This window comes from Pelobates fuscus, chromosome 8, assembly GCF_036172605.1.
Source record: "Pelobates fuscus isolate aPelFus1 chromosome 8, aPelFus1.pri, whole genome shotgun sequence".
Taxonomy (NCBI): Eukaryota; Metazoa; Chordata; class Amphibia; order Anura; family Pelobatidae; genus Pelobates; species Pelobates fuscus.
In genome coordinates this window covers 72,094,074-72,373,076 of record NC_086324.1, presented here as the reverse complement: position 1 = coordinate 72,373,076, position 279,003 = coordinate 72,094,074, and the positions used below count along the sequence as shown (strand labels likewise).

Genomic DNA, 279,003 nt, shown 5'->3' with positions numbered 1-279,003 from the left:
TTTGTTCAAAAGAGGTTTGAAGTCGCATTATCTTTGTTTTTGTAATCTCAAGTAAAGATTGAAATGTACAGGATGGTCCAAAATTCAGAATAGAGTTTTAGGAGATTGCAGACTTAGGTGTTTAGTAACCATCTCCTCACTTACTTAGGCATGGGAGTAGCCTTATAAGGCTAGTTTGGTGTTTATTTCTGTGTTGATACTTTCTGTTACTGCAGATACTTAGTGGTCTCCCTCTGGTTACATTGTTCCATACTTCTGGATGCTTTGGTGCCTACGTCTTTATCTCCAGTCAGCATTATACAGGAATACCTTGCTTAATGCTGTAGATGGGTTCTAAGCAAAACAGCTCTAAGCTGTAGATAGGTGCTAAGCAAAACAGCTCTAAATGGGGCAGTTTAACATGGGGAAGATAGGCATAGGGAATCAACTTTGGAAAAAAAGACACAACACCAATAGAAATTTAAAACTTTTTAAAACTATATTTTTACTTGCTGTTAACTGCACACAGCAGCATAAATAAAAAGCTAAATAAACTAAGGGTTTTTCACCCAATAAATTTAAAGAAACAGTACCAAATTAAAGTAACAAAAAAAATTTTAAATGGTGGATGTGGAGGCTCCAGGGTCCTCCTCCTGCCTCATTTTTTGGCCGCAAATTAGTCAAGGGTCATTTGTCTATGCTTCTTGCGGCTATCCAGCAGATGGCGGTAGCAAGACACCCCTCCCAGCACAATGCGCCTTGCATTCCTGCTCCTAGTTGCATCAGGATCATTGGTTACTAGCTCATCCATTATATCATGACCTGTTGCAATGCCCTGTTTAGGAGCTCAGAGGAAAGCTCTTTTGGAGGCTCAGTTTCCGAGTCGCTGGTGTCCTGAGGTTTCTGTGTGCCCTGTTCAGCCAGTTCTTCAAGGTCCTCATTGTTGAGGCTCTCACCTGAAGCCTGGACTAACTGCTCAATGTCCTGCTCAACTATCTCCACTATGATGGGCTCTGGTAGTTGCACATCCTCACACAGCTCTGGCCAGATCTTTTTCCACACAGCCTTGAGGCACTGCTGTGTCACCTCCTTCCAGGAAAGATTAATGTTGGAGACAGCCTTCATGATGTGGTACTGCTTCCAGAAGTCCAACATTGACTGCTTGTCCTCGCGGTTCGTGTGTTCAATCAGCTGATGGAATGTGCGGCGGAGATAGTAGGCCTTGAAGGTGGCAATCACCCCCTGGTCCATAGGCTGGATAAGCGACGTTGTGTTGGGCAGTAGGAACAGGACCTCCACAGAAATGCAGGTGGGCAGCTCAGCCAAGTTAGTAGAGTGACTCGGCGCATTGTCCATGATGAGCAGCGCTTTCTCCTCCAGTCCCTTGCGGCGACAATAACGCTGCAGGGCAGAAATGGTCAGTGAACCACTCTGTAAAAATATCCCTGGTGATCCATGCCTTTCTGTTTGCCTTCCAAATGACTAGCAAGCTGGACTTGCTAATGCCCCTCATTGCCCTCGGTGTCTGGGAGTGGTACACCAACAATGGCTTTATACGGAAATCACCGCTGGCATTCCCGCCCAAAAGAAGGGTCTGCCTGTCTTTCGCCGCTTTAAAGCCCGGTGCTCTCTATTCTGCAGCAGCTCCAGTGTCCGCACTTGCCGCTTCACCGGTGATCTTAAGGTTGTACCTTTTCTTAAAGCGGTCAAACCAACCTCTACTTGCTGTAAAACTCTCAATCACATATGGATCCTGACTCTGTATATGAGCCTAAATGCTCTTCGCCTTCTCCATCAAGATGGCCTGTTTGAGAGGCATGTTACGCTCCAGCTCATCATCTATCCATATGGAAAGACTCTTCTCCATCTCCTCAAGTGCGTAGGACCTGGAGCGGGTGATCTTCTTGGCTGAAGAACTAGTGCTGGTCGTCGCTGAAGTACAGATCTTATCCTTGTTTTTGAGGACAGTGCGGATAGTGGAGGTAGGCAAATGGAGATCTGCCCTGTTATCCACCTGGCGCTCTCCTGTATCCAGGCGGTCCAGTACTTGGATCTTGACATCCAGAGGAATACTCTGGCGCTTGACCTTAGCCTGCTCCTCTTTGCGCTCAGACATCTGTAAAACAGTATAAAAATACAATGAATGTAGATTTTCATTATGCAACACAATGGAACAATGACAATACAGTATTCTGTACTGTACCTTGCCAGCGGATGTTCTCTGCAGGATTTGGGGGTCCCTGATAATCACTAGATGTGACTCTATCTTCATTAATCCCCCTCCCCCCCAAAAAAAAAAATGGTATTAATAATCACATTATTAAAAACAAGGGAACAAAGAAAGTTACAGGAAACAAAGGGAACAAAGAAACAAGGGGGGGAAATTGTATTAGACAGCTAATAATAATCACATTATTACAAACAAGGGACAAAGAAAGTATTCTGTACCTTGCCAATGGATTTTCCAGGTTGGATTTTGCTGTCTCGCTCGCTCGCTCTCTCTCGCTCTCTCTCGCTCTCTCTCGCTCTCTCTCGCTCTCACTGGTTCTTTCTCCCATAGTGCTGTAACGACGCAGTCATGCTCTTTTAGCGTTAAGTGGGTCGCGCACGGAAAAAAACAGCGCTATAGCAGGGTTTAGCGCTCTGCGAGTACCAGTATGGTAACAGCGCTATAGCGAATCAGCGCTATGCGGGGTATCCCTGTATTCAGTTTGTGAATTTTTGCTTTTTTGTTTCTCTCCTGAAGGATGCCATACTGACAGGCTTGGCGACATCTGCAAACACCATCTGATCAGCATGTTTATATTTTTGTTTTATTTAGGCCTGTTTTATTTAGATGTCGCTGTGATACCATTTTGCCAATATGCTGTTTATAGTACAAAAAAATCAAGTAAAAAATGGCGGGGGCGGGGCCGGACCGCCGAGCGGAGCGGTCGCAGGGAAGATCAGCTCCCGCACATAATGACCAAAAAAGCCCACTACAACTGATATAAAATCATCTAACTTACCCAACACTGCGACCCTCGATGGAGGGGGGCCACCGGACCGGGGAGAGGCTTGCCTGATGGGTTTTAGTCCCCCGGAGGGGAGTTCTCTGCCGCAACGGGCGGGAGCTCTCTTGGCGGTGAGTGGAGTGGACGGCCGCCGCTCCACTATCCTGCCACCCGGAGCCCAATAACCACGCTGCACCGGAATGGACCTGGCCCTGATCCCCCCCCCATGGACCGGGGGGGTAATCCCGGTCCTCACCCCGTGGCCGCACTCGGAGACCTCACAGAGACGGCCTGAAGTTAAGATGGCGGAGGCCACGTGTGACAGCATCGCCTCATGGCACCTGATACAGACCACTCATCCCGCAGAACGGACATGACAGGCACCTCACAGTGAGTAGGCAGAGCGGGGCCCTAGACATAACGCTGCATTCCCCCCCAATCAATATATCTAACAGCACAGCATTCAGACACAAACTGGCCCAATAACAACAGCAACCAGCTATAAGCACTCACTTTAGCTCCCTGGCAGGCCGGGTGAAGAAGGAAGAGATGGAGACACATCAGGGCAGCGCACGTACCACAGTAAGGACTAACGATACTCAGCAGACGAAAACCTACCTTTCAGACGAGTCGGGAAGCCGCTCTCACATGCAAGATGCCGCACACCTCTCCTGGATTACCAGACAACACGTCCCAGCCAGCTCTGACAAAGCCTGACAGCCGGTTTGCAGTGGGACCATGCTCAGCTCACAGAGGGCATCAGTTAAACAGAGACTCATGTGGACATTTTGCTTATGTGCCCCACCGACCCACACCTACCTGGTATGAGTATCGCACATACGAGAACCAAGCTTACATGCTAAGTCACCCTCCTTAACCATACTTAAGCTTGGCTACAAGGGCCCCTAGAGAGAATATCATCAGCCGACACGCCACAAGACTGGTCCCCAGCCACACTAAGCCACTTAAAGACTATGTCTTGGACCCTCTCGGTGAGGCACTTCCCTTTACAGCTAGCAACACATATATTGGACAGTAACTAATATTGGCATCTTAAATTATGAGACAAACCTGTCCCTAATAATATGTCTTTTCTTTTAAGCATTATTGTTATCGTTTTTTTTTTTTTTTTTTTTTTTTTTTTTTTTTTTTTTATTATGCCTAAGTGACTACCCCTAGTACGGACCTGGGCATTACCTAGCCTACCTACCTGCCTGCATATGTATTGCCATTAGCAGTAAGAGGCAGGGAAATCCCAGTGGAATCTATAAAGCAGAGGCTAGCTACTAGAAATTAGCTGGTTTACATTTAAGCGACTACACTAAAGTTTTCTTTGCGTTACTTATTGTTTTGTTTTATTCATGCTTTTACTCGACATAACTTTAAAGCAAGACTCCCTAGAATGTGACGCAGGCAAGAATTAGGGCAAATATCATTATGTCAGACACCTGAGCTTGTACATGCCTGTAATTATCTTATTTTTTTTTTTTTTAATGTCAGTTTGCATATACGCTCCTGTCTACTTTTCTACGCTGCATGTTGCGTGATCACTGACATAGCTACCACTTCGCCTGAAACCAAGCTTGTATGTTAAAGATAAAAAAATTGTGCAGTTGTAACTCATGTTTGTTATACCAGAACCGCCGGCACCTGCTGTTGTGGCAGTGCCGGCAAGTTTGTAATTTCTATGCACACCAAAATAAAGAATTAAAAAAAAAAAAAAAAAAAAAAAATGGCGCTATACAATTAGTGAAAGTAATTTAAAATATCACAACAAAGGCTAGCAAGCACTAATAGAAGTGAAAATAACTCTAAAACCACTCAAATAGTATGTGCAGAAAAAAAGTGCGCTGTGCCTTTAAGTGCTAGTTTAACAATTTTAAACCAGTCTATACATAAATATTGATAAAAGGATAATGAATAAAGTGCAAATACAATGTATTATATGCTTGAAGTGCAAATATATTAATTCCAAAATTATATATTAAGTGAATTTGTGCTTTGGCGAAATATAACCAAAAAAAAAAACCACTTACTCCTCACAATATAGAAACAGCTGAAGATGAAGAAGTAACTTTTAAAACGCTCCACATATAAATAAAGAGAATAAAAAGACAATATAGTGTAAATCCATATGGTGAGTATAATAAGAATAACAAATAGATTGGCAACTCACAATGGTAGAGCAGAAAGAAGTCTGCTCTAACTTATGATGCTTTGCAATCCTTTCTGTAGGATTCGGTAGAATAGTTGGATGGTGTGCTTAAAACAAGCAGGACGGCACCGGAATCAAAATAAGCCTTTTATTGGTACAAAACTGTATAAAATATATCGCCCCTCTCCCTGGAAAGCTTCGATGGATCTCCACACACTTCGGACCCGCGGCATGCTTCCAGCATTCTATCACCGGAAAGACCGCAAGTGCATGCCGCGGGTCCGAAGTGTGTGGAGATCCATCGTCACGCACGACGTCACCACGTGATCGCTCCGAAACCCGGAAGTATCTACTTGCGGTGGCTTAATCCATTAGCCGGCGGATTTCAGCTTTACTCATTGCGACCGCTTTGTATGGAGAATCTTCTGGACGGGTGACAAGAAGCTTTTATCATTTTATCACTTTGTGTGAATTCTTTTATATTACTTACAAATAAAGTGCTTCAGATGGATCTAGCTGCTGTCCTGATTCTAAAAGGTCTCTAAGTCCTGAGACAAGAGGACTTCTGCTATTACAGTTAGAGCAGACTTTTACTGCTCTACCTTTGTGAGTGAGATTTATTCCCCTTATTTTAATCTTATGCAATTTTAAAGTCATATTATCCTATGATCTTTTTCCTGTGTTTGTTTTACATATTAATGTTACCCTGAGGGGTGATCCACGCCAGTGTTGCTAATACCACTTAAAATTGTAAGTGTGGATTTCTCCCCTTTTTTGGATTTTTCACGTGTTGCACATTGCACATAGTTACATAGTTAGATAGCTGAAAAGAGACTTGCGTCCATCAAGTTCAGCCTTCCTCACACCTGTTTTTTGCTGTTGATCCAAAAAAAAAAAAAAAAAAAAAACCCCAGTTTGAAGCACAATTTTGCAACAAGCTAGGACAAAAAATTCCTTATTGACCCCAGAATGGCAGTCAGATTTATCCTTGAATCAAGCAGTTATTACCCTACATTGAAAGATTATATCCTTGAATATTCTGTCTTTGCAAGTATGCATCTAGTAGCTGTTTGAACATCTGTATGGACTCTGATGAAACCACTTCTTCAGGCAGAGAATTCCACATCCTGATTGTTCTTACAGTAAAAAAACCTTTCCTTTGCCTTAGACGAAATCTTCTTTCTTCCAGTCTAAACGCATGGCCTCGTGTCCTATGTAAAGTCCGGTTTGTGAATAGATTTCCACACAATGGTTTGTATTGGCCCCGAATATATTTGTATAATGTTATCATATCCCCTCTCAGGCGACGTTTTTCTAAACTAAATAGGTTTAAATTTGTTAACCTTTCTTCATAGCTGATATGTTCCATTCCTTTTATTAATTTTGTAGCCCGCCTCTGCACTTTTTCTAGTGCCATGATATCCTTCTTTAGAACAGGTGCCCAAAATTGCACAGCATATTCAATATGTGGTCTTACCAGTGATTTATAGAGAGGCAAAATGATATTCTCGTCCCGAGAATGAATGCCCTTTTTCATGCATGACAATACCTTACTGGCCTTGGCCACTGCTGATTGACATTGCACATTGTTGCATAGTTTGTTGTCTATAACAATTCCCAAGTCCTTTTCGTGTGTTGTTATCCCTAATTCGCTTCCATTAAGGGTATACGTTGCTTGTGTATTCTTTACGCCGAAGTGCATAACTTTGCATTTTTCAACATTAAATTTCATCTGCCATTTGAGTGCCCAGTCCTCCAGTCTATCTAAATCCTTCTGCAGCAAAGTAATATCTTGCTCACATTGTATTATTTTACAAAGTTTTGTGTCATCTGCAAACACTGAAACATGACTTTCAATGCTGTCTTCAAGATCATTTATAAAAATGTTAAATAGAAGGGGTCCCAGAACAGACCCCTGAGGGACACCACTTGCCACCTCTGTCCAGCTTGAAAATTTACCATTAACGACAACTCTTTGTATTCTGTTTTTAAGCCAATGTTCTACCCAAGAACAAGCATTTTCATCGAGACCGATTTCCTTGAGTTTGAACACTAATCTTTTGTGTGGAACTGTATCAAATGCCTTGGCAAAATCCAAATAGATCACATCCACTGCAACACCCTGATCTATACTTCTACTTACTTCTTCGTAGAACGCAATCAAGTTAGTTTGACATGACCTGTGCTTCATAAAACCGTGCTGATTTTTGCTGATAACCATATTCTTCTCAAGGAATTCTTGAATATTATCCCTTAATAACCTTTCAAATATTTTACCAGCCACAGAAGTTAAGCTCACAGGTCTATAATTTCCAGGCAAGGATTTTGAACCCTTTTTGAATATAGGAACCACATCTGCCTTCCTCCAATCCTCCGGAACACTTCCTGAAAGAAAAGAATCTTGAAAGATTAAAAACAGAGGTTCACTTATTTCTACACTTAGTTCCTTAAGTACACGTGGATGGATACCGTCAGGCCCTGGAGCTTTGTTTATATTAACTTTCTTTAGTTGCTGCAGCACATTGTCTTGAGTTAACCAATTACAATTATTCTGCAAGTTTTTAGTAGCAATCATTTGCACATCTATTGCCATGGGTTCTTCTTTAATATATACGGAGGAGAAATAGTTATTTAGAATTCCTGCCTTTTCTTGGTCTTCATTAACTAACACCCCCGTTTCAGTTTTAAGTGTACCTATACTTTAATTTTTGGGTTTTTTGGAATTTATGTACTTAAAAAATGCTTTGGGGTTGGTTTTGCTCTCTTTAGCTATCATTTTTTCATTTTGAAGTTTAGCAAGTTTAATTGCCTTTTTGCACGCATTATTTGCTTTCTTATATCTTTTATAAGATGCATCTGATTTGTCTGATTTAAATGCTTTAAATGCCCTTTTCTTATTTTTAATCTCTTGTTTTACTTCTCTACTAAGCCACATTGGTTTTAATTTGTTTCTTTTATACTTATTTCCCAATGGTACATACTGAGAAATGTACCTTTCTAATATTTGTTGGAAGATGATCCATTTATCCTCAGTGTTCTTTTCACTAAAGAGTTTATGCCAGTCAATATATTGTAAAGCTTCCCTTATCTTATTGAAATTGGCCTTTTTAAAATTATATGTTTTAGTATACCCCATGTGCTTTTGTTTTTTTGAGTTTATTTCAAAGGACACTATATTGTGATCACTATTTCCCAAGTGCTCACCTACTTGAATGTTGGTCAAAAGATCAACGTTGTTTGTTAAAACCAGGTCCAGACAAGCGTCCATTCTAGTTGGTGCTTGTACAAGTTGTGACATGAAGTTGTCATTTAACAAGTTTAAAAACCTAATTCCCTTTGCTGAGCTACTAGTCCCTATGTCCCAATTTATGTCTGGGTAATTAAAATCTCCAATAATTAAAGTGTTACCAAGATTTGCAGCTTTCTCAATTTGCTCAAACAGCTGTTGTTCCTCGTCAATATTAACATTAGGTGGTTTATAACATATCCCAACCAATAGTTGGTTTCCCTTCTTTTCCCCCAAGCAGATATTTACCCATAAAGCTTCCACATTTTCCTCATCGCATTCAATTTGCTTAAGATTTGGCTTTAAATCATGGTTGACATACAAACATACCCCACCACCCTTCTTGTTTTTCCTATCCTTCCTAAATAATGTGTACCCATTTAAGTTAACTGCCCAGTCATGTGTCTCATCCCACCATGTTTCAGTTATGCCTATTATATCATATTGTTTAGTGTATGCTAATGCCTCTAGTTCCCCCATTTTGTTATTTAGGCTCCTTGCATTAGTAAGCATACATTTAATATCATGCGTCTCTTGTTTATTTTGTGAATTACCAACATTACATAGCTTCTCTGTTCTGAGCTTGCCCCTCCCCCCGTCTCCACCCTCCTTATACTGTTCTAAAGCCCATCTCCTTTCTGTCCTATCTCCATTTTGTAGATTGCTATGACCCTCCCCCCCTACTACTAGTTTAAAATCTCCTCCAACCTTCTAGCCATCCTATCCCCCAGCACTGCAGACCCCCTTCCGTTTAGGTGCAATCCATCACTACTATATAGGTTGTACCCAATCGCAAAGTCGGCCCAGTGCTCTAAAAACCCAAAACCCTCCTTCCTGCACCAAGACTTCAGCCACGCATTAACCTCTCTAATCTCCCGCTGCCTTTCCACTGTAGCACGTGGCACAGGTAATATCTCAGAGAATACCACCTTGGAGGTCCTTTTCTTGAGTTTGCTACCTAATTCCCTGAAATCATTCTTTAGGACCTTCCATCTTCCTCTTACTTTGTCATTGGTACCAACATGGACCATGACCGCTGGGTCATCCCCAGCCCCTCCCAATAATCCATCCACTCTGTCAGCAACATGCACTTTATAATATATTGTTGAGAATTATATTTTATATTTGACACATATTAGTTATTTAAAGTTATAGTGCACCTTATTTCTTTGACCTGTCAAATCATACTCTGATTTTTTTTTTTTTTGTATGTTTTTTTAAAGTTTTTTTAATTTAATTTTTACTGGGTTTCTCACCACTTGTATTAAAAATTCTCCATTGGGGGGCGGGGCCTAACCATCATGGCGACAAGACGTGTCTCTCAGGAGCTCCCGCTCAACGAAGCCGAAACAAGCGACTTAAGGCAGTATCTCAGGGCAAAAATGACAACAAAAGATACCCACAGGCTCCCTACCACTGAGGGCATGCAGGGTGAGGGTGAAAGACCCACTCGAGACCCGCCGACACGACGACGGTCAGCGCGGCCTAGCACACAACGGGCGGGAGAGACGGCCGCTCTCCCGACCCAGAGATGCTCAGGCGACAGGATGAGCAAGCCTCGTTACCCCCCCCTCTGGACCGGCGGGGGAGATCCCGGTCCACCCAGCGGAGAAAAAGCAAACCAAATCTCGCAAGCGACAGTCGAGCTTTGCCCAAAATGGCGGACTCTGCAGGCGCTGAGAGCCCCACAGACGCGGTATCTGATGTCCTGGCAAGGATCAACGGGCACTTTGAGCGGTTCTGGAAGCAGCTGGAGCGCAGGCTGCACCAACCAGCCCAGCCACGCAGCACTGACCCGTTCACGCAGAAACCGCGGCCGACCAGACGGCCGGTGACTCAGCGCCAGGACTCCCGAGCAACACAGCGGAAGGCGAGTAAGCCTCACTGGCAGCAGAGTAACCCAAACACGAGCTTCAGGCAAACCATCCACGCTAAACAAAGCAGAAGGGCCAACGCCCAAACCCAGGAAGGCAATACACGTCACAGCACCCTGACCCTCATCTGAGGGGAAAATGGCTGCAACATGGAGGAGGCCCTGAGTGGAACCCAGAAAGCAACCCCCTGGACATCGGCACACACCAGCAACAAGGCACGACCAACCCACCCCACCAACCCACTTACCGATCCCAAACGGGCAGAGACACTGCTTACATGACGCCCAGCCAGGGCATCGGCTGAACGCCCTATCAAAAAACACTGTCAGCCCCACGGAAGCAGTACAGGCGACCCTCCTGCAGCGGATCCAAGCAGCATAAACCACACGGAACCTGCTGGGATACCTACTGCGACTCCCTTAGGGCTCAATGTTTACCAGATAAGACTGTCAACCAGTTTACTATAAGCGATGTCTATGTTTTTATTGAGTTCGTGTTATTCCTATGAAAATCTCTCAGAGCCAAGATTGTGTAGCGTTACTCGCACATAATTATCATTGAGTCCAGTTAATATAAACTAGACAGAACTTGCGCAGTGAGGCATATCTTCTCAGTAAATCTTATCATCAACCTGCCTAGCAAGCCCCGTTAGCGCTCAAATATTTCAACCCACTCGTGTATATAACTGTTACACGTATAAGTCACCTAGTCAATATTCTTTTTTGTCTTTCCACCTAGTCCAACAAGTTTTTTGTTTTTATCTTTTGCAGCATTTATTGCGCATCCTTTTCTCCTGCCACATACTGTTGCTGAGCTGTGCAGTTGCTGGATACGCTAACGCATCTTAAGCGATGTTCTTACCGATCATTATTATACTGTAGTAACTAGGCAGCTTTAATCATAAACAGTACTTTAAATCGGGTAGTGTACTTAACGCTAAGTCACAGCATGATTACTTACCGCCCAGTTATGCCAGTCGTTACACCCCATTTATAGGCAGACCCAATGGTCCCACGCATGCTCATCTTAGCAGGTCATATTAGAGATTTTTGGCGAGATGTATACTTGCACTGCTAATGGGGTCTCACTATTAATGTGTCCAGCTTTAATCTGTCACAAACGTACAATGTTTGACTATATTGCTATTTTCCCTTTTGTTCTTATTTTTTCCTCCTATGTTCTACAAGAGGCCTGCAATTTTCAATATGAGCAACAGTGTGCTCATCTATGATTATCGAAGTTAAATGCATAATTATTTTGACATGTCATATTGCAAGAATGAGCAAGTTATTCTTAAACCATGTTTATATCCAACCTGATGTCAAACCGTATGTATACATAAAAAAAAAAAAGTGCATTGTTTCTCTATTCCCCACTGTAACTAATGTCTTGAAACCTGCATATGGATTGCCGTTGGGGTACCATATGTATGCCTGTGATTAATATATGCACTGCAAAAATAAAGAATTAAAAAAAATAAAAATTCTCCATTTAGATGCTATTTTCATTGAATTAGTCAATTTGTCTCGTGCGAATAGGAACATGTTTAGTCTTCTTTAGTAGACTCTAATGCACGTGATTGCTCTGTTACAGACGAAGCTTCAGTAAGTTGCCCACAGCCTCACAACATTTGTTCTAGAGATCCAAACACAATACTTATGATGCTGGAAACTGCCTACATCCATTCTTCAAAGAGCTCTAAACATTTGGAAGCAGAACGTGTAATGATCTTTAATGTGGCCTACCTTTTGCTCCGTTGGACTGTTTAGTTACATTTTATTATTTCATTGTCGTGTCCCTTTAAGCTGTGTGATGGAGAGTTATATAAAGTTCTGGCTGTGTCATGTTAGCAGACACTCAATGAATGTATTCTTCATGTAGCAACCAATAGTCGGCACAACTAAATGAGCCATGTTACTTAAGCTTTGTTTACAGTGTAAGCGCAGAGTCTTATTTTACATCAAAGAACTTAAAACAAATATGTAGTTGAAGTGTGTTTTCATGTGTCTGTCATTTGCAAGACTACACTGGCAAATTAATTTTATATCAACAATAAAAATGAATGTTTCGTTTTTTAGTTGTGTTTTTTAATGTATTTAATTTGCTTGCAGCACTGAATGTAGATTTTGTGGGTTTTGTCACATGAAAATATAGAAAATGCAATGCTTGTTTCAGTACCATACTATTCTGAATTATTGTATTTTTGAATTAGTGTTTCTTGATGACTCAACATTGTGTTCATAGGGGGCGGGGCCGGGCCGCCAAGCTGAGCGGTCGCAGGACAGCTCAGCTCCTGCTAACAGGGCCACAAATAGCCTACAAAGCGAACTTTTGGGGAGAATTACCGTCAATTTCCTGCGACCCTAGATGTACCCGGGATGCCCGAGCCGAGGAGAGGCTTGCTCTCGCAGTTTTAGTCCCTCGGAGGATGGGGCCCACTGCACCAGGCGGGACCTATGCTGGCGGTGAGTGAAGCGGACGGCCGCCGCAACGCTATCCCGCCCGACGTAGCCCGGCAAGCGTGAAAAGCCTGCGGACCCGGTCCTGCTCCCCCCCCACTGGACCGGGGGGTGATCCCGGTCCAAACAAAGCCAAGCCAGACTCCACAGCTCTCTGAGACACCACTGTCGTGTAGCCTGCGACCCGCACACAAGATGGCGGAGACCATGTGCGTACTACATGCAACCTCGAGCACAGGCCTACCAACAGCCTTCATTTACCCCTGCACACGGGGTAATACCACACGGAGGCCCTCACACCCGGAGATACCCCTGGCATCTGACACCCACCAATTACCACACCTGTGGATATCACTGTCAAGAGGCCCGCTCACTCTTCTTCTGAGCTGGGCGCTCACACCCAGGGAGAAGCTTGGGATCCGGCGGAACCCTGGGCCCACGGACCTGATGATGGGCCCAATGGCAAAAGGCAAGAGCACCTACACAGGCCTCAGGCCGAAAACCAGCGGCCCTCGACCGCAGAGAAGCCACCACAGGAAACGTGGCGTTGCAACACCCGCCCATAGCGACCGCCAGCAGACTCGGGGCGCAGTAACTCCAGACCCCAGTGGCGACCGAGCTTACGGCAAGTCAACACAGGCCTACAGACCAGCCTAGGCCTAGAGAGACACCCTCATCATCACCTGCAATGCGGCAAGCCACAGAAGCCCAGCGACGGACACACACCGCACGCACATCGGCGGGCTGGCACCGAAAACCTGCAAGCCAGGAACCGGCATGGGCCGAAGGGGACTGATCTGTGGACTCATAATACCTTTTCTCTTTACCTCTCACTGCAAGGACTCTCTCCAACTCATGCTCTGGTTAGCCAGAATATGCCATCCCTCACTGGTAATGAGAGGGTTATTATACAGAAGCCTGCTACCACTTATGTCTCCCTACTTACTGCATGGTATACTGATGTCTATGTTGAAGAGTTGCTGTTGCTAGCTAGCCTAACGTGATCTTATATATTAACATATCTCTAATTCGAATGTAACCTATAGTTTTAATTTTACCCTGTCTCCCACTACCAAGCATGTACAGCTCTGACTTGGCGACAGTTCAGAGAGCATATTATCTGCTATCCGCATTTTGTATGTATGACTGGATCAGGCTGACTGCGAATATACATCTTGCATATTATAACTCACAAGCGTCTGACATATCTAGTTACCTGATAATGGCACATACACGTAGTTTAGCCGGAAACCTGCATAGAATTACATGTCTACCAGTAGCCAACACTGCAAACTCTTTTATGCCCTGATAAACCACCTACTGTCTTATCTATAACGCGACATCACTACTTAGATCAGCAGTTACCGTATAGCATGTATACCTATCACTTACGCATAGTCAAGCAGACCCAGATCAACGTTTACACCTTAAAGCGAGGACACTCTACGTAAATATTAAGCTACTGTTCTTAATCGATTGTTATCCATCTGTAATACCTAACCAAAAAAGAAGTGCTTTGTCTATCTACTACCCAATGTAACAAATGTTTTGAAACCTACGTATGGAATGCCGTTGGGGTACCATATGTAAGCATGTAACTATTATAAGCACTGCAAAAATAAAGATTTATTAAAAAAACAAACAAAAACACATTGTGTTCATAGACAAACGTACCATCTCAGCCACTGTGTTTGTGAGTTGTCACTAGGTGGCACTGTGGTAATTAAAATTCAAGATTATTTTTACATTTCTTTTTGAAAATACATTTATTAAGAATGTCACGTAAAATTACAGTTTGCTGCAAATTGTATAGTAAAGTATAAGAGAAGGAGGGGGCGGAGTCTGACAGCCAAAGCGGACGGTCGCATGTGTGTGGAGCTCCGGACCACGAGGGTCATAATTACCCAACTTTCGTCATCTAGACCAGCCTTACTGTGCTCTGAAGAACTCCCCAGCGTGCTTAAGCCCCATGGGGAAAGAGATGAAAAAAATACGTCAGGATGCACCCTGAATGGGCATGAACATTGGGGATTTGTGACGGCAGGCTCACATCGCTCACGGGCACAAAATGGTGTCCATCACTTTGGACTGTTAGGATCACTCAGACGATTTCTCCTGTGGAACAGAGGAAGGCTACATACCTGCTCAGGTGCTTCCTCCACTGCCGACCCCCTAATGAAGCCAGACTTGGCTCCGGTGATAACTACAATATTAAAAGAGCTACTGGCGGACCTGCAAAAAAAACCTCAGGCAGACATGGCCACGATATGCCAGGACTTGCAGGGCCTGACAGACTGAATTGGAGCACTGGAAACTACCTCACACTCCTGCACATAGCAGATAACAACTCTTCAACAAGAGGTCAGCGACCTGCAAAAGCAAAATTACTCCTATGAATGCCGCTTTGCTGCACTAGACAAATTCCGCCGCCGGAATAATCTGAAAGTTAGGGAGATCCCTGAAAACATACCTGACAGCCTTACTAATGATGTAGAATTATTAAAAATCTTTATTGAACCTGTATTGAATTATTGTACTAACTCCATTTTAACTTCATATTATGACAAATCCTCCATTTTAACTACATTACATGACAGAATTTCCTAACAGCATTTAGTATAATGAATAGAGACTGTATTTTCTAGAAAGACATGACTAACCCCGGAATTATTGAATCTCCTGTAACATGCAACAAAGTATAGCCAAGGCCATAGCCAAGGCCATGAGAAGCTGGCCTAATGAAATGTTCTATTCATAAAAAGAACCCTGCACCTGACCACGAGACTGACATCACTAACTACCCAAAAACGGTGCCAAGTACTCAAAATGGCTTGCTGCCAGATTCCCCCTCCCATCGAGTAAAGCCTCGTGCTAAAGAGCAATGGCGACTGAATCCTGGTCAGAAATTACGACATCCCATGATGGGAGGATGCCCCACTAGTCACTCAAATCCCTGAGCCAATTAATAATATTGATGGGTGGACATTGACATAGCCACTTAACATTTAATCCAATTAATGATGTTTATTTACTGATATCTCGATAATCAATGATGATGTAATTTCGCTCTTATAAGGGTCTGCGAGCCCGATTTTCATCAGATGCCATTAAATTTTCTCGAAGTGCTTTTAACCTGAACTCTATGTGTCAGTGTGAATTTGCTTCTGCGTATACGCAATTTAATCATCTCAGATTTGGACAGGAACAGATAGTCATTCAAACATATTTGTTTATTTCTAAATTAATCTACATCAATTTGGCGCATCCAACGTGGGGCTTGGGTTATGACCTATCTGGCAGCCGTCCAAGAAGACCTGGGGGGGTGAATCCTAGGGGAAAGATGGAGATTGATCACCTCTAAATACACGGTGGAGACTGACTGCAGCAGCCCGGTATGTTTCTTTCCCCTTTGATTTATCTATTCAAGTGTCTGTGACTGCTGCCAAGAGGACATCAAAGACAGGTAATATCTTGCCCAGAGAGCCTATACCTTATTTGTTAATACTTTTTACCTGCATTTTTGACTATCTGTTGCCTGGGTGTGTTTGTATTGGTCTGTCTTTAGCTGAAGTGCCCGGGTAGAGTGTTTATCTGTGTACCCCTTTTGGGATAAAGGGGGGTGGACCTGTGGTAGTTTGCCTGGGGGTCCTCTGTTTGTCTGTTTACCCCTTTTGGGATAAAGGGGGGTGGACCTGGGGGTGTGTGCCTGGGGCCCTCTGTTGCCTGTTTACTCCTTTTAGGAGCCACGTGGCTGTGGCTGTAGGGAAAAAGGGGGGTGGACCTGTGGAAGTTTTCCTGGGGGTCTTCTTTGCCTGTTTACCTCTTTTAGGTGCTGGGTAGCTGCAGCAGTAAGGAAAAAGAGGAGGGGGGAATCTGTGGAGGGGGTGTAGACTCATTGCTTCCTGGGGATTCCCCATGGTGTCACTTTGATAGCCTAGCTAGCCTCATTGTGCACATAACTCTGCTTGCAGAGAGGTGGTACCCTCCAGCTTCGAGCGCTGAGGCTGGTGGAATTCCAATTTTATTTGTGGCGGGTGGATTCAAGCAGGCATTGCTGTCTCCAGTACCACGTGGTAGTGAGACTTACGGGTGGGTCCGTAGGGGCGCTACGGGGGTGAGGATAGTGGTAGCCCCACTTAGTGGACTGCTGTAACAAGGGAGGCTTTACAGGATTCGGGTCGGAGATGGTTGCTGTTTCCTGTGGCCGCTGGTAGTGAAACTTCCGAAAGTTGTTCTCCGAGCGGGGACACTACGAGGTTGAGGGAGGTGACTTTGGTCACATGAGTAAAGGAAAGGGATTACTGTTGATTTTATTTGAACTGTGATGCATGCACTGTATTTCAATTGAATTGTTGTTCTTTTTGTTAAATTGGGAGTCATTCAAACTCCTGTGTCTGTCTCTAAATTTCACTTTACTTTTACTTTTACTCTACTTCCTGTGTTATTTACACTATCCACTCCTATTTCTCTTGTGAGAGAAGTGATTGGTCACACACTTCTCACCTCGCTTCTAGGCGGAATTAGTGACTAGTCTACGTTTTGGGAAGACGCACTTGGGGGGACCCACCCTTTCTGAGTGGCAGTCGACCATTGTAGACAGACACTCTGTTTCATCTTCTCTCCCCTATATCTGGGACGCCTTTTATAGGGGGTATGGGACAGGGATTGGGAAAGCCCGGTAAGGGCTGGCTAAAGTGTGTGAAATTGCTGTGCCTTCATGTGGTAGATTGCAGCCAGAGAGCTGGCGTAGATTACTGACAGAGAAGTAAGCAAGCTTACAGATAATGCTTTACTGGTACAGAGTAGCAAGAGCTATTCAGCAGGAAGGTTGGGTTGAGGAAGAACTAGATCACAAAGGCTTAAGAATGTATGTATATCATAATAATTGTTCTTGTATTTTGTGTCAGCCATTAGATGGCAGAAGGCCACCCTGGTAGAGGGTGGGAGTTTTGTATTGAGTTTCACTGAGAGTATTACTAAATGTTGTGTTTTTGTGTCTCTTTGCTTTTGCAATAATTGTAACGTAGCTATCCTTCTGTCTTGTTACTGTACAGCATTGACATGGTTAAAGAGATTCTGCTTGCAGTCTCTCTCTCTCTCTTGTTCCTCACTCCCACTTCCCCCGCCTCTCTCTCCTTGCCTTCTGTGAGACGGAGGTTCGGGGGGAGGGGGGTTGCAATTCAGATTTGTTTCTTCCGTAGAGTTATTCAGAAAATACTGAGTTGGCAGCGGAAGTTTTTGCTAGAAAATATTCTAATTGTGTATTTTGCTACTTACATAGGAGTGATGTGTCGTATAGGAGGTTTCTAGGGTTTGTATATTGTTATTGTTGTTGTCATTTATATGACGCCAACAGATTCCGTAGCGTTATATATATATTTGGACGCGTTAAGTGATTAATGGCTGGTGAATGATGGGGGAGGTTAGTTGCATCCCGTGAGTTTATTTTTGCATCATGTTGTTTTAAAGTATAGAGACAGCTTCACGGGCTGTTAAATGTATAATGTCTTAAACTGTCTTATTTAATCCGTCAAGTCTGTCCACAGTTTAGTATTTCATTTTGCCGAACAGAATGTTGCTTCTCTGATTTATTTTATTAGGCTATAACTTAGTGTAAAGCTGAAATGCCCTAAAAGAAAATGGCCCCTATGTCAGGATCGGGACAGGGATCCAACACGCAGAGTACAAACAGGTACAGGATACGTATACCGGACCTTAGAATGGCCGGACTAACGTACGGAGAGTATAGAGAATGGTCAGAGACAAGCCGAGGTCGAGGGAACGAGAGGACAGGTAACCGAGGAACAAGCCGGGTCAAGGATAACAGAGGTAAACAGAGTAAGTCAAACAAGCCGGGTCGGAACCAAAGGGATAACAGAAAATACCAGAGCACTGTGTGACTAGACAGGCTAGAACCACGACAGGGCAATGAGCAAATGGGAGAAGCAAGTTTAAATACCCCGGCTCGGAGAGAGAGACACGCCTCCGACAAGATCTGATTAGTCTCTAAAGGATTGAGTGACAGGTCGTTCCGGGCTGGCGTCATGCCGTCGGTTTCCGGACGTCCTGCTACAAAAGGAAGTGACTCCCTCGCGGCCGGCGTTTACGTGACCGGTAGGACCGCAAGGAACAGAGGAAACAGCCCGTCTGGAGGGATAGACATCTAAGTCTCTGCCTCTCTCGGAGGTAGAGACTTCAGGTACCCTGACAGTACCCCCCCTCTCAGATACGCCCACCGGGCGGAAGGAACCGGGACGAGATGGGAAGCGGGAGTGAAACGCCCTGCGGAGACGAGGAGCATGAACATCCTCTTGAGGTACCCAACTCCTCTCCTCAGGACCATATCCCTTCCAATCGACCAGATATTGTACTCTCCCCCGGGAGATTTGAGAATCGATAATAGAGTTAACCTCATACTCCTCCTGACCCTCCACCTGAACAGAGCAAGGAGAGGACGTAGTGGAGGAAAATCTGTTGCAGACTAGTGGTTTCAGCAATGAAACATGAAATGAGTTAGGGATGCGTAAGGCAGTTGGAAGAGCTAGACGATACGCAACTGGGTTAATCCGAGTCAGCACCCTGTAAGGTCCAATATAACGAGGGGCGAATTTCATGGAAGGTACTTTTAAACGGATGTTTCTTGTACTCAACCATACTCTATCACCTGGAACAAACACCGGAGCCGCCCTTCTACGTTTATCGGCGTGTTTCTTAACCAGCATAGAATTGTGCAGAAGAATTTGTCGAGTCTGATCCCACAACTTCCTCAAATTGGCAACATGAACATCAACCGACGGTATCCCTTGGGAAGGGGAGGCCGAGGGAAGAATAGATGGATGAAAGCCATAATTCATGAAGAAGGGGCTTGAATGAGTAGAATCACAAACGAGATTGTTGTGTGCAAACTCCGCCCAAGGAATCAAACCAACCCAATCGTCCTGGTGTTCCGAAACAAAACAACGTAAATATTGTTCAATTTTTTGGTTGGTGCGTTCAGCAGCTCCGTTAGACTGAGGATGATAGGCAGAAGAGAAATTCAATTTGATGCCCAGTTGAGAGCAGAAGGACCTCCAAAAACGGGAAACAAATTGGGAACCCCTGTCAGATACAATTTGGGAGGGTATCCCATGTAAACGAAAAATCTCCCTTGCGAATATCTCTGCCAATTCGGGTGAAGATGGGAGTTTAGGCAGAGGAACGAAGTGAGCCATCTTGGTGAATCTGTCAACCACGGTGAGGATGACAGTCTGTTTTTTAGAGATAGGCAAATCGACAATGAAGTCCATAGCTAAACAGGACCATGGTTTCTCTGGAACCTCTAAGGGATGCAGAAATCCACATGGAAGCGTATGAGGTTGCTTAGTCTTAGTACAGACCTCACAAGTATCGATGAAATCTTTAATATCCTTACGCAAAGCAGGCCACCAGAAATCTTTGGAGATTAAAGCATACATCTTGCGAATGCCAGGATGCCCAGCTACCTTGCTGTTGTGGAAACACCGCAACACTTCCAGTTGGAGAGCAGGAGGAACGAAGTGTCTATCCCCAGGAGTCTGTTTAGGAGCTAGATGTTGTAACTTTATGATCTCGGTAAGCAACGGAGAATGAATCCTGAGATTCGTGTTAGCGATGATATTACATTTAGGAACTATCGAGGAAAGAACTGGCTCAACTTGTCAGGATCGGGACAGGGATCCAACACGCAGAGTACAAAGAGTAGCAGATACGTATACCGGACCTTAGAATGGCCGGACTTAACGTAATACTACGTATAGAATGGTCAGGGACAAGCCGAGGTCGAGGGAACGAGAAGACAGGTAAGCGAGAGACAAGCCGGGTCAGGGATAACAGAGAAGACAGGTAAGTAATAACAAAGCCGGGTCAGAACCAAAAGACAAGAGAATACAAGAGCACTGTGTGACTAGGCTGGCTAGAACCACGACAGGGCAATGAGCAAATGCTGAGAGCTCCCTTAAATACCCTGGTTCTAGAGACTAATCACGCCTCCGCCGAGACCTTATTCGTGTCCGGGATTTGACTGACAGGTCGGGCTAGAATAGCGTCATGACGTCGACTATTGAGCGTCACGTTACAAAAAGGCATAGTTCTCTCGCGGCCGGCGTTTACATGCGCGAGGGGACCGCGAGGAACGGGAGAATCATGCCGTCTGGATGGAAAAACGTCTAAGTCTCTACCCGTCTCAGGGGTAGAGACTACAGGTACCCTGACAGTACCCCCCCTCTCAGAAACGCCCATCGGGCGGAAGGAACCGGGACGAGATGGAAAGCGGGAATGAAAAGCCCTGCGAAGACGAGGAGCATGGACATCCTCCTGTGGAACCCAGGTCCTCTCTTCTGGACCATATCCCTTCCAGTCAACCAGGTATTGGATTTTCCCCCGGGAGATTCGAGAATCGATGATGGAGTTGATTTCGTACTCCTCCTGACCCTCAACCTGAACAGAGTGAGGAGAGGAGACCTTGGAGGAGAATCTGTTACAGATCAGGGGTTTTAGCAAGGAAACATGAAAGGAATTAGGAATACGTAAGGCAGAGGGGAGCGCTAGGCGATACGCAACAGGATTAATTCGATTCAGGATCCTATAGGGTCCAATGTAGCGAGGAGCGAATTTCATAGACGGTACTTTCAAACGAATGTTTCTAGTACTCAACCATACCCTATCACCAGGGACAAAACTAGGAGCCGGCCTACTGCGTTTGTCAGCGTGTTTTTTTATACAGTATAGAATTATGTAGGAGAATTTGTCGAGTCTGATCCCACAACTTCTTCAGATTGGCAACATGAGTATCAACCGACGGTACCCCCTGGGAAGAAGGAACCGAGGGAAGAATGGAAGGATGAAAACCATAATCCATGAAAAAGGGGCTAGAGCGAGTTGAATCGCAAACAAGGTTATTGTGTGCGAACTCTGCCCAAGGAATCAGACCGACCCAATCGTCCTGGTGTTCAGAAACAAAACAACGCAGATATTGTTCAATCTTTTGATTGGTACGTTCAGCGGCTCCGTTAGACTGAGGGTGATAAGCAGAAGAAAAATTCAATTTAATGCCTAGTTGAGAACAGAATGATCTCCAGAAACGTGAAACAAACTGGGAACCTCTATCAGAAGTAATCTCGGAAGGTATCCCATGTAAGCGAAAGATCTCTTTAGCAAAAATCTCCGCTAATTCAGGTGAAGTCGGAAGTTTAGGTAAAGGCACGAAATGAGCCATCTTGGTAAACCTATCCACCACTGTGAGAATAACAGTGTGCTTTTTCGAAACAGGCAAATCCACAATAAAATCCATCGCCAAACAGGACCAAGGTTTTTCTGGAACTTCCAGGGGATGTAAGAGACCACAAGGAAGCGAATGAGGTAGTTTAGTCTTAGTACAGACCTCACAGGCTCCGATAAAATCCTTAATATCCCTCCGTAAAGAAGGCCACCAGAAATCCTTAGAGATCAAGGAATATGTTTTGCGAACGCCCGGATGACCAGCCACCTTACTCTCGTGAAGACACTGTAAGAGCTCCAGTTGGAGTTCAGGAGGAACGAAGTGTCTAGACGCAGGGGTCAGTCTAGGTGCCAGATGCTGCAAGCTCCTGATCTGATCAAGAAGCGGAGAATGGATTTTGAGAGTTGTGTTAGCGATGATATTACACTTAGGTACTATAGAGGATAAAACCGGCTCAGATATGGCAGAAGGTTCATGTTGGCGAGACAAGGCATCAGCTTTAGAATTCTTAGAACCAGGCCTATATGTGAGTATGTAATTGAACTGAGTGAGGAATATAGACCAACGGGCCTGTCTCGATGATAATCGTTTAGCCTCCCCAATATAGGATAAGTTTTTATGATCCGTCAAAATGGTAACAGGATGCAAAGTCCCCTCCAATAGATGTCTCCACTCCTTTAAAGCCATGATAACCGCTAGGAGTTCCCTGTCACCAATGTCATATCTGCTCTCAGTACCCGATAATTTTTTGGAAAAATACCCACATGGATGTAATGGTTTATCCACACCCAACCTTTGGGACAGGATGGCACCTATACCCGTCTCAGAAGCGTCAACTTCGAGTAGGAAAGGCAGAGTAGTATCAGGGTGAACTAAAATTGGTGCGGAAGCAAACAGCTCCTTGAGAGTCTTAAAAGCCAGAAGTGCTTCAGTAGACCAATTCTTAGTGTCAGCCCCTTGTCTGGTCATATTGGTGATAGGAGCAATAATAGAGGAGTAACCCTTAATGAAACGTCTGTAATAATTAGAGAAACCAATAAATCTCTGAATGGCCTTGAGACCCTTAGGTAAAGGCCAATCTAAAATGGATTGGAGTTTCTCCGGATCCATTTCAAACCCCTCTCCAGAAATCACGTAACCAAGAAAGGTAGTCTGGGATTGGTCAAAGCTACATTTCTCTAATTTGCAGTACAAGCCATGTTGAAGAAGTTTGTGCAAAACCCTTCTGACCTGTCCGTGGTGAGTCTCAATATCCCTGGAATGTATAAGTATATCATCGAGGTATACAATAACACAGTCATGTTGAAACTCCCTAAGAACTTCATTAATTAGATCCTGAAATACCGCCGGGGCATTACAGAGACCAAAAGGCATTACAGTATACTCATAGTGCCCATAACGAGTATTGAACGCAGTCTTCCACTCGTGTCCCTGCTGAATTCTCACCAAGTTATAAGCACCTCTGAGGTCTAACTTAGTGAAAATCTTGGAACCCTTTAATCGATCAAAAAGCTCAGTGATCAAGGGGATCGGATAGGCATTTCTAATGGTTATCTTGTTCAAACCTCGGTAGTCAATGCAAGGTCTTAAAGAACCATCCTTCTTTTTAACAAAAAAAAATCCAGCCCCAGCAGGGGAGGAGGATCTCCTAATGAACCCTTTCTCTAGGTTTTCACGAATATACTCCTCTAAGACTAAGTTCTCATTCGTAGACAAAGGGTATACATGGCCCCTGGGAGGCATAGTACCAGGAAGTAAATTAATTTTGCAATCAAAAGGCCTGTGTGGTGGTAAGGTATCAGCCTTTCCTTTGTCAAATACCGCCTTTAAATCTAGATACAAGGACGGTATCTGTACTTTAGTAGAGTCGGTAGAGTTATTAAGTGTGTTAACAATACAAAGGGGTGACACTCTCTTTAAACATCTCTCTTGACAACCCTGACCCCACGAGACTTTTTCCCCTGATTTCCAATCTATAATGGGGTTATGTCTCTTCAGCCAGGAGTATCCCAGGACTATGGGAACAGAAGGAGATGAAATGAGTAGTAGAGATATCTCCTCCTTGTGTAGAATACCAGTAGTTAAGTTAAGAGGTGTGGTCTCTCGGAAAATCACAGGCTCAACTAAAGGTCTACCATCTATGGCCTCAACAGCCAAAGGTGTCTTCCTTAACTGGGATGGGATAGCGTGTTTGGTGAGAAAAACTTGGTCGATAAAGCTCTCAGCAGCTCCGGAGTCTATCAATGCCACAGTCTCTAAAGTTCCCTTCTCCCAAGTTAAAGAGACGGGTAATAGAAGCCTGTGTTCTTTGTAGTTATGAGTAGAGGACAAAATAGAAACACCCAAGGCCTGTCCTCTAGAGAAACTTAGGTGCAAGCGTTTCCCGGGCGATTGGGACAATTCAAACGTAAGTGACCTCTGACTCCACAATACACACACAGTCCCTCCCTTCTCCTGTACTGTCTCTCCTCCTCTGAGAGGCGAGTAAGGCCTATCTGCATAGGTTCTGGAAACTGTGGAGTTTTGGTTTCAGGACTTTGAAATGAAGGAGCTAGTCTAAAGGAAGGTCTACTGGTTCTATCTCGAGTGTTCTGCCTCTCTCTTAGACGTTCGTCAATGCGAGAGATAAAGGAAATTAAGTCCTCCAAATTCTCGGGAAGCTCTCTCGTCGCTACCTCGTCAAGTATTACATCGGATAATCCGTTTAAAAATACGTCTATATAAGCCTGTTCATTCCACTTAACCTCTGCCGCCAAAGACCTGAACTCTAGTGCGTAATCCACAAGTGTTCGGTTCTCTTGTCTAAGGCGCAACAGTAATCTAGCTGCATTGGCCTTTCTGCCAGGGGGGTCAAAAGTTCTTCTAAAAGCAGCTACAAAGGCATTATAGTTATAGACTAATGGATTATCATTCTCCCACAACGGATTAGCCCATCTCAGAGCCTTCTCAATGAGTAAGGTGATAATAAATCCCACCTTTGCCCTATCAGTAGGGTAGGAACGGGGTTGTAGCTCGAAATGGATACTGATCTGGTTCAAAAAGCCACGACACCTTTCAGGAGAACCAGCAGAAACGTACAGGTGGGGTAACTCGGGAAGAAGCACCTACAGTGGCTACCTCTAGCCCTGAACTCACAGGAGGAATAGAAGTATTACGCATCTCCTCAGGTGGATTATTAGGACGTGATAGTAACGCCTGTAGTGCTAGTGCCATCTGATCCATTCTATGATCCATGGCGTCAAACCTAGGATCAGGGGAACCAAGCTGACAGTTTGTACCTGCAGGATCCATTGGCCCTGTCGTAATGTCAGGATCGGGACAGGGATCCAACACGCAGAGTACAAAGAGTAGCAGATACGTATACCGGACCTTAGAATGGCCGGACTTAACGTAATACTACGTATAGAATGGTCAGGGACAAGCCGAGGTCGAGGGAACGAGAAGACAGGTAAGCGAGAGACAAGCCGGGTCAGGGATAACAGAGAAGACAGGTAAGTAATAACAAAGCCGGGTCAGAACCAAAAGACAAGAGAATACAAGAGCACTGTGTGACTAGGCTGGCTAGAACCACGACAGGGCAATGAGCAAATGCTGAGAGCTCCCTTAAATACCCTGGTTCTAGAGACTAATCACGCCTCCGCCGAGACCTGATTCGTGTCCGGGATTTGACTGACAGGTCGGGCTAGAATAGCGTCATGACGTCGACTATTGAGCGTCACGTTACAAAAAGGCATAGTTCTCTCGCGGCCGGCGTTTACATGCGCGAGGGGACCGCGAGGAATGGGAGAATCATGCAGTCTGGATTGAAAAACGTCTAAGTCTCTACCCGTCTCAGGGGTAGAGACTACAGGTACCCTGACACAACTATAGTGGACGGTTCATATTGGCGAGATAAAGCATCGGCTTTGGAGTTCTAAGCACATAATTGAAGTGAGTGAGGAATAGGGACCAACGAGCTTGCCTGGCGGATAGGCGTTTAGCCTCCCCAATATAGGACAAGTTCTTGTGGTCCATTAAAATAGTAACAGGATGTAAGGTCCCCTCTAATAAATGCCTCCACTCCTTAAGAGCCATAATGACCGCTAACAGTTCCCTGTCACCGATGTCATATCTTCTTTCAGGACCAGATAGTTTCTTAGAGAAAAACCCACAAGGGTGTAGCGGTTTGTCCACACCTAACCTTTGTGACAGAACAGCCCCTACTCCCGTCTCAGAGGCATCGACCTCGAGTAGGAACGGCAGAGTCGTATCAGGTTGAACCAAAATTGGAGCAGAAGCAAAAAGTTCCTTGAGCGTCTTGAAAGCAACAAGAGCCTCAGTAGACCAGGTCTTAGTATTAGCCCCTTGTTTGGTCATATTGGTAATAGGCGCAATAATAGAAGAGTATCCCTTAATAAAGCGCCTATAATAATTAGAGAAACCAATAAACCTCTGAATAGCCTTGAGTCCCTTAGGCAATGGCCAGTCTAAAATAGATTGGAGTTTGTCAGGATCCATCTTAAAGCCTTCCCCAGAAATCACGTACCCAAGAAAGTCTATCTGAGACTGGTCAAAACTGCATTTCTCCAATTTACAGTATAGGCCATGTTGCAGAAGTTTGAGCAATACCTTTCTGACTTGTCTGTGGTGGGTCTCAATCTCCCTAGAGTGTATAAGTATGTCATCCAGGTATACAATGACACACTCATGTTGAAACTCCCTAAGAACTTCATTAATCAAATCCTGAAAGACTGCCGGAGCATTACAAAGACCAAATGGCATAACCGTGTATTCATAGTGACCATAACGGGTATTGGACGCTGTCATCCACTCCTGACCATCCTGGATTCTCACCAAGTTATACGCCCCTCTGAGATCTAACTTGGTGAAAATTTTAGAGCCCTTTAAACGATCAAACAGCTCGGTAATCAAAGGAATGGGATAGGCATTTCTGATGGTTATCTTATTCAACCCTCGGTAATCAATACAAGGTCTCAAAGTGCCATCCTTCTTTTTAACGAAAAAAAAACCAGCCCCGGCGGGGGAAGAGGATCTCCTAATGAATCCTTTTTCTAGATTCTCACGAATATATTCCTCTAGAACTGAGTTCTCTTGAGTGGATAGAGGATATACATTGCCCCTCGGAGGCATAGTACCAGGTAAAAGCTTAATTTTACAATCAAATGACCTGTGTGGAGGTAAGGTATCGGCATTCTTCTTGTCGAATACTGCTTTTAAGTCCTGGTAGATGAACAGTATCTGTCCCTCTGTAGACTGAGTGGAACTACCCGGTGTGTTTATTACAGCCAATGTGGAACCCCTGCGTAAACACTTCTCCTGGCAGCCCTGACCCCATGAGAGTATCTCCCCTAACTCCCAATCGATAATAGGGTTATGTCTTTTTAACCATGGGTACCGCAGGACTATGGGGACCGAAGGGGACGAAATGAGCATAAGTGATAAGTTCTCCTCGTGTAAGGTACCAACAGTTAAGTTAACGGGTATAGTCTCACGGGAAATAACAGGCTCAAGCAAAGGTCTACCATCTATGACCTCAACGGCCAAGGGTGTATCCCTTAACTGGGATGGGACAGTGTGTTTAGCAGCTCCGGAATCTATCAAAGCCATAGTCTTTAGTACTCCCTTCTCCCAAGTTAAAGAAACTGGTAGCAGAAGCCTGTGCTCTTTATAATTATGAGTAGAGGACAAAATAGAAACACCCAAGGCCTGTCCTCTAGAGAAACTTAGGTGCGAGCGTTTCCCGAACGATTAGGACAATTCAGGCGTAAGTGACCTCTGACTCCACAATACATGCATAATCCCTCTCTTCTCCTGTACTGTCTCTCTTCTTCTGAGAGGCGAGTATTGCCTATCTGCATAGGTTCAGGAAACAGTGAGGTAGTGGAATCAGGACCTTGAAATGCGGGAGCTAATTTAAAGGAAGGTCTAAGGTTCCTCTCTCGAGTGTTTTGTCTCTCTCTTAAACGCTCATCAACACGAGAAATGAACGAAATTAAATCCTCCAAATTTTCAGGGAGTTCTCTAGTAGCAACCTCATCAAGGATTACGTCTGATAGCCCGTTCAAAAATACATCTATATAAGCCTGCTCATTCCACTTAACTTCTGACACCAGAGACCTGAACTCTAGTGCATAATCCACGAGAGTTCGGTTCTCCTGTCTCAGGCGCAACAGTAATCTGGCTGCATTGACCTTTCTACCAGGGGGGTCAAAAGTTCTTCTAAAGGCAGCTACAAAGGCATTATAGTTATATACTAACGAGTTATCGTTCTCCCATAGTGGGTTGGCCCATCTCAGAGCTTCCTCAATGAGTAAGGTAATAATAAATCCAACCTTTGCCCTATCAGTAGGATAGGAGCGAGGTTGTAATTCAAAGTGGATACTGATCTGGTTAAGGAAACCACGACACTTCTCAGGTGAACCACCATAACGTACCGGTGGTGTAATACAGGAAGAGGCACCTACAGTGGCTACCTCTAGGCCTGAGCTGACAGGAGAAATAGAAGTAGTACGCGTCTCCTCTGGCGGATTATTAGCACGAGACAATAACGCCTGTAGTGCTAGCGCCATCTGATCCATTCTGTGCTCCATGGCTTCAAACCTAGGATCAGAAGGACCAAGCTGACTGTTTGTACTTGCAGGATCCATTGGCCCTGTCGTAATGTCAGGATCGGGACAGGGATCCAACACGCAGAGTACAAACAGGTACAGGATACGTATACCGGACCTTAGAATGGCCGGACTAACGTACGGAGAGTATAGAGAATGGTCAGAGACAAGCCGAGGTCGAGGGAACGAGAGGACAGGTAAGCGAGGAACAAGCCGGGTCAAGGATAACAGAGGTAAACAGAGTAAGTCAAACAAGCCGGGTCGGAACCAAAGGGATAACAGAAAATACCAGAGCACTGTGTGACTAGACAGGCTAGAACCACGACAGGGCAATGAGCAAATGGGAGAAGCAAGTTTAAATACCCCGGCTCAGAGAGAGAGACACGCCTCCGACGAGATCTGATTAGTCTCTAAAGGATTGAGTGACAGGTCGTTCCGGGCTGGCGTCATGCCGTCGGTTTCCGGACGTCCTGCTACAAAAGGAAGTGACTCCCTCGCGGCCGGCGTTTACGTGACCGGTAGGACCGCAAGGAACAGAGGAAACAGCCCGTCCGGAGGGATAGACATCTAAGTCTCTGCCTCTCTCCGAGGTAGAGACTTCAGGTACCCTGACACCCTAGAACAAAAGAAGGTTGTCCTTAAAGAGACATGTCAGTCCTGGCTCCTGCCCTCACTCTGCCCTTACCATATCAGTGAGGTCATATCCGCCCATATATCGTGACATGCTCATCCCATCTTAAGACATGCTGTTTTCCTTAAATTCCCACATATTATGAACAAGAAAGTTACAATTACTATAATAATCCTGCTATTAGTTTCCCTATATCAGAAAAGTGTCTGGGACAAGTGATGGTTAATATGTAGTTAGAATATATATATATATATATATATCGATTCACATGTAAGTAACAAATGTGTTTTAACTTTGTGTACAAAAATTGATAACATGCTGGAAGAAGGGTTATCTTAAAGAACATTTACTAAAAGAAATTTCTAATAAAGAAAGATTTCTTGAACAAATGGTAATACAATTAAGGATTGGTTTCAAAATGTTTTGATCTAATTGAAAAGGAACCAGTAAACATTATAAGCCTAAATATTAACAAATGGATAAGGTGGGAGTGTGTTCCAATCTGTCTTTATTGGATAATGATTGCCTCCAAGATTAAAGACTGACTAACATAATTTTTGTTGTAAGCCCAGATATTTTATTATTGCATATGCATAGAAGTTGAGACTTTGGGCATTATAGTGTATTGATTCTAGATCTGTTACTAGCAGCAAGTGCTTGGCCTTATGCCTATCCCACGCATGCTTAAACATTTTTACCGTGTTAACCTCTACCACTCCAGTTGGAAGGCTATTCCATGCATCCACTACCCTCTCAGTAATGTAATACTTCCTGATATTATTTTTAAACCTTTGTCCCTCTATTTTTAAGACTATGTCCTCTTGTTGTGGTAGTTTTCCTTCTTTTAAATATAGTCTCCACTTTTACTGTGTTGATTCCCTTTATGTATTTAAAATGCTTTTATCATATTTCCCCTGTCTCGTCTTTCCACCAAGCTATACCTGTTAAGATCCTTTAACCTTTCCTGGTAAATTTTATCCTACAATCCATGAACCAGTTTAGTAGCCCTTCTTTGAACTCTCTTTAAGGTATCCATATCCTTCTGAAGATATGGTCTACAGTACTGTATCCAGTACTCTAAGTGAGGTCTCACCAGTGTTCTGTACAATGGCAAGAGCATTTCCCTCTTCCTACTGCTAATACCTCTCCCTATGCAACCAAGCATTCTGCTAGCATTTTCTGCTGCTCTATTACATTGTACATTGTCATTAACAGCCAGAAACTGGAAAACAAGAAATGTGAATTAATGTATAGCTATTTATAAGCCTAACAAAATCTCCATTATCTTTTTCATTTATTTTGCAGAAGACAATGTTATTTGTCTATTTTGTATGTTTAAAAAAAAAAATGTAAAGATACATTATCAGTGAAGAGTTTTATCCCATTTGCGAGACATAAAATTGTGATAATGTATATTTGTGATATAAGTAAGAATTACATTTTGAGAAGTTAGATATAAATAAAATAAAGAACGAGAGTCAGGGATAGCGTCTGTCTCCACGGGCACAAGTCTGGTGTGGGAGAAGTAGTGGGCTAGCCACTGCGGGGCACCCACGGAGTGAAACGTTCGAGGCCTGTGCAGACAAGATGAGCATGTTAGCCTTTTATTATTTTCCTCTAGGGAAAGCATAGGGCCAGTTAATAGTTGTTGTACATGGGCTATTTGCAGCCTCCATTGCATTTCTACCTAGTCTTGATTTCTGATGTATCCTCCATTGCTACATCACCTGTCTGCTCCCTTACCTGCCCACCCCCGCTTACTCCTTCCACCGATCCCTCCCCTTCATCTACAGTCCCCCACTTTCTCCTCCTACTCCTCCCTCTACTCCACCTTCTCCTCTCTCCTCCTACTTCTCCTCTACTCCTCCTCCTACTCCTCCCTCTACTCCACCTTCTCCTCCTCCTACTCCTTCTTCCTGCTCTTACTCCTCCCTCCTCTTTCTACTCCTCCCTCTACTACACTTTCTCCTCCTACTCCTCCCTCTACTCCACCTTCTCCTCTCTCCTCCTACTTCTCCTCTACTCCCCCTCCTACTCCTTCCTCCTGCTCTTACTCCTCCCTCCTCTTTCTACTCCTCCCTCTACTCCACTTTCTCCTCCTACTCCTCCCTCTACTCCACCTTCTCCTCTCTCCTCCTACTTCTCCTCTATTCCTCCTTCTCCTCCTCCTACTCCTCCCTCTACTCCACCTTCTCCTCCTCCTCCTCCTCCTTCCTGCTCTTACTCCTCCCTCCTCTTTCTACTCCTCCCTCTACTCCACTTTCTCCTCCTACTCCTCCCTCTACTCCACCTTCTCCTCCTTCTACTCCTCCCTCCTCCTCCTACTCCTCTCTCTACTCCACCTTGTCCTCTTCCCCTCCTCCTACTCCTCCCTCTACTCCACCTTCTCCTCCTCCTACTCCACCTTCTCCTCTTCCTACTTCCCCTGTCCTTCCTACTCCACCTTCTTCCCCTCTCGCTCTATCCACTACTCATTCCTCCATCTCCCCACTACCATATCTATATCCTTTATATGCTTCCTCCCTTCTTATTCCTTACCAATTTCCTCCGCTCATAGACAACTCTGCCTCTACCTGACAACATTATATTTTGAAGAAAAGTTGCTCTGGCCACTCTTCCGCCACTTCCCAGGGGGGAATACCACACTAACGAAAAATTATTCAGACTGGTGGAGGTGCACTTCATCATGAAAGACCTGTTTTGGGGACTCTCAAGGAAATAGTGCGGTCCTGACCCAGATTCCCATGGAAGTAAGACACCTGTATCATCACTGGGATGTGGCTGTCCCTCATGTTTTCTTCACTAAGTCCCCAGAAATCTCATGAAAGGAACCTGACTCATTAGAAAAAAAAAACAATCGATATCAGCTCTCTACAGAGGGGGGTCAGCAAGAGAACTGTAAATAGAAAGACAAATACCCCTAATCTCACACAGAAATAGGTGAGGAAACCTCTTCTACTGCTCCTCATGGTTGCTTTGAACAGATGAAAGAAGAAACAAGACACCTCTCAACAGGGCATGCAGTAGATTTACCAGATCCTGACTCCACTCTGTTTGCGGATAAAGAGGAAAGGTACCATACTGGATTTGCTGTTGCTACAGAAGATCAGGTACGTCAAGCATCTTCACTTTCCTCACCCACATCTGCTCAAGACGCTGAATTGACAGCCTTCTCAGTGGCATACAAAATGCCTGAAGGAAGACATGCCAACACCTACATTGACTCAAGATATGCCCTGGGTGCGGCACATGATTTTGGATCAATCTGGAAGATAAGAAGCACCACTCAGCTGACTAAGCTGCCAACCAAGCCACAAGTGCACCAAGGGAAGTGGACAGAAGGGTGTCCGCTGAAGAAACTTCTATACTCACCATGTAGATCCTATCCACAGATCTCAAGCTTCTGAAAGAATGACAAGCAGCTGCTGACCCTGAAGAAATACAAAGCTGGAAAACAGAAAGGGGCAACCCTTGAAGACGGGCTGTACTCCAACACTCTCAGGTTCTGTTTACCCAAAAACATGTACTGGGCAGTGGGCCCATGGAACTTTATACCCATCCAAGACCCTCATGAACTCTTTGATCTCTAAATACTCTGAAGCACCTAGAATTACTCCTCTAATCATCAGTTACTGCCGATCCTGTGTCATTTGTGCCAAGGACAGCTCCGGCAGAAGAGGAGGAGAATCCTAAGCACCTAGCTAACTCTCACTATCCCTTTCAAGAATACAAGTGACTATATCCAGGTGCCTAAGAGCTGCCGGGTCAAATATGCACTAGTTATAATAGACATTTTGTCAGGATGGCCAGAAGCCTAGCTGGTCATCAATGTGACAACCAAGACCATATACCCAATAGTGCATTGTGAAAGTTGCAGAGATCACTCAGTGGATTCACTGTTCCAGATTCAAGACTCTCTCTGCAACACGGGAAGTAACATTTGTTGATTTTGACAAACTTTTGACTCTAAAGGGAAAATGACTTGTTAAAAAAACAAAAAGATACCAACAAGTAGGTGTTTGATGGCCATAATAATGCCTGACCACCTGCCATCGATGGAAAGCCGAGGACCCCAAAAGGAGACCTCGTGAAGCTAAAGAGATCCAAACGCCAAGCTTCCTCAGGATTATTTGCCCATCCTGAGTTTGTGGTGATATTAATATTGACTAAATGATCCGAGTCCACCTACACTGAAGTAGCGTGGGACAGGTTTAATACTATGATGAATAAGCAAATGTGCCCTAGCCAAGGTTATTATGTCCATACACATAAAACATGACAAGGTACTCTTGACACACCACATTCATGCTTCAGAACACAAAGAGGAGCACCCCTCTAAAGGGAAGTTTGACATACATATACATATATATTGATGCCATAGGTGTGCCAAGGGGGGTACCAGATGATTTTGCAGTTAAAGAAAAGTTTGAGTCCATTTTCCCAACCGTCACTGATAATAATATTTTGATTTGCATTTATTATATCTATTGCAACCAACAACGTTTACCTGTCACCATGACTTGTTGTGCCTATACTCCAGATAACACAGGTCCATATGGTAATGTAAGCTTGTCTATTTTATGATGTCCCTCTGAAGAACTAAGAAGACTTTAAGAACCGTTACTTCATAGGGTTTTGTGCCTTTGGGCTAACATGTCTTCTGGAACTAACCAATAAAGTTTATCTTTTTTTTAGAATCTAACATTTCATAGGGGGGACTGATGTAGAATTATTAAAAATCTTTATTGAACCTGTATTGAATTATTGTACTAACTCCATTTTAACTTCATATTATGACAAATCCTCCATTTTAACTACATTACATGACAGAATTTCCTAACAGCATTTAGTATAATGAATAGAGACTGTATTTTCTAGAAAGACATGACTAACCCCGGAATTATTGAATCTCCTGTAACATGCAACAAAGTATAGCCAAGGCCATAGCCAAGGCCATGAGAAGCTGGCCTAATGAAATGTTCTATTCATAAAAAGAACCCTGCACCTGACCACGAGTCTGACATCACTAACTACCCAAAAACGGTGCCAAGTACTCAAAATGGCTTGCTGCCAGATTCCCCCTCCCATCGAGTAAAGCCTCGTGCTAAAGAGCAATGGCGACTGAATCCTGGTCAGAAATTACGACATCCCATGATGGGAGGATGCCCCACTAGTCACTCAAATCCCTGAGCCAATTAATAATATTGATGGGTGGACATTGACATAGCCACTTAACATTTAATCCAATTAATGATGTTTATTTACTGATATCTCGATAATCAATGATGATGTAATTTCGCTCTTATAAGGGTCTGCGAGCCCGATTTTCAGCAGATGCCATTACATTTTCTCGAAGTGCTTTTAACCTGAACTCCATGTGTCAGTGTGAATTTGCTTCTGCGTATACGCAATTTAATCATCTCAGATTTGGACAGGAACAGATAGTCATTCAAACATATTTGTTTATTTCTAAATTAATCTACATCACTAACACCCAAACAGTACAAAACAATAGGGACAGAAGGCATATTCCGGGTGCCCAAACCAGCAAAAGCACCAACTGCAACATCAAGGGGCCCTGATAATCCAATTCCAAAACGGAAAAGACAAGGCAGTTGTCCTGAATGCGCTAAGGGATAACTCACCTTACACCTTCGAAGACATGTCACTGACATTCTATGCAGACCTAAGCGGCAGCACTCTGGCATGGCGCCGAGAACTAAGACCACTCACCTCCCTTCTACAACAGCACAAAATAGACTATCGATGGCGTCCTTCTCGATCACAGTCAATCCTCCTCCTCCACCTAACCCTCAAAACCCATTATTTTAATAAATAGAAGGTTTGGAAGTGTTGCTTCAAGCCACGTCTCCAAGCCCTTTGGGCATGAGAGCCAGGATTGTTACTTCCCGGCTCTTATACCATTGCATACCATGACATCACACACACTTGCACAATGCTGTGCCAGTCTGCCATAGAGAATCATTGAATTCAATGATTCCCTATGACAGAATTATAGGTACATCACTGCAAGCACTGTGCATGCACTTTCAGTCCACAATGTTTCTTACAGAGGAGCATTGGATCGGTCTGTCATTCCTGGAGGCATGCTTCCAGGATGACATCAGCCAAGACGGAGGCTGCAGCAGAGCCGGTGGAGACTCCGCGCTGGAGAAAAGTCGAGTAATTGTGTTATGTTTTCATTTCTTTTACGTTTAGTTTTTTAACACTAGGACACTGGGGGTGGGGGTGGGGGGGGGGGGGGGGCTGAACAAAACAAACTAGTAATGTCAAGCTTTGCTTTGGGAATGTATTTCTAATGCTACAATGTTCCTTAAACGTCTTACCTGAACTCCACTGGCGTTGCTCCCTGCTTCCACTACATCCAACAGAGAGCCGGAAGCTCCCTTCCTTCAGTTAGTTTTCCTGAGCTAAGCCCTGCACTGCAAGGCTAGCTCATTGGCTAAGAATGTTGTCGGTTATTGGGCTTATATAATATACAAAGTATGGAGAGAACATTCAGTAATACAAACATAGAAAGTAAACAGACCTTAGGGTGCTATCCAATACTGATACCAAAAAAACAATAGTTAAGTCAAAAATGAATGCACACCAATAAACCTTAAGAAATCTCTATCTAGATTTATTAAATCAATAATAAGTATACATTGCGGTTACAACAGTCAGTAACACAATATAGGCTACAGATAATAAACAAAAGTATTTACCGCAATTCACAAGCCTAATCGGGCAGAAACACGAATCAAACAAAAAAAAAAACCAAAGTTTCGGCTCCTCCTGGTAGCCTTTATCATTGGGCTAAGCCTTGTACTGCCAGGTTTAGCTCAGACAGAGAGAGCTTCTGGCTCTCTTTCGACTGTAGTGGGGGGCGAGAAACAGGGCCAACAGACCCAAGTAAAATAGTCTAATAAATCTAAAATAGTTTGACTACTTGAAATCATGGAATGGTAGGGCACGTCTAGCACCATAATCTGAAAAGCGAGCTGAGATGTCGTGAATTTGTTGATTAGAATGGCTCTTTAAGGTTGTCTAATAATTTCCCAGAAAATGACAGTGTAAATTAATTGTGCTACAAAAAGGATACATAGTAACATTATATAATAAAACGACATTCTTTAATTACTTTAGTGTAGAGAAAAATAAGAAATCATGCTTAATGGACGTATTCCAGCAGTGTTCTAGCAATATTTAGGTATGAAAACACTAATAAGCCTCCCATTGTGGTAGCTGCTGTTTTTATATTGCCACTGCAGGTCCATTAGTGATTCTCTTAGAAGAAGGTTTACTTTTATGTGATCATTTCTCTTTAATAATTGAAATGCACTAATGAATGCCATATATATATATTAATTAAATCAGTTTTCCGCAGCACCAGGCCAAAATATTAACATTCGGAACTTGTACATACATTTACAGTAATTGTGTCTATTACACTTAGTATTGATTATGGCTCTCAACCAATCTCACTGTGTACCACTTTAATTATTTATGCTCTTATTAGTAAGTGTGAGGTTTTCATTATGCATTGAACAAACACCGGACAAAAAGTGGGTCTAAAATAAGGCCTTTTAAAAAAAAAATTATTCTATATTTTTTGTGTGCAAAAGTTAAACAAACAGGCTTTTCATGCCACCACAGTAAAAACAGGCATTTCAAGAGGCATGAGAATTTTTGTGGCATATGATAGTACTGCACCTTTTTCTTTTTTTTTTTTTACGATAATCAGGCAATGAGGTTTCATATACAGTGTACTTTTGTTACAGTAAAGGATTATTTTATAAGCTATAGGTACCGGTCTAGATTATGCAGGTCATACATATTTACTCGAGGGTGTGCCATCTAGACAGACAGTAGATTATAACAAATGGAAAAATAAAGTAAAATACAACATGCTTGAGTGAGAGTAATACTACGCTTGGGCGCAAGGTGCATTTAGGTATGAGAAAACAGGATTATACTGTTCGTTGTTATGAGTAACCAATATAATATTATAATCGCCTGAGGGTGCTTTAAGTAGGATTGCTAGTTTCCACAGGGGCAATATATAAATGGAAAAAAAAAAAGGAATGTAATCGACGTTAAATCATGTTGGTAGAATATAACTGGCTGATACCCTGGTTATACTGGGTCTGGTGTGAGTCTGTTTATGGCGTTTAGCCTATGCCGCTTAAAGTCCAAGTACAGTGAGGATGCCTGATACCAGTCTCAGTTTCCCCCGCCTGCTCTCTCTGTGTGCGGTGTAGCGGCATGAGCAGGTGTGTCCTCCGGCATCTGCCATGTGGCTTAATAGGGACTTTCTCTGGGTCGCGCTGCCCCTGACGGGTGAGTCTGGAGCTCTGTGGTAGAGGTGGGTAGAAAGGTCCACGCTGCTGGGCTTTTCGGTAAAGCGTTGCCCGCCCCTGAGGTTTCTTGTGCCTTCTCCTTTTGGTAGTCATGCGGGGGGGATGTTTGTTCTTGCCGCTGTGTGTAGCAGGGTGGCCCCCGGCAGCTGCCGGGCTTTCTGCGAGCTTATAGGGTAGTTCTTTGGGCTGCTCTCCCTCAGGAGGTCGGTTTGGTGTCGCTGTGATACGAGCCTCCAACATGGCCCAGAAGTTAGCAAAGATCGTGTCCAAGCGCTCCAGGACCCCTTAGCAAGATGCATGCTTTTTGCAGCTTGATCGCTGGGTAGCCCGGGCGTAAAACTCGATTAGTTCGGGCCAGAAGCAGGCGCTCTTACAGAGCACGTCTGGATGCCTCGGCTGTCAGGCTCTGCCCCCCCCAATACGGCCATTTTTTAAAGGCAACAATTAACTCTTAAAAACCCCAATATATACAAAAATGAAGACCATTCCATTCCTAAACTGCATGAGTGTAAGTGTACTAAAAAAAAAAAAAAAGAAATACTCTAAAGACCCCTGTCCAAAAAGCCCAACCCTTATGGCAGGCGACAGAGCATACCCTTATTATTACAAGCAGTTAGAGTAAATTTAAACTTCACATTTGTATTCATGCGCTTCAGACTGGTAAAGGGGTTAATTAACTGTTTATCTGAGTGAGTGGTCAAAGGAGCAAAGGACTAAATTATAAATGCAAGATAGTAAGATCAATCTATCAAAGAACATTAAACAGATTGAAAATGTGCAGAGCTATCTATTGGAGGTCATTAAGGTGAGTGGGATTTACCTGTGAATACCTCAGCATACTCTAGGACAAAAGTCAGCAACCTATGACCATGTATGGCACTCGAGATGCATTTGCATGGCACTCACGACTTCCTGAGCTGAACAGGTTCTGGACTATCTGGAGTCCCAGTGGGACTTCAGATATCTGCTAGTGCAACCAGAGTGGTTAGGGACAATACTCAATGTACACATTGCAGTACTTAGAGGAAGTGATCTCAGATCACACAGAGTTAATCGCACTTATTTGACGCTGGACGTCCTCATGAAAAATGACCCCTATAGGAAAGCATTGAGTAATGCTTTCCAATGGGTGGGTTTGAATGCGCGTGCACCTCTGGCCACGCATGCGCATTCGACTCCACTCGGGAGCTGACGTCGATGGAGGAGGAGAGGTCACCAGTGCTGAGGGAGTCCGGCGCTGGATTAAGGTAAGCAAATGAATGGTTAGTTAACCATTTATTTGCCGCGGAACCGGGCCCTAGGGCTCTATAGCGTTAGGAATACATATTTGTGTTCCTAACGCTATAGTGTTCCTTTAAGAGTTCATTGTTTTCTGATAAAGATTAACAATTTTTAACAGACTTTTTGTCTGGTATGGGTTCTATTTCTTGCTTTTGTATTTGGTCATATTTGGTCATATTAGTGTGTGTTATCACCAAGTTCTTATTTAAGGCTTTAATTATCCTTTGACTGCACGTTTTAGCGCCATTTTGTCTTTCAAAGAAACATAGAATGTGATGGCAGATAAGAACCATTTGTCACATCTAGTCTGCCCAATTTTCTAAATACCTTCATTAGTCCCTGGCCTTATCTTATAACTAGGATAGCTTTATGCCTATCCCACGCATGTTTAAACTCCTTTACTGTGTTAACCTCTACCACTTCAGCTGGAAGGCTATGCCATGCATCCACTACCCTCTCAGTAAAGTAATACTTCCTGATATTATTTTTAAACCTTTGCCCCTCTAATTGAGGACTATGTCCTCTTGTGGTAGTTTTTCTTCTTTTAATTATAGTTTCCTCCTTTACAGTGTTGATTCCCTTTATGTATTTAAATGGTTCTATCATATCCCCCCTATCTTGTCTTTCCTCCAAGCTATACATGTTAGGATCCTTTAATATTTCCTGGTAAGTTTTATCCTGTAATCCAATGTTCTCCAACCTTTTAGCACCCGGGACCGGCGAAAAGAGGAGTGTGACGGACCGCCTGGCACCCCGACCGGGTGCCTCCGTCAATCAATGCTCCTAGTGCTTACAGAGGGCTCCAAGCTCTCCACCAGACACCATAGCACTGCAGACCCCACGCAGCTTGGTTGGGATCTCGCGTCCTCCACCCACTCTGGAACCAAGACCAGGATCCAGCTTCCAGTGGGTGAACCTCTCCTCCAAGAGAGTATAGCTGTTAAGCTCTTACAAGAGCTAGTGGTTATAGCTTGTATAGCAGGTCCCTACAAACACGAGGCAAGGCTCTGTATTGAGGGTAAAGCCGGACTCAATTTTAATGGTGCCACACTGACCTTTTATGACAATCCCCATGCAAGGGGTACGCCCCCATGGATCTTGTTGGGGACTCCAACACAAAGACACAGACCAATAAGAACAGTGATTAAATGCACGACACTCCCATAACAAACATACAATCCCTCCTCTCTGCCTGGGAGATAATTGAGTCAGTTACTGTATCAATTCAATTATCTCCAGGCAGAAAAAAACACATATTTTACAAAACCCCCAAAATACGGCAAAAACACATGATATCGAGGGGCGGAGCTTGACAGCTGAGACAAGCGGCCGCAATACTTTGGAGCTCCGAGGCACAAACAAGAAAAAACGAAAAATACCCATACAAACGACACCTAAACCACGGCAGAAGCCCCCAGCCTACATCCTAACAAAATGGGACACAAAACAAACAAAAAAAACCCGGGGAAAAACAACCCGGGACTCACCATAGGAGACATGTGGAGGCAGGCCCGAGGTGCAAACGAAGCCAACATGGCGGCACTCCACGGGGGATGCTCGGACTTCTGCGATGACCTCTCAGGCGAGGAATACTTACCAGCCCACATGGCGGGATGGCCCTCACCACCGACCAACGCTACACCGGACTCCACACCAGTGACAGTGTCGATCCTTAAGCAAATATTAGCGGACCACCACGACGACATAAGGACATCACTGCACTAAGGGACCTAAAGGGGGGGACCACCCGCCTAAATGCAATGGAGAACCGAACCGAAACAAATACCAGGGACATAGGGGAACTCAAACGCACTGTGCAGGATCTGCAACTACAGCAACGTTCCCACGAATACCGCATGGCCGAGCATGAAGACGCCAGACGGCGTAACAATCTGAAAATTAGGGGGCTCCCGGAGGAAATAACAGATGCAGAGCTACCACAGGTCATCAAACGCCTGCTCGCGATGATACTGCCACCCGCACAAGCAGATCACATTCACCCAGACTACCTCTTCAGGGTCCCCAAATCACCAAAGGCACCTACCGGGACCACCAGGGACGCCGTAGTTGCTTTCCGGAACGGAACTGACAAAACGGCAGTACTGGACACCCTGCGGGGCAGGACACCCCTACAATTTGATGGCAGGGCACTGAGTTTCTATGCCGACCTCTCCAACAGCACCTTAGCATGGAGACGATCCCTCCAGCCACTCACCATCCTTCTCCGCCAAAAGGGCCTCAGTTACCACTGGCGACCATCCCACACCCTAACAGTCCAGCAGGGACCAGACTCGCATCAGGTACGGGACTTGTGCGACGCAGCACCGCTCCTACAATCATTAGGCCTACCTATGGACTTCCTCAACCCAAAAGGCCAGAAGAGCCCAGTATCCCCGCAGCACAGATGGGACCCGACCGGAACTGTCCCGTACATCCCACAAGGCCTCACACCCGACCCATACGTTACTGTTACCACTTGAAATGCGACGGGCGACTACACAGGATACCTGTCAGGACAGCAAGAACAAGTACACCAAACATGCTGTAAACCGCCCTCCAAGTGTCACCAAGACGCGGTCAGGACAGTCAACACAAAGCCTAATAATAACTGACCGAACTGTGTTTAACGCTAGCAAATGTTGATGACATGCCTAATCACTATTACCCCTATTACTAACTGGTTACTGTTGCTACCTACTTTTTGTTAAAACTTTAATTTGACTTCCTTAATTTAATTTGATTAACTTTGTCTCATCGATGTAGACCTCTAATGCTATATACCATGCAGGATCTACTAACATACACCTGGCTAGAAAGACTCGACCTTAGCGCCCTGATCTAATCATACACCAGGCACTCCCATCGACTGCATCTCCCACACACACTCACTAACCACAAGACCACAACTAGACTACCATCCGGGGACGAATCCTTATACCACTGATGCACACTAATACACGTGACAACACAATTTCAACTGCACACCTACCACCTGCCGCAACTCTCACACTAATTACCAGCCAGAGAAACATGTTTATGCTTAAATTACTGCCTACCGAAGCCAATTTGTTACCTACAAACATAAAATGTGCAGATATATCTATTGTCACAGTTATACAATATGTGATTATGCTCTTGCACCTGCTGTTGTGGCAGCGTAAGACCAAATTTTCTTTTTTATGCACAACAAAAATAAAGAATATAAAAAAAAAATGTCATGTAGAACAAAAAAAAAAACCCCAAAAAACAAACACATGATATCCCCACAATTGTTACATCCCCTGATAGCCCTGATCTGGGTGACGAACATATCCAAAAATCACCCAGATCAGTTCAGGGGTTCAAGAATTCTATGGAAGTCATATTTTGACCGACCAACCGCACGCATAGCCCCATGCCCAAAACAGTTCCAGAGAATCAAGTTGTGCGACCGGTCTACTTCGGGGATTCAAAATACAGTTTGAAATACCGAACGTAGCCGTTCGTGGATGAAGTCAGTGTATGTCTCTTGTTCGTGAGTTTCTTTTTACCGAAAGCCGTTATTAGACTATTCAAATAGTCTAACATCCATGGAAGGTAAAGTTTAGCGGTGTTTGCGCCGTTGAGTGTCCGATTTGAGTTCCATGAACCCGACGACCAAACACCGCTCATTGTACTCGCAGCTTAAGATGGCCGTTGCCACGTGGTCGAATGGCACTTTGAATGACTTCGGGAGTTCGGGAGTTCTAAGTGCCGCTTTGAAAGTTCGAATTGTTCCTGTTAGAAATCCAAGAGGCACAACCAGAGTCTTTAACCCAAAGTTCATTACAGGGGCCATAGTCACAGGGCAAGAGTCTGGCAAGTATGCCCCTCCAAGAACCCGTGACGAGGTCCAGTTCATCACAAGGAGAAATATTTTGCGGAATGGCGTCAGTCAGATATAAAACCCAATGGTATGTGTGAGTGATGCAGTGTGTGTGTGTGTGTATGTATGGGGGGGCTGTGTGTATGTGTATGTGGGCAGTGTGTGTGTATGGGGCAGTGTGTGTATTTAGGGGGCAGTGTGTGTGTGTATAGGGGAGAATGATTGTGGGTCTGTGGGGTTGGGGGATAGATTAGTAAATATATATATATTTTTTTATTTAAGTTATTTTTATATCCCTCCTCCCTGCTTTTCTTTGCCTGCAGTCCCTGGGGGTCCCAGTGGTGAGAGGTAAGGAGCAGCTAGATTTTACTCTTGCAAGATTCGGAGCATTGCCATGGTAACCGCAGCAACGCTCCGAGCTCGCGAGAGGAGAACCCGGAGGAGCTGCAGGTTAGAGCTCCCCCAGGAGCCGGCAGGGGAGAGGGAGGCACATTTCCTGGTGCTATGATCATAGCACTGATGAAATATCTTAAATTGCCATGCTGCAAAAGCTTTCACACGACAGTATAGTCGGGTGAAAGCTTTCGCAGACCGTCAATAAATTCTTGTGGATCAGCGCCGGTATACGGCCCGGGGTTGGGGACCCCAGCTGTAATCCATGAACCAGTTTAGTAGCCCTTCTCTGAACTCTCTCCAAAGTATCAATATCCTTCTGGAGATACGGTCTCCATTACTGCGTACAATACTCCAAGTGAGGTCCCAGCGTGTTCTGTACAATAGAATGAGCACTTCCATCTTTCTATTGCTAATACCTCTCCCTATACAACCAAGCATTCTGCTAGCCTTTTCTGCTGCTCTATTACATTGTCTGCCTACCTTTAATTCATCTGAAATAATTACCCCTAAATCCCTTTCCTCAGATGTTGAGGTTAGGACTGTATTAAATATTCTATACTCTGCCCTTGGGTTTTTACGTCCAATGTGCATTATCTTGCACTTAGCCACATTAAATGTCAGCTGCCACAGCTCTTACCGTTTATCTAGTTTACCTAAATCATTTGCCATTTGGTTTATCCCTTTTGGATTATCAACCCTGTTACATATCTTAGTATCATCCGCAAAAATACATACCTTACCATCAAGACCTTCTGCAATATCACTAATAAAAATATTAAAGAGAATGGGTCCAAGCACAGATCCCTGATGTACCCCACTGGTGACAAGACCATGCTTTGAATATACTCCATTGACTACAACCCTCTGTTACCTGTCAGTCAGCCACTGCCTTACCCATTCAACAATATTGGAACCCAAACGTAAAATGATACATTACATATTGAGATACTGGTGATATGCAGATACTTAAGGTAACAATAAATGTTTCATAAAGTGTGTGGTGTGTGTGGTTTTATTTTGTTTTATATTAAACAAAGAATACATATTTCATTGTTTTTTTTTCATGAAAATTATTATGGAAAGCTGCAGTGGCTTGTTAGCAACACTAGAGAGAGCATATGAGGTGTCTCAGAGGCAATGAGGTCTGATTCCCATTTGCTATGTTTGATTAAGAGGGCAGAATGTAGTTTCTGGTGAATATATATATTTAGCAAGGACTGCTTTCTTTTTTGCTTTATATTGTTCAAATTCAGTTTTTTGTTTCTAATTTTGCTAATAAGAGTCCCTTCAATTTGATATACTATTCACCTGCTTGATCTGTAGGGAACAGGAGTGAATATAACAGATTAAGAGTGCTCCCTACTAGGAAAATGGAGATGGCACACACACAGGAAAATATATACCAAAGATTGGACTTCCTCACTCAAATGTTTCAGGAACTCCATACTAAATATGATGTCATAAAAGAGCAAGTAAATTCACATGCTCCCAAACCAGCAATTATGCTACCTGATAACTTTGCATGTAAATGATTTATGTTCAAAACCTTTATCGCTGAACGCAAACTCTTGTTTTCATTAAAACCAAAAAATTTAAATTCAGACTCCATTAAGGTCAATAACATCATCTCACTTTTAAAGGTAAATCTGGCTAATTGGGCATTAATCCTCATTGAACAAGACCGTATTCTCCAATCTTTGGAAGAGTTTATAAAACGCATGTCCAACTTGTATGAAGATACAGACAAAACTAATACTGCAGAGATTCACATCAGAGCTCTCCAACAGTTTAGAAGATGTACCTCCAACACTAAGTGGAACTCTGCTTCATTGAGAAACTGGTTTATCTGAACTTATTAAAGATAACCTATCCAGGACCTGAGGACTTGAATACCATTGCCCCACAAATAGACGTCACAGAGAAAGAAATGCTGAAAATACATCATCTGTCTCCTTACCATGGAAAATATCTACTGCCTCTACCTCACCTAGTACTTCTCAAGAACCTTCTAATTCAGAACCAATGGAACTTAGATATGTGAGATCACCCTTCACCGAGGAAGCAAAAATAAAAATGAGACAAAAAAATCTTTGTCCTTATTGTTCTCAACTTAAGAAGAACAAACCATAGCCTTCCACTTCCTGGGGGAGTTCCTTATGGGGAGGGTATATGCCAGGAACTTGTATTTTAATGTTATTGTGTCTTTAAATAATTTAGTTTTTTCTCTTTAAGTTCACAGATCCACTGACAATAAACACCCTATTTAAAACCTCCCTGTCAGTGAACCTGTGCACTCCTAATGAGCTGACTCCAGTCTGCCATGCTCCTGTGCCTTGCATGTTTCTACTAACTAATTTTTCAGGTCTCAGAATCTTCCCCTCAACTTAGAACTGGCTTTCCACTTACCTCATTGGGAATTTCTTCAGAATCTATGAATCGGATCCTTATATGTACCTTGTTTCCTGCATTTCTCCATTTGACTTTAAATATTTCCAGCTCGGCAGTTGAACTCTATTTATTTACGCTACAGCCAGCCAGTTTATCAGCCTCTATATTTGTTCTTTCCATATGAGAATTGCTTTCTGAAGGAATAACTGACTTGCCTCAAGACACGGGTAAATCCCCATTTTTTTTTGACCAATCTGTCATTGATTGTTTTCCTACTCCTAATGTGCTAATTAATTTACAAGGTGAAGTAACCTACTTTATTTAGCAAGGGATACTTTCTTTTTTGCTTTTTTATTGTTCGAAATCAAGTACTGATTCAGACTGCCTGATTTAAAAAGGGGACTTTCTTGTTTATTTTTTCTCATTTATGCCAATAAAATTCTTTGCAATTTGATATACTATATTTCTGTTTGTAAGGAACAGAAGTGAATATGCACCTCGAGGAGGACACTCCCCCAACCATGGCATATTAAATCAACACGCTACCTGCAAAGATGCTCCCGTTGTGCTGAACGCTCCTGGAGAAAGTCTTGCACCCAGTCAGACTTGCGTCATTAAAGATTCATATTATGTTCATACAGCACAGCCCTTGCCCTCGCCCTCGCCAAACCGTCATACTTTTCCTCTCTCATTAGTTCATGCTCCTGCAATCCCAGGCATCTCTTTGACACCTTTAACTCTCTTCTTCACCCAGCTGTGGCCACCCCCCAAACTAACCTTACAACCAATAGCTTTGCATGCTACTTTACCGACAAGATTGAACCGCTAAGGAAAGAATTCTCCCCACCTTGCCGTTCTCTTTGTCAACCACACATAGATCATGCCTTTCCTACCCTTCAGACTTTCTCCCCGGCTACTGAACAAGAGGTGGCTGCGCTTCTCCTTTCCTCTCGCCCCCCACCACTTGCCCGCTTGATCCTGTCCCATCTCACCTTATCAGATCTCTCCCCCCTTGTCTTGTGCCCCCCTTAACACACATCTTCAAATGCTCTCTCTCTTCTGTCGTTGTCCCTGCTGACCTTAAACAAGCCACTGTAGTACCTATTCTGAAAAAAAATCTTTCGACCCGTCCTCCCCCTCTAACTTTCGTCCCATATCCCTGCTCCCTTTTCCTCAAAACTTCTGGAAATAAGTTTTTTTACCCGTATGTCTCACTTCCTCAATTCCAACTCTCTGTGTTGGAGACCCTACATGGGGTCTCCAACACAAAACAATAGGGGTTTTAATCCCATGAAGCTGATGGGGGATGGAAGAGGGACAAAGCAGCCAGTTTGAATTGGGCTTGCAGTGTCCCTGTGCAGTGGCGTACACACAACCCATGGGGCCCCGGTGCGAAAACTGATCCGTGGGCCCCCCCCCCCCGCGCGCGCACTTACTCTGCGCGGGCTGGGGCCGCAACACATGGCGGCGGGCACCTGGTCGCAGGGCTGCGACCCCTGCGACCACGTTATGTACGCCAGTGCATGCATAAACACATACACTTAAAGGACCACTACAGACACCCAGATCACATCAGCTCAACGAAGTGGTCTGGGTGCCAGGTCTCTCTAGTTTTAACCCTGCAGCTGAAAACATAGCAGTTTCAGAGAAACTGCTATGTTTCACTGAGGGTTAATCCAGCCTCTAGAGGCTGTCTCATTGACAGCCGCTAGAGGATTTTCTGCGTTTCTCACTGTGAAAATCACAGTGAGAAGACGCTGAACGTCCATAGGAAAGCATTGAGTAATGCTTTCCTATGGGCGGTTTGAATGCGCGCGTGGCTCTTGCCACGCATGCGCATTCGGAGCTGAGAGGCGGATCGGGGCGGAGAGATCCCCAGCGCCAAGGGATTCCGGCGCTGGAGAAAGGTAAGTGCTTAAGACACACACGCACACATTAACTGACAGACACACACTCAGTGACAAACATACATACACACTCACTAACAGACACACACTCTAACACTAACACGCACACTCCAACACACACTCTAATACTAACACACACACACACTCTAACACACTCACACACACACACTCACTAACATACACTCACACACTAACACACACTCACTAACATACACTCACACACACACACTCACACACACTCACTAACATACACTCACACACTAACTCACACTAACACACTCACACACACTCACACTAACATACACGCACACTAACATACACTCACACTAACACACACACACTAACGAACATACACTAACACACTCACACACTAACACACACTCACTAACATACACTCACACACACACACACTAACTAACATACACTAACATACACTCACAAACATACACACACTAACACACACTCACACTAACACACACTCACACTAACACACACTCACACTAACACACACTCACTAACACACACTCACACTAACACACACTCACACTAACACACACTCACACTAACACACACACGTTTTTTTTTGTTTTTTTTTCTATTTAATCCCCCCAGCCTCCTTACCTGTGGGAGAGCTGAGGGGATTCCCTGGGGTCCAGTGGTGTCACCCGGCGGGCAGTCAGGCTGGCCGGTGCGCGAGGGAGCACTCTCCCCTGAGTGCTCCCTCTTCAGCTCCCTCGCGCGGCGCGTACTGATGCCGGAGCCGGAAGATGACGTCATCTTCCGGCTCCGGTTTCAGTGCGGCGCGCGAGGGAGCTGAAGAGGGAGCACTCAGGGGAGAGTGCTCCCTCGCGCGCCCGTCAGCCTGACTGCCCGCCGGGTGTAAGCAGGGCCAGCCTCGGGGGGCCCGGAGGTGGCCGGCTCCTGGGCCCCCCAGGAGAAGAGGCTGGCCCAGTGAGTACATACCTGGGTCGCAGGGCGGCCGGGCCCCCTGGTGGGCCGGGCCCGGTCGCAGCCGCGACCCCTGCGACCCCGGTATGTATGCCACTGTCCCTGTGGCAACACCCTGCTGTGACAGACAAAAGAAGGGGGAGGGGGAGGGGCACAGACAAGCAATACATTTCACTTAACTATACTTTACAGAGCTGCTGCCCCCACACCCTTGCGGACCCACAGCTGCATATACAGGCACATGTAAAACAGTCCCAAAAATGGCGCCGCCAAACAAATCTGGCCATCCATCACATATCTCCCCCCATAGAAATAGACAGCGGGCACATGGGGATATGGCACTCAGTGACGGCATTCCGTCACACTGCCTCTGTTGGCAAACTTATTACCTCATTTGGATTCCACTACCACTGTTTCTCCGCTCTGCCCGTGACATTCTCCTGTCCACTGCTCACACCTGTACAGCCAACTCACGCTTGCAGGACTTCTCACGGGCGGCTCCCTTCGTATGGAATAGCCTGCCTACTGCCATCAGACTCTCCCCTAGTCTTCAATCATTTAAGAAGTGCCTTAAAACCCATCTTTTTAGGAAAGCTTATGGCCTCCCAGAGTAACCTCTACCTCACATACCTGTCTCTTGCTCTCTCCTAAAGGGCAGCACTCTACTCTCTCCTTCAGCTCTGCTTCAGTCCCCCTTTATTTAATTACTATTTCCTGTCCTAATGTGTTTTATACCCCACTTCCTATAGACTATAAGCTCATTTGTGCAGGGTCCTCTTCAACCTATCGTTACTGTAAGTTTTCCTGTAATTGTCCTAATTAGAGTTAATTCCCCCTCTCATAATATTGTAAAGCGCCTCGGAATCTGTTGGCGCTATATAAATCGCAATAATTAATAAATAATATGACTCCCACATTTTAATTTAACAACAACAAACAACTAAAAAAATGAAATAAAGTTATTCCCCCTACCCTGTGGTTTACATTTCATAGCTTCCCTGGGGGTCCAGTGTATCTGCTCTTGTGAGCTCCAGTGTTTGGTAACCCACGGCAACAATCTAAACAACAGCACTTATTAGAGCAAAGTGGGTTAAGGCCTGTGTGCCACGGGGGCCAAACACTTTCTCCACATTTAAAGATGTATGTGCAACAGCAATCATTTGAAATACCGAATGGTCAGTCCACCTCTGTGTCACACTAGCCTAAACTCACTATTGCACCACCCACGATTTGGCAGTGATGATGTATTAGTGCCCCATGTTTATGGTATCCTTTGGAGTCAAGCAAGTTACACATCCTCTAAGGCTGACAGAATGGTGACTCTAGCTTCTCCAACTGGTAAGGCTGATGACCTTTGACATGAGTCTCTGACCTCACAAGAGGCCTGTCAAGTTCTTAGCAGTATTGTCAATGCAATAAACTGTTGGCAAGCAGGATGCCAGCACATTGAGGGGTGTAATGCTGCCACAGTTATGGGACCTCCAAGCTGGAATTAACACAGGGTTGAAACTGAGCAAACAGGGAGCATATATTGGGTAAATACAGATTTGTGGATATGTTAGCAATGACAATACATCAGCAACAATAATCTTAATAGCATCAATTTCAGCGTAGTCAGCATCAATTTCTAATCTTTGCTCCCAAAAGTAATATTGGGGGACTGTATTATCACTGCCATCAATAGCTTTATAACCAGGGTAAATAGTATCCTGGAACAAGAACAGGAGTACTATTATGTTTGTGAAGAAATGACAAGGTGACCAACCCCAAATCATCGAGCAAGAGATACCTGGCTCAAATTCAATTAAGGAAAGGCCCAAAATCCAGCGTAGGGAAGAGAGGACCACACGTAAGATTAGTGAACTTCTCTGCATTCAGAGAAACAAGAAATGCCCCACAGGAATACTTTTAAGTATCTGAGATGCAGTTGAAGATACACTTTATAAACTACACTACACTTGGCCAGGAATAAATTCACCTAGTCTAACTGTATTAATGAGGGCAATCAAAGGCCCATTAGACAAAACAGAAGTATAGGATAGTTTGGGAGTAAGTAGCTCATTAGAAGTTTTAAAACAGAGACGGGCATATTGTTTTGGAGTTTGTCTTTGTTTGGGCCAGTTGTTGTTGTTGTATCACCAAATCAGTTTTAGAGCTACTAAGAAATTCTAATGTGTCGCTCTCCAACAGAGGTAGATCTAGGAGTACAAAAATACCATCCACTGTTTACTTGTCCTCTCAATTATCTAACCACTAACCAGCATAATATCTGGTTACTTAAAAAAAAAAAAAAAATCTGACTTATCCACAATAGGGCTTTGAAGACCTCCATGGCATTTAATAAATTCAGCTGCTTCTTGGTGCACCTAATATTGTGCAATAATTTGGATCTTCTGACGATTTGTAAGATATACATATATATATATATATATATATATATCTTTATATCTTTTGTAAGTAGAATATAAAATTACTATAATTTATAAATTACTATAACGATTAAACATGCATGGAGGAGGTCATGCGGGGACTATGACAGTGATGTCATATCCCTGCCTGCTCAGCAGCACACCAGAAAGGAGAGGAACCAGGTCTGTAGTTTCCTTTTTACGCAGGCTGACAACCACTGCACACACTGCCACAGTTGCCGGTTCTCTCGGCGTGAGAATTACCTGAAGATCTATGCCTGCCGCCCCGAAGTCAAGGCTTCGGTGGCCTTATGGGTATGTCAAATAAAATGCGTGTTTCACTAAAGTTAAAAGATAAACTTGGGTAAAGCGTACATTTTTATAAGGCTGAAAACTTTAATTTAGTTTCATCTTGAAGAATTCATACCTCTCAACATTTCAAATGGCCAAAGACAATACTGATAGGTTTGTGTGACTGGAGGTGTGCTCAAGTGGCAGGGCGATTTTGGGACATTTTAGGGGAATTTCAATCAAACGCCAAAATACAGAGCACCTATAAAAGAGGGGTATTCAGATAGAAAATGGGGACAGATGGATTTAGGCTCCAAATAGATACTCCCCTTTTACATGGAGTCCCCGGGAAGTATAGGAATTTACTAAATGTGTCGTGGAAAGTAAAACACATTGAGCTGGAAAAATAGTGAACTATATAGAAGTTGGAACAAAAGAACATCAAGTGTATACAATAAAACAAACTAATTATAATTATGTTTTCCACTACTTTTCCTGGATAAGGATATAATATTCAACCATCCTCATCCTCATAACTAAAAACCACTGCTTTCACTTTTAAAGGAGTACAGTTTCCAGCTGTTTGTTCTATATTTAGATTTGTATTTATCTATAAGTTGTGCAGGCACAGTTTGGCATTTATTGCAAATTCGAAATGTCCCATGATTATTTGTACTCTGCCGATAATTCCATTTAAGTACACACGTTATCATAGGAAGAATAAACACAGCTTCTGTGCATGTTTAGAGTAAATTCGGGAAGTGTACATATTTGTTGGGAAACAAGGCAGTCAGAGGGTGGTGACGCTAGACACCAAGAAGTGCAATCAATGTGCTTTATACGTACCTTTTGTATTACATAAATAAAGTACAATTTATTTTTATTTCAAACACCTATATGTTCCCACAAAATGCAAGATTAGGCTTTAAAATCACAGGGATGTTATTGTACCATATAGATGAGAGGTGGGTGAATTTATATATATATATAATTATTAAACTTTAACATAATAAATTAATGAATAATAAACTTTTTTTTAATTATTTATTTAGGTACAGACATAAATATCGTAAAATATCACATTACAATGTATAGCTTAATGCAATGGTGCCCAAAAGGTAGATCCCCAGATGTCTTAAAATGCAGCTTCTTAAGTCATGCAAAGCATCATGGGAGTTGGAGTTCTCCAACATCTGGGGATCTGCCTTTTGGGCACCCCACTGACTTAAGGCATTTATCATCTCCATGCTGTCTTTTTTTAATAATTCTAAAAGCAGCCCAAGAATCCAATGAATAATAAACGTTTATTGTGTACAAGATAAGTGGGAAATTAGTAATTCAAATTCACTTAGTGACTGCTTAATAGGTTGCTATACTAAAACAGGCCAATAAAAAACATCTATGTTAAAATTACCAGGTCACTTAAATATAATCAGAACAACATAGGTAATGGAATATAAATTATGTGTTTAGCCCCCCACAATCATTGTCATCCTTGAATTGTAAAAATAGACAATGCAATACTATAATTCCTCATATCCATAGCAAATGGTGATCCCCACTTTTGTGTATGCTACGTGGCTGATCACAAATACAAAATGTGAAAAAGGAAATTAGCCTTGGTAAGGCTTCAACAATCTCATCACTTCTAAACAGTAATACTAAATTACATTTTTTTTTTTTGCAAATAACAACTATTGAGATACCTGAGCGTCTTTTCAATCTAAAATTGAAATCTCAATGACCAATTACCAACAATGCTGCTAAAGCTTAGTGCTTAACTAACTGCGTACACCAATGAATTATTAATCAAGGATTTTCCATTGTGTGGTTAGGTACCCAAAGACTGGAAAGTGTGAAGACTAGTACTGATCAATAAAAGTGGGAAAATAATCCACATCAAATGAAATCAAATCACAGACCTTATGCCCGGTACTAGCTAAACTCTTAAAGCGGCACTGTCATGCCAAACTTACCTTTCTTTAATCGATTCCTCTTCTCTCCCTCTGGTAGGATCTGTTCTTCATTTCTTCCTGTCTAATCTAGTTTACTTTAAACATAAGACAAAGTAGGGACTATTTGTCTTATGGAGGTTTCCTATGCCTGACCATCTCTGACCAGCGGAGGAGCAAAGTGTGCTTCATTTCCCTTGGTCAGAGAACTTTTCTCACAATTCTTAGTTTTCCTCCGTGTTCCCGCGATGCTTCCTTTCACTTTTTCCGAACGTCCTGTCACTTAGACAGAACGCCGGCAAAACTATCAAATTGCGTCCTAACAGAATGAGAACAGTTTCTCAATTCATGTTAGGAAGCAATTCGGGACTTTGTTAGGATTGGAATTTCATTAGAATGAAATGGTATTACAACCAAATGTACTAATACTAAGCAAAGATTACTTAGTATTAGTAAATTCTGCCACTGCTCGCTATACCGCGAGTAGGGGCATGTCTAGTAAACAGTGAGCAGCCTGTGGCTGTTCACTGTTAAAAATAATTTTAAAAAAACCCTAGTACCCCGCTCCCGAGCACCCACCCGTGCCGCGGCGGGTTGGGGCCCTAAATGAGCGGTGGGTGGGGGCCCTAAATAACAATGAGGGGGGCCTATTGTCCTCCCCCCGGGCTCCCACCCCTGAGGTGGGGGTCCTAAATAGCAATGGGGAGGGGACCTATTGTCCTCCCCTCTGGCCCCCACCCATGAGTGGTGGGTGGGGGCCCTAAATAACAATAGGGGGGGACCAATTGTCCCCCCCCCGGCCCCCACCCCTGAGCGTCGGGTGGGGCGCTAAATAGCAATGAGGGGGGGACCTATTGTCCTCTCCTCCAGCCCCCACCCGCCACTCGGGTGGGGGCCCCAAATAACAAACCCCTACCTACCCCCCTCACCCTAAAAATAGTGAGTGGGGAATAAAAAAACTAAGTACCTGTAAAAAAACAAAAAAAACATTTGATCTTCTTTTTTCTAAAATCTTAATTTTTCAGCCTCCCAAAAAGCCAAATAAAAACCATAATACCCGTCGAACTTGTAAAAAATCAAATAAAAAACCTGAGCGCAAAAAAAAAAAAAACAGCCAAAAAAGAAAAAAACAGACGCTACAACATGAATCCATCTTAACCCGGCGAGGGAATGGTGCAGACTTAGCTCTGCAGGGCGGGGAATGGCTTTAAAGCCTTCCCACACCCTGAAATTAGACTCAGAGCGCTCTGATTGGTTGATTTAAGCCAACCAATCAGAGTGCTCTGACAGGTAAATGAAGAGACTGACAGGTAAGTCTTAACATTTACCTGTCACAGCACTCTGGTTGGCTTGGAATTCAACCAATCAGAGTGCTCTGTGTCATTTTACACAGCATGGGAAAGTTCTTTGGAATTTTCCCACGCTGTGTAAAATGACTAGCACTCTGATTGGTTGAATTCCAAGCCAATAGGTCCCCCCCTCATTGTTTTTATGGCCCCCACCTGCCGCTCAGGGGTGGGGGCGGGGGTGAGGACAATAGGTCCCCCCCTCACACTCATTTAGGGGCTCCACCAGGCACTCAGGGGTGGCCCCCCCTTTTTTAACAACAGTGAGCATCCACTTACTGTTTAGTAGACATGCTCCTACTCGCGGCACAGCAAGTTGGGGCATTCTGGAGATTTCATTCTCCCTTATGCTATTATGTGGGTCATATTGACCCCCATATAGTGAGGGAGGGTATGGGGTCTTAGGAAGTGGCGGGGAGCACTGCTCCCTGCCATGTCTATTTTTACATATTACAAGGGAGGGAGCTGCGCACCGGTAGCTCCCTCCTTGTAATAAACTGATCGAATGATATTCAGTGTTTATTTGTTCTTCTGACATTTCTATTCATTCATTCGTCTTTCTGTTCGCATGCCCATGTGTTTAACTGGTCATGTGCGGGAATTTCAAAGTGCTATCTAGTGTAGGCAGATGACGTTTGCCACAGGGCCTTCACCTACCCACACAAAGATGGCGGCGCCCAGGACCTAGGTCGGGGCAGAAAATAAAGTTTAAAAACTAGATAATATGGGGGGGCTTAGGGGCATTTGGGGGTGACTAGGGGGTCAATTAGATGTAGTGGAGTCGGGAGGGGGGGGGGGTTAAAAAAACACTGGATTCGACCATGACAGTGCCGTTCTAAGTCTCTATACTATCAAAAGGGAGGTTATAAAATTAAAGTGTCCACAGAATAATCTGCAAGTCAGGTTCTAGATCTTAATTCTGATGGTATTTTTTGTCATTTATTACTTTTGCACCTTTTCTATTGTTTGTTTTTGCTTTTATTTTACTTTGTGTATAGTACATTAGTATATTTGCACCAAAACCATAATTTAATATACTGGTGTTCTCTTACGCCACCTCTATTTTGGCATACAACTATTCGAAAAATATTTGCATGGTATTCTTAGTTACTTGGATATAATTCTAGAGGCATGTGAAACTGCAACAAACTTTACAGAAAACTTTGATAAGTCCCCCATGGTGTGTTCATGTAACTGCCCAGTTATTCTAAGCCCACTACAATTTAACTCTCAATAAGTCACTCTACAATAACTGGTCTTTAGAACGTGTGCATAGAGTAGCATGGAAGGTGAATTTAAAAGGGATCTTTTCCAGCCAGTGCGTGAAGGGAGAATAGGGCCTTCCCAGAAATGTATGGGTGTAAATGTTCTCCTGTATAACGGGTCTGGATCTCCACGACAATCTGAGTGTCTGGGTGTGAAAATTGTGTGGGGCTATTAATGTAAATCGCTTAATTTTCATTATGCAGGATACGGAAATGCTGACGTATCCCTAAGGTCCGAAGGCCTATTGACATAAATTCATGTTTTAATGTAAGCAAACTAGATGGCTTTAACTGAGCGATGGATTCATAAAGCAAGGGGAAGATAGCAGGATCAGCTTTTGAAGTATAAAGTTTGGAACTGAACTGCCATGAACACTGAGAGTCACAAAAAGCAATTTTAGCTTAATGAAGTAGTTTTGGTGTATAGATCATGCCCCTTCATTATCACTGCTCAATTATCTGCTATGTAGGAATTAAATTACTTTGTTTATGCAACCCTAGCCACACCTCCCTGCATGTGACTTACACAGCCTTCCTAAACACTTCCTGTAAAGAGTCATCTAATGTTTACACGTCCTTTATTGCAAATTCTGTGTAGTGTAGAATTTCTTAGTTCCTGCTCTGTTAATAGCTTGCTGGACCCTGCAAGAGCCTCCAGTATGTAATTAAAGTTCAATTGACAGAGGAGGAGATAAAAAAACCTTTTAAAGTAAGTCACATCCGAGGGAAAATTAAACCATGTTTTTCTTGCAGACTGTGTCAGTCACAGCCAGGGGAGGTGTGGCTAGGGTCTGCATTAAGAGAAACAAAAGTGATTTTGCTTCTCTTAAATGGTGGTGAATTGAGTGGTGAGACTTAAGAGGCATGACATATACAGCAAATCTGCCTCATTAAGCTAAAGTTGTTTTGGGACTATAGGGTCCCTTTAAAGCAGTTCTGTAATCATTTGGGTTCTTTGCATATATTCCAAAGAACCCCATTAGTGACATTGCAGCAATGCAGTGGCCGGAGGGTACAGTTATGGTGAGTTACACTTAAATTATGTTGTCCCGCAGTAATTCATCCACCAGGAGCCCACATCAGTGCTGTCCTTGCACACACAAGAGTACAACATTAATGTCTATGGTGGATCACGTGAGACCATGGGAACCTCCATAGATAAAATCTCGTGATAAGCAAAATAATGTCTAATTCCCACAGCCGTCCCTAGCTAGAAGTGATGAAACATGATTACCATATACCAAAGTAGTCATGACTTTGCCTTTTTTGTCTTTTTATATCTCTTGACTGCATTGGAATGTCAATTAAATTTCTATGCAGTCTTTCTGAGCATTTTAGAAAAATGTTATCATAATGATATGCTGCTTTGTAATAATTTTTGGAGAGAGCTACTCTCCATCATAGAGCATGTTTGACATGCACTCCACACCTATAGAATCAATTTTCTAAGTTTAAATTATTTTTAGCATTTTTCTGGGTCTCTGGTAATTGGTTACGTGAAAAAAGGAAGAAAATAGAAGATGAAAAGGGAGTACCTATCATTCTCAACTATAGAAATCATGCTCAGTAAATTAAGCAGACTATTAGACATAGATGGTCCATTTTAAGACAGGATGATACATTTTTTGACATTTTACTAGGCAACCCAAATATAGTATGTTCTGGTGTGAAAAATATTGAATCTGTGTTACCCCCTACCCAATTACCAAAGATCCAGAAAAATAATAATCAAATTAACTTAGAATATTCTCAACATGCCCACTGACCCTAATCACTCAGCATTCCTTAAACTTTCTCTTGGGTGAAAAAACACAGATGAGGCGCTCATCAAATGCTACCAACTACTGTGGAATTCCAATTTCGAACAGAAGCCAACTTTCGCTGGCCAATGGGAAAAGGAACTACAGCAATCATTCTTATGGAAGAGTGTATCTCTGATGGGGAAACAAGTAGGAAAGTATTGCTCTGCTGGTACCTAACTCCCAAAAGACTGCACCACATATATCCCACCGCAACAAGCGAATGTTGGAGATTCCAAGAAGAGGAGCGTTTCATGCTTCATATATTCTGGAGCTGCTGTAAAAAAGATACTGGTCAAATATGTAAGACATCCTCCAGGAATTTCAAAAATCATCCTTACCCCTCCTACCCCAAGTCAACCTAGTAGATATGTTGCTGGACTCACTGTACCTCCCTCCTATCTTTTCTCCTTTTTTGGATTCTTTATCTTTCCCATCTCTCAGTTAGCACAGGATGAGGTTTACACACAAGACAGATCATCACAGAGGATGTACATATTGTAGCTCCAAATCAACAACAATGTTTTATTTGCTACATTATCAATGAAGATTTGTCCTCAAATGTGTTGTGTACAAGAGTTCTCTTCCTGTATTGTTGAAAAGCTGTTGCAATGTAATGTAACCCCTGTGCTTGTACACTTAAAAAGTGCTTGTACACTTGAAAAAAAAAAAAAAAAAAAAACTTCAATAAAGATTATACATTCAGAAAATGGATGGTATAGGTGTGGAGTGTGCAGTGCATGTTGAATGTGCGCTATGATGGAGAAAAAGTGTAGCACTTTTAAGACTAGCCAGACCGGGGGACATTTTAAGATTCAAAATTGAATTACTGCCCCTGTGGACTTCAATATATTGGACGCACTGGGAGCTGTTTAACCCCTTACTGACCAGACTGACCAGTTTTTACATTTCTGCGGTGTTTGTGTTTAGCTGTAAATTTCATCTTATTCATTTACTGTACCCACACATATTATATACCGTTTTCTCGCCATTAAATGGTATTTCCAAAGATACCATAAGTTTCATCATATAATTTACTGTAAAAAAATGATAAAATATGATGATTTTTAAAAAAAAAAAACAATTTTTTTCTAACTTTGACCCCCAAAAATATATTTTTTAAATGTATCAATAGTGACACTGTAACACTGTTATCTGTCATAAATCTCTGAATCACACCTCACATGTACATATTTTTTTAAAGTATACAACCAAGGGTATTCAATATGGCGTATGTACAGTCTTTTTAGTAGCCAATTAGTCACAAATACTGGCCAAAGTTAGCATTTATATTTGTTTGTGTATTAAAAATTAAAAATACGGGGGGCGGGGCCCGACCGCCATGCTGACCGGTCGCGGGCTGGAGAGGCTCCTGCAAGAATTGGCCTAATTTGGGAGAAAATACCAAGCTTAAAGCCTGACTCAGAGCCAAGAGGCCACCTCTCATGTCCGGGTGGTTGCCGGTGCCACTGCAGTCCCCGAGATCAGGAGCTTTGCAGCCCCAGGGGGAGATGCGAGGCTTCGGGGTCTGCGGCCTATGTGGGTGGAGAGCGGGGCGGACGGCCGCCGTCCTGCTTTGGAACCTGGCTGCCGTGCAACAGTCCAGTGATGTGTCTCACGGGCCCCTGCTTCCCCCCCCATGGACCCGGTCCTCACTGGAGGGAACCACCGCCTAATTGGTTATCCCGGTCCTCACTGGTCCTCCATGGGTTATCCCGGTCCTCACTGGAGGGAACCACCGCCTAATTCTGACCCTCCGAGCCCGCCTGACAAAACGCATGCCTGGGCGCCAAAATGGCGGAGATGCGACTGAAGCCGGGAATTGCATCTGCAGCTACCTGCAAGCAGCTCTGCCCATAGGACCACAAGCAGCATACACCATGAGCCTACAGACAAGCGTCGGACCCTCTGAAAAGCCCCTGCTTACCACCCACAGATCAAGCCCGGCTCCACGACTGCCTTCCCGGGCGGGATGCCCCCGTGGTTGAAGCCTGCCGGCGGCGTGATAATCATTTTACCACCTAAACAGAAGCAGACACCAAACACCAAACACCAGGAGGATGAAGGAGCAGACCACAACCAGCAAACGCCGCAGATCTACCAATAAATAAACGGGCGACACACAGCTGCATCGACTAACACGTGGGGCACACACTCAGCCACGAAAAGGCATTGGCTGACTTGGACCTATTACCAGGCATAGTAACCACTGTCACTCAGCCTCCTATGCCCCAAACGAACTCTCATGAACCTCAACCACTGTTAATCTGCCTAACATGCTCTATAATCAGTGAACTAGATAAGTCTGCTCATAGATATGAACGTTAAACTCCTAGCATGTAGTATAACATAGGGACCATGCAGGCTCCTTCCCCGTGCGGTGCACCTCTGAGGGCATACCAGCCTATTTACCTGACACCCTCCCTGCTGCTGCAGATGTATCCCAGCTGAGATGGGCATCACAGTGCAAACATTAGTTTATACCCTTTGCGCCCACACCGAACATAAGGCCCAGCGGCTACCCTGCCGAACTAGTAATCACAGTTTAGTGTGTCACTTTATTTTGTATCATTTCAGTACACTTAGCACAGTAGGTTTAATCGCTAACCACACTTAGTGGAATCGCCTCCTTAACTTATCAGGCATAAATATACCTGATTGGATTCATAATAGTTATAAGTTGTTTTATTTGCACCCACGTACTGTGTATTACTAAATTGTAGCATCGCTGGTTACACTATCTCATCATGTTAAGCTTTGTTAAACCTCTTGAGAGTCAAGAAGTATTTTCAGTTTCCTTATAAGCAACTACCTAGCAAGATACACTCACCTTTAAAAAAATGTGTGCATGTCATATTAACGCCATATTACTGTTATAAACTGTTTGAAAATGCATAGTTTCGCTCTGCTATTGTGGCAAGGCAAGCCAGTTATATGTATTATCTGCGCATCAAAATTAAGTCCTAAGCTAATCTATCCTCTACTTCACGACCGAAGCTAGTGAATATCTACGTTTCTATTATTATTACTTAAATATAAAATGTGCTGTCTATATATAGCCATGTAATTGTCCTATGCTGATTGTTTATGATGTGCTTGATACAGCTATCGTGGCGTTTCAAGCTTGTTTGTCACTCCCTGCATGTGAAAAATAAAGAATAAAAAAAAAAAATGAAAAATACAATTGTGAATGCTAACTTTGGCCAGTGTTTGTGACTAAGTGTCTACTAAAAAAGACTGAACATACCTCATTTGCAATACCTTGGGTTGTCTTCTTTTGCAAATGGTATGCCATCATGGGGGTAATTCTCATTCCTGGGCTACCATACGCTCTCAAACGAAACATAATCAATCTGGCAAATTTCAATGTGAAAAAAACGAAAAATCAAGCCTTATATTTGACCCTGTAAGTTTCAAAAACACTATATGCCTGTACACGGGGGGTACTGTTATACTCGACAGACTTCGCTGAACACAAATATTAGTGTTTAAAACAGTAAAATGTATCACAACAATTATATCATCAGTGAAAGTGCTGTTTGTGTGTGAAAAATGCAAAAAACATCACTTTCACTGGCAATATCATTGCTGTGATATGTTTTACTGTTTTGAAACACTAATATTGTACAGGTTTTAGGGTGTCATAGAAAGTTATAGGGTTAAATACAGTGCTAGCAAAATTAATTCTCTGGACTTTTGGCCTGGGTTGTCAGGCAGGTCCCCCAAATTGCAATCAGTAAAATTACTTAATTATGTAAAATATTACATAAATATGAACATAGATTTTAAATATATACATATTTATATATTTGAAGTCTACGTGTATATTTATGACATTATTTATGTAATTATGTATATGGACATATGTATATTTCATATTATTTTTAGTTATACATATATATATATATATAATTTCATTCTAAGTGTATTTTTATATAAATATATATATTAAAATCAAACTAAAGTTAGAATAAAATTGCATATATTTATAATTTTATATATTTTTTATTTTTACATTTATTTTTAAAATTAATTATTATTTATTTTTATAATAATATGTATATATATATATATATATATACACACACAATATATATATAGTTATTATATATATATTATATATATATACACACATGTATAATTTTACTCTAAGTGTATTTTTATATTAATATATGTATATATTATAAAAAAAAAATACACTTAATATGACGTTATACACCAACATTCCACATACACATGGCATCAATGCTTGTTTCCATTTCCTCTCTTATGCCGACAACCAAAAATACAGCCCCCGAATTATCACAGAACTGGCACTATTCATCCTCACACATAATTATTTCAGTTTTACCAACAAGGTTTACCTACAAACCATGGCCAATGCTATGGGTACTAAGATGGCACCCAAATTTGAACAAAAATACAAAATACAGCACACCGAACCATACAAATATTATCGTTATAGCGATGATATGTTCATAATTTGGACTGAAAGCAAAGAAAAACTGACACAGTTCCATGACTCTTTTAACACATTCCATCCATCAATCAAACAAACTAAAAAGGGAATATTCTACTAGATCTGTGAATTTTCTGGAAACCACTGAAACATGTAACAATGGCACAATCCACACCTCCGTTTACAGAAAACCCACAGACAGATGAATTTACCTTCACAGCTCCACCTTCCACCCCTCCCATACTAAACAGGGCCAAGCATCCAAGCCACTAGGTCCGTGAGGACATCCAGCGTCAAATAAGTGCGATTTACTCAGTGTAAATTGCGGAAGCGCCTCTAGTGGTTGTCAGGGAGATAGCCACTAGAGGCTCTAATAACCCTGCAGTGTAAACATAGCAGTTCCTCTAAAACTGCTATGTTTTTAGATGCAGGGTTAAAAATAGGGGGACCTAGCACCCAGACCACTTCATTGAAGTGGTCTGGGTGCCTATAGTGGCCTTTAAATTATCGTATTCTATGCTGAGTGGTCTTAGTCGGTATCTGGTCAAGAGAGGTTGGTCATATGCTGGTGCTTAACCTTTGAGATACAGTAAGCCCACAGGCAGTAATAGAGGTAATCTGAATTAGATTCAGAATAGCTTGGGTCCTTCATGTTGAGGTCGTGCATGCATCTTACATAAGACAGTAGCCCAATGCCAGTTTTGAGGCTGCATAGGTAGCCTGGTATATTCTTGGCTCTGTGCCTAACATTATGCTCTGGTACACCTTCAAAATCTCACAGGGGAATGTTAAGCCTGTTCTAGGAGGTGGGGGGAGTTCCCATGCAGATTAGTAGGACTTTAAAGGGGGTGTGGTTGGCACCTAGTGTGTATTGGCCCAGGTCAGTAAATCATAAGTAAGGTTAGTCAACGTAAAATGATGACAAAATCAACGTTGAACCGCATATATATAAGCTCAATGAATTAGATAACTAGTGTCAGGTTGAGAGTCTCGGAGTGTGAGGCAGTGAATGCTCTCAGGTGTGTCTAGGTTTCGCTAGGAAAAATAAAAGTATAAAGTAGGATTCCAAAGATAAACTTAAGGAACTTCGAACCGCAACAAGTGGATGTCCTTAGGATGGTAGTGGGTACCATGGGACTGAGAGTCCCGTGCTTCAGGTCATGGCTGCTGCATAGTTGTCAGGCATCCCTCCCTGTGGCACAAACAACCTAATCCTCACTTGGTCCCAGTGGTGAGCTGTCTTGGTTGTTTCTCGGAGCCCGTGGAGAGTTAGAGAGTTCTCTGGTAGGCCAAGTGATGACAGCAGCCCCACAGCCCCACATAGATCTGTAAGTGAGTGGACCTTGTTGTTATGCAGGATTTGCAGAGTCCTTCACGAGCGCCATCTGTATCATATGTTTTTCTTCCTGAGCAGCGCTGTGAAGGGTTGTAGTGACCATCTCCAGGTCTAGCATAAAATGATAGGGTTATATTTTCAAACTTGTATGGTGTTTTCCCGTTGAGGGCAGTCAGGACCGCTGCTATATCCGCGTAGGTGCGAAATCTCATCACTAGGTTCCTGGAAGCCAATGCTGGGGCTCTCCAGGGTTTAGAGACCCTGAAGACTACTTCAATATTCGTATTCCTGGCTTTTATGTGCCAGTAGGGCTCCTACGAGCCTCTGCATTAGGTGTGGGAGTTCCTCCACTGGTATATCTTCAGGGACACCTTGGACTTTTAAGTTATTACAGCATCTGAGATCCTAAAGTGCCGCGAAGCATTGGTCAGTTATCTCTTGGTGCTTTTTGAGCTCCTTCAGCTCCGTTTGGAGTTCCATTATTGCTTGGGTCTCCACCACTTCCGATGCGGCCTACCAGCCAGGCCAGTCAGCTCAAACCTGGGCCACATCTGACTGGATTACCCTTTGCAGGTCCCCCAACCTAATTTTTAGCATGTCTGTGGTGACAGGGTCAGATTTTCAAGTTTTCGGGGCTTGTTGTGTCAGCAGAGCAAACATACCAACAGAACAGTCTTCCAGGCTCAAGTCGTCCGGCGGCCATTTTGGGCCCATGTGCGCCTTGCGCTTGGCCGAACAAATCGACAATATTTACCCCCATTTTGGGTTTGATTGTCTCTTGTTTTCCGTCCCATCTCCCCTGTAAATCAGTGGGGTTTGATTGCGGCTCTCTGGCTTGATAGAAATCAGTAGTATTGTCGGTAAGGAAGCAGAGCTCATCTAGTATGCTTCCGTCTAGTTCTGTTGCGAGGGTCTGCCCCTGGAGTTTCTTTTTTACTTAAGTCCCCCATCAGATCCTGTATTGAGCTGAGGAGCACAAGCCATACTATCTACATAAGGGGCAGTATTGTTTTCCCCCAAACAAAGTGAGAGCACTTCTTATAGTGGTACTTGGTGGAGGCTCCATACAAAGTTTTACTTCAAAATTGGGAGCTTTTTATGTTCACAGATATTGGCCTTTGGGCGTTTAACCCCTTCAGTGCGGGTTTGTCTGGGAAGAATACTAGCTGCTTAATCCCTGCAGTGCTGGGATTTTATTTTCCCTCAAGAAAGGATTAATAGCATACGGATTAGGATCTGATCATAACTAATAACTGGTGATTATTGTGTGTAATTGAGTGTCATTACCTCCTAATAGACATTAAGTAAGTTAATTATTATTGTGTTTACATTTTGCGCTAACTAATAATTTAGAATATTTGATGTGTGGGAATCTTTAAGAGGATTGGAGGTAAGCTGCATAAAAGAAATAGCATATTAACAATAGGATATATATATATATATATATATATATATATATATATATATATATATATATATATAACTTGCTATACTAGTAAAGCAAGTAACTAGGATTTACTGTTCATTTTATCCTTTTTATGTTAAGTTGTTTGTTGGTGTAAATAATTTGTTTATGTTTGTTATTTTATAAACAAACTGTGACTATTTATCTTTATAATACATTTTCCTTTATTAAGTACTGCCTTTGTCTGGTAATGATTATTCTACCTGGAGAGAACTATTTAAATAGTATTTTTGATTTCATATAGAATTTGCTAAAAAAAAAAACACATTTTTTTTTTTAATACTAGAAATAAGTGTGAAAGGTGTTAAGAGGGATTTTTTTTTTTAAATCATTGTTTTATGTCTAGTATAGAGAAATAGTGATGTTTAACCATTTCAACCAACAAAGCAAGTCACTGGGACACGGGGTCCGTGACAGTGGTGGACTAAGTGAACCAATCCAATGTTTTTCATAGAAAAGCAATGGTGGACCGAGAAGCCCTTGTGTCTACTTTGAGCAAGCAATGAAAATGAGTAAGGAAGACCACGATTCCGGCTAACCATCTGGGAGAATGCAAATAAGGCTATTTAGAATTTCTCTTAAATTTCTAATTTTAAAAAATATGACAAAGCTGAGATGTGGTTAACCCCTAGAGCACCTCATTAAGCTGAAGTTCTTTAGGAGTTTAGAGTGTTCCTTTAAGCTAAATATATTGAAAATAAGGCATTGCCGGTCAGAGAGGCCAGAGGTCAAGGCATGCAGTGCTATATTAGTGTCATTATGCAGCTCTATAAATTATCAGGCAGCTTAAGAAAGAAAGTAGTAACTCAGGAAACACACCCAAAGGCACAATAAAAATGAAACAAATATAAAACTATGAATGGTGCATTAGGTACATCCCACTGGTTTATAATTGTGAAATTGACTCTGTGTTAGAATAAACATGTAAGCAAATACATGCTCCCTTGTTTTACGAAAACAGTAGAAGAGGTGATCTATAAGTACAAACCACCAATTATCACAGTCACACATAATAACCATAATTAAGACATCACCAGTGGTGTATTTTAAATTCGTGCTGCCCTACGCATGACGAAACTCGGACACTTCCCCAAATCTAAATTTGCCCAATCCCTTCATGTCAAGACTGCACATCTTCCTATTTAAGACCAACACGCACTTTGACTGACAGACACACTGACACTGACACTTAGTGACACACACTTACAGACATACACTGACAGACACACTCGCCATACATACACTGACAGACACATGCTGACAGACACACACAAATACTAACAGACACACTCTACATTTGGGAGAGCTGGAGTATATTCTTTCCCTGAGGTCCAGTGGGGCTGCTGGGCTGGTTGCTGCTGCCTCCTGGGCTCTCTTGTGGGCTGTCTGGCAGCTGCTGTGCTGCTGCTGTCTCCTGTGCTGGCTGGCACCTCGTGGGCTGGCTGGCACCTGCTGGGGTCCTGTGTTGCAGGGTGGATGGGCGGCTGGTCAATGCATGCCGCGAGGGAGCTGTAATCTTCCTGTTCAGCTCCCTCGTGCGCCGCTGAGTGATGCTGGATGCCGTAATGACATCATATTCTGGCTCCGGCAACACCTCCGGGCGCGCAAGGGAGTTGAGCAGGAAGAGCTCAGAGGATAGCTCTCCCTCGCCACCCGCAATATTGGCAGCCACGCGCCTCTGGGGGACCCTGAGGTAGACAGACCAGCTTTTGGGTCCCCATGAAAGAGGCTACCAAGGCATGTGCCAGGGCACTTAAGGGGGTGGCGTTTTTTGCCACCCCACTTTAAGTGCCGCCCAAGGCAAATGCCTTGTGTAAATACAGCACTGAACATCACCCGATATACTCCCAAACAGCAAGGATCAATAATAACATTTCCATGAACCAGTGGCACAGCACGTTATACCACCAGAAGAGGTTTCTGTGTAACGTGGACTTTAATCTTGTAAATGTAATTTTTTTCCTCAGACAGGATTGGAGTCTTTAACAAGTTTCAGCTGGAGCTCATTAAAAAAGCTTATAAACATTTCGGGGAAATTGTGTTTGCACTATGAAACATAAATCTGTAACTTTATTTCTATCCTGATGTAAGACTTAAAAGAGATTGTGTTATTTATTGCATTTTAGCTGTTATAAGATACTGTTAAAAGAATACTCCAGAGGGGGCGGAGCCAACTACTGAACCGAGCGGTCGCAACTCAAACGAGCTCCGTGGAAAACAAGCATTTTTACGGGCAAAATCAACATCCATCACCCCTCAAATTCAACAGAGACAGGCTAACTGCCCCAGCAATCACGGCAGCAATGGGAAAAAAGAATAAAAAACTCAAATCGGACATGCCACGACCTGGCGCAAGTATAGGGGATCTATGGCGGAGAGCACATGGCGCCCTGGAGCCTCACATGGCGGAATATGCCGACTATGCGGACGACCTCACCAATTCTGACGGTCTCACCTCAGACCAAGAAGAGGTAGCCATACCCGCTGCGCGACCGCAAGCTCAACCCAAGATGCACTCAGATGCTGCTCCGGTCACAAAGGCCGAAATGAAGGAGCTGTTTGCCGAGCTCCGACGGGGCATCCAGGCCGACATGGCGGATATGAGGAAGGACATCCAGGGCCTGTCGGATCGTATGGGTGCCGTGGAGAGGGACTCCATGAGCCACACAAAACAACTTACCACGCTGCAGCATGAAGTGGTCTCCCTGCAACAACAACACCTGCAGGTGGAACAAAAAATGGCGGCAATAGAAGATGCACGGCGCGCCCAAAACCTTAAGATACGGGGAATCACAGACTCCATTCCAGACACAGAGGTGCCCCACCTCGTACGACGCTTGGTAAGCACGATCCTCCCCGCGAAACAGGCCAAAGGAATACACATAGACTGCACTTTTCGTTTACCCAAACCCACAACAGCCCCAGTGTCGGCATCCAGGGATGTACTAGTTAAGTTCCAAAAACGCCAAGACAAAATGGCGCTTATGGTAGCCACCAGGGGAAACACACCGTACGCATTCGAGGACATGTCCCTTACGTTCTATTCGGATCTGTCCCGGGGAACAATGGCAGGACGCGCAGCATTCAGACCACTCACCACCCTGCTCCGCGCTCACAGCATAAAATATCAGTGGCGCCCACCCCACAAACTACAGGTGATTCATGGCGAAAGAACCTACTTAATAGCCGACCTACCGGAGGCAAGAAAACACCTGGTGGCATGGGGCCTCCCACAGGACGCACTGCAGCAGCCCAACAATCCCGCCATCGTCCATGCTTGGAACCCGGCCATCTCCGCTACGTTTGTCCCACGAAGATCCGCACAAGCAGTGCCGTCACCGAGCCACGCGTGAAACCACACGAAGATTTGCGCTTCTCTCTCTCTCCCACATGTCGCTGTTCCATGGACAATATGGACTGTTGAACGCACTACCCATGGAATAGACTACCCTCCGTAACACCTTGGGGCACCGAGTGACGGACGACAGCTGAACGCATCCCGGATACCTGCCTGATTGAGGAGTAGGTTACCTGCAGCTCTTCAGTAGACTGGTTGATCACCCAGAGACACTTGGGCCCTTATATATATATATGTAGTTTGTTAACTGTTATTACCTTAAGCATTGCCTAACCCATTCCCTTAGTAGCACCGATAGATAGGCATCCTGATAGCGCCAAGCACTGACCCCGACAACCCGAGCACATCATAATGTTAACCAGCGAGGTACAGACGAGACTGATAGTGGAATTGGTACTGTGATATAGCTTAGCATTGGTTAGCCAAAAAGAAAATCTGTTTTAACACTTGGGCCTACCTCGTACCCTGGGTACACAATTTATCCATACTCCCTCTTGCAAACACATTACCGTTGCATGCTGTATCTACCTCAATACGAATCACTACCCACGCTCGCCCAAACGCCGGAACAGCAGATAGTATTATGTTTGACTGTTTACATGCCATCATACTACTATAGATGTGAGGGGGCATCGTAAAAACCATCAACGGGCAAGCCCACAGCTAATTACCCAGCCCGAGACTCACACGACACTAAACCACCCCATGGCTTTCGACCTTGGCCTCAAATAGCTAGATGGTTCATAACATCCTTCTTAAGGGTTTATATGCCAGGGTTGCCTTCCCCCAGTTAGCGCGGACCGTCACCATGGGACAAGCGCACACTGGGGCAGGGAGTTTTGCACGTCTATCTTCCATCGTGCTTCACAGAAAAGACAACCACGATGGTAGGGATAAGACACAATTAATGTATTCTCACTCGACACCCACACGGTACATCATGCTTGAGACTGAGGGGGACCCTACTTCACTACTAAACGTACTATACCGCTGAGACCTCTAACTCGACGACTTATCAATGCCCTCACTATGTCTCTCAGACACCCATACCGCACCACCTAAAACTACAAGGACTTCGCCTTAAGTGTCCCTAGATTTGCTAACCCTGTACTTGATGCCATATGTTAGCTAAGTGTCAATTGCTACCTAAACGTTGTTTTAGACTGCTCATTTTAATTTTCATCTTAAAGGCATTAATGGTTTGAACCTGCTCAACACTCGGTACGTTCTTGACTCGTATAAGCCTGTTTTATTATTAGCATTATTATTGTAATAGTCGTTGTGGAGCTAACCTAATATCACATAGATTGCTATCATTTAAAAAACTGCTTAGCTTAACATGTTTTACAAAAAATAAAAATTTGTGCAAGTTTATCATGCCACTGTTTAACCTATATGTATCTTTATGTTATTGAACGCTGTTGTGGCGCATGACAATGCTCTGTAACCACCCGCACATCAAAAATAAAGAATTTAAAAAAAAAAAAAAAAAAGAATACTCCAAACATTATAACTACTATAGCTGTAAGCCCCCCACCCACCATTGTAACTAGTCAGATTGTTTTTGAATGGTTTGACTTTTTATATTGGGTTCGCTGGGCGCCGGTCCTCCCCTCCACTACTAATGACGGCGAGTCACAGCCTCCTAATTAGAAGCTTCTGTTAGCCCTCCTGAGCTAAGCCCTGCAAGGCTTAGTTCATGTACTGGCACTTTTGACAGCATAACTTGTTCAGAACATTGTACAGTTATGGTGCCAGGAGTGTGATGGAGTCCCCCCTCCCCTCCACTCTAGATCTGGAGAGCTAATGGAAGCCAACATGAGATTCCAACTCTCAATGGAGGAGGTGACTGGCAGCAAGTGTATTCGAGGTAAGATGTCAAACCATTTGCCAAATGGTTTGAGTACTTACACTAAGGAGCTCTAGGGCAGTCCTGGCACCTTAACCACAACAGCGCAGTTCATGAAAGAAATATGATTTAGCCCAAAATCTATGCAATTCAAAAGTAGTTTGTATTATTTTATTATTTCTAACTTTGTATTCCATGTTTATATTTTTTCAAAACAATCTGTTTTGGAACTGATTCCATTGACTATACACAGAATAAAATCCCTCTTTCACAAGCAATCCAATGCACAAGAGAATAATCATTTGTACTACTGCTAGTTCTTACTATATTAAATTTTTTTCACATTTATCAGAAAATTTGTTCTGGTAGACTAGAAAGCATTGTGATGAGTCTTCTCAACATATGTACTGTAGGTGGCAAACAGACAACCGTAAAATTAGCACTAGAATTTAGCAATTATCCAGAACAAACAGTAGTAAGTAACCAATTAAAGGTAATATTGAATTTCTACTTATACTAAAGGAAAATAAAAAAAGAAAACCCAGGACCTCAAAGAAGGAGCCTTATTCCAGGAGACGTAATAAGAGAGAAACCCAGAAAATAATACTCAACACTTTGAAAAAACAAAACCAACATAAAAAAGTAGAAAACCGTTAACAGGACCACTAGCAGTGGGTACAGGCATGCTCCCATTAGGAGCCACTTGAAGCTCGGAGGCCGCATGGGTCAGATGAGGAGATAGAAACATTGAATACATCACGTTGAGCTGGCCTATTAATTAAGAGTACTGTCGACTCCCCTTTCACTCCGCGGCAGAGCTGGGTGGATGTGACATCAGAGGACTTCCTCCCAGCATAGAAAAAACGGCAGAAAGCAAGTAGAGCCTCGAACCTGCACCAGCTGTCACTGCCATAGATCTATAGATAGATAGATAGATAGATAGATAGATAGATAGATAGATAGATAGATAGATAGATAGATGGAGTGTGTGTATGTGCCTACCATTGTGTATGTGTTTGTGAGTGAGTATATGTATCTGGCAGTGGGTATGTAACTGGGAGTAAGAGACATATGTCTGAGAGTGAGTGTGTGTGTTTGGATTATTGGCTACCCAGGCAAAGATATATTTTGTAGCTGTTACATTTACACACGCATAGTTACATAGGCTGAAAAGAGATGTGAACACCAAGTTCAGCCTTCCTCACACTTGTTTTTTGCTGTTAATAAAAAGAAGGCAAAAAAAAAAAGTTTGAAGCACTTCCAATTTTGCAACAAACTAGGCAAAAAAAATCCCTCTTGACCCCAGAATGGCAGTAGAATTTATCCTTGGATCAAGAAGCTATTACACTAGAGTTGAAAAACAATATAATTAAATATTATGTTTTTGCAAGTATGCATCTAGTTACATCTGTACGGACTCTGATAAAACCACTTCTTCAGGCAGAGAATTCCATATCCTTATTGTTCTTACGGTAAAAAAACTTTCCTTTGCCTTAGACTAAATCTTCTTTCTTCCAGTCTAAACGACTCGTGTCCTATGTAAAGTTCTGTTTGTGAATAGATTTCCAGATAATGGTTTGTACTGACCCTGAATATATTTGTATAATGTGATCATATGTCCGCTGAGGCTATGTTTTTCTAAACTAAAGAGTTATACATTTGTTAACCTTTCAACATAGCTAAAATGTTCCATTCCTTTTATTAATTTTGTAACAAGCCTCTGCACTATTTCAAGTGCAATAATATCCTTCTTTAGAACAGGTGCCCAAAATTGCACAGCATATTCAAGATGTGGTCTTACATTTATAAAGAGACAAAATTATATTCTGATCCCGAGAATGAATGCCCTTTTTCATGCATGACAATACCTTACTTGTCACTGCTGATCACTGCTGATTGACATTGCACATTGTTGCATAGTTTGTTGTATATAACAATTCCCAAATCCTTCTCATGTGTTATCTCTAATTCGCTTCCATTAAGGGTATAAATTGTTTGTGCATTCTTTACGCTAAAGTGCATAACTTTATATTTTTCTACATTCATTTTAATCTGCCATTGAAGTGCCCAGTCCCCCAGTCTATCTAAATCCCTCTGCAGCAAAGTAATATCTTGCTCACATTGTATTACAGAGTTTTGTGTCATCTGCAAACACTGAAACATGACTTTCAATGCTTTTTTCAAGATCATTTATAAACATGTTAAATAGAAGAGAACCCTGAGGGACACTACTTGTCACCTCTGTCTGGCTTGAAAAGGTACCATTAATGACAACTCTCTGTGCTCTATTTTTAAGCCAATGTTCTTCCCAAGAGCAAGAATTTTCATCTAGACCAATTTCTTTGAGTTTAATCTATTTTGTGGAACTGTATCAAACGGCTTGGCAAAATCCAAATAGATCACATTCACTGCAACACCCTGATCTATACTTCTACCTACTTTTTTGTAGAATGCAATCCGGTTAGTTTGACATGACCTATGCTTCATAAAACCATGGTGATCTTTACTGATAACCACGTCCTTCTCAAGGAATTCTTGAATATTACCCCTTAATAACCTTTAAAATACTTTCCCAGCCACAAAAGTTAAGCTCACAGTTTAAGGACTTTTAACTCTTTTTGAATATAGGAACCACATCTGCCTTCCTCCAATAGTTCGGTACACTTCCTGAAAGAAAAGAATCTTGAAAGATTAAAAACAAAGGTACACTTATTTCCACACTAATTTCCTTAAGTACTCGTGGATGAATACCGTGAGGCCCTGGAGCTTTGTTTATATTAACTTTCTTTAGTTGCTGCAGCACCTTGTCTTGAGTGATCCAATTAGAATGTTTCTGCAAATTTTTTGCAGCAATCATTTGCATATCTTTTACCATAGGTTCTTCCTTAATATATACAGACGAGAATTAGTTAGTAAAAATTTCTGCCTTTTCCTGGTCTTAATTAACTAACACTCCCACACTGGTTTTTAGTGTACCTACACTTTTATTTTTTGTTTTTTTAGAATGTATGTACTTAAAACGCTTTGGGGGGGCGGGGCCGGGCCGCCGAGCAGAAAGGTCGCAGGAAAGCTCAGCTCCTGCAAACAACGACCCCATAATGCCTATAAAACACGATTTTCATCACCAACCTCAACTATAACTGCGACCCTCGATGTATATGGCCACCAGAACCGGGGAGAGGCTTGCTCATTGAGTTTTAGTCCCCGGGAGGTGATATCTCTGCAGCAACAAGCGGTACCTTTTCCTGGCGGTGAGTGGAGTGGACGGCCGCCGCTCCACTATCCCGCCTACCAGAGCCAGACAAACAAACCACATCCGGACCGGGTGGGTGATCCCGGTCCTCGCCCCACAGCCGCATTCGAGCCAAGCGACCAGAGCACAGGGACGCCAGCATCCCGCTCGAGGGCACGGTGCACCACCCAAGATGGCGGGGACCATGTGCGCTGGAACCAGCAGAAGGGATTGCTCTCACGCAACGACCAAGCAACCGACGGGGTACCCAGATGCCGGTCTGAGGGGCTAGGAAAGCCCAAGCCTAACTCCCTCTGAACAGCAACCCCGCAAGCGAACGCTTACCTGACCACTCCACGTGGCAAGATACAGGCGAGCAGCGGCGGAGACCCGGCAGGACCCAAACTGACTGCCACGCTGATAGACCGCCACAAGCCTACCTCAGCCAGCGTCCACCAACCTTGCAGCAGAGCAAGGTACTCACCCCACGCCCGCTTTGCAACACGAAGAGGGCTCAACAAAGCCGCCCAGCGGTTCCAGCGCCGTCCCACACCAAGACCCACAGCGGCACCACGGAGGTCACTCAGGAGAGTGCACACAAGGGCACAGCTGCAGCTGGAGAAACGGAAAAGAACCTCCAAGCACGAGCAAAGCACCAACTTACCTGCAATCAATGGCGCCGCCATGCAGTGTGACTGCTTGGGATGGGACGGTGCTGTGCCCCGGGCTGGCATGGTCAGACCGGGGCTCGGGACTGAGCTGTGAGTAAAGCCTCTGGCTGCTCGCTACCAAAACTTGCCTGCACACCTACACACATAAGTACAACTAGCATGGATACACACATATATAGTCTAACATGTGACACTATATAATAATATTAAGCATATCGTTTAACATTTACTGCTTTCTTTAGCATCTGCTATGTAGGCATACACTCAAACATCCAGCCTGCTAACTAGACATGACGTGTAACCTCACAGCCTAACTGCAATATAGATTGCTCAGGTCTTATACTGCAAATCTTAGCTAGGCACAAACGATAAGCATATATTTTGCAATCACAACAATGATATGTCTAATGTACGTACCTACTATACGCATGCCTTGCTACTACTCATGTTTTATCACTGTCCACCCACACTCTAAATATAAAACGTGCACGTGTCTCTATATACCCCACTGTAACAAATGTCACTGATATTAGCGAGTGGAATGCCTTTGGGGTACCACAAGCATGCCTGTCAAACCTATAAGCATGAAAAAAATAAAGAATAAAAAAAAAAAAAAAACGCTTTGGGGTTGGTTTTGCTCTCTTTGACGATCACTTTTTCATTTAGAAGTTTAGCAAATCTAATCGCCTTTTTGCACATATTATTGGCTTTCTTATAACTTTTATAGAATGCCTCTGATTTTTCCGATTTAAAGGCTTTAAATGCCCCTTTCTTATTTTTAATTTCTTTATTCACTTTCCCACTAAGCCACATTGGTTTACATTTTTTTTTTATATTTATTACCCAATGGTACATACAGAGAAATTTACATTTCTAATATTTGTTGGAAGATATTCCATTTAACCTCAGTGTTCTTTTCACTAAAGAGTGTATGCCAGTCAATATATTGTAAAGTTGCCCTTAACTTTTAGAAATTGGACTTTGTAAAATTATATGTTTTAGTATACCCCATGTGCTTTTGTTTTTTTGAGTTTATTTCAAAGGACACTATATAGTGATCACTATTTCCCAAGTACTCCCCTACTTGAATGTTGGTCAAAAGAGCAACTTTGTTTCTTAGAACCACACAAGCGTCCTTTCTAGTTGCTGCTTGTACACGTTGTGACATGAAGGTGTAATTTAACAAGTTCATTATTATATTGTATATTAGATATCCAGTTTATTTATTTTTTATTTTGGGGGGAGATATTGTTGGAGGTAGCTCTCTGGATTATGCGGAAGAGGAAACCCCCTTGCATGATCTGATTGTATCAGCAATAGTTTTCCAATAGTTAACCATCTTAGGGTAGGTCCACCATACGTGTAACATGGTGCCTGTATGGGAGTGGTAGTTAAATAAGTTTGATTTATTTTTCTTTGTTGCTGATATATATATAATTTTTAATTTCTAGAAGGCATAATAAAACAACACAATACAGGTTATGTTTAAAATGGTCACATTCACTTTTGCACCACTTTTGTGCATATTCCTTTATATATAAGACTGTTACTCCACCTTTACATTGGAAACTGCTTCTCTGTATTGGAAGAAAAAAAATCTGTTTTTCTGACACTTTTTATTCTTCTTTCATATTTTTTTGACAGTCTTTCTTTGCATTTTTTGAAAATACTATAAAATAAGGAAACCAGTATGTGTGGAGACATACAAAAATCACCTGACAATACCCTCACAGCCAACATATGATTTCAGAACTACGAAATAAGATATAGGAGATTAGACATGAGAATTATTTGTCGGAACAATGGGTTTGTAAGAGAACTCCAGCAATAAGCAGCTGTTATTACATCATGGCTTCTGTAATCCAGAATTAGAGCTCTCCGCATCCCGCTAATCATGACCTGAACGATAGAGTCAGCATTAACAGGTTTAACAATTAAAGAGTAAGAATGAAAGATAGAAGACAAGTGAGAGAGAAAGAGAAGAGATTGAAGAAAAATGTTGCTCTTTCAGATTTTCTTTTGCTCCTATTTCCCCTGATGATTTTACCATTGATTAAATTCACACAATAATAAAATGAGTAATATTAAAAAAACAAGACACTAAATAAAGGCACTAGGATGGGAAGGAGGAGAAGATTCTATATAATCCAACCAGGGAAACCAAATTGTTAAATAAGATTTTTATAGTATCCATATAGTAGCGGTTAGTTTGTCTGTAAGCATGACATCGGCAATTTTATGTATCCTTAAGTATGTCAGAGTATGTATATTTGTCTGTGTATCTGCATGTGTGTCAGTTTATGTATCGCTGTGCATCTGCGTCTATGTATCTGCATATGTGTCATAGTGTGTATCTGTTTGTCAGTGTGTCAGGGTGTGTATCTGTATCTCTGTGCATCTGCATGTTTTTGTCTGTGTATCTGCATGGGTGTCAGAATGTGTATCTGTTTGTCAGGGTATATGTCTGTATGTGTGTCAGTGTATGTATCTGTGTCTTTGTATCTGCATGTGTGTCAAGGTGTTTATCTGTGTGGCAGGGTGTGTATCTTTAAGTGTATCTGCTTGTGTGTCTGTATATCTGCATGAGTGTCAGTGTATTTTTATTGGTCAGTGTGTCTGTGTGTCAGGGTATGTGTGTCAGTGTATGTATATGTAACATATTCATCCTCACCTTGCGATATCCGCGCTCAGCGGCCATGCGTCAGTGTACCTAACTCCTGCAACATGTTGGTGGACGCCAGCCGCTGCAGATCCACTCCAAATTATAGCCCCACGTCCGCCCACGATGATGACGACATCGGCATGCGTGTGACGTCACGCATGAGACACGCACACACGTTCTGGAGTCAAAGGCTGATTTCGGCCAATCAGAATTGTAAAAGGCTTATTTAAACGCATTTTTACTTCTCATTGCCCTGTTGTGGTTTCCCTAGTGGTTGTCTGAGAGTGTGTTCCTGAGCATTTATTTATGGTTATTGACTTTTTGACTTCCCTATATTTCTGGTATCCCTGACTTTTGCCTTTCCCTTATCGTTGTGTGCCATTCTGTGTCCCCGACCTTGGCAAGTATTCTGACTATTCTTTGGTACGTTAAGTCCGGCCATTCTAAGGCCGGTAAGACGTTACCTTTTAGTCCTAGGTGTGATACAGTTCTACATGCTGGATCAACTAGTAATCCTGACAGTATATATGTGTCTGTGTATCTACATGTGTGTCAAGGTATGTATCTGTGTGTCAGTGTGTCTGTGTGTCAGTGTGTCTGTGTTTCAGGGTGTGTATCTGTATGTATGTCAGGGTATGTATCTGTGTTCTGACACACAGACACATACCCTGACACACATACAGATACACACCCTGAAACACAGACACACTGACACACAGATATATACCCAGACACATATGCAGATGCACAGACACATAGATACATACACTGACAAACCTAATGATACAGACACATGTAGATACACAGACAAACATGGACACACATGCATATATACGTAGACACATAGATACAATCACTGACATACAGATAATGAGTATCTGCATGTGTGTCTGTATCTGCATGTGTGTGAGTGATTGTATATGTGTGTTTATGCATCTGCATGTGTGTGAGTGATTGTATATGTGTGTCTGTATCTATATTTGTGTCATTCAGTGTGTCTGTGCAACTGTATGTGTGTCAGTGTTTGTATCTGTGTGTCTGCATCTGTATGAGTGTTATTATTTGTATCTGTGTGTGTGGGGAGCCTGAGGCAGAGGGAAGAACAGGGAAAGTCTGGGGCTGAAGGGAAAGCCTGGGGCTGAGGGGAAAGCAGGGAGAGTCGTGGGCAGAGGGAAGAGCCTGGGGCAGAGGGAAGAGCAGGGAGAACTTGGGGCAGAAGAGAAGCAGGGAGATCCTGGGGCAGAGGATAGCCATGGAGAGCCTGGGACAGAGAGAAGAACAGGGAGAGTCTGGAAAAGAGGAAAAAGAAGGGAGAGCCTGGGGCAGAAGGGAGAGCAGGGAGAGCCTGGGGTAGAGGGGAGAGCAGGGAGAGCCCGGGGCAGAGGAGGAGCAGGGAGATCCTGAGGCAGAGGGAAATGCAGGAAGAGCCTTGGGCAGAGGGAAGAGCAGGTAGAGCCTGGAACACAGGGAAGAGCAGGGAGAGCCTGGGGCCAAGGAGAAGCAGAGAGATCCTGGGGCAGAGGAAAATGCAGGGAGAGCCTGGGGCAGAGGGGAGAGCAGGGAAAGCCTGGGGCAGAGGGAAGAGCAGGGAGAGCATGGAACAGAGGGGAGAGCAGGGAGAGCCTTGGGCAGAGGGAAGAGCAGGGAAAGCCTGGGACAACGAGAAGAGCAAGGAGAGCCCGGGACAAATGAGAAGCAGGGAGAGCCTGGAACAGAGGGGAGAGCAGGGAGAGCCGGGGGCAGAGGGGAGAGCCGGGGGCAGAGGGGAGAGCCTGTGGCAGAGTGAAGAGCAGGGAGAGGCTGTGGTAGAGGCAGGGGCGTATTAGCCGCGAGGCAAACAAGGCATTTGCCTTGGGCGGGATTTTCCAGGGGGCGGCAAAAAAAGCCGCCCTCAAATGCCCAAGGCAAATGTCTTGTTAGCCTTGCGGCTTGTTAGTGTGTATGTATGTCTGTTAGTGTGTGTATGTCTGTTAGTGTGTATGTCTGTTAGTGTGTGTGTGTCAGTGTGTGTATGTATGTCTGTTAGTGTGTGTGTGTGTATGTATGTCTGTTAGTGTGTGTCTGCTAGTGTGTATGTATGTCTGTTAGTGTGTGTCTGCTAGTGTGTATGTATGTCTGTTAGTGTGTGTGTATCTGCTAGTGTGTGTGTGTGTCTGTTAGTGTGTGTATGTTAGTGTGTGTGTGTCTGTTAGTGTGTGTATGTGTCTGTTAGTGTGTGTATGTGTCTGTTAGTGTGTGTGTGTCTGTTAGTGTGTGTATGTATGTTAGTGTGTGTGTCTGTTAGTGTGTGTGTGTTAGTGTGTGTGTGTCTGTTAGTGTGTGTGTGTCTGTTAGTGTGTATGTGTCTGTTAGTGTGTGTGTGTCTGTTAGTGTGTGTCTGTTAGTGTGTGTGTGTCTGTTAGTGTGTGTGTCTGTTAGTGTGTGTGTGTCTGTTAGTGTGTGTGTGTGTGTTAGTGTGTGTGTGCCTGTTAGTGTGTGTGTGTGTATGTTAGTGTGTGTGTGTCTGTTAGTGTATTTGTATCTGTCAGCGAATGTGTGTATTTAGAAGGCGGGGGAAGGGTTGGGTGGGGGTGGCGGGGGAAGGGTTGGGTGGGGGCAGGGCCGGACTGGGAAAAAAATTAGGCCCGGGCATTTTTCAATCAGAGCGGCCCCCTAAGAAGGTGGCGGGGCCAGAGAGGGTGTGTTTTGTCATCACTAATGACAAGCACACCCCCTCTCAAAGTGAGCAAGTTGGTTCAATGCGCAGAGCCGCGCTGAAGAGCTCTGGCATTAGAAAAAGGCTTGCGCTGTGTTTGCTTTTAAATTGTCTCTGGTGTCTCCACAATTGGGCCAGGAAAGTGTATGGTGCATGTGTTTGGAGCCTGCTTGTGAAATTGCGTGTGTGTAGAGTGTGGTGTGGTATTGTGTAAATAGGTCAATTTCATTTGTGTTTGTGGTGTAATATGTGTGGCTAGGGGCTGTAGATAGTGTGTGTATAGGGGGCATAGTGTTATAGGGGATGTAGCGAGTGTGTGCATACAGGCTGTAGTGTGTGTGTGTGTGTGTATAGGTGACGTAGTGTGTGTAGGGGTTGTAGAGAGGATGTGTAGGAGATCTAGTGTGTAAAGGACCCAGAGTGTGTATAGGAGATTGTGTGTGTGTGTATATATAGAGGATTAAGAGTGCATATAGGGTAAGGGATCTAGCGTGTATCTGGAGCGTAATGTGTGTGCTGGTGCAGTGTGAGGGGTGCTGTAGTGTGTGTGTGTGTGTTTGTGTGTGTGTGCATATATATATATATATTTGGACGTATTGTATGTGTGAGGGGCGCAGTGTGTGTGTATTTAAGAGGGGTGCTGTGTGTGAGGGTGTTTTTATCTGCCGTCACATTCTAGGTTTCTAATTTTCTTTGTCTGTTAACTCACTGAGGGTTATTTTATATATGTGTATGTGTGTGAGCGAGGGTGCGGTCTGTCTGAGGGTGCGGTCTGTCTGAGGGTGCGGTCTGTCTGAGGGTGCTGTCTGTCTGAGGGTGCTGTCTGTCTGAGGGTGCTGTCTGTCTGAGGGTGCTGTCTGTCTGAGGGTGCTGTCTGTGAGTGAGGGTCCTGTGTGTGTCTGAAGGTGATGTGTGTGTTTGAAGGTGATGTGTGCTGAGTGTCTGAGGGTGCTGTGTGTCTGGGTGCGCTGTGTGTCTGGGTGCGCTGTGTGTCTGGGTGCGCTGTGTGTCTGGGTGCGCTGTGTGTCTGCGTGCGCTGTGAGTGTTTGGGTGCTGTGTGTGTCTGGGGGGGCTGTGTGTGTCTGGGGGTGCTGTGTGTGTCTGGGGGTGCTGTATGTGTTTGGGTGCTGTGTGTGTCTGGGGGCTGTGTGTGTCTGGGGGTGCTGTATGTGTTTGGGTGCTGTGTGTGTTTGGGTGCTGTGTGTGTTTGGGGGTGCTGTATGTGTTTGGGTGCTGTGTGTGTTTGGGTGCTGTGTGTGTCTGGGGGGGGGCTGTGTGTGTCTGGGGGGGCTGTGTGTGTCTGGGGGTGCTGTGTGTGTGTCTGGGGGTGCTGTATGTGTTTGGGTGCTGTGTGTGTCTGGGGGGGCTGTGTGTGTCTGGGGGGGGCTGTGTGTGTCTGGGGGTGCTGTATGTGTTTGGGTGCTGTGTGTGTCTGGGGGGGGGCTGTGTGTGTCTGGGGGGGGCTGTGTGTGTGAGGGGGCTGTTGGTGTGATTTTTTTTAATTTAAATATTTTAATTTAAATATATTAATAATTAATTTTTTTTTATTTAAATATATTATTAATAATTAAAAAAAAAAAAAGTTATATCCCCCCCCTCCCTTCTTACCTTTAGCATGGGAGGGGGGAGCCGTTCTGCCTGGGGGGGGGGGATCCTTTCTGCAGCTTCCAGGGTGCTGTGTGTCTGGGTGCGCTGTGTGTCTGGGTGCGCTGTGTGTCTGGGTGCGCTGTGTGTCTGGGTGCGCTGTGTGTCTGCGTGCGCTGTGAGTGTTTGGGTGCTGTGTGTGTCTGGGGGTGCTGTGTGTGTCTGGGGGTGCTGTATGTGTTTGGGGGCTGTGTGTGTCTGGGGGTGCTGTATGTGTTTGGGGGTGCTGTATGTGTTTGGGTGCTGTGTGTGTTTGGGTGCTGTGTGTGTCTGGGTGCTGTGTGTGTCTGGGGGGGGGCTGTGTGTGTCTGGGGGTGCTGTGTGTGTCTGGGGGTGCTGTATGTGTTTGGGTGCTGTGTGTGTCTGGGTGGGGGGGCGGTGTGTGTATGGGGGGGGCAGTGTGTGTCTGGGGGGGGGGCTGTGTGTGTGAGGGGGCTGTTGGTGTGATTTTTTTTAATTTAAATATATTAATAATTAATTTTTTTTTTATTTAAATATATTATCAATAATTAAAAAAAAAAAAAAAAAAGTTATATCCCCCCCTCCCTTCTTACCTTTAGCATGGGAGGGGGGAGCCGTTCTGCCTGGGGGGGGATCCTTTCTGCAGCTTCCTTCCCTGGTGGTCCAGTGGTGAGAGTGAACTCTAACCTGCCGGCTAGAGTTCACTCTCGCGAGATCTGAGCGTTGCCGCGGTAACCGCGGCAACGCTCAGACCTCGCGAGAGGACCCGGCGGAGCTGCTGGATTGAGCTCCGCCGGTCCTCTCTGCTGCCTCCCTCACCCCCCACAGCCGGCGGCCGCCTGTCAGTGTCTCTGGGCCGGTGAGGGAGATCTTTGATCTCCCCACCGGCCCATGGAGGCTCAGAGCAGGGCCGGCGCTCGGGTAGCGCGCTGGCCCTGCTGGGGCTGGCAGGGGAGATCCTGTGATCTCCCCTGCCGGCCTCGGCCCCACGGCCATCGCGGCCCACCGGGCATTTTCCCGGTGTGCCCGATGGCCAGTCCGGGCCTGGGTGGGGGTGGCGCGGGCGGGAGGGGGGCGCCTGAGTTTTGTCCTGCCTAGGGCAGCACAAAACCAGGATACACCACTGGGTAGAGGGGAGAGCAGGGAGAGCCTGGGGCAGAGAAAAACGTATATATTTAAAATAACAGCACCTATGTTTATTACAAACATTTTGCTAATATCAGGGGTACAATTTATGGAGATGGACTGCCAAGGGGTACTCAAGTAAAAAAAAGGTTGGGAACCACTGGCCTAGAGAGAAAAAAATACTAAGGGATTACTGGGATTGGACATTGGAGAATAGCTCTGATCAGTTTGACAATGTGGGACTATTGGGTGCAGATCAGTTCTGGCACTAAATCTGTCATGTACTGTGCCATTATATAATAACAATTACGGACTATTCTCTGGCATCAAAATCACTCCATGTCAATAACATTGTTATGGTATCTAGAGTCCAGGTGAGTCTTCTTATCTTTATGTTCTTAAAACATTTTTGAACTGTTTAAAGGGTCACTCCAAACACCTAAAGCACTTGAGTTTGCTGAAGTGTTTATGTATGAAGGGTGGTGTGACTTTAACTTAATTCTCTGCCATTTAGGAGTTAAATTACTTTGCTTATGCAGCTCTAGTTACACTTCCTCTAAAAATAGATCTAATGTTTACACTTTCTTTATTGCACATTATGTTTAATTTGGAATTTCTAGCTCTGTTAATAGTCTTATAGACACTGCAGAAGCCTCCTGTGTGTGATTAAAGTTAAATCTACAGAATAGGAGGGGGGGAAAAACTTCTAATGCAAGTTAACATCTGGCTTGAAAATAAACATTTTTTTTCATGCTGGCTGTGTGAGTGTGGCTAGGACTGCATAAACAGATATAAAAGTGCATTAACTCCTAAATGGCAGAGAATTGAGCAGTGACACTGCATGGGTATAATCTATGCACAAAAACTGCTTCATTAGGCTAAAGTTGTTTTGGTTACTTTAGTGTCCCCTTAAGTGTTAAACTGTTCAAAAAATATTTAAAATAACAATAAGAGGCGCTGGTGGACTTCAAGCACCATAACCAATGTATTAATATTAGGTGGTCATTTAATGGAAGTAAGGCAGCTCACTGACTGATTTATTTCCTGTAACATATGTTTTGTTTACATTGCCAGATACCATTCAGATTTAGTATTCAGCCAGTAAAACATGGTGGATTTAGCCCAGCTAGCCATCACTGCCAATGGCAGCCAGAGGCAGCTTCCCACAAGCTAGCTGGGAGCTATGGCAGCTGTAGGGCCCCGCCCCTCCTGGACCAGTCCTCTAATAATATTGGACGGCCATGTCAAAGCGACATTAACATGCAAATGTGGTCTATAAATAACTCGCACACTCATTGGCTATGTGGGAATAAGGCTGAAAAGAGCAGCCAATCATAGGACGCGAAGCTTCTAGGGAGGGGGGGGTCCACAAGCAGACCGACCTCCAATCACTAGTTAACGCACCCAATGACTGCTGTCAGAGAGCGCACAGCCCTGTCACTAGCTGTTGATTGGCTGGTGTAGATGTGAAAGGCGAAGCCTCGGCGAGTCGGTTCCCCCAAACCTGCCACACTTTCCTCCGTGACGTGCATGCCGTCCAATCAGAACTCGGCTCCCTCACACTCCTGGGATCCGATTGGGCAGCTCAAGCGCGAGGGGGCGGGTTTGGAGGTCAGAGTGACAGCGCCGCTGTCCAATGACCAGGTAATACGGGGAAGGGCGCAGTGCGAGGAGGTGCGCGGGATGTTGGCCGCTTGGAGGCTCGGGTCGATCGGGAGGGTCTGATAGATAATCGGGGGGCACGGAGCAAGCGAGGCCCGAGAGCCCGCGTGTAGAGGCCGCTGAGAGACTCCACCCTGTGGTAAGACCCTGGTCACGTGTCTATCTTTGCACATCTAGTGTACCCATAGACATAGAATGGCTGCATTCACGTGTGTGGCGTCTCTGCGCATCCTTTGTAAATACTCACGTGTTGTCACAACTTCCCTTAGTCTGTAAGCAGCTGCTGGCATTGTGTCCCTGCTGACCACAAGGTAAGGACCCCCACAGCTGGAGAACTACAACTCCCATCATGCTCTGTCAGCCATAAAGCTGGCAATGCATCATGGGAGTTGTAGTTCCCTGGCAGCTGGGGAGACTGCTCCTTGCCAATTGTCTTCTCACTGTTTTTTAAATTTTTATTTAAACAACTTTTTTTTTTTTTTTAAATACACCCAGACCTTCTGGCTGTGTGTATGAGATAGTTACTGCTCACAGCGGGGATGGCTCAGAGCAGGTTCATGTTTTGGTTTTGTTGATGGTACTTTGCACATTTTTTATTATTATTATTTAAATAGCGCCAACAAATTCCGCAGCGCTGTACAATGGGCACATGTAGGTGACTCCCAAGATGATAAGCTCCTTGGAGCAGGGCCCTCTCCACCTCTTGTCTGTCATAATGATTATTTTAAACTAGTGCAAAACACATTGACACTCTAGAAAAATGATTATTTCATATATGTGTGTGTGTCTTTAGGGAACAAATTAAACTATAGTCATTTTAAATTGTGCTGCAAAGTGAGATTTATTAAGCCACAAAGCTGGCTATGTTTGTGATTGTAGTTTTGAATTTTTGTAGGGGTTGGGTTTTTGCAACTTGTCATCAGTGATGGCACTGAAACATGAAAGGGTAAAAAAAATAAAAACAAAAGCACTGTGTCCATCAAATAATAATAAACTATATGCACTTTAACTTAAACATATTTGTAGCAAATGATATTTAAACAAAAGGAGGGATAGAAACACTTGTCAGCTCCAGCAATAAAAAAAAAAGTCCATAGTCGACTGTAGTTCCCATTTTTCATGTTTGCAAAATTTAACTGTGCATAAAAAAATATTTGTGTATGTCTCTTTATATCTCATTATATATTCTATAGACATTTTCAAAATGTTCTGATTGGTGGGGAAAAAACACCCTTTTTAAAAGTAATATTGTTGCACTTTTCCCGTATGTCTTAAAAAGGTTTAGATTTTTTTGGGGGGGAAAAACATCTTCAAGATTTCTGCACTTATTCTTGTCTGCGCAATTGATTAGTGCAAATAGTATGATTAATGGATATTGTGGTTGGATGTGCCTCTGCCCTTTACACATAAAGTTGTAATTTGCTATGTATAGCTTTTTAACATTATTAAACATTAATAAACTGCATATAGTTTGTCATATATGCTGAATACTGTACTTTGACAAATTAGCTTTGAATCTAGGAGCTAGCTAAAAAAAAAAACTTGCGAGCCAGGATTATTTTTTTCTATCAAGCTTACAAAGCTTTATTTTTAACAACAAAAATACAATTCTTAAATGGATACTTTAGTCACCAGAGCCACTATCACTTAATGAAGTGGATCTGGTGTCTTTACCCTGTCGCTGCAGGCAATTTAATTGTAACACTGCAGTTTCTCTGACTAATAACACCTCTAGTATCAGTCACCCAGACAACCACTAAAATACTTGCTATCTCAGCATCCTCACGTTCTGCATGGAGGCGCTTAAAGGGTTACTATAGTGCCAGGAATACAAAGCACTATCACTCTCCCTGTCTCCCTCCCCCATGTTAAAAATCCTTTATTTATTTCCCTTTTCCTGGTGCTGGGTCCTAGTTCTGCCTACTCTGACGTCCCGCGACAAGCAGGTGCTAATGCGCATGCGTGTTAATGACGCGCGCGCATTAGAGCTCCACATAGGAAAGCATTAAATAATGCTTTCCTATGGGGGGAAATCTGACACTGGGTGTGCAGAGTGTGATGACGTCCAGCGTCAAATACCAAAAGTCCGTTTCCATCCTAGAAGCCCTTTGGTGGCTCTTTGGTGGCTCTTTGGTAGATGGCCACTGTGGGCAGACTTAGTGCTGCAATGTAAACATTGCAGTTTCTCTGGAACTGCAATGTTTAACATTGCAGCACTAAGTGCAAAAGGGACACTGTATCCAGACCAGTTCAATGAGCTGGTGCCTACAGTGTCCTTTTAAAGGAACACTATAGTCACCTAAATTACTTTAGCTAACTAAGCAGTTTTAGTGTATAGATCATTCCCCTGCAATTTCACTGCTCAATTCACTGTCATTTAGGAGTTAAATCACGTTGTTTCTGTTTATGCAGCCCTAGCCACACCTCCCCTGGCTATGATTGACAGAGCCTGCATGAGAAAAAAACTGGTTTCACTTTCAAACAGATGTAATTTACCTTAACTTTAATCACATACAGGAGGCTCTTGCAGGGTCTAGCAAGCTATTATCATAGCAGGGGATAAGAAAATCTTAATTAAACAGAACTTGCAATAAAGAAAGCCTAAATAGGGCTCTCTTTACAGGAAGTGTTTATGGAAGGCTGTGCAAGTCACATGCAGGGAGGTGTGACTAGGGTTCATAAACAAAGGGATTTAACTCCTAAATGGCAGAGGATTGAGCAGTGAGGCTGCAGGGGCATGTTCTATACACCAAAACTGCTTAATTAAGCTAAAGTTGTTCAGGTGACTATAGTTTCCCTTTAATGTTCCCCATAGAGATGCTTTCCTATTGGATTTGCTGAGATCATAAAGCGTGATTACCTCAGCCGTGGAGGCAGGGCAAGTTGCGCAGAGACTAGCAGGGCAATGGAGGAAAGGTGAATAAAAACACCATTCCAATGCGATCGGAGGGGGGCCAGCCACCTCAACATACACACTCACTGACACACCGATACAAAGACAGACACACTCTCTGTCAGACTCGCAAATTATTTGTTTTATTTTAATTTATGACCATCCAGCCACCCTACCTTTTGGTAAAACTGTAGGGTGTCCTTTCACTGCGGTCCAGTGTGGGGCTGTGCTGAAATCTTCAAGCACTTCTTGCTCTGCTTGATCGTGCGCTATTTAGTGGTGCCAAGGCCAAAGTGGCATCATATTCTGGCTCTGGGCATCAAAGCGGGGCAAGTGAGAGAGCAGTGCAAGAAGAATGAAACACTGCACATTGAGTTATTTTCAATTGTATGCCGTGTATTCGTTACATCCCCGGCACACATGACCGTTCCAGGCTACCTAATGTCAATTCTGTGCATTTATTTTATGTCTGTTAGATGTAAAATTCTTTTCACTTGCAGGCAACTTATAATTTTTTTAAATTAAATTATCCCTCCCCTTGCTGGCTCAGATTGCGGGAACTCTGAGGCGGCAAAATGGTCTTATCACAAACTTCTCTATGAGACACCTGTTATTGGATCGTGTGAAAGCATGGAAGATCATCGCCGGGAGCTTTGCTCGGTGCTGGATGTCAGTCAAGTAGAAATTCAGCAGAGTGTGGAGACGTGGAGCCTACTGTGGAGCACTGCCCCAGGAAGCACCTCCAGTGGCCATCTGAGGAGTGGCCACTTGGTGTACCTAGGGGGCAATGTAAATACTTTTTCCACCTGAAAAAAGTGTTTACATGAAAATGCCTGAAAGTAGTGATTATACTCACCATAACAACTACATTAAACTGTAGTTGTTCTGGTGACTATAGTGTCCCTTTAATTTATTAACATTTTGCCATTCCAGCTTCTGTTCACTGATTCCATGCATGGCTGACTATTATGGGTACAAAGTAACAACTGAGCTGTCAAAAGTCTGCTTTAGTTGATGCATCTTATTCGGGCTCCATATTTCTACTGTGCTAGGAGCCAGGGCTAAAATGTAATTACCATTGCAAATCTCCTTGTAATGACTGTATGGACGGACAGGGCATAAGCACAGCTACCCTTTCCCAAATCCCTTTTTACATGCCAATGAGATGGCATCAAAGGCTGAGGCGGGTGCTTTGACCCATATTCCAGGCCTGAATTGTGATTTATCCCTTATGTGCTTTCTTGAAAAACCTTGGCATCACCCTTTAAATGGTCAGTGCCCTCTTTCAGATCCAGACCAGTATTGAAGTGCTTACTAGGGTATGCCTTTGCATGTGACATACCTGAGACTTGTTCTACAGCATGCTGATACCCTCCAAACCTGTATTATTTAACTAGTCCCCTGGCACACCAGTCTCTGTGCAACTGCCACTCCTCCCCTTGCTGAGATCATCATTAACGATGGTCTCAGCCAATCCAATTCTTCCTTTTAGAAAAGTATGAGCGGGGGACTAAAGCAAATTATGCAGAGACCCCAAAAGGTGGCAGAGACCCCAAAAGGTGACAGAGCTGCTTTACTTTGAGTTCTTTGTCTTATGGAATCTGCATGCAAGATACTTAATGGCCTTTGAACCTATGACAGCAATGTGGCCTTGAGTAAAACGAGTGCCTTTATTTTAAAAATCATTGCTGATTACTTTATGGCCACATTATGTTTACATTGTCTGTTACATGTTATGCTAGATATGCCGTGTTAAACCCATTCCATCCTGCCTTGCTGTTGATTTGCAGAGTGCATATAGATTTCCTATTTTTGAAGTTTGCAATTGTCCTGAGTGTGTAGCTAGTAATTGATGTTTCCGTATTCAGTATTCACATCTGTTTAACTATGGGATCAGATGAATCATGTTGTGAAGGAAGATCTAAATATTGGTTTGAGTTTTTTTTTAACGTGTGTGCTGTCTATTGCTTTTTCTACAGTTGTAGGTGAGCCATTTCACTGTTTAAAAAAATAAAAAAATAAAAACAGTTTATTAATATGTGAAAATTTGTTCTCATTTGTAACAACTTTGAACATTGACTTGTGATCTGTTGTTTAAGCTGTAACACTTCCTTGGTGATATCCCATGGGGCAGGCTTGATTCCTACTCATTCATTTTATACTTCTTCTTGTTTCCTTGTGGTTCCTGCCTTTTTGCTGCCTCGTTTTCCCATTTTACTTTTTTGTGCTACGTGAAGCACAGGCTTGTTCATTGAGTGTATTGGTGAGCAAATGCTGCAACTTTCGTAAAATGCTTCCTCACAAGATTTCCTATTCGATTTTATGGCGTTGGAGCATCTTGCCGATCAATTTGGATATTGCCCTAACCACCTCCATGTTCTTGTTATGTCTCTTTCCAGTTACTTGGACTTCACCTACTGTACAGCACTGTGAAATATGTTTGGGCTAAATAAATAAAATAATTTGGGGTGATTGACCATATCAATAGCAGAATTTAGCGACCTCTAGAAAGTGTTTAACAAAGTCTACCTACAGAAAAAGTAACTCCTTTTTGTATATGGGGTACTTAAAGGGTTACTCAAACCACCATAACCACTACTGCTTTTTAAAGTGGCCATGATGGTAGGAGTCTGGATGTACAGTATTTCAGCTTGAAACATAGCACATCCAAAGATATTTTTAATTTTGTGCTGGGACAAGTTTCACTCCAGCACATGTGACTTGGGTAATGCAGAATTCTGTTCCGGGCTGCTAAATTTAATTCTGTGCATAAATTAAGTCTGTCGTCAGCATGCACTTACGCTGGCAACAGACATAAGCTCTTGTCTCCTTTCCTTCTCTCACAGTGGGAAGCCCTCCCTCATCCCAATCATATTTTTTTTTTAATTGTTTTTATTTTATTTAATTCTCCACCTCCCATTGTGGGCTCAGATCGCGCACATGCCCACTGAGAGTGTCATCCTCCAACCAAACACTTTTCTATGATGTTTTGGTTAGAGCATGGGGCAGCTCCTATGATGTCAGATTGATGTTCGCAGAGCTTGCACCCAGCACTGAATTAAGGCAATTAAATTTTTTTTTTAGCACTTTTGTAGGGGGGACTGAAAAAGGGTTGGCAAAACCCTTTAAATGCTATACATCCTACAGTATGCTTCTAATAGAAGTAGGTAAGTAGTGTACGTAGGAGAAGTTTGAGCGACAACAGACTTAATGTCTGCACACGTAGTGATGGCTAAAGACTGTTTTAACAACATGGAGAAATATAGATCACAAACATCGCAGATGCCAAAGCTGTCCATCAATGTATTGTTGAACTTCTGATGGTCTGTGGCTGAAATGATAATGTTCAGAGGATGAGTTACATCTTTCTATTAGTTTGTGTGCTTGACATTAGGTCTCGTTGTAAGCATTGTGCCTACATAATATTTTACCAAAAGAAAACAGATTCTATTCCCCCACCCCGTCTTATGAGTGGAAATCCTTCACAGACACACCCGACATTATGCATTGCTAGGAGTGTACCATGTAAACACACACCTGAGTAGAGAAGACTTGGATGTATTATCTAGAGCAGGGTTAGGCACCCATGGGCACTCCAGATTAAGTGAACTACATCTCCCATAATGCTGTTACAGCGATAATACTGGCAAAGCATCAGGGGAGATGTAGTCTAAAATATCTGGAGTGCCAAAGGTTGCCTACACCCGATCTAGCATTGTACTATGTGTACATCTGTGGAACTATATAATAAAGGCTGTCGAAAAAGTAGGAGCCACAGTCTCTCCCCCCCCCTCTTTTTTTTTTTTTTTTAAATGTTTTAAAAAAATAATACAAATATATATGTTTATATGTAACCTAGATAAGAGCAGCTAAAATTGTTTGCCTCCTAGAACATTTACATAAAAATCAGTCCTGCTAGCTATAAATAGAACCCAATGCTTCATTGGTGCCTAACTGAATTTCAAAAATGCAAACAAGTCACCATGTAAAATCATGAAATACACATTGCACAAGATTATACTTATTTGGGTTTTCAATTAACCAGCAAATGCAGATATATGCACAATAGTTATTTTGGTTCACAAAACAAAAATAGCAGGATCCCTGGAGCACTTCTTAAAAAGCTTCCTTCAACCAAAAACAGTGTTTTATAACCCACGGTCGGCAATAAAACTTGTCATTCCGTGGCAAGGCCAAGATCTCCCAGCAAGGAGGGGGCACCACAAGAGTCTGTGGTGCCTCCTCCTTGCTGCAGGTGAATGGCTGTCAGGAAGGCCAGTCTGAGTGAGAACATCTGCCATTGCTTTTCGTCAGCATGCAAATTACACTGGAGATGGACGGATCCAGGTTTAGAATTTTTTTTTTTTTTGGTTGCTAATGACTGGGTTACAGCTCCGGCAGACAAAACGCTGTGCAATGTTTTAGTTATACGCTGCACATACAGATTGAACGTTTAACTACTTAGAGGGGTACTTCAAGCATTAACCTTGGGGTATGCCTGGGTCCTGGTAGGTGTAAGGCCTCCAGTTGTGGCTGTCTGTAATGGCATGGCTGAATCTCATTCATTCATTGGCTGAGAGAATCCTCTAGCTGATGATTTATTATGATTAAAATGTAGTGTGTGTGTGTGTGTGTGTGTGTGTGTGTGTGTGTGTGTGTGTGTGTATATATATATATATATATATATATATATATATATATATATATATATAATCTCCACACCCACAATTTCTAGGGGTAGGAAAGGAATTAGGGATTTATTTTATTTACTACTATTGCTTATTTTCTTAACTATTTATAAGTACATCGAGGTATGAAACGCACGTCGAGCTAATTCTGATTTTTTTTTTTATTTATTTATTTTTTTTTATACTTCATTTGGTAGCACTTTTTTTTGTGTGATTATTTATGATTTTTGTTCTTGACTAAGACTAAGTTAGAGAGAGTGGTTTAGGTAATCACTAGTGGCTTGCCCACGGTGCTGACGTATTTAAAGGGAAAGATCAGGTTGATGCTAGTGGGACTTTTGACCCTCTAACCTTAATCTTTATCTTTTTACCTTTTGCTATACCTCTTTTTTCATTTTTTATTTTTTTTTTATTTTAATTTGCTATAGGGTTTATTCTGTGTTGGTGTGCAACATTGAGGTTTCTGCATCTATTCATTCTCTTGATACTGAACGTGCTTCTATTGTGGGACACTGCTGCCATTGTCCCCTGAGCATTACTTAGTCTCTCCGCCCCCCCCCTTATGGATGTATCAGTATTTTAGTCTTTTAACTTTTTTTAAGTTCAATTATTCTTTAGAATCAATAAAGGTAGGGTCCCCTTCTCAATTATTCTAGTCGTCGTCCTGTCTAGGACGCCCTCCTATTGAGTGTCCTTAACTCTTTTATATCTGTACATTGAGGTCCAGTATGTGATCCCTACTGGTCTACACAGTGTATAGCACAATGTAAGGTCCAAGTATTTTTTTATTCCCCTTGTGTTGTTTAGCTGAGCTCTGTCAGAGAGCTGCAGCTGGTCTCTGTGTGTCTGATCGCACGCACCAGCTATGTTTTGCAGCATATTATGATGCAATTTGTTACATAAGTTGAATACATTATATTTACTATAATGCTAGATTACATGTCAATACCATAATTTAAAATAGATACTTTAAGCCACTTAAAAGGAATACTGTGGGCACACCATACCAACTTAATGTCAATCAAGCTATTGTAGTGTCTGTTGTCTTCTGACGTCTTCTTACCTTTTCTTTATGATTTAACAATTAAGATCTGTCCCCAGCCACCACTCTGTTGCTCTCATCTACTGTTTGGGGTAATGTGAAAGCATTGGTACGAGGACTGACTCTCCATAACTATCACTGGTTGCCCATTGTGTGTAACTATTCTTACATTTCTATCCCTAACTCGCAATTATCGGCCAGTGAGTGGATGCATTAAACTTAAACTAAGATGGCTCCAGGAGACTCAAGACAGGGCTTGACAAATTTGTTTGGAATCTAAGAGCCAGCTAAAATTGTTAGGGTTCATTTTTTGTTTTTTACTATAGAAGTTTTGTTTTCAATGGCAAAAATACAATTCCTTTTTTTATGTAAATTTGTTTTTATTGTTGTTTTAACAGTAACTGTTTGTTATATATTTGCATATTCGGAACAGTGTGGGACACGCAGGTCCCGTATTAAACATGCATTCAATGTGATTAGGCGATTGTGTGAAGTATCTATTTTGGCACGCAGGCCGGGAGCATCTGAGCACTCGAAGGTCCCATCTCTTATACACGTATTCTCCTGTTGTCTGGATTCTTCACTTTGTTTTTGGTTCAACGAGAAATAACATGAATAAACAATTCTAGTAACGTGTTGGTCTAGCTTTCAAGAATGGTTGGAACGGGTGGTGTTAGATCCTAGTGTGTGTTGGATTGTCAGGTCCATCTTAGTTGTGTAGGTCTTCCCTCCACCCCTCATGTGTCTTGTGTCATAGCTTCATGCGAGTCGTACGACTAAGTTGTTTACGTGTGCGGTGTGAGTACCCTTGGAGTTATGTTTTTTATGTGTGTATGTTTTTTTTTTTTAATTCTTTATTTTTCTCATTCTGCACATATGCCAGAAAAAAAAAATATGATTGACATTGGTTAACAGAACAAAAGTACATAACAGGTCATATTTTATAGATTTCACAAGCGATAGGCATGCAGAATGAGGATTTTTGTTTTTGTATGCCTGGTCAATAACATAAACAACATGCAAAAAGAGTAAAGGGTTCTCCAAGACTGGAGACAGGTAGCTTAGCGGTGCTCACGAGGGAAGAAGTACTCTTATGGTAAACTGACCCCCTTCGGCTATCTATACTGCATTCCTGCATTAGTATTCGTTGTTTTGTTTGGGGGGGACAGGGAAAGAAAGATTCCATTAAAGAGCTTTATAATTGCGTGTCCAGAGTCATGTCTATGTGTGGGTTCTCGGGGGCTATAAGGGCCTGCTAGGTTAGGCGTCCTCGTTTGTGTCTTGACACGGTTAGCTACGTTGCAAGTCGAGGAGGGAACCCCGGGGAGGGTGTCTTAAGGGCACCCTAGCGAGTAACTCTGGGGTTTTTATTAGGCTATTTATGTGTGCTCATCGGGGAATTTTATCACCTCCTTGAGTAGTGTGTGTGGGGGGGGGGGGTCGCTATTGTTAACGCGGCTGGGAAAGATATTGCTAGCCGTTGGTCTGGTAAAGCCCGGCAGCCATATATGTGTATGGTTAAGATAGGGCCTTCATGTGATCTCTGCACTTAGGAGATCAGCGGTGGTTAAACAGATGAAAACACAAAAAATACAAATTAACAACAAGAAAGCATATAAGAATAGCATAATATTATAACCGATCAGCTTCTGAGGTATCAGGTGGTTTCATGGATCTTAACTGGAGCCTGTTCGTTATGGTAGCAGAGTGGTGATCTGCGGGTATCTCCTATCTCACGCTGGATCGTGCACGGGTGTGGGCCGTTGGTTTCGGCGTGGGACAAACTCTGCTATCCCCGCTGGGTTCAGTTGGGAAAGTCTCGTATTGCCTTTGTCTGTGTGGGTGTTGAGGCCCATTTGGAGCAGGAGTGCGTCCAGTTCCAGGTAGGTGTGCACTCTATAGGCCGTCCCTTGGTGGGTGAATAAGATCGCCCTCGGCGTGCCCCAGCGGTAAGGTACTCCGTTGTTGCGCAGCTGGCGTAGAAGCGGTTGAAGGGTTTTCCTCCAAGTGTGGGTTGCTCGTGTGAGGTCCGGGAACAGCGACAATGCAGATCCCTCAAAGGGTAAGGGGGTCTTCCCCCTTGCTGCGTTCTGAAGCATGGCTTTATCCTGCAAGGACTGGAATCTGATAATAAGATCTGTAGTGGCTTCCGGGGGCGCCTTCTTTGATTTGGGAAGACGAAACATCCCGTCTAGTCTCAGCAACTTCGTTTGTTTAGGCGGTAATAGGACTGCGATCAATCTCCGCACATAGTGTGGCAGGTCAATGAGGGTGACTGAGTCCGGGATTCCACTGATTTTAAGATTATATTTCCTGCGTTGGTCTTCGGTGTTGTCCAGCCTGTCGGCCGTTGCCAGTTGTTGCCTTTGCAGGTCCTCGATTTGTTTCTCGACCGAGGTAAGTCTGGTATCATGGGAGCTCGTGGTTGCCTCCAGGAGGACAATCTTGGCTGTTGCGCCTTCCACTGCGTCCTTAAAGTAGGCCATGTCCGCGGCGATGTCCTTACGCAGGTCTGCCAACATTGTTTTGAGCAGATCCGCCGTTACCGGTGCCCCGGCTGGTGGTTGTGCGGGAGAGGGTACCGGTGGTAAGCCCAGTGCTGAGCCTCTGTAGGGTCCCTCTCCGCGGTCCGAGGGGGTTCCATCCGAGGAATAGAAGGAGCCTTCGTCCTCCAGCGCCATCTTTTGCCACGCGGCCTGTTGCGCGGCCTGCTGTGTGTTGCGCAATAGTTCCCCAATATCTCTTGCATTTGGGCTTTTCCCGGGTTTGGGTTTCTTATGTTTTCTGCCCATCTTGTTCCCCTGCTGGGTTAGCGAGAAATTGGTCGGTGTTTTGTCCAATTTCCACCCGAAATTCTATATTCTTATTCTGCTTGGTGCAGAGCTCTGAAGTGTGCGACCATTCTGTTCCACGGCTAGCTCCGCCCCGTGTGTATGTTTTTATTGGATTTTTTTCATCATAGTATCGGTGATCACATTCGGCAATGAGACTCGTAGGTCTCCAATATCGTCTAAGAGTGTGTGGATACGCAGATCCGAGTATTGTTACACATGTAATAGGATTAATCGTTTGTCCTTTCCAATTGATTCCCATCTGTGAGAGGTAGTGTGGCCACAGTGTCGGTTATCAGTAGGGTGCGCTTTGCATAATGCAGAGCTATTGTGTGTGGAGTGTCATTATTCCTTGGCTCTCGTGTATGTCTTCCTTTCTATACTCCCCACGTTCCCTACTACGGTTAGGTAAGAGTCATGTCTGGTGTCTGTTGAGTCGTCCGTGGGGTCAGTTGCGGTCATTTGCCATTCGATTGTGTCTACGTAGGTGGTGCTCATATTAAATGCGCTGGGGGTGTGTGTCTGTTGCTGTAGGCACGGGTGGTTACCTAGCAGTAGGGTGGGGTGTGTGCCGTCGTCAGTTTGGGAAGTGCTTCTGGTAGTTGGGTAGTGGCTGTTGTCCGTGTATCCTAGTGAGCCTAGGGTTGGTTAGTTGCTTGGTCTGAGGAGTGGGTAATTGGGGCTGGTGTTCTAAAGTGTGTGTTCGCCTACCAGGTGTGGTTAGTTACATGCTGGTGCTGGATAGCATGGTCCGTTGTTGGCTGCTATGTCGCTATTACAGTGCCGATTGCTTGCATGATAGGATGGTCGGGAATTTACGCATTATAGGAAGGCTGGTGTGGTTGTGTTCCTGGATTGTGGTTGGTGTTTTGGGAATATCCTTGGGGGCAGGTGTGTAGAGCGTTGATTCGTATCTTTTTATTATTTGTCGTTTGTTCATTTCTGTCTGGGGGTTGCTTATATTGTTAGTTCGCGTTGTTATGAGTCTGAGCAGTATTGACTGAGAACCATTGTACTCTTGCAGAGTAGTGAGGTTAATCAGTCTTTTAAAAGTTGCTATTTAGGCAAGATTTTGTGGTTTGTGTAGTTGGTATGTGTGCGTTTCGTTAACGTTCTGGGCGTGATGTCTTCGTATTATGTTTGTGTTGCATGTCGGGTTTCCGGGTTTATGTGTTGGTCTGGTTAAGTTGTGCGAAGTCCTACAGGGTAATTGTGTATGTGTGTGTGTGTGTGTGGTATGTCATCGTCGAGTGACGGTCAGATGAATTTTGTTAGGTGTGTAGTGTGGTGTATTGGGTCAGGTGGGTGGCTCTGTTTGAGAGTTATCTTTATGTGTGTTAGTTGTTTTGGTGATCTAGGTTGATTGCATGGGTGAGGTTCCCGTTTGATCATGTTGGTCTTGGGTGTGGGGTCCGTGTAGGATCATTGTGCGGGGTGGTCGTGATGAGTGTGTGTTTGGGTGTTCCGTTGGTTGTTCTCCACTGCGTCGTGTTGTGTTCCATTCGTTTTGTGAGTGTAAGCATGTGGTAGTGGTATCCCTCGTATGGATGTTGAATTGTGAGTTTGTTTGGTTTCAGTGTGGTGGTGCATTTGTGGGGCGTGTGTGGTGGGGGCATGTTGTTGTGTATGTGTTTGTGCGTGGTGCGATGGGCGAGGGGGCTGTATGGGTGCAGGGCATGTTTGGTGTTTTGGGTGTTGTTTCGTTCTCTCAGCTCCCCCACTCGTCGGCCCCGTCCCCGCGGTCCCTTCTCGCTGTGTATATAATCCATGGTTGCCATTTGTCTACATGTTTGGTGAGAGTATCCGTCAGAGTTGCATGTATCCCTTCCGCAGCTCTAATTTCTACCACTTTGGCGAGCCATTGTTCCGCCGTGGGGATTTGAGTCCGTTTCCAAAGGGTGGGTATTAGTGCTTTGGCGGCATCTAGTAGATGACGGAGGATCGATCTTTTATATCTTGAAATTGGTTCGTGTGTGTGGTGTAGGAGTATGTTTTCAATGGATAGCTGTGTCGTGGGTCCCAGGATGTCTTTGATGCGGGTCGTGATTTGGGTCCAGTACGACAATTCCTTTTTTGACAATTTTTATTTTCGTTTTTAATTCTCCTCACCCCTAGAGATGGGATAGTTGCATAGTGTTCTGCACATTACAGCGTGATTGGTTAATAACACTGCAGTCTGTTAATAGAGCATCTCGTTACCAGGTTAAAGAGTTTCAACCTTTCGTCGGTTGTGTCTTCCTATTTTGCCATTCTGAGATTTCAGGTGATTTCGGGCTATCTGGTGTCTGGGTATTGCCTGACACCCGACTTAATGTAGTGATGGGGGCTAGCAGTGCCCGTCCGCTATTCATTGGCAATGCCATCCTACTTCCGAGAATGACATTAAAGAAAACAGCGTTTGGGGCCTGTAAGTTTTGAGTGGGGAGGGTAGATAAGAAAGCACAGCCGTGATCATCATTTCTGCACTGTAGATTTCCTCTACTTTCATGACCAATTGCTGGAAGGTGGGTACCCCCGACTGTTTCTATGGGGTGGGGTTCAATATCTTAGCTGTGGTGGTGAGAAGATGTTTAGTTAGTGATTTCTTATAAGCCGCTATGCTCATGTTTGTGTGGTTCAAAAGATTGGGGAGCGGCTGAAGGGGGAGATCAGACTCTGTGATCCTGCATATGGTGGTGTGCACTTTTTTCCCAGATCTGTGGGCAGCTCTACCGTATGTGCAGTCTGGTTATGTCTGTCCCGCATCTCCAGCAGGTCGCCAGGACGCTGCCATTCATGTGTTGCAAGAGAAGAGGGACAAGAGGGCACTATAGTGGTAGGAATACAACTTTGTTTTAAATCGTTTTTATTGTCATCACATTCTGTTTGTGGAATTCAAACGTAGTATTGTAAAAGCATACGGTCACCTACGCAGAGGCGGTAACATTGAAACAAGTATATTGAACATGTGTATTTAGTTTAAGTAGGTGCGTACTTCAAGATACATTGTCTAGGCGGGTATAACCCGAAGTAATATTTGTCTGTGTGGTTGTCCTGTTTTAATTGGTTTGCGTAGTTGTTTTGTGTTAGTTGGTTTGCGTAGTTGCCTTGTGTTAACTGGTTTGTGTGTGTGTATATATATATATATATATTTTTTTTTTGTCCTCTGGTTTGTATAGTCGCCTCATGTTAGCTGGATTGGGTAGGTGCTTTGTGGTAGCTAGCTAGCGGAGCAGCTTTGTGCTAGATGGTACTTGTAGTAATCTTGGGTTGGCTAGTTTGTTGTGATTATGTTTTCTTGTCACCTACGTGGTCACGTCCTATATATCACTTTTGTTTTTTTTTGGTGCCTGCCAGAGGCATCGCATATTATGTATCTGGTTTGAAATTGTACCCGGCTAGTCAGCGGGTGCGGGCATTGTGTTAGTATATCGTTTCTTGTGTCTAGGCAGTCGATGCTGATAGTTGTTCCGGTGTCAGCGGTGTCAACCGTTCTATATTGCTTGGGATAGTGGGAGCGTTTTTGTGGCTCAGTCCGTAGCATCTCTTCTGAGTCTTGGTGTGCTAGCAGGCAGTGCATGGAGTTGTGCTTTGGTTAAAATTGTAGGTTATGTTGTTAGTTGGGGTCTGGTTTATGTTTGTACGTATGTGTGCCTCCCTCTAGGGGTTATGGTCGTGTAAGGTGTGAGTCTGGTATTTGTGTGGGGAGGACGGGAGGGTGGGGAAGAGGGGGAGAGGACGAGAAGAAGAGGAGGAGAGAAAAAACAAAAGGGGAGGGGCGGCTGGGCGGCTTGGCGGCAAGCGGGTATCTTAGTCAGCCGGTCTCTGTGTGTCTCCCATCTCTGTTCCGGGGATCTCCGCTCCGCCGGTGCCCCAGGTGGCCTCTCCCCACCTGTTGCCCATGTGTTCCTCTCAGTGTTCAGATGCATTCAAGAGCGTCACAAAGTCATCCGAGGCGATGTGTCTTAGCCAGTAGAACAATCTTGTACGATATTTTTCTTTGGCGTTTGCAGTCGTTGCCTTCAGGTCCTCGAATCTCCGGGTGTCTTCCACCTCCTCCACCCAGCGCTTGAGTGTGGGGGTGCATGGTTGTCTCCAGAAGATTGGGACTGTTGCTTTCGCTGCATTGAGGAGCCTCGGTATCACTGATCGTTTGTATGCCGGTGTGGGTGTTGTATGGTGTAGTAGAAAGGGTGCCGGTGCCACTGGGATGTTTTCGTCTGTGGTTTCGTTAAGTACTCGGCCCATCGCTTCCCAGAACGGGCGGATGAGGGAGCAGTCCCACCATAGGTGGAGGAACGATCCCGGCTCCTTTCCGCATGTGTTTGGTTTCGTGCTGTCTCTAGCATGTCTCTAGCATGTTGGGGTGATGTACCATCTCGTAAAGACTTTATACAAATTTTGTTGGAGCCTCGCTGACCCTGGGGTCTTCTGGGTGAGTGTTATGATCTTATCCCAGTCTGCGTCCGTGAGCGTTACGTCTAGGTCTTCTTCCCAACGCCTAATGCACGGTGGTGCCAGAAGGTATCGTCCAGTCGTCAGTGTGGTGTAGATCTGGGAGATGGTGTAGATGGGGGATCGAGCGTGCATATCTCTGTAGTTGTTCCCTTGCTATAGTGTGGAGGAAGGTATGCCTTTGGTCCGGAAACAGATCTGCAAGTGGCTTTATAGAGCAAGGGGGTGTGAGTACGTCCATCATTCGGGGTATTGTGGTGTCGGTCCGCGATCTCAGGGTGGGCCCCATGTCCCCCGCCGGGAACTCTGGGTTTCTCCTGAGTGGGAGTAGAGGGCTCGGGTGTTTTGTGAGGTAGTATTTGGGGCAGTTTTGGTGCCAGATGCGGAGGGTGGCTTTCACAAATGGGTTCGCGTGTGTGGTGCGTCGGCTCGCTTCTGGGGTGATCCACGGTAGGGCTCGGAGATCGCATTCGGAGCTATCTGCTTCAAGTCGAACCCATAGCTTGTCTCTTGGTGCTGTCGACCAGCCGATGATTTGGGTGAGGTGGGTCGCAATGTAATACTTCCTGAAGTCGGGAAGAGCCAGTCCCCCTTTGATTTTAGGGAGTGTTAGCTGGGAGTGGGCTATTCGGGGGGCCTTGCCCTTCCAGATGAAGTGACGGACTGCCGCTTGGATGGATGTGAAAAAGCTCTTCGGCGCTGCGATTGGTATCGTCTGGAAGACGAAGAGGAATTTAGGGAGTAGGGTCATCTTCACTGGGTTGACGCGGCCTAGCCACGATATGTAGTAGGTATTCCAGGCCTGAAGTTCGGCCTGCGCGCTTTTGAGAAGTGGTAGGTGATTGTGGTGGTAGAGATCCGCTGGGTCTGGTGTGAGCCAGACCCCTAGGTATCTCATCTTGGTGGTGCACCAGCGGAAGGGAAAGCGGCGTCTGAGCGTCTGCGATTGGGTGTGCCTAACATTAAGGTTTAAGATTTCTGATTTGCTGTAGTTGATGCGTAAGTTGGAGACCTTGCCGTATTTTTCGAATTCAGTCATGATCGTGTGGAGTGTCGTGGCCAGTTGTTGTACAATGAAGAGCAGGTCATCTGTGTATGCCAGGACTTTGTGGTGTGATCGGCCTATACGGAGTCCACGGATCGCCTTGTTGCCTCTGATGTTGTTAAGGAATGGCTCCAGGGTTAGTGCAAAGAGCAGGGGGAATAAGGGGCACCCTTGGCGCGTTCCTTTGCGGATGTGGAACGGGTCTGTGAGGGCCCCGTTGATGCGGAGTCTAGCTGTCGGTGCACTGTAGAGCGCCTCTACCCATTGTATGTATTTGGGGCCGATGCCCAGGCTCCGGAGGGTTTCGAAGAGGAATTCCCAGTCCACCCTATCAAAAGCCTTTTCGGCATCCGTAGAGAGGATCAGGGTCTGTTGGTCGGATTGCGCTGCTACGGAGATCAGGTTCAGGCCCGTATGGTGTTGTCTCCGACCTCTTTTCCGGGGATGAACCCAGTCTGATCTGGGTGGACCAGGTCTGGGAGTAGTGGTGCCAAACGGTTGGCCAGCACGCTTGCCAAGAGTTTGACATCCACATCCAGGACCGATATCGGGCGGTAGCTTGCGCAGGATGTCGGGTCTTTACCCTCTTTCGGGTGGAGGGTGATGTTTGCTGCCGTGAATGGGGCTGAAGGGGTAGCGCCGTCTAGAATTGAGTTCAGAGCTGCATGTAGTTTCGGCAGGAGGTCTGATAGGAAGGTTTTATAGTATTGTAGCGGCAGGCCGTCTGGCCCTGGTGCTTTCCCCGTCTTTGCTTTTCTGATTGCGTATGCCAGTTCTTCTAGTGTTATGGGGGCCTCCAATTCATCCCGGTTTGGGGTAGAGAATTGTTTACGTCCGGCTGCTTCGTGATATGCATGAATGGCCTCGGTCCTGCGGGGTGTCCTGTGCGTCACCTTGTAAATTGTAGAGGTCTTCGTAGTATTGGGTGAACGCCGCTGCAATCTGGTCCGGGAGATGGCACATTTGTTGGTCAGTGGTTTTAATCTTGGGGATATATAGGTGATTTCTGTGCTGTTTCAGCAGGTTTGCTAGGAGTCTGCTGCATTTGTTACCGTGTTCATATACCAGATGTTGGAATTGTTGGAGGAATACAACTTTGTATTGCTAACACCATAGAAGCCTTTTAAAGAGGAATTGCAATTTTCCTGCAGTTTTTAATATTTTGTTTCATTATCCTATATATTTAGCAAATATAACTTTTGAGCAGTGAAAATTGAAATTAAATGTAGAAAGCACAAATCTATAATGGAACAGGGTACCTCCATCTTGGCTCCTTGTCAATCAACGTTTTTCAGTTATTGAACATAGTTTGTAGGATAGTAGGGACTTAGACAATTTTTCTGTTCTTCTACTCATTTGTTTTGTGTGCCCTGACTGTGCCTGGACTGAAAAGCTTTGTGATGTCACATGGACTGAAAAGCATTGTTATGTCACTGTCACATAAAAAAAAAAAAAAGCACAAGTTATAGGTGTTTTATTCAATGGTGCATTTTAGTTCTGATGGATGTGTAGTAGGTTACAATTCTTAATACAATTAATACAAATTAAATTCTTAAAGGGACACTACAGCATAATGTAGTTTGTTCTGGTGCCAACAGTCTTTTCAGCGAAAAGGCAGCGTTTACAGTCACTTAGACGGCCTCTAGAGGTGCTTCTTAGTCCAGCGCTGCACAGTGTGCAGCACCTACGTTCAACGTCTCCCCTCACTGCATGTTGATGCTGAACATTTTCCATAGAGCTGCATTGATTCAAACCATTTCTCTGACGAGATGCTGATTGGCGCTTTCTTATTTAAATCTACCCAGCCTCTTGACCTTTGCTAAAGCTGGGAGTGGATTCTTTCACTGGAGTCCAGTATGACTGCTGAAATCTTCAGGCTCTTCTTGCTCTGCTTCCTCTTGCCCTGTTCAGTGATGCCAGGGCCGGAGTGAAGTCCTATTCCTGCTCCTGACATCACTGCAGAGCTAATGAGGGAGCAGTGCAAGAAGTGCCGGAAGAGAATAGCTCCCTTGCCACCCGCCTCCATTCTCCCTCAGCCTGCCGCCGCTGGAGGTGCTGATTCCGCAGCCGCTGAACGGACTGACAAAGTCATGAGATCTCCTGACTTCATGGTAGGCAGAGTGGATGATGTGATGACTTTGTCCTAATGCTACAATAAAGGTTTTGAAGTGCTTTTTAAAAAAAAATAAATACAAATAAATTGTTTTATCAAGGGAGAAGCGATTGAATCTTGCTTTTAAAAAAAACCCAAAAAAAAAAACACTCCAACATTAGAAACAAGTATATTTAACGTTGGTGTTCCTTTAAGCAAAACAGAAGTGGCAGCATTATCCTTTTTTTTTTTTTTTCTTTTTTTTATAATTGATCTTGAGTTCCTGAATGCAGTGACTCATTCTATCTTTCTCTAAGCTTGTATTGATGCACAATCTCTACATGTTGCAATTAATTTTGGCTCATTAGCATCAATCCAACACCCTTTCTTTAAGTGCAATCAATCTTTTGGTGCAGTTTTATAATCCTTTGGTTGGGTTATTTTATTTTTTTTATGCATTGAAAGCACCATATTTAACAGATATTAACAAAATGTAAATTATATATGTCTGTCTCAGCCACACTATTGAAACCACCTAATATTCTAGGACCCCCTTGTGCTGCCAAAACAACTGTGGCTCGTGGGATCTGGCACAAAGAATTTAGCAGCAGATCCTTTAAGTTTTGCAAGTTGCGTGGTGGGGCCTCCATGGATCATATTTGTTGTTCCCGCACATCCCAAAATGCTAATTTGGTGGTCAATGCAGCACCTTGAACTCTTTGTTGTGTTCTTCAAACCATTTGTTTTTCCACGTGGCAGGGTGCATTATCCCGTTAAGAGTACACCATTGCTATAAAGGGGCATGTAGGTGGTACGTGTCAAAGTAGCCTCCACATGAGTGGCAGGACCAAAGGTTTCCAAGCAGAACATTCCCCAGAGCATAGCACTGCCTCCTCTGGCCTGCATTCTGCTGCCATCTCTTCCCAGGTAAACATATAGTCAGAGGAAGGTCATGTTCAAGCATCAATGGAGTCCAACATAAGTTAAGCAAAGTGGTGAAGCCCGTTCAGTCATTAATCGTACCGTTTTGTGTGTTTTTTTTTTTTTTTAAATTTGGTTGTGCGATTTAGATTTTAGTTTGCTGATTAGAAAATTAGATTTTGTACAATTTTTTTTTAAAAAAACATTTTTAATTGTATTTTTGTTACTGATGAAATGAAAAATCTTTCCACGTTCTTCCAAACTTATTGTAAATTGAGAGCTCTTCTTCAAGCCTATCACACAAGGACAAAACACATTAGCACTTAGCTCAGGCTTGGTAATCATACAAAAATGAGATTCATTGCTATTTTTTCACCTACTTTCACTCTGCATTTTTAGGATTATTTTCCATGTAATTATTCTGCTTAAACCGAAAGTATCCAAATATGGTGTTCAGTGGTGTCTGAGTGATACCTGAAGATTAGTCGACCTGTTTTTTGCATGGACTTTTTTGTGAAGTTATCCAAGCATGTGACACTTTCTGGGGGTGGAGTGGGGGATGGGCTTGGCCAGTGATGCATGCAGTGTTACTTGCCACACTAGGTGCTTAACAACCTGTACAATATCACTTTAGGCAGCAGGAAGAACATGTAAATCTCAATTCAATGTTATCTAGGTTACTAGTATGTTTAAATTGAAAAAATGCCTTTTTTGTTCTTTTATATGTACAGTGATGTGTTTTATAATAAAGCGAATGGCGATTAGTTGATTTAGTAGTTCTTAAAGGGTTACTTAGTTCACTCTAGTGGTTATGATGCCATGACTACCCTGGCCGATGATGCCAGTCACCATGCATTGGCTGAGCGTATACGCTGACCACTTTCAGCCAAGGCATTACATTCTGTGCATAGAATTGACATTCTCCTGCTTTGTTCCGGGCTGGCTAATAATATTAAAATTATGCTGCCAGAAGTTGTTATACTTTGAAAGGCATTAAACTCTGTATGTGTTGTTTCATAGTGAGACATGACCCCTTCAAGTCACTGAGGGACACTCCTGCCCCCATGACCGCATCAATGAGCTGATGTGGTTATGGGGGTTGGATTGTTCCTTTTAAAAGATTACCATAAGCCAGTCTTCCATAAGTGAAATAGCCAAACTGCTCATTAATACCATCAGAATTTACTCTATCACAACTGTAAAAGAATGCATTTAATAGAAGACTATAGCATTTAAGAATACAAATATCCCTTTAAATAGGCACCCCCCCACCCTAAAAATAAATGAAAAAGCAAAATTTAAGTATTAATGGTCTTCAATGCCAAAGCTCCCTTGGCTCTCCTGACCCCTTCTCCTGCTGCCGGCTTTGAAGGATCCAACCCTCCTCATCGAAGAGCATTAGGGGCCTAATAAACATGTGTAGAAAGTTGAATCAGGGCTTTCTAATGGGACTTCTGCATCACGTTACGGTTTCTCATTTTCTATCCCATAAGCGCCAATAGTGTCTGTTACGATGACAGCCTCTTGAAGAGGCGTTAACCCTGCAAAGTAAACAGGGACAATGCACCAAGACTACTTCATTCAGATGGAGTGGTCTGGGTGACTATAGTGTTTTTTAATGATACAATGTAATGTAGTGTATGATGTCCCTGCACATAGGTTGCTTGAGTAATCCTGGTAGGAGTACTCCGCCAATGAGAAATTCAGTTGGAAAAAAAAAAACAAAATCTATATATATATTTTGCTTTGCATGTATCACTGTTTAAATGAACCAAATGACTTCTTGTGTATATAATGGGGGGAAAAATAATCCCTGGTTATTTTAACAATCTATTTGCCTACATTGATGATATTGTTATGGTTCTAATGCTTATTACAGCACATTATGTCATGTGTTGGTATGTGGGAATACCCAAGATTTCATCTTTAAAAAAAAAATGTATTTTTTTTTCGTATACGCCTTCCTTGTTGTACTTTTTTTTTTTTCCTCAATGTATGTTTCATGAAAGTCCCATGTTGTGAGGTCACTCAATACTGCATATAATACTGTCCCATCAGTGTTTGTTTTCAGCATCTGTAAATTTATGTCATGTTTGTGCAAAACAATCAGGTAAAAGGCTATGCCAAGGCAGGCTAACCTTCAGTGTTATATGAACTGCCTTCTCCACTAGTGCATCCATTTCATAGACCTCTGAGGTTAGTCATCACCGGTCAATGTGTATGTCACGTTAAGCATAAAACTACTTCCACAAAAACAAATGGTCACATGACATGCCTTTCTTCACAGTGGATAGTCCCTCAAATTCAGTGGTTGTCTGAAGTTCTGCAGTGTTATGAGATGCTTAGTGTGCTTTTGGTTGTACCAACATTAAATCACAAAAGTTCCCAGGTATTTTTCTCATTCATTCCCATTTAGCACAAAGTATTAACTTGAGAAGCAATGAGTAAAATGTAATTTGTCATCTATAGTGTTTTGGGCATTTAAAGGGACACTATAGTCAGCTTAATGTAATGGCTCAGGGGCAGTTACAGTCCCTTCAAGCTCATCATTGTAAACACTGCCTTTTACAATGCTGCCTAAATCTACCTTTAGTAGCCACTAGAGATACTTCCTGGATGAGGTCCTGCAATCTTTTGACTATGGCTTCCCTTTTAAGCTGTGTTAGCAAGTGCCACATTTGTTTGTTGTATTGACATTTATTATCGGGAGCTGAAGTCTATTGGTAATTTATTTATATTTTTCTTTGCAGTTCTTCTAAATACTGGCACATGTGGGAATGTCTAATATCGTTTTAGGTGACATTACCTTGAATTTAAACACTTGTCATGGTAAATAAAGATACAATGACTAAAAAGAAGTTCCATAATTGCAATCATCAGGTTCTGTGTCAACTTCATGTTGTGGTTATGGTGCTTAAACTGCATCTTAAACTTTGTGGTTCAACACTAAATAGACATGTCAAAATATTAAATATTCTGTGGTGGTGTTTGCTTCAGGTCTGCTCCAAAAGTTTGCCAAAGGAAAAAATGTAAGTTGCTGAAAACTCCTCTGAAGGGTCACATTCAATCTGAAGCTCAACGTGAATCCACTTAGGACCTTCCCTTAGAACCTTTTACTTTGTCATGTTGTGTAGTTCCATTCTCCTAATGAACACATAATGAAAGCTCTGGCCACAGTGCAGATGTTAACTGCACTGTGTTCACAGGGAGCAATCACCTTGTGGCTAACCCTGCTCTTAATAGCAGATATCACCACACTATCACAGTGCCAGGCTGACAGACCACACGGCAATTAGGTACTTGCTTTAACTCTGCGTGTTTCCTGATCTGAACAAGTTAGTGCTATGCCTTTGTAAAGCCAGGGTTCCTATGCTTTTTTTTTTTTTCCCCCACTGATTCAGGCAGATCATAATGCATATTACCTTATTCTCAAATGTTTCTTTTAGTTAATGTTCCGTTTTGTAAATGCTGCTTTTTTTTTTTTTTTCTGTAAATTGTTTTGGATAAGTTCGATACCAGCACAATGGCTGCTTTATTAGTCTGTGTCCATGCAGCGGTTCTTAGCCCAATCCTCAAGACACACCAGTTGTCTGGCTTTAGTCTGTATTCAGTTTGGAAATGTCTAAATCATGAACTTTATTTTTTTTCCTGTGTTGGTACACACATGTTTTAGCCAGAAGTGGTATTTGTCAAGCCATAACAAAGATCACTTGTGGTTGATGCATTGTTGTGTTTGTAGTGCCAATAAATTAGATGGCTTTTACACTTATAGCGGCAGTATCACCGTCTGGGGACTTTGCTGAATTCGCAAAAACCACCCGAAAAGTGACATTTCCACTGCGGGTCTGGAGGATGGGGCAGGGGGAGAAGGCAAATGTGATCTTTACTTACCTCAACCTGCCATCAACTTGTTCCAGTGGATCCTCTTAAGAACATTGTACAGCGCTACGGAATTTTCTGGTGCTATATAAATAATAATAATCCAACGTCACTGCTGTACTCTCGCGCATGTGTGAGAGTACAGCATTGAGGTCTAGGGAGGATCCAGCAAGACCAAGAGTTCCTCCATAGTCACAGCCAATTCCCTGCAGTCATCAATGGTGATGCCTGTTGGGAATGACTCTGTAGCTCCGTCCTGAGTATAAGATAATCAGGCAGAGGAGAAATACAGCAACCAAGTAGTAGCCTATCATAGCCCTGAAAACAACTTTAGCTTTAATGAAGCGGTTTTGGTGTACAGATTGTCCACCTGCAGTCTTCTCTGCCATTTAGGAGTTAAATAATCTTGTTTATACATCCCTAGTCAAACCTCCCTGCATGTTAATTGCAAAGCCTACCTAATCACTTCCCGTAATGAGACATAGGAGGTAGGGATCGACAGATTATCGGTTTTGCTGATATTCCTCTTTTTAAATTTTTTTAAATTTATTTTTAAGTATCTGTATCAGTCGATAATGAATGGGCGCACCGGCCTGGGGGGCGCTAGATTGGAGTGACTGGCAGGAGGTGGGCGCACAGCGCTCCCTCCTGCCATGCACTCTGTGTAGCGCGGCCGAGTGGACTTATGTTTCCTGTACCCTGCCGGACTGAAAGGAAGTGCTCACTGAGAGAGCACTTCCTGTCAGTCTGGCTGGGCACAGGAGACTGAATCTCCTGTACCACGGTGCGCACTGCTCCGCTCGGCCACGCTACCAGGAGACACACCAGGGAGCAGGGACAAAGGAGGGGAGAGAAAGAGGGGCATTATTTGACGGGGGGACATTATGGGACAGGGGGTGGGGGTAGTAAGGAACACTATGGGGTCGTAAGGAACACTATGGGATAGGGAAAAGGGGGTGGTAAGTAACACTATGGGGCAGGGAAAAGGGGGTGGTAAGGAACACTATGGGACAGGGAAGGAGGGAGAGGAACATTAAGGGAGGACACAAAGGTACAGGAGAGGGAAGGGCAAATGAACACTGGGGTAGGGGGGGACCACCAAAAGACAAGGGAGAGGAACATTAAAGGGACACTATAGTCACCAGAACAACTACAGCTTAATGAATTTGTTCTGGTGAGTAGAATCATTACCTTCAGGTTTTTTGCTGTAAACATTGTCTTTTCAGAGAAGCAGTGTTTACATTACAGCCTAGCCTAGTTACAGATCCTTCCTGGGTCATGGCTGCCTAAAATGCATCCAAACATTCAGTATCTCCTCCCTCTGCATGCAGGGCCGGCGCGTCCATAAGGCGGCACAGGCGGCCGCCTTAGGGCGCACCGGCTCCGGGGGCGCAAGATTTCAGTGACCGGCAGGAGGGAAGCTCTCCCTCCTGCCGGCCACCATCTCCGCCCCCAGTGCGGCAGGGCTGCGATCAGGGGCGGCGAGGGAGCTCTAACCTCTCTGCTCTGCTCCCTCGCGCGCTGCCTGTCTGCTGATGCCGCGGGAGCCGGAATATGATGTCATATTCCGGCTCCCGCGGCATCAGCAGACAGCCCGCGAGGGAGCAGAGCAGAGAGGTTAGAGCTCCCTCGCAGCGCCTGATCGCAGCCCTGCCGCACGCCGCCCAGCAGCCCCACTGGACCCCAGGGAATGATCCACACCAGCTTTCCAGGTAGGGAGGCTGGGTGGATATTATTTATGTATTAAAATAATATGTGATATGTATGTGATGTGTCTGTGTGTGAGAGTGTCTGTGTGTGAGAGTGTCTGTGTGTGAGAGTGTCTGTGTGTGAGAGTGTCTGTGTGTGAGAGTGTCTGTGTGTGAGAGTGTCTGTGTGTGAGAGTGTCTGTGTGTGAGAGTGTCTGTGTGTGAGAGTGTCTGTGTGTGAGAGTGTCTGTGTGTGAGAGTGTCTGTGTGTGAGAGTGTCTGTGTGTGAGAGTGTCTGTGTGTGAGAGTGTCTGTGTGTGAGAGTGTCTGTGTGTGAGAGTGTCTGTGTGTGAGAGTGTCTGTGTGTGAGAGTGTCTGTGTGTGAGAGTGTCTGTGTGTGAGAGTGTCTGTGTGTGAGAGTGTCTGTGTGTGAGAGTGTCTGTGTGTGAGAGTGTCTGTGTGTGAGAGTGTCTGTGTGTGAGAGTGTCTGTGTGTGAGAGTGTCTGTGTGTGAGAGTGTCTGTGTGTGAGAGTGTCTGTGTGTGAGAGTGTCTGTGTGTGAGAGTGTCTGTGTGTGAGAGTGTCTGTGTGTGAGTGTGTCTGTGTGTGAGAGTGAGTGTGTCTGTGTGAGTGAGTGAGTGTGTGTCTGTGTGAGTGAGTGAGTGTGTGTCTGTGTGAGTGAGTGTGTGTCTCTGTGTGAGTGAGTGTGTGTCTCTGTGTGTGTGAGTGTGTGTGTGTGTGAGTGTCTGTGAGTGTCTGTGTGTGTGTGAGTGTGTGAGTGTGTGAGTGTGTGAGTGTGTGAGTGTGTGAGTGTGTGCGTGTGTGAGTGTATGTGTGTCTGTGAGTGTGTGCATGAGTGTATGTGTCTGTGAGTGTGTGCGTGAGTGAGTGTATGTGTCTGTGAGTGTGTGCGTGAGTGAGTGTATGTGTCTGTGAGTGTGTGCGTGAGTGAGTGTATGTGTCTGTGAGTGACTGTGAGTGTGTGCGTGAGTGAGTGTATGTGTGTGTGTGCGTGAGTGAGTGTATGTGTGTCTGTGAGTGATTGTATGAGTGTTGCATGTGAGTGTGTCAGTGTATGTGTGTGTCTGTCAGTGTGTGTTTGTGAGTGTCTGTCAAATCAGTGAGAGTATCTTTGTCATTGAGTCTGTGTGTGACTATCAGTGTGTCTGTCAATGAGTGTCAATCAGTGTGTGTGTGTCAGATCAGTGAGTCTCTGTGTTTGTCATTGAGTGTGTGTGACTGTCAGAAGAACACTAAGGGACAGGGAAGGGAGGGGACCAATAATGGACGGGGAGAGGGGCTGGTTAAGAGGCACATAGGTGAAGATGTTATTTTTGAATGGGGGGGCGGAAAAATACATATTCGCCTATGTACCCCAAAATCCTTGCACCGGCCCTGTCTGCATGCAGACACTGAACTTTCCTCATAGAGATTCATTGATTCAATTCATATCTATGAGGAGATGCTCATTGGCCAGGGCTGTCTTTGAATCATGCTGGCTTTGCCCCTGATCTGTCTCCTTGTCAGACTCAGCCAATCCTATGGGGAAGCATTGTGATTGGATCAGGCCACCACTTCTGATGTCAGCAGACTGTTAGTTTTTCTGAGTCTAACAGCATGCAGAGTTACAGCTTCAGGCTTGAATACAGTAAGATTTTTACTATATTTATGGAGGCATGAGGGGCCCAGGGGGGCTAGATGGTGGTGTTAACACTACAGGGTCAGGAATACATGTTTGTGTTCCTGACCCTATAGTGATCCTTTAAGGGGAATGGGGGGAGGGGTGGGGGCACTAAGAGACAAATATACATTGCATCCACTACCCACCCTGCATCCACCACAGACGCACTGCGTTTTCTAATCAAATACTCTCACTGCATTCACTACACACACATATAAATATTCTTGAAAACATAAAAAAAATCTGACTGGCATGTATATGTTGTGCATTTACCACTTAATAAAAAATAAAAAAAAAAGATTTGCAAAAAAAATTATAATAATAATAATAATAATACGGTAATTGTACAGAATATCGGTAAGCTATCGGCCTGAAAGTTCAGATTATCGGTATCTGCTCTAAAAAAAATCAATATAGGTAGATCCCTAATAGGAGGCTACTGCAGGCTGTTAATACAGTAGAAGATAATAAATGATAAAATAAACACACTTTGCATGCACCCTTAATAATGGCTTGAGAATAATCAGTTCGTTTCTCAAGCTATTTTGTGAATGGGGTGCTACAGATTGTGTTAGTGTCATGTGTCACTCTCGTCTAAAGCTCCCTGTTTTAACAATCTCAGAGAAGCATGCAGAGCCAAATGGCGCTGAAGAGATGACTTTGGGTTTGTCAACTTAACCCTTAAATGTAAGCTGGCACCAGGAACCTCCTTGCACCATAACAACTTAATTCTGATGAAGTTATTGTGCTCGAATCCATTAAGCAAATTAGACTAATATCCAGTTCATTGTATACATAATGAAGTAGAAAGTGTTGGTGCAATTAAATATTATACAAAGGTATTTTGTTGAAAAGGTGTGACTCTTTATAATACTCGCAGGCCTTTTACTTTTAAATTAGTCTATTCCACAGTGACAAGAGAACCCAGCTGACATGTTGCACATTTTGCTATTCCATATACCTAACAATAGGTGTTCTAGAATCTATTGCTGTCTGTTTTCATTTGACTAGTAAATTGTGTGGGTCTGGGTATGGATTTCTCTGTCTCAATTATCATACATCTACATCCGCTGTCTAATGCACTCTTGTCTACGTGTGTTTTTTACGTATTGTAGAAGAATTAAAATGACATTGAAAGTGTGCCCTTTGTGCTTGTTTGATCGGACCGTTTGTTATAATGTAACCAATTCTCTCCCTGAAAGTTTGTGTGTTGCCCAAGAGTCCTTTTTAATACTATACTAGGATATGTGACTCAATGCCACAACTGTTTCAAGCCTTTAATAACTGCGGGAAAGGAGCCATTTCTTTGATGCTGTTTTACGTACATTTTCTGTGTGAATAAGTAACCACCGTTAACATTGCGTTTGGAAAGTCTCCTTTGGGGTTATGTCCATGTATAGGGCCAGGGTAAAGGTTTATATGAAACTACATATTATACATCATATTATGTACATGCACAGGCTTAGAAAAAAATGGACCTTTAGTGCAGTCTTCATTTCACATAAAACGACGTGAGGATTATTGCAAAATGAAATCTTGTCTTGAATGAAAACCTCTATTCTGTGGCTAGAATGGAGTTGTTTAATGTGTAAATGATTCCATAAAGGCAGTTTGGGACCATGCTGGATGTAGGCAGTGTGGGGTTGCTATCAGTGGATTTATCTGTTGAGCACCACGTTTAGTGTTTGTGAAGTATGAGTTTTCTAGTGTAGGCTACAGCTATGTGAATTGGGTTCATATTTGCAGCATCCAGAAATGGACTCTGCCTCTTCATCTTCCTACAGAGGAACTTCTGCTGCTGTATGCTCGTGTTCAGCAAGGGAAGGATTCACACTGCGTTACGTACCACACTTGAAACCGGTTGCCTGGGTGACCAAAAAAGTATTTGCTTCAATCCAGTTTTTCCCCCAGACAGCCTGCAATTTAAACCTTGAAAAATAATTATTTGGCACCGTGTGAAGTTTCTGTACAGACGAGGTGCACATTTCTCTTGGTGAGTGGGCTGAGCTGGGCTGGCGTACAGATCATCCGGCACTTGTGAAAGAGCTGTAATGAGCTGGTGACATTGTCTGCGCCGTCGTAGTTAAATGCTTTAACGGAGCCTAACGTAGTGGAGTGGTATCTGCTGTTAGACCCATTTCCCCAAAGTAACTTTTTAATTAATATACATAATATATTCTTTCTTGTGCTCCAGTTATAATTTTGGCCTGCTCCAGGTGCAAGATCTCTCTAATTCTGACTATAAAGAAGCCTATTAAATTATTCACAAGTGGTATAAACATGGGGCATTACAAGTATGCCGTTTGAGATGCACTAAAATATATTTTCTTCTGTTGAGCACTGGTGGCGCCTTATCAAGAATGCTGCATTAATTATTTGTAACCTATGATTATATAGCTGATAGACACATCAATGCTGTAACTATACCATTTTGTTCTCTCGAGCATCCTATGTGAGTTTTTTGTGTGTGTTTTGGAACAGCTGTTCTGCATGATGCTGCTAAAGGTTCTCCATTGTGGGATGTGAGGCCACCTGTGGGTGTCAGAGCTCATTCTGTATGAGCGTAGCGAAGCTTGTATGGAGCAGACATCTCATTATTTTGGCCTTTTGAGATCTGACTGGGATCCAGCTTCAGCCAAACTATTGCTTCTGAAAAGCTGCGCTTTGTTAATTGCCTGATTAGAAAAACTCCTAACAGACTCCTGTATGATGTGATCTGGAACCTCATTTGTAAGTTATCGCTTTGAGAAAGCAGTTCTTGTAATGTCGTCTTCTTTTCAGAGGGTTTTTTCCATTTTTTATTTTTTATTTTTTTTTACCCCACAGTGGTTTCTGCTTTTGAAGTATAAACTTATTAGGGGGAGGGGGAGGGGGGGGTGTAAAAATGCTATTTTAGGCGGTGCATCTCGTTAGCAGTCATTGGGCCTCATCCCTATCACAGTCTGAGTTTTTGCCTGTGAAAGTGTTTAAGTTTCCAGCTGTAGACCTTCTGCAGGGAAGTGCGAGTGGGTCATTCTGAATCTTGTACAGGAAGATCTGGAATAGATCAGAGTATGCTGGTCTGCAGGGTCATTGTAATGGGTGGAGTGGATCGTATAAGTTGAGCCTGTCTTTCAGATTTTGAATTAACCACTGTGCTCTCTTTCTCTTTACAGATCTCCCTTCCTGTGACTTCATGTTTGTTTCCTTGGATATTCTCCTCCCTGAGAGTCTTCTTTCATGTACTTTTGCTTACAACCTGTGCTTTGGAGTACTGGATCTGGTGTTGACTTTTAGACAAATCATCTTGGCCTGACATGAGCTCCCAGACTCATCCAGGTAGGTTTTATAAACTTCCTAGGTAGTTAAGAATATATAGATGGTTTGTAATAGTGGTGTATTAATTTGTGAAATTAGTGTCATTAAGGAGCTATAGCGACATTAAAGGTACACTATAGTCACCAGAGCAACTGCAGTTTAATCTAGTTGGTCTGGTGAGTATAATTATACCCTTCAGGCATTTTCATGCAAACACTGCCTTTTCAGAGAAAACGCAGTGTTTACTTTGCAACCTAGGGATACCTCCTGTGGCCACTCCACAGATGGCCACTGGAGGTGCTTCCTGTGGCAGTGCTGCACAGTGTGATTTAATGCATATCTATGAGGAGGTGCTGATTGGCAAAACTGGTGTTTGGCCCTGCCCCCATTCTGCCTCCTTGAAGATTTCCGCCAATTCAATGCTATCTCTATGAACCCGCACGCTGCTAGAAATAACGTATGTTTTAACTTTGCTTTGACTGGGGAGTATCACACACAAACCTATACAAAGGGGGTGATTCACTAAAGTTTTTAAAATATTGACTTACTTTAACCGTCACTTTTCTGATCATATTTATTAAAGTGATCTAAATAATGGGTTTTCTTAATAGTTATTTCTGTTGGTTTTCCAAACTTCTAAATTCTGGAGGTAGAAGTGAAACAGAATATTTTTCTGTCGGGAAAACAAGGAAAGATTGCTAAATCTGTTGTGTTGCAGGGAAAATACTGTATAACAAAAAAAGTCTATTGGGGCAACCTCAACAGATTTAATAAATTACTCCAAAAATTTAAGAAAACATGTAAACATGTTTGACACTTTCATAAATCTCTATCAATGTTTTCAAGGGAGAGAGTTGGTTAAACTTCTAACAAGCTCATGAATAGGCAAATAAGAGACTATCAAAATGCTTTTATATTTATGTATATACTCTGCACCATTTATGTTTTGTGTCATATTTTTCACATTTCCTGTGAAGGAAAATCACTAGTAAAATAGAGGCTAATATTAGAAGATTTCCTATTTTAAAGTTAACTTGCTATCTATTCTATTATTTAGTTGTTACTTTTGTGAGTGTTAAAGGGGCCATTTAGGCATCACAACAGCTTCCTCTAAAAGAAGTTATTGTGCTAGGAGGCCACCAGGAGACATCTTACCTCATAATGTTAAACCATTCTTGAATGGTTTAACCCAGAATTGCCTCCAACACCAATATCCGCTTCTGAAATAGGACTTTCAGGAAGCGTGGAGTGCTGCAGTGCATTCCCACCCATTCCCAACACTGGCTTGCAAAAGGTTAGTTCCTTTGAATGCCAGTTTTGTGAACGGGGAGTCACTGATTGGCTGAAAGCACCAGCTGACCACTTGCAGTCAATCAGCGGCGCTGCTCCCCTTCCGCACTTCGTGATTCCTGATAGCAAAATTTCAAAACCCAGATGCCACTTGGAGGGAGTTGCGATAGGCCGCTTCAGAGTAAGTTAAGTGTGTCTGGGTGCCTCCTGGCACCATAACTGCCTTTGCATGAAGTTGTTTTTGTGCCTGGAGTGTTCCCTTAAACACCCCAGTGTGAAGCTGCTGTGTCTGCATATTTGTATATTTTTCTTATTAAAAAGAGCATTTGTACAGTGAATATGTCCGAATTTATTTAGTATATATTGTTTATTGTTTTTAAATACGGTTAAACATACTAAGCTGCCAAAGATGGATTTATACTTTCAAGAAGATACTGTTGGTTGCAACTGCTGTAATTCTTCCTTTCTGCCTTTCCAAGTGAAGTAGAAAGAATAGAACTGTCTTTCACTTTGCCTCCTTTCCCAGCATATCCGTAATGGAAATAGGGGTTGAGTTAAAGGACCACTATAGTGCCAGGAAAACAAACTCGTTTTCCTGGCACTATAGGGTCTTTGGGTCCCCCCCACCATCCTGTTCTCTGCAAAGCCAGAAAAGGTGTGGTAATGCCCAGTCCACCAAGTTCTGGCTTTATTTGTCCAAGATAGCTTTGAAGTTAGATGAATATAATTGAATAAATTATTTTGTCAGCCATATACCAATATAATTGGGTAGAATACCACTGAAAATGAACAAATGGTCAGATCTGGCGCTAGGGACCTATATATCATGGATCGTGTGTCACGCCAGGAGTGAATAATTCATTGTTGCTCTATAGAATATTGCTTTTTAATGTGATTGGCTACCTGATAGAGGCGGTATTGTCCATTTCAGTATGAGAGGGGCTTTTTTGATTGTATAGAATGTGGCAGATGTCAGAAAGTTTACATAATGAAGTTCTCTTTTGAAGCTGTGACTTCAACCAGAGCTCCTGAGCAAGGTGTACAATGTTACATATGACTTGTCTCTAAGTCTAGATTCAATGTAAACGGACTGTCTACTCTACCATATGCCTGAATCGCCTCTTGGATAGAGTTTTCTTTAAATATGCTAAGTGACCATTAGCAGTCAGGAGACCATTTTCTTCCAGTGTCCTATCCAAAAGAAACATTAATGAACCACAGATTAACAATCATGCTTCCTTTTGTGCATATTCAGAATGGGGAAAGCACAACCTACAAAAAGAGTATAGATATGGCTAGCAAAACTTAAGCCGTTAGGAAGGAATAGTGAAGTCGGCTATAGTAGGTCATAAATAGGAAATGTGAAAAAAAAAATTACACTTCTATCACATGAAGATCCGGGTGCTAAACTGAACCAAGCACAAGCCCCAGGGAGTAGATATCAGTGGTAGAAAGAGGATCCAAGCACTCAAAGTATCTTCAAATGTATTCATTGGGACAAGTGAGACACCCCGCCACGTTTCGACCTCTGAAAGGGTCAAGCTTGACAAAGACCCTTTCAGAGGTCGAAACGTTGCAGTGTCTCACTTATCCCAATGAATACATTTTGAAGATAATTTGAGTGATTAGATCTAGGGATCGACCGATTATCGGTTTTACCGATATAATCGGCCGATATTCGGTATTTTCGGCAATATCGGTATCGGCCGATAGAGATACCGATATTGCCGATAATACCTCCCAGGACCGCCAGGCTCATTACAAGCCCGGCAGTCCTGGGGGGGCGGGCAGCAAGCGTTTACTCACCTCCCAGCAGCTCCTCCAGCTCCCCAGTGTAAATCTCGCGAGACCCGCGGCCAGCTCTGACGGCCACGAGTCTCGCGAGATTTACACTGGGGAGCTGCTGGGAGGTGAGTAAACGCTTGCTGCCCCCTCCCCTCCCCCAGCTAAGCCAATGCCACTGGACCACCAGGGATTAACATATCCCCCCTCCCTGGCAAGGCAACAAGCAGGGAGGGGGGACAACAAAAAATAAATAATAATAATTAAAAATAAAAAAAAAATAATAATATAAAAATATATATATATTTTTTTATAAAAAATGCCCCCTCACACACACACTCTATTATTATACACATACACTACACAAACACACTGTGTATATAATTCAGTGTGTTTGTATAGTGTGTGTGTATATATAATGCAGGCTGTGTGTGTGTATATATATATAATGCAGTGTGTTTGTATAGTGTGTGTATATAACGCACACTATACAAACACACACTGCATTATATATACAAACACACACTGCATTATATATACACACACGCACACTATACAAACACACACTGCATTATATACACACACTATACAAACACACACTGCATTATATACACACACACTATACAAACACTGCATTATATACACACACTATACAAACACACTGCATTATATACACACACTATACAAACACACTGCATTATATACACACACACTATACAAACACACTGCATTATATACACACACACTATACAAACACACTGCATTATATACACACACACTGCATTATATACACACACACTGCATTATATAAACATTACACAAACACACTGCATTATATAAACACTGCATTATATACAGTGTGTTTGTGTAGTGTGTTTATATAATTCAGTGTGTTTATATAATGCACACTACACACACACACTCTGCATTATATAAACACACTACATTCACTATACACACACTATACAAACACACACACTTTGCATTTAGTATATACAGCATTCACTTTACGCACACTACCCACACACTACACAAACACTCTGCTTTCATTATATACACACTAGACAAATACACACTGCATCCACTACACAAACACACACTGCATCCACACCACTCACACTACACACACACTGCATCCACTACACACACACTGCACAAACACTGCATCCACTACACACACATACACAGCTCCCCTGTCTAAACACACTGCATCCACTACACGTGGCATGTATATTTTGTGCATTTACCTTTAGAAATAGTTTTTTATTTTCCAAAATAGTAAATGTACAGAATATCGGCTATCGGCCTGAAAGTTCACAGAGTATCGGTATCGGCTCTAAAAAATCAATATCGGTCGATCCCTAATTAGATCCTCTTTCTACCACTGATAAATAGTAAATGTGACATGTAATTGAAAAATATTCATAGTATTTGATGGGAAGACTGTCAGGGTTTTGTTTGAGAGCTTGTGCGAACTTCTCCTCTGTGAGTGTTTAATTTAGAATCGCAGTGACTCCCTTGTGAAGACTGTGCTGAATATGTTGTTGGAAGTAAGCCTGAATTTGAAGGGGCGTGTGTGCCAGTAACCGATTAGGAGGCCTGATCCTGTAGTGACTATGAGTTGAGAAATTATACCTGATCCTCTCTATCTTGTCCAGTAGATATTGGACGGTGTTTGTTTGAGCAGATTTTAGTTGCTGTCCTCTTTATGTTAATTATGCCATACTCAGACAAGGGATACATCGTTGCCTTCAGACATGTGTTCTGCTTGGAATTTTGGGTAGAAACATTCGTTAGAGTGTAAGGTCTATCAAGGATTGTGTCTTGCACAAATGCTTATCTGCCGTCCTGATCTGTCAGAGTTGCAGTTGGGAGGAAAGACAGAATTTGTGTATTAGCAGTACCCATAGATTTGTTTTTAGAGGGAATTTTACTCAAGATGGCTGCTTTAGTGCGAACACGAGAATGCGTGCGCACGAACAAGAGAAATATGCTTGTGGCTATTTACCAGAGTATCTGAAGACACTTGCACTAAAAAATTCGAGTTACTGCAGCACTGGTGGGCGGTAAGGACATTTTACCATCAAGAAAGATGCATTAGTGGGCGGTAGGTATAAAAAGGTTGACTACCCTTGGTATAGATTGTGATAGGATAGGTTTAAAGACCAGTAGGCCTTTCGGCATTTAACATTTAACATTTAATTGTTTATCCATTGTGGGGCGAAGACATGAGTAAGAGACTTGAGAGCCCTTAGTTACCAAAAAAGTAGCAGGCAGCAGATTAAGAAATAATTTGTAGCTAATGTTGATCATATATGAGCTGGGCATCTCTTGCAACCTGAAACATATTCTTTTTTTTAGCCTTAATTGAGCTAAACAGTATAAAAAAAAAAAACAATGTCCTCACACAAATGCAATAGGTGTAAATAGGTGTAAAAATAACAGTAAAGAGTTTGCAAAGTTGCAAATAGTATTTTTTTTTTTAAACAAGACGACCCTGCAAATGTAGATTGTTCCCATGACTACTCTTGTCAAGGTCCGCCAGGTGAAGGGCCATATTCTTCATCTGTGTAGTTTGGCCTTCCAATGTGCCAATTATTGCTGATTGCTCCATCAAGAGATTGTTGTGGTGTGACTCGACCACGCCCCTGCTACTGACATTTTTGGTGTCTCTCACTGCACATTGTCAGTCACACAGCATCATACAGTTTTGAATTACTCGGCGTGACAACCATCATGCAGTACACAATTTGAAAACCAGAAATTTCAATTACCGTAACAGCCATTTTTAAAAATAAATATTTATGTATAATATACAATACATTATATTGAAAGAAATAATTTAAGCTTGAAATCCTAGAAAGCATTAAGTGTGTTGCGTTGGTTGAAATAAAGGGGGGGTGGCGTTTTTAAAAAAAAAAAAAAAAAAAAAAAAATTATTTTAATTATTTAATTTTTATCGGGTGGTGCATTCCCATCTCTGCAGAGCAAATGGCCAGGGATGTGCTGAATAGGTCTGTGGTTTTTAGTAAATCAGAGCTTTTAATTTTTGTTTCTTATTAACATGCTTATAATATTGCATTTTCCCTGCTCTCTCCAGAAATCTATTTAAAACTGACATTAAAAGGCACGTGCCCGCTCCTTCCTGATTCTGTACTGAAACAATACCAGACTTTGTTAGAAGGATTAATAATAAATGATGTGGTGGTCATGTTTAACATATGGGTTCTTTGTGAATGGGAATGCCGTTTTACAGCTCTTTCCCACCAGTGGCAAATGTACCTGGTGTTTAAAAGTGCTTTAATGAACAAAAGGATGGATAATGCAGAAGCGAGTCTGTGAAAAGCATTTTTAGTGAGTAGTTTTAGAATGTGGGAGAGCATTCCATGCTGCAGTTAATGGCTGATTTGTGATGATGCTTTTCTGAGCTTCTGTTCACTGCCGCCTGGTGCCTTTTGATCCACAGAGCAGTGAAACAAACTCTATTTATAGATTACTGTGGACAGGCTGTTCTGTGTTGGATCTGCCCTGTTTTCATATACATTTGGTGTATCCCTCCTCTCATGATGTTTTGCAGTGATGTCCTTCTGTTAAGTAATGGTTTCTTCTATTTTTTGTTTGTTTTTTTTGTTTAAGCAATTGGATATGGTGTGGTTTTAATCATATTTGTTTCCTTTTTTTTTTTTACTACACGTTAAATGTTGGCTAATTGGTTTACGTTATATTACTTTTGTTCATTGATACATTGCTGCTAACCCACACGAATAACTACGGCTGTATTGCAGCAGTAATGATTTAGGTGTTTTCTAGGTTTATATCTAGATAACCTGTGTTTAAAATAAAAATAAAAAGAAAATTGTTATGGTTGTCATGTTAAAGGAACACTCAAAGCACCATAATCCTTACAGCACCCCTCAACTCACCCCCAATGTAAGTAGTAAAAATTATTTGCCTTTTACCTTTATTATACACCACTGTTTTGACTTTTTAAGTTCTGTCGGACTCAGGTCACTGCTTCAATGGAAAGCCAGAAGATCTTGCTAGGAACTTCCGTTGGCACTCCTGAGCTAAACCTTTCCATACTAGCGTTGGCAGATTTATTCTCAGCCAATGAGCTTAGCCCAGGGCAGAGCGATGTCAGAGAGACAGTGACTGTGCAGTTCTAGTGTTTGGAGTGTTCCTTAAAAAATAGACCACACACCCACTGTAAAAAAATAGTACATAAATTATCTATGGGGAAAAAGCCACTGGTGAATTCTCATACTCATTGTCCTCTTGTTGATTACACCTTATCTGTAGACTGGACAGATTTTTGTTGCAATATGTCAGATGCAAGCTATCTGTTTTCTGTTTACTTTATAGGTTCAAAAGGTACATTTTGTCTTTTGGGTATCATAAAGGAACATGCATCACTTTTTTTTTTTTTTTTAAATGCAAGCAGGCACTTTTAAACAAATATACAGACCAATATAAAGCAAGAACAAATTTGAAAAGTATGTAATAAACATTTATAAACTTATAATAAATATGGTCAGGTTGCAGTTGTATCAAAGTAACCCTTTTTTTTTTAAAGGGTTACTTCAACCCTTTGCAGTGGGAACTGTCCCCCACTCCGATTACAATAAAGCCTGGAAGAAAGATTACCTGGAATCCAGTGTCAGGTTAAGCTTGCGGTGCTACTTTCCACCCCCTGTCCAGACATCCCTGGGGCTTTGCATGGTCCAATCACAGGCTTATAATAGAGGCATGCTCAGAGCCGGCAAGGGGAAGGAGGATGTTTAAAATGTAAAAATGAAATAATCCTCCAATGGAGAGAGGCGGGAGGGAGCGCCCACAGAGTTGGAAAGGGAGAACAAGCCTCCCCTTCCAGGCATTCGGCTTGCAATGGTAAGATTGTAACGTCTGCTGGCAGTGTGCTGTGCCGAGGTGGGCGGTCTGTTCTGCTCTCCATTGTCAGTCAGTTCTTCAGAATAGAGATTGGTGAAACACTTTTTAAATAGGTTTTTCTCCCAATTTATACATTTGCTAGCAAAACTGCTTATATTGGCAGAATTGTATTATTTTTAAAATGAGGTTGTTATGGGCATAAGGGGTACACTTTAAGATGGTTAATTCTCCAGGCATCTAGAAAGAGATATTAGACGAAAGTGGGTAATGGGACCAACTAATAGGAGGTAGTGCTGGCTAGGAAGTGTAGGAACAGAGTGACTAATGTAACTCCATTCAGATGTTAGCATGCTGACAATATGGAGGAGGTCTGTCCTGTTTGGGTAAGTGTTCCCAGGCAAGTTGGAACAATGAAGATAACGGTAAGAATGACAGCAGACTGGAAGTTATTACAGATGTAACGCCCACTTCTGTTTTGACAATGTGACACTGTAGCGGAGGGTCAGGTAAGGCATATGATGAGTTTCCTTTGAATAAGTAGATAATTGTGGTCTAAAGTATGTTTATAGAGGTCAGTTTGTTTCCAAATCATACGTACAGCTCTCCTTGCATCTAGAGACATGTTTGTTTAGGTTCCCCACGTTGGATTTTCCGTAAGTTTTGAATATGGATAACTAGTGGGTTTAGAAACTGGATTTATAGTGCTAAATTGGCACAAAAGCTGGAGGCCACAATTTCAGGTTGTTCCATCATATCTAGTAGATTCGGAATCCTTTAACACCCTTTCATCAAACTTGAGTTGAATGGATGAATTTAAATGAGTTTGGGTTGTATAAGCATTTTGGTGTATTTCAGCAGAGCACTGCCGAACGGTCATTTATAAAACTTGTCTCTCTGGCAATTGTAAAGTAGCAAACCAAGTTCCTCTAGGAATATAGAATGGTAAGTTTGAATGACAGTGTGTTTCTATCCAGACTATATGAACTCATTGATCTGTATTTACTGTGTAAAGAGCTTTAATAGTATAACAGAAATGAGTGCAAATGTGTGCTTTAGCCCAGCATTTCTCAATCTTTTCAGCAGAACTATCCTTGTATGTCATGAGCATTTGTTTAAGAATGTTTTACCACTCTAGACAAAAGTAGAATTTGCTGCTCTTAATATATATATATATATATATATATATATATATATATATATATATATAATATCACATTTCCCTTTTAGTTTTTTTTCAGTATTTTTTTTTCCTCCTCTTCTCTTCTTTTCTCTTCCTTCTCTCCCCTCCCTATCCAATGTCTGTGTGGGTGTTTATGTTTGGTAGACTGTATGCGCACATATGTGTTTTGCGTGGGGGTGGGTATGGAGGATGTGGTATGTGTGTGGTATTTTGTTTAATATATATATCCCCCTCACTAGGTCCATGGGTATATGTACCCTGGGTTGAGAATCAGGGCCTTTTCACACTCTTGTAAAACATTTTTTTTAGAAGGAAACTTTTCTTGTTTATACCACAGAGTTGGTGGAGCAAGAACTCTGAAATAGGTTATAAGTATATGTTTGATTTTTAGTGAACATATCCCTGAATGGTTGTTGCTTTTCTTTTTGGAAACACTTATTCCAAAATCAAGAGTGTTACTATATTTTCTTAAGGTTTTATTTCTAGAGATTTGTGAAGGCTGTAATCTTGTTTTAGCAGGGCCTCCCTCACCCGTTTCTCTGATTGTAAAGTGCTGCCGAATATTTTGGTTCTATATAAATACTAATAAATAAAAAATATTTGTGATACATATTTATAGAGCAAATATTTATTAAAATATTGTGGATTACGAACATTGTATATCATGCTGTAAAAAGGTGCTTTACTTTAGTCCTCTGCTGCTTTTTTTAAATTTATTTATTTTTTTATTCAAAATCATCCAAATCTCTCACCTTTTTATTCTTTTTATAAATGATGTATCGGAATGCCCAAAAGATATTGCTCTTGCTGTCATAGTTCTTAATCTCTGCGCCTGCTGGGGCTCATCCTCTAACCAGTCAAAGGTATGCTGTGTTCTTTAAGTATGCTTGCCTTTAACAGCTGCTGAGAACTGCTGGGTGACATTTATCTTTAATATTTTAGGGTTTGTATTTTTAATTTTATTATAAATGTATGCATTTGCTTTATTAGTTTCCGCAGTAGATTGGCGTCGCCCTACTAATTACTTTCCAAGAGCAGATAATAATGCTGTGTGTGCCTTGGGGCTGTGCACTCCTCTTGTGATGCTCTGAGTTGGGAACACGGAGAGAACAAGTGATCAAGGCTGAGCATTTCCTCTGGACGTGTAGAGACAAGTTAAACTTGTGTGACGTGGATACTGACTTTCTATTGAAATACTTTTATTGTAAGAGTGTTACACAATTGTTCGCTGCAATGCACATGGCCATTATGAAAAAGAAATGCATGTGTAAAACAGTAGTTTAACGCTTATGCTGTGTCAATCCATAGACTTCTAATTGGAAGGGATTCAGTAACATAGTTTATAAAATTGTATTAACCATGCATTTGCACTTTAATTGTTTACAGTTATCCTGATACTTGTTATCATTCCCCAGTCCACTTAGTTTCTTCACTGATTAGCTGGTCAGTTTTTTTTTTTTTTTTTTTTTTTTTTTACAGGAAATATAAGCACCCACAATATCCATATCACAGTACTATTTAAAGCAGCAACGTTGAATTATATTAAACATTAGAAAATAACAACACAACATGCAACTTTACTCTTATGTTTTGCTCAGTAAGGCAAATCCTTTTTTTTTTTTTTTAATTATCCTTATTGACTCAGTAAATATATTCAGTGACTGTGAAAGCTGTTTTGATCCAGAGTCCCGGTTTGTAACTTGGTGGCATGGCTCTAGGAGTGACCTGGAAGTGTGAGCAGGTGCACAGCTTCCCTTTTTATTCCCGTATGCCGAGGCTACAGAAAGCTAACCGGATTCTCTGCATTGATAGGATAAGCAGACATTGGCTCCGGCTGTGTATTTTTGGTGCCTCTGCTTGCGTTCCAGACTCTGTGGGAAGTTTTATGGTTAAAGTTACAGCTGGGGTTTTCCCACAAGTTGAATGTGTGCTGTCTTTTGCATCAAAACAACCATGTTTCTATTTTTCGCTCCAGTTAGGTTCCTGGCTGTTATGTAACACTCAAAGGACCACTCTCGGGTTTCTGAGATACATTTTCTTCCATTTTGACAATGTAGTTGGACAGGTGTAGACTCCTAGCGTGCATGCACTGTTATCTTGGTAAAAGAGATTAAAAATGCCCCCATCCACGGCATGATGTTCTCACTGATGTTTTGAGTCTGTCTGGAAGTCGGTTGTTGTAAAGCTTACGTACAAGTTAGTTTGTCAGACTGATGTGTGGTATGTTTATGGACACAACATGCAGAGTTCTGGCCTGAAGACAATGTGTGTCTGTTTTAATGCCTGCACTGTTTAATACTGTGGAATGTGCAAGTGTGAGTTTTGGATGACAATTAAGAACATGAGGTAATGTTGTCACCAGGACACACCTAGATTTGCCTCTGGCAAGATCCAGAACGTTCCAACAGTTACTTTGCTGCTAATCTGATCCCTTTTAACCATTTGTCAAGAATTCCTGGCCTTAAAATCTGTGGACAAATTGTAACCTAGCCCAATGTTATCAAATATTATATAACCCTTTTTAAAAATACATGTCCATTGTCTAGTTTTGTAGGTTACTTTATTATTATTATTATTAAGTAAATTCATTGCTTCCTTTCTATATCCGAGATACAGAGTTACTGTTTAACCCGAATCCTTGCAAGAGAAATACATTTTTTTTATACCTTCAGCTCCTCCTTTCTTCATAGATATTTTTTTTTTTTGTATTTCAGTGGGTGCTTGAAGTGAAAAGATGTCATTATGATGTCACAGCCTCACGAGCAGCGTGGGATTAGCTAATTCACAGCATTTATATTAATAGCTCTCCTTCCCCCATTTCTCTTGCATAGCACTTGCTTGCGTCAGACACCTTCTTCTCTCTGCCTCTTAAGTGTCAGCATCTATTTTATTCCTCACTAGCACAATACCTTATAAAAACAGCTTAAGGTTTTTGAAATCGCTCCAGGTGTTCCTTTGTGCTATGTGAACTGTTAAGAAAAATGCACACAATAACACGGGCCAATGGTGACATTTAGGCTGAGTAGAGTGGTACATGCAAAGGAACAATTGAATTCTGCTTTATTTCCTAAGCATATAATTCTAAGACCTTGGAACATGTGCATGTAGTTGTCTGAATATAGGTTGTTTTCTGTGATCTTTCTAAGGAAACTACCCTGCAGTAAAAAATGTGATGGTGTGGCATTTGTTTTTCAGATCTTTTCCTCTTTACACCTGACTCCCAGTTCTCAGCAAGTCGAATCACTGGTCCTGTAGATTGTCTGGTGACATTTGGGAAAAAAACAGTGTAGTATGACTTACTCTTGTGCTGATATTAACATGATAGACCTGACAAAGCTTGTAAAAAACAAACTATACTTTGAGTCTGCTTATTGCACAGTAGAAAACGAAAGTGACTAGTTCATATTTCATGCTATTGCCCCCTTTAGTAAATCTCTTGTCCTATGATTTGCATTTGCTTATAGGAATCAATGGTAACTTCCAAGAGGTTTGAATGGGTTACAAAAACTTGTCTGATTCTTCTTGTTTGGCACCTACCATGTTTCCCCGACAAAAAGACATCCCGAAGCTAGAGCTTGTTTTCTGGGGATGCTCCTAATATAAGCCCTACCCCGAAAATAAGTATTTGTCGTTCGCTAATCTATGTTCGGGGAAGTACATGGATACGCAAGATTCCATTCGCGAGTAAGCTTAACTATGTTTGGGAGTGTTTCCCTGAACATAGATACGCAAGATTCCATTCTCGAGTAAACTAATCTATGTTCGAGAAAGTTTCCCCAAACATAGACTTGCAGGATTCCATGCCCTAGTAAACTTTTTTTTATGTTCGGGGAAAAGCACACTTTTCTCCCAAAAAATAAGACCTCTTCCAAAAATAAACCCGAAGGCGTTTTTAGAGGGACAAATTAATAGAAGACACAGTCTTATTCTCAGGAAAAGACGGTATGTGGATTTGCGGCAGCATGTATGCAAAATTGATACATTAGGAGAGCAGTATCTATCCTATGCATTTTTTAGCATTGTCTATACCTACTGCAATTAAAACTCTGCACATACACACAATACACCAAAGGTTTGCATTCTCTATGAATATTAGAGGACTCAAGGCTAAAGATTGAAGGCTGCCAGAATCAGACCAGTGACTTTTTAGGTCCCCAGTTTGGGTCCTATGCAAGTTCAGCCCCCTTTGCAATACATCTGGTGATTGTACTATGATTCTTTAAAGCAGGGCGCCCCAGGTGCCAGGACGCCATGGCGCCTAGGAATTTTGCCTTGGTGCTCCTTACCTCCGAGGCAGGCGGCAAGCTGGGTGGTCATGGAGGCGGGTGGCTGGCTGCGTGAATAGTAGGCGGACGGCGCGCCGCTTAATGAGATCAGGGCCGGGGATATAGCGTCCTATTCCGGCCTCACTAAGCGGCGAACGCGGTAGCAGAGCATGAGACATCAACCTCGCCGCCTGACAACAATACGTGCAGCCAGCTGCCCGCCTCCACGCCCCCCAGCATGCCGCCTGTCTGTACAATCCCCCAGCTGGTCGCCCACTGGACTCACAGGTATTAAAACAAGCAATAGTGAATTTATAGCAGGTATAGTTGAGAGTAAGATACTCAGATTAGGATAGACAGTATAACTAGACAGTGATGCTACTCTACTGGGAGAAATAGGCTCCTACTTAAAGAACCACTATAGGCACCCAGACCACTTTAACTTAATGCCAGGTCCCCCAAGTTTTAACCCTGCAGCTCAAAACATAGCAGTTTCAGAGAACACACGGCTGTCTTACAAAATAGAGCGTTCTCATTATATAAAAAGTTTGTTGGAACATAACCTGGTTTAGTTTTTCAATATATCATCTCTAGTAGCTTTCACATCCTTTTTCCATCTCAGACTCAAATTGTCACACAACACTATTAAGCTGTATTTAACTGGCATTCAACACCACATGTATACATTGTATCCAAACAACCCTAGTCTTTTGTCTTCATACTCTATTAAGAACATATTGAAAGGAATACACAAGGCCGGTAACACTACTCCACTGCTAACCATTCACGAACAGATATTCAAGGATATGTCAGACTTATTAGATACAACCCACTTCGAACATGCCACTAATTGAGTAATCAAAGCAGCTATCTACTTGGCCTAATTTGGCTGTGTTAGGCCATGCGAATTCACCATACACAGTAACAGAAATTTACGAGACTGCCTTAAGCGTTCTTATCTAGTCAAACAGCAGGATCACTGTGTCTTATCCTTGCCCATCACAACAACAAGCCAGCTGGGTCAAGTAGTTCAAATCACATATTCTCCTACTCTCAATAAATGGTGCCCGGTTAAGGTTCTGGATTTATATCTCCAAACATTACCTCCACAGTCAGATGTCCCTCTGCTGGTCCTCCACAAGGTCGTCCTGAGCACTGCAAAGTTCATGCAGCACGTGCGAGTATTACTGATTAGACTGTTTTGAACGCTAGTAAATTTTCAGGACCCCCCCCCCCTTTTTTTTTTTTTAGGACTGGGACTGCCTCTACGGCTTCCATTCATGATATACCAGTTCATGTCATCAAGTCATTAGGACGTTGGAAGCCTTTTCTCTGTACATACCTCAACCTGTGCGAGAAATGAGGTATATTCTTTGTATTATGTTATCATGTATTGAATAAATATTCTTTGGCAAGACACTTCTATTTTTGCCCACTTTATTACAGGCCTACTGTATATGTCTGTTTCGGCACACTTCAACCGACTTTAAAAAAAAAAAAAATTAAAAAAAATAATAATAATAAAAAAATATGTGTGTATATCTAATATATATATGTGTGTGTATATGTGTATATATGTATGTATGTGTGTGTGTGTGTGTGTGTGTATATATGTGTATATATATATGTGTGTGTGTATATATATATATATATATATATATATATATATATATATAGTGTGTATGTATGTATATGTAGAAAAGTAGAGGCTGCACTCACGGTCTTTAGTTTCAAGTTTGAAAAATGAGTTTTATTCCATGTGTCAAAATCAACGTTTCAGTCCCTGTGTGGACCGAAACGTTGATTTTGACACATGGAATAAAACTAATTTTTCAAACTTGAAACTAAAGACCATGAGTGCAGCCTCTACTTTTCTACTATTGTATACAACTCTTAATCCCTAAAGGGACGGGCACCCGGCAATTTAAACCCACTGCATGGCAGCAAGAGGTCCTTTAAGCGTGAGTGCAAGGAGAAATATATATATATATTTTTTTGTGTGTTCAGTTCAATCATTGTAATGTTGGCGTGTACAGTATTTTGATGTACATTGTATATATATGACCAAGTCAGTAGATGTACTGTGTGTGTGTGTGTGTGTATATATATATATATATATATATATATATATATATATGTGTGTGTGTGTGTAATTTTTATTCATTAACAAATTTTATTTTATTTTACACATGCAGGGAGACTGCTTGTCAGTACAGGCAGCCCCCCTGCAGGCAGATACTTGGACGCCTATTGTGGCCATGTGAATGCTCTGTTAGAGTGACCACTTGGCCGCGGCGGCATAATTCGCCGGGGGGGGGGGGGGGGGGGGGGAGAAGACTGTCTGGGTTGTCAGGCAGTCCCCCCACACTGGGTGCAATGCAGATTGCAGGGGGGGGGGAGGGGGATGGCGGCGATCAGGTAAGTAAATATTACCGTTCTTGGTCCTTAAGGGGATGTTTCCAATGACTGTCCTGAACCTAAATAATATTGTGATGGAGCTTCTGTACCACTGGCTGGGTACGTCCGCCATGGACCACTTCCTAGCTGGAACAGGGGACAAACCGCAGCACTAGTCCTGGAACCGATCCCTCCTAAAGCCGAATGGGGAATTCGCTCTAGACACCCTCAGGCACTGGACGGCAGGTCCTGGGAGCTCTAGTCCTTACAAGGACTTTCCCTGCTGAATCCTCCAGGCTGGAACAGTGATTAGCCCTTTCCCCTCCAAGTAACCAGACTACACATAGTTCTGGGAGTACAAGCTGGAATACGTTTAATGGCAGCCACAACTGGCCTTATATGCAGGTCCCCATGCAAGGGGCACTCCTTCCTGGACCTGAGAGTAGGTTACAGTAAAAACATACACATGATTACATTGGCTCTCAGGTTTCGGGATACTCCCATACAAAACAAGATAATCACTCCCCTGTGCCTGGGAGATAATTGAGTCAAGCACTGTGTTAAACTCAATTGGCTCAAAGCACAAACACACATTTCCCAAACACCCCAAAAGTACCTTAAAAATACATAACACCCCTGATAGCCCCAATCTGGGTGACCAACATATCAAAAAATCACCCAGATCTGTTCAGGGGTTCAGGAAGTCATAATTTGACTGACCGCATGCATGGTCCCCTAGCCGAAAATAGTTCCATAGAATCATGGCTAAGTGCTGCTGGGGACCGACCGAGAAATGCAGTGTCTTTGTAATGAAAATAGTTCCAGGGCTTTCGCTGCGAAGTCCCTCTGAAGCCTATTAGTGGTTTTGGTCCATGCGCACGGCTGCCAGGAAGCTAGCGTTCGGTTCTATGCGCACCAATGGAAAGTGCAGAACCAAGGGGAATAAAATATGGATCTGTACAGTTGCTGACCAGGCCCATAGTCAGTGGGCGTTAGGCTGGCAAGCAGGCTCCTCCAGGCGCTTGTGGCAAACTCAAAAGGACAGGGCAGTTTGTCAGAAATATATTTCCATTTAAATGAATAGCCCGATCCAGTGTTCCAAGTCTCGGTAATCCCAGTTATGTCATAATGTTCCTTGTATGTAATGTCTCGAGCTCCCCCATTTTCCTTCACAAACTTCTTGCATTAGCAAGCAGACATTTAAATGTACTATTTGATTCTTGAGCTTCATTTGAATAACATGTAATTAATAACGTCTTGCTTGGTCTTCAACTGAATTCACTTTTCTATACTATATACCTCTGTACCATCTACCACATTTACCCTTTTTTGACCCCACCCTCCCCTCAGTCCTAGTTTAAAGACTCCTCCAGCCTACAAGCCATATTTACACCAGCACAAAAGACCCTCTTCCATTTAGGTGAAATCCATCTAGTCTATAATGATTTTTACCCAAGCGCAAAATCGTCCCAGTGCTCTAAAAAATGAAAACTCTCCTTCCTACACCAAGACTTCAGCCACGCATTGACCTCTCTAAACTCCCGCTACGTTTTAACTGTAGCACAAAGCACAGGTATTTAGTGTTTTGTTTTGTTTCCATTTTAATATGGTCTGCAGCTAGATTTTAGGATGCAGGTTTTTTTTTTTTTTTTTATTGCAATATCATTCATATGAAGGTCTGTATAAGTGCTGTAGTTGCTAGATTAGAATAAGTAATTTTTTTTAAATACCTTGTTTTGTTTTAATTTTTTCACTTTGGTGTGTTACTAAATTCTCTATTAACCCTGTGTAAATATGTTTTATTTGGACTCTGTTAAAACAGAAAAACCATTGGTCAGCACCATTTGTGAAGATGAGCCAGAGTTGTCTATTTTTTTTTTTCTTTCTCGCTCTCTATTTTTTTTTTTTTCTTCTTCTTCTTCTTGCTTTGTTTTACTGCTCAACCCCTGCTTGGTTTCCAGGCCTCCAGTAGCTGCTTGAAAAGAATTCCTCCCTCCTGATTAATTTCAGGCATGCAGTGTGGAGTAGCTCTTGCGTCAATAGATCGTCATCAACCGCTGGCTGTCTGGATGAAACATAAACACAGAGCCAGGCTTCAGCCCAGCTGAATGTAGGCCAGAGGTTGTTAGAGTCTTAAAGGTACAGAGTCTGATTATAATCTTTCGTTTTGCCCTCCAGAAATGTTGTCTTTATTTTGACTGCTCTTTTTTTCCTTTCAAATAAATTTAGTCACCTCGGTTGCTGCAAAGTTAAGTTTTAACTCTGAGACATAAAGCACATTGTTGAAATGCCTAGAACACTCAACTTCGATCTGTGCAATTCAGATATTTCTTGTTTCAGAAAGTATGATCTGTCTAGAAGCAAAGGCAGAACATGGTTACCCATGTGCCGTGTATGTTGCTTAACTGCTGTGGTTTGTGCTATTAGATCACGACTTGGCAAATTTGCTTTGGCTCTAGGAGCCAGCTCAAAAAAAGTTAAATTTAAAATAAGTTATTTTTATTTAATTTTTACATTTTTTAAAACAAAATTTATGCTTTAATTTCAATCGCATAAATAACAGATCTTAAATTTACACATAAAGAAGGCTAGAACCAAATGTCTTAGACTTTTAACTAGTGCAGATAATGAATATATTGGATGTGACACACCAGATGTTTTATGAAATGTATCCGTTTTTTTCACGTGGATTTTTGTGGCCTTGAACATGCCTTGTATTTTTAGAATAAAAGTACCAATACACATTCACTCTCTGCAATATATGAGAGACCCTAAACACCAATGAGAGCTTGGTGATGCTGTGTCCAGAGTGACCTCATGTCACTGTATTGAAGCAGCAGGAGGGCGCACAAGGGAGCAGAGCGAAAATAGCAGGAAGATTACAGCTCCCTCGCCACCCGCCTCCATTGCTCACTGCCTACCAGCTTTTGGGCCCCTGATGACGGGCGGAACACAGAATTCTACCACTGCACATTATTGGCACAAGCCACGTTGAACGAATTGACAAACACTCATGCACCAGGGATTTGTCGAGCCCTGTACTAGATATTGTTACTTTAGTATATTAAGTTCTAGTGACCTATTTAATTCCCCCTATAATTCACTTTTAAGCTTCCAGCAATTACATGTGTTAGGATAATAAACTAAGGGGTGACGGGGGTTATTCACTGACTGCTGAATTTATTCTCTGTGAAAACTGCAAAATGTAGGCTGAAAGAACTAGCTTTGACTGTAGTAGAGTTTTCCTAATCAACTATTTTTGCAAAATGTTGCAGTTAGTTTTCAATTCACTGCAATATGGTGTTTAATAAATATGCACCATGGTCTCTAACTAGTCTTGTCCTAGTCATTAGTTAATAAACTCTCCTGGCGCACTGTCACCGGTTTGTCTGTTAGCTTCTTGCAATCTTTGACAGAAAAACAAGGCATATTCTGCTCTTTTGTTTTGATCATTTCCCATGGTAACAGCTCACAGTGGAAATTGCATTGTGTAGGAAATGAACAGAGGAAATTTGCTAGATAACTTAAATCAGTAACCAGTTTACAACAGGCAGTAATTGCGTATTTAACTCCATGTGGAATTTATCATTTCATTTTGTTTTGTCCAATCACCAGATGTGTCCCTGGATCATTGCTGGCAGGGTCCCAGGGAGTTCTTGGAGTGTGGCTGTGTTTATTAGGAGTTTGGAGGCCTCTCTGTGGGTGTGTGCGCGCTGCATAGCCTAGATTTGAAGCACATATTTAACCTATCATTCTTTAAGATTTAAGTATTCAAACGCATATTTGTAAAACTATAAACTGAATTGTTTTGCTTATGCTTGTGTAAATATTTTTATATTGGCCAAATATAACTGTGTGTGTGCAAACACACACACACACACACACACACACACTCACTGCCTGGCATAAAAAAAAAAAAAAAAGTCGGCACCCACAAAGTCACACTCCACCTTTGGCTTTGATTACAGCATGCATTTGCTGTGGCATTGTTTCGATAAGCTTCTGCAATGTCACAAGATTTATTTCCATCCAGTGTTAATTTTTCACCAAGATCTTGTATTGATGATGGGAGAGTCGGATCACTGCGCAAAGCCTTCTCCAGCACATCCCCAAGATTCTCAATGAGGTTAAGGTCTGGACTCTGTGGTGGAAAATCCATGTGTGAAAATGATGTCTCATGCTCCCTGAACCACTCTTTCACAATTTGAGCCTGATGAATCCTGGCATTGTCATCTTGGAATATGCCCGTGCCATCAGGGAAGAAAAAATCCATTGATGGAGAATAACCTGGTCATTCAGTATATTCAGGTAGTCAGCTGGCCTCATTCTTTGGGCACATAATATTGCTGGACCTAGACCTGACCAACTGCAGCATCCTCAGATCATAGCACTGCCCCCATAGGCTTGTACTGTAGGCACTAGACATGATGGGTGCATCACTTCATTTGCCTCTCTTCTTACCCTGATGCGCCCATCACTCTGGAACAGGGTAAATCTGGACTCTTCATGCCACATGACCACCTTCCATTGCTCCAGTGTCCAATCTTTAAGTTCCCTAGCAAATGTAGGCCTCCCCCCCCCCCCCCCCACCCATTAGCCTCACTGATTAGAGGTTTCAGTCCCAATCCCTGGAGTTCCCTTCGCGTTGTGCATGTGGAAATGCTCTTACTTTCACTATTAAACATACCCTGAGTTCTACTACTGATTTTCTACGATTTGATTTGACCAAACGTTTAAGTGATGGCCGATTACGATCCATCAGGATTTTTTCCCCACCACATTTCTTCCTTGAAGACGATGGTTCCCCATTATCCTTACAGTTTTTAATAATGCGTTGAACAGTTCTTTTTTTTAATTTTTTTTTTTATATTCTTTATTTTTGTCGTGCATGGTATAACAGAATGGCCCATGGTGCCACAACAGCATTCCAGGGTTAAACATTTATAAAAATTGACAACGTGGCATATAATAATTCTGCACATTTTTATATTCATATGTGTGGACGTTTGGTAGCCTGTAGTCCTAGGAGGTATGTGTGTCACGTCGGAGCAAGTGTGTGTTCAGCTAAATCATTCATACCTATATATTATGGTACGGTTATCTGATATATCCTCGCTGCTAACACCTTTCTGCAGATGCTTATAGTGTCAGAGTCGCAGTGTCCACCCGTCAGGTGTGCGGTATATATGAGTGTCCATATTGTGTAAACTAGTGCCGGGGCTATAGGTGCAGCACCTGGTGAGAGGGCTGCTTGTGTTGTATAGTCGGTAGGCTATTGTTTATGCTACTGTGGGGGATATTATTGTGTCGTCGTCAGAGGGTCGCTCAATATAAGTAAAAACAGGTAAAACAAGTATAACTGTGGTCCAGAGCTCTTATGTTGCTATAATTATTGTGGGTAGCCAACATAACAAGTCCCAATCAAACGTTCGGGAGGCGGCCGTTGCGGACCGCGCCGCTGTCGGTCGGCGGTTGCCTTGGCACGAATGTGGTCACTTTCGCCAGGTCCCAGCGGTGGTTCTTGGAATCGGTTCTCTGAAGGCCGTTTGGGGGCATTGAGTCCATCGGGAGTCCCAGGGTGGGCAGTAAAGCCTTTGCTTCCATGACGTCGCTGACTGCGTGCCGGGTCTCGCCTTGGAGGATCAGGAGAGTGCGTGATAGACGCCATTGGTACGGTATCCCTTTCTGTCGGAGGAGAGCGGTAAACTGTTTGACGGACCTCCGCCATGCCAAGGTGCCCCCCGAGAGATCTGGGTAAAAGGTAAGTTGCACGTTGAACAGTTCTTAACCCAATTTTAGTAGTTTCTCTGCTTGATGCATGCCATGATTTGACCCTTCTCAAACAGACTAACATACTTTCCACGACTACAGGATGTGTCTTTCGACATGGTTGTTTAAGAAATGAGAAGCTACTTATTGCATCAGTTGTGGTTAAATAACTTGTTGCCAGCTAAAAGATAATCGCCCATGCAGTAACTATCCAATAGGAGGCTCTTACCCATTTGCCTATTTAAATCCAGGTGGCCTTATGACTGCTCCATATGTATGCGCAAAATGTCAAAAATGCGTACCTGATAATTCAGTCAGGTTTCTAATGCTATACGGTAAACCCCTTTTTTCCCCTCACCATCTTAGCATCCAGTCAAGTTAAGGTCTGCCAGTTGACTGTGATCAGCACTGCAACGTACTTCTTTCATGCCTGACATGCTGTCACTTTAAAAAGCATAGAATGTTGTCCCTTATTGTTTTAGCAAATGTGTATATATGAAGATTATTTCTCTGTAGTATCGTTTCTGATCTTCCTTGGCTTTGCAGCTGTGCCATTGGCATATATCAATGAACACTGCATCTAAGCGTGTCATGAGTAGGTACACAAGCAGTCACTTACCTCAAATGACACTGACACATCCCATAATTGGTGCATGCCAGGAACTGTCATTTTGGGCATTGTGGCTGCATTTGAGTACTGCTCCATCTAGTCCGTGCTGTGTGTGGAGGAAGTCTGTGGGAAGCAAATGTTCCTTTAGGATATCTTTAAATCTGTATGCTTGCTGGTGATTTCTCCAGTTACCGTATATTATAGATGGAATATATACCCATCTATATGTGGACCTTTCATCCACACAGTTTGTAAATTACATGATTACTTTAAATCCACTCATTAACACAACTATTCCTCTAAAAACAGGATGCAGAAAGCAGCCAGGAAAAAAACAAAACAAAACCATTACAGATCATCTTTAGAGAAACTGTCAACTGTGAGATAATTGCACAATGTAATAGCTAAAGGTTAGCCATTATTTTTCACCCCTTTAAAATGCAGCAAGTTCATGTCTGCTGTATAATGCAAAAAGCTAAATGTCCTTTGACTCTCCGTATGTAACTTGTGCCTGGTGAATTGTTAAGAAAAAATTGCCAAGCGTGAGGGGTATAGTCGGGAAAATGGAGACTCGCTACAGCTGGTACTGCAATCAACAAAATAAGTAGCCGTCAATCTTTAAGAAAACCTCTTGTGGATCCCACTGTTTCTGTTTAACATAATAACAATATAGATGGAGGACTATTATTTTCATGTGCTGTAGCTTGAGGTGTACACAAGGTATATTCGACCTGTAAAAGTATACACAAATCCCACAATGATTTGCAAAGCATCATGGGAGTGAGAGTTGTATCATAGCTGAGGATCTACCAGTTGGACACACTTGCGTTGTAATTCTGTGGAGAACAGTGCTAATATATCTTCTGGTGGAGTATGCAAAGAATGTATGTTTGTGCCGTATTCCTATTGTGCGTGAAATTGTTAGCTATATTCTGGCTGCTGGAAGCATAATTCTTATCTGGTCCCTTTAGGTGTAAGCAAGTGGGTTACTCTCTCTATGAACCACTGGCTGCCTAGTATAAGAAGATCACAGAGTATTTCAGAAAAGGGTGTAGTATGTATAAATCATCGCTTCCTGATAAACATAAAGGCAGTACTCTCATTAATGTGTAAATAGTGTCCTGACATTTTTATTTATTATAGTAAGACCAACCCCTTTACTACGGAGTGGGAATTGTAAACATCGGCAGAATTTTCTGGGCTTCTCGACTTGGGTAGCATGCCATGTCCGGCTTTGCTGTATTTAAGTCTGTAATCTTTTAATTATCATGATTCCACCCCCCCTCACCCTTTTTTTTTTTTTTTTAACCTTGCTAAATCTGATTCTCTGCATAAAAGAACATGAATGCAAAGTGCCTTGTTGAGCTAGAGAATCTTTTGGTGTTAAAGTATACGTGGGCAGCAGTGAGCCGGAAGTGTGAAGATTATGACTGCACAAGCTGTGAAAATGAGCAGCATGCAATTAGTCTTCATTTCATCTACCGTTAAATTATTTCTTAAAAAAACAAAACAAAAAAAACTCATCCTCTTACCTTTATCTATCCAATTATAATATGCCATGATTGTTTGATTTTGGCTTATTATAATTATTCTTAATATCGTTTTTCTGTGTTAACCCCACATCAATAAGGCCTTTGGACCAACGCTGGGTGTCTGGGACTCCTGAAATGGAATGGGCATTAAACTGTGTGGAGGCTTGCTTTATTCAGCCTGGAGTTGCCTTAATGTGAAAAGCTCAGTTAAATATGCATTTCAGCGTTAAAAATTTACTCAAACCACCATAACTACTTCTGCTTTTTTTAAGTGGTCATGATGGTAGGCGTCTGATGTGCACATCCAGAGAGATTTTTAAAATTGTGTGCTGAGGACAAGTTGCAACGCTGGCACACCTGACTTGGGCAGTAAAGAACTTTTACAGGCCACAGGCCACAGGCCACCTAAAGTAAATTCGGTGTATAAATTATGCCTGTCTGGAAACAAATTACTCTGGCAACAGACATACCTGCTTCTCCTGCAACTCTTCTTTCCCCTCCCAATCGCATCAGTTATTGCTTTAAGTGCCTACCCTCCTTTCTCTCCCTCAGTTCCACTTCCTCCCCCCTTGCCGTCTCAACACACGTTCATGCCCTCTGAGCTGGTAAAATGGTTCAATCAAAGGCTTCTCTAGGAGTGAGAAACCTTTGATTGGACCATGACTCCCGTGATGTCAGATGGGGTTGTGCTGAGAAGCTTCGCCTAGAATTGTATTAAGGAAAGTTAAACTTTAAAATACTCTGAGTAATGCCAGTAGAGTACAGTATTATTCTATTAACCATCAAAAAGGTGAAACTCTTTTAGTATTTTATTTCCCTGGTTTAAACTTTGAGTGCGCTGCTTAGATGATATATCTGAACAAGAATCTGTATTGATCCAAGTTGTACTTTTAATGTTCTACAAGTGCAGGTCAGACATGCATACATATCTAATGGTTTGATTTATACCATTTAATTTTAATTGGGAATATCGGTTTGTAGCCCTGTAGTTTGGTGCCCATTTTGATTGACTTCTATAGTTGGGTTCTTGATTTTGAGTTTGTGATTAAAAAAACAACCCAAAAACATCCACTTTTGGCCAACGATTCCGGATATATTGCTGACTTGTGTTATTTTATACATTGCAGAGTTCCGACATCTGCTCATTACTGCTTTAGGCCAAATTCTGGTGATGTATGACACAAATAGGAAGTGCATGCACACCATTGATAGAACACTTACATTTGGGATTCACTGATATGAACCTTCTACCTCCACCCCCCCCCTTTGTGACCCTTGCGCATGAAAATTTAACAACAAAATTGAATAATAGTGTCCAATCAGATGTTTAAACTGTTTATAACGGAGTTTAAGCCTGCCTGGGATAGGCATAAGGCTATCCGAACTAGAAGATAAGGCCAGGGACTAATAAAAGTATTTAGAAAATTGGGCTGAATGGTTCTTATCTGTCGTCACATTCTGTGTTTCTATTGTCACACTATTTAATGTGAAATCCTAAAGAGCAATTAATAAAATAAAAATAACAATTTATTTATATATATATATATATATATATATATATATATATATATTATAAATTTTAAAGGGACAGTTTAGTTACTCAGATACCTTTATCTCAAGTAAGTGGTTGGGTGCAATGGCTCTGTCCTTTTTAACCCTGCAATGTAATTTTTATTTATTTCACATTTTTTGATACTGCAATGTTTACATTGCACGATTAGATCCACCTCTAGTAACTGTCAGTTTAGCCTCTTCTGTTGCACTGACAAAGTAAAATGTCACTTGATGCGGAAGCCTATAGAAAAACATTGAATTAAGTGCTTCCCTATGTGGAAAGTTGAATATGCGCACAGCACTTGCGCACACTGGGTCCCCAATGCTACTCTGAGGAGCATTGGATTGGACCATTGCGGAGTAGGTGAACAGTCCCGAGGGAGACCTGACCCGAGGAGAAAAAAAAGTAAAAGTTTTAAGTTTCTTAAATTTTATGACAAATTGGAGCAGGCCTCTTCCCTTAATGTAAATATTTATTTTTTTATTTTTTAACAAAGTATAGTTTTTATCTCCTGCTGTTGATTGAAGTTTAATCACACACTGGGGGCTGCTGTAAGCTCTAGCTGACAACAGAACAGGATATAAGAAATTCAAAGTGAAACACACTGTGCTATAAAGGAAGCTTCACAAAATTAGACCTATTTTCAGGAAGTTTGTAGGTTAGCTCTGTGAGATACAGGCTGGAGAGATGAACTGGGGGGGGGGGGCAATATATAGAGTCATATCAATTAGAATGTGTGTATGTACTGATATATACAGACAAACATACTGATCTAAGGGATACAGGGGAGCTACCGTATATACTCGAGTATAAGCCGACCCGAATATAAGCCGAAGCCCCTAATTTTACCCCAAAAAACTGGGAAAACTTATTGACTCGAGTATAAGACTAGGGTGGGAAATGCAGCAGCTACTGGTAAATTTCTAAATAAAATTAGATCCTAAAAAAATTATATTAATTGAATATTTATTTACAGTGTGTGTATATAATGAATGCAGTGTGTGCGTATGAATGCAGTGTGTGTGTATGAATGCAGTGTGTGTGTATGAATGCAGTGTGTGCGTATGAGTGCAGTGTGAGTGCGTTAGAGTGCAGTGTGAGTGCGTTAGAGTGCAGTGTGTGTGCGTATATATTAATTGAATATTTATTTCCAGTGTGTGTATGTAATGAATGCAGTGTGTGTGTATGAGTGCAGTGTGTGTGTGTGAGTGCAGTGTGTGTGTGTGAGTGCAGTGTGTGTGTGTGAGTGCAGTGTGTGTGTGTGAGTGCAGTGTGTGTGTGTGAGTGCAGTGTGTGTGTGTGCAGTGTGTGAGTGCAGTGTGTGTGTGTGAGTGCAGTGTGTGTATATGAATGAAGTGTGAGTGTGTGTGATGCAGTGTGTGTTTGTGTATGTGTTGGTGGGGGTGGGCATTTTTTAATATTATTAATTCTTTTATTAATTATGTAATTTTTTATTTTTTAATTATATTATTATATTTTTATTATTATTTATTATTTAATTGAATTATTATTATTATTTTTTTATTATTATATTATATTATATTTTTTTTCGTCCCCCCTCCCTGCTTGATACATAGCAGGGAGGGGGGCTCCTTCCCTGGTGGTCCAGGGTCATTGGCAGTTCAGTGGGGGGGGAGAGGGGGGCTGGCAGAGCTGTACTTACCTGTCCTGCAGCTCCTGTCAGCTCTCTCCTCCTCCGCGCGGTCTGTGCAGCTCCCTCTGTCAGCTCACAGTGTAAGTCTCGCGAGAGCCGCGGCTCTCGCGAGACTTACACTGGGAGCTGACCGAGGTGCTGAACGGACGGCGCGGAGGAGGAGAGAGCTGACAGGAGCTGCAGGACAGGTAAGTACAGCTCTGCCAGCCCCCCTCTCCCCCGGTCTGTATTATGGCAATGCAAATTGCCATAATACAGACAGTGACTCGAGTATAAGCCGAGTTGGGGTTTTTCAGCACAAAAAATGTGCTGAAAAACTCGGCTTATACTCGAGTATATACGGTAATTGAGGCAGGAAAACACCCCCGGCTGTTTTCATTAATTTACAAAAGTGCCCATTTCTAATAGAAAATGGGCACTTTTATAAGCCGTCATTATTATGGTGTGTGTGTGTGTGTATATATCACTCATAAATCACTGCTGCAAGCTGAATTGGTCATTTAATTGTATATTGGGGGACCTTACTGACAACCCAGGCAGCAAGTCCAGAGAATTTAATTTGCAAGCTCTATATTTCAATTTGACTCTGTAACTTTCCAAAACCCATAAAACCTGTATATGGGGGTACTGTTGTACTCGTGAGATATTGATGAATGAAAATATGTGTATTCTACTGCAGTCAAAGCGAATGGTCTTATGACATTCACAGTTGTGATGCAGAACAGGAAAAAAAAAAAATTCTCACTTTTAAAAAAAATTCTTTATTCATTTTCATATATAAATATTTGATGTTAAATAAAAGCCATATTTCTACTGAATACAGTCATATATATAATAAATGTGGGTGCACAAAGAGGTAAATTATAGCTGAACAGACATATACCGTATATACTCGAGTATAAGCCGAGGCCCCTAATTTTACCCCAAAAAACTGGGAAAACTTATTGACTCGAGTATAAGACTAGGGTGGGAAATGCAGCAGCTACTGGTAAATTTCTAAATAAAATTCGATCCTAAAAAAATTATATGAATTGAATATTTATTTACAGTGTGTGTATATAATGAATGCAGTGTGTGTGTGTATGAGAATGCAGTGTGTGTGTGTGATGCAGAGCCTTGGTGGGGGGTTATTTTTTAATTATTTTTTTAAATTATTTTTTTGTTTCATTAATATTTTTTTATTATTATAATTTTTTTTATTTTATTATTATTATTATTATTATTTATACATATATAAATGTTTTCGTCCCCCCTCCCTGCTTCCTAGCTGGCCAGGGAGGGGGGCTCTCACTCACTGGTGGTCCAGTAGCATTGGTAGTTCAGTGGGGGGAAGAGGGGGGTTGGCAGGTAGCACTTACCTCTCCTGCAGCTCCCTTCTTCTCCGTGCCGGTCCGGTCAGCACCCCTGTCAGCTCACAGTGTAAGTCTTGCGAGAGCCGCACTATGACCCCGCGGCTCTCGCGAGACTTACACTGGGAGCTGACAGAGGTGCTGAACGGACCGGCGAGGAGGAGGAGGGAGCTGACAGGACCTGCAGGAGAGGTAAGCGCTCGCTGCCAGCCCCCTGTCTGTATTATGGCAATGTAAATTGCCATAATACAGACATTGACTCGAGTATAAGACGAGTTGGGGTTTTTCAGCACATAAAATGTGCTGAAAAACTCGTCTTATACTCGAGTATATACGGTAGCTCAAATTCCTGGGTTTAACTGGTACAATTGCCTCCATCCTTAAGGGGTTAAACAAAAACCAGTTATGATGAGTTTGTATGGGATAACATGTGGGGGATGAGTGTGTAGTGTATGGCTGGCTGGTATGATTGTGAGTTTTCAGGTTTGTGCAAGACAGTAGATAAAACTGTGTGTGTAATTATTATTTTTTTTTTTTTTTTTTATAAAGATTAAATCTTTATGAAATACTCAGATGGACTGTGTTGGAATAAACTGAAATTCCAACCCATTCAAAAGATCTACTCGGACAAAGTAGGGACAACTTTTGTATCCGTATTTTACTTGACAAAAAGGTGGACATGCCTGTTGTCAAGCTTGTTATTTTCCTTGGCCATCACCAGTGACCGCGGCAGGGAAACAAAGCTGTTTCTATGGAGGATCCTGCAGTCTTACACGCGTCAGAGTACAACACTGATATTGGCTACTGGCAGGCACCCAATGAGCTGCTTTAACTGTGCACCAATAGTCATTCAGGGTTGAATGCAGTTAAAGGGAATTCGGGTCTGGGTTGGGTCAAGCTTGAGCTTGACTAATTAACAATTCACAGTACTGCTTTGGCTTAAGTTTTCATTTACTTCAATAATCGAAGCATAGGAACTCATCTTGTGAGCTGTCATTACGTTTGTATTGACCTTGGTTAGTTATAAGGTGCTAATGGACCCTACCATGTTTAATCATGGAGATGTCTTGATGACAGTTTAGTGATTGATGTGGCCTTTGTTGAAAAAAATGTCACCTGTGATTTTGCATTTCTGTTAGTGCAGTTCCAGGCCTACTTTGCCTTGTAACACTTGGAAAAGATTAAGTATTTGTGCAAAAAGGTCCTAAAGCTTTTGCGAGGCAATTAAAGGAAAGTTAACAAAAGGTGTGCTAGATTCCAGAATCGTACATATTACAAAAATTGCAGAAAAGATGACAATCGGTATGTGGATGCCTGAGATCTTAAAACTTTAAGCCAAATGCATTTTTTACGTAGAGTAAAAAGATATTGCTCATACTTATGGCAAGGGTGCGATATATATTAAATATATTCAAATGGTTAATGTCTAGGTTTGTCAGCCAGGTGTAGTCATTTTCTGTTTCTCCTTCGGAAAGCTTTGTATTTTAAATGGGTCGGTTGTGTTAATTGAAGTACCTGTTGTGGTAGATAAATGCTTACAAGTACTGAATCATGGGTAGACCATGATTTTGTGCAAGCATTTTCTACTGAAAAATCTATAGCGCTCGTTTTGGCATACAAGTGTTTTATTCCCTCTTTGCTTTCTCTGTTGGCCTCAAGAAATGTCCATAACATCATAATTATCCCTGTCCTATAACTATTTCAGTGTGCATTGCTTCAATTTCCTCTCTCAATCTGTTTTACATTAATGTTGCCCCCATAGATTTCCCTGATACCGATCACAGGGGAGCTCCTCTTTATAACCATGAATCATATTCTCGTTAGAAAACAGTGTGTTAAAAGTTGGGAATGGAAGGCAGATGTTGGTAAAGAGAGAAGATTCTCCTTGCACGAAGAAGGGGGCTAGGGTGAGATGGGAAACCTTATTTAATCAGCAAGTTAGAAGTGTTTGTGGGATTTTGGCTTTCTCTATTTTAAAACAAACCCTACCGTTTAACCACAGGACTGGACTATCCAATATCTGTTCTAATATGAAGATATGATACAACACTGAGTGAGCAATCCTTCATTGATGTTTTGGCCCTAACTGTGATTTAGTATTGACCTAATTAGCAGAGGACTTTCCATAGATGTCCCTTTAAAATACAAAAAAAAAAAAAAAAAAAAAAAGTTTTATTTATTATGCCTATAGCGTTGAACTATCGTGCGTACTCGTATAAGTAAAGTGTGTGCCCTATACACATTCACAACAGTTTTCTGTCCTGCTCATACCTTTTACTACTGATTAGGTGATGACAGCAAAGATTGACAGGGACATTACCAACATGACCCTAAGCTCTTTTGAAGAACAGTTTACAAGTTTCAAACATCTCTGCATGTATGGCTGTGGACCTAGGGCCACATAACTTACTGTTCCTGTACAGGCCAATAAAATCTTGCCCTTCTTCCTCAGCCAAGGGAAGAAATGGGATTGTCCTAGCCTGTAAAGGTCAGACCTGTTCTTGAAATTTGGATAGGCCTTCCTAAAAAATGAGCAGCAATACCACAAAAGGTAAAGACAACGTAAATGTCGAGGGGGACGTGACTTTTGAAGAAGCACTGACCTACCGTTGTAAGACACTATTTTATGTCAATGCTTAAGTTGGGATCTTAAAATAACAGAAAAGAAATGGACTTTGCAGGTGTTTGCAAAACGAAAGTGAGTTTTGTAATTCTCCCCTAATCTGCTGACTTCCTATGCCATGCACAATAACCTAGTTTTGTTAATACATTTCCTTTTTTCTTTTTTTTTCTTCCACATTTTCTGCTGTCAGCACTTGCACATTTTGACTCTAGAAATCACTTGTGTAAGCCCTAGGTTTATGGTGCACATATATCCAATAATTACAGAGCCCTGGGATATAAGAAATTGCAGTTAAGAATGGATTTCTTGGAAGGTAATTGTTGGCTTAAATAGAACAAAAGTCATGATTGGTTTAAAATATATCTTTCCAGCATGTGATATTGCCCTCAAATCAGTGCTGTATTTAAATACAACTGTAATATTATGATCATTATTAATGACATGAAACATAAGGAAATAGCAGCTTTAGTATTTTCGAGTGACTCACTGCAGTAAGTGTATTGTGGTGCCTTGTGAGGACAGGCATGTAACTGTCAATTGGCGAACTTAATTTCCCAGGGGCCTTACCATTGTTTTAAATATCCAAGAGGAAATGGAAGTGAGCCTTGACTTCACTGGTATACAATAATTTCATAATTCTGTCTATATGTCTATGTATTGTGTTTTTTATTTTTTTTATTTAAATAGTTCTAATAAAAAATATAGTGTCGTCACTATATAGATGCTAATCATAATCCTGGTTGTTTCATTATCTTGCAACAAGAAGACTTTACAATAGGGTTTGCACTTAGGTCAACGTATCTGAATTGTTTGGTCTCTGACCAACATTTGAATGGCAGCTGAAAGCTGCAATAGTTAGAATGCAGATTTGATTTTCTCTTGGGCCAAGCAACAATTGCTTCTCTAAGATCATTGCTCGTGTCTTTCCTCCTTGGCATTGTGTTAACACATACCTGAATGCTCCAGACCAGCAAACTGCAAAAACTTTCACTTTTATAGAGGTGGTCACACTTGTTGATCAATTAATGAAGGGCATTTGATTAGCAGTGCCTGTCTTGTTTTTTTGTTTGTTTTACTTTATTTTTGTTAAATCATGACAGTGTAATATGCTATGTGTTGTTTATCTGAGGTTGTATTTACCAAATTTAAAGACTTACGGTACTAAGGAATAAATGATTATTATCTAATGATATTTAAAAAAAAAAAAAAAAAAAAATATATATATATATATATATATATATATATATATCTATATAGTTAATACATTGCTATACACACATCAGTCAAGCCATAAGACTTGGTTTTCTCATTTTAACAGTGCTCACACTACTGCAAGGGATTCTGGGTAGGCGTATGCAAAAGAACCATTTTTGCCTCATAATTCCACTTTATACATGGATTCCTTGGAGTATGTCTTCTGTATACAACTCTGTAGGTGTCAATGTGTGTGTGTATATATGTAGGTATTGTATTGGGACACACCTCTTAATTATTGAATTAAAGTGTTTCAATCAGACCCATTGCCTGCCATTTACAAAAAATTGTGAAAATATGGCTTGTTTTGAAGAGTTCCGTGAATTCACATATGGTACACCCTTGAGATGAACTGGAACGGAGATTGCGAGCCAAGCCTTCTCACCTGACATCAGTGGCTCACCTCACAAAAGCTCTACTGGATGAATGGGCAAGAATTCCCACAGAAACATTCCAAAACCTTGTGGAAAGACTTCCCAGAATAGTAGAGGCTGTTATAGCTGCAAAGGGGAGAGCAACTACATGTTAATGTCTATATATTTAGAATTCAATGTCATAAAAGTGCCTGTTTAGTGTAATGGTCAGGAGTGTCAATACTTTTGTCCATTTTATAGTGTGTGTGTGTGTGTGTATATATGGTTTATAAATAAAAATGTAATGTTCAAAGATGCAGTTTCCAATCTTTATCCATCAAAATGCATCTTCCTGGCCTGGCCATCATGCATTTTTGTCTTGCCACTTTGCAACACGTTGCTATATTGAAATTTGCATGATTGATTCACATTTTGTTGTGATGCATTGTGTAACATGTTGATACAATTTAAATCGTTTGCTTGTACTAGAGGGATTTAAGATCTGCTTTGGTTTTAAACATTAGAGTGTTTAAAGATAAAAAAAAAAAAAGTTACCATTTACTGCAGCCCTGAAATGGTGTCATGACTACTTGCGTTTTGACTATAACAGGAGATACAGTGAATGATTTTGTTTAAAGGCTTTATATATCACTGAGCAAAGAATGCAATGGTTATTTTAAAGCATGGCTTTGCTGATAAAGAGTCAACACAAAAAGATGTTTACATGGTTATTCTCTCTGAGAGAAACCTGCAGAAGCGTGTTTAATAATGGAGTCTTGTTCATGTCATGGAGCAGCGAGAGAGGTTTAGCAGCTTTCTCTCTTATGTGTCTTTTCATCCGTGCTACAGGAATGTCAGGCTCCGGCACAACCTCTCCAAAAACCAGCCTCTCAGATTTGCCCTTGTTTAAAAATAAGCCAGGAAACGCTGAGCTGTGTGTGTAGCTGTGTCATTGACGTCAGACTGTGGTAGAGGCCATGTAAATGTTGACAGACACTATGTTTACACAACAGAGCAAGATGTGTGTCCACAAAGCTGTAGTCTCTGGCCTTCTCTAGAGCCACCATTTTGCTTCCTGGGGTTGGAGCATGTTGCCCAGTAACAACCTTCTCTCTCTGTCTTTAGAAATTTTTTATATATATATATATATATATATATATATTTTTTTTTTTACCATTTGGCAGGTACAAGTCTGCTCTTTCAGTAGAGGTGTATGTACTTATGTATATTTTAATCTGTCATTAAAAAATAAATGTTGTAAACCAGTGCTTTAACCCCTTAAGGACACATGACATGTCTGGCATGTCATGATTCCCTTTTATTCCACAAGGTTGGTCCTTAACGGGTTAAAGGAAGGGGTTTGCTATTTTTTTTCAAACTGTTTTAGAGCAGGTATTGATGTCTACATTAGGTAAGCTGAAAATCTGACTTAATCAGCTACAGACCTTTTTTTGCCTGATTTGGCATGGTGGGAGATTGAGCTGAATAAAACCTAGCAAACTTCTGAGTCTAAAACTGCAGCCCTCCAACGTTTTTATTAATTGCCATTGAGGGGGTGCTTGTTTTGTTTTTTTGTGCAGGCGCTGTTAAAGGAGCCCTTATTTTTCCTTATGCCTCCTGTAACTTAAAGGACCACTATCGTGCCAGGAAAACAAACTCGTTTTCCTGGCTCTATAGGGTTTTTGGAACCCCCCTCTAGCGGCTGTCAATGAGATGGAGACGCTAAATTTTCTTCATAGATATGCATCTCTATGAGGAGGTCCTGATTGGCCAAAACGGCATTTGGCCGCCCCGTTGCAATTTTAACCAATCCGATAGATTGGCCAAAAATCGGCAATTTTGATGTCAGAAAGGGGGCAGAGCCAGCGCCGGCGGACCCGCTCGTCGCTGGAAATAAGGTGAGTTTTATACTTTTATAGGGAGGCTAAGGGGTGGGAGAGCCACCTAAATGGTGGCTTAAACACTATAGGATCAGGAATACATGTTTGTGTTCCTGACCCTATAGTGATCCTTTAAACAGAACTTGCAATAAAGGAAGGATAAACCTTAAATGGCTCTTTACAGAAAGTTTTTTTTATGGAAGGCTGTGCAAGTCACATGCAGGGAGGTGTGACTAGGTTCATAAACTGTGATTTAACTCCTAAATGGCAGATAATTGAACATTGAGACTGCAGGGGCATGATCCATACAACATAAGCTAAAGTTGTTTTGGTGACTATAGTGTATTTATAAAAACTTGAGCGCTATGAAAGAAATTTTAGTTTCAGAAACAGGGCGCTATATAAAAGCAGATAGGATAAATTGTATTTTTGGTGACAGCCGCTTTAATTGCTCTGGTCATTGCTTTAAAAAACTTGTATAAAGCCTCACATTTATAGAGTCACACACCTTCCCTCCTTGTGTACAAAAATAAGATGTATTGGTAACCCAGTGCAGGGATAGTTTCCTCTGTGCATCCACTTATCCGCCATCAGTTCTCATGAATTTTGTCCTCTTATCATTGAAGACGCATGCGTGGCGATAGCTACTCACTGCCAATCAAATTCTTTTAATAGAGAAACATTGAAAATAATGCTCCTCTGTGAGCTGCACTGGATGCCTTTAGCTATCTGCTGTGACTGAAAATTAATAGTTTTCACGGTCAGCGTCATTCAAGGTCTTAAAGGGACACTCCAACCACCCAGACAACTTCAGCCCATTGAAGTGGTCTGGGTGTCAACTCTCATCACAGTTAACCCTGCAAGTATAATTATAGCAGTTTTTATAAACTGCAATAATTACCTTGCAGGGTTAAGTCCTCCTGTAGTGGCTGTCTATTAGACAGCTACTAGAGGGACTTCCTGGTTCTTAAAACACGAGAAGTGTTTTAAACTACGCTGGACGTGACCTCAAGCGTCGTTGGAATCCCCATAGGAAAGCATCGAATAATGCTTTTCTATGGGGAGGTCTAGTGCGCCTGGCCATTGCCGCGCATGTGCATTAGGTCTCCCCCGCCAGCTGACGGTGGGGGAGGAGCGTAGGAGGTGGATTCAGGTTAGTCACTGAAAGGGTTTTAACGGTAGATTCCCAGATGGTTTAGGCATTCTAAAGGCATGCAAAGCATCATGTAAGGTGTAGTTCTATAACGTGGAGATCTACCTTTTTGCACCCCTGCACTAGAGGTATAGTTTTGAACATGTAAACATTTGACATTGTCTGAAAAAAAGAGACATGGTCTCACTTGATTTTGCAACACTATTCACCACAGAAAATGCTTTACTGGCATGAGGGAGCAAGGAAGTGTCCCGTCCAGAGTGGTAATTGTTCAGTCTTGATTAAATAAGTAAGTGTCAAAAGGCAGGCAAGAGAGCTGCATGAAGCAACCAGCCAAGAATATTTAGACGACCATTACATATTAAAATCCCGGGCTTTCTGATATATTGGTATAGCTAGCATGCAACTGTATTATGTCTATCCCTGCTCTTTCCACGCTTTGTTTGCTACCACTGCATGTATCTTTCTTCCCATTTTTACATTTTTTGTAATCTCGCCTTTAATGAGTTTGGCAACCTTGTTCTCCCCTTGATGGTTTTAGTTTATATTTTCCTTTCTTTGTTTTCTCCCAATGCACCTATAGTGCCATTGAGCTTAGATTTTTGTTTAACCCTGCTATTATATGTAGAAGAGAAATTCTTTATTCACACAGTGCTTTGCAAATTATTCAGACCCCTGACCAATTTTCACATATAATGGAATTACCAGTGGTTTGTTTTGTTCTGTATATTTTAACACAGTGAAACCAATTTTAAGGTGGCATCGGTTAGATGTTTAAAATAATTTACACAGAGAAATAGCTAGATATTCTCTCTGTCCCCGTGTGAACCATTAAAGCTACTATTTTGTGGATAAGACCCTCTTGTTGGTTGATCATTGGTCAAGCTTTAGATTTGAAGGGCCTGTGAAGGCAAAAGATTGTTCAGAAGTTATTACAAATGCAGGTATGATATTCCTGCTATTTACCTGACTTGTGTACAAATGCGCATCAGCTGGTACAAATTTCCTCATTAACCACGCCTGGATGTTAATGGATTTGTCCGTGATTTAACTGGAGTTTTTTTTTATTGAATAAGACTCTACAGGTAAAACACAGATGGCTCAATTAATTTCTGGCGTGGAATAAAAGCTATTTGGATCGTACCATCTGAAGCGCATTTGTGCAGAAGTCTGGTATTAAGAGGCAACTCTCGTGAGAGGCAAGACTTGCATGTCAGAGTTCTCTGGTTGACTTGGAAGTCTGTTTTGAGCTCTTGTTTGGTTTGCATCAATTGTCTATTTTTTTGTTTGTTTTTGTTTTTTTGTTCCTTCACTTTTTAAATTTTTTTTTTTTTTTTTTTAACCATTTGTGTTGCCTATGATGGAATTTTAATAGGTTCTTATTGGGGCTAAAAATAGTTTTTTTTTTTAAAAACTGCGGGCAGTGTTTAGAATTCCGGCCCTGGGCCTGGCTGCTGAGGGTTTAAAAAAAACAAAACAAAAAACTGCTGGCAGTGTTTAAAGTTCAGCAGTGTTTGGACAGGCTGAAATCCAGACACAATTCTGACTTGTTCCGATCCAGAATTGAAAATTCTGGACAATGTTAAATACTGTGAACATGCTTATATTTTGCTTTCTTAATATCCCTGTATGCAACTGGATGGTTTTGTCCCAGAGTCATTCAGACTATAATGATTTAACCCTCTTAGTACTACTCTTACCCTGCAAAATACCCTACCCTACAAAATATTTCTATTCTAAGTATTCCCATAACTATGGAGAACTACTTGCTTTTCTAGTGCCCGCATGCCATGAAGCTTACAAATCGATGTAAGGTTGGCTGTGTACTTCATTGCAGCTGCCATGTTGGAAACTAGAGCTTAACTAGTCTCGTCTGACAGTTAATTTCTGGAGTTTCTGGAAAGTGTTTTGACAGCTGTCTCGATGTGAGAGACATAAGTAAGTTTGTCAGGTCAAAACACTCCAACTTAATCTCAGGTCGGTAGAGGACGTTTGGTAATGCAGCTCTAGGCAAGGTATACCTTACATGCTTGCTATAATGAGAGAGGTATGCTTTGTCAAGTTTAGTTTTACATTGAAGCTGTAAATGTATATCTCGGGGCACACTTTGTGTTTTTTTTCTTCTAATCACGTGATGTAAATTCTTTTCCCAATCAGTAAATCAGATCATCTAACATCACATGATCAGCCACAACTTTAAAAGTACTGATTATCTTGTGACAATAGCACCTGTCAAGGGATAGGATGTATTGGGCAACAAGTGAACAGTCAGTTCTTGAATTTCATATGTTTGAAGCAGGAAAACTGGGCAAGCAAAAAGATCTGAGTGACTTTGACACGGGCCCAATAGTGATGGCTAGATGACTGTTGCAGGTATGCAGTGGTTAGTACCTACCAAAAGTGGTCCAAGGAAGGACAACAGGTGAACTGGAGTCATGGGTGCCCAATGCTCATTGATACACGTGGAGAGTAAAGACTAGGCCGCCTGGTCCGATCACACAGAAGAGCTAGAATTGCTCAAATTGCAGAATAACTTAATGCTGGCCATTCTAGAAAGGTGTCAGCAGTTTGCTGTGTATGGCCCTGCGTGGCCGTAGACCTGTCAGTGCCCACGAAGACTCCTGTCCACTGCCAAAAGTGCGTTCATTTGGGACATATGCTTCAGAACTGGACCATGGAGCAATGGAAGAAGGTTGCTTGGTCTGATGAATCCCATTTTCTTTTAGATCTGGTGAATGGCTGGGTGCATGTGCATCGTTAACCTGGGAAGAAGGATGAACTATGGGAAGAAGGCAACTTGGCAGAGGCAGTATAATACTCTGTGCAATGTTCTGTTGGGAAACCTTGGGTCCTGGCCTTCATGTGGATGTTACTTGGACACATATTGCCTACCTAGAAATTGTCGCAAACCACGTACACCCCTTCGTGGCAGTTATGTTCCTTAAAGACAATGGCCTCCTTCAGCAGGATAATGCACTCTACCTCACTGCAAAAATTGTTCAGGATTGGTTTGAGGAACATGACAAAAAGTTATTACATTGGCCTCCAAATTCCCTTGATTTCAATCTGGGATGTGATGAAACAACAAACATGACCCATGGAGGCTGCAACTTGCAGGATTTAGAAGATCTGCTAACATTTTGGTGCCAGATACCAAGGGGACACGTTCAGTGGTTTTGTGGAGTGCGTGCCTTGACGCATAAGAACAGTTTTGGCAGCATGAGAGGGACCTTTATTTTATTAGGCAGATGGGTTTTAATGTAATGGCTAATCAGTGTATAATGCCATAAGTGAGTAGAGTGACAAGAAGTTAATTTGTACATTGAAGGGACAGCTTAGTGTAGTTGTTCTGGTGAGTATAGCCTGTCCCTGCAGTTTTTTGCTGTAAACACTGCCTTTTTAGAGCCTTAAGCTTAATGAATCCGTTTTAGTGCATAGATCATTCCCCTGCAGACTTATTGTTCAGTTCTCTACCATTTAGGTGTTAAAGGGACACTAGCTAAATGTAGTGGTTCTGGTGTCTATAGCCTATCCTCTCAGAATCTGTTCTTCTTTTCTTTATTTCTGATCTAGTTTTCTTTACACCTGACTTTCTCTGACACGAGAAGTTTAAGACTGCCCCATTTCCTGTATTAGAGAAAGTACTCACCCTTCTCCTTGACACAGGAAATGGAGTCGATTTAATCTCCTCCTTTGGTCAAAGAAAGTCAAGTGTAGGAAAAATACTTATGACAAAGTAGTCCCTACTTTGTCCTATGTTTCATTGAAAACCAGATTGGAACTAAAGAAAAGAAGAATGGAAGATAACAGGAAACCTTAAGATAAAGGTAAGTTTAGCATCAGTCAGTTGTTTGCTCAGGTTTTTTTTTTTTTTTTTTTTTTCCTTTTTAACCCTTCATTGAAATGCAAAAAAATAGTGTTCATAAAGTGTGCGGCCCACTAATAAAATGTTGGATTTCCAGTGCTTTAATGCTATCTTGACCAATCCCTTTTCTCATCTGTGACCTCATTGAGAAAAGTGTACCGTAGTTTTCTGCAATTCTATTGTATTGGTGCAATATTGCCTTAGTGATGGCTGGTTCTTCTGTAAATTCTCAATTGCTGCTTCCCTCACTTCTCCTTTCTAGGTCCCAACATAGAATCACAAGACTGTAAATAGTTACACAATGAGTCTTGGTAGAACAATTTTCTGGGACCTTTTAGTGAGAAACAGATAGACCTCCTGCTGCTCTCTGGTTTCTTCGTCTTTGTAACAGCTGGCAAACAGCTGCATTACATATCGCGCAAGCGAACTGGGGATGGACCAGATTGCTGTACGCTGTGCTTTTCCATCATTTGTTTACATATTATTGCTGGAACAACTACTGGCGTGTTTGTTGCATTTTCTAATAGGGATAACAAAGTAATAATGCGAAAAAACGCATAACTACAATATCTGCATGTAATACTTCACATTGATTAATCAATTCAGATTATCTGTTATAGAAGATTGCTTTTTAATATCCCCAGATGCAGAGCGCTCTGCTATGTACATGCACTCTTGGCAATGAAGCGTAACAATCCATAACTTGTTGTTTGGGTTGGGCAGATGTCCGCATGTCCACTTCTTTGGATGTCTTCTGTCTTGGAGACTGCAGAAAAGATCTTCTGGTGTACACACCAGAAGTCGACTTTGCGAAAGACCATAATTCTGTAAAGATGGAAAGCTTGTTCACGTCTGGGTAATAAAGAGGCAATGCAATTAAACTAGTGAGACAATGGAGTAAGTGTGAAAATAAGCCTTTTGGCTAAAGAATTGTATATGAATTTGTAAGGAAATTACTTCCAACTTGAAGGAAACAAAGCTTGCAGTGAGGATCATTGGAGGGAAATAAAAAAAAATCCAAGTTATCTATAACAAGTATTTAGACCAAAACCTCTTTAAATATTAATGAATAAAGAAATGATTACGTGGGAACTTGATTTCCGCTACCTCTCATTACTTTGTATCCCATATCATAACCTTTTCTGTCCCTGCTCTCTGACATTCTTGAACTACAGATGGATAAAATATGTGAATACAACGTTGTTCTCCACAAATCAATCCATCATGAACACCCAAACAATAATGGAATTGTTGCCACCATGACAGTGCTATTCATTTCTCCAGTTAGCTCAGTGCTGGCACGGGTTCAGTTGTCCTCCATAATATTGGCACTTTTTATGTTTTAAATCATTTCTTACATTAGATGTCTTCTAATCCCAATAAAAAAAGTCATATCAAGTTTTACCATTACATTTTCACATACCTGCCTCTTTAAGATTTATTTATTTTTAAGCTACAAGCTGGAGTTTCATGTCTTTTTTTTAATTTTATTTATTTTTTAATGACAAGGCTGAGCTCATGGCTGTGATCTGAAATATACTGCGTTAGTGCCTGCAGAGGTCTGTGGTCCTTATATGTTGTCTGTTCTGCAGGTAGTGTTCTGCTAGGGTAACTCACACGAAGTCTTTTATCTCTGCCCGTACAGGCAGTAAGTGTCAGGCCACAATTACAAATATCACAGTATGTGCAGTGAAGTTGCACATGCTGATTTTTTTATTTTTATTTTTTTTGGTGGGGGTTAGAAGCTTTTGCTTGGAGTACCTTTAGATTTTCTACATATTAGGGCTTAATTTTGCACCCTTTGGGGTCAATTTGAACAGTGTGTATTTAACTGGTTAATCATTAAGGTCACCGTAAAAACCATTAACTGGACATTGGGACTTTAAGGGTTAAATCTTAATCTCTGAAACCTGACAGGCTGCTTCTGTGGAGTTCAAATCCACGTGGACAACAAAGGGTTAACAATGTGTATAATGGTGCAGTTTACAAAGGAGTATTGTATTTCATGTGACAGGACTTAGAAAGTTTATTAATACTTGTTTAAAATGCAATTTTAAGCCTTTTGGTTCTCTGATCAGGTAAGCTGTAGCACACCTTTTCCTGTAGAGAGCCTCCTGGCACATATTGGTAAACAGAGGTTTACAGAGGATCTGCGGGAAGCAGAGTTATACTAAGGATCTACTGATCGCACTACCCAGACCAAACTCTGCCAGTAATGTTGTGGGTACCTTCTAACATTCTGGAACATGCAGCTTGGACTCCTGGTGACTTGGATACTGCTCCTTTGCAGCTTAGTTAGCTGAGGGCCTAATCTATCCAGTGGTGTCTTTAGATTGAGGGAGCTCCTCTCCTCTATGGAGAGCTAGGGCTGCTTTCTTTGGTTACACCCTAGTATATCTATCTATTAACACTTGCTCCCTTTCCCTTAGCCATCTGCTCAGCTAGCCCATACTGGCATCAAAGGTGTGCATGTATCCAGCACTCTGGTTCCCACTGTGTCACTGCAGTCCTTCCACAAGGTCCTCACACTGTTTTACATGTTTGTCGCGCCTCTATATAACACCTTGTACTGTGTAAAATATACTGCTAGCTGTTCTATAAACCAGTATTGTCTTCTGCCTGCAGTCAATGATGTGTAGTGTCTAGGTTAAAGAGGGAAAGCGTGAGTAATCATTTTCTCCATTATATGCTTGATGGCTGGGTGATAGCACCAAAGAAGCTCAGGCTCCCGGGCAAGTAGCCTTAGGGTACCAGGTTGCTGCAGTAAATCTTGGAGGTCCCTGGTGACAAGAAGAGATGGGCACAGTAACTGTTTCAGGTTTGGATCCAAAGTCAAGGACCAGGCACCTTGTTAGTTTTGTCTTTCTAATTGAGATGTAGAATTTAAAGGACGTTTTATGCACATTAGCCCTGTCTTTCTGTCTTGAATATTTTCCATTCTGATTATGTATTTACATTTTTTTTCCTTATGTTTTTATTTTCTAATTTTGTTTAATTGTGTGGTTTCTCTAGCACTTTGGTTTTGCATTTTATCTCTGTTTGCTATGAACATCTCTTTGCATACTTTAATCTTTACATTAAGGCTTTTATTGTTTCTATAAATACTGCATTAAAACAAAAAAGAAAAAAATGTAAGTTAAACTCTGTAAAAACATGCTCATGTTTAAATTTTCAAGTTATTAAACTTGTGCATTGAGTTGTCTTCAATCCAGTGAGTGAGTTAGCCAATCATGCTCACTTATCTTTTTAAATCATGGCTGAGCTCATCCCAAAAGAACCACCTAACGGGCACAGCAAGGTTTTCTTATTTTGTTGCAGTTCAGTTGTTCAATTGGCTTTCTATTGCTGAACTTCAATTGTCAGAAACCAGATCATGGCATTACACCAGTATTTCTAGAGAAGAAAAGAAACACTGCATGTTGTGAGGGATGAGTGGACAGAACGGATTGGCTTATGGATAAAACTCATTAAAAATATAGTTCAAAAAAAATAAAGTAAATATAGCCGGTCCACTGTCCAGCATAACTAATAATAAATGAATGTACACTTTGTAGTCACAAAAAGTGTAGCACTTGAGAAATGCTAGGGAGTAGGGTAGGCGTCTCAGCAACCCAGCCTGGAGTCTTTCTGTTCCGGCTGAGTAGGAAGTACTTGCAGTATAACATGGGAGTATGAGATGTTCTCAGATGGTATATGGCTGAGAAGTAAATGTGTTAAAAAGTCCAAAATGTCAATGGAATAAAAGCCATGCGGCATGGGGTCTTGAAAAATATATATATTTATTCTGATATAAAATAGCTTAAAACAATATAATCACGTTAACGTGTTTAACCACAAAACTGAGTTTTTATTTCATTGCTGTTTTTGACACCATTTTCCTTTGTGGGAAATATACCACCTGAGCTGTATGGATTGAGCAAAAAGTGGCTAGTGCACAACGGCTGACAAACACCCAGACACAAAGACAAAATTTCAAATATATACCAATTCGTCCCATTTACTTCTTGTTCCATATACTATCTGAGAACATCTCAAGGTGCTCCTCCCACTTTCTACTACACAAACTAATCTATTATTTGTACCTTACTTGCTGATGCCTGGAGTGTCCTTTTAAATCAGAACTGTCATTTCTCTTGGAGAAGTTCCATGTTCTGTGTTAATGCAGCGGAGGTAAATTTAAAATAAAAAAATCTCCACTGCACATTGTGTTCATGGCAGCTTGCCTCCTTTCCATGAAGCCTTGGGTGTGGGTACACTATGGCATCTTTAGAGGATCATTGGAGGGAGAAATGCCATACAGCAAGGATTAATGTAAAAATAAAAAGAAAAACTAGTGAGAATTAAATTAAATGGCTAACTTCTAGTTGGTGATCGCCTTCTGTATAAATCTCGTTTGTGACAGGTCCACATTAAGAGACTAACACTCTTATGCTTCCGTTTGGATGAATCTACCTGGGCACTGTTTCTTCCAGGTCTATCCTATCATTAATTTCCCATCTGAACTATATGCCTAACAGGCAAGTGGTGTGAAAACGTTGACTGTTTAGGTGAAACCTTTACAATTCCTAGCCTGTAGAGTTCTTGCTGTACGCATTCTCAATCTGCGCGGTGTGACCTGGGCCTGCAAACATATCGCAAAGATTTGCATAGCAAGTTCTTCTACTTTAAGATGTTGCGTTTATTAACTATTTGTAATGTTTAAACAGTGCTGGTATTCCTGCACACTAAGAGAAAAAATCTTTCAGTAAAAGTTATAGTGTGAGATAGAAATGAGAGGGCTGGACAGCTGATTCCACTAAAAACATACAATCTTCATAGTCTGATTCCAGGAAAGCAAAGCCAGCTGTGGAACAGATATATAGAGCAGATAATGTGCCACCCCTTTACTTCACTCCCTTTTTGAACCCACTTGGGGCTTTTTCTGCCAGTTGACTACATTTTCTCTTTGAGATTGGATTGTGATCCTTTGATTTTTATCACAATACCTTGCACACAGACTAAAACAGCATTTCCCAAAATGTTATAATAATCAAACGTATTAAACTTTCTGCCTTTTTTTTTTTTTTTTTTTATCCAGGCAAAAAATTATACTAATTGCATAAACCTAATTAAAATGAGATGTTTTAAAGTGCATTTTTTGGCTAAAATAATGTGTTTACTCATTGCTTCCAAAAACAATGTGGAAGTAAAATGATCTCTCTCTAAGCTGGTTAACTATATGTATGACACGTGAGCCTTTATCAAGCTCGGTCATTAATGATAAATTAATCTTTGTTGGGCTTGTCAATATAAAGGGCAAAGGTGCAGTTTGCATAAACAAGTTACCAACCATGGTAAGTCTTCAAGATTCTTATAAAACAAAACTCCTGGAAAGTGGAACTGTAATATCTCGAGTGCCATTTCCATAACCTGTTATCAACTTTCATGTTTATAGAGCTTGGTCTTACTTTCTAATGCCAGTTCCTGCAGGAGAAACCCGCAGTTTTGGAAGTAACAAGTGATCTTTCACACCTTATTTTTTATGTGGTAGCTACTGGCCACCTCACTGTACATGTATTTGTTGGACATTAAAGGAACACTATAGTCACCTAAATTACTTTAGCTAAAGAAAGCAGTTTTAGTGTATAGATCATTCCCCTGCAATTCCACTGCTCAATACACTGTAATTTAGGAGTTAACCCCTTAAGACCGCAGGACGTTCTATGCCGTCCTTAATTGGCCGGCTCTAAATGCCGCAGGACGGCATAGAACGTCCTGTGCGATCTTACCCCCCCACGTGGCCGGCGGCACATGGCCGCTGCAGATCGCCCCAGGCAGCCCCCCTGTGCCTCGGGACCGCGGTCTGCAGCTTCTGATCGCAGTGACAGGCTGTCACTGCGATCGGTATTTACCATGTGTCAGCCTATTTGAAATCGGCTGACACATGGAGCCGGCCTCATTCTCCTTCAGCAGATCGCGGTCGGGGGACATGTCTGCCCCCCAGGCAGCCCCCCTGCGGTCAGTGACCGCGATCTGTACTGTCAGGCTGCCGTCTGATCACACTGACAGGCTGCCATAGCCTGTCAGTGCGATCAGTGTTACTATGTGTCAGCCTATTGGCTGACACATGTAACTTCAGCCATTAGCCCCCTACAGATCGCGGGGGGGCATGCCTGTACCACCCAGGCACTCCCCCTGTGGCCAATTACCGCGATCTGTAGGAGGTGATCACAGTGACAGCCAGTCACTGTGATCACTGTTAGTATGTGTCAGCCAATGATCTCAGATCACTGGCTGACACATTGTCTCTGCCCCTCACCTCACTTCGATCTGAGAGAGAGAGGCAGAGAGATCGTTGCTTTTGCAGCTCCTGTGAAAAACAAAGTTTTAAAATATATATTTTATTTAACCCTTTCAGTGCTGATCACAGCATATTACTGTAATCAACCTGATTAGGGCATTTATTTATTAATTTTTTTTGATAAAAAAAAAATGTCTAATTTTTTTTTTTTAACCCTGTGACAGTCGCAGCAACCCAAATCTCCCTTAACCCTTTCCCCGCTGCCGTGATCACTATACTGTACAGTTTATCTGCTGTTCAGTACTGTATCAGGGCTCTCTGATCAGACTGACGTTTTTTTAGGGTTATTTTTATAGATATAAAAATAACCCTTTCAGTGTACGGATTGCAGCTGCCTATACTGTGATCAGTACATTTATATTATTTTTTGAGGGCGGGTAGTAGGTGTTAGGCAGGTAGATAATTAATTACTCACTTTAGTATATAAATTAATTAATTTGTCCCCCTAGAATGGCACGTCGCTACTCAGCCGAGGAGGCAGTGATAGTGACACTCTGCAAGACAGTGACACTATCACTGCCTCTGACATTGAGCCTCTGAGTGAGACCTCAAGTGATGGTGCCCCACCACCACTCACAAGAGGACGCTCAGCAAGCCCAATGCCAGGCGGAGACTGGGTGCCTCCAAATATGATGGCCCCAGAAATACTGCCGTTCACTGTTACACCTGGCATCACTGTAACAGTGGACGACTGCGAGCCAATTCGTTTTTTTGAGCTCTTTATGTCAGACAATATATTTGAGCTCATGGCTCAGCAAACAAATTTGTTTGCTATGCAGTATCTCTCTGCACATCCGGGGTCCCATCATGGTCGCAGGAATATGTGGAGACCCATGGATGTCGCAGAGATGAAGCGGTTTTGGACTTTAACCCTAATGATGTGTATTGTTAAAAAGCCCAGTATCAGGTCCTACTGGAGCAAGCAACGCATCCTGGCTACACCTCTTTTCCCTGAGGTTATGATGAGGGATCGCTACCTGCAACTGCTGTGATTCCTTCATTTTAATGATAACTCACGTTGTCCTCTTAGAAACGACCCACTGTTTGTTTGACAGGCTATATAAAATTTGGCTCTTTATCCAACTCCTGTCAGACAGATTTTCTGAAAATTATGTCCCCGATAAAGATATTTCAATTGACGAGTCCCTTATGAAATTTAAAGGTCGACTGCTATCTAAGCGGTCCCGATATGGCGTTAAATTTAATAAATTATGCGAATCCTGTACTGGTTACACATGGGCGTTTCGCATTTACCAGGGGAAGGATAGCCATCTTGACCCGCCAGGATGCCCTGAGTCTGTGGGTACAAGTGGCAAGATTGTTTGGGATCTAATCCTTCCCTTGTTGAATAAGGGATATAGGCTATGGGTTGACAATTATTATACCAGTATAGAATTATTTAAAAATGTATATTGTTTTGAAACCCTAGCCTGTGGCACAGTGAGGAAGAATCGCAGGGGTTTGATATATGATATATAATAAGTGTGGGTGCACTTAGTATGAAAGAGGTAAATTATTGTTGAACAGACATATAGTAAAATTCTGTGGTTTGTTTAAATTTTTTTTGGATCACAACTTGTACATTTGGCTGCGGTCTTAAGGGGTTAAATCACTTTGTTTCTGTTTATGCAGCCCTAGCCACACCTCCCCTAGCTATGATTGACAGAGCCTGCATGAAAAAAAAAAACTGGTTTCACTTTCAAACAGATATAATTTACCTTAAATAATTGTATCTCGATCTCTAAATTGAACTTTAATCACATACAGGAGGCTCTTGCAGGCCATTAACATAGCAGGGGGATACGAAAATCTTAATTAAACAGAACTTGCAATAAAGAAAGCCTAAATAGGGCTCTCTTTACAGGAAGTGTTTATGGAAGGCTGTGCAAGTCACATGCAGGGAGGTGTGACTAGGGTTCATAAACAAAGGGATTTAACTCCTAGATGGCAGAGGATTGAGCAGTGAGGCTGCAGGGGCATGTTCTATACACCAAAACTGCTTCATTAAGCTAAAGTTGTTCAGGCGACTATAGTGTCCCTTTAATTTTGTCTCTTTCTCAACAATTGTATGAAAACAAGGCTTTGCAATGAGATTTGTTAACTAGCAGAAACGGTATCCTATGTGATGTCCATTTACATGTAGTCTAGTCCCCTGTTTAGTAACTGGGACAATGCTGTACAGATTAGCAGAGCTACAGTGTGTAGCCAACCTTTCTATTTAAAGGAACACTATAGCATTGGGAATACAAACATATGTATTCTTAGCATTTTATTTCTGCACCATCTATGTAGGTATCTGGCCCCCTAGGATGAAGTAAAGAGTATTTTACTTGCCTTTACCCATCACCGCATGGCTTTCGCCATGGCCGCACACGCCTCTATGGCTGAGATCATCAATCTTGATCACAGACAATCCAATGCTTTCTCATAGGAAAGCACGGGCAGGCCATTGTGCATGTGTGACAAAACACTGCACCAGTCAGCATCTCATCATGGTCATGCATTTAATCAATGCATCTCTTTGGAGAGCATTCAGCATGGAGATTCTGCAGGATGTAAGCAAAACTAGGGGAATCTTCATTCCCTCATGTTTTAGATGCAGGTTACCTACTACTGCTTCTTAGATAAAAGGACATACCCTTCGTTCTAACGATCTCCTGCACACGAATGTTCGTGCCAGCATTAGTAATGTGCTCTGTGTGGCTTTTTCTTATTGATTAATATGGCTGTTTTTGTGTGGGTACCATGGTGTACTGTAAGGTAGGGTTTATGACATGTTCTGGATTTCCCAGGCACAGTGTAGCTTATACTGCATGTCTCTAAATACACACAAAGGCATAGATTGATATGCTGAGATTATCTTTGAAGTGGTGGTGTACTTGCATATTTAAAAAATAAAATATTTTTTAACAAACATTTCCAAGGGGAAGTGTCTGCTTCCATGTTTGTGTCTGAAGTTATAAGGGCAAGGTAGAGATACTTTCCTGAATCCCTCTATAATCAGCACCACCATCTTTCTCTACTTTGGCCCAATCTTGAGCTTTTCTTGGAAATATCTGCCAGGAACTGTCTCGCTGTCGTACATGTCCAAGAGTACAAAACATAATTGTATTATCTTGCTCATGTACAGTAAGCATGTCATGGGCTTTGTACATTGATCAGCAAAATGCCTATTCCCATCAGCTGTTGCTGCTTCTAGCACTTCCATTTTCCAAACACCAGCAAATATATAGCCCTTACTTAATCGTATATGTTCTGCTAGCACCATCTTTGGTCTTTTTTTTTTTTTTATAAAGATTCAAGCTAAATGAAAATTTCAGAGGTATCAGAAGATCAAAGTATATGCTTCTATATGTCTTTATGTAAAATTACTACCGTACTTACATTTATCGATCCATACACACACAAGTAACTATAATTTACTTTATGACAAGTTTTACAAGTAGGAATACATTGATATTAATAATGTTTTAATATTGCAGACTTGGCCAGGGCTGCTCCGTCTTGGCATCTCCTTGGGCTGTTTGTGTATGGTTTGTGACAGTGTGTGTTTTTAAGGTTATTTATAGAGTGGATGCTGATACAAACAAAGGAGGACCTATTGTGCAGGTAATTGATCTGTGCAGAGTGGGATTAGATAGCAGTTGTTACCAGGATCCACCTCCTCACTTCTAAAATTGGGACTGTCAGAAGAGCAGCTGCTGTGAAATTGGAGGGAAATGCAGATAGCAGCTGGTAATCCTGGGCAATGCAGGCTCTGCAGTGAACACTCTTGTTGACTGACCACACAGCTGTCCTGTATTGCCTTCATACAGTGTGATTCTGTGCAGCTGTGCATGATAAGCAGTGACTTAGAATACTGCATTAAAGCTTGCTTTCCCAAATGTAATTAGCACAGCGTACATCGTTTGTATAGCTCCTTCATCTACCAGGTAATGAGCATTGCAACAAAGGCATTGATCATTGAAGAAAAAAAATACTGGACATCCTCCACCCGCCATCTCCTCTTTCCCCAATTTGTTTAGGGAAATATGTAAATACTGCATTAAACAAAACACCGCAAATACATTCAAATATTCAGCCCATTTTTTGGCAAACACCCTGTAGATAGCTTAGGAGTAAGGGAATTAATTAGGTTTTTTTTTTTTTTTTTTGCCAGTCCTGGGCATCAGATCATGGGCAATCTATACAAAAAGATCCTAGCTGGCTAATGTCAATTCTGTGCCAACCTAGTTCCACAGACGCACAACGACCTCTGAAGAGTCCAGTTGTCCATCAGGACCAGGTAAGAGGTTGCACCATTACCAGAGAGTGCATGGGTAATCCTAACATCATAATTACTACAATGGACTGTAGTGGTTATGATTGAAGTAACCTTTAAAGACCAAAATAGAGGATCTGGGAGCATAGCTGACTTGGAGAAATGTTCTAGTTTGTCTGTTTTGACCTTAAATTTGAAATATGTTTGTGACCAATGTGTCCCCATTTCATTTTAGTGAGTCTCCACTGGTTGAAACAAGAACCTCCATCCATCAGGCCCTAGGCAAGTGCCCACAACAAACTATAGTAGCAAAATTTCTGCAGTGGTGTGGAGACTTTTTTTTTACAGGGAAGGATCTAATTAAAGAGTCTTGCGAAATGTATTTTAATAAAGTATACTGCATTTAAAAAAATTAGGCCCTAGAGTTAAATGTTTAGTTGAAGGATGGGTCACTAAGCTCATGCCAAGTAAAGAAGGTATGAGCTCATGTAAAAAAAATAAAAGTAACCAGTGGCCTAAATAATAAGGCATACCTAATGCCTGCATACCTAAAACTGTGCTCCAGCTCAACTAATATCTTCCTATCTCCATGAGTGACCCTGTAGAGAGGTAAAAACTGGAGGTACATTTAAGGACACACAGGGGGAAGATTTATCAAAGTGTTTTGTTCTAAGAAGTGATTTAAAGTACTAAAAGTGAGCAATCGCCATGGAAGCCAGTAGTACCAACGGTTTAGCCCCAAAGTCTTGAATCCAGCACTCCCCTTCTGCTTCTCTCTGATGCTTTTAACAGGAAGCCTTGGGCAGGGGCTCAGCTTATTGGGTTAGTGTCAGCTGATGCTTTCAGCCAATCAGTAGCTCCCCATTCATAAATATGTCTTGAATGTTCCTCAAACTGTTTTATGAATGGGAAGCATCTGATTGGTTTAGAGCAGTGATGGCGAACCTTTTTGAGACCGAGTGCCCAAACCGCAATACATGCAAAAAATTTTCCTCAAAGTGCGGCACTTAGACCTGAATACTGAAGTTTAGAAAAAACAACTCCTACAGTTTTCTGCTGCAGGTAGCAAATGTATTATTATTTTTTTTTATCCCGACATAAAATCTTTATCACCCCTCCCTTCTTACCTTTTGTGAAGGAGGGGGGCACAGCCTGCCCTGGTGGTCCGTTGGTGGTATGTTTCTGGCTGCAGCTCTCCTGTCCTCCCGTGCAATGCTGTACGCTCCACACAGCCTGCTCGTGGAAGGACAGAAGAGCTGCTTTCCAGATCGCTCCCCAGGTCCTCCCGACACAAAAGAGTAGGCTCCTGCTGTTTTGGGCAGGCAGGTGCCTGCTCTGTATTGCTGTCAACCGACGCCAGCACCCCACCCCAGGCGACCTATTGCCGCATGCCCACAGAGGGCTCAGCGTGCCATAGGTTTGCCATCACTGGTTTAGAGCGTCAGTCCCTGTCTGAGGCTTCCTGTTTCTAGAATAAAAGTTAGACACCCCAAAACCTTGGGGTTAATGCCTAGAAGTCAACGTTTGCATACTCTCATCTTCTAACCCCATCCAGACTTTGCAATGTAGTTGCTCTGGGCAATTGCTGCCTCTTGAGCTCAGTGCAAATAAGCTAAACAAACCAAGTAACGAGACCTGTTGCCTGCTTGAAAAGCCAGGGATTGTATCCAGTGTAATTTTATATTTTTGACATACTATTAAAATCTGCACTATTTCCAGTTTAAAAAATCGACACACTCTTCACACATTATTTTATTATTTATATAGCGCCATCATATTTTGTAGCGCTGTACAATGGGTGGACTAACAGACATGTAATTGTAACCAGACAACTGGACGTACAGGAACAGAGAGGTGGAGGGCCCTGCTCAATGAGCTTACACATAAAGCTTTTCAGCAAGCTTAAATGATCACTATACGGTCAGGAACACAAACCTGTATTCCTGACCATATAGTGTTTAACCCACTATTTAGTTGTTTTGCCCCCCTATAAAAGTTTCAAACTCGCCATATTTCCAGCACCTCGCGGGTCTGCCAGCTCCACCCCCTTTGTGACATCATCAAAATGGCAGGGTTTTTTTTTTTTTTTTTACCAATCCAGTGCTTTCCCATAGCGAAAACCTTGGGTTGGCTAAATTCAGCATGGGGGTGGGGCCAAATGCCGTTTTGGCCAATCAGGGCCTCCTCATAGAGATGCATTGAATCAATGCATCTCTGTGAGCAAAATTCAGACATTCAGAGCGTGGGGACGCTGAATGTCAGGGTTGCTTACTGTGCAACCCTGAGCCAGGAAGCCCATCCAGTGACCATCTAAGGAGTGGCCACTTGGAGGTGTCCCTAGGGGCAATGTAAACACTGCCATTTCTCTGAAAAAGCAGTATACTCACCAGAACAACTAAATTAAGCTGTAGTTGTTCTGGTGACTATAGTGTCCCTTTAAGTGCTTTAGGGATCTGGAGTGTCCCTTTAATTTGAGAGCAACCATTCTATTTATTTTCATTATAAACTAGTAAAATTTTCCTCTCTTGTAAATGTATGCAATATAATGCTAGAAACTGAAATGGAGTGCAGCCAACCCTGCCTTTTGGATTTGTTTGTTTTACAGAGGTTTAGGGCTTATTTAATTAGCTTGTTGTTAATCAACCAATTTTGCTACTTATGCACTTAGGCCTTTGTCAAGTCGTTACGTGACTGGACATGGGCATTACAATTCTTCTAATCTCTGGGCAGAATCTCACCGCAACACTGATTTTATAAATAATTTAAAGATTTTGCAGTACACAATAGTGACATTTTATCTATACATTTTCCTGCAATTTTGGTGTGCAAAATCACTGTATGCATGATTGAGGGTTTTTTTTTTTTTTTTTTTTTTTGCCAGTCCTGTTTTTTTATGTGGATTCATAAGTGAATATGGTTGTTGACTGACCTGGTAATTGTCAGGGAGTTGTGATTTGAGATTTTTTTCAATGCAAATCTTTAAGTGTAAAATATGCTAGTCTCTGGTCTATTTCTGACATTTCCAGTTTAATGAATAAAAACAATATTTTTTGAAAAGCCCATATAAACTAGATTGGGGTTTAATTTAAATGTACACTAAAGGCACCCAGACTAGTCAATTTCAATGAAGTGGTCCGAGCGCAGCGCCTCCTCTGTCCTTTTAGCCCGGAAAAACATTGCCATATTTTGACAAAATTCAACTACAAAAAAACGGCAAAGAGAAGCTGCCACATCTTGCCATTTTCCATCAGTCATCACATGAGAAATTGGTAGAAACCTAAATCTTTTTGCACTCTGTGGCATTTATTTGTATACTATTTTATCAGGAGAATACTTTGGGATTTCTCTCATTTTCAGGTATGTCCTGGAATAGAAAGCGTTTGATAGCATCTCACAGCATCCCTGTGGACTCCTCCATAGACCCCCAGTTTGTTCAATGATGAATGTGTGAGAATAGTGATGTGGGCTCCTGATTTCTGTTGTATCTGTCCGGGTTATGGTAGATGGTGACCCCAATGAGGCTATTTTTGTACTTTTGCTAATGTCTGTGTTTGAGAATACTTGTACAGGGAATGTCTGTCATGTTTGTAGTTCAGGAGAATGTGCATATGTCCAAGCTTAGTCTCTGTATCATCAATAAATAGCATATTTTCTCTATCTTTGCAAATTGTGCTCAATTGCGCTCTTCTAATGGGGCCGTAGTGTCATTATGTCAGTGGTGTTTCTGAGGAAATGTTGCTTTAAAAGCTGCTTCCTGAATGAAAGCTTGGTGTTAGGGGTTCTTTCCTGGAATGATAGGTTGCTAGAGGCGCTTGGTTATTATAAGGCAGTGCAGTGATGCTATATAGCACTCCAGCATTGCATCGAGCTGCTTGCTCTCCTAGCTGTTGATATACATTCTAAGTTTCCGTAAGCTCTGAGCTCTGTTCTCTGTCCAGCCCTCCTCAGTTAGCCAGCCAATCCAGCAGCTCTGCCTTGTGAAACATACAACTCTGCTCTGCAGCACAGCAGACGGCAAGAGGCAGCTCTGTGCTCACACGGATTTATCCTTAGCACGGTACATGATATATACACTGAGCCTGAGGCTCCCAATGCTTCTGTTTTTCTTCAGTCTCTGGAGCTCGGTTATGAGAAGACATCTCGAGTGCCAATAGATTGTTTGTAAGTCAGACCTATACCTCTCTTTGTGGTGTTTGTGATCAGCTGTATTGTTTCATGTTTAAAGTGATGAAAGCGGAGTCTTTGTGTATATAAATGAATTAGGGCTGTAACCTGCATGTGCATCAATGTTGCAAATGTGTCATCTCTGCCTGTCTGTGACAAGTAACATTGAACGGTAGAAGCTCTGTTTATCATAGACAGGCAACTGATTTCTCCTTATTGGTTATATTTTTGTGTATGACACAGGAGCTGTTATAGGATCTTCTTAATACTTTGCTCGATATATTGCGTGTATTTATGGAATAAATACTGTCACAGATTTGAAATCGTACCGAGTTTAATCAATCAGAAGAAATGGATTCATACTATTCCTTCCAATTCCTGGATTAGTTCCAGGCTTGTGTCAGTTTGTGTGCAGGTATGTTTTGGGGATTATATATGCTAATATTTTACACGGCTCTGTGCACATGTGGAAATATGTACGCAACCCATAGCCAGTCGTCCATGCTTTGCCTGTATAGTTCCTGTATATATGCCTTGCCCAGGGTACACATGGGTAGCACAGAAAGTGGTGATAGAATAGAAATGGTAAGTTCTGACTACCAATCTGGACAGGATAGCTGGTAATATGATTATTTCACATTGAAAGGTTTAAGCTCCCCCCCACCTCCTTTTTTTTAATTAAATAAATATTGTGTGTTTTAAATGTTCTTGTATAACTGAAAGCACGGCAGTTACAGATAAAAGGAAACATTTTATTTTACTTTACTATATCATGGCTTTGTTTTTCATTTTTTTGCCTATTGGCAGTCATTTGTTCAGTTCTTGTTTGTATAGTTGTATGTAAATGTATGTTTGTATACATATAATGAATGCTATTTTTGCTTTTACAATGGAAGAAAACCACACCCCGGTGAATGAGTTTATTACGGACCAATTTCAGTAGAGGAAAACCTTTTAACGTTGCAAATAGCATTAATGCACCCCATCAATAATAAACACATTCTGTGTGCCCGACACTGAAAGTTGAAATCCTTCCCCACCCACTCACTGCATGTGTCTGTGAAAGAGTTAACTGGTCTCTCCACCCACACACACTGTACATTGACAGGAATCCTTTGGTGAATGATGAGATCACTGTTTTAAAAGGTATCTGGCCTCTGTTCCCTTATGTAATCCAGCCCCAAGCTTGTGTTACATAGTCAGTACCTGGAGAGATTATTTCTCCAGTTTGCATCCACTACCCAGCTCAGCTCTGATAAGCTTCTGTGTACATGTGTAGCATATGCCAGTTAAAGCTGATATTTCGGCAATCTGCAACACAGCGCTCGTACAGATGTGGATTTTGCATGTGTTATATATTTTAAATGCACACTTTACACATTGAAAATGTTCCATGTGTTTGACTTGCGATGGCTTTTCTGTTGCCATCATGACCCCGCTTTCTGCTGATTAAATCTGTGAATAAACATGCTTTAGAATTGTATTATATTTGTTATGGACTACATTATGGGTTAAGCCCTGTTCCTGGCAGCCACGGGTGGGGGATTGATGGGGGCTATCTCTTTTCCCAGAGAAGGAAATACAAGCCATGAACCTTCCTCTTATCCCTCCCCACTCCCCTGCTAATGGGGAATATAAATGTTTTAGTAGGTTTGATGTGTTGCTTCTAGTTCAGTCTCCCTCCCTCTGTGCTCTGATTAATTGTTCTGGTTCCACTTCTCTCTGCTTCACACAATGCCTGCAAGTCTCTTCTCCCATATAAAGGTTGGGCAACCTGTGACCCACCAGCTTGGCATGTTATGAACTGTCAAGTTGTGAATCCCCTCATTCTTAGCTCCAGGCCCTCTTGAGCATATGGGGTTAAAGATATCCAGCCATCTCGATCCAGTTGATTTTTTAATTTTTATTTTTATTCAAAAGGGCTGAGTGATTGAACAGACCTAAATGAGGAGGAAATCTAAACGGTCTACTTCTGGGGGATTTTATTCACTAAACACCAGATTTTAGTGAATTGAAAACTGAATTGAAAAATTGAGGTTAAAGTAGTCAAGTAGTGGAACTGGCACATTTTTCCGAAAGAACATTTATTTGCTAAATTTCTGATTTCATATCACTACAGTTCGTTTTTGTGAATAAACACAATTGAAACGTGAGCTGGAGAGTGCTGTTAGACTTTACTGTAAGATTTTTATCTTTTTAAGCTTTATTTACCTGCTGATAAATTTACCATCAACGGTCTTCTGCTGAGGAAAAGTGTTAATTTTGTAGAGCTTGCAGAAACCTCATGGTTAAAAATATGTAAAAAGATATGTTAAAAATTCGGCATGTTGATAAGAATTGCTGTGAGTGAATATGTAACCTTAGCAACACCACAACTCCTGACTCAAGGCTTTTTGAATCAAAAGAATCATTAATGTTGAATTTTAACGCCTCTGTCTGACTTGGGGGGTCCAGCTTTGTTCTGGCGATTATTCACATACCCCATTTACCAAACCGATGATGGGAAACATTTTAAAATGCAAAACATTTGTGTGCAAGCGCTTGGATTGGAGTATTTATAGCAGCTAATGGTTTTTTTTTTTTTTTCCTTAAAGAAAATGTTGATATTAATAGGACACTCCACTGCACAAATAGAAGAAAAATACTGCTTAGTAGACATACCCCAATAAAAACACGTCTGCATCTAATTATGCATTTTGTCATTGGGCGTATAGTCAAATCCCGCTTGCAGGTTTTGCAAGCACTCGCTTTCCCCAGCATAGACTTTCTGTAGCTGTTCAATAACAAACTTCTCAATGTAACTCATTCAGAAGTTTTTGAAAATCAGATGCTCTGGGCAACTCCATTGAGCTAAACCATCAAGAAGTACCATAACCCGTTGTGTGACAGCCATGGGGTGTATCAATGTGAATTTAAAGAGTCCCTGTAGGCTCCCAGACCAGGCTTTACAATTGTTCACTAGACTGCATAACATACAAGCACTTACCTCTGACAAGCTTCATCATAGATCAACTGGAGATATCATTTGCTGTAGCTGTTAACATGCATAGGTTTGACTAGCTTCATTCATAAAAAAAAAAAAAAAAGCAACAGAAGGTGTAACAGAACAATGTTACACAATTAAACCCTGCACTGTAATTATTGCAGTTTTTCTGAAACTGCAATGTTTTATGTTGCAGGGTTACGGGGACAGGGACTCTATACACAGACCACTTCATTGAGGTGCAGTGTTCTGAGTACCTTTAATAGAGTGGGAGATCAGAATTCTAAATCAAACAGAATGTGCAATAAAGGAAGTTTAAACATTAGATCTCTCTTTACATGAAGTGTATAGGAAAACTGTGTAGATCACAATGCAGGAAGATATGGCTAGGGCTAGATAAAAAAAAATGTTCTAACTTCTAAATGACAGACAATTGAGCAGTGAGACTGCTGGGGCATGATCTGTACACTGAAACATCTTCATTAAGCTAAAGTTATGTTAATACCTGTAGTATCACTTTAATACTGAGCTTATACTGGAGTCTTGCTTCATTGGTTAAAGCGGCACTGTCACCCGCCCCACCCCCATCCACCCCTGCAAAATTAGTATTTCATAAAGTGAAATTTTTTATGAAATATTAATATGGACTGTTTTGGAATTTCACTGAAATTTTCAACCCAATCAAAAGATATACCGAGACAAAGTAGGGTCTATTTTCTACGTCTATGTATTTTTCCTATGTAGAATTGATATCAGCCAATCACAATAATTTCCCATAGGAAATCATTGAATTGACTTAAATTGCCAATTCTAATGATCTCAGCCAAGGAGGTGGACCATGGGCTTGATCCAAACGCCACCCTGGTCAATGAACATCTCCTCAAACAAATGCACTGAATTAATGCATCTCTAATAGGAAAGTTCAGCCTCGCCATGCAGAGCGTGGAGACGCTGGATGTCAATGCTGCACACTGGGCAGCACTGACCAAGGAAGCACCTATAGTAGCTGTCTGAGATGTTCCCACTAGAGGTGTTCCTAGGCAGTAATGTAAACACTACCTTTTCTCTGAAAAGGCAGTATTCACATGAAAATGCCTGCAGGGATATGTTGTAGACACCAGAACTACGACTAATAAACTGGAGTTCTAATGACTATAATGTTCCTTTAAGCCCACCCTCTCTCTTTTGGATATCATTAGAATGATAGCCAAGTCATGGAAGAAAGTTGTGCAGTGTTAAAATGTGTGAGTGCATAGCGAGAACCCTTGGATGGAGGTTAACATTTATTTAACACACTGCAATCAGATTTGTACCTGGGCAATGTGTAGCCTGTTTGCTTGTTTTGACCTTGTGGCCTTATGTGTTACAGTGGTTGTGAAAATACTATGACCGTATCTTCTTGAGAGAAACCACAGTGTTTTTTCAGGTCAAACAACAAAGTGTCTGTGGTTTGTGTGTAAATCACTGGGGCGAAACCTGAAGTTTGCCAGCTTTGAAGAATAGAGATGTGACACCAACACAGATTGCAAATAGCATTTCAAAATATTGAATGTAGCAAGTACAAGAATTTAGAAAAGCCCGTAAATTTTCCAGTTTTTGGAAACCCAGTTGCAAAAATGCAAAACAATTATACAAATCTACACAAAATATGAATTCTGTATTCACACAGAAGTGCTGCTAATGTATGCCTATATGTATCCTTTGAACCCTTCTATAGGATCCCTGGGTAACAACCACAGATGGTTTATTCATATAAACATGATTTTTAGCTTAATGTTTATGTGGCTCGCAAGTTTTTAGAAGGTAATTCAATTTCTCTTTTAGTAAGAGCATCAGCGGTTTGGAACAATAACAAGTAGCCCGGTGTCTGGGGAAATAAACTTATTAGAAGGTCATCAATTTTAGAACAAAATAATATCAGAGCATTGGTACTTATACCAGCTCCTTTTCTGTTTCTAAACATTAGTTTCCTGAGCAATATTAAATGGAATTTTTGTGTCTTGCAATGACCCTAGTGCAAAAGAAAAAAATTCCACCTTTGTAGGGCTCTCAGTTCTTATTTTATGGACTTTACCAAAAATAGGTTTATTCACTAAATTGACAAAAGGGAATTTAAAATGTATGGCAAAAGTAGCCAAACTGGAATTATAGCTTGCCTAGAGCTCTTTTCGAATTCATTATTTTAGACCTTAAAGGGACACTATAGTCACCAAAACAACTATAGCTTAAAGCGACACTGTCACCAATTGGTAGTCCGGTGAACAAAGGAGGCAGGTAAAGGTGAGTTCACTTGGCTAAACCTGTCCCGTGTGGGTGCCACCATCTTGATCCGGCGAGGTCCTATTCAGAGCTAATGTCACTGCTGTACTTTTGTGCATTGAGGCCTGCGTGGGATCCTCCACAGACAACCAATTGACTATAGCTCTGCCTTGTGTAAATAAAGAAAGTTGGTCGGAGGATATATACAGAGACAAAGTAGTTCCTAAAGCTTTTCCTACTTTGTCTATGTATATCTCCTAAATGGGTTGGAATTGGCAGTGGATCTGGTGTCTATAGTCTGTTCTTGCTGGCTTTTCAGTGTAGACACTGCATTTTCAGACCAAATGCAGTGTTTACACTCAGTGGTGGGATTCAGCCGATTCACCCAAACCTGTTACTAAAATGTGACAAGTTCACGAAACTGGTCGCTAACAGGACTGATTGAAGTGTCGGCTCCTCGGCCCATCACCGAGGGCTGACACTAAAAGAGGGCCCGGCGGCTTGTCCTGTATGCCACTGGGTGCGGAGCCCCTCCATGTAGTCTGCCAGCACCTCCGGTCCGCAACTCCGCCGGGTGCAGAGCTGCAGACCATGGAGTAGAGATCTTGCAATCCCATTTCTATGAGGAAATGCTGATTGGCGCAGTGTGGTGTTTTTCCACACATGCACAATAGCCTCCCAATGCTTTCCTATAGAAAAACACTGGATTGGCTTTGTTCCTCAAAATTGATGATCCTAGCCATGGAGGCGGAACCAGCTGTGGCAAGGGAAAAAAAGCTGAGTAAAATCAACTTTACAGTGCTAGGGTAAGCCGGACCTTAACAGCCACAAAGGCACTTTAGTGTTACATGCTTGTATTCCTGACAATATAGTGCTCCTTTAAATTTGAATTTCTCTTTAGATTCTCACTTTTAGATTATTTTAGATTCTCAGGGAGACGGCCACTAGAGGTTGGAATAACTCTGTAGTGTAAACATAGCAGTTTCTCTGTGTTTTCAGCTGCAGGGTTAAAACTAGGGGGACCTGGCACCCAGGCCACTTCATTGAGCTGAAGTGGTCTGGGTGCCTATAGTGGTCCTTTAACTGACATTTCAGTACCACAACTTCCATTTTACTATTTTATTAACAGACGCTTATGAATTCTGCATTCAGTTTTGGGCATTTATTAGTGCTGACTAGAATTATGTTTGAATTCTTGTACTCCTGATGAGAACAAAGTTAACTAATCAGAGCAGGACCACTTGAACCCCAAATATGATTATTAATATAGAATAAAAATTATTTTTTCAGTTGTCCGTTCCACATTCCCTCATCTCACGACATGCAGTTGAACCTATAACTAGAGTATGGAGTGCAACTGAGGATAGTGTAAATCACACTTGTCGCCGCAGCACTGATAATTTGGTCACCAGATTTATCCATTGGGCATGTTCCCTCCGCGTACACACTTTTCCACATGCATGGCATCCTTGTGTCTGTGTCAGGGTAATTTGTATCATGTGCCAGGCTGTGTCTTGAAAGATTGGTGTATGAAGCAAATCCTAAAATCTGTGCCAGCAAATCGTTCACATGTATTTTACTTTTATTTCTTAAATGGATACTATAGGCACGAAAACATTAGTTTAATGAAGCAGGTTTAGTGTATATAGATAATACCCCTGCAGTGTAACCACTCAATTCTGCCATTTAGGAGTTAAATAACTTTGTTTATACAGCCCTTGTCACACCTCGCTGTATGTGACTTGCACAGCCGTCATAAACCTAGATATTTAGGTTCCCTTTTGGCACATTCTGTTTAGTTTAGAATTTCTCTTCTCATGCTTGTTCAATAGCCGTATAGACCCTGCAGGAGACTCCTGTGTGTGATTAAAGTTCAATTTACAGAGCAGGAGATAAAATCTTCTAAAACATCTAACTGATTGATTTAAATCTTTTCATGCTGGCTGTGTCAGAAATTGCCAGGTGAGGTGTGGCTAGGGCAGCATGGACAGAAACAAGTGATTTACCTACTAAACTGCATAGAATTGAACAGTGAGTCTGCAGATGCATGATCTATCCCAGTGTTTTCCAAATCTGTTCTCAAGGCACGCCTACCAATTCCGGATTTAGGGATTACCCAATTTTATCAAGGTGTTTTTTCTTTTTAAAAACACCTTAGACACAACTGGGTAATCCCTAAATCCTGGACATGTAGGTGTGCCTTGAGGACTGGTTTGGAAACCACTAATCTGTACACTAAAACTGCTTCATTAAGGTAAAGTTGTTTTGAGGTCTATAGTATCCCTTTAACGTATAGTTGGATATTTGGTTTTGGGGAAAAAATAAACTAGAACACTCCTTTAATTTGTCCCACCAAAAGCATAAGAATTCTGCAAATTGTTTGGTAGCAATTTCAAGCTCTGCCTGGCAGAATTCATAATCATCCAGATGGGGAAAAAATTAATTTGTGACTCTATTGTGTGCTGAGAGCTTGAGAATATACCTAATGCAGATTTCGAAGAAATGTTTCATTGCAGTTCTCAGAATATGGCTTTCTGACCTCGAGCTTTCTAGGATTTCTGTACAGTTTACACGCAAATGTGTAAAAAGAAAAAATTGAACGTGGGGCCACAGTGTGGTAATTTTCTAGTGGTCTTACTGCGACAAGATGTCTTAAATGTGAATGTTCAGGATTTTTCAGCAAAATATGAATTATCAAAGCAAATTGCAGTCCAAAATAGTTGTTTTGGAAGTATTCTTAATTCCATTGGGCCTAAAATTTGAAATCCAGTTTGAATTTCTGATTTATCTTAAACAGTAACATGTATGGCTGTGTGATAACTCTCTTTGTGCATTTACTATAGTAATGATTTTTCAAAATGCATTTATGTATGGTTTTTGTTTTGATCCAAGGAAAGTACGGTTACGGATTGTCAGCTAGCTAGGCTTTGGGGTCGTGCTTTCTAAGTAGATATTTGGGAGATCAGTTGATGTAGTTTGGTATCCTCTTCTTCCGCTTGTGGGGCTAATTCTGCTGGATTACTGCTTTACATTTATGAGCTTCCCATGTGACCATATGGCAGGTGCCTTAAACTTCTCATTTTTGTGCAAGTGATATCTGATTGTATGTCTGGCACTCATCCTGAATCAGCAAGAAAATTAAATGTAAATATACCAAGATACTGCACAGCCCAGAGGATATATCCCAAATAATAAATGAGAACACTCACTGGATTCCAAAGTGTAAATAAGTGTATTAAATGTAATCAAAAAAGATCAACGTTTCGACCTTACGGTTATATTTATATTTGTATATAAATATTTATTTGTTTTTCTTTTGTTTATATTAATTTTCAGCACTAAAAAGGTTGCATGCATTTTACTTTCCTTCACTCCTATTTTGATTACTTTTCTAAAAATAAATACTTGCCAGCATTTACCATACCTTATTTAATTTTATCTGGTAAAATCAAGAGCAAGTGTACTACTTACTTTAAAGGCGCACATCAGGCAAGAAGTTGCACAGCTTTCTTCCAGACTGCTGACTGCAAATGTACGCAGTAATGCGTCTAATTGTCTTGAAGAGTTGAAAATTGGATGGCGTGTGTACAGCTTACTCACAAGTCGTAAGGACCGCAAAGTAGGAAGTAAAAATGCCTCCTTTACCTTGCCTTCCAAGAGAGAAATGGCAGTCATAAGCAGCAAATCAGGAACACCACCCTAATCAAACAGTGACATCTTACTATGCCTAGTTTAAATCTGCCCAACGAGAGTAGTAGGACGTTGAGCCTGTAAATTGGGGATGCAAGGTTTATTGCTAGCGGAACTCAACTGATGCGTTCAGCCAATGAGCTGGTGCTGCTGGATACCTGTTAATATATGTATTGATGGCGTGGATCTTGTTCTTGCCAAGGAGCTGGAACTTCAAGACGTGTCTGACTCTCTGGAGGCTGTTGCTGTCCTCCTCGCCTTTTCCTCAGGGTTGTCATGTGTTGTATACCCAGGTGCTTGCAGCTGTTTTCTCCGTCTCCTCTTTGACCTTCTGACGCTACAACTCCTTCAGTCTTGATCATCTTCCCTCTTTTTGCTATGATCTGCCGACACCTATTAAGTCTGAATGACATTTTGATGATCTTGTTGTGTATCCAAGTTAAGTAGATTAGATAATTCACATCCCACTTATTCTTGGCATACAGCTTGATGTAATCTATGTAGATGAGTTGGCTGATGGTACTCTTGACCCTGTATCTGAATCCTCTTTTCATGGTGATCTGTCTAAATGGGACTTAAGGTTTATGCAGAACAGCATCAGGGATAGCACATGACTTTGATATATGCCACATTTGATGGTTACTTGAACTTGCCACCTCTGAGAAGTTGGTCTTGCTTCCTAACTTCCTTATGTGTTGCCTTTATCTTGGCTTCTAGTCTTCGTTTTCCAGATGGGTATTGTTTCTCTTTAGAATTGATCTTGTAGTCAAGCATTTAGAGGACCACTAATGCTGTGAATTTTATTATTATAATTGCCATTTATATAGCGCCAACGGATTCCGTAGCGCTTTACAATATTAAGAGAGGGGGGATTTAACTAAAAATAAGACAATTACAAGACAACTTACAGGAACAATAGGTTGAAGAGGACCATGCTCAAACAAGCTTACATTCTATAGGAGGTGGGTGTAAAACACAATAGGACAGGAATTCGCAATCAAATAATGTGGGAGTGAGGCAGAGCTGGAGGAGATAGGAGAGAGTAGAGTGCTGCCCTTTAGGAGAGAGCAAGAGACAGGTATGTAAGGTAGAGGTTACTCTGGGATGCCATAAGCTTCCCTAAAGAGATGGGTTTTAAGGCACTTCTTAAAAGATGCAAGACTAGGGAAGAGTCTGATGGCGATAGGCAGGCTATTCCATAGGAAGGGAGCTGCCCGTGCGAAGTCCTGCAAGCGTGAGTTGGCCGTACGGGTGCGAACAACGGACAGGAGAATATGATGGTCTCTGTGATGGTGGTGGTTTGTAGATGGTGCCTTATTAACCACAGCTAGCATATTGTCTGGTAGCAATTGCCTTTGATAAGGTTATCTGGGGATCATCCCTCATATGTCTGTAGTTATGTCATTTTGGGTGCATAATTTATACGTATACATGTGTTTTATATGTATGTTCTTTATATATATATATATATATATATATATATACTGTTCTAGTATAGTTTACATACAAACAAGTAATACTGCTGAGGCATTATGGAAACAAATTACCGTATTTTTCGCTCCATAAGACGCACTTTTTTTCCCCTCAAAAGTGAGGGGAAATGTCTGTGCGTCTTATGGAGCGAATATGAAGCTTTACTTACCTGTCTTGCAGCGTTGGCCGGCAGCACAGGGCGCACCACGGTAGTGGAACTTGAATTTCATGTTCCGGTTTCCGGCGGGACTGAAAGGAAGTGTGCACTCAGCTTGTGCGCACTTCCTTTCAGTCCCGCCGGAAACCGGAACATGAAATTCAAGTTCCACTACCGCGGTGCGCCCTGTGCTGCCGGCCAACGCTGCAAGACAGGTAAGTAATTATGGGACAGTATGGGAGAGAAGAATATGGGGAGGGGGATGAAGTCTATGGGGGGGTGGGGAGGGGGATGAAGTCTATGGGGGGGTGGGGAGGGGGATGAAGTCTATGGGGGGGTGGGGAGGGGGATGAAGTCTATGGGGGGGTGGGGAGGGGGATCAAGTCTATGGGGGGGTGGGGAGGGGGATCAAGTCTATGGGGGGGTGGGGAGGGGGATGAAGTCTATGGGGGGGTGGGGAGGGGGATGAAGTCTATGGGGGGGGGGGGGGGAGGGGGATGAAGTCTATGGGGGGGTGGGGGGGTGGATGAAGTCTATGGGGGGTGGGGGGGGGTGGATGAAGTCTATGGGGGGGTGGGGGGGTGGATGAAGTCTATGGGGGGGTGGGGGGGTGGATGAAGTCTATGGGGGGGTGGGGGGGTGGATGAAGTCTGTGGGGGGGTGGATGAAGTCTGTGGGGGGGGGGATGAAGTCTATGGGGAGGGGGTGGATGAAGACTATGGGGAGGGGGTGGATGAAGACTATGGGGAGGGGGTGGATGAAGACTATGGGGAGGGGGTGGATGAAGACTATATGGGGAGGGGGTGGATGAAGACTATATGGGGAGGGGGTGGATGAAGACTATGGGGAGGGGGTGGATGAAGACTATGGGGAGGGGGTGGATGAAGACTATGGGGAGGGGGTGGGTGAAGACTATGGGGAGGGGGTGGGTGAAGACTATGGGGAGGGGGTGGGTGAAGACTATGGGGAGGGGGTGGGTGAAGTCTATGGGGAGGGGGTGGGTGAAGTCTATGGGGAGGGGGTGGGTGAAGTCTATGGGGAGGGGGTGGGTGAAGTCTATGGGGAGGGGGTGGGTGAAGTCTATGGGGAGGGGGTGGGTGAAGTCTATGGGGAGGGGGTGGGTGAAGACTATGGGAGAGAGGAGAAGACTATGGGAGGGGGGACACACTATGGGACAGGGGAGAAAAAAATATTCTGTACAAACTGTCCCATAGTAAGAAACACTATGGGACAGTTTGTTCAGAATATTTTTTTTCTGGGTTTCTTCCTCTAAAAACTAGGTGCGTCTTATGGTGAGGTGCGTCTTATGGAGCGAAAAATACGGTAACAAAGCTTATTCCCCTCAAGACTGTCTGTATGTAGACACTTACAAGCCACATTACCACTATAACTCACTGTAGTTATGATGCCTAGAATCCCCTGACACTATATTTTGGTTTAATATTAAACCACGTAGACTGTAGTGATGATACAGACTTAACCATTCTGCATGATCAATGAAATTTCTTCTAAAATGTCATTGGCATTGGTTGGACAAACTTGGCAATGCAATGCTAATTCCTCAATCCTTAGGGTTGGGGGTGGTCCCTAGGCACGAAAAAGACACCCCTCTTTTTATATGAAACCATTCTTGCAAAATTTTGGTATTAAACGAAAAGCAGAATAACCACTACAATGATCTGTAGTGTTTGTTACTTAGTGCCCCTTTAAATATGAATGTGTAGTTTAAAAAAACGAAACAAGAAAACGTTAAAAATGTAACTTGATGCATTCAATACATTTATTTTCTTGTTTGAGCATAAGTGGCTGCTGCCTCTGTCATATTCCAAGCAGAGCCATAAATTCTGAGGCTATCTCTGCTCACGTCACTCATGCCCACATGTAGGAGAAATTTTGCCTGGTTTGGAATGCTGGGCCCCCCATTAAGTGGCTCAATGTGTTCATTTCAAATGCATCTCTTGTGGAATTTTCTGGTTGTCCCAGATAAATAGTTGGGAGGAAATGTGTGTGGTTTTCACAGCAAAGCATAACCTTCCTGTCTTCTCGTCTGCCTGGCTCAGTTTAGCTCAGGGTCTGGTGGGGAGATACGGATCACTGGCATGTAACTACTTCCTTTCCCTCATGTCTACAAATGTGCAACCTCTTTTATTTTTTAATTGGAAAAGTAATTAGTCATCTACCCCAATGCTTAGATCATCCCTGTTAAAATAAGATCTTTATTCAACCACCCAGCAGCAGCCTTTGCTTACAGCTGCCCTGTCACCAAAAATCCACATTCTCTAATCTGCTTTTAAATAACTTCCTATGTCTGAATATCTTTTTATCTGAATATTTTTTTTTTCTTTCCTCAGAGACATATAATACATAAAGAATACAGGTACTAACTTTCCTTTTACATAGCTTATATCTGGGTTTAAAACTAGGACCTGTTTCAGAACCTATAATTCACAATCCATAAGTAAAATAAATCCCACAGAACGACAAATTGGGGACATCATGGACAGTGGAGATCAAAAGGGCTGCTCCCAGATATTGAGATCCAACACAAGGAAGACAAGATATTAAATATCAATAAAGACAAATTTCATGGGGGAGGGGGCGCTAGTTTAATCCTACTTCCTGGTTTATTTAGCTCAACTGCGCTAACTTCAGGGGCAGCAATTGCCCAAAACACCTACCTTGTAAAGACTTCTCATTGAGCTGTTTTGAAAGTCTGGGCGGTGTTAGAAGCGGAGGGCTTGCAAAGTATTTAGACAAAGAACTGCAGCTTTTTAGAAGCTTTTTTTCGGTAAACCCCAAATAAATGAATATATATATTTTTTTATATCTAGTAGGTCACCAACAAATAACAAAACCACTATGCATATAAACAAACATGATATGTTTTGATAGTCGTGCCTGCAAAATTAATAGTATGGATGCTTCTCCTTCAGAACGATTGAAGTATCTAGGAGGTCGGATATAACTTCCTAGTGCAAACGGTTGCTGAAATGTTAGAAATGCTCTTTTGCTTGTGAATAGTGCTAATTTAAAAGGTGTTTTTTGTTTCTTCCAAGCATTATAGATACATTTAAATATATATATAAATATATCGGTATGTATCTATGCAAAAATAGCAACAGGTGGAAAAAACAACCCATAAAACAGATGACTTTGATGGTTCTGTAGTAAGCATTTCCCAGACCAGCGAATAATCAACCTATATATGGTAATTTTCTAGTGCTCGCCTTATCCCATAAATTCTTGTTGGTCTTCATGTGCAGCAGGGGTTTTTGGAAGTTGTAGTTATCTTGCTTAAGAATTATTACAGACATTGTTACAAGAATAACATTTACAATTCTTTGACATGTTTGAATGTACCATATTCAGTAGAAGCGGCCAAAAAGAACCCGCTCAAAGTGTGCTTGACACAGTGCGAAAAGTTTCACTAATGGCTTTATTCTCACTGATATTTTTTTGCTTGTCTCACAGTGACTGCCTACACTAGGAGTATTGAACATATTTTAGGTCTATTAAGTTAACATACTGAGGCCTTTAGTATGCTTTCCAAATGGTTTATCCCCATAGACTGTAATTGTGACTTCTGTACATAAATCATTCAGAAAGTTTTTCTAACCGCATTGAATCAAATAAAGTGAGGCCTCAGATAGGCAAACTTATTTTTAGATCACTTTGCTGTAAATTGTTTTTTTCCTGCAACTTTTTAGTTCTGTTATCTGCATTATTAAAGTGTTACTCCAAGCACCGTGGTAGCTTCATTGATTTAAAGTGTAATGGTTCATGGAGTCTGTGTTTGCAGCATTTCACTATGAAACTGAGGTTTAAAGGGACACTATAGTCACCCAGACCACTTCAGCTCAATGAAGTGGTCTGGGTGCCAGGTCCCCCCCCCAGGTTTTAACCCTTCAGATGTAAACATAGCAGTTTCAGACTGTCTTCCTGACAGCCGCTAGAGGCACTTCTGCAACGCTGCAGAACGTCCATTGGAAAGCATTGAAAAATGCTTTCCTATGGACTGTGAATGCGTGCGCAGCTCATACCGTGCATTCCGCTCCACTCTGGAGCTGATGTCGGCGCGGGAGGCAAGGGGGTTTTAACCCCTTCAGCGCCAAGGGAGGGGGGACCTGTGGGTTGGGGAGTCCTAAGGAGTATATAGTGTCAGGAAAACAAGTTTGTTTTCCTGACACTATAGTGATCCTTTAACACCTCTGCTGCCAGAATTGTAACTCTATTTCTGGTAGCATCGTTATCCAACCTGTAACAAGAGTTCCGGGTTGGCTAATGTGTATTCTGTGCAGGGGGTGTGACAACAGCATCGGAGGATTGGGCTAAGAGAGAACTTGTCCTCCGTTTTAACTTTTTTCTCTTTTTTTATTTTTTATTTGATTTCTTAAAATACAGTTTTTGGTTTGGAGTAACTGCATAGGATAACTACTAGTTGTTAGCTGACCTAAAACTCCAAGAAGCCTTTGCTCTTATTTTATGATGGCATGATATATTCTTCACCTATTGTCTGTTGTATGATGGCAAATAGTAACATCCTATCTGTTGGTTAATGTCATCTTGATCTAAATATACTTTCTTGTAGTTCAACTCTTGTTGAAGAAATTAATATTTCGGATTGGGGGAATTGAGACAAACGTTAAAATGCAGAGTGCTACATTTTTATTTAAAAAAACAAAACAGCAAACCCATAAAACAAGCAAACAAATATATACAACAAAAGTGTGCAATTATCCTGGTTCCTGTAGGTAGGTAACCTTTTGAGACATATTTGGTGAGAAAAAATTTGCGACAAAGACCTACTGATTTACATTAAATAAAATTATATATATATCGTAAAAAAAATTGCCTTTGTCTAAGAAATATTTAAAGCTTGCTTTTTACTCCGCTCTAAAGAAGAAAAAAAAAGAAACGGGTTTCCTAGCATTCTCAAAATGCTAGGAAAAATATGCTAATGAGCACAGACTACATTTACACTTTTTTGATGTCCTGCCCCCATTTTTATTTGTTTCCTTAGTAACAGTCTTCTGTCTTAGACAATGCTGCTTTTGTATATCTAAATGTTACAAATCAGTATATTTAAAAATATATTTGCATTAGGACCACAAGAGGAGATTTTGGAAGAATTTTATTAATGGGACGATCCGTGACCCCCTATTATAGTGCAAAATCCTTGTGCCAATACGAATTTAAATAGGTTAATAAATATCTCCATTTATTCATGTAGACAACAATTTATCTTATTCTCTTATATCTTCTTGACACTGTCAAATACCATTAAAACTACACAGATACTGATGCAATTATTTTGTGTGTGTGTATTTTATTTGATTTTTATATTTTTATCCATCCTGGCTGAGCATAAAGTGGAGAAAGCTGAGATAGACTGGGATCTGAGAGCAGTCTCCCCTTTGTTAGGTTTATGGAGGATCCAGAGAGTGCTAATCTATGGCGGTTTGCAGTGTAATGTTGTCCAAGTTTGGACGGATAATGTGGAAGTATAATCTCCATATTGTCTTTGTGGCTGCAGAGGAACTAAGCTTTTGGTGCAGGGGGGAGTCCCTATTTTTGTCAAACCACACCAAAATAGCTTAACCAAGGGGTTTGATTGACAGATGTAAATATCTCAAAATGCCATTCTGTAAAACGGCTGTCTGGCTGGGCAGTAGGTTTGTTTAGATCCTACCTTACATTCTTTCATGTCTAAAATGGAAAGTTTCTGCAAGGCAAACAAATAAAAAAAAATGACAATGCAATCTGTCTTTGTCTGCATATTTGACATGCCATTCTTGAAGTGTTGTAGAAATGATGCAGTTTTTCATAGCTGTTCTGTATAACTTTCAAATTGATGTAGATTTTTTTACAGCAGCCAAAGTGTGTGTGTGTTCTAATACAGTGTGAATTTCTTTTTTTTTTCTTTTTTAAACTTTATTCAAAACAGAGTTTATTTTCGCAACACTTTGCTTTTAACCATGATGTTATACAAAATACCATTATACCAAAAACTTTAAAGAATCACTATAGGGTCAGGAACACAAACATGTATTCCTGACCCTATAGTGTTAAAAACCACCATCTAGCGCCCCCCCCCCGGCCCCTCATGCCTCCATAAATACAGCAAAATCTTACTGTATTCAAGCCTGAAGCTGTAGATCTGCATGCTGTTTGGATCAGGCCACCACTTCTGATGAGGTCAGCAGACAGCTTGTTTTTCTGAGGCAATCACAATGCTTCCCCATAGGATTGGCTGAGACTGACAAAGAGGCAGATCAGGGGCAGAGCCAGCATGATTTAAACAGCCCTGGCCAATCAGCATCTTTTCATAGATATGAATTAAATCTGTGAATCTCTATGAGTAAAGTTCAGTGTCTGCATGCAGAGGGAAGAGACACTGAATGTTTGGATGCATTTTAGGCAGCCATGACCCAGGAAGGATCTGTAACAGCTACCTGAGGAGTGGCCAGGGAAGTTATCACTAGGCTGTAATGTAAACACTGCATTTTCTCTGAAAAGACAATGTTTACAGCAAAAAGCCTGAAGGTAATGATTCTACTCACCAGAACAAATTCAATAAGCTGTACCTGTTCTGGTGACTATAGTGTCCCTTTAATATTCTTGCTGAATTACATTTGTAGGTCAACACAACAATCCATAGGAAAAGGGCATATTCCGTAGGCATCACCGAAGTGTAGAGCTTTTATGAGACGTTTGCAAAATGGGTCATTGCATGCAGCGATTTCAGATCAATGCAACTCTGAAAGAACATACCTCCCACTTACTGCTATGAAACCGAACAGCCAGCACCACATATGTGAGGAGAAAAGAAAACACAATTTCAAGATCAATACAGTTCTATTTTCGCACAATCTTAATGGGCCTTTTAGTTAATCTTTGTACTTTAAGTAGGTTGTCTTGCTTTTGCAGAGGTTTGTAAGTTGTTTGTGTTTCTCTGACAAGCAGTGATTATCTGTGTTCTGCTTTCTTCACTGGCAGGCAGGATGCTCGGTACTCAGATTTTTTGTTTAAAATTGGCTAATCCTCTCTGTGCATCTCTGGCAAACAGATGAGGATATGTTTTTTTGCTCTATTTTAGGTGACATATTAATATCTGCAGTGTTTAGTATGCTAGTGCTGGAGAGAAACGATGGTCTGCAGGGATGCACAAACATAGCATCCTCATTATTATAATTATCTAGTAGGGACTTAAATGAGTACTGGCAGAGAATAGGAAGTTAAAAGTAGTTTTCGGATTGGGTCAGTGGTTGCATGGTAAACAATTGTTATTATGGGAAATAAAAATGTTGTGTAAAATAGTTAGAGGAATGATCAGAGTAGATTAAAATTAATGATTTGAAGGGAAAACATTTTTTGAAAGTGCAGAGATAATTACAAGTTTTATTACTGTCAATGGGTGTTAAATTAGTTGGTAATCGGTTTCGCTTTGGTGACAGATTCAAGCTTCGTCAGGCTATACATGCTGCTGAAAGCAATTTAACTTGAGTTGAGACCATATTATTTTGTTGGTCGTATATTGTTACTAGAAACATCTATATGCTAGTTAAACATATGTCGTGTTGAAAGCAGTTATATGCCAGGCAGACCTTTCCCGCTTAAAACAGTTATGCTAGGCAGACATATCATGTTGAAAGTAGTCATATGCTAGGCAGACATATTATGCTGGAGACGGTTAGTGTTTTGGCACGTCTTGCAGACAGACAGGACTATGTGAAGATGGTTAAAATAAGTGGTGGGCAAGATTAGTGAGCTGGATTCAGCTTGCTGGTAAATGTGTTTAACCATTACAGCGTGCCTGTGAGTGATAAGGGGCATATGCATTCAACCTGCACCTTAGGAGGATGGTGCCACATTACAAACATTTAGTACGGCATATCACAAGATGGCATCTTCACAAGCTACAACAGTATCTGCTATAGGTTGCTTAGAGAGCTGGCACATAGTCCCTTCATATTCCTTATTAAGATAAGTGCTATACAGTGCTTATATTATGCCTTAACGAATAGTGAGATGAGAAAACAATATAGGAACATGCTTAACAGAAGGGAATCAGGCTAACATGTCTAGATTTGAGGTGCCAGCAGGATGGTCTAACTTAAAGGTAACACTAGACTAGGTGGGTGTTTGGGTGTTGTATGCTACAGGTACCAGGCTAGTCTAATCTGTTGTGCACAGGGACGATAAGAGAGGCGGGCATGCATTTTGCAGCAGTAGGCTGCATCTGCTAGGCAGTAGCTTGCTAATGACAGGGATCCCCTATGTAGTGCCTTACATGGCTATATAAGCCTATATAGTTAAGGGGAGCCCGGTCTACAGCGCCCACCGCTCCGCTAAAATTCCCTACCCTCATCCAATGCCCATGCTGACCACTATAGTTTCATACAGAGTTTGAGTCCCAGCAGTCCAGAACAGGTCACACCACTGGCCCCAGGCCTCTGCGAGGGCACATTTGTAGTTTCCAATACTCTGGTCCCGCTTGGCTCTGCCAGTAATGTCCCAGATGGCAGTGTGCATGGCTTGAAAGCGACGTTGTTCCCGTCGGCGTCGTGTAATAATCATCAGGGGTGTCTTCCGTTTAGCCCTCAGCTTGGGCATGCAGGAGCGGGGGCTGTGCTTCTTAGGACGCCGATGGGCCGTGGTTTGGCGGGCTTTCCTCCTAAGAGGCTTCCCATGGCAGAGTGTCAGGGATGGTCTCCGCGCTGAGCAGGCTGTGGAGTGCTGAGCTTCATTAGGCTGGTGTCGCTGTGCTCCTTCCTCTCTACTCTCCTCTGCAATTCGAGCCTGTCTGTGTTCAAGCATCAGCCAGAAGGCGCGAAAGAGCTTGTCCAGTCATTTTTGCAGCGATTCCTGTGGGTCTCCAGTGGTTTCTACAGGTACTGTGTTCGCCATCTTGGCTTTGTGGCCCTTTTGTTGCTTTCCTGTGAGCCGCGGTTTTGGGCTTCGTCTGTCTCTCCAATTACCCATGCTGGACCGAGATGACCCCCATCGGTCCAAAGGGGGGGGGGGGAGGATAGGAGTTGGGAACCTCTGGAAGTCCATACTGAAGTCTGCAGCGTGGTGAGCGGCCGTCTCTCCACTGCCCGATCTCTGGTAGGCCTGGGGTGGTAATGCAAGGTATCGATGGGTTACACCAGAGGTAGGCAACCTACGGCACTAGTGTCTTTGCACGGCACTCAAGGCTGCTAGAGCCAAACAGGCTCTGGCCTATCAGGAGTCCCAGTAAAACTTCAAATATCTGCTAATATGAAAAGATGGTGAAGGACAATCCTCAATCTAAACATTGCAGCACATAGAGAAAATGATCTCAGATCACTTCCTCCAAGCACTTGTGAATGGGAATCCACAACGTAGTATAGCAGCCTGCAGCTGCTGTTGCAGCTCCTGTTGCAGCTCCTGTCTTTGACCTGTACCAGGCCAGCCTGGTCCCCACTGGAACCCAGGGAAGCCAACCATACTGCTAGATATACACAGATATTGTGGATCAAACCAAGTGTTTATCTGCGTATCTGCTCCTTTCCAAATTGTTAAAATAAATGCGTGCACGTTTTGAAGTAAATTACACTGAGACACAGGTATCAGGTTAATGAAAAACTTCGTAATGTTTACTCAGGGGGCGGCAAGCCCCGTATAAAGGCAAAAATACATCATATGCAAAAATGTAGATAACAGAGAGAATACATCTCTAATTGGTTAGGTGTTAAGTGTCTTATCTAATGCACATCCTACGAGGCGTGATGTCACCATCATCCCGGGATTTTACTCCGGATGTAGGCGCCATCTTGTTATACGAGGTAGTTAGTCGGTGGGAGCGGGTGCTCTAGCAACCATTTTGAGTAGATAATGAATACAGGTATACACAGTAAATAGACATTTTTACTATCACTAATTTACATTCATAACACAGAAATTAAGAATAACCCTCCCCTTATACAAATAATACGAACAGCCCACACACACTACCTGCACAATCGTAACCCACTAACAATCCACATACATGCACACAAACCCCACATGCAGCCTTTCACATGCAATACCCCAAACAGCCCACACACACTACCAAACACACAATGTGACATATCCATCCACACACAATTCCACAAGCAGACCTCATACACAGCCCACATTCATATGTATCATACACGATACCATAAACTACTAATGAACATATACAATATAATAGCTCATATACGCACAAATACAATGATGCAAAGCAACTGCAGTAAAAATAACACGCAGAATACGGCAGCATACACACCTAATTTTTAAAAAATAGGGCCGGCACGCTACGGGACCTCACAATCCTATATCGGCACAGTGCTGCTAAAAGGTTGCCTACCCCTGGGTTACACGTTTCATTTTGGCACCCGGGTGTTCCCTACTTAATGGCTCTTCTGCTGCATGCTCTTGTGCCGTTTCTTGGGGGGTTAATTCCCCAATTTGTGCTGTTTTGAGCAGGAGCCGAGGTGCAGCACGACCGCTCCGTTTGGATGCTAGGCTCCGCCCCCAATAAACATCACTTTTTAAAAAAAATTTTTTTATTTAAATTAAATTTATTTTTACGAAATGCTTTTGGAGGAAAAAAAATCTATCTAACAATAGTTTTCTATTTAAGACACGTTGTAGTTCAAAGGTAAATTAGCATGAAATAGAGCTTTAGTAATTGTAACACATGCAGTATTTACATATTTGGTAAACTAATTCAGTTAATCCAAGTTGTCCATGCTGAGAGAACATGCACTTTTACACAGTAAAAATTGTATAAAATAAAGTTCAGGAAAAGACCTTAATGCCATTGTTGTTCTGAAAATCTGTGTACAAACCATGAATACATTACCTTAAGTGCTAGGTTTCAAGATTGTTTGGAGTGACATACATCCGTACCAGGCTATTGATGGACATTTATTGAATGTTCAGTTTTAAAAAGTGTAATTGAAAATGGAGGAAAGTCGGGGGTTAATGCATCAATTATTTCTGCCACATAGTTGTACAGTATGTGTGTTCTGAGTATCTATATCTTGATAATGGTATGTTTATTGGATGCTGCCTGCATTTGCAGAGTTTAGAAGTCAACCGTATTAATTGTATTTACATTTTTAAGAGTTAGATGCATTTCATTCTTTATAAAATGCTCACATAACTTGTAACCTTTTGTGAACCAAAATTGGTTTTATATTTATTATTTTTTGTAGATATGTATTTTATTTTATGAAGTATCAAACAGGCTCCAAACTAGCAGAGCAAATTCCGCAGAGTTGTGGGGGAATAGAGTAGATTGAACAAATTCAAAGTTACAATAACATTACTTTTCTGTTTAAAGGTATACATTTATTTAGTGTGTGTGTGTGTTATTTTTATCTATTTTTTTTTCCCTTCATCCTATGTTGTGAAACATCCCCATATTGAATAGTGTGTGACTTCGTTTGGTTGCACCTACACCCATTCTGACTCATTGTGAGTGAAGGTGGGAACAACTGTACTATGTACCTTGTTGGAAAGTTATATTTCCAAAGTAACATGTTTGAACTTCTGCCTGCTTGTTAGATGTTTAGCATTTTATAAATGTTCACATTGTACTTATGCCTGGATGTCATGTGCAACTTGACATACTTTAGTAGCACTGATTTGAAAACGTAATTTATAAGTCAGTGGTGTATCTGCCATCATGCTTTAGAAGCAACAGTGATCCTGAATCTCCGAGCATTTTATTTTCTGACACTCTGGGATCACTTTAGTGTGATGGCAAGATGATGACGCAGGTAATATATTCCCTCAGCTCCTTGTGAAATCATCAACTCTGCATGTAGTGCAGCTGTGTATTGTGCTGTGGACTCATTCTCTGTGCCAATTTATGTAGTAACCCAGCATCTTTGGCTTCTCACCAGTGAGTATACATATATAAACTTTTCCTTGCGTTGTCTATTTCAGTATTGAGTATTTAAACATCGCAGGTATATGTTTTAATGGAATTAATATGCTTTTAGTAGGAACACACCAGTAATGAAGCATTTTCTGCAATGTGGCATTTGTATTGCACTGTTTCATAAAATGTCATTATTTTTTAAAGTTAATCTATGCCACAAATACCCCATCACTACCCCACCTAATCTTGTATCCAGGACACTGTGTGTGGCATCAAGATTCATATTCTGTTTTATTTTCTTTATATTACATTGGTTCTCGAGTTTACCAGTGACTGACCCTCTTATTGTGCCTGTGTTGGCATCCTTCTTTTCATGTGCTATATTCAGGCTGATCTATGTGGCTCTAATTGGTATCTCAGACGCGTGCTCCCACTGAATCTAGTTTATCTTCTTGTGGCTTAGAGTCTTGAGTGGCTAATGGATTTTAAAGGTTGTGCGGTATTATACTCTACCTCCAGAATTTTTTTCTGCCTACTTTCTTGTTTGACCCTACCCTTTTCACCTCATGTACTCAACCCCTGTCTCAATGAGATGTCATGATCTGTTCAATAACATACACCACCAGGCCTTGACAATTTTGCACTGAATTTAAGAGCCAGGATTTTATTTGAACTAGCAAAGCCCCCACCCCACCCCACCCCAACCATAAAAATACAATATGCATTTTTAGAGAAAAGGCAGTTTACATTGCTGCCTAGTAGCACCTCTAGTGAGTCACTCAGACACCCACTATAGGTGCTTCCTAGTCCAGTACCTACATTCAACATTTCAAAGTTCTGCATGGAGACGCTGATTGTTTCCCATTGAGATTCATTGTTTTAATGTATCTCTAGGGGGGATGCTAATTGGTGAGTGTTTTGCTGTGCATGCGCAATAGTCTCCCAATGTTTTCCATAGTTACAGAGACACACACACACAGTGACAGATACACAACACTAACAAATAATTACTATTATTTTTTACTTTAAGTCCACCAAGCCTCCCTATCTTTGGGTGAGCAAGAGAGATCATTTCCCTGGGGTCCAGTGGAGCTGCCTATTCTTCTTGCTCATGGTTGGCTATGATGCCATATCCTGGCTCCTGACATCACAGCTAGGCGCAAGAGGAAGCAGAGCAAAAAAAAATCACAGCGCCGCCTGTCCACCTCTACTCTCCTCTGCCCACCTGCCTTCACTCTCCCAAGGCTGGCCAACTGCTGGCCCACCCCCTGAACTGGCTGACAGATGCCAGGAAAGAAAATTCTAGTTGACCGAGCCCTGCCTTAAACCTATAGATAAAAGTATTAAGAAATCAACAACTACTGTAGTGGCCTAGCCTGACTCCTGTGATGCACTTTTCCCGTGACAGCCCTAGAAGACAGAACAAACATGCAGGTCTGTGTTTTAAGGTGTTCTGGGCCCCATGCAAAAAACTGATGACCTCAGATCTTATTAGAGCAAACTAAGCATATTTGAGAGATCAGTGCCTGATAAATAATGCATTTAAAGGGACACTATAGTCACCAGAATAACTACAGGCTTTTTGCTGTAAACAATGTCTTTTCAGAGAAAATGCTGTGTTTCCATTACAGCCTAGTGATAACTTCACTGGCCACTCCTCAGATGGCTGTTAGATCCTTCCTGGGTCATGGCTGCCTAAAATGTATCCAAACATTCAGTGTCTCCTCCCTCTGCATGCAGACACTGAACTTTACTCATAGAGATTAATTGATTCAATTCATCTCTATGAGGAGATGCTGATTGGCCAGGGCTGTGTTTGAATCATGCTGGCTCTGCCCCTGATCTGCCTTTTTGTCAATCTCAGCCAATCCTATGGGAAAGCATTGTGATTGGATCAGGCCACCACTTCTGATGTCAGCAGACAGCTTGTTTTTCTGAGGCAAACAGCATGCAGAGTTACAGCTTCAGGCTTGAATCCCAGTGGGGCTAGATGATGGTTTTAACACTATAGGGTCAGGAATAAATGTTTGTGTTCCTGACCCTATAGTGATCCTTTAAGAGAAATGCCACAAGATCTTGACACAATTAATAGTTACTCTCCAGCCATCAATAAGATTCTGGGTGCTGAGCTGCTGAACTAATTATTACAGACACATGTGTTGCAAACACACTTAGTATCAGAACTAACCACAACAATGGGGCTGTTGTTTTTATTTTATTTTATTTGCAACAAAAACTGGGGGTGCCGCCCTACCTGTCCCGTTGGAACAGACTTAACTGATCTTGGGCAAAAAGCTAGACATGGCCTATGTCTCCTATAAGAACATTAGTTTGCTACAGAATTAAATAGCTTGCCAAACAGACCATTTGTAGAAATTGTAATGGTATTTCTGTTCTTGGTCCAACCTTTAAATGTCCATTATGCAATATTTGTCTCCGTTGTCTATTGAATGCAGTTAAGGAATATTTAGTGTCTAATAGTCATAATGGCATTTTAATACTACATTTTTTGGAGAAATCATCCAATAGAAGTAGCTTCATAGTGTACAACACACACATGCACGCACGCACACGTTTTGTAAAGCCTTAATATTTTGTGACTAATGCTTTCCCCATGTCATCCCTGTGGACGAACAATTGATGGCATAGGAATATAACATTTATTAGGATTCTGACAAATTCTTTAAAGGGACATGCGTCACTTGACAATTTTGTTAACCAGCAAGCAAACTTTCTTTTAAAATAAAGCAAGAAAAACATTGAAACATATATGTAATAAACATTTAGAATCTTAATATAAATCTGGATAGATTGCATTTTTGGGCATACCTCTCAGCTAGGGGAGTTTCTTCAGCAGCTTTTTTCACAGTGTGATGGATGTCCCTTTAATCAATTGTCTGCAGTATCACTTCCTCCCTAAGTGCAATAAAGGCCATTTTCAAACTTTGGTGTTGGCACGTTATCTGTCATGAAGAGGTTAATGCAGCTGATGGATATAATCCTCTTGGTTACTTTTCCTGTAGCCTGGCTAGATTATATTCATATTAACCTGTCTTGATTACTGTTCAAATCTTTGGGGGCATTACCAGTTTAAATCTTTGTCACTCCTGCATGTTCTCTTTTCTTAGTTTAAGTTAAACACACACACACACACACACACACACACACACATATTAACTGTAATGTAGTGGACGTATTTGGTTACAGTGTGGCAATCTTGTCTGCAAGAGCAAGCAATGCTCCGGTTATATTTCTGCTTTCTTATCAGATGGTTTATTTTTAGCTGCAGGTGTGGGATAGGTTGAGTTCAGTGCATTCAGGAGAGTCGTTCCTGTCCCCGTTGCTGGAGTGTGATACACTTGCTAATCTTTTCATTATTTTCTTGATGTAAGCTGCATTCATAGCCTTTGTTTACTACTTAGATTTGCATCGCTGACCATAACCATACCATATGAAAACCATTCCTGTGTGTGTATTTTATTTAGCGTTGCCTCTAGTAGTGTATTTTTGAGTTTCCCCTGTAGCAGTTATGGTGCCTGGAGTGCCCTAGCACCCTCCCAGAATGAGTAGTCAAACCATTTAAGAACGACTTGACAACTTACTCGGGGTGCGTTGTAGGGATCAACATATTATCGGCTGATATTCTGTTTTTTCTGCAATATATGTATCGCCTAATAAAGATACCAATATTGCTGATAATGCAGACCAGGACCGCCATCAGGGCCCAGCACACTCTTACTTACCTTCCCAGGCATACAGGTACATTCACTATACACACACTACACAAACACACACTCTGCATTCGTAATATACATACACACTAAACAAAAACACACTCTGCATTCATTCTACACACACTACACACACTGCATTCACTAATCAAATACTCTCAATGCATCCACTACACACACACATTCTTGAATACATAAAAAATTCTGACTGGCATGTAGATTTTGTGCATTTACCTTAATTTACCGTATTTTTCGCTCCATAAGACGCACTTTTTTTTCCCCTCAAAAGTGAGGGGAAATGTCTGTGCGTCTTAAAAAAGCGAATATGAAGGTTTACCAACCGGTTTTCGGCAGGAATGAAAGGAAGTGCACACTCAGTGTGCACACTTCCTTTCAGTCCCGCCGGAAACCGGAACCTGAAATTGAAGTTCCAGTACCGCGGTGTGCGCTGTGCTGCCTGCCCATGCTACAAGACTGGTAAGTCACTAGGGGACACTATGGGACAAGGGGAGGGGGGACACTATGGGAGGGAAAGGGCACTATGGGATGGGGGGGGGGGGGAGAGAACACTATGGGAGGGAAAGTGCACTATGGGATGAGGGGGGGAGAACACTATGGGAGGGAAAGTGCACTATGGGATGAGGGGGGAGAACACTATGGGAGGGAAAGTGCACTATGGGATAAGAGGGGGATAACACTATGGGAGGGAAAGTGCACTATGGGATGAGGGGAGGGGAGAACACTATTGGACAAGGGGGGAGAACACTATGGGATGAGGGGATGGGGGGACACTATGGGATGAGGGGAGGGGGAGAACACTATGGGAGGGAAAGTGCACTATGGGACAAGAGGAGGGGGGAACACTATTGGAGGAGGGGAGAACACTATTGGACAAGGGGATGGGGGGGTTGAACACTATGGGACAGGGATGGGGGGGGGGTTAAAGAACACTATGGGACAGGGATGGGGGGGTTAAAGAACACTATGGGACAGGGATGGGGGGTTAAAGAACACTATGGGACAGGGGAGGGGGGGTTAAAGAACACTATGGGACAGGGGAGGGGGGTTAAAGAACTCTATGGGACAGGGGAGGGGGGTTAAAGAACACTATGGGACAGGGGAGGGGGGTTAAAGAACACTATGGGACAGGGGAGGGGGGTTAAAGAACACTATGGGACAGGGGAGGGGGGGGTTAAAGAACACTATGGGACAGGGGGGGGGGTTAAAGAACACTATGGGACAGGGGAGGGGGGGGTTAAAGAACACTATGGGACAGGGGAGGGGGGTTAAAGAACACTATGGGACAGGGGAGGGGGGTTAAAGAACACTATGGGACAGGGGAGGGGGGTTAAAGAACACTATGGGACAGGGGAGGGGGGTTAAAGAACACTATGGGACAGGGGAGGGGGGGTTAAAGAACACTATGGGACAGGGGAGGGGGGGTTAAAGAACACTATGGGACAGGGGAGGGGGGGTTAAATAACACTATGGGACAGGGGAGGGGGGGTTAAATAACACTATGGGACAGGGGAGGGGGGGTTAAATAACACTATGGGACAGGGGAGGGGGGGTTAAATAACACTATGGGACAGGGGAGGGGGGGTTAAAGAACACTATGGGACAGGGGAGGGGGGGTTAAAGAACACTATGGGACAGGGGAGGGGGGGTTAAAGAACACTATGGGACAGGGGAGGGGGGGTTAAAGAACACTATGGGACAGGGGAGGGGGGGTTAAAGAACACTATGGGACAGGGGAAGGGGGGTTAAAGAACACTATGGGACAGGGGAGGGGAGTGGGTGGTAAGGAACACTATGAGACAGGGGAGAAAAAAAATATTCTGAACAAACTGTCCCATAGTGAGAAACACTATGGAACAGTTTGTTCAGAATATTATTTTATTTTTTTCAGGGCTTCCTCCTCTAAAAACTTGGTGCGTCTTATGGTGTGGTGCGTCTCATGGAGCGAAAAATACAGTACATTTTTTTTTTTTAAAATAATAAACCTGTTCAGTTAACAGTAGATTTGTGTAGAGATTGTGTGTGTGTGTGTGTGTGTGTGTGTGTATATGTATATATGTATGTATGTGTGTATGTATATGTATGTATATATATATATATATATATATATATATATATATATATATGTATGTAAATATACAGAGTATCCGTAAGTATTGATGTCCCGAACTATTCACGGGCGAATAGTTCCTGGCGAACATAGCATGTTTGCGTTCGCCACCGCGGGCGAACACATGCGATGTTCGGTCCGCCCCCTATTCGTCATCATTGAGTAAACTTTGACCCTGTACCTCACAGTCACCAGACACATTACAGCCAGACACTCCCTAGCAGACCCTCCCACCTACTGGTATCCATTTTAGATTCATTCGGAAGCTGCAATCATTTTATTTTTAATTTTTATTATTATTATTATTATTATTATTTTTTAATTCTAAATGCAAAACATTGGTATATAGGGGAATATTCACTAAATGCCAAACATTGGTATATTCCCCTATATAACAATGTTTGGCATTTAGTGAATATTCCCCTGTATAACAATGTTTTGCATTTAGTGAATATTCCCCTGTATAACAATGTTTTGCATTTAGTGAATATTCCCCTGTATAACAATGTTTGGCATTTAGTGAATATTCCCCTGTATAACAATGTTTGGCATTTAGTGAATATTCCCCTGTATAACAATGTTTGGCATTTAGTGAATATTCCCCTGTATAACAATGTTTGGCATTTAGTGAATATTCCCCTGTATAACAATGTTTGGCATTTAGTGAATATTCCCCTGTATAACAATGTTTGGCATTTAGTGAATATTCCCCTGTATAACAATGTTTGGCATTTAGTGAATATTCCCCTATATAACAATGTTTGGCATTTAGTGAATATTCCCCTGTATAACAATGTTTGGCATTTAGTGAATATTCCCCTATATAACAATGTTTGGCATTTAGTGAATATTCCCCTGTATAACAATGTTTGGCATTTAGTGAATATTCCCCTGTATAACAATGTTTGGCATTTAGTGAATATTCCCCTGTATAACAATGTTTGGCATTTAGTGAATATTCCCCTGTATAACAATGTTTGGCATTTAGTGAATATTCCCCTGTATAACAATGTTTGGCATTTAGTGAATATTCCCCTGTATAACAATGTTTGGCATTTAGTGAATATTCCCCTGTATAACAATGTTTGGCATTTAGTGAATATTCCCCTGTATAACAATGTTTGGCATTTAGTGAATATTCCCCTGTATAACAATGTTTGGCATTTAGTGAATATTCCCCTGTATAACTATGTTTGGCATTTAGTGAATATTCCCCTGTATAACAATGTTTGGCATTTAGTGAATATTCCCCTGTATAACAATGTTTGGCATTTAGTGAATATTCCCCTGTATAACAATGTTTGGCATTTAGTGAATATTCCCCTGTATAACAATGTTTGGCATTTAGTGAATATTCCCCTGTATAACAATGTTTGGCATTTAGTGAATATTCCCCTGTATAACAATGTTTGGCATTTAGTGAATATTCCCCTGTATAACAATGTTTGGCATTTAGTGAATATTCCCCTGTAGAACAATGTTTGGCATTTAGTGAATATTCCCCTGTAGAACAATGTTTTGTATTTAGTGAATATTCCCCTATATAACAATGTTTGGCATTTAGTGAATATTCCCCCCCCCCCCTCATTATTTTTAGGGTGAGGGGGGTAGGTAGGGGGATATTTTTTTTGTGGAGGGGGTGACTAGGGACCCCCCCATTTGTATTTAGGGCCCCCACCCGCCGCTCAGGGGTGGGGGCCGGGGGGGGCAGTAGGTCCCCCCTTATTGTTTTTTTAGGGCCCCCACCCACCGCACAGGGGTGGGGGCCGGAGAGGGGGAGGACAGTAGGTCCCCCCCCTTATTATCTTTATGGCCCCCACCCGCCGCCCAGGGGTGGGGGCCGGGGGGGGGAGGACAGTAGGCCTCCCCCTCATTATCATTATGGCCCCCACCCGCCGCCCAGGGGTGGGGGCCGGGGGGGGAGGACAGTAGACCACCCCCCTCATTATCATTATGGCCCCCACCCGCCGCCCAGGGGTGGGGGCCGGAGAGGGGGAGGACAGTAGGTCCCCCCCCCCCCTCATTATCTTTATGACCCCCACCCACCGCTGGGGGGGGGGAGGGAGGACAGTAGGTCCCCACCCGCCGCCCAGGGGTTGGGGCCGGTGGGGGGGGGAGGAGAGTAGGTCTTCCCCCCCCCCCCCCCCCCCAACCCCCTTCAATTACTATTGTGGCCAGAAAGAGTCCCTGTGGGCTTTAAATTTTGCCTGCCTATTGAAGTCTATGGCGGTTTGCCCGGTTCGCGAACATTTGCGGAAATTCGCGTTCGCGGTTCGCAAACCGAAAATTTTATGTTCGCGACATCACTATCAGTAAGTTATCGACTATCAGCCTGAACGTTCACAAATATCGGTATCGGCTCTAGAGGAGGACTTAACCCAGCAAGGTAATTATTGCAGTTTATAAAAACATCTTCAATAATTACACTTGCAGGGTTAAGAGTGGTGGGCGATGGCACCCCAGACCACTCCAATGGGCAGAAGTGGTCTGGGTGCCTGGAGTGTCCCTTTAACATAAGTGGCCTGGTACCTTCAGGCTTCAACTTTATTTTCCTGCGATTTTACATATTCTCTAACAATTCTAATAATTCTAACTTCACATACGAACCCAGCATAATTTTGATAATTTCTTATTCTTGTGTCGTATTGGATGGTTGATGGAAGCAGTCTAGCATAGAATTGCTACCCTATAAATGTTTTCTTTTCTCTCTGTGTGTGCATTACCTTGTAGAGAGTTATTGAGGCTTTCTGCATACGAGTCTGTTTTTCGTCTTGGCAGAATAAATGGAAGCTGTGTATAGTCATGATGAGGCTGATGTTACACAGTCTGCATACTTGACCAATCCTGGTGGAGGAGAACCAGAACATCTCCCTTCATTTTGTAGAACCAGACTTTTTTTTTTTTTTCCTTTCCCCGATTGTTATACATACAATATATGGAGATGGCATTGAGTTCTGTGCTTATGATGCTATAAAATCGCTGATATTCCTCACACAAACTTTTGCTTAGATAAATTAATAATACCCTTAATTATGCACTTTTCTGGATTGTGCTTGTCTACATTTTTTTCCACCATGAGGACTTAAAACTAAAAAAAAAAAAACCACAGCATGATGTACTGTGCAAAATCAAATGACATGGTTCAGAGCATTCAACACTTTGAAAATATGACACCACAAACCCCAGAATTTGCATTCTGTGGCTTTCTATATGTCCGGTTTGTAGCTTAAAATGCTCTCTGTCTCATGATGAGCAGAGGCTTACCAAAACACTGAATATATTTAGTGGATCAGCAAGAGGTGCCTCTCAGACCTAGCAACCAAGGTCTGTAGCCACATGTGGATGTTAATGCTTCCTTCAATATGCTCCCCTCTCCCAGTACCAGACAACTATACAAAACTGCTGCAGGATTCTTTTCACAGTTCGTGCTTAGAATAACATCCCCAGCTGCTCAATTATAGCATTTTATTTATCTTAAATAAAAGCCATGAATAGCCAGTAATGAACATGGTGTTAGGGGGTGGTTCTGTCAGATATTTTGAGGATGGCATCATTGAAAACTCTGTCTGAAAAGAGCCTGGAAATCTAGGATTAATCAGAATACATTGAACCTCTCTTTCTTGGGTGGGGAAGAATTCTCGCTTTTCTCATCCCTAAGCCTCACACTTTGGCCTTTTGCTGAATAAAAAAAAATGCTGATTTTTTTTTTTTTCCTCCTTTCTCTTCCCAACATAACTTAAAATGCTAATCGTTCAAGTACAAATACTCATCTTATTGTATGTTTAGTAATCTGTTGATTTACAAAAATAAACTCTTTCAGAACCCCTAGCAGTTTTTTGTATATGCGATTTGTGTTATGTATGTAGAAGTTTATATATAATTTTTTTTTGTTTTGTTTTTTTGTTTTGTTTTGTTTATGGTGTTGATATATGAACTTTTGTGAACATAGAGACACAGATACTGAGAAAAGATGGACTAGCAAAAGGGTGTCTGGATATTTGCTTTATCAATCTGCTACTAGGAGTTTTTCTTGTTGTGCGGATCACAAATGCAAAAAAAAAGGTACCGAGTGTCAGGAGAAAGGCCAGTGCCACAAAGACCAAGGCCGAAATGCCTCAACTGATATAGGGCTGCAGCTCCCATGATACCCTAACAGTCTAAGGCTTCAATTTGGTTCCATCATTCTGTTATATCCATCATTTCCTACCATGTGATCTATATTTGAAGCCAGTTCCACTCTTAATAGTTTCGGTTAATAAATATTCAAAAGTAAGAAATAAACTTGGTTGGCGGGTACAGAGTGCTCGTCAGTGGAATAATATCAGGCACAGTCATTCCCAGTCCCCCTGGCATGTGTGTTGATTATTAAGAAGTCACAGCAGTTCTAATTATTTGATTCTCATTCCTAATCTAAATTTACTTTACACGTGGTTTTCATAGACACACTCTGGCACCTTCTTAGCTCCGTCCTCAGATGTGTATCATGTATCCTATAAGCAAAAAAAGCTTCCCCGTGCACTATAAAGCAGGCTATATTTTGATGCGGCTCTAGCTGTAGGCTTATCAAAATGCCATAACCGTGCACGTGATGTCCAGTCTGTGGGGATTTCTATAAATAGCTCTGGCTGAGCAGACAGGAGCCGCTGCCAGCGAAATGCAGGGATTATTAGCCCCAGAAACTTACCGCCTTATTGCTGCACAGCATGAACAATAAGTGGCCATATGTATGAGCAGGCAGGCAATTAGTAAGGTAAAGTGCAAGGCAGAATAATAATTTAAAATACTATATATTTTATACAGCACACAGTCATTTTTTTATAGCATTTAGGTCCCAAATCCTGAATGAGAGGATTAGTGACATTGCAGGTTTGTAGATTTTTCTTTTGTTTTATTTTTAAGGTTATAGGATCTGTGCATCATTTTATGGGTTATCTTGACAATGAGCTCATAAAGGCTTTAGGTTTATTTTATTTTTAAGGGCGTTATGATCAGAAATCATCTTGCGTAAATAGATTCTTGGGTAAATAGATACTGTAACACAAGCAGAGAGATCCATCTACTTTGAACTCTATAATTGGTTTTGTTTCCCTTTTGTAAAGTACGGTATATTTTGGGTATGAAAGGCTGTAAGTCAGATGTAGGTTTTTTCTGTTTGTTTTAAATACCCAAATTACGATGACCTATGATTTGAGCAAGTTTCAGAAACTGACTTAGAAACTGAAATTGGCCTCCGTTTGATTGATATGCGAGTGTGAACATTGAACAGATTACGACTCAAAGGCATATATTGGACTGAATTGATTGGAATTCTTTCTGAATGAAGCCACTGCATCCAATGTATCTATTTTAAATTGAACGCTGTGAAAGATATATTTTTTTTAGATTTTGTTTGGATACAAAATCTAATGTGACTAGTCTATGGGAAAACTAATTCTGTCTAACATTGATTGGTGATCTGGTATTGCGATTATAGTAAGCCTGCCTCTCAGTCCCTTGCCCCATCCAAACCTGCAAAGAACCCAATGAATGGCATGCATGTAACTGCTTGGAATAAAGATTTCTGCTGACCAGACAAGCTCCGAATTACCCCCCACCCTCCCCAGCCGCCTCATTCCCTCCACCTCTTTGAGCTTTATATCATTCCTTTCCTTTACACAGGATTTCTTTTTTTCTTCTTTAAAGAGCTGCCTGTGAAATCCTGTGTAGTGCGCGCTCTCTTCGCTCTGCGTGTTTCTGCATTTTAATCTGTCAGCTCCCTGCGCTGTCTGTTTCTGAGCTATTTATAGCCTCCGCCTCCTGGGTTTTTATTCCTGTCGGCAGCTGCACCGTATTGTCATCAAACTGCCCTAGAATGAATAGCCATTTCTGCTTCTATTTATCCCCCTCCCTGTTAGAGGGGTCTCATTTATCACAGGTTCCTCTATCAGAATTAAAGCCTGAAAAGCCTTTTTATTAATTCCCATCTGGGTGAGGCAGGTGTTCAACAAGGGTTGCATGCGAACCACTCGCTGAATATACAGACATCAGACGGGGGCTCTGAATGCTCCCCGCCATCAGGTGGGGGTCTGCTTACACCATACAGCCTTTTCCATGCAGACATCAGTAGAGGGTCTGTTTACACTGCTCTGTTTGCCTCTTTAGCTCATACAAATACAGCTTAGAGGGCGAGACACTTTACTGTTTTTACATTTAACACCCAATGACCACCCTTTCGTGTATTGACACCCGATGTGGGTTGCTCACACTCTTGTGCTTTCAAAAGCAGACAACCATTTTCCCTCAATTTGTTTATGGTTCATCCTCCATTGTATAGCCTGCATTCACTTGGTGCAGCTTTTTGAGATCGTCTTAAGGATGCAGACCTGACTCTCTCTTATCTCTACCTGCAGATGGAATTTCTGGTCGGGACCAACCAGTGGAACTTCTAGCGCAGACCCGTGCCAAACACATGCCAAGCACTGGTGAGTAAGTGCAATTTCTGCATCGTGGTAGCTTTGTAAACTAACTAAACTTATTGCCGCTTTGAAACGCGAGTATATTTCCCTGCTTTTTCCTGCAAAGTTGTTCCCATGCTGCCATTGTAGTTCCATAAAGTCAATGTACTCTCATTTTTCTCCATTTAAAGGAAGACTCGCACTTTCTGAAAACAATCATTAAAGCCCATATAGTATACGTTTCAAGACTTTATCAAGTATGATGGACTGTAAGTGTATATTCGAGTGCTAGCTTTTGTGTAAGGCAATATAATTACCTGTCCTACATGCATGCCTTCACATTATGATCTGTGCACGATGTCATCGCACGCCTAACTATTTTGTCTTGATGTGTCAATGTATGCTGGGGTATCCAATCGTGGCCTTACAACTGCTCCTGTTCTAAAATTGCCATAATGGGCTATTTGAAATAAATGAAAAACGTAGTACAAATATTACTGGATATCCATGTGTTGAATCTTTTTTTTTTTTTGTGTGGCTTGGTTCTTTTTTTTTTTTTTTTTTTTTTTCTAAAGTGGTTTAAATAAGGCAGCAGTCTATTAGTGCACAAAGCTGTTTAGGTTGGGTAGAGGCATAGTGGTTTTCACGCCTGCTTTTTGTCTTCCAAAAACAGCATGGCTGTATGTCTCTCTCGGTTGTTAAAATGATGTATCTAGCAATGTAAAGTTGGAAAACATGGGTGAAATACTTGCATTTTCCCTAGTGCCCCCTATTTTGTTTCTATACCTGTATATCGAGTGGCTGTCTTCTGATAATCTGTCATAGTTATGTGTGATTATCTGTTCTTTTTATTTGCATTTTAGTTTTTTAGTTTTTTTTTTCTCATATAGAATAGGATTTGATTATTTTCTTTTTGTTTTATTCTCTGTGAATGTACGGCTGTATTGTATAGTATAAATATGTTTGAAAAGCTACACTTCAGTGAAAGCTCTGTGATCTGATGACTCCAACATGCACATACCATCTTTAATTGTACATCCAAGTGTGTTTCCTTACCAAACACCAAAGCAATATCACCAAGGGGCAACTATTAAACTGAATATCTATAAAACAGAATGTGAAATACAGACTATTGAAATGCAGTGCATTTGGGTGTGTTTTAGCAATAGCATTACAGTACATGTGAATGGCTTACTGTCAATTACAATATAGAGCTACAGCTCAGAGGGCTCAGTTTTATTTTGTTGGTCAGAGCAGGGATGGCTTATCTGGGTTCCCATGGTGTCATTGAACTATAGCTCCCTTAATTCACAGCCAGATTCTATACAGATTGAGGAAAAAGTATGACCTCTTGGATGCCAAGGCTAGTTATTACATGGGCATGTTAAGAAAAACATTAAATACACAGGCAGTAGTCACCATGACACATCATGACACCAGCTAATACTGCAAAGGTGTTTGGATTTTAGATTATATGTAATTCTGTCAATAATGAAGAGATTATTTTTTTCGTAACGTTTAGTAATATTTAGTGACTAAAAGGAAACCATCCATTTTTAAATTTAAACTAAAAAATGACATATTTTAGCTTTTTGTGTGAATTACTTTGTAATGTGTACATTAATACCTCTTTAAGTCGTCTTGCTTTATTGTTGTGGCCATCTTTAAGCCTCCGAAGCCCAGCTTGTCTGACAAACACAATGCTGGTGATCAAGAGCTAGTGTGCATTTATGAGTCATTACGTCAAGAGAAGGCACAGGGCATCTAAAAAAAAAATGTGAACTGTGGATGGTTACACCATGGTTTGCTTTAATGGTGCTTCAGGCTAAAGATGGTTACACTCGCATATCAAGGGCAAGCCATGATCGGTTTCTCTTTTTGTGGTAATTGTCATGCTCCTAATATGGTCATCCTTTTTGACAAAACCCTGTTGTGATAAATCTAAAGCTGGATAGTTACTGCATGGGCGATTATCTTTTAGCTGGCAACAAGTTATTTAACCCCAACTGATGCAATGAGTAGCTTCTCATTTCTTAAACAGTCAAAGGACACATCCCGTGGTCGTGGAAAAGATGTTAGTCTGTTTGAGAAGGGTTAAATCATTGGCATGCATCAAACAGAGAAAACATCTAAGGAGATTGCAGAAACTACTAAAATTGGGTTAAGAACTGTCCAACGCATTATTCAAAACTGGAAGGATAGTGGGGAACCATAGTCTTCGAGGAAGAAATGTGGGCAGAAAAAAAAACCTGTTCGATTGTGATCAACGATCACTTAAACATTTTTTAAATCAAATCGTAGAAAAACAGTAGAACTCAGGGCTATGTTTAATAGTGAAAGTATAAGCTTTTCCAAACGTACAATTCGAAGGGAACTCAAGGGGTTGGGACTGAACAGCTGTGTAGCCTTAAGAAAACCGCTAATCAGTGAGGCTTATTGGGGGGGGGGGGGGGGGGAGCTTCAATTTGCTAGGTAGCAGAAATATTGGACTGTGGAGCAATGGAAGAAGGCCATGTGGTCTGATGAGTCCAGAGTGATGGGTGCATCCGGGTAAGAAAAGAGGCAGATGAAGTGATGCACCCACCATGCCTAGTGCCTACTGTACAAGCCTATGGGGGCAGTGCTGTGATCTGAGGATGCTGCAGGTGGTCAGGTCTAGGTCCAGCAACATTATGTACCCAAAGAATGAGGTCAGCTGTCTACCTGAATATACTGAATGACCAGGTTATTCCATCAATGGATTTTTCTTCCTTGATGGCACAGGCATATTCCAAGATGACAATGCCAGGATTCATCGGGCTCAAATTGTGAAAGAGTGGTTCAGGGAGCATGACTCATGCTGCATGAGACCTCATTTTCACACATGGATTTTCCACCACAGAGTCCTGACCTTAACCCCATTGAGAATCTTTGGGATGTGCTGGAGAAGACTTTGTGCAGTGGTCCGACTCTCCCATCATCAATAAAAGATCTTGACGAAAAATGTATGTAACATTGGACGGAAATAAATCTTGTGACATTGCAGAAGCTTATCGAAACAATGCCACAGCGAATGTGTGCCATAATTAAAGCTAAAGGTGGTCCAACTAAATATTAGAGAGTGTTAACTTTTTTTTTTTGAGCCAGGCAGTGTATATGTCAACAAATATTATATTCAAGATAATCTAAGCTACTTTACTTAATTTCCTGCATTTGATGACATCATACCATGCATTTTAAAAACCGTGATGTTCAATGTGACTTACCATTTGCAATGTGAGGGGCCCATCATTATTTTCCTGTACTGCCCTGAGATTGTCTGGGACTTTGAGACTAGCATGAATTACACTGCCAGGCAGCAGCTGCCACAGTTTATTCAGTCCCTTTCTGCTCGGAGAAGGGCTAGGGATAGGCATAAACACTATTTCCTCAGCTCCTCTCCCGGGATATTACTGCAGAGACCGAATTTAGTACAGAAGTCGCAAAAAGCAGCTGTTGCCCAGAAGTGTAACTTCCGCCTGTCTCAGGCAGCGGATGTTTGTTGTAGTGCTGCAATAAAGTTTAAGGACCCCAGGAGTTTGGGGGTGCAGGGGTGTATGAAAACTGATGTGACTAATGTCCACTGTACCGTATGGGATTTAAAAACCTGGTCTGTGTGTGTAAATTTGGGTAGTGTATTATATGCATATGTCCAAAATTTTCTTCCTAACCTTTTAAAATATAATATTGGGTTTTGGATTCGTTGGGGCAGAACTTTTCAAGGGTGTTTGTCGGGTCGTAGCTCATGGCTTCTGGTGTTTGTGGGTGTTGCCTTTTCTGGCAATATGCAGTGCTCTAAAGCACATCTGGGGCAGCGTGCAGTCATTTGTTGTGTGTGGGTTTTTGTTTGATTTTATTATTATTATTATTATTATTATTATTACTCAACTTGTCTGCTGGATTTTTCCTTTACTCTTCTTGTTTGATGGTCAGATTAGTATAAATATGTAGCAATGCACAACGTACCATACAATACGAGAGAGACCAACATGCAGAAACCTAAATCCCTGCCTTAAGAGAACCCTTGAAATGTTGTGACTGTATTGGCCAGAGAACATATCTTGTGGTAGCAGTGTTTGGAGAAGCTGTTTGGAACTCTGTATTGAGTTCTGTAAGAGTGAACAGAAGCTTTTTCCTCCCACAGTAAATTATCTAGCCTTTATCTGTCCTGTTTTGTGAGGTTGTGAGTCTTACCTTGTCAAAGCTGAAGTTGTGATGATCCCTGGACAATGTCGATTTATAACTGCAGGAACAGCCGTAGCAGGACAAAATCAGATAAACGTGCTTGTTGGGAAGGTGGCGTCCTATGACCCAACAGTGCTAAATGTCATTCAGCAAACCATATGAAACTCTCATACACAAGTCAGTAGAATGATCCGTGTTCAATGACTCCATTAAATATTTAAAGCACCACAACAATTTCAGCATTTATTTTTTGTGGCTTTGGTTCTAGAAAAGCTTTTCCTGAAAATTAACTTTTTACATCTTTGCAGCTTTATGACTTTCATCTTTGATTTGCAATATGTGGGCTTCTACCCAATCCACCACACTAGCGTCATATTGGAGTGGTCATTGCTTTTTCACTGAACAGTCTATGTAAAGAAATGTTCGGAGTTGGGTAGGGATTTGTGCTGTGTGTGTTTGCACTCACTGCACAGCTCCTGCAAGTGAATGAGACTGACTTGAACGTCTCAGTGGGGACATTACTCCCCAGATAACATCGGTAAATAGGGGATTGCAGCCAACTCTCATCACCCTTAACCCTGCAAGTGTAATTATTGCAGTCTTTATAAACTGCTATAATTACCTTGTAGGGTTAAGTCCTCCTCTAGTGGTTGCCTTTCAGACAGCCACTAGAGGGACTTCCGGATTCTTAAAACACCAAAAGTGTTTTAAATGACGCTGGAGGTTTCCATAGGAAAGCATTAAATAATGCTTTCCTATGGGTAGGTCTAATATGCGAGTAAGCCATGACGTCAGCCTTCAGGAGCTGATTAGCACGCGTTTACACATACATTATACAGGTACACTCTGGGCACTGTAGCGTCATCTGAATAAGGTTGTTATGGTGCCCGGAGGCCTCTGTTTAACCTACCAAATGCAAGCCGGCAGCAAAGTCTTGTATGCAGAGCCTTTTTGCTCTGCACCTGCCCTTTCGCTTCTGTCTTTAAAGCAAGACATTTTTGTACAGACTCTGGGAGGGGTGCCGCTTATTGGGAGAGAGCATCAGCTGGCACTCTTATGCCTCGTTTCCACTGAGCGGTATGGTTCGGGTTGGTACGGTTCAAAGGGTTAGAATGGTCCAGCCTATTCAAGTGAGTGTTTCCACTGCAAGTGGACCGCCAGGGGGCATGCGGGGTTTAAACCAAATGCCTAGTGTGTCATTTGTCGTGAGCATTGATGTTTTCCTGTCCGCCAATCAATGGATTGTATAGTGTGACGCCATTAGCTCTACCCTAACCATACCGTACCATTTCCTATAGACCTACATCTGAAAGGGCCCAGGAATGGTGTGGTTTGGTTCGGTTGTATGGGCCACTTTCATAATGGAAACACTCTAAATAGCGAACCGTACAGCTCAGTGGAAAATGTGCATAAGTAGTCAGTAGCTCTCCAGTCATAAACATGGCTTTAGAAAAAATTGTTTCCCAAGCCGTGTGAATGGGAAGTTACTGATTGGCTTCCGGCATCAGCTGACACTCTCTTCCGATCAGTAGCAATCCCATCAGAGGCTGTCCAAAACTTCCGGTTTCAAGAATCGGAGAGAAGCTGAGGGGCAGGTGCGCTTCATCATTCTGATAGTTGTTTTGGTGCTCTGAGTTTTCCTTTAAATTGATACACCTACCTGAAAGTGTGCTTTTAACAGTCCAAGAAAATTTTTTACTTTTTTAAAAATCTATTTATTATTTATTAAAGTCCTTTTGAAGGAGACAAAGGTGATTGATTACTCTATCCACAGGTGTTTATTTGCTGCTCTACACATACTGGTTTGTGATACAGCTCAAAAGCACGAAAACTATTTTGCACAGGCCAAGTTTTCCTGTCACTTACGGAAGAGGGACAGAGAGATCAGTCCCTAAGAGGAGCTGATAAAAGAACTATCACTTCCCAGGGTTTTTAATATTGTTTTTTTTTTTTTTTGCTTTTGATCCCTATATTGTAAATATGTGTAAGGTGTGAAAAATAAAATACAACGTAGAAATCCATACCTCTTTATACCGTAACTGGACACCTCCATCTCCAATTACCATCATTGTTATAAGCTATTTCTTTTACACCGGACAGTCAGCATATAGAGAAAGTATCCAGAAAAGAGGGGAAATAAAACGGTTTAAATTCTCCTACACATTTTTAGTGTTTGCAATGGCATTGCCTTGTCTGTACTGGAATATGATGTAATTTGCTAAATCTTTAATATAACTTTAAAAGAAAAGAAAGCATCTTATGGAAGAAAGGTTAGCATGAGTTTTAAGGAAATTTTCAATGTTTTATTAGAGAGGTGTAAATCTCTGTTAAATGTTTAGGTTAGATTTTCCATTTTTTAAAGTTGCCATGTGTTGGTACTGGGAATAATAATTATTATAAAGACAATATAATGTACAGTTCAGATCCTGTAGAAAGTCATTTAAGAGACCCGTTATTAGCGATTCTTTGAGAATAACCTCCCCCATACCCCCCAAAAAATATTTTAACTGAAAGCAGGCAGTATAAAATATAGCACTTCTATGTCAGTGTAGTTTTCCTTCATAACCTACATGAAAACTATAAAAATGTTGCAATTATTTTTATTGGATTCTCAGTATGTCGATTATTCACGTTCTAAGCATTGTGTTTTTGGATGCTGTAGTACTAGCATCAAGGTCTTATTTAATCAGACCTGTGGCTTTCTCCAGGGTATGTGATTCACCTGCTGAGCTATGGTGAGTCAACTTCCTGTTGACGGAGGCGTTGTATGCCATACGGAGCATCTTTGGAACATGTTCTGTTATCTAATGAGGAAGCATAAGACAGGCTGCAGTGGGCGGTTGCTTCGGGGACATGAATGAGCTTCCGAAGGATGACACTAATATGGTGACAACAGGTTGGGCTCTGTGACTGAAATAATCCTCCAGTCTGGCATTCTGGTTATATCCGTAGAGATCAATATTTGCATATTTTTGAGTTTAGATACCAATTTAAAGTGCATTTTTATTATATTATATATTGTGTTTGAGATATTCCTTTGAACATTTTTAAACTCCCGAAGACACACTCATAGCTTGCATTGCTACGTAATTAAAGGGTCATAAATAAATCCTATATTTTATATTCAAACCTCTGCAGTTACATAGCTGAGTGAGGCTGTCTGCAGTTATTGACGCTCCCCAAAAAAGAGGCTCCACCAATCAATAGACCCTCATTATCTCCAGGATTTGATCTTATGCCATTAAACTCTGTCCCACAAATATGTATAGGTTACGTTGTTTCACCCTCAGGTTCATAACATATGTTGAACAGAACTGATCTATAAACTGATACCACGTACCGTTTTTAAAGTGAGCAATGTGCAAAGATGGACAGTGCCAGTGACCAAAGCATCTCCTGTATGCAAAGGCAGAAATCCTTCCCACAACTTAGATGAAATTGACACTAAGAAGGTACAAGTGAGAGCTTCTTTGTTGAATCTGAGCCAGGGAGATTAAAAAACATTGCTTTAGTTCTAAGATGCTCGGCGTTGAGCTGACAATGTGTACACTATGCAACCCAACCTTTGCATTCATACAAAGTTATGGTGCGTAGACTCAACTTGTACTCAGATGTTATTTATCACTATTAACGAGTGGGTATGATTCAACAATCCTATGGAATGGGAGTTAAAGGGACACTATAGTCATCAAAACAATAGCAGTTTTGGTGTATAGATCATGCCCCTGCAGTCTTCTCAGTTCTTTAGGAAATACATCACTTTAAGGCAGCCCCAGTCACACCTCCCTGCATGTGACTTCCACAGCCTTCCTGTAAATAGTCAGCTAATGTTTGCAGTTCCTTTATTGCAAATATTTAATTTAGACATTTGTATCTCTTGCTCTGTTAATACCTTGCTAGACCATGCAGGAGCTCATGTGTGTGATTAAAGTTCACTTTACAGAGCAGGAGATCAAAACTTTTAAAGTAAGTAAGATCTGATTAAAAGTGAAACCATTTTTTTCCCATGCAGGCTCTGCCAGTCACATGCTGGGAGCTGTAGCTAGGGCTGAATAAGCAGAAACAAAATTGATTCAAAGGGACACTAATGTCACCAAAACAACTTTAGCTTAATGAAGCAGTTTTGGTGTATAGAACATGTCCCTGCAGCCTTACTGCTGAATTATCTGCCATTTAGGAGTTAAATTGCTTTGTTTATGAACCCTAGTCACACCTCCCTGCATGTGACTTGCACAGCCTCCCTAAACACTTCCTGTAAAGAGTCCTCTAAAGTTTATCCTTTCTTTATTGCAAGTTATGTTTAATTTAGATTTTCTTATCTCCTGCTATGTTAATAGCTTGCTAGACCCCGCAAGAGCCTCCTGTATTTGAAGTTCAATTTACAGAGCAAGAGATAAAATTGTTTAAGGTAAATTACATCTGATTGAAAGTGAAACCAGTTTTTTTTCATGCAGGCTGTGACAATCATTGCCAGGGGAGGTGTGACAACAGCTGCATAAACAGAAACAAAGTGATTTAACTCCTAAATGGCAGTGAATTGAGCAGTAAAACTCGAGGCATGATCTATACACTAAAACTGCTTCATTAAGCTAAAGTTGTTTAGGTGACTATAGTGTCCCTTTAATGTAATGATATAGCGTAAAGTATTTCAAGAGGAAACATCAGGCTTTGGGTACAAATAAGGTCTATTAATTTATGGTGTAATGCTTGCTCACATACCCACAGTTTGCAGCAAATTGCTTCTTAAAGGACCACTCTAGGCACCCAGACCACTTCAGCTTAATGAAGTGGTCTGGGTGCCAGGTCCAGCTAGGGTTAACTAATTTTTTTTATAAACATAGCAGTTTCAGAGAAACTGCTATGTTTATCAATTAGTTAAGCCTTCCCCCTATTTCCTCTAGTGGCTGTCTCACTGACAGCCGCTAGAGGCGCTTGCGTGATTCTCACTGTGAAAATCACAGTGAGAGCACGCAAGCGTCCATAGGAAAGCATTATGAATGCTTTCCTATGTGACCCGCTGAATGCGCGCGCAGCTCTTGCCGCGCGTGCGCATTCATCCGACGGGGAGGAACGGAGGCGGAGAGGAGGAGGAGAGCTCCCCGCCCAGCGCTGGAAAAAGGTACGTTTTTACCCCTTTCCAGAGCCGGGCGGGAGGGGGTCCCTGAGGGTGGGGGCACCCTCAGTGCACTCTAGTGCCAGGAAAACGAGTATGCTTTCTGGCACTAGAGTGGTCCTTTAAGAATTAAAAGGTTACTCCAACCAGATAAAATCTGTCTGGCTTCAGTAATTCTTCCTGTCTTGGTTCCTGCCTCTAAAAGTAAAAGGCAAGCAAAAAAACTAGTCTGTCTTTTCAGCACCGGGGCCACAGGAGGAATATGCACAGAATTCACATAATCTCTTGTTCTGGGCTGCCTAATGATGCCCAAATAGCACTGCTGGAGGTAGTTAAACTCTGTACGTGCTGCGTTTCATAGTGAAATTCTGCTCATACAGACTCCAGGCACCTTCACCACTTCAATTCACTCATGTGGTCATTGTTCTTGGAGTAACCATTTAACATTGTAGTGAAGTCCTTCAAGTTTCCCTTTGCAAGTTATTCTTGCATAGAATTTAGCAGGGAATCCTTTAAATTACCCAAATCTGCAAGTACCAAAATATTGAGGATATTGCTGCTCACAGTTGAATTTGTCTATTTACATTGAGACTTGGTTACATTCACCACTGAATCTCTACATAAAGCGTTTGTAGCTTTTCCATTCACCCTGTGGCAAGAGTGCACGTATAGAATCATATACAGTGTAAATGTCTAGAGAGCATCAGGGGGTGTGTTGCCACTTTAAGACTGGCCTCCTTCTAATTTAGAAGTGGCATGTAGGATTTCCATTCAGTTTCACACTCTTTGTATTGCTTTAATCCATTAACAACGTGTTTCACCTTCCACACTTCTGAGGCCAAGCCGATGGCCGTATTATAATGCCAAGCCGTGGAGGGTTCCATTACTAGCCTGAATACAGCCTTTGTGCCTCTGCTAACGTCACTGCTCTGGCTACGTTCGTAAGCTTATGGGAGATGAACCCAAAAGGAGCTGCTCTGAGATGAAGGACTGGGGGAGCTGCCCCTGGGAAAAAGAGAAGCTCGCTTTGTTTCCAAGAGGGCATAGTGTGTCACACTCCACTCTCTGAAATGGCTGTCCCTCCCCCGCCTTCCTGTCATCTCTCGCTAACAAGTTTGCTCTTTGGTGTGTTCAGTGGTCAAGTGTCACAAGTGACGCATCAGTCACTGAATACAATAGTTACTGATTGTGCATCACATCCAGGCAGATGTGTTCTAAGACTGGCTTTGAGTTTTGTGATGGGATGGGAACATGGGTACATTTCTGTCGATCTGAATTCTGTTTTTCAAGTCTCCCGTCCAAATCTTGTTAAAATAAAAATGACTGTAATAGCACATGTAATGCCTGTTCAGACTGTGTTGGCATGTTGTATATCCCTGTGTTGGAGAGCTTGCAGCCTGTGGTAATTTCAGTGAATGGAAAAAATGATTTGATAATTGGCTACAAACAAACCAGCAATACCTACATGAAACTTGTATGTTTACTACATCCCAAAAATGTCCTTACAACTCTCCGAGCACTGACAGGGGTTGTTGGCACTTGTCACTTGAGCTCTGTTCTGTGTACCATGTGTAAAAGTCATTGAGGAGTTATGCAGTATGTGTTTGACCTCTGACCTGTAACTTCTCATATTCATATGTAAACTATGGCATGTCCTGATGATCTCCTCTGACTGAGCATTGACCTGTCTAGAGCTTTTTTTTATTTATTTAAAGTATGCATGTGATTTCTGGTCTTGCGGTCTATTGCTTTATTTTTTTTAATTATTTGCAGTCAGCCTGCACAGTGGTTGATCTGTGTACCGAGAGCCAGCGCGTAAATGTATGTATTTTAAGTTTGCTAAATAAACTCTTCTAATCTTAAATTATGAATATTCCTTTTTATTGCATGTGTAAACTGAGCTAGTAAATATAATGGTATTGCTCCAAATATTGCTTTTGAATCACCCTCCTACTGATGTCCCCACAATAAATGTTGGATAAATGCCCAATTTGTGTATAGTTTTCTTAATTTACTAGTAAATCATATTTCTCATCTTTCTGGCACCCAAAGTGTTAAAGGAACAGTCCAGGCACCACATAATTTCATCTCTGTGAAGCTTTTTGACCTTAAACTTGTTTTCCTGGCACTATAGCTTCCCCGTTTGTCAGTAACCCTTTCTGTCACTTACCTGGGTCCAGCACCCATGTCCCTCGCTGGTTCGGGTCCGCGTACTCTCAATGCATAGCGTGAGGACGTCCAGCATCAGTTAGGCGACCAAAAGTCGCCCAACAATCTGGAAGTCCCTCTAGTGGCTGTCTGGTAGACGGCCACTAGAGGTGGCGTTAACCCATTAAGGTAATTCTTGCAGTTTATAAAAAAACTGCAATCATTACCTTTGCAGGGTTAAGGGTGCTCAGACACTGCACGCAGACCACTTCAATGAGCTGAAGTGGTCTCGGTGCCTATAGTGTCCCTTTTAAGGGCTTAACTAGTTTACCAGTAGCTGATGGTTGCTTAGCTCAGAGAGCTTTCGACTCTCTGGATGGGGGTGTGGAGACTTGGAGTGGCACTTGGTGGTCCCCAGGTAAAATGTTCACCCACTCTGAAACTGTTTATGTACGGGGGGGGCTACTAGCTAGAACTCGTTTTTTTTAAATGAATGTTTTACTTGTAGCATGGATTGTCATTTTGTGTGTGGAAGGTCAGTTTACATGCATGAGCACACCTACACGTGCAGCGAATCTGTGCGTAAGAATGTAGAGGTTTGTGTGCTGAGATGAGTTTATGCAAATCTAATGTGTATAAACTATAGTTATTTGTACTCTTCTACCCTCTCTCTCTTGCTTTTGTTCACTTCATCTGTGTTGCAAGTGCTGTTGATCTATGAAATGTAGGATTTGGGATTTCTCATAGTTGTTTGATTATATTCCTTGGGAGAGCTGCTTTTCTGAAAAGACATGGTGTGCAAATGATGAAGTAACAATGATGCATCCACTTGCTACTATAAGCTCATGGAACTCTTCTACCAGACCAAAAACACATATTTACGAGTTTTTCTCTACGTGGAATGGGAGTGATTTGGATATGATCTACCTATACAGCGCTACCAGGTTATATTTATCTGTAAAACGGATGTTAATTTATCCCAGATAATGGGATTATTACAAGTCAGGCAGTGAAAGTTCAATCTTTTTTGAAATCCGTCTCAATGGAGTCTGATCTCTTGAGTAAGCTCGGCATTATTTGTATAGGATTCAAGAGCTTAGGAAACATGCTCATTGGTCGGTGTTTCCCTATGTACAAAATGGACAATATCTCCCAATATTAATGTTTTGAAAATGGTCAAGGGAATGAGGCAAATTTCAGAATATTTTATCAGTCTTTTTTTTATAAAAGAAAATATGGTTCCAAAACTGGTTTTATTATTTATACCAGCTATTTTAGTCTTCTAATTAATGTGAGGGTGAAAGGGAGTGTTCATAAGAAGAAGCAAAACTACTCCTGAGATTTGGAAGGAACTAACACATGCTAAATAGTATTTTGGAGTGCCAAAAAGGTGCTTATTCACCTGCCTGCAGGAGTTGACAGTTATCCACCAAACCACGTGCTTGTTGGGTGAACCTACCATCTTCCAAGGTGTATGCATATAATGGAAACATTTGAAAATAAAATTTCTACTTGCTCTGAAAGTGTGTCATTTTAGTTGGTGTGTACCATGTATCGTGTGTTCTGCAGTGTGCCCTGGGGATCTTGTCCTGCACACTAGCAGGATACTTATTTTATTGGCAACATTGTGGCTAGTTCAAATGATCTTGTTTAGCACTTGCATCAGAAATGCGTTGGAGATAAAATGCAGTCTTGTTTATTAAGTGTTCTTGCATAGCAAGACCACTTACTGTTATCTCACATAAATATTATTCTTATTATTATAGCCAAATTTACCACCCTAACTCCTCCCACAGTTTTTACACTACATAGGCAGTAATATACCGAAACGTGCAGATTGTTCCTGATCGGATTGCTATTACTTTGTGGAACGTTTTGCCGAATGGTTCACGCAATATCGTTGTTTTTGTGGCGAAATTGGTCCCATAGGGACGAATGGCAAAATGTTAAACTAGAGTGGGAGCTGGCAAAAGCTGAAAAATCAGGACATGATTTCTAAACTGCCACCACTCCCTCATTTTCAAGCCCACCTACACAAATCTTAAATCAAAACGTTCAGCTATCCCTGCTGTCACTAAACATGTCCATGGCTAAGCCAAAGTCCTGATAGTTTTCACAATATGACCATTGGTTTGCAACTCACGCTGTCCATTGACATTCATTGAAACTCTATTCTAGCCACCTCAAATTTGAAGGGCAATATCTAAACTACGACTGTGCCTTCATTTTTAATATTTCAGAGACATACTATGCATCAAAATGTAGGTCTAGGTCTTTTGATTCTCACAATATAAAGCTCTTTGCTCTTTTAAAGACTGCAACCGCCAGTGAAGTAAGCAATTTGGAGCAGTTTGTTTTTAGCCGCTCTTCTCTGCCCTATTTGGAATCTATTAGTTCCTGTTGGCAATTGGTGGAATGTTCGAGGGATTTGAAACCCTGTGTAACAAGGCTGCAATATGAAGATGCTGTTATATATGTATTAATAAAGTGAGTACTTCGTTATACAGGAATTATTGACTGATTTGTACAAAACATCACAGTGGCAGCAGGGATAGCTGAACATTTTGATATAAATTGGTACATTTATATCCCTACATGGCAAGACCACTTACTATTATCTCACATATATTATTATTATTCTTATTGAGAAATTGGAGCAGTTTGTTTTTAACCGCTCTTCTCTGCCCTATTTGAAATCCATTAGTTCCTGTTGGCAGTTGGTGGAATGTTCGAGGGATTTGAAAGCTCTTCTCTGCTCTTGCTGTAGAGTGAGTGAACCACACTCCAACCTTTCCACAGTTACTCAAGCCACTCCACCCAGTTACTCCGCCCACTCCAGTTGTAGACTACTGGTGGAAGCAAGAACACTTCACACAATTTACCCAGAAATTGTAGCTTTTCTAGTTGTATATATCCTTTCTTTTTACAACACTTTTCAACGGAAGTCATCAAATTTGTTATTTATTTACTCAATATTCATATTGACACTATAGTCACTAGAACAACTACAGCTTGTAGTTGTTCAGGTGAGTATTGTCAATCACTGCAGGCATTTTCATATAAACACTGCCTTTTTCAGAGAAAAGGCAGTGTTTACATTGTTCCCTCCCCCCCAGGGACAACTCCAGTGGCCACTCCTCAGATGGCCAACTGCTGTTGAGCGTGTCTACGCTCTGCATGGAGCTGCTGAATTTTCCCAATAGAGATGCATTGATTCAGTACATCTCTAAGAGGAGGTGCTGATGGCCAAGCTGGCGATTAGCCCTCCCCCCATCCCGCCTCATTGCTGATTTCAGCCAATCCAATGTTTTCCTTGTGGGAAAGCATTGGATTGGCTTAAGTTATCATTTCTGATTATGTCAGCCAAGGAGTCAGATCAGGGTAAGTTTTATTGCGTTTTGAGGGGTGGAGGGGGCGCAAGCCACCTTAATGGTAGTTTTAACACGATAGGGTAAGAAATACACGTTTGTGATCCTGACCCTTAGTGTCTCTGAGGGAGTTATTTTTGCATGTGTTTTCTTGTGCAATCAGTCTTATAGGTGTGCACAGAGCCACTTCAGAATATATTAAATCAAACAGCATGATCAGGTGGGATATAGTGATATTTCATTCTGCAAAGCATGCTTCATGAGTGTCCAACACAGAAACCAGAATTGCCAAATCAATGTGAACAGTATGGAGAGAAGAAAATGGTATTTTATTACATTGTAAATGTTGAGTGACCTTTAACGGTTAAGGGGAAGTAAATTGGCACTAAAAATATTTCTCCCTTTTAACGTGCGCACACAATAGAACAGAATGCTTGTTTTCAGATCCTATTGCTGCTTTATTTATTTACTTTAACACAGATTCTGTACTAAGGTGTGTCTGTGCTCCCTAGTCCCGGCTATAGGCACAGATTTAATTCCAGTGGCCCCAACGGCTTGACTCTTTATCTGCACGATATTTATTTCCATGGGAGGCAAGTTGTAATTTGAAATATATGACTTATTGTTACTATTTGCAGACTACTGTACCATATGTGGTGGTTTTATTTCATTTTTATTTGAACTTTTCATGACAAATATAATTATATTATGTCTGTGCTGGCATATCTTCAGCCATGAAGGGGTTAAAGGGTGGAATAGGATGTGATCTGATAACTTTGTGTGTGACCACAGTACTTTGGCAATAACGCAGTTTGAGTGTTTATATTAATTTAAACGTTTTAATTACATCCTTAATGTGTTTGTGGGGATGACCGTGTGCATGAAATTTAGCTTAGGCCTGGGATAACAAATGCGCTTGGAATTTAGGAGCCAGCTGAAAAAGTTAGGAGCCAGATTTTTCAAGGTCATTCTTAAAGGGACACTAGAGCCACTACAGCTTAATGTAGTTCTGAAGTCTATATTCTGTCCTGCACACTTTTCAATGTAAACGCTGACCTTTCATAAAAAGGCAGTGTTTACATTGCTGTCTGGTAACCCCTCTAGTGAGTCACTCAAACAGCTTTGAGGTGCTTCCTGGGTCAGTGCTGCACCTAAGTTTATGCTCCCTCTGGCGGACCGCCTGATACCCCGAATGGGTACCTCCGCAATCGCGCTTCCTTATGCCAAATACTATAAGCACCGCACCGGACACCATAAGTACTGTAGCCCCCCTTTAGCCGCCGCAGCTTGGCTGGGGCCTCGCCGTCCCTTCCCACCCTGAACCAACACCTGGATCCAGCTCCCAGTGGGAAGACCTCTCCTCCAAAAGAATATCGCAGTATAGCCAGTAAAAGTGCAAGTATAGCTGTCCCCCCCCCCCCCTCCCCACACATGAGACGAGGCTTAATGCTGGGAAGTAATCGGTTTTATTATGCAAAAGCCATTGCAAGGGGTTTACAATCTAACATTACAGGGAAATCCCTCCCAGAATCCTCTGTAACTGAGAATTACCTGAGCATGCACTTACAATTTAATTCTCTCAAGGACAGAAAATATAACCATTCATAAAACATCCCAAAACACACATAAAATCCACGAAAACCACAAGTCACATCCCCTGATAGCCCTGATCTGGGTGACCAACATATCCAAAAATCACTCAGATTGGTTCAGGGGTTTGGGTTTTCTATGAAAGTCCCGTTTTTTGACCGACCACACATGTGGCTTAAGACCAAAATAGTTCAATGAGATCAGTGCTAATGGTCGGTCAACTTCGGTAACACAAAAACGAATAAAATACCAAACATAATCCGTAGTTACAATGTGTTGCTTGTTCACCTCATCCATGCGAACGAACAGTGCCTCTCCAGGTTGTATAGAAACGAATGCAGGCGATAATGGAAGTCCAGCCGTGTTCGGGAGTTACATAGTTACATAGTTACATAGTTACATAGTTAGATAGCTGAAAAGAGACTTGCGTCCATCAAGTTCAGCCTTCCTCACACCTGTTTTTTGCTGTTGATCCAAAAGAAAAGAAAAAATAAAAAAAAAAAAAAAAAAAGAAAAAAACCCAGTTTGAAGCACAATTTTGCAACAAGCTAGGACAAAAAATTCCTTCTTGACCCCAGAATGGCAGTCAGATTTATCCTTGAATCAAGCAGTTATTACCCTACATTGAAAGATTATATCCTTGAATATTCTGTCTTTGCAAGTATGCATCTAGTAGCTGTTTGAACATCTGTATGGACTCTGATAAAACCACTTCTTCAGGCAGAGAATTCCACATCCTGATTGTTATTGTTTCAGTGTCTGATTTTAGTTTCATGAGCTCGACGTCCAAACACTGCTGCCTGCATTCGCGGGAACAAGATGGCTACCACCTCGTTGTCGTTCATACGAACGGCGGCCACCCAGACGAACAATTAGAAAACTGAGGTGAAAATCGTTACCAGGTGTCAATTGGGCTTAACAAGCACATGGGTGGTCTCTGATTCGTGTGGTTGTTAGGTTCCCGAATGGCAAAGGGAATTTACACGAACCAAGCCTTTTAAACTGTCTTTTACAGGTTTCCCTGCAGGGCCCATAGTCTGTGAACAGGAGGCTGGCAAGCAGCTTCTCCAGGAGCCCATGGCAAGGTCACATTCACAAAACTCCCCATAGGGATGCATTGATTCAATGCACATTGATGAGGAGTTGATTGTCACAGCGTGGCACAGCTTCTTCGCGCTGGCCTCCCTCAGCCCTCCATGAGCAGACGACCTGCCTTCAATCTCAGGGAGCTGGTCACATCGGGGGCTGAAAGGGCTCACAAATCTCAGACGCTAGGACAAATTTCATGGTCGCAGTGGCGACTGTCTGGGATTTTTCAAGCGCTGATTTAGGCTATTCTTAAAATCTCATGAAGTTAATTAAATAGGTACCGTTATCCTGAAAAGGTAGTAGTAAAACAAGAGTACAGTCCAAGAGCCCAAATATACATAAAGGGCTAATGGATTGTCTCTATGTAGTTACCTACGGTTGAACTCTTAAAAGGAGGGGATAACCCTCAGACTGATACAAATACAAAGTATAGGAACCCACATGGAGAAAGGGGTTTCTAAGGAGGTGAAAGACCAAAAACAAGATTCTAGGGAATTGTGCAATAGAAAGAAAACCAGTTAAAAGGGAGACAAAATAGTGCTCTGGGAATGGTAAAAAAAAAAAACACGGCTACATGGAAAAGTAGGAAATAGAGTAGAGGTAGGGAAGGAGATGAGGAAAGGAGGATATGTAATAAAAACTTCACTAATAGAGACCTCAATAAATCTCTCACTGTACTTATCCCAGCACCGTGGACAAGCCGCTAAGGCCTACCTGACCCACTCTCCCTAATATAACCAAACGGAAATAAAAATCAAAATACTTAAATTAAACCTGGTGCAAGATAAAGTGCTATCAAGTGTAGTAGTAAAAAAGAAAAATAGCTTGACGCGCATTTCAGCGTGTCAACATGCCGCCGTCAGGAGCGAATGGTTATCCTCCATCTGCGGTATTTCATCATTGGGCAGGTTGTCTATTGTTCAAGTGATTGTATTCAAGCACTTTAGTGAATCGTACAAAGCTGTTCCAGAATGAATGTAAGCTGTTGAATTGATATGTTGAAGTGCTCAATAATACTGATTCCATGAATGTTTATTAATACGCAGCGCGCGTAGTGTGAACAAATAAGGAGACTTACTAAGGCCCAAATAGGTGCTATTTGGGGGCAAAGAGTCAAGTAATGCACAGTCACCCTAGAAATGCAATGGAAAGGCTCAACTCTTAGTACTTTTCACACAGAATAACACCTGTTTTATCTTGATTCCCCTACCCCACCATTGTGTGTTTCTTTGTAGTGGCAGTGGGTTTGTTCATTTCTAGACACTTTGGGAGATCACTACTCTTTATATTTGTATGGTTACTACTTGTTGATGAATCCCAGGAACATCTCTGAGGGGAGCTATGCACAATCTGATTCAAGTGTGTTAGCTCTTTGTTAGAAAGAAGGTTCCAGTGTACCAGTCTGATTTGAGTGGGTTAGCTATTTTAGAAAGCAGGTTTGAGTGGGTTAGCTCTTTGTTAGAAAGCAGGTTGCAGTCACCTTTTCTACCCCCCTCCCCCCCCCCCCCCCCCCTTACTGCTTTTGCATTGTGTGGGAGTGTTTCTATACAACTTATTTTCAGTGATCTGTACAGTGCATGCTTATCTGAGATTTCTGAGGCACAGTAATACCTTTTCTGTATGGAAGATCAGAGTAGAAAACTCTACTACTTGCCTACAATTTGTTGTTGTCCCCTCCTTCCCCCCCGTGTGTGGACTATGTTCTCTGGTTTTTCTTACATTGTGTTTTCATTAACATACCATAACCTTACAAGTCTTCTCATGGGAATCTGGGAATCTCTGCAGTGTGCATGTGGTAGATATATCAGGGGAACAGTGCGTCAATTGTATGAACTCGTGTCTTCTTCTCTTGTAGTTGATGTGAGTGCTGCTCTGCCACTTCAAGTGGCTTCCAGCACTCTACCCATGGACCTAAGGCTTGATCCCCAGTATCCAATTCCAGGATCAGAAACCAGTGCAAGAGAGCAGCAGCTGCAGCAGGAACTCATGGCTTTGAAGCAGAAGCAGCAGATTCAAAGGCAACTTCTTATAGCAGAGTTCCAGAGGCAACATGAGCAGCTATCTCGACAGCATGAAGCCCAGCTTCATGAACATGTGAAGGTAAGAAAACAAGCCACTGGGGGGCAGAACTGCACAGAGCAAAGGCTATTTCTAGAGTTCTGATCTAAATGGGTTTGGGCTCATAGCTACACTGAACTAGGTATTGGTTTCAATTGCAGCAACAGCAGGAGCTCCTGGCTATGAAACATCAGCAGGAGCTGCTGGAACATCAGAGGAAACTGGAGCAGCACCGCCAGGAGCAGGAGATGGAGAAACAGCAGCGAGAGCAGAAGTTGCTTCAGCTAAAGAACAAGGAAAAAGGAAAAGAGAGTAAGAATTTCTTTTAGGTTTTTCTGTGCAATTTCAGGGTCGAATAAGGATACTTTTAAGGTGATGGTACAGTGGTATAGGCCAAAACTACTCATGGGTGTAAGATTTTAAAAGGAGCCATTATTGCATTCAGTGCAAAGTTCAAATGGACATTTTCATAAGATGTTATGTTTTAGATATTGGTTTGAAGCTAAAACCATAGTGCTCTCTTTTCAACCATACATGAAGGTGTGGTTTAGAAACATTGAGATGTACCAAAGTATATCAGCCACTCATGCTGTAGGCGGAATTAAGCTGTAGGCGGAATCTAACCCATCCATTGAATAATATGTTAATCTAGGTCAGGTGCAAACTTTTTACTCATGAACAAATAAATGATTTGCAGAGCATCACGCAAAATATAGTCTATAGTCCTCAAGGACTGAAGTGCCAAAGGTTAGTAATACTGTCATACACACACACACACACATATATTTTGCTGTATCAGAATCATTGTGAATGTAGCCTGCGGGAGCTAGAGAGCAAATGATTATTCGTTTTAGCTCTAGTTTTGCACATCTTGGAGTGTGTGAATAGTTATGGTAACTGTAGAAAACTGATCTTCAGATTTGCCCTCAGGATAAATTAACAGATGATATCTCTGCATCTAGCTTAGGTCAGTTAAAGAAATACTCCAAAAATCAGTGCCTTGTTGACAAATTACCTGGGTGCCTCTGCCTCTGACGCATATGGCCTTCTACAGAAAATGATGGATGTCCTCCTTTAGATAAGCATGGCTGAGATGTTTCAGCCTGTGAGCATTCTACTGCATTTTTTTTTTTTCGTTTTTTCGTTTTTTTTTTTTTTTTTTTAAAGCTGCGGGAGAGCTAGATTATCCCAAAGGAGAATCCTGAAAGCATGTGGGCACCTTGCAGGGCACAGATAAGATGTCCGGCTGTTCTATAATGGTTTGTCAAATTACAGTGGGATAGCAACAGAGAACCCCTAGCACTATAACAACTATAGCTGGCTGTAGTGCTTATGATGCTTGGAGTGTTCCTTTAACAAGCGATTCGTTAAATATTATTGAGCCATAATATATTAATTATTTTCCCATTTTGTGGCATACTTAAAAATTGTTGCAAGTGGGCATACTTGGAAATTTCTACAAATATTGGGGTGGGTGGGCTACTTTTGGATCAACTGCATAAGAGGAATCGGTTTTAAAAATTGAACATGATGGACCTTTTTTTTTTTTTTTCCAATTTAAATTTCTATTTAACTATGTGGTGCCCTGTGCAGCTATTCCACAGAACTAACGTGGTAGAAGAATAGAGATTCCCCTCCCCCCTCCATATACTGAGACATAGACATTTCCTGAACTCTGATGGTTCAAGGGACTGTTTTCCAAGTAAAAATAAAATCTGAATAATATCCAGAATAAAGTCTCGTCTTGGACACCTAGCAGAGTGCTACAAAAGTTTATTTTCCTACTCACAGATATCTCCAATCCATGACATGATAGTGAAGCAGAAAGAAGGAACTGCATTTAAATCTACTTAACACCAGGTGCACTGTAGCAGGGCCAGAAAATCCAGAGTTGTAGCGACGTTTCGACCTGCTAAGAGGTCTTTATTAGCTTGGTAAAGACCTCTTACCAGCTCGAAACATTGCTTTACCTTTTCGATCCAATAAACCTGCCTGTGACTTTAATTCCGTGAGTGCCTGGAGATTTTTGCTGTTTTTTTAACCTGATAGTGAGGCCTGAATATCTGTGATTTTTCTCATGTCATTTCCCAATCTGGGTTTTAAACACAACTCAACTTGGCAGTTTTGTCATGCCTATGGAGGTTGGAGACTGGGAGTGGGGAGATAAGTAACTTATTTGAGATCCAGAGGAGTAGGCACAGTATAAATTACTACAGCTATAAACGTTTATCTGCAGGGACAAAGGGAGGACCTCCTTGCACAGTAACATATGCAATCCGCATACGTTCTTGTGATGCTCGGAAGATCCATTTAAATTTGTAGTCAGTTGCGTGTTAACTAGTTAAAGGAACACTCTAACATTCGGAATGGAAACATGTATTCCTCATATCATTGTTATAATAAACAGAAAAGCATATATATTTTTCATACGGCAGCATAGGGCATACGCGGCTACGAACAGGAAGCATTGAGAGATCACCGAGGAAAGGTGAGAATTGTAGGAAATCACTCTGACCACAGGAAATGGAAATGAAGCACACTTTGCTCCTCCGCTAGTCATAACTGGTCAGGTGTAGGAAGCCTACATATGACAAAATAGTCCCTACTTTGTCTTATGTTTTAAAGAGAACTAGAGCAGACAGGAAGAAATGAATAACAAATCCTGACAGAGGGAGAGAAGAGGAAGTGATTGAGGAAAGGTAAATACGGCATGACAGTGCCGCTTTAAACCTCAGTATTCAGGTTTAATTGCCGTGTTGGCACTTTGAGGAAAAAAAGTTTTGGTTTTGTATTGTGGTTTGGGCACATCACTGCCCTATAGTGTTCCTTTAACTCTAGCCTTGTCCCTCATCATTGTGCAACCTTTATATTTCTGCATTACTTCTCCATTTGTACCTTTTATTCCTGTAGTTGCTCTTCATCACATTATTACATTCGATTTATTTTTCCTGGACTCTTTTTGTTGGTTTGTCATTTTTATTAAACATTTTACACTGATATCCTTTTGGTTTCTGCAACAGGAACTATGTAAGTGGGCTATGTCACCAGGGCACAGTGTTTACTTTCCTTGCTATGAAGATTCTCATCATTGGTGTCACAAGGTTATTCCACTCTTGGGTTATACACAATGTAAGATATCACTTAGAAGCCACTTAACAAAGATACTTTGTTACATAAATATGGTTCTTTGGTGTGCAAACAACTGTATGTATTGAAGCAATGTGATACAATTCATGGCATTCTTTGCAGGATGCAAGCTTTACAGGAATCTAGATCACATTTTTGTTTCGTTTTTGGTTTATTCATCACCATAAATCAATAGTGACATTTGCAGCACATGTTTCACATAAGTGGATGGTTTCTATTTGCTTATGAGAAACACAAATGCGTAAATTCCCTTATGGCAGACAGTTTGCCAAAGTAGTTATGAAATACAGGTTTGCCTACCACAATGTTATGAAAGGGTTAAAGTCATGCGTCACCAGCACCCTCTCTTTATTTGAGCTTTACACAAGTGATGTCTGCTAACATCACTATCATTTGCAATGCATTTGTTCCCTCTCTCTTTACACAAACACTGGCAATAATTAATAACTCCGTCAGCAAGTGAGTGGGCGCACTACGCAGGTAGCACAGGATGCCGAGCAAGAACACTGACTGAGCTCTCTCCTGCCTGTCTAAATTATCCTCCCACCGAATGTGAAATTCTACAGTCCCACTGTTATTTTTCTGTCACTCGCAAACATATAGCTTAAACAGGCTCTTTGTAAACGTTGGTGCCACAGATTGTTTTCCTGGCAGGATTGTTTCACTCTTTTATCCTTCCTATGAAGGTTGGCGACTTTCATTGATCAGCCTCTGATTTGGTTTTATTAACGTGTCTGCCAGGCGCTTTCAGCCTCATTTGGGGTGAAATTAATTATTAACATCCCAGTTGTCACTAAACACTCCAATTACTTAGGACTGTGTTGCATAAGCAGAATGTTTTGCTCTATTAACCATTTCTCATACTTTGAAGGACTTTTGCACTAGGAAAGACGAGTATGGCAGAGACCCAGAAAGCGTTTAAAACCTTGAATTCCCTTATTATCTAATGGCATTGGCAATAGAGGAGTAAGGATCCAGGGTATGGGGGGCAGGGGGGTTGGTCACTTTTAAATGGTTTGGCCAGGATCTGGAAGGATGGTGGCTGCAGACTAATGGCACTATAAACACTACATATGCATACAGTGGTTATAGGACCTATACTGCTTCTTTAAGGAAAATCATTAAATAATGCGTCTAGACACACCTCGGTGCAATCATCCCCACCTAACATGGGTTTGCATGCTCCTCAGCGAGATCACACATTGTTCTCTAGGGGATCATATCATATGATAGCCTGTCACAATATAATTCAGAACAGATAGTGATGTATACCAGCTCTTAATACAATCTCCATGTATGATGTGCTCACTTTGTTTATAGTATGCTAATAAATAGTCTGTGTTCAGAGTTCTGAAGTGTGTACTGCTTTCACAAACTGCATGCTCTCATTGAAAACATTCCAGAGAAGGAGGGTGCTGTAGTCCATAAACTATGTCTTTCTAGTACCGCTAATATTAGTAGTTGGAATACATGCAATCATATTGTTACTCCAGCTCATGGAAAATAAACAAAGTATGTTATGGGTCTATTGCACAGCAGGTAGAATAAAACAATGAAATGGAGCAAGCCAGCTATGTGGCCTCTGTTAATTTATACATGTAGTAAAGGCAGACCACCTGACAGCTGCAGTTGAATCTAAACCTATTTCTTTAATTTTCTTTAAAGGAGCACTCTAGGCACCATAATCACTACATGCATATAGTGTTTTTAGTGCCATTAGACTGCAGGCATCATCCCCTCAGATCTTGGTCAAACCATTTATAATAGACTAAAACCAATGGGTTCCAATATCCTGTATTCCTGAATGCTAATGCGGCAGTTCCATTTCAGTTTCCATTTTTCATATTGGTTTCATACATATTTTAACTCTATTTACTGAGCGTGCTAGCTGACCATTCTTAAAGATATGGATAATATTGCTATTGGCAAGCAGAGGATGGGTAGCTAGTGCCTTAGGAAGACCTGGTCAAACTAGGTCATATGGTTTGACCCTAGAAGAAGGGCACAGCGCCAGCAAATGTAGCAGCACCATAAAAAGAATATCAGAGTGCCAATGGTAATGTAATCCAACCGTTCTTCTTTAAAGGGACAATATGAGCACCAAGACAACTTTACCTTATGCAGTTTTGGTGTATAGATCATGCCCCTGTAGTCTCACTGCTCAATTCTCTGCCATATAGTAGTTAAATCACCTTGTTTATGCAGCCCTTGCAAAGCCTTCCCTACACAGTCTCCCTACACATTTTCTGTAAAGAGAGGTCTCATCTTTATACTTCCTGTATTGTACAGTGTGTTTTGATTTAGAATTCCTTATCTCTTACTCTGTTAATAGCCCCTGGTAGCCTCATGAGTGTGATTTAAAGTTCAACTAATAGAGCAGGAGATAAAAACTTTTAAAATTAAACTGTGCTGATTAAAAATAAATTTATTTTTTTGTTTTTTCATGCAGGCTGTGTCAGTCACAGCCACGGGAGGTGTGACTAGGACTGCATAAACAGAAACAAAAGCAATTTAACACTTACATAGCATAATTGACCAGTGAGACTGCACGGGGCATGATCTGTACACCCAAATTGCTTTTATGAGCCAAATTATCTATTTCTAACAGGTCATTTTTTTTATTTGTGGGGTTTTTTTTGCAGGTGCAGTGGCGAGTACCGAAGTTAAAATGAAGTTGCAAGAATTTGTGCTAAATAAGAAGAAGGCCATGGCTCACCGTAGCCTGAATCACTGCATGTCCAGTGACCCTCGTTTCTGGTGAGTTGCAAATTTCAACAGTAACTATATGTTTGTTTTTTTTATCACCCTTTGTGTAAATATTTGCTTCTTTTCATTGGATTATGTCATCATTTGTTGTGACTGGTGGCAGGTATACTACTAAAGTTAAAGGGACACTGTATCTGCCTTGTTTGTATCTGGCACTGTATCTCATTAAACTGGTTATAGAGCCATAATTTAATTCAGCATTAAACTGTCTTTTGTCTTTTTGTTTTTAAATGTTTGTTTGTTTGGTTTTTAAATGCCAAAATGAGTCCCCAGTAGCCCATCCCCTCTGTGCTGCTTTTACTAATGAGTTAGTATTAGCCTGAGCAGCAATGCACAGCTGGGATTGGTTGAGAGAGCCAGCTGTCTGTTTTTAGCCTGTTTTTATCAGAGCTCCAACTGACGGTATGAAGGGTTTGACTACAAGAAAATGTGTAATCTCTGCCTTAGCCATGCCTTCAAAAGGGGCTGGACCGTGTGTAGCCAGGAACCCTTATTTAGTGTTAAACTGCTCTAAAATGGTTTAACAGAGGGAAAGTGCTGGGGACTCAATTCAGTGAGAATAATTAAAAAACACAAAAAACAGGGGGGCGGGGCCGGGCCGACCGGACGCCATCTACATGGGCTCCGGCATTAAACCCACAGAAACAACGCTTTATGCGGCTCCAGAATGATTAAAACTTGAACTCCAAGTCGTCCCTGAAAGAGGAGAGGCTCTGGTGCCCGCCCGATAACCGCATATACCTTACTGCATGTGAGCTGGCAGAGAGAGCCGGGTCCGGCCTACATGCGGCTCCTGAACACCGGCGTCCACTGCCTGCTGCATGGCGCCGCAAAACGGCGCAACACTGAGGCACCCCGCCACAAGGTGAGCACTTCAGCCCCATCCCCCCCCCCCCCCCCCTTTTGGCCGGCGGGGGATATCCCGGCCACATGGCGGAGACACGGGCCGCAGCGGGAGCACCTGCATGGACTTCGTGCAGACTGCCTAGACTGGCAATAGCTGAGTAATGGAGAGCCGGCCAGCTGAACTGAACAGTAAAACTGGGGAGAGGATGTCCTCGTATGTGAAAGCACCCTGACAGAGACTAAGACACTTTTGAAAAGCAACAGCAGTCACAGTCGCAGATGGGAAGATACACTCTCCCAAGGAGGCACCCTGATTGGGACTAAAGAACCAAGAGCCCCCACAGAGGTTACAGAGGCTAAAAACAGGACGAGGCTGTGCCCCATTGCACTTCTTAAAGGCACCTTTGCAACACCAGAGAAGGAGTAGCAGAGGGGAACCCAAACCATGGGGAGCTGATCTGGATGACCCGAGCGGACTTGGGTGCAGCAGAGCGCTGAACGGATCCCCCGCGGTGACTGCCCTCCCACTAGAAAAGTGAGTGACCAGGCCTCTGGGTCTGTGGGGTCCCCGGAGAGCCATGTCCCCGATGCCGTGGGGCGTGACTGCGCGGCCCCTTTGGCGGACCGGTGGCCGGGGAGGGCGCGTGCCGGCTCCAAGCATGTGGCCGGCACCGGGTGAGACATTGGGTCGTTCGCTCCCCCGAGTCTTGGGTGGGGATGGGGAGGTGCAGGGAGAGGGAGGCCCGTGGACTCAAGGTGTGGGAGTCGTATGGACTGCCTCTGCTCCCGAGTGCCCACAAAGCCATGGGGGACTCTGGCGATGGGTGGGGGTCGTTGCGGGGAGGACAGACGGGGACTCAGCGGCCCGGGAAATGCACGGCAGTTGAGCTATGAGCGGCTCTCACCAAAACTGATCTTACGGCCAGCCCTGCTCCTATATTGCTGAAAGTTTCACACTTAAATTTGTTTTTGTTTTTTGTTCTTTGTTTACACATTCAGTAATATTGCAAGCCTCATCCACAACTCACTAGACGCAGTCATAGCGCTAACAGATATGATTTCCTATAGTCACACAATGCCTGAATACTTCACTACACTACCCTAAGGGTTCGCGAACGTTACCTGCCTTACTTAAATTTGACTAGTCAAAGCAACAGCACACACACGAAGCCAACCAGCTATCACAAACCAAAGACATACACCAGCTAACATGAGGTAACGGCTCGAACAGCTAACACAAAGCAACTACGTAACTTGCACGCACCAGTTAACACAAAACACTTACTTACCGCTCTAACCGAAATAAAAGGGCAACACAGTTCTTAAAAGTACAAAACACAAAGCAACGAACTGTGAACAAAGATATTAAGCTAAACAGGCCTCTGCGCAGGCAACCAAATGTTTATACTGTTTTAAACCGATGCTTAAGCCCCTGCGTGGGCAATCACTTGATTTTTCTTATACAAATCAGTTTGATACATGCATTTATATTGTGAAAACAATAAAAATATTCAAAATATAACTAAAATCTCTAATCCACCACTCTTCCCTATTTTGGAGCCTTTATCTGTACATTTTCCTTTCCTGAAACTCATTCCCCCAAATGACACTGTGCTTTGAAGGTATCTTACTGTTTTAATAGTTTTTGTCACTTAATAATGATCATTGTGTAAATAGTTTCTGACTCGACTTTGCACATTGTAGTAATTATTTTGCTTCCACTGAAATTTCGATCTTTGCTGTTAATTTGGTTTTAAAAGGAAGCATTTAAAATATTCAGATTTGAGCTTTTTCAAAATATTATCATATTATCGGTGCACCAACACCATGTTTTTTTGTTTTTGTTTTTTTTTGTGGGTTGTTTATGTGGCTTTAATGCATACTTGATTTCTGATCCCTAACAGGAAGACTCAACACAGCTCGCTGGACCAAAGCCCACCACCTCCGGGAGGTGTATCTGCTTCATACCACCATCCAGTCTTAGGAATGTATGACTCAAAGGATGACTTCCCCCTGAGAAAAACAGGTGAGCACTTTAAGTGTTGTAGAGTAAGCTGGATAAAACACACACACCCAACTTGTCTTTGCCAAATGTAGTCCGTTAAAACATTCTATAATTTGCTGTAAATTATTTGTTTCAAGATAAATGCTTCATATAAATTAGCAGAATACTAAAACTATTGCAGCTGCTTAAGCACGAGTGAAAAGCATCTTTTCTGTCTGTCACATCCAACTATATACTTTTGGAATTGTTAATGTAAAGCTTCTTACGTCTGATACATGAAGGAATTTCAGTTCAGGTAGAAATAGATCATAACATCCAATCTAGTGCGTTTAAAGGATGCAGTGACCTCATGGAGTCTTTCTGTAGTACAGGAATTGGAATTTATGCTGGATTCCTCTGATTTATGCACAGGAATTATATTTCTTAAAATGAAAAATATACTGTTTGGTTTTGGAAATTACAGGTTCAAATGTAGCCACTGAGTAGTAATTGTTGTATTGTCATATCTAAAATACATTCAAGTAGCACACCATAATGAATCCGTGCACAAACAAAGAATATAATTTCAATCCTAAAGTTGTAAAACCACCTGTCTTACAAGAAAGATATAACCGGATCAGTTAAGCTCTCCAGGTTTCCATACACAGGTGCCGGAAGAAACGTATAGTGCTAGTGATTCCCAAGTCAAAATTGTTTTTGAACCTACTAGTATTGGGGTGCCTTGACATACTGGTGGTCTTTTTTGTTTTTATGTTGTGTTGAAAATGTTGTTTTTGTGTTTTAAATTAAACCTGTATATCTGTGCAGAACACTTCCCAAATTGTGTGTGTGTATGTGTATATATACATATATATTTTCATAAATTTAAGAGTCAGTCAAAGCATAATCACCGCCATATTACATTGTAGTGGTATGGTGCTAGTAGGCTGTAGGAGACTTCCCCCTGGTTCTGTTGGAACTTACACATTATCCATGTTGTGAGCATGGGCTTGGTAGCGCGTGCCTTAGGGTCCCTCTTCCTTTTTTTTTTTTTTTTTTTTTTCTTCTTTCAAAACTGTTTAACTTGAACGGTGGATGTCACCCTTAGTCTACTTTCACACTAGCCACTACAATGGCAGGTAGTGGTTATGGTACTTCTTGTCCCTTTATTGTTATTTAGCTATGTCATTTTTAAGTAATGCATTGTCTGGGTTGTATTTTCTCTCCAAGGAAAATATAGACAGTGTAAAGTATCTAATAATAGCTTACAGTTTACTAATTTCTCAGTGTTCATTCATTTCTTTCCTTCCTAAAGCCGCCTTCCACACCCAGCCTTCCTCCTCCTGATGCTCCCGATTCAAGTAGTTACAGGAATGGCTGTAAATTATTAATGGAGAAATAGTTTATTTATTTGATGTGGTCTTTTGCAGGCTTGAGCTGAGCTGGTTTCATGGGTTAAGCCAGGTACCATCGGAAGCTTTCTCTACTATTATAGCTATCGATTGGAATTATTGTGGATGTTGAAATCCCAGCTCTGGTTCCAAGTGCTCGAGGGAGGCACCTAGAGACTTGTGAAAACTCCCTGGGATTTACAGATATGTGTGTGTGGTCATTAATGGTCTTTAAAACGTTAGCAGCTTAATGTAACTTGGACTACATCTGGAGACTTCCTACGGGTGGTATGGCACAATTATATTTGCAGTCTAGGTTCGATTTTGTACTATATGCGGTATACACATATGCACCAACGTATTTGACTTTTTTGACATCTGAGCAACCAGATATGATGTGACATGAAACCTGTCACCTACAAATAAGTTATTTTTCAATAGTGAGCACAGTTAATTTGCAATATGCATCCATGTTACTCTAAAACTACTTCATTACAGGTGATGTGCCAGGATTGTTGTAGTAATAATGGGTTTTCCTCAACACTGTGCTATGTACGGGGTTAAAATTTATTTTGAACCAATCTAGCTTTTGGCACACTGTCTGCGTCTGTTTATCTTTGTCTGTAACTTATGACGTTTAAACATGGTAGGGCACTGCAGTTCACCTCTTACTTTGCCCCATCTTTGTAACATTCACCTGCTGACCTACTCGTCAAATAAAGCACATTACCTAAATATCACCCCACCTGCACAATCACACACAGCACACATCCTGCCCAGTCACATCTAATAGATCAAAAACCTTTGCACTGTATCACACATCTGTGCTATATAACTCTATACAGAGAAAACACATGCATAGTTCTTTATAGAGTCATACTTCACTATGTGCATAATAAAGACTCGCGCACACACACGATTACATACTATGTAGGTGCATGACGCAATGTACAAACAATGCATAACACCCTGTATATACATGCAGGGCAACATAACACAATAGAAACACTCAAATTGCCACAGAACCTTAGTGAGTGCTTGTAAGAGGGGGAGTGTAGTCTGGTGATTTCAGAAAGCGGCAAAACATCACCCCCCCCCCCCCCCCCCCGCCCCCCTTTTCTTCAAGTAAAACGAAGATTTGAACAAGCTGAAATATCCAACATTTATCAAATGCACCTAATTCACATTAAAACAACTTCATAATAAACCCGTTTTTGTATATAGATCATGCCCCTGCAGTCTGACTGCTCAATTTCCTGCCATTTAGGAGTTAAATCACTTTTGTTTTTGTGTATGCAGCCCCAGCCACACTTTCCCTGGCAGTGACTCACATGAAAAACTTGGTTTAATTTTCAAACCGCACACATGAGGCTCCTGCATGGTGTAGAAGGCTAATAACTGAGCAGGAGATAAGTAATTCAAAATTTAACAAAATATATCTCCTTACAGGAAGTGTTTAAGAAGGCTGTGCAAGTCACATGCAGGGAGGTGTGACTAGAGCTTTATAAACAAAGTGATTTAACTACTAAGTGTCAGAGAAACTGCTTCATTAAAGGGACACTGTAGGCACCCAGACCACTTCAGCTCATTGAAGTGTTCTGGGTGCTGTGTCCCTTTTGCACTTAGTGATGCGCATTAGGTCGCCCCTGCCAGCTGAGGAGTGTGGTGAATTCTGACCCAGTGCCGAGGCACATAGACGCTGGATTCAGGTAAGTGACTGAAGGTGTTTTACCCCTTGGGCGCTGCGGGAGGGGGGGCACTGTAGGGACACCTATATTGCCAGGAAACCAGCTTTGTTTTACTGGCACTATAGGATTCCTTTAAGCAAACGTTGCTTTGGTGCCTATAGTTCATTTAACTTTTTTTGTTCAGTAAGCATTAGTTCTGCGTAGGATTCTGATTGTTTTTATTACAGGGTTTCTCCAACCCATTTTTTTTTTTTGTATTTTTGTTGTTGTTGTTCTTTGAGTAATAATTTATTGGACATTACATTTTAGGTCACCCTTAGTAGGTTTTTACTTACCTAAACTTAGTGGTTGGCAAAGCTCCCAGTGCATCTCTGCAAACCTCATTCTCATGTTCCAGGAGTCGCCCAGAAGTCCATTAAACAACTTTTCATTGATAAGCCTTTGATTTAAATATTTAGATGGCTCTGCACATTCACACGCCCTGAGCCGGGGAACGGGGAGTGAAGGCAGTAGACCAAAGAAAAATATCATCTGGAATAGGTGTGGAGGTTGCAATCGAGGGGGGAAGGAGGGGAGACAAAAGCAGGTAGTGTCTGTCGCTGGCGTGCAGTGCACTCTGACAACAAAATAAAAATATTATGACATTATGCATTCCTGAACAGAGTTCACGTGCTCGTTGTGTAACAAGCCCCTGGCACACAAGTGCAATGTTGTAATCTGAAACCATGCACATTCAGACTCCTACCATCATGGACACTTCTAAAAGCAGAAGTTGTGATGGTGGATAGAGTAATCTTTTAAGTATAACATTCTGCAGCTTTGCATCTGCATTGCCTCACATTAGCATTTACAGCTCATTATTTATAAGGTAGTAACATGTTCCATGGTGCTGCCATTTGGAATGTCTACTCCAGCAATTTACATTTTCTTGTACTTTGATACACTATTCAGCATCGGAGCCCAACCTTAAACTAAGATCCAGACTGAAGCAGAAAGTGGCAGAACGGCGGAGCAGTCCTCTTCTGCGTAGAAAAGATGGTCCTGGTGTTGGTAGCCTGAAAAAGCGGCCTCTAGATGTGTCTGGTGAGTAACAGATCCTCAAACATTAAGAACTGTTGGGAATGTGGCTCGTATAATCTTCCTTTCCAAAATCAGTTCTTCTGTTTCTCCTACACCAAAACTATGTACAACACTCTGTGTGTTTCTCTATGTTCAAGTTAATACCTATGCTGCAGTCTGTTGGCAGAAGTATATAATTCAATTCATAGGTCTATGATTACCTGTAGAGTTTCCCAGCATGCAGTTTGCTGTGACATTCGAAAGTGATCGTATGTTGTGATATATGGTAAATGCGGTCTTTACCTGTCTATTAGAATACAAATATTGGCATGTCAGACATTTTATTTTGTAAACCATCTTCTAAGGAGACATTTTTGAGACTGTTTTGCAAAACCCCTACTTTATCATGGAGGGCTTTTAGGTTGGTGCCTGTCACTGATATTGTTAAAGGTGGAACAATATGGATAGCTTATGTCATCCTTATGTAATGATGCATGTTTGATTTGTGCAAAATGGATGCATCTGGAATTAAATGTTCTACTTTTGAATGACCATAGAAAATAATGCGGGGTGACTTTTTTTATACACAGACGCTAAGGAAATGGCGTGTTGAACTGTTTCCATTGACATTGTGGAAATTTCACAGAGGAGTAGTAAAATTTAGGCTAAAAAATACCAGAGAATTTGTTGTTACCGTTACCATTTGCTGCAATTCCTAATGTTTCATATAACCCCAACAGGGCATTTTGTGAATGGACAGTTTATCATGGCTGTATGAGAGAAGCTTCATAATTGCTTATGTTTGTACTACTGATGTATTTAAAGAGTTAGCCTGTAACTAATGGTGCACATTATTTGGAGGACATTTTGCTAGGGATGCGTGACAATGATTTATTCTCGGTGTGCTTGATAATTGCACATAACTGCAGTAATGAACTATGTTCTTTGCCCCATAGATTCTGCTTGTAACAGTGCCCCTGGATCTGGTCCAAGTTCTCCCAACAACAGCTCTAGCAACATCAATAATGAGAATGGTATTACTGGACCTCTGGGCATCCAGGCAGAGGTAGGTATCAAATAGCGAACGACTAACACCGACATTTAACACAGTCTGAAACATACATTTCATATTGTGCCTAAAAAAAGGAATGTCTAAAATTACCATAAGAAAATAATTAAAGTTTAAATAAGAAAATATGCTGTTGGAGGAAATAGAAAAAAGAACTGAGAAAGTATCATGCAAAAACCAAATGTTAAAAATCTGCAAGATAAAGCAAATATAAAATCTAAAGCAGAAAAGACTATAAAATTGCTTAGTTGTCTGATGGAGCTAGATGAAGAAAATTTGCCCTCTCCCCATCACTGCCATCAGTGGTCTTCGCAATGCCTCTGATTTTAAGGTTCTTGCAGGCTATAGTTTATCCTGCTTATCTGCCATCATCTGTTCAACTTGTATATAGAGAATAGAAAACAGTTAAGCCCAGACAACTTTCTATGGGAAGCAAATGTCTGCTTTTAATAATTTGCCTGTTATAGAGCTATCCAGCACAAGTACGATCTTACAATACACTATTGTTTCTTCTTCTGTTTAAATACATCTCCTTGGTTTTGTTTTTAAGTAACAAGGCCCAATACAGCAATATAGATTGAGACCCCCCTTTTGTCAACCAATTAGAGCTAGTACGTCAGTTTGGCTAAAAAAAAGGTATCCCTCTCATGTAAGTCTGCAACAAATCGAGATGTTTAAAAGCTAATGATAAAGGTAAAAAAATATCCCTTAGGAGGCTAAGGCAATTTTATCTCAAGTTTGCCTTTATCTAGTAAAGGTTGAGAATCACTGATCTAGTACATGTATATGTGTAAATAACAAAATAATGGTGCAAATACCATGTGTTGTGCAGTTTTTCATAAAAGTGCAAAAAATGGCTTTTGACTATAGGTTGTAGATCAAGTTTCATGGCATGGAAGTTGTGTGTTTGCATTACTTGTTTTAGTGTTTTTCATAAAAATAATAATTTTGTTCTTTTCAGGGCTCCTTGGCACACAGACTCGTAAGTCGAGATGGTTCGGTGGCTCAGCTCCCTCTTTATACTTCTCCTTCTTTACCTAACATCACTTTAGGACTGCCTGCCACCAGCTCTTCCAATGTAAGTTCATTTAAAGTATGGGATACTGGATATGGTGCTCTGGTGAGCCTGCCCAGAGGTAGATTTTATCTTGGTTCATAGCAATTTTAAAGGAAAACTCTCCCTGTAAAATTTTCAGCTAATTGATATTGACTGCAGATGTGTCCAGGTCCAGACACCATCTTACCTTCACGGGTTAAACCATTTTGAATTCTTCAATCTCAAAGCTGGTCCTCTAGCATTAGCGATGCCTTGGCTTCCTTGCTCTTTAACTCTGAAGCCTGAAGAAGGTCAACCTATTACTGGCCAAGCGGCCAACCGAAATATGTATCGTTTATGGTGTTTTTTGTTGGGGAGGTGGATTGTTACACTTTTTTTTTTTCTTCTTCAAGAAAGTGTACAACCAACTTAAACTTTAGGCAAACAGATGATGTTATCAAAGAGAAAGTATATAACCAGCTTTGAGGGTAATAAGCAAGCAAGCAATAATGCTAATTAATTAGTCGATGGGACAAACCAAATAATTACTGACCTATAACCTGAAAAATTAAATTAAATGCTATGTTTCTAGTAACTTAAAATTACCAAGCATATGTCTGAGCGTTGATTTGTGGCAGCGTTATTTTCACGAATGTAATGGAAGTTCAGTATAATAGGATACAATGTGACAACACTGATATTTTGCTAGTTAAGATACTTGAGTAGTAGCTTTAAAACATCTACATCAAGCCTAACGACAACGGAGGCTAAGGTACCTCCATCCACAAAGAGCACCTCTGCCGACCCAGCCAACATGGCGGACGCCACGAGGAACCCAGAACCCACAGCCATGTGGGCGGACATAGAGGTCAGACTGACCAGAGCCTTCACAACGTTCTTGAGTAAACTAGAAGAGAGGCTGCAGCTCCAGGCCCAACAGCACCCGAGCAAGCACTCACCTTCACCGGCGCCACCAAACAAGCGACTACAAAGAAGACAGACACCAGCAATCCTGGCACGGATGAAGAGCCCAAAATGGCCGCGAGGCGGGAAATACCCTGCACACCGGCTGAGAGCAGCTCGCAAGGCACAGCCACTCAAACACAAGCCACGAACCAGTGGAACACAAGCACGGTGGGTACTCACCCCTCCAGGGCCCACTGCTCTACAGCCCACAGTCTTACCAGCCTCCCACCTCTATCCTGGTCCGAGGGAGTGCCCGGTCCGCTCCAAGCAGAGACGCACCCATGAATCGGGCTGGAGGACCCAGGGCACAGCACCAGCATGGCCTGACCACACACCCACATTGGCACCCAGATGCTTGATACCCTCCGGGGCAATGGCTTTGCCGCTGACAGGGGTTGGCTGAACTTTCCCTAGAGACTGCCATCTGACCAAACACCCTCTCCGACAACAAGATGAACATTCGATATGCCTTAAGTACCACGCACTGACTTTTCTTTTATGATTTATCGTATGATTTTCCTTTTTGTTGCATTCTCTCTAACGACCATTAACCCTTGGCTATGTGATCCACAAGCACTATTATAAGCGCTAGCTAAATCAATCTAATGTGGCATCCTAGGCATGTTTGCAAGTCACTAGGTGGCTGTTGGTCTACCTGCATGTTAACATGTTAGAAAACACAAATCTATAAATGTATCACCCATTTTTGCTTTATGTGCAGTTTACGTTAAGCGAATCACAAATTTACCTTAAAAATCGTGCCAAGATCAGACTGTCATGTTCATATGCTAGATAGGTATTCAGCGAGAGTCTTTAACATGCTCTTATGTTATGTTATAATGTTTTACTTTAATTCCTATGGAGCTTTTGCCTTTGTTATTGTTTTCTTTCTAGGTGATAACCTAGCATGGCATTAAGCCGCCCGCCAACATAACTTACGGCTGAAATCCAAGCCTGCATATAATTGGCACTACACCGAGGGATTACTTTTTGATGACCATAACTCATTGCATAGATCGACAGTTGTTGTATGGAACTCTGTCCTATTTAAGCGTGTACCACTCTTGTCCTGATAAAAGGGAGAAGGGGCCTGAACAGCAATATCAAAGCAAATGCAACGGCTGCAGCACTATTTAAAACATACCGAACGTGAGGCCATGCTAGACTAATGGCTCACCCAAGCAATGTTAATACTATGCGCCTGCGCGGACAAACTCTAATCTCCAGACCTACTCTTACGTTATTTCGTTTTACGTTGCCCTATCTTTATTGTTGCTTTCTCAGATTAACGCATCATTCTATAACATATACAAAAATGTGCATTGTTTAACCATTCCCTACTGTATCTATTGTTGAAATAAGCATGTGGATTGCCGTTGGGGTACCGCATGTACGTCTGTTCCAACTATATGCACTACAAAAATAAAGAATTTAAAAAAAAATTAAAAATTACCAAGCATATGTTACATAGCCAATAAGAGACATGCATCCATCAAATGCAGCCTTTCTCACATCTGTTTTTGCTGTTGCTCCAAAAGAAGACATAAAACCCAGTTTGAAGCACTTAGGAAATTAGGAAAACATTCCTTCTTGACCCCAAAATGGCAGTCTGATGTCTCCTCGCATCAATAAGCTATTACCCTATGAATTAAAAATGATATCCCTGAATGTTGTATTTTGCAAGTAGTCATCCAGTTGCTCTTAAAACATCTGTACATACGCTGATAAAACCACCTCTTTAAGCAGATAATTCCACATTCTTATTGTTCTTACTCTAAAAGAAACATTTCCTTTGCCTTAGACTAAATCTCCTTTCTTCCAGTCTAGATTTGTGACTTCCTCTTTATGAATCGATTTCTAGATAATGATTTGTATATATGTATAATGCTATCTTATCCACTCTGAGACATAATTTTTCTAAACTTAACATACTTAAATTTGTTAACCTGTCTTTATAACTAAAATATTCCATGCCTTGTATTAATTTTGTAGCCCACCTTTGCACTTTTTCTAGTGCTACAATATCCTTCTTTAGAACAGGTGCCCAAAATTGCACAGCATATTCAAGGTGTGGTTTTACCATTTATTTATAAAGATACAAAATAATTTTTCATTCGCAGAATGAATACCTTTTTTCATACACGACAATACCTAATTGGCCATGACAACTACTGACTGACATTACACATTGTTGCCTTCTTTGTTGTCTATAACAATTTTTCAAATCCTTTTCATTGTTATCCCTAATACACTGCCATTTAAAGGACCACTCTAGGCACCCAGACGACTTCAGCTTAATGAAGTGGTCTGGGTGCCAGGTACCTCTAGGATTAACCCTTTTTTTTATAAACATAGCAGTTTCAGAGAAACTGCTATGTTTATAATGAGGGTTAATCCAGCCTCCAAATCCTCTAGTGGCTGTCTCACTGACAGCCGCTAGAGGCGCTTGCGTGATTCTCACTGTGAAAATCACAGTGAGAGCACGCAAGCGTCCATAGGAAAGCATTGTAAATGCTTTCCTATGCGACCGGCTGAATGCGAGCGCGGCTCCTGCCGCGCATGCGCATTCAGCCGATGACGTCGCGATCAAGATGGAGAGGAGGAGGAAAGCTCCCCGCCCGGCGCTGGAAAAAGAGGTAAGTTTAACCCCTTCCTCTCTCCAGAGCCCGGCGGGAGGGGGTCCCTGAGGGTGGGGGCACCCTCAGGGTACTCTAGTGCCAGGAAAACGAGTATGTTTTCCTGGCACTAGAGTGGTCCTTTAAGTGTCATTTGGTTGTGCATTCTTTACCCCGAAGTACATAACTTTAATTTGCCATTTGAGTGCCCACTCCCCCAATATATCTAAATCCATCTGCAACAAAGTAATATCCTGCTGATAATTGCATTACTTTACAGAGTTTTGTGTTATTTACAAACACTGAAACATGACTTTCATTGCCTAATTTCAAGATCATTTATAAATCTGTTTAGTAGAAGTGATCCCAGAACAGAACCTTGAGGGACACCACTTGCCACTTAAAAAGTTACCATTAATGACAACTCTCAGAAAATCTATAAAGAAAAGTTACCAAAAAAGTATAACTACAAACTTAATTAATCTACCTTGATTTCTATATAAATATTTTAAAAGGAGTTTGTCCATTGTTTCTTTGGTAAATGTCTGAATTATATAATGTGTTCATTTGTCAAGAGACACTCTGGGCCATAATCACTAATTTTAATGGCTATGGTGCCCAAAGTCAATGTTCTTCCTGTCACCCATAGCCCATCTGCTTCTAATGTGGTAACTGCACTTTAGCATTAAGAAGTTCAATTCTGTCCAACCAGGACAGCAATGATGGGCCGAGAGCACAGAGCTAACCCTTCTCCAGAATCGTTTATGATGGACAGAATTGCATTTTTAAATTATTTTGTAGAATCACATCACTGTGATCCTTAACGTCTTTGTTCTGATGGTTTACAGATTATTATTTTTATGCCAGATGTGTATTTATGGGATGAAAATGCAGATAACCCCTAGTGAAGACACAACTGTAAAACATGTGCAGGGATTGTATGATTTCTTTAGTGCCTCAGCCTCTTATTTCCTATTTTATGACCTAAGTAAATGTATTATCACTGCAGTGGAAAAAAAAAAAGAGAGAAAAAAAATTAAATAGGCTGGTTATTAACATCTCTTCAATTTGGTCTGTTTCCTATTAGGGTGGATCTGCACAAGATACAGAACGCCTCTCTCTGCCTACACTTCAGCAGCGCCTTTCTCTGTTTCCTACTGCTCATCTTACTTCTTACCTTGGCTCTGAAGCTGCAAGTTCCCATAACCCTCTCCTTAAACACATGGTCCTGCTAGAACAACCCAATGCACAGAGCCCTCTTGTGTCAGGTAATTATAGTGCATATAATCCTTTCTATTGAATGATTCCCATACCCTGTATGCGTGAGAGCGACACAAGCTCATTGAGCTGACTCTGATTTTTAATATTTCAGGTTTAGGGGCTCTGCCACTTCATACTCAGCCGCTGGTGTCACCTGATCGCGTCTCTCCAACCATGCACAAATTGCGTCAGCATCGCCCACTGGGCCGTACTCAGTCAGCCCCTCTACCCCAGAACTCACACGCTTTGCAGCATCTGGTCATACAGCAGCAACACCAGCAATTCCTGGAGAAGCACAAACAACAATTCCAGCAGCAGCAGCTGCATCTTAACAAGGTATGCGCTACAGTATAAACATAATGTATTTCTTCCTCTTAGCAGCTTTATTTTCTCAAAAGCACAAGTGTATGAAACTGTTTTTTTCAATCTACGCATGGTACTTATAGATATCTGCAAATCTGCATCGGATGTGCTGTTCACCTCAACCACTTCTGAATATTTGAGTGCTGCTTCCGATGTGCCACGTATTGCATGCTGTCCTGGCTGCAAGGCATTTTAAGTGCAGCTTTCTATGAATGGCAGATAGGGAGCAGATGGATTGCAATATTCTTTGCAGCCACTGCAACATGTAAGAATAAATATAAAACATAAATAATGATTAGTGATCTGGTTAGCTTAATTTTTGAGGGGATGAAACCCCAGCAGGTTCAGACAGCACATCGAACAACTGATCTGCTCACTGTTAAATTGATGCAACAAGGGCACGGCTAGTTATAATATACTAAACTATTTTATGTCTTCTCCTCTTATTCCCTATATTACCGCGAACCTGAGAACACCACTGACAGGCGCTGCTTCCCTGCATTTCCTTTTCACATCCATTGTATCACCAGAGTGAAGACACTCTGGTTTGGGAAGTTTTAGCTGCAAAAATGCCCAGCACACAAGCGCCAAAAATTCCATCCCTCTCCTCCACAAGGCCTTGGATAGCTCTGAGTGTGGTTACGTTATTGCACCTACACATTTGCTAATTTTGCCCCAAAAATATTTTTATTTATTTAAAGATATGCTTGAGACTGACGTTTCTGCCCTGTTTTTTTCCATTGCAGAAACATAAGCCTGCTGGTTATCATTGAATATAAGACAAGCTTACAATACTTTCTATTTAATTTGGTTCATTACAGGTTAAAAACTGAGCAAACTACATGGCCTAGGGCAGCCTTGATTTGGTGTCAAAGTCTTTGATTCTATGCTGTCCTACAGGCCTAGAACGCAAAATGAGTTTGTACGTAGTTCATCATTTTGGATTGTACTTGGAGTATTTAAAGGAAAACTGTAGTGCTAGGAAATCAAAGTTGACCTGGGGCACTACACCCGGTCTGGGTGCCAATAGTGTCCCTTTAATTTGCAACTTTCTGATTAGATTGCTCTGATGACATTCTTACTTTTCTGGTTGCTGGAGTCCGGAAACATCATTAAAACACACCTGCAGTTCAGTGTTATGGGCTTCTCTCCATCACTCTTTGTCACTTCTTAAGTCTAAACACTTTCATTACTTAGGAAGTGACATTACTTGATGGATGAAACATTCCAAAGTCCAAAGGCTGTCTTGATTCCCCTGCAACAACGATCTCTCTTGGTACTTAGACTGACCCTGCAGCTCTGAGGTGCAATACTTTGAAAGCTTTGATGTGCCATCAGTGGATGTTTCTGTTCTCTGAGTGCAATAAAAGGGATTTGTGATTTTCTCCACGTAAACTATATTTAAGGCATTGTGGAGTCAAGGGGAAACAATTGTCCACTACATTATTTAGATTTAAATCTTGATAACTTCTCTTCTCTTTTTCAGATGATTCCTAAAGTAAATGAAGCATCACGGCAGCATGAAAGTCACCCAGAAGAGACGGAAGAGGAGCTTCGAGAGCACCAGGCTTTACACGAGGAACCATACATTGAGCGCACGGTGGAGCAGGAACAAAATCTTGGTTCTGTGATTCATGTAAAGCAGGAGAGAGAGGAAAGCGAGGATGAAGATAATTCACTGGAACTGGAACAAGGCAAAATACAAGCAGATCAAGATCTGCTTTTCAGACAGGTACTATGGTTGTTCTTATTCAATCTGTCGGTGAAATGGTGTCCAGTTGAGTGCAACATTGTGGATTAGATGTCTATGATCATGCTGTGCATTGTTTAATATGTACCCCATTTGCTGATGTGCATGAAAATTAACCCAGATGTTCTGTATTTTATTGTTATGCTACTGTCACATATATGCTGACTTGGTTTATATAGAGTTTTGTTTTCAAGGTTCTATGCCACCCTGTGTGGTTTCATGGTCATCTTCTCTCCATTTAATGTGGACCCTTGTTTGCCTTAGATTGGGTTATTTGAATGCTGTTGATTAGCGGTTCCCAACCTATATTATGCATGCCCCTGGGGTTACAAACCAGTTGCCCAAGGGGTACACACACAAACATTGGAAATGGTAGCCCACAGGTTGAGAGAGCCCATCGCATGGCCCATGCATTTAAGGGCACCTGATGGACATGTGCTATTAGGGGCCCGGTCGTATGCTGCAGCACTTCTTCCTCAACCATACAACACTCAAACTCACATAAATCTCTGCAGACTTATACCCCAAGCATTATACTAAAAAATTTAACAAATTCTCCATTTGACCTATATCTTTTTTCATTAATAATTATTGATGGCCTAATGTTCTCTAACACTTGCTACCGATGTCACATGCCTTATGCAACCCTCTTATGTTGCCCATACACTTGTGCAATTTTTCAGTCATTTAATCCATGTAAACATTTGCTAGATTATTTCCAAACCCTAAACCTCTCATGACCAGACTGAACACCTGATTACACTGTTTGGGATATCGACCTCCTCCAACAAGCATCTCTTTTCTTCTGATAATTCCCTCTGCAGTTGCCAGAAAAAGCCAAACTATCTAGTGTATCTGGTTTAGTACTACAGCACCTTTTAATTGAAGGCACTTTATTTTGTAGCCTATACTATACTTTAAAATTTCACGACATTTCACAAGAGCATTAAAGTGTAATACATTGGATATTATCAATTTTCATACATTCTTTATTTAGCACCTGTAGTTGAAGCATTGGGTTGTACTATGGTATGCCTTTTATGTCTGTCTGTGCATGTCTGACTTGTTCTTTTACTTATGATTAAAGGGACTCTATAGGCATCCAGACCACTACATCTTAAAGGGGTCTGGGTGCCATATCCCTCTAGTTTTAACTCTGCAAGAATAACATTGTATATGTTGGTGATAGCCACTAGAGGTGCTTCATCCGAAACAGCCCCGTATTACGTGTGTTTGCAGTGTTGGAATCCAAGTTTTTACTGCCGTGCTTTTGACAGTAATCATTGACATGTGAAAGCCAGTATGCTTTGCTTCACTCTAATAGTGTGTGGCTTCGATTACTCTGAATGCGTATCTTTATTATTGCAGCAAACTTTATTACTGGAACAGCAACGCATACATCAACTAAGGAACTACCAGGCCTCCATGGAGGCCGCAGGCTTAGTGTTACCGTTCAGTGGACACAGACCTCTGTCAAGGGCTCAATCTTCACCAGCGTCTGCCTCCTTTCCCATGTCTGTCCAGGAGACACCCACCAAGCCCAGATTCACCACAGGTGCAGTTCTGAAAGGCGTCCGTTATGTCTTATTGGAATGTGATTTGCTTTAACTCGAGCAGTCTTAAAGCAGATCACTGATATTTGAATTCCCCACAGGCCTTGTGTATGATACATTAATGCTGAAGCACCAGTGCATATGTGGCAACACCAATAGTCACCCTGAGCATGCTGGGAGAATACAAAGCATCTGGTCAAGGCTTCAAGAGACTGGCCTGCGCAGTATGTGTGAGGTGAGTGCGTTTTATCAATATGCAGCATATATGGCAATAATTTTAATGTTTAGATTATACAATCTGTTCTCTCTGCCTCTGCTGAACAATGGTTTCCATGTAATTGGTCATTATATCTGGTGTCTTTGTGTAGACGTACTGTTACTTATAGAGACACTGTAAGCACCACATCTGCTGCAGCTTAGTGTAGGTATTATGGGTCTTCAGGTGGTGGACCCCACTTTTTTTTTTTACCGTCCACAAACCATTTTTGAAAAACCTCACTCTCGCTGCATCACAAAAACTCAGACTGGCCTCTCTGCAACTACTTGGATTTTGTGCAAGTCTGACAATGTTTCTCCATAATCTGATCCAGCAGTGGGGGTTGACCACAGTCCTAAATGAGCCCTGGTTGTATTCAGCACCCAAACCACTACAATAAGCTGTAGTAGATACTTAGTGTCCCTTTAAGGTGTTCTGTGAGTTTTGGCAACTAATGCAGCTCCCAGGGATCTTTATGTAACAATCAGAATGTGCAGTGCATATCCTTTACAATCTAATATTGTGCTTTTTTTTAGAAGTCAGTGTATTGGTTATGAGTGGCCTTATAAACTAAGTTAGGAACTTTCTGCCCCTACAGTGTATACGAGGCAGAAAAGCCACACTGGAGGAATTGCAAAGTGTACACTCAGAGGCTCATACTCTTCTATATGGAACCAACCCCCTGAACAGACAGAAACTGGAAGGTACGATTTTATTCCAAATTCTCACTTGTGTCACAGAGAGGGACTGCAATTTATTGCTCAGTATCTGAATTAAAAGGCAATTATGTGAAGAACCCAGCACTGATGCACCGTACAACACATCCTCCTTTTTCGCATAACTGTCATTTGTCTGTCTAATCCCATAGAAGATTATATAGTAGCACATTGATAATAAAGTGCATGAGATGGAGTTCCAGTGCAGAAATGTTGTGTGATGATTTGCGGTGATTTATGTAGTAAACTTTTGTTTGTGCTGTGGCACTAACTGCTCTCCACTAACCCTTCCCCTTTTCCCATGCAGGTTCTTTGACCTCCATGTTCGTGCGTCTCCCATGTGGCGGGGTTGGGGTGAGTGTTACTTCTGGTGCTTCTCCCTGTAGTTAGTCTTCATATTTAGCCTATAATTCCTGAACAATATTCAAGATCCAGGCTGTTTTTGCTAGCTAATAATGATTAAGACATACATGTGGTCTTAAAATCCTGTGGGCTTTTATATTGTTGAAGACCATAACTGCTCCCTCTCCCATTCTGCCTTGGGTTGTACATTTAAATGGCACGTCATAGTTTTCGCGTTTTAAAGTGCTTGCTCATTGTTTCCTGAAAATAGTTAATTTGTCAGAGTTGTATTTTATTGTTCTTTGTTTTTGATGTGTAAATCCATTGTATTTTTTTTTTTTCTACACCAGGTCGACAGTGACACAATATGGAATGAGGTGCACTCTTCTGGGGCTGCACGCCTTGCAGTTGGGTGTGTTACAGAACTTGCATCCAAAGTGGTAACTGGAGAACTGAAGGTAGGGATTGTTTGCCCTCACAGTCCCTTCACAGCCGAAGGACAATACTGCACTATATTGTCACACTCATTGACAATTAAGGATGTGATTTATAGGCCCTCTCTTGCAGAAAAATTGCTTATTTCTCTTGTTTGTAGTTTGTGAATTTACAAAACTGCATAAGCTTATGTTAACTTTACATGTATGTTTGTATTACTATATATTATATTAATAGAATATTTCCATAATCAAATTTTTTGTAAGGAAGCATTAGGGACTTTGTTATTCTGCATATTCGGAACGTTTATAAGAATGTGAGTTAATAAATATGTCTACAAGAACTATCTCATTATCATGGTCACACAACTTCTGCCTCCTTCTCTTTTTGCTTAGAATGGATTCGCTGTGGTACGTCCTCCTGGTCATCACGCAGAAGAGAGCACACCAATGTAAGTGATATTATAAGGCTGACCTAGAAAGGGATATATCTATACTTTAAAGACATTAGGAGATAAGCATAACATATCCAGCATTGTAACTAGAAAATAAAACCGCAAAGACCGATCCAGTAAAGAATAGGTTTCAAGTTATGTCCCAGAAAACCATAATGAAGTTCCAAATTTCCCACATCACCCATTAGTTGATCTGTCAACATTTTGTATACCCCAAATAAATATATTTATATTTATATATAACCAGTGCTTATCTATGAAGATTTAGTTCAGAGTGGCCTGATTTACAGCTGGGAGGGTTAGTGCGACAGAAACCCTCCTGGCTGCCTGATTTACAGCTGGGAGGGATATCACTTGATATCGGCACTTTCATAAAATAACCCAAAGGGAAGGTGGGATTTATACCAGTAAAGGGTAACTAAAGCAGTCTCATTTGCAGTACTCGGTTATACCATTATATTATTACATATATTAAATACTTCAGATTTCAAGTGCTACATTACATGACAGGCTTTAAGATTTAGTCACCACTGTGACCCCCAAGCCCAAACAAAATCTTCTGCTGATTTTTTTTTTCTTCTATTTTTTTTATTTCTTAATATAAACAAGCATCCCCCCCCCCCGAGAAAACCAACGGTCTCCCTCTCCCCTGCTAGCCCTGCAATGTGCCTGTGGACCGGAGGGGAGATCAGAGATCTCCCTCCCGGGTCTGCAGGCACTATGCTGACAGCGGGCAGGGGAGGGAGAGGGAGGAGAGAGGACCCGGGAGCTCTGCCTGCAGCTCTTCCGGGTCCTACTCTCGCGAGCACGGAGCGTTGCAGTGGTTACCACGGCACCGCTCCAAATCTCGCGAGAGTGAACTCTAGCCCTGGAGCTGCGAGCTAGAGTTCACTCCTACCACTGGGACCACCAATGAATCCACACTGGACCACCAGGGATCGAAATATGTCCTCCCTCCTCCCAGTAAAGGTAAGAAGGGAAGGGGGGACATTAATATTAAAATAAAAATATATGTATATATATTATAAAAAAAAACTGCCCCCCATACACACACACACACACACACAGCCCCCCATACACACACACTGCCCCCCATACACACACACACACAGCCCCCCATACACACACACAGCCCCCCATATACACACACACACACACAGCCCCCCATATACACACACACACACACAGCCCCCCATACACACACACACACACACACAGCCCCCCATACACACACACACAGCCCCCCATACACACACACACAGCCCCCCATACACACACGCACTGCCCCCCATACACACATGCACTGCCCCCCATACACACATGCACTGCCCCCCATACACACATGCACTGCCCCCCATACACACATGCACTGCCCCCCATACACACACGCACTGCCCCCCATACACACACGCACTGCCCCCCATACACACATGCACTGCCCCCCATACACACATGCACTGCCCCCCATACACACATGCACTGCCCCCCATACACACACATGCACTGCCCCCCATACACACACATGCACTGCCCCCCATACACACACATGCACTGCCCCCCATACACACACATGCACTGCCCCCCATACACACACATGCACTGCCCCCATACACACATGCACTGCCCCCATACACACATGCACTGCCCCCCATACACACATACACTGCCCCCCATACACACATACACTGCCCCCCATACACACATACACTGCCCCCCATACACACATACACTGCCCCCCCATACACACACACACTGCCCCCCCCATACACACATACACTGCCCCCCCATACACACATACACTGCCCCCCCATACACACATACACTACCCCCCCATACACACATACACTGCCCCCCCCATACACACATACACTGCCCCCCCCATACACACATACACTGCCCCCCCCATACACACATACACTGCCCCCCCCATACACACATACACTGCCCCCCATACACACATACTGCCCCCCATACACACATACTGCCCCCCCATACACACATACTGCCCCCCATACACACATACTGCCCCCCATACACACATACTGCCCCCCCATACACACATACTGCCCCCCCATACACACATACTGCCCCCCCATACACACATACTGCCCCCCATACACACATACTGCCCCCCATACACACACACTGCCCCCCATACACACACACTGCCCCCCCATACACACACACTGCCCCCCCATACACACACACTGCCCCCCCATACACACACACTGCCCCCCCATACACACACACTGCCCCCCCATACACACACACTGCCCCCCCATACACACACACTGCCCCCCCATACACACATACACTGCCCCCCATCACACATACACTGCCCCCATACACACATACACTGCCCCCCATACACACATACACTGCCCCCCTACACACATACACTGCCCCCCATACACACATACACTGCCCCCCTACACACATACACTGCCCCCCTACACACATACACTGCCCCCCTACACACATACACTGCCCCCCCTACACACATACACTGCCCCCCCCTACACACACACTGCCCCCCCCCATACACACATACACTGCCCCCCCATACACACATACACTGCCCCCCCATACACACATACACTGCCCCCCCATACACACATACACTGCCCCCCATACACACACACTGCCCCCCCGTACACACACACTGCCCCCCATACACACACACACTGCCCCCCCATACACACACACTGCCCCCCCATACACACACACTGCCCCCCCCCATTCATACACACTGCCCCCCCCATACACACACACTGCCCCCCCCATACACACACTGCCCCCCCATACACACACACTGCCCCCCATACACACACACTGCCCCCCATACACACACACTGCCCCCCATACACACACACTGCCCCCCCATACACACACACTGCCCCCCCATACACACACACTGCTCCTTCATACACACACATTGCCTACACTCACACATACACTGCAATACTCACACACACACACACTGCAACTGATGCACACACATACACTGCATCCCTGACATACACTTGCCGCCCTCACTCACACACTACAACCTTCACACACACACACACACACACACACACACACACACTGCACCCCTTACACATTGCACCACTCACACACACCACTGCTCCTATGCCCTACTACAGCCCCATTTCCCAGCAGACCTCAGGTTTGACTACTTACTCTTGGAGGGGGTCCCGGCACTACTGACACCATAACCACTACACTGAGCTGTAGTGGTTATTGTATCTGGATTATTTCTTTAAATAATCTACAAGTGCCCCTCCCGAGATCAGGCTCTGGATCCGCCACTGCTTGGCAAGCAGAAGTAGCAGACCGATCCATCTCAGACCAGGAAGAAGCCACTCATTCTGCTCTGAGGTCTTTTGTGTTTTTTTTTTTTTGTTCCTTCCCCTTTTCTCTTGTAAACCTATGTCCAGCACTTACTGGCTCCCCTTCCTTCTGCAGGGGTTTCTGTTACTTCAACTCTGTGGCAATAGCAGCCAAGGTCCTACAACAGCGTTTCAATGTGGGGAAAACTCTGATTGTGGACTGGGTGAGTACAGAAAGTGCAAGGTTTAGTTCTGAAATCAGTGCCCGAGTCCTATTCACTAAACAACGCTCTATGCAGGGACTTTTGGGATGAATACCATGAGCCGCTCCCCTTCTGTTTCAGGACGTTCACCATGGAAACGGTACCCAGCAGGCCTTTTATTCTGACCCCAATGTCCTGTACATATCGGTCCACCGCTACGATGATGGAAATTTCTTCCCAGGGAGCGGAGCTCCAGATGAGGTAAGCCACTGTACAGCTTTGGGTGGGCACGTAAATGTAGAGTACTTGGTGGCTCCTGGGTCAATTCTGACCCTTTTGTTAATTTTACTGCAAATATTTGATTCAATTCAAAATATAGGTTAAAAAGATCTAGTTGTATGGTATTGGTAGAATCTCATTAATTTGTGGGATTTTCTTTTTGGAGTGACTAACCTTCTAACCTTTCATTAAAGTTTGCAGTTGTGCAGAAGAACAACATTACTAATACCTTGTGTCCAGTCCGGCACTGGGATGAACTGTGCATGCACAACAATCATTGCAATCTACCAACAGTATTGAAAGTATTGAAACCGGTGCTTATCTGTGAAGAGCACACACTGCTTTGAACTGTAGTTCAGAGTTAGTGCGACAGAATCCCTACTGGCTGCATGATTGACAGCTGGTAGGTATTACTTGATATCGGCACTTTGCAGTACTTGGTCATACCATCATGGTCTCAGTATAGTGTCAACCATTAGTCAGTCTTTGAACTGTAACCTGTGTGTTATTGCTGCTCTGACTATACTAGGTGCAGATATGTATGAGACAGTCTGTGAAAGTGCACAGTTCAGTAACTGATGCTCCCGCCAATATCCGGTCACAGAGGTGGAGCCAATAACAAGCTGACGGCATATTTTGTTTGAAAGGTTGATGCTTTTGTGCGTTACTATTTATTCCTTTTCTTTTGTCACTAATATTTATGCACTTACTTTCCTTCCAGCCAACAGTAAAACACCATGCCACTTCATCTTAAAGGACCACTATAGTGCCAGGAAAACAAACTCGTTTTCCTGGCACTATAGGGTCATTAGATCACCCACACCCTCAGGGTCCCACTCCCGCTGGACTGAAGGGGTTAAAACCTTTCTCCGGCGCTGTGGAACTCTCCTCCCTCTGCCAACATCAGCACCGAATGCGCATGTGTGGTAAGAGCCGTGCGCACATTCCAACTGCCCATAGGAAAGTATTACTCAATGCTTTCCTATGGACGTCCAGAGTCTTCTCACTGTGATTTTCACAGTGAGAATCGCAGAAGTGCCACTAGAGGCTGGATTAACCCTCAGTGAAACATATCAGTTTCTCTGAAACTGCTATGTTTTTAGCTGCAGGGTTTACACTAGAGGGACCTGGCACCCAGACCACTTCATTGAGCTGAAGTGGTCTGGGTGCCTATAGTGGTCCATTAATATGCTCTTGCAATGTATTTCAATGGGACAGATAATCCAAGCCTCTAACCCTACAGCTTGTTGTCTTTATTTTTCAAGGCTGCGTTGGGTGCCTTGACATATATGTTCCCTTAAACCATTTAACCCAGAGCGCACAGCCTGCGATTACACGCATATTTTTTGTGGATAATAAGTAGGGATCGACCGATTATCGGTTTTACCGATATTATTGGGCAATATTTGGTATTTTCGGCAATATCGGTATCGGCCAATATAGATACCGATTTTGCCGATAATACATACCAAGACCGTTGGGCCCATAACAAGCCAGACTGTTCTGGGGGGGCCCGCAGGAAGCTGTTACTTACCTCCTAGCAGCTCCCCAGTGCAAATCTCGCGAGTCCCGCGGCCGCAGAGCATTGCCACGGGTTACCATTTACACTGGGGAGCTGAAGGGAGCTGCTGGGAGGTAAGTAACAGCTTCCTGCGGGCCTCCCCACTGCTCAGCCCATACCACTGGACCACCAGGGACTGTCATATCCCCCTCCCTGGCCAGGCAACAAGCAGGCAACCTTAGTGAGCAACTAAGCCTGTTATCAGGAGACCGGGGTACTGTACCACCTTCTTCCCAACCAGCCCCAGAGATAAAATACCTTATTGACTGGTCCTGGGAAGACCCCCAGTTGGCAGGTGGAGATGGGGCCGACAGCTTGGGCCTTATGGAGATAGCGGAAATGCAACCGGATCTGACTTTTCTGGCTATCCGTGAGTGGGAGCTCGAGCAGGACAATCCTCGCCTATTTAATCGAGTAACACCGCCTGTCTCTGATATGATGGGTCTTATGGACTATACACCACCGTAAGGAGGAGGAAAAAAAAAAACATAATTAAAATAAAAAAAATGCCTCCCCTCCTGCCCATTTTACACAAATTCCGTACCTTAAAAAAAAAAAAAACATACAAACTATACAAACACACACACACTGCATTCATTTTATACGCACACACACTACACACACTCTGCATTATATACACAAACACACACACACTCTGCATTATATATACACACACACACTGCATTATATACACACACACACACACTACACAAACACACACACACACACTACACACACTACACAAACACACACACACTCTGCATTATATACACACACTACACACACTCTGCATTATATACACATACACTACACACAGCATTCATTATATACACAAACTATACAAACACACACTACACACTCTGCATTATATACACACAACACAAACACACACACACTCTGCATTATATATACACACACACACTACACAAACATATACACACACTGCATTCACTTGACGCACACACTGCATTCACTATACACACATTACACAAACACGCACACTGCATTCACTATTTACGCACACACTGCATTCACTATATATACACACTACACACTCACTGCATTCACTATACACACTACACACACACACACACAGCCCCCTGTCTAAACACACTGCATCCACTACATGTGGCATGTCTATTTTGTGCATTTACCTTTAGAAATAGTTTATTTTTTCAAAATGGTAAATGTACAGAATATCGGCTATCGGCCTGAAAGTTCACAGATTATCGGTATCGGCTTTTAAAAAAAAACAAAAACAATATCGGTCGAGCCCTAGTAATAAGGAAGGTAACTTTGTTCATATTATGATAGAAGCATGTGGTTCAGAGGATACCACTTAAATGTTTACTCAACATTGAGAAGCTGCTCATAGCTTCACTGTAAACCACTGCAATGTGTTCTAGTGATGCTCAGTGTTCCTTTAACCAGTACCTTGAATTTATAGATAATCTATTTTTAGTTGCATGGAGATGGTGATTAAAGTTCTTTCTGTTTTACTCTATCACAAAGCCAATATAAGTATGAACTCATAATTGCTAGCTATTTTATGATGATCTGTAGCTCATTTTTATTGATCATTAAATAGTTTATTCCTGTGAGGATAACAGTTGTAGTCCAACACACAGAGAGAAACTCATTATCTCTGTAGTTTTAATTCCAGTTCCAATGGAATGAAGGTCTGTATGGCTAGGATACAGGGAACTACAGTATTGTACTGCCATCTACTGGTGAAATTAAAACAATCAATAGTGTTGCATGGAAAATATAAAAGAAAATATTAAGCAAGACTGAGTCAAACTGTTGAAGGCAAAATAATTCGAACTTCAGTGATGCTGGCAGCACAGCTCTATAACTGTCTGGAAACAGATATCAGAACTCAAATCCATCCTTTTCAGAATAACCTGAAGATGTGACTTCTTATCCCATTAGTGCTTACCTCTCCCTCTAGATCTATCTTTTACCACGTTTTTTTTATATATATATATTTTCTCATATTGTTTACTATATATATATATATATATATATATATATATATATATATATATATATATATAAGCCAAGGATGCACGGTTAGATTTTTACATGGAAGCATTAGGTAATGTAAAACCTCAAACCTTTTCTCCTTTTTTTTAGGTTGGCACGGGAGCTGGCGTGGGTTTCAATGTAAACATGGCTTTTACTGGTGGCTTGGACCCTCCAATGGGAGATGCTGAATACTTGGCTGCGTTTAGGTAACAGCAATCAATATACAAGATTCATAAGCTATTGGTCATTGTTCCAATATTCTCCTGATTACCCTAGCTGAGCTCTGCAACTTGTGTGTACAGTGTTTTTTTTTTTTGACACCTCGGTTTTTGTGCTTTCTCTGCAGGACTGTGGTGCTACCTATAGCTAACGAGTTCTCCCCAGAAGTGGTTCTGGTATCTGCTGGGTTTGATGCTGTGGAAGGACACCCGGCTCCCCTCGGAGGTTACAGAGTATCTGCCAAATGTAAGGGCTTTAAGGCTTGCCATGCACTACTAAGTGTAGTTTTAAATTTGGTTTACAAACAAAGGAGATACACGTGGTATTAAAATAAGAGGAATTGTAGAGTGGTTTTGTGTGACAGGGAGCCATGTGCTACAGATATGGGGAATGTGATATGGAGGTCATTATAGGGAACAGGACCATTGTACCAAGACTAAGCATATCTGTTAACGATAAGATAAGTGCTCTGAATGATTGTACATTGGCTAGCTTACATTGAGACCTGGGCTTCAGTAAAATCAGTTAAAGGGACACTATAGTCACCTGAACAACTTCAGCTTAATGAGGTTGTTCAGGTGAGTGCTACAGCTACCCGGAGCCTTTTTCTTGTAAGCATTGTATTTTCTGAGAAAATGCAGTGTTTACATTGAAAGCTTGGAACACCTCTTGTTGCAGTCAATCAGACGGCCACCAGAGGGACTTCCGTGTTCAGAGGCCCTAAAAAGGCCTCTCGTCCGATGCATTCTGGGTGAATACATCAGACGGGCTATCAGCACACAAAGCACTGTGAACGCGCTTTGTGTGCTGATAGCCTGTCAGACATCCAATCACAGTGCTCTGTGCACTGTGATTGGATGGCTTGAAACACATCCAATCACAGTGCTCTGTCATTTTACAAGCGTGGGAAAAATCCAAAGAACTTTCCCACGCTTGTAAAATGACAAAGAGCACTCTGATTGGCTTAAACCCATCAACCAGAGTGTTATTAGCCTAATTGCAGGGCGGGGCAAGGCTTTATAAGCCTTCCCCCGTCCTGCGGAGCTCAGTCTGCGCGGAACCCTCCATGGGTGAAGATGGATTATTTTTTTTGCGCTCGTTTTTGTTTTTTTTAATTGCGTCGGTTATTATGGATTTTTATTTGGCCTTTTTTGGGGCTGATGAAAGAAGATTTTAGAAGAAAGAAAACATCGAATGGTAAGTTGATTTTATCTCATTTTTTCTTTTTTACAGGTTTTTAGTTAATGGTCCCCCCTCATTATTTTTAGGGTGAGGGGGGTAGGTAGGGAGATATTTTTTTTTTTGGGGGGGGGGGGGGGGGTTGAGGGTTAACTAGGGTCCCCCCCTTTGTATTTAGGGCCCCCACCCACCGCTCAGGGGTGGGGGCCGGGGGGGACAATAGGTCCCCCCTTTATTGATAATTTTAGGGCCCCCACCCGCCGCTCAGGGGTGGGGGCCGGGGGGGGGGGACAGTAGGTCCCCCCCTCATTGATAATTTTAGGGCCCCCACCCGCCGCTCAGGGGTGGGGGCCGGGAGGGGGACAATAGGTCCCCCCCCCATTGATAATTTTAGGGCCCCCACCCGCCGCACAGGGGTGGGGGTCGGGGGGGGGACAGTAGGTCCCCCCCCTTATTGATAATTTTAGAAAGCGAGCTGAGCTGTCAGCAGCTCAGCTCGCGAACGCGCATTCCGCGCACATGCGCGGTAAAGCGCTCAGGTTCTTCATAGGGCGCCATTCAATGGCGCTCTATGAAGAACGCGATTGGTGCAGCGCGAAGCCACGCATGCGCACCACACCACGAAAAAGGGGGCGCGGCCTAGCGGGGAGCTCGGCGCTGGAACGGAGGTAAGTTTTTAATGAATGAAAGTACATATAAAAGCAAGAAGGAAGGCTGGGGGACCTGTCTTTCTTGCTTTTATATGGTGACTATAGAGTCCCTTTAATATAAAAAGCAAAGCTTTAAAACAGGAAGACATTACAGTATAAAGAAAAAAAAAAGTTTTCAATTATTATTGGCTTTATATAACGCCAACTAATTCCTCAGTAACTTATCCCTTTACAATATTTAATGGGGGGAAATGTTACAGGAGCAATAAGTTGATGAAGACCCTGCTCAAACGAGCTTACAATCTAGAGGAGTTGAGTAAAAAAAAAAAAAAAAAATAGAAAGGGTAAAGGGGTGGATAGCAACCCAAGAGACAAGGTGGGAAAGTAGCAGACCTGGAAGTTGAGAGTGGAGGGTGGTCCTTTAAGAGAGTGCAATAGACAGGTTTGTGAAATAGAAGTTACTCTGTGAGGCCATAAGCTGCTCTGAAGTGATAGGTTTCGATCAAATGTTGAAAACACGAGGATAACGTTTTATGGGGGAGGAAGGCTGTTCCAAAGAAATGGAGCCGCCCTCGAAGTCCTGTAAAGGCGAGTAGCAGTAAGAATATGAGACAGGAGAAGACAGGAGAAGGTTACTAGCAGAGGGAAGTGATCGAGAAGGGATGTACCTACGAATTAATGAAGAAATGTAGTGGGGGATAGAGGGGTTTAGATCTTTATAGGTAAGGGTTAGTATTTTGAATTTACTTGTGTAGAGTACAGAAAACCAATGTAATGATTTACGGAGGGCCACGGTGTGAGAGGAGCGACGGGAGATGAAAATCATCATGGCAGCATCATTCCTTACAGATTGTAGTGATGCAGTACGGGTAGACCAGTTAGGAGAGAATTACTGTAATCAATGCAAGATATTTACTAGAGAATGAATAAGCTCCTTAGCAGCATCTTGTTTAAGAAAGGGGCAGACGGGGCAATGTTTTTAAAATGGAAATGAAGGATTTGGTAACAGAAGTGGATGTGAAGCATTATAGTGAGGCCAGATGTAAAGATAACACCAAGACAGTGAGCTTGCAAGGATGACCTAATTTTTTCATCTTATAAGAAGAAGAAAAAGCTCAGTTTTAGAGAGACTGCGTTTCAGAAAGAGGCAAGACATCCAATCAGATGGCAGAAAGGCAACCAATAAGTGATGAGAAAAAGACATTCTAGGAGAGCAAGAGAGAGATCAGAGGAGGAGAGATATATATCTAGGTGTCATCGGCATACAGGTGGTAGCGGATCCGAGGAATTAGTTTGTCAAGTGAGGCCATATATAGAGAAAACAAAAGGGGACCAAGAACAGAGCCTTGGGAGACTCCAACCGAGACAGGATGAGGGGAGAAGGTGTCATTAGAAAAGGAGACACTGAATAAATGTTGGTAGAGGTAGGATGAGAACAACAAGAGGATAGTGTAAGAGGCCTTGTGAATGAAAAGTATGAAAAAGTAGTACATGATCAATAGTTTTAAATGCAGGAGAAAGGTCTAGAAGAATTAATATGGAGTAGTGGCCTTTGGATTTAGTGCCAATTAGATTTACATTAATAAGCACAGTCTTCATAGAATGGAAGGGGCAGAAGCCAGATAGAAGAGATCGAGAATAGAGTTGGAATTGAGAAAGCATGCCAGAGAAGTTATTGAAGCTTTGACGAGAAAGGGAACAGAGATACGGGATGGTAGTTAAAAGGGAGAGATGGTTTTTTTTAGTATGGGTACGAAAGTAGCATATATAAAGCAAAATGGTCAGGAAGTGAAAAGGGGAACCAGGATACGATAAATAACGGCAATGTTTGCAGAGGCAAATTGAGTAGATGTCAAATGAGGAGAAAGATAGGAAAGCGGCTGGGTAGAGGTTAGTAGGAGCAGTGGGGTGAAAGCAGAAATACTACCCTGCTTCCCTTACTGTCACATTGTCTTGAGGTGTGAATTAAATGAGGACTGGCAAAGGATAATGAAGTAGGAGTAGCAGTGTTGCCGATAAAGCCATATTTCTGTTAATGCCAGTAAGTTTTTAGGGAATGTAAGATGAATAAGTCACGGACAGCAGTTTATATAGTGATGATGCACACAGAGTGTGCATTCCATACGGAAGTAGAAAAGCGTACTTAGAGTTACATAGGATGGGTATAAGATTTGTGGGTTTTTTGGTGTTGGCACAATGTAGGTTAGTGGAGGAGGAACCAGGGCTTGGAAAAACGTCACCAGCTGCCAGGAGCAGAAGGACAAGGTTGTAAGATTGAAATGTTTTTGGTGAGAGCTTGTCTCTGGAGGCTTTAGAAGGACTTGGTGGAGAAAGTGTGGGTGTGTATGAGATTAATAGAGGGGGAGGGAAGTAAAGTGGGGGCAATAAAGATGGTGTCAGCAGGAGTAGAAAAGCTATTTTAGCATTGACATAATTAGGAGAATAAGGATTTAGTCTTATATTGAAGAATAGGTGGAACAATTAAAATCATAGAGTGGAGGGGTGAAGGGTTAAAAGGCAGGTAGAGGTTGTTATACTAAACTGGTGTTTGCAAGAACAGGTAATTGGTAAGTATCTATAAAGGTACCCTGGGGTGGGTGGGATGTGATCTTCAAAAGGGCTACCTCTGCATTTGGCTTTGGCTGCAAGACTTGCTAGCTCTGAGTTCTGAGTAAGTATTTATGATTTTTTTTTTATTATTATTATTATACTAAACCCCAGTATCTAACAGCCTGTACTCCAAAAATCAATTATGATGTCAACATTGCCCAAATGTGTAAGGCATTGCTTTGCTGAGCATGTAAGCTGGCCATCATCGCTAATGAATGCCATACACATTTGGACAAAAACAGTTTGACACAGAACTGGGCATAGCATCTGCAATGTCATAGTACTGCAACCACTACAAAGGAGGTTTTAGTGCAGAATTTAAAACTTAACTGTTTTAGTTTTTTTTGTTTTTTTCCATGGAGTGCATTAGCAGGATACTTACCACCCATTTATAATGCCATTTTCTCATCAGGCTTTGGATATCTCACAAAGCAACTTATGGGGCTGGCTGGAGGTCGTATCATTCTGGCCTTGGAGGGAGGTCATGATCTTACAGCCATATGTGATGCTTCTGAAGCCTGTGTCTCTGCTCTATTGGGGAATGAGGTAAGGTTTGGTGTGAAAGCTGTATGATGCTTTGATAGTACATGCTTCTTGGGATCAGGTTTGGTTTTAAGTAATTGTCTTTCACTGTCCAATGTGCTTTTTTCTATTTTGCCAAACAGCTTGAGCCTCTTCCCGAATCAATGCTTCAGCAAAGACCAAACAGCAATGCAGTAAGCTCAATGGAAAAAGTAATACAAATCCAAAGTAAGTCATTTAAATCCACACTATAAGTGAGCTGGGCACATGCGCTTTGAAGCTTGCAATTATACATGCAGTGAAGTTTAGCATTGTCCAGTGTCTTTGCCTTCTCTTTAATCTATGTAATTTATGAATATATCCCTATGTGAGTTGCTGATCTCAGATTTTTTTTTTCATCAGGTGAATACTGGCCTTGTTTGCATCTTGTTTGCTCCACCGTTTCATATTCTGTTGTTGAGGCTCGGAAGAGTGAGACTGAGGAGGCAGAGACTGTGACTGCAATGGCATCGCTGTCAGTGGGAGTTAATCAAGAGAGGTGAGGACCAGTAGTCAGCCATGTTTGTGATGAGAAGTTTTAACTCTTGCAAATGAGTGTACGGTATTTCACAAATGTGTATCAGAGTTCAAAATTTTGGAAACTTGCTCCTTTCCTCATACATTCTTCCGTTCCAACCACTGCGTATACCACCACACCCTCTGCAATACACTACACACTAGCCACCCACCTGTTGTACATTGTTTTACTCCCATACACCAAGTTTTCCCACTTCCCCCAAGTCCGTAGCCAGACTAAATGACCTTTTACCTGATAAGAGCCGTGACACAGCCTGGAACTCTGACCATCTGGCGAATGGTCTCCCACCTGTTCCTTTTTTTTTTTTTTATTCCTTCTTCCTCCCCTACCACAAAGCTTTACAATGACTGTCGATAATGCACAATCACAACGTGTCCCCGACCTACTTTTGGCCGAGACCTTAACAGTACATTGCAAGGACACAAGCTTGGCTGGTCCAACACCGCTTAGACAGGCCTCTTCGGATACATTGCTGGTCTTACTGAAATGCGGCCAAGCCGATCTTATTTACCATGAAAATGTACTCTGACCCGCCTGCTTATTGTAAATGTACTTGATGGACAAGCACTCGTTGCCGATCTTGGTCAACACCCGAATTGTATTTGATGACCATACGATGCATTGTGTTGTTTCCATAACATGACCTTTCCTTTCTTTACCCTACCCCAACTTGAAAAACCTCAATAAACAAAGAATGTTTAAAAAAAAATTTGGGAAAATTTTAGCTGTGGCAAGTTGGAATTTAACCCTTTTGAGTATGATCATGCTCATAGTGGTGAGTGACTTTTAGGACCTGGCTAGTAACAAAGGACTTTAAATTCTAGTGTGTGTGTAGTGTGTGTTATGGTATCTAGGGACTCTGGATAAGTCCAAAAACACAGTATAAGCAATCAGAGGGGTTTCTGAAAATAAACCTTTCTATTTTTTTATTCTTTTTATATATTTTACAACAGAAAGGGGTTGAATTACGTGTTATATCCTTAAGTAGGTATTGTGTCTTGACTGTAACATTTTTCAAACAAAATTGCATTATCGACTCCTATTTATTTCACATACAGTGAAGTAAAAAAGTATTTGATCCCCTTCTGATTTTGAACGTTTGCTCACTGAAAATGATCTGTCTATAATTTTAATAGTGGGTGTTTTTTAACCGTGAGAGACGGAATAATAATTAAAAAAAAGAAATCCAGAAAAATGCATGTCAAAGTTATAAATTGATTTACTTGTCAATGAGTGAAATAAGTATATGATCCCATATCAATCAGCAAGATTTCTGGCTCCCATGTGTCTTTTATACAGGGTTTTTTACCCCTCTCATATTATTGTAAAGCGCTACGGAATCTGTTGGCGCTATATAAATGGTGATGATAATGATAATGAGCAGAGGTTAGGAGCACTCTCTTAAAGGAAGTGCTCCTAATCTCTGCTCGTTACCTGTATAAAATACACCTGTCCACAGAAACAATCAATCAGATTCCAAACTCAGGGACAAGATTGTAGACCTACACAAGGCTGGAATGGGCTACAAGACCATCACCAAGCAACTTGGTGAGAAGGTGACAACAGTTGGTGAGATGATTTGCAAATGGAAGAAACACAAAATAACGGTCAGTCTCCTTCGGTCTGGTGCTCCATGCAAGATCTCACCTCGTAGAGTTTCAATGATCATGAGAATGGTGAGGAATCAGCCCAGAACTACACGGGTGGATCTTGTAAATGATCTCAAAGCAGCTGGGACCACAGTCACCAAGGAAACAATTGGTAACACACTACGCAGAAGTGAAATCCTGCAGCGCCCACAAGTTCCCCTTGCTCAAGAATGCACATGTACAGGCCTGTCTGAAGTTTGCCAATGAACATCTGAATGATTCAGAGGAGAACTGGGTGAAAGTGTTGTGGTCAGATGAGACTAAAATCGAGCTCTTTGGCATCAACTTGACTCGCCGTGTTTGGAGGAGGAGGAATGCTGCTTATGACCCCACCGTTAAACATGTTGATGGAAACATTATGCTTTGGGGGTGTTTTTCTGCTAAGGTGACAGTACAACTGCACCGCATCAAAGGGATGATGGAATGGGCCATGTACCATCAAATCTTGGGTGAGAACCTCCTTCCCGCAGCCAGGGCATTGAGAATGGGTCATGGATGTGTATTCCAGCATGATAATGACCCAAAACACACAGCCAAGGCAACAGAGGAGTGTCTCAAGAAGAAGCACATTAAGGTCCTGGAGTGGCCTAGCCAGTCTCCAGACTGTAATCCCATAGAAAATCTGTGGAGGGAGATTAAGGTTCGAGTTGCCAAACGTCAGCCTTGAAACCTTAATGACTTTGAGAGGATATGCAAAGAGGAGTGGGACAAAATCCCTCCTGAGATGTATGTAATTACCTGGTGGCCAACTAAAAGAAACGTCTGACCTCTGTGATTGCCAACAAAGGTTTTGCCACCAAGTACGAAGTCAAAGGGGTCAAATATTATTTCACTTATTGACATGCAAATCAATTTATAACTTTTTTGACATGTGTTTTTCCACCATTTACATTATAGACTTTGTCAGTGGGCAAATGTTCAAAATCAGCCAGGGATCAAATACTTTTTTTATCTCGCTGTAGGTGACTAGTAAAGCTAAAGCTTCTAGGCTCTGAATGTCGAAGACCCTACAATACATAAAGGGAATCAACACAGTAAAGGAGGAGACTATATTTAAAAGAAGAAAAACTAACACAACAAGAGGACATAGTCTTAAATTAGAGGGACAAAGGCTTAAAAATAATATCAGGAAGTATTACTTTACTGGGAGGGTAGTGGATGCATGGAATAGCCTTCCAGCTGAAGTGGTAGAGGTTAACACAGTAAAGGAGTTTAAGCATGCGTGGGATAGGCATAAGGCTATCCTAACTATAAGATAAGGCCAGGGACTAATGAAAGTATTTAGAAAATTGGGCAGACTAGATGGGCCGAATGGCTCTTATCTGCCGTCACATTCTATGTTTCTGTTTCTACATCATATAATTGGCTTCTTCCTGCACATCTTAAAAGGACTAAAAGCACCAAAAACCTCTGCATCATAATGCAGTTGTTATGGTGTATATATGCTGTCTATTTCTCTAGCAATGAAAAAAAAAAGTTTCTGAAAAATGGATATATTTTCACACATAACACACCTCTTGTGGCTGTCAAACCGGCCTTTTGGTACTTGCTCACAAAGACCTTCAACGGTCTTAATATTTTGTGTTGGCATGTACAGCATGACAGAACAATACACACACATTGGCATGTATTATTTTTGTTCCCTTTTTTCCCCTCTTTATCTCTCTCCTCGATCTACAGCATAGGATCCCTCTAGCACTTTAAGTTAATAATATAAAACTCAAGTAAAGTGAGGGATCTACATTTATAAGTACAGTCATGTTATTGTTGATTATAATCGAATTCAAATTTGGAATATTCTTTTACAGTATATGTTTTTATTTCCAGGACTGATGATGAGCCAATGGATGAAGAGCCCCCTCTGTAGCAAAGTTACTGGTGACTGCCCAGTGTGTAAATCCGTACTATTGTTGGGGGGAGGCCCCTCAGATTTCTCCGCCTGCGCTCTGTCCCAAGGAAGAGGAGCAGCGACATGGATGTAAAGAACCCTGTGTACATCACATCCACAGAACCAGAAACCACGGCACACTGTGCCATGCACAGCCGTACTGTGCCACCCCTATCCAGGGGGTACTGCTCCTACAGGAGCAACTGGCAGCTCTTGCCAAACATGTTTTACTATTTACTTTAATGATTTTTAACAAATACTTGTTCAAAGAAAAACAAGGAAAAAGTGACCTCCGGGGTCTCACAAATAGTTTGGTGCTTTAACATTCTGCAGATTCACAAAGGACTCTATGTGCGCTGGAAGGAGACACGGAGGTGACCGTGCTGTGCAGACACTTATTTAAACCACTTGGTTTAGTCTTAGTTTTTGGATGTTTCTTCTGAATAATGTGGACTCTACAGTGGATGAAGATATCCTCTTAAACCTGTTATTCGATGAAGAACTGGTGACTGTCTTAATCTGGAGAGGAAGAGGAGAAAGGATTGTGCCTTGTCAATGGTTGGAAAACATTTTTCCGTTTGAATGGTTTTTTTTTCTACTCACTGTTTGAGGACTTGCCTTAAATTCCAAATACCACAGCCAAGAGGAGTTGCGAAAAACCACAACATGCAGATCTGTGTCCTATCACAGACGTAATTCTGTGGAACTTTTGTGATAATCGGCAGTCGTCTCGTTGGGTTTATTTTCCTTTTTTCTTTTTCTTTTTTCTTCTTCTTTGAATCAATTTGCATGTCATAGTTACAATGACCAGACTGTCTCCACCACTCATTACCTGTGCACACCAAGCATAGACTTTTCCTACCGTCAGTGATTTGTGGGATCATTTCTAAAAGTGGAGATGTGGCCTCTCACTGCGCAGGGAGCGTGTTACTGGCCTGTGCGATTCCTTTTCTTTTTTTTCTTTTTTTTTTTTTTAAAGGGGCTCATTTTTTGGTTTTTTTTGGGGGGGGGGTAGAATTTTATGAGCATGTTCATCACAGGCAAATAGTACATTTCCAGTTCCCATTTCAATTTTCTTTTTTTAAATATATTTTTATTTTAGTTTTTCATTCAAAGCTTTATATATGTATTTTTTTGTAAAAAAAAAAAACAAACAAAAAAAAAATGTTCTTGTGGTAACTTAGATTTCTCCTGTTTTTATATTTCAAGGAAGTTTTTTGTTTTACTCAAGGAATTTTCTTTTTGTTTAGGGATTTTCTTTTAATATTTTTATTTATTTTTTTGAAGGTTCACATTTACTTCCTCTGATCTTGCCATTGACATTCCCTGTATGCATCATCTAAAATACTGGGACAGTGGTGGTGGACATTTCTTGTATGCATCCGACCTGTAGACAGGGTTTCGGTGGATATTGTTCAGGTTTACTCTTCTGGATTTAAATATGGAGCTGGGTCGCTCTTATTTACCACACTTGTTACAAGGTCAGAGAGAGGCATTGATACAAGCTTTGATTTCTTTACTGAGACCAACAATGTACTGTATGTGAGCCTTGCTCCTGGAGTCGCATGGAGGGAGCATGGTGCGCTCGGTATTGGATATAACCTCAATATAGCACTTATTATCCATGCTGAGGTCTGAGTTGTGGCTGATTTTTACAGCAGCATGTGACTCACACCCCTTACCCAGTAACAGATTCCTGAGATTAACCTCACTGTTATTGGGAACAGCATGATACTGCAGCAGTTTAACTTTGTTTCTTGCAGTTCCATAATCCCTGGATTTGACTGTGTTGTGGAGAATTCTAACGAGTTGCTCTTCAGCCTGCACATTGACATTTGCCATTTCTTGTCCTGGAAGCAAATAGTGTGTCTAGGAGTTATAGTCAAGTTAGGGGTATGGGGTATTAAGGGTCTCTTATTGCCCCCTTCTGTGTGTTGGCACCTACGCTTTGTTTCCTTACGGTGTGTATTTATTTTTTATGATCATTCTGCAACAACACTACAGCCTGTGACTGCACCACACTGGGCCATATAGATATTTCTTTTCTAGGTCATGTTTTCATATGCTGTTACTCTTCTGCCTTTCAGCATGAAGCTGCTCCCTGCACAGTCATTAGATCTTCTGTTTCAGCTGTTCACTGCAGGAGGTGTGACCTCTCGGTACGTAGCCTCTTTAGGGTCCATGGCTCGGTCAATTCCGTTTTGTGGGAGTCCCCATTTAAATGCAGGTTTTGTGAGACATTTGCAGTGCATATAAGCATTTTCTTGTAGAATATGTAAGCAGATTCTGCTCTGACCAGTGCATACAGATGCAATGTATATAACCATCCTAATTTTACCATGTTCCACATGCTCCAAATAGTAAGCCCATGAATTTTGTTTTGCTCCTGTTTGTGGAAATTTTAAATGTGCAATAGAAATGCAAGCATCTGTCTTAGACTGTGTTGTACATTTTGAAGTGTATGGGCCACACATTGTTTGGAGTGTAAATTCATTATTTATAAACTGGTCCATGTTTAATTCTAAATGCACCTTTCAGAGCTCAATCAGTTTGTAGCTCACATGCCTAAGGTTAGATGTGACTCCCAAAACATGCAGGTTGTTTAGTCCCTAGATAAGACCATGGAAAGGCATGTCAAAGTTGCTGTGTAGGCTATTTTTTATGTGTGTATTTCTGTACTTGATTTTATTCAGTGGATGGGGCAACTCTGCATCTTTTCACTAAACACTACCCTCCCCTTTTTTTTTATTAATCTCATTCCTTTTTTTTCTTGGATGCTTCACCTCTCCACTCATTCCACTTTTAATACATAATATAATTTTGTGCGTGCAACGGAGGGGCCACACTCCTATTTCCGGGCATGGACCTCACCATCAAAAAGGATATATATATATATTAAGATAACTATATGCCTGTATATGTATCTGTGTGTACATGCATTATATACACATATATACATATATGATCTATTTTTCTAGTTTTTACATATATACATTTTGAGGTTGCATGAATTAAGCACAGTTTGGTCCTTTATGGTGCCTGGATAAAACGCCATTTCAGGCAGAGATGAAGTGTGAAAACAAATCATTTTCTGACCCCCTGAAAAGAAAAGGACGATTGTTTTATTCTTATTGTTGGTCAGACTAAGGTATCTTTAGAGTATTATAATGGACTGGCAATGTGTGCTTTTTATTTTTTTATTATTAAAGAAAACAAATATATATATATATTGTTAAACAAGAACTTGCAGATATACCCGTGCCTGCCAATGAGGAATAGAGGTTTGTCATGGTTCAAAAGATTTTGTTCCAGGGGATGTGACGAAAGTGATGTCCCAGTTCGAGGAATGAAGATTGCTATGGTATTTTGTTGTGCCAGGCTCCTCAAAAAAGGATCTCATAGGGCATATTTTTTATTTTTTATTTGTAAAACACTAAAGGGTGTGCAGTGCTGCACTAACTGCAATCCTGTGCAAACACTGTGTACATTCTGTCTGCAGCTGCAATTACCCAGAATGCATGTTATAGCCATGTTAGAACCATGTGCCATGGTTTTGGCCTAATATTTCACTCTACTAAGCTTGTTCACAAACATCAGATGCCATGCACCTTGCCTTCATTGCTGTAAGGCAATGTTTTCGGTCATCCAGGCTCAGAATGTTTTGCGCTGAAAGACCCTCCCGCTATATGTACTTTGTGGCCAGGACTGACCAGGTCGTGGGTGGAACACTATGTGCAGGGAAGGCATATGATAGTGGCAACCTGTTCTGTACCAAGGTGCATCTTTCGCATCACAGAAATTAAATAATTGGTGCAGGTTACCCATTCTTGGTATATCTGTGTTATCGTTTGACGCAAATAGTTTTTTTGTTTTTTTTTTGTTTTTTTTATTCCCACCATCCCTGTATTTTTAATACCCTAGCATTTGTGACCCAGTGGGATCAACACTTAACATGTTGTCTGCCTGCATCATCTCCTGATACTCATTGGCAGAGGTGCCTCCTTTGTCTGTCTATGATTGTATGTTTACTTCAGAGGTAATTCTCACATCCCAGGCAGAAGAATTTGCTGCCTTTTTACATGAGGGTGGGCACTCACCCACGCTGCCAATGCACTGTGTTTAAATCAAAAGACATTCAACTATAAACTTTACAGCAAAAAAAATATAGAAAGACCTCCAGCAAGAGTCATTTTGCTCGTTGTCCCCTAGAGAAATGGGTTCAGCGTTTTCAGTTTAGAAGAAGGGATTTACACACATCTTTGTCTGGAGTGTGACTTTCCATATTCTAAAGATAAGAAGTGTGTGTACATAAATATATATACATAATATATATATATATATAAATAAATATAAATATAATTAAAAATATAAACTAAGAAAATTTGATGCAACGTTCACCAGATCTTCTAAAAGAGTGATGGTGATTGTTTTATATATTTGAATCCTGGACACTTTGCATTCACCTGCTGTGTTTTTTTTTTGTTTTGTTATATATTTTTTCTCTTGCATTTAATATAATTTTATATTCTTTTTGGTCAGGTTTTAAGCCACAATTGCAGAAATGTGGTCTAATTTTCTGGCAGGAGATGGATGCATCTTTTTTTTTTTTTTTTTTTTTTATATTTCATTTTTTTAACTACATTTTTTTTTTCACTGACTGTCTTTTATTTTGTTCCTCTCTTCTGTGATAAGAACGACTGATTTAAACTTTCTTAGCAGTGCAGTATTTTGTACTACATGATGGCAGCGTGTTACTCTTGTGATGTAAATAAATGAAATGTTACCTATGTGTGTCTTTTCTTGTTGTCTATTTCTCATTTCGCATTCCCCACAAAAGGAAAATTACTCACTATTTTGGTAACACCTATAAGCATTCTTTGTAATCAATGGCATAGTTTGCTTAATAGCAGTTATCCATTCAGATCCATTCGATATAGTAAACTATGTTGAAGGACCACTCCACGCACTATAACCACTTATATACATAAAACACTAAAACAGTGATACCTCCCAAGTGTCTTATATTTGGTGGATGTGGTGCGGGATAGAAACTCATAGGGTGTATTTATAAGAATACACGAACCCTATGTCCATCTTTCTTTCATCTCTCAAACTAGTACATATTACAAACCCCACAACTCTCAATTCCTTTCTTACTTATCAACTTTGAATTCTCTCCTTCCTTTCTTTGCATACAGACGCTCCTGGTAGGCATCCTCATACAGAGAAAGCAGTGGATCTAGTGAGTGTAGCACAAAGGGGACATGCCGCACTAAGAGAAAGGGAGCAAAAGCATTTGCTCATTGTACAAAGTTAGCTTTAGTTAGCTTATAGTCAGCCAGTCCACAAAGGTTTTGACGATGAGATGTGCAGTGCACCGATATCCCGTCATCGCGAAGCAAGCGATAGTATTGTCATGGACATATGCATAGAAAAAAGAATAAGCTGAACTTGAATGCTGAGGCACAATACACCATGAGAGGTACTGAACACCATTATCACTTTATATTGTAACAAGTGATTGTATAGGCATTAACATATGCATACATAAAAAGCAAAGTAAACCTGCTAAACATAAATCTCACTTGCCGCTGGAACTAGAAGCTCACAGCTAATATACGGTAAATGAGAACCGAATTGACTGCTGCAGTAATAACAATGGCTCATCACTTCAGAAGTAGGTGGTCATAGAGGTGAGGAAGGACACTCAACCATCTCCCCGATTTGGCAGCGTACATTGATACATGATAAAAGTTTGCGTATTTGAGCAGCAGAGCAGCTCCAGGTTGAGTCCCCCCTTCAGCCCCAGTACTATCCAAGAGCTGACAACTTGTTCCCATAGACTTACTGAGATCAAGGCCTTCCCGGTTGGAACACTGCTCAGGGCCCTTAAGACACAGCTGGATGTGCCTAGCGGACCCTGTATATGTGGGTGGTGTGTTTGGGTCAAGTCCCGAATGGACCAGGTAGTCAGGTGATGGTACCATTAATTGGTGATTTGCCTGGGTGGGGCCTCCACAATGCCTCCAGTGCAGCTGACACTGAACGTTCCTCTAGTTTTGCCCAGAAGCACTCAAAGACAGCATCCAGAGTAGTCTGGTTTTAGACAGCAGGTGTCCGTTTTGGCGCCAAGCCATGTGTGGCAGCCATCTTGTGTTGTGTGGCATTGCACAAATAGTTTGGGTGAACAACCTTGTTATGTAAGACTACCGTTATCAAGCCCAGGGACTGGGATAACCCTCACTGTCCCACAAGGGGGGGGAGCATACGAGGCCGTCTTCCTTGGACTAATAATATAACTATAATAATTCAAAAGTTATGGTCTGAATCAATACGACAGAGTTTAACACTTTAAGCAACTGATGATGTTAGAGAAGGGGAGGGGTTGTGTGGGGTGTTGTAAACAGCAAAAGATGGTCCTGAGAGTAAAAGGTGCAGATTGGTTAAAAATAGCCTGTATAAGCATACACATATACAGCTACATTTTGTGTATGTGTAAATTATATATATCAAAAATAGAAGTATAGTGGGAGTAGTTAAAAAAAAAAAAAAAAAAAAAAAAAAGTCCTTCATTTATGGGCTTGAAATATGTAATAATTTCTCAATGTAATAATTTACAATATTGAAGATATTATACATGATATCACTTATAAAATCAGGTTGGTCTGGTATGCCTAGTGCAACACCCAGGGATGAGGGAGTCTGACTTGAAATGAAGTGCTCAAAACTGGATATAGGCAGAAATTTCACCAAAAACTGTCTGAAATGCGAAGTATTGTGGTTAACACTGTAAGTCCAGTGTAATGGATCCAGGAGCTGGTTCACTTGGAAAAGGGCTTTGTTAGAATTCAGGATAAAAACACAATATTTGTATGTATGGTGTGTATACCTTTAAGTCTGTTAAAGGTAGAGTGAATCAGGTTCACACTAAATGTTAAACTTTGTGCAAAAGAAAAATTGGGATCACTTTCATGCATAGGAAATCAGTATGAGGAACTGTTTCCAATACTGTGATAAGTTAGTATGACATTAGTATGTAATGACACGAAAGTGTATGGTGTATAAGTCTTTAAATCTGTAGTCACAGAGTGAGCAGAGTATATACCAATTAATATACTTTGTAATACAAAGATATGTTCCTTATAAGGTGGAAATACAGTATAGATGACTGTATTCCATAATGTAGTAAAAAGTGAAAATTGGTAAAATCCAATGAAGTTAAAAGTAGTTCAAAATTTATTAGAAAAAACGACTATGCCAAGGCATTCAAAATGATAAGATATAAAAAAATATATATAAAACTGCATATAAAATAAATAAATATAAGTATATAAGTCAGGGACGTTTTGCAAGATTGTTACCAGCACATCTGTGTATACTGTTCTGTGTTTGTTATAGGGACCGATCAGGATGGATGTGGATAGTTTGTTACACTCTCTGCCGGCTGTTCGTGAGGTTGGCGTGCGTCCCAGACCTCACTCTGGGTGATGCACGCTGCTGGCCGGCCGGTCCCCAGATCTCGGAACACTCTTCGTTGGATGGAAGAAAAAACACTGCGGCTGGATCTTTGATCTGCGTCCGTACCCTGCTTGATTCTTTGTGGTCTAACGCGTTTCGTGGGTGTCAGCCCCACTTCCTCAGAGACGAGATGAGGATTCTTTGGTGCATCATGGTTTAAATACAGTTCTAATTGGTGTTAATTGCATTGATTGTTACATTAAACTGTTAATTTTAAACACACAAATGAAACTTGAATTGTAGACACAAGTTTACGGTGTGCAGAGTCATATCAATTCATAAATGCAAATAGTAAACACAAATAGTGGTGACATTGGAAAAACATTGGAAAAAGACATGGGAAACATTAGGAATATTAAAAATATTAAGAATGTATACTTATGAGGTATATCTGGATACTGATAAAACACGATATCTGTTAATACAAAATTGAGAATTAGAATTAAAATTAAAATGGATACAGAATTAAAAGATTGGAGAATCATTACTGTTGTAATATGGAATTCATATATAATTGATAGATAAATAGTGCCAATTATAATATCCTATGGAGATCATGCTTCTTAGAGGAATAGTGTAATAAATGAGTACTTAAATTTGTGCTAAGTGATTGTGTAGTGATTGCATATAAATAGCATGATCGTTTGTAAAGCTGTATGGTGGAATTAGCAGTATGTAAACTGTTTGAGATCTGATGCAGTTCTAATGTCAAAAAAGTAATAGTTCATGATTGTTTGGGGAAATGGTGCATTAAACTGTTGATTGTAGCACACAAATAAATGTAAAATATACCTAGATACAAATAGAACGTATATGAAACTCATATAGATCGAAAAAGTTCATAAGGGTTGTTAATGTAAAATTAGAGGTTAGTGTGAAGTTGGAAAATTAAGAGATTATTATTATTATTACTATAATATGTAAATTGCTTCAAAATAGTACCAATGATGATATCCTATGGAGATCACGCTTAATTAAAGAGAGAGTACATTAATAAGTGCTTAGATTTTTATTGGTCAAGTAGTGATGTATGTATCATTTTAGAGATGTAGAGCTGTATAGTAAAATTAACAGTATAAGGACTGTTGGATATAAAAAAGGGAGATGCTCAATGTGAAAAGGACTAGATGAAAAATAAGAAAATATGAGAAGAGCTAAATGAGAAAAGCTGGATGAAAAAATGACCAAGAAAATATATAGAAACTACAAGAAAATGCATATATGTGTTAACCACTTAACAGAAATGGGTCGAAATTATCTGTATTAAATTGAAACGAAAAATTAAAGTTAAAGAGACACTAGAATGGATTATGTGATAGATGTGGGGAAGAATATTCTAAAGTGGAAGGAAGATACTGGAGACTAGAAGAAATAGATATAAAATGCATATAGTATGCCTGTGATAAGAATAGATGCCAGTGAGACAATAAATATAAATTCTGCCAGTGCGATTGCTAAAACTTAAGAATTATGGTTTAAGAATATATGGATATAGATGGATGTATATATAGATAGGTGTGTACTCATATGAATATACACATAGGTGTAGGCATACAGTTCCATCTATATTCCCTAGATGGATAAGTGAAAGAAGTGGATGACCATAAGAATAGCCATAAAATAAGTGAAAGTAGATGACCATAAAAATAGCCGTAAAATTAGAAATACGCCCTCTGTGTGTCAAAAAAAAAAAAAAAAGGAAGAAGGACAAGCATAATTCTATAAAAATGCATTCAGTTCAAAGTCTATATTTAGGCCTTTAGAGGCTAAGGTCTCTAGGTTGAATATCCACTTGGCCTCGGTTTGATCAAGATTTCTTTCCATGTCCCCACCCCTCCAATGTACATTTACTTTCTCAATGGGTAAGAATTTTAATCTTGTGGGATCTCCTCCGTGAAATTCTTGGAAATGTTTGGAGAGATTATGTGTCTGTAGTCCCCTTTTGATGTTGCGTATATGTTCCGCTATTCTGGTTTTCAGAGATCTTTTTGTTCGGCCCACATACTGTTTGGAGCAAGGGCACGTAATGAGGTAGTGAGGTAGATGACTCCTACTGTGTCACAGCTCATATCGGTGTGTAGGTTGTATTCTTCCAAGTTGGTTGTGGATTTGAATTTAGTAATTTCCAATTCTAAGAAGGGATTATTCTTGCATGGTTTCTGTTCTATCATGGATATCATGAGAAGATTTGAGAGTTGGTGCTAGCATAAGTTGTAAATTTGATGCTTTTGTAAAAAGGATTCGTGGTTTAGGATCAAGGATGTCGGTAAGTGTAGGATCACTCCTCAATATATTCCAATGTTTGTTTAAAATCTTCTCTATCGTGCGAGATTGATGATTAAATTTGGTTATAAAAGCAGGTGTTAGATGGTGTGTGTCGGCAGTCTTCTTCTTGCTTTTCAGAGTATCTTCTCTTGGAATTGTTAGAGCTTTCTTTCTAGCATCAGTCAGTAGTGTTGTGGGGTATCCTTTAGCCCGAAATCTCTGTTCCATTTCCTCCATTTGTTCTTCGCATGTTTCCATTTTGGAACAGTTCGTTCTGATTCTTCTGAACTGGTTATGTGGAATGTTTTTCAACCAGGTGTGTTTATGATGACTGTTAAAAGGTATAAAACTGTTGCAATCTACAGATTTCTTGAAGGTCTTAGTATGTATTCTTTTTTCTTCAATGTAGATGTTTAAGTCTAAAAATTCAATCTGTTGTTGCGAGTGGTTGAATGTGAATTCCAAATTATACGGATTGGTATTGAGGTAGTTCTTAAATGAGTCTAGGGATTCCCAGTCCCCTTTCCAGATAAAAAAGCAGTCGTCTATATATCTACGCCACAGGGACAGATTTGCGCCAAAGGGGCAGTTGTTCCATATACATTCTTCCTCCCATTTGCCCATAAATAAATTTGCGTAGCTTGGCGCAAATCGCGTCCCCATGGCAGTACCTTCTATCTGGAGGTAAAATTGATCATTGCACCAGAAGTAGTTATGGGTAAGGATGAATGTGATGTATTGAATCAGAAAATCGATTTGATCGTTCGGTAGTTGTGAGTATTGGGTAGCTTCACATCCTTGCAGGTGTTCTATTACCGTGTATAGTGAAGTGACGTCTGCTGTAACTAAAAACATATCCTCTGTCCAATTAAAATCCGCTAAAATGTTTAAAATCTGCGTGGAATCCCTCAAATAGGATTTAAGCTGGGGTACCAGATTTTGTAAAAACTGGTCAACATATTCGGAGAGGTTGGCTGTGAGAGATCCGATTCCGGAGATGATTGGTCTACCCGGTGGTTTTGTCAATCGCTTGTGAATTTTGGGTAAGTGGTAAAAAACTGGTATCCTTGGAAATTTTATGGATAGGTACTGATATTCTCTGTCATTGATGATTCCTCTCTCTTTTCCCTGGTCCAATATCTCTTTTAGTCTCTCCTTAAATTGCAAAGTAGGGTCTTGTTCTAGTTTCAAATAGGTTGAGGTATCTCCCAATAATCTTTGGTTCTCATCCACGTAGTCCCCGGTATTCAAGATGACTAATCCGCCACCTTTGTTTGCGGCTTTAAAAGTTATGTCCCCCAATTTCATTAGTTGTTTGAGTGAGATCCTCTCTTTTTTCGTTAAGTTATCTTTTTTGATCTTATTCGTAATCTCCCTTCTAAAATCTTTCTCCACCATCTTCTCAAATACTTTGATTGAGTCGGTCTTCATATATTGTGGACAAAAGGTGGAAGCGGGATGTAGTCCTGTATGTATATAGTCTTGTACTGTTAGGTTGTATTGGGTCCTTGTCAATTAAGAATTTTTTAATGGTGACCTTCCGTATGAATTTGTACAGGTCTATACAGACATTGAAGTTGGAACTTTTTTCAGGTGGGTGCGAATTTTAGACCTTTTTTCAGAAGTGATAGTTCATCTGAATTGAGGACTCTGGTGGATAGGTTGAATATATTTATCTCCACCTTTTCTGTTGAACTGGATCTTCTTGTGGTTCTGGCTCTTCTTCTGTTTCTCTTATTGATCTTTTCTTCCTTGTGTCTGGGGACCTGAAGTCCTCCATGTTGAATGGTTTGGGGGGAATCCTCCCCCGTTTCTCTAAAAAAATCATTCCCCCTGTGTGAATTCGGGACGGAATACAGATGACTACAGATTTAAAGACGTATACACCATACACTTTCGTGTCATTACATACTAATGTCATACTAACTTATCACAGTATTGGAAACAGTTCCTCATACTGATTTCCTATGCATGAAAGTGATCCCAATTTTTCTTTTGCACAAAGTTTAGCATTTAGTGTGTACCTGATTCACTCTACCTTTAACAGACTTAAAGGTATACACACCATACATACAAATATTGTGTTTTTATCCTGAATTCTAACAAAGCCCTTTTCCAAGTGAATCAGCTCCTGGATCCATTACACTGGACTTACAGTGTTAACCACAATACATGATATCACTTATACCTGACATTAATAATAATAATAAAAAAATAAAAAAAAAACTATTGGAAAAATAAACTTAGTTTCAACTACCTCCAAATTACTATAACCTGAAAATCTCTGCAAATGGACCAGTGAGAAGCTATGAAACAACTTAATTTATCAGCTCTGTGCCAGAATACAAAAAAATACCCCCCCCCATAAGCAATGCTTACTCCAAAGTCTTCAATGGATCACATTTGAATCTCAAGAAGTGCAATATTACTACAGAAAGGAGCAACAAAATCTCACGGCGAAGAAAATGGCAGGCCTCGCAAAGCTCAGAGAAATCCAAATGAAAGATTAAGGCAATCAATCTGATGTCTACTGAAATTATCAATGTCCCAAACCAAATGGCGATTGTTAACCTGTCCATATCTGAAAAAGAAGTCTTGTCCAAGCACCAAACGATGCATTTAATTATACGCAGAATAGGAATTCTACTTTTGACAAATAAATCAGATCCAACCTGAATAATAATAATGGGAATAATAAAAAGAACAAAAGAAAAAGACTACACCTGCAACATCCCATGTTGCCACACCAGAGAAAAATATTTTGTACAACCTCTCTCCTCTGGAAATGCCTTCAATAATTTGATGAATAATAAAACCATCATCATCAAGCCACCTGACGAGGACAAACTGGTAGTTGTCATGAACACCCAGAACCATACGAATTCTTCTTGACCTCTCTGCTGCCTTTGACACCGTTGATCATGCTCTCCTCCTTCAAACTCTTCAATCACTCGGTCTCTGTGACTCTGTCCTTTCGTGGTTTTCCTCCTATCTCTCCCAACACTCTTTCAGTGTCTCCTTTTCTAATGATCCCTCCTCCCTTCATCCTGTCTCGGTTGGAGTCCCCCAAGGCTCTGTCCTTGGTTCCTTTCTATTTTCTCTTTATACTGCCTCTCTTGGCAAACTTATTACCTCATTTAGATTCGACAACCACCTGTATGCTGATGACACCCAGATATATCTCCCCTGCCGTTCTGCAACATGTCACTGCTTGCCTTTCTTCCATCTCTGTCTGGATGTCCTTTCTGAAACTAAATCTCTCTAAAACTGAGCGTCCTGTCTTTCCGCCTCCTAATACTGATCCTCCTCTTTCGCTCTCCCTTCAAGTTAGTGGTATCCACATCAGAACATCCTTGCAATCGCACTGTCTTGGCGTCATACTTGATTCTGGCCTCACCTTTGAGCCTCACATCCAGTATGTTACAAAGTCCTGTAGATTCCATCTTAAATATATAGCCCACATCCACCCCTTTCTTACGTAAGATGCTACCAAGGAGCTTGCCCGTGCTTCTCACGTGGATTGTTGTAACCCTGTCACGTAATTTCTCACGTGGATTGTTGTAACCCTGTCCTAATTGATCTTCCCAAAAGCCGTATTGCCTGCTACAGTCAGTTATGAATGCTGCTGTCAGACTGATTTTCATCTCTAGTCTGTCCTTTCATACCTTACCCCCTCTGTCAGTCCTTACATTGGCTTCCTGTATCCTATAGGAGTCAATTTAAAGTACTAACCTATACCTATAAAGCATTGAACAATTCTAGCCCCTCTTATATCTCTTCACAGATCCATAGGTATGCCTCTTCTCTGTCTCTTGCTCTGTCCTTGACCTTCTCTTGTCAGCTGCTTGCACATGTATGGCCATCTCACGCTTGCAGGACTTCTCACTGGCTGCTCCACTCCTATGGAATAGCCTGTCTACCACCATCAAACACCCCTCTAGCCTTCAATCGTTTAAGAAGTGTGTTAAACCCATCTCATTAGGAAAGCTTATGGCCTCCCAGAGTAATCTCTACCTCACTGACCTGTCCCTTGATCTCCTCTAAAGGGCAGCACTTTACTCTCTCCTCCAGCTCTGCTTCACTCCCACCTTATTTGATTGCTATCTCCTGTCCTAAGTATGTTTTATACCCCACCTCCCATAGACTGTAAACTAGATTGAGCAGGGTCCTCTTCAACCTATCATTCCTGTAATTTTTTTTAATTGTCCTACTTATAGTTAAATCCCCTGTCTTATAATATTGTAAAGCACTACGGAATCTGTTGGCGCTATAGAAATGGCAATAATATTATATACATTGCAAAAGGACTACATTCCAGAAAATTAGACCAGGATCCCACCTAGGA

The 279,003-nt window shown here is 41.9% G+C and overlaps 1 protein-coding gene across 5 annotated transcripts; it reads left to right on the top strand.

Annotated features, from left to right (window-relative positions):
* The first annotated feature begins 83,548 nt into the window (after positions 1-83,548).
* HDAC4 (histone deacetylase 4) lies at positions 83,549-265,874 on the top strand. 5 transcript variants are annotated; one of them, XM_063430033.1, is made up of 27 exons: positions 83,549-83,666; positions 113,876-114,038; positions 202,869-202,940; positions 222,280-222,524; positions 222,644-222,794; positions 228,272-228,386; positions 231,146-231,267; positions 235,256-235,387; positions 236,320-236,429; positions 237,394-237,510; positions 242,137-242,317; positions 242,422-242,645; positions 244,159-244,404; positions 245,791-245,977; positions 246,077-246,210; positions 246,830-246,935; positions 247,255-247,301; positions 247,640-247,747; positions 248,120-248,175; positions 251,647-251,734; positions 251,855-251,974; positions 255,690-255,787; positions 255,928-256,046; positions 260,652-260,785; positions 260,905-260,989; positions 261,164-261,299; positions 264,815-265,874. In XM_063430033.1, the coding sequence occupies exons 2-27, from the start codon at positions 114,017-114,019 to the stop codon at positions 264,852-264,854; spliced, it is 3,195 nt and encodes a 1,064-aa protein (XP_063286103.1). In that variant the 5' UTR covers positions 83,549-83,666; positions 113,876-114,016; the 3' UTR covers positions 264,855-265,874. The 5 variants fall into 5 exon arrangements, with proteins under 5 accessions (XP_063286103.1, XP_063286104.1, XP_063286105.1 ...); XM_063430034.1 differs by lacking the exon at positions 83,549-83,666 and adding an exon at positions 83,691-83,838; XM_063430035.1 differs by lacking the exons at positions 83,549-83,666; positions 113,876-114,038 and adding an exon at positions 168,043-168,177.
* The last annotated feature ends 13,129 nt before the right edge of the window (positions 265,875-279,003 follow it).

What these genes read in the sequence shown, in the direction of transcription:
- HDAC4 (XM_063430033.1), top strand. Translation starts at nt 114,017, where the DNA reads ATGAGCTCCCAGACTCATCCAG. An exon ending in AGCTTCATGAACATGTGAAG is followed by an intron (nt 222,525 to 222,643) that starts GTAAGAAAACAA and finishes TTTCAATTGCAG; the next exon opens with CAACAGCAGGAGCTCCTGGC. An exon ending in AAAAGTAATACAAATCCAAA is followed by an intron (nt 260,990 to 261,163) that starts GTAAGTCATTTA and finishes TTTTTTCATCAG; the next exon opens with GTGAATACTGGCCTTGTTTG.